Source organism: Tursiops truncatus, chromosome 20 (genome assembly GCF_011762595.2).
Source record: "Tursiops truncatus isolate mTurTru1 chromosome 20, mTurTru1.mat.Y, whole genome shotgun sequence".
NCBI classification, from domain to species: domain Eukaryota; kingdom Metazoa; phylum Chordata; class Mammalia; order Artiodactyla; family Delphinidae; genus Tursiops; species Tursiops truncatus.
This window is the reverse complement of record NC_047053.1, coordinates 36,269,239-36,513,031: the sequence shown is the minus strand read 5'-3', so window position 1 is coordinate 36,513,031 and position 243,793 is coordinate 36,269,239. Positions and strand designations below refer to the sequence as shown.

At 43.8% G+C, this 243,793-nt stretch overlaps 4 protein-coding genes and 2 long non-coding RNA genes across 18 annotated transcripts; 4 read left to right on the top strand and 2 right to left on the bottom strand.

The window, feature by feature from the left end:
- Nucleotides 1-431: 431 nt before the first annotated feature.
- On the top strand, nucleotides 432-97,752 carry NPEPPS (aminopeptidase puromycin sensitive). Of its 5 annotated transcripts, XR_004524014.2 has the most exons (25): nucleotides 435-830; nucleotides 11,277-11,361; nucleotides 26,774-26,908; nucleotides 56,356-56,433; nucleotides 64,766-64,887; nucleotides 67,486-67,593; nucleotides 68,853-69,053; nucleotides 69,507-69,603; nucleotides 69,716-69,749; nucleotides 70,591-70,705; nucleotides 72,837-73,001; nucleotides 73,814-73,918; nucleotides 74,345-74,405; nucleotides 76,279-76,388; nucleotides 78,750-78,813; nucleotides 81,178-81,317; nucleotides 83,147-83,281; nucleotides 84,535-84,754; nucleotides 88,749-88,891; nucleotides 90,035-90,091; nucleotides 92,921-93,028; nucleotides 93,517-93,672; nucleotides 93,943-93,990; nucleotides 95,109-95,189; nucleotides 96,243-96,379. XR_004524014.2 is itself a non-coding variant. In XM_033848309.2 (24 exons), the coding sequence occupies exons 1-24, from the start codon at nucleotides 570-572 to the stop codon at nucleotides 95,136-95,138; spliced, it is 2,778 nt and encodes a 925-aa protein (XP_033704200.1). In that variant the 5' UTR covers nucleotides 435-569; the 3' UTR covers nucleotides 95,139-95,550. The 5 variants fall into 5 exon arrangements, 3 of the variants coding, with proteins under 3 accessions (XP_033704200.1, XP_033704199.1, XP_033704201.1); XM_033848309.2 differs by lacking the exon at nucleotides 96,243-96,379 and having other exon boundaries at nucleotides 95,109-95,550; XM_033848308.2 differs by lacking the exon at nucleotides 95,109-95,189 and having other exon boundaries at nucleotides 436-830; nucleotides 96,243-97,752.
- Nucleotides 97,753-100,647: 2,895 nt separating this feature from the next.
- LOC141277367 (uncharacterized) lies at nucleotides 100,648-118,992 on the bottom strand. 5 transcript variants are annotated; one of them, XR_012328657.1, is made up of 4 exons: nucleotides 118,367-118,740; nucleotides 114,249-114,367; nucleotides 107,548-107,634; nucleotides 100,648-106,517 (listed from the first exon to the last, which is right to left on the bottom strand). It is a non-coding gene; the product is annotated as an uncharacterized lncRNA (long non-coding RNA). The 5 variants fall into 5 exon arrangements; XR_012328655.1 differs by lacking the exon at nucleotides 100,648-106,517 and adding an exon at nucleotides 118,771-118,992 and having other exon boundaries at nucleotides 106,985-107,634; nucleotides 118,367-118,445; XR_012328656.1 differs by lacking the exon at nucleotides 100,648-106,517 and having other exon boundaries at nucleotides 106,985-107,634; nucleotides 118,337-118,746.
- A 185-nt stretch (nucleotides 118,993-119,177) lies between these two features.
- On the top strand, nucleotides 119,178-144,778 carry KPNB1 (karyopherin subunit beta 1). The gene is made up of 22 exons (XM_019924966.3): nucleotides 119,178-119,483; nucleotides 119,588-119,646; nucleotides 121,844-122,026; nucleotides 124,487-124,687; nucleotides 125,590-125,742; nucleotides 127,411-127,470; nucleotides 128,247-128,336; nucleotides 128,684-128,794; nucleotides 129,554-129,655; nucleotides 130,902-131,126; nucleotides 132,340-132,531; nucleotides 133,335-133,465; nucleotides 134,533-134,680; nucleotides 135,027-135,098; nucleotides 136,330-136,474; nucleotides 138,052-138,134; nucleotides 138,626-138,733; nucleotides 139,119-139,262; nucleotides 139,377-139,482; nucleotides 140,145-140,259; nucleotides 140,917-141,078; nucleotides 141,747-144,778. Coding segments are annotated over exons 1-22 (2,631 nt in total). The 5' UTR covers nucleotides 119,178-119,443; the 3' UTR covers nucleotides 141,748-144,778.
- LOC109548252 (uncharacterized) lies at nucleotides 142,467-151,831 on the bottom strand. Its single transcript, XR_002174295.3, has 3 exons — nucleotides 147,657-151,831; nucleotides 147,176-147,256; nucleotides 142,467-146,771 (listed from the first exon to the last, which is right to left on the bottom strand). It is a non-coding gene; the product is annotated as an uncharacterized lncRNA (long non-coding RNA).
- Nucleotides 151,801-169,273, top strand: TBKBP1 (TBK1 binding protein 1). Of its 5 annotated transcripts, none has more exons than XM_033847312.2 (11): nucleotides 151,801-151,926; nucleotides 153,869-154,128; nucleotides 154,538-154,660; nucleotides 154,895-154,999; nucleotides 156,031-156,211; nucleotides 156,823-156,995; nucleotides 157,193-157,254; nucleotides 159,677-159,812; nucleotides 165,668-165,786; nucleotides 166,003-166,739; nucleotides 167,797-169,273. In XM_033847312.2, the coding sequence occupies exons 2-11, from the start codon at nucleotides 153,904-153,906 to the stop codon at nucleotides 167,820-167,822; spliced, it is 1,887 nt and encodes a 628-aa protein (XP_033703203.1). In that variant the 5' UTR covers nucleotides 151,801-151,926; nucleotides 153,869-153,903; the 3' UTR covers nucleotides 167,823-169,273. The 5 variants fall into 5 exon arrangements, with proteins under 5 accessions (XP_033703203.1, XP_033703202.1, XP_033703201.1 ...); XM_033847311.2 differs by lacking the exon at nucleotides 151,801-151,926 and adding an exon at nucleotides 152,852-153,466; XM_033847310.2 differs by lacking the exon at nucleotides 151,801-151,926 and having other exon boundaries at nucleotides 152,852-154,128; nucleotides 154,595-154,660.
- Nucleotides 169,274-189,832: 20,559 nt separating this feature from the next.
- TBX21 (T-box transcription factor 21) lies at nucleotides 189,833-200,610 on the top strand. Its single transcript, XM_033847873.2, has 6 exons — nucleotides 189,833-190,473; nucleotides 197,353-197,507; nucleotides 197,891-198,012; nucleotides 198,614-198,772; nucleotides 198,927-198,988; nucleotides 199,225-200,610. The coding sequence occupies exons 1-6, from the start codon at nucleotides 189,983-189,985 to the stop codon at nucleotides 199,841-199,843; spliced, it is 1,608 nt and encodes a 535-aa protein (XP_033703764.1). The 5' UTR covers nucleotides 189,833-189,982; the 3' UTR covers nucleotides 199,844-200,610.
- Nucleotides 200,611-243,793: the final 43,183 nt, after the last annotated feature.

Sequence of the window (243,793 nt, the reverse complement as noted above, 5' to 3'; positions counted from 1 at the left end):
AGAGAGAGAGAGAGAGAGAGAGAGAGAGAGAGAGAGAGAGAGAGAGAGAGAGTGTGTGTGTGTGTGTGTGTGTGTGTGTGTGTGTGTGTGTGTCCCTCACGCCTTTTCTGTGCTTCTCAAACCCTTCCGGGCTTCTTCCAGCTCGCAGGCGGCCTGCTCCCCGCAGCGGCGGAGACAGGTGCAGCGCCGGCAGCCGCCTCCCACCCCCAGGGCTCGCCGGCGACCCTACATCCCGCCAAGCTGGCCGCGCCCTCGCCGCTCCGCCCCCTTCCCGGCGCGCGCGCGCACACCGGCGGAGGCGCGCCCGTCCGGCGGGGCCGCGCACGCAAAACTGTCGCTGCCGCCGCCGCCGCCGCCTCCTCCCTCCCTCCCTCCCTCCCTCTCTCCCTCCCTCCCTGCTGGCCCTCCTCCCCTTCCCTCCCCTCCGCCCCCTTCCCTGTAGGCAGCCGGCCCGCCAGCCCGCGCGTCCGTACTGCCTGCCTCCCGGCCCCTGGCGATCGGGCTGGGTCTCTCCCCCGCCCCCAGGCTCCCCCGGTCGCTCTCCTCAGGCGGTCGCCGGCGCTCGGTGGATGTGGCTGGCAGCCGCCGCCCCCTCCCTCGCTCGCCGCCTGCTCTTCCTCGGCCCTCCGCCTCCTCCCCTCCTCCTTCTCCTCCTCAGCCGCTCCTCTCGCTGCCGCCGCCGCCTCCACAGCCTGGGCCTCGCCGCGATGCCGGAGAAGAGGCCCTTCGAGCGGCTGCCTGCCGACGTCTGCCCCATCAATTACAGCCTTTGCCTCAAGCCCGATTTGCTGGACTTCACCTTCGAGGGCAAGCTGGAGGCCTCCGCCCAGGTACGGCGACCCTCGGGTGCCGGGGGCGAGCTGCCGGGCAAGCAGTTAGGCCGCGCCCACGGGCTGGGCTGGGGGCCCGGTCGGCCGGGCGAGCGGGCGCGCGGGCCTGGGCGCTGCGGACCTGGGGCTGGGGGGGGCCGCCTCGGGGACGGGCGCGCCCCTCTGGGGCGGCCGCGGGGCGCCCGGCGGCTGTGCTCTGCCCTGCCGGCCTGGGGCCCGGGCCGTGCTGCAGGGAGCGCCGCGGGAACCGGCCGGCCCGGCCCGTGTGCCCCTCGGGGCCAGCACACCTGTGTGGAGCCTCCCCCAAACCCCGGCCCTTCCGGGCTTGGGCTTGGTCTGGGAGAGGGTGGAGGGTGTTGGGGAGGCCAGAGGGGTCATCGGAGTCCATGCGTAGCCTCCTGACTCAGTTCTTTTCTCTCGTTCTCCCTACGCCCCATGGAGGACACATTGGAAGGGGCAGTCATCTGGGACTCCGGCTGCCGCGCGTTAGCCAGGAGGGGAGATTCTAGAAGGGGGAAGAGGGTGAGAAGGAGAATGTTAATCCCGGGCAGCCTTGCTGAGTTCTCCCCGCCTGCTCCGGCCCAGGGGCTGGGTTTCTAAGATGATCCGCCCCCTCCCCCTTCTTTCCCTCAAGTGACAGTGCAGCATTGACTTTGTTCTCTCCTAACCTCTAAAGAAGCTGAAGGAGGACCCCCATCTCCGCTTTTCCTTCCATCTTCTTAGCTTTGCAGCCTTTAAAGCAGGTGGATTTATTGGTACAGCGATGGTTGCTTAGCAGTACCCTCCTCTGAAAGAAGCTATTGGTTTTAGCATACCACCGGTGAAAATATTCCATTAGTCTTCATTGCAGTTTTTGGTGAATCATGCTCCCCCCGCCCCTCCCCCCGCAGATTATCTAAAGTATTGTTTGATTTTGGAGATCATTAGTATTGATGCCCTACAAAGATCTAGAACAATAGACATTTGTGATACCATGTTATATGATGTATTATGTGAAGTCTGTAATGAAAAATGGGAACTGTTTAGTAGTTACCTTTAAAAAGAATGATGGTAAATACATTTTGTTTCATTTCTTTTCCTCCTGCAGTCAGGGGGAAAAAATCAGTAGGCCTCAACCTTAAAGATTAGGGTGTATGTAGCAGCGAAATGAAAGAAATGTAGACTAGGGTAGCGTTCGAATGAATTGAAAGTTGGCAGTTGTTTTTGAAAGCCGAGTACTCAGACTGAAAATATGTCTAAAAGTGTAGAATTTAAAAGTATACTGTCAGATTTGGAGTGCTTGTACGAAAGCATGAGGGCTCTGTTGTCTGGCTGCATCAAAAGGCAAAACTTACCCCTGTGAAAGTCAGGTGATTTAAAAATTTTCCATTAAGAATATGAATCAGAATGAGTGCATCTTGGGTCTAAATTAGGATTTGAGAGGGTTATTTGGGAGAGACTGTTTATTTAAGCCAAGTGACTAGAGTGTTTGATATATATTGGCTGTGGGCAGATGGGAGGGATTGTAAACAGTAGTGTGTCTTGTGACTTGGCAGACCTGTGGGAAGAAGGACCTAGCAATGAATGAGTTTGCATTATGTGCAAAGACTAACATTAAAAAAAAAATCATTTGTTTCTTTACCCCAATAGTTGGTGTACCCCATAATGCATTCATAATTTTGAGAGGTATACATATTTAGGGAAAAGTTTCAGAAAAAATATTATCAATAATAAAGATTTTCAAATGATTATTTTATTGGGAAATGATAGTTTTGTTTGTGTTAGGGTATAACAACAAGCAGTGACATACTTGTCCTTACCCCTTTTCTACTTGCTTTTGGAAAGAAATGAGAAATAGTTGGTGGACTGGTTTGGGCCAATGAAGGAGCGTGTGGTAATGTACTAGGTATTAGCAGGGACTCATTAATTTGATACAAGGAAATAAATGAATCTTTTTTTTTTTTTTGTAACATTAAGTTTTCAAAGCTTTTCAGAAAATTTTTTTCAGGCAAGGTGGCAACACAAATGAAAGATGGCATGATAGAGAATTCTAACAGGTTTTATTAAAGGATGATTGGACTTTTTAATTGTATGCTTTGCCACCTTTGGAAGTGTAAAGAGGAGTTAACATTAGTAAAAAGTTAATATTAGTAGTAAAAAGCATATATTGATGTTTTTGAAATCCATAGATTGGAGCAATAAGTTTAACTTGTGGCATTAGGTGGTATCTGATTGTGGAAATATAAAATGTGGACAAAATTATATCTCTAGAAGCCTAGATTGATAATTGGTATTGTGTCAGTTCCCTAACAGTTTGGAATTACATTGCACAAAGTATGCAAGTTGCTTGGTTGCTTTAGTTGCAAAATTTTATGATAAGCTCAGAGTATTTGTACAGGTTACATATTAGAAACTTAGTGGAGTTTTAACCTGGTCTGGGGTGTGGACTTCTGGGGAAGATGAAAATTAGTCAGTGTGCAGTGATTTAAAAGTAGTTGTCTTTTACGTAAGTGAGTGTGGTCTAATTCAGCAGGTTTTGAAAATGTGTTATCATGGGCCTAGAAAAATGGGACATTCCCTTTCCTCTCCTTTTACATTAGGATATTTGAGAGGAACAGACTTCGTAGCTATTTAAAATTCTGACTCTCTTGCTTTGTGGATAATTAATTTAAAAATAGATTACAAGTTTATGTGAGTGGCTACAGTTCCTGGTTATGAGTGTATAGTGGTTTATACAGTAATTCTCTTATGGAAATATTTCACCTGTGCCAGAGAAATTAACTTTATCCTTCAATGCCAGAAGTCAGGATATACTAAACAATCCCTGGCCTCCGCCAACAAAATATTCATGATGGTGATGACTAAATTGGCACGTAGAGGAGAGTTTCAGATACAGTAGATTGTTTGGCAGACTACAACTTGGCGCCTAAATGGATGTTATTGTCACCCTGTGTTATGGAATTTTCTGCCCAAATTTTGCAGATATTCTATGCAGTCATTTTAGTAGTTTTTTATTACTTAAAACAGATAAAGTTAATTAATTTGTACAGCATTGTGCTAGATCACTAAATGGTCTTAAATTAAATTTGAAAGATTGGTCATAAGGAATTGAATTTGTTCAGATTTTCTATTCTGTTTCTTGAAATGTATCAATGAGGAAACACCTGGGTATAAGAAACTTTTGTATGGTAAGTCCAGTATCATCTGGCATTGAATTTTGCAGTGAATTTTCCAGATAAATGAAGCTTACCCTTTGAGGCACTCAGACTTTAAAAAATATGTAAATATTTTGATGGAAATGTTTATCTTTTTAAGCTCCATAATTCCTCATAATCTAGGTTTCTTTCTTTTCTTCTTTTTCTAAATACTGGACAGCATTCTAACATGTCATTGATACTTACATCCATAGATTACCCAAAACTGTGTAATTACCCAAAACTGTGTACTATAATTTATTAGTTTCATATCTTTTCTTTAAAGTTTGTTTTCCTTACTCTCAGGTTATTACTTGCTGCTTGTTGTGCCTTGTTGCTCCCTATTGTGCAATTTCTTCCCTCTTCTATTTTACTGAACTTGATCTGAAGAGGTCTAAGTAACCAAATAAACAAGCTTGTTTGAGCTTAAAATTTTTTTCTAAGTGAGGGTTTGATGGATTCTCTTCTGAGTGTAGGGTATGAGCTTTATTGTATGGACTTTGAATCATCTATTTTGGCTTCCATAAAGGCTTTTTTTTTTTTTTTTTTTAAACTTCCTGGTTCTTGATAATTGATATTGTCCAATACAACAATACAACCTGGATAAATGCAGTCTTGAGTAGTAAATTATCTATGAAACTTCTCTGAACTTTGCTACATAAATGAGCCTGTTCTTATTGTAAAGTAAATCTTATTCTAATCTGTATTTGAGTCTGTGGCAAAGGACTGAGTCTTCAGATAGCTGTTTTGTTGTTAATTTAGTTGTCTAGATCTTGGAGATTCCATTTTGAACACCATACAAGTATGTAGCTCTCAGTTTATTTGGCCACATGTAATCACTTTAAAATTTTATTTTAAATTAGGAAACATTTTAAATACAGAGAAAGTAACCACCACCCAGATTTAGCAGATATTAATGTTTTGCCCCATTTGTTTTAGCGTGTACATGATGTTTTTTGGAAAATAAAATGTCACAGAAACCACTAAAGTTCATTTCCATCTCTTCTCGCCCTCACCCTGAGAGGTAAATTCTCTTTTTTGGTAGGTATTATTCCTATGTATAGTTTTAAAGTTTTAGGGTGTACAAAAGTAGCTACAAACAATAAATAGTAATGTTCTGTATGTTCATGTGTTTATGTGTTATGTTTGACTTTCTGCAGCTTGCCCTTTTTAATGTCTCTTTTGTTAGAAAACTCAGCTCAATTTGTGTTTACTAATTATTTGCTCCTTATTGTCTTTAGAAATTATAGCCCTATTCCACAAAGGCAATGATTATTACAAAATTTTAATGATGAAATCACTTTTTAGGCAAAGTGACTCAGGCTTCAGACTGACTGGTATTTAGAATTATCACACTGGAGAGTTCCTTTTACTAAAATCGCAGGATTTTAGCAATCAGAAAAAAACCCTTTTGAGTCTTTCTAGTACATGTAATGTGTATTCCTGAGTGATTGTAGTAAAGACTTATTCAGGAAAAAAATTGTCTCAGATTGCTGCTTTCCTAGCTCTTAGGAAACTTCCATTGTAAAATTGTTACCAATGGTCAAGCTGTCTCTTCAGTAGAACCATTACTTAACATTTGGTTCAGTTGAAGTACAGTCTGTATGGGACTCCAAGAAGACTTAACTAACCCTGGGTTTGAATCAAAGAAAGGATATGCTAACGTTCCATTCATTAATAGCACCAAATGGAAAAGTTGAAAATAAGCTTGTTATCAACACAATTTATATGCCAGTTTTAACATTCTGCTTCTATTTTAAGTTTGGAAAGTGAAGATTTTTTTTTAAAAGGATTTTTAAAATAAATTTATTTATTTATTTATATTTTATTTTTGGCTGTGTTGGGTCTTCGTTGCTGCGCGTGGGCTTTCTCTAGTTGTGGTGAGTGGGGGCTACTCTTCGTGGCGGTGCGCGGGCTTCTCATTGCAGTGGCTTCTCTTGTTGCAGAGCATGGGCTCTAGGTGCATGGGCTTCAGTAGTTGCGGCATGTGGGCTCAATAGTTGTGGCTTGCGGGCTCCAGAGCACAGGCTCAGTAGTTGTGGCACACAGGCTTAGTTGCTCCGCAGCATGTGGGATCTTCCTGGACCAGGGCTCGAACCTGTGTCCTCTGCATTGGCAGGCAGATTCTTAACCACTGCGCCACCAGGGAAGTCCAGTGAAGATGATAATGCTGAAATTCCTTTGATTTATTACCTGTTTTTTTTAAAATTAAAGTATAGTTGACTTACATTATTACCTGTATTTTTGACAGTGGAACATACAGGTGGTATGCAATAACATGATGATGTTAGTGTGTGAGAAATAATATTGAATCATTAGTCAGTGCTCTTGTTGGGAAAGCATCAAAAAGATCAGTGTGGTGGTTGAGTACTTAAGCATACGCTTAAGTCCACACGGATATTTTAAATTACATTCCTTGGTTGGTACATAGAGTATGCTAATATCCAATATAAGATATAATATGTGCTGTATAATACAGCACATAGTTCTTAAATTTTATAGCATTTTGATTAGGTACTTTATAGACTGTTAGGTGCACATTTAGTCTTGGTCTCTGTGCACGGTTTTTTTTTTTTTTTAAATTTATTTATTTATTTTTGGCTGTGTTGGGTCTTCGTGGCTCTGCGCCGGCTTTCTCTAGTTGCCTCCAGTGGGGGGCTACTCTTCGTTGAGGTGTGCAGGCTTCTCATTTAGGTGGCTTCTCTTGTTGAGGAGCATGGGCTCTAGGCACGTGGACTTCAGTAGTTGTGGCATGTGGGCTCAGTAGTTGTGGCTTGTGGCTCTAGAGTGCAGGCTCAGTAGTCGTGGCGCACAGGCTTAGTTGCTCCGCGGCATGTGGGATCTTCCTGGACCAGTGATCGAACCCGTGTCCCCTGCTTTGGCAGGTGGATTCTTAACCGCTGTGCCACCAGAAAAGCCCTCTGTGCATGTGTCTTAATAATGTCATCTATTAAGTGATTACTATGTATCAGGCACTAAGTGGTAAAAGCCCTTTCTATGGATTATCCTGTTGTTTAAAATGCATCTCTAGGGGCTTCCCTGGTGGTCCAGTGGTTAAGACTCTACGCTTCCACTGCAGGGGGCACAGGTTTGATCCCTTGTCGGGGAAGTTCTGCATGCCGCGAGGTGCAGCCAAAAAAAAAAAAAAATCTCTAATATGAGACAGAATATACTGTCTGTTCTTTAAAGTTTGAGTGGAGTTCTATTATTAAGATAAGTATTTTTGTTCCTTTAGTTCTCCCCTTCCACCCTTCCAGAAATGGCAATACCCTGAAAAAAAGAATTAATTGGGTTTCCTTGGTGGCGCAGTGGTTGAGAGTCCGCCTGCCGATGCAGGGGACACGGGTTCGTGCCCTGGTCCAGGAAGATCCCACATGCTGCAGAGTGGCTAGGCCTGTGAGTCATGGCCGCTGAGCCTGCGCGTCCAGAGCCTGTACTCCACAACGGGAGAGGCCACAACACTGAGAGGCCCACGTACCACACACACAAAAAAAGAATTGCTGTTCAACAAGCAGCTTAATTCATTAGTATAAACAGGTGGGTTTTCCCTAAACCCAGGAAGAATTGGAATGTACTTGTAACTAGATGTTGTGCCCTGTACCTTTCCAAAGTTAACGAACACTTTCCCTCAAAATGGTACAATAGTAGTGAGATAAATGTCATTTGGCATATGTAGTGTAGTACAGGTATCTTTTTTTTTTTTTTTTTTTTTTTTTTTCGGTACGGGGGCCTCTCACTGTTGTGGCCTCTCCCGTTGCGGAGCACAGGCTCCGGACGCGCAGGCTCAGCGGCCATGGCTCACGGGCCTAGCCGCTCCGCGGCATGTGGGATCTTCCCGAACCGGGGCACGAACCCACGTTCCCTGCATCGGCAGGCGGACTCTCAACCACTGCACCACCAGGGAAGCCCAGTACAGGTATCTTGACATGGTAGATTAACTGCTTGGCTACCATTAAATTCATTGTAGATGTTGGTGGATGAAAATAGGATTGCCTAGGTAAAGATTAAGACATGTAACTAGGGACTTCCCTGGTGGTCCAGTGGTTAAGACTCCGTGCTCCCAATGCAGGGGTCCTGGGTTCGATCACTGGTCAGGGAACTAGATCCCGTGTGCCAGAACTAAGACCTGGCGCAGCCAAATAAATAAATAAATATTAAAAAAACCAAAACAAAACAACAAACATGTAACTAAGCCACTGTTAATGATTTTGTTGGCATAAACGTCAAACTCTGGAAGGTTTTTATTCATTTTACCCTTTGGAGCACACCCCAGTGCTTCATTTTTGTGTTTCTGAAAATTTTTTTTAAAGTCAGTTTGTGAATAGGCAAAGAGTTGTTCTTTTCTTTTTGTTCAAACATAGTGCTATAAACAGCCAGTTGAGATGTAAAAGTTTTAGTGCTGTTTAGGTATGTTCTGGTGAAGTAAACAGTGTGAAGGAATATTATCACTTACAAAAAAAACCCCAAAAAACAAAAACCCAAAAAACTGTTCACTAAATGGCATTTTTGTTTAGAAACAGGAAGATATATGAGAAGAATTTTTTTTTTTTAAATGAGCCAAAATAGTTTCACTTTATGTGTTAGAGATTTTGACAGTCTGTTACAGGCTTAATAACATACTATCTGTAATTTAGGTCAGGTAATTTTAGTTTAATATTAATCATGTTTATGTATTGGTTATTAATAAAATAATTACTCTTAGGTATAGCTTTTTCATACAGATTTTATATTACTCTGTGTCCTTACCTAGTTCTGTGGTCCGTTCAGTGACACTCAAGGCACTGTTGGGTTTTGTTTGGTCTATACAGTGTTTTAGAAAATTTTGAATTAGTTGTCATCAATTAGAAATTGGGAGATTGCACATGAAATCTGAATTTGTGGCTTTTTTAAATTGGAAGATCTGTCAACACTGAGTCTGTTTTTTATTGTATATAGCAATAATTGGTTAGCTCCAAGAAATGTCTACTTCCCCCTTCCTTTACACATAGCTTTCCTTTATGCATAGCCTTCACCTGGCCTACTGTACTCATCTGTTTCATTGGCCTCTGTAGGCATATGTGATTTAGGACATCTGTATTTTTGTTATTTTAGATTTAGACCATTAAAATGTCTGAAAATGAATTTGAGATTTTGTGTAATGCAACAGTTATAGAAAGACAAGGTTCCAACCAAATGGAAAATGAGCAAGGGTTATGAATGAGCAAGTAGGAGAGGAAAAACTTAAGGGTCAAAAAAGAAAGAAAGAGAGAGGGAGGGAGGGAAGCAGGGGTGGGGGAGGCAGAGGAAGAGAAACAGAAAGGAGAAAGAGAAAGAAAAGAGGTAACTCATATTACTAGTAATCAGAGAAATTCTAATTAAAACAATAATGGAATACCATTTTTTAAAATAAATTTACTTATTTATTATTTATTTTTGGCTGCATTGGGTCTTTGTTGCCGTGCACAGGCTTTCTCTAGTTGTGGGGGCTACTCTTCCTTGCTGTGTGCAGGCTTCTCATTGTGGTGGCTTCTCTTGTTGCAGATCACAGCTCTAGGGCGCTCGGGCTTCAGTAGTTGTGGCACATGGGCCTAGTTGCTCCATGGCATGTGGGATCTTCCTGGACCAGGGGTCGAACCTGTGTCCCCTGCATTGGCAGGCGGATTCTTAACCACGGCGCCACCACGGAAGTCCCTGGTATACCATTTAATACCCACCAGACTGTCGAAAAATTAAGTTTTTTGGAGGTTGCTGAAACTGGGATTTCTTTATTCTTTGCTTATCGGAGCGTGCATTGAAACTACTCTGGAGGATAATTTTAGCAATTCTTGGTAAAGAAAATGGGTGCACAAGAAGACATGGGCCAAGATGTTTATTATAGTACTCTTTTACATAACAAAAAAGTGGAAATAACCTAACTTCCTTCAGGAAGGAAATGGATAAATAACTGTGGTTTATTTATAGAATGGAATACTACTATGCAGAAGTAAAATTAATGAGTTAGGTTTACATCTATCAGCATTTACCTATCTCAGAAACAATGTTAAATTAAAAAAACAGGTTGCAAAAGGTTATACACACTTTTGATACCATTTGTGTAAGATTAAAAACATTCTTTGCTGATCTTTATATATGTAACAAAAGTACTAAACATATATGAGAGAGATATACATTAGCCTTAGGATAGTGGTTATCTCTAGGGAATGAGGAAGAGAGGAATGGGCTTTCATTATATCTGTATTTTATTTTTTGGATCTAAATCAAGTAAGACAAAGTCTTAAAAGTTTATTTAATCTTGATGGTGAGTCATTAGTGTCTGTTATATTCAAAATGTTTCTTCAGGAAAAGAAAAAATTTAGAGAGTGTTTTATGAAGTTCTGACATAGTTTATGATACCAGATTTCTTCCTCTATCCTTACAAAAAGAGGGGACCCTCATGATGGTTTTGATGTGCAGGTTGAAATACATGATTAATTGCAACATATAAGAAATGTTTCCTAATTAAAATTTTTTTGAAATTAAAAAGTTTAATTAAGAAGTTGTTTTAGGGCTTCCCTGGTGGCGCAGTGGTTGAGAGTCCGCCTGCCGATGCAGGGGACACGGGTTCGGGCCCCGGTCCGGGAAGATCCCACATGCCGCGGAGTGGCTGGGCCCGTGAGCCATGGCCTCTGAGCCTGCGCGTCCGGAGCCTGTGCTCTGCAGCGGGAGAGGCCACAACAGTGAGAGGCCTGCGTACAGCAAAAAAAAAAAAAAAAAAAAAAAAAAAAAAAAGAAGTTTTAAATCAAGTTTAAGTAGAAAAAAAAAAGGCTTTTATTTAGCTCATTGGTCAGATCTTTGAATTCTGTGAAATACCTAAGTATTTATTATTGCTTTTAATATAATCCAGATATTATAATATCTATTCAGAACTAGTCATTAATTTATACCATTGATGCATATATATTTAGTATTGGTTTAAGTGGTGTTTGGCAAGGGTCCCCAACCCCCGGGCCTCGGACTGGTACCAGTCCGGCCTGTTAGGAACCAGGCTGTACAACAGGAGGTGAGCAGCAGATGAGGGAGTGAAGCTTCATCTGCTGCTCCCCATCGCTCCCATTACCGCCTGAAACCCGCACCCCCCCCATCCATAGAAAAATTGTCTTCCACGAAGCCGGTCCCTGGTGCTAAAAAGGTGGGAACCGCTGATGTATGGGTTTTTAAAAATTGCCTGTGACATATTTTAGGCTGAGATGAAGATGTACATATTATTAACCTAGGCTCTCTCTGACATTGCCGATTTTTTTTTTTTCTCCTTAGGTGAGGCAGGCAACCAATCAGATTGTGATGAATTGTGCTGATATTGACATTATTACAGCTTCATATGTACCAGAAGGAGATGAAGGTAAGCGCTGTTTTCCCTTTTAATTTGCTGTCTCTGTGTTTATGTATAATATGTACTTGTATGTGCTTTTGTGTGTGTGTATACATAATGTATACACTTGCAAATTAAGATATTAATGTTTGTTACTTTTGAAATAGGAAAATTCTTTAGATGTTCATAGGAGATATTTGAGTAATGTAAGATAAAGGAAATGTAACAATTTAAATTCTGCTTCAAACATTAACTTATTTTGTGACCCTAGGCAGATCACATTTCATGAGTGTAAAATAAATATAATATCAATCATGTAAAGCTGAAGAGTTATTTAAAAATTAAGTACTTTGGACATGAAAAGTTTCTCAGGCAGGCTTAGTTCATATGCGGTTTTCTTAAAGTTTTTTTTTTTCTCTTGAAAAATAGATTAAAATTGAGATAGTGTTACTCATAATTGGGAGAAAAATATTTGCTTTATGAGATCTAATGTGAAGGTTAGAAACTAGATGATGGAGTTAATTACAGGGGAAGAATATGTTTAAAAGAAACATGGTATAGAATGTGAGGGAACTCAATTAGCATCTTTAAAATAAGAAATATTTTGGACCTTGTAATTACAGTAAGAATTAAATTGAATAATCAGTTTGGGCCTGAATTCTTATTCCCACATAAACTGCATTTTAAAAAGTTATCAAGTTTGGTATAAACTCACAAGTGTATTAATATTGGATCTGAATTACTTTTTACTCTTGACTTCTTCACATTCCTTGTTAAAATGGCTTATTGGTTAGCCTCTACTACTCAGACTTTTCCTCTTAGAAAGTCTTCTTATTTGATATAAATTAAGTTAGAAATTTGACCTTTTAATTTACATTTTGTATTGCTATTTCCCTTCTTTACATTATACTGAAAATAAGCATACAAGTAACATTTTAAGGCCTGGCTATATTTATTTTGTGGATTTTTCTTAAAATATCTTGTCCATAGAAAGATTAAAAAATGCAAGTAGCAGTTGAGCGTATTATTGCCAAGAAGTACTTATGTTCAGTTGATTGTAATTGAGATCAGCTGCTGCCATTTTAAGTTAGAGGAACAGATCCTTCAAATGGACTTTGATTGAGTGCCAACTTTAAAAAAATTGTTTGGTAAATGAAAGAGAGACTGTTTAATTTCTTTAGCTGAAGAAAAATGGGAGCACCTTAGCTAGGCATATCAAGGCAAGCTTTCTTTGTTGTAGATAGAGAACATTTAAATTCAATATAGGGTTTTAAAATGTTGTCAAGTTTAGATAGGTAGAACTAGTAAAATAAGTGTGTACCCTCCAGCTGGCATGGTTTCAGCTCAGGTTTGTTTTTTTATCCTCCTCTACTGAAGTGCCAGGAAAGAATTCAGAGAATTTAAATGTTTGAATATGCATAACTGAATGGTGCCAAGCTCATAATGATCTGAATCTTAAGGAAGCAGCGTTAGTATTCTCAATGAAAATTCATACAGTAGAGAGGATTTGGAGAGTGATTCATATAAAACATTAAATTTTTTTACATACATAAAATATTTTCTTCAGAACTAGCTAAGGTACATTTCTCAATTTGTTCTCCTATAGCAGTAGGAAATACCTGGAGTCGTGTAAACCCGTTTAATTTTAGAGTATAAAAGAATGGGGAGTTGTATTAATTTCGTGTTTTAAGGAGTCAGAACAGATAGATTTGGCCTTCCAGGTATATACATAGCTTAATTTTGCCCTTAGATAGAGAAGCATTTCTTGATTTTTATCTTATTTGGAGAGTATAATATTGTTTCTTTAGAAACTAATAGTTGTGAACTTGACTGTCAGCTCCTTCTAGGGCTGTATGCTGGTGACAGGGTGATAAATGGGTTAATAGGAGAGATACCATTTTTTAACCCAGCTAATCTCATCTAGTACCTATTTATGATTGCCTTCTGGAAGACTGTTTTACATATCTGTAGCCAAAATCTTGGTGCTTTCAGGTAAAATCAGAAAATGATTTGAAGGCGTGAAGTTGTTGCTTCTTTGTGTAAGTTTCTCATTGATGAAAAAGGCCATCTTGTGATATGTGCAGTAACCCAGAAAGATCTATTGGCGTGTGTCTTTTTTAAACTAAAGCACTGCCTTTTAAACAGAAATAATTTATTTTAAAACCTATTTGAAATCTTTGTAATATTTTTTAAAATGAGAAATCAGTAAGAAAAACGGCTGAAAACTGTTTTTTTACTGTTCTGCACTTCAAGGGTTGGTGAAATCATTAGCACTTAAGCCAGTGCAAGGAATGCACCTCCCTACACAGTGCAGGGATTAGTATTGTCATCAGCTTCTGCAAGAGAAATACGAAACTTTTGAGTGCCTGAACTCAGGTCCTGACAGGTAAAGAGTCTTTTAATTTATCATTAATAGTTGATGGCTTGGGCGTAACCACATAGAGAATTATCACTTGAAAGTTTTGTACCAACTTTTGCCTTAGTATACTCTGTCAGGTATGTGTTTGCAGAATTAGCTGTGTAAGAAAAAGTTTTTCCATTGGTTACATCATATTTCATGCAGAGTTCTAATATATAGTTTCAGATCCACCAGCATCACTTTGGTTTATCCATAGAAGGCATGTAAATTTTAACACATTTATTCTTAAAGTAGGATTGTATATTTCAGTGTTACGCATATGTGCGTGTGTGTTTAATGGAAGGATAAAACAAACAGCTTAGAAATACTGCCAAATATTAATTTTGAGCAAAACTATTCACTTCAAAAATAGGAAACGTTCCTCACACTTGATCATAAGCTTTTATCCAACTGTTAGTAATCTATATTCTGTCATACAGTTATGTGTGGATTAGTAAAAACATTAATAAACCATCTTCTCTTTGCAATAGAATTGTTCATGGCATTGTTCTGAAAATACATATGTGACTAATTAAGTGCTAGCCCTCAAAGTCAGGAGGATTGAAAGAGAAGGGAATATAGTCCTTTCTAATACAAATGTATTGAAATATATCGTATTTCATAAGGAAATTTTCAAAGAAGTCTGAGTATAACTTTAGTTACACAAATAACAATATAGGGTAGTGGCCTAAAACCAAAGTTACTGTGGGGTTAAGCAAATAACAACCTTGAATGAATTGGGCTGGATGTAGGAAAATAAGAATGTTGGGGCAGAGGCTGAACCAAAGAGTCCATGTCTCACGTAAATCTACTAACATTTTAAAGAACTTTTTCTGGCCAAACAGAACATTTTTGTGGGCCATATTGAGTTCTGTTGATTTTGCAACCTCTAAAGAGGGATTCCAGAGAACTGTGGTGTGTATGCATATTCTTATCACTTGGACATGAAGATAAGACTTGAACATAGTTAGATCCTGGTTGGGGAACTAAGATCCCACATGCCACGCAGTGCGGCCCCCCCCCCCCCAAAAAAGAAACTTCCCTGGTGGCGCAGTGGTCAAGAATCTGCCTGCCAATGCAGGGGACACGGGTTCGAGCCCTGGTCCAGGAAGATCCCACATGCCACAGAGCAACTAAGCCCGTGTGCCACAACTACTGAGCCTGTGCTCTAGAGCCCGTGAGCCACAATACTGAGCCTGCGTGCCACAACTACTGAAGCCCACGTGACTAGAGCCCATGCTCTGCAACAAGAGAGGCCACCACAGTAAGAAGCCCACGCACCATAACGAAAAGTAGCCCCCACTCTCAGCAACTAGAGAAAGCCCGTGCATCAGCGAAGACCCAATGCAACCAAAAATAAAGAAAGAAAAAGGAAAACAGGGCTTCCCTGGTGGCACAGTGGTTGAGAGTCCGCCTGCTGATGCAGGGGACACGGGTTCGTGCCCCGGTCCGGGAAGATCCCACATGCCATGGAGCAGCTGGGCCCGTGAGCCATGGCCACTGAGCCTGCGCGTCCGGAGCCTGTGCTCTGCAACGGGAGAGGCCACAACAGTGACAGGCCCGCGTCCAGGAAAAAAAAAAGAAAAAGTGTTTTTTTAAAAAAAAAAAAAGAGAAAAAACCCTTACGAGATTCTTCTAAGTTCTTAATTGAAACTGATATAAATTATGTATATTATGCCATATCACTATTAAATATGTTAAGCAAATTGTTTTAGTTTGCTATATGAGTTCCAGTGGTATGTACTTTAAAAAAATTCAGAATCTAGCATAATAGCTCTTTTAGGTAGCTTTTAGTTTTTCGAGCACTAAAATGGCATTGTTTTTGAGAACTTGTTTTTATTTTGTCTCTCGTTTATTTACTATTCCCAGGTGTATTGAGTTTGGGGATTTTATTTATTTGTTTGTTTATTTATTTTACTTAGAACTCCCAGATTCTCTGGGGTGTTCTTCTTTTCTTTGTTTTTTAAATCTTTTGACCATGCTGCGCAGCATGTGGGATCTTAGTTCCCCAACCAGGGATCGAACTTGCATCCCTTGCATTGGCAGGGCAGAGTCTTAACCACTGGACTGCCAGGGAAGTCCCTGGGGTTTTTTTTTTTTTTTTTTTTTTGGCCACACCGTGAGGCTTGTGGGATCTTATTTCCCTGACCAGGGATTGAGCCCAGGCCCATGGTAGTGAAAGTCCCAAGTCCTAACCACTGGACTGCCAGGGAACTCCCGAGTTTTGGGAATTTTGAAAATAAAGTCTGTTATATGCTATTACTGTTCTGAAGAATAGATGAATTAATGCATAAGCTAACCATAGTGTCCAGGCTACATTGAGGAACCAAATATTTTCCCAGTTCTTTGGTAACTATCAGAGCTGCCTGCTTTCTGAATTAAATTTTGTTGATTTTATTTTTTTAATTAAAATCTTTATTTTTTAGGGTTTTAAGTTCAGTGCAAAATAGAGTAGAAAGTACAGAGATTTCTCATATAGCCCCTGTCCCCACACATACAGCCTGTCCCACTATCAGCATCCCAAACCAGAGTAGTACATCTGTTACAGTCAATGAGCCTACATTAACCTCATTATCACCTAAAGTCCATAGTTTACCTTACAGTTCACTCTTGCTGTGATACATTCCATGGGTTTTGACAAATGTATAATGACATGTATCTACCATTATAGTCTTGTACAGAGTTTTTTTGTTTTGTTTTGTTTTTTTGCGGTACGCGGGCCTCTCACTGTTGTGGCCTCTCCCGTTGTGGAGCACAGGCTCCGGACACGCAGGCTCAGCAGCCATGACTCACGGGCCTAGCTGCTCCGCAGCATGTGGGATCTTCCCGGACCGGGGCACGAACCCGTGTCCCCTGCATCGGCAGGCGGACTCTCAACCACTGCGCCACCAGGGAAGCCCTGTACAGAGTTTTTCAGTACTCTAAAAATCTTCCGTGCTCTGCCTATTTACCCATCCCTCCCCTTGGCAATCACTAATCTTTTTACTATAGTTTTGTCTTTTCTAGAATTAGGTGGAGTCATGCCTTTTCAGATTGGCTTCTTTCACTTAGTAATATGCATTTCTTCCATGTCTTTTCATTGCTCAGTAGCTCACTTCTTTTTAGCTCTGAATAATATTCCCTTGTCTGTATGTGTCAGTTTTTTTTTTCCATTCACCTGCTGAAGGTCCTCTTGGTTGTGTCCAAGATTTGGCAGTTATGAATAAAGGTGCTGTAAATATCCATGTATAGGGTTTTGTGAGGACATAAGCTTTGAACTCCTTTGGCTAAATATCAAGGAGCATGATTCCTGGATCCTATGATAGAAGAGTGTGTTTAGTTTTGTAAGAAACTGCCAAACTGTCCTCCAAAGTGACTGTCATTTTGGATTTCAATCAGCAATGAATGAGAGTTCCTGTTGCTCCACATACTCCCCAGCATTTGTTGTTGTGTCTTGGATTTTGGCTATTCTATAAGTGTGCAGTGGTATGCCATTATTTTAATTTGCAGGACCCTAATGACTTCATGTTGATCATCTTTTCATATGCTTACTTGCCATCTGTATATCTTCTTTGGTGAGATATCTGTTTAGGTCTTTTGCACAATATTAGCTGGATTGTTCTTTTCTTTATTGTTGAGTTTTAAGAATTCTTTGTACATTTTGGATAACCGTCCTTTATCAGGAGTGTCTTTCACAAATATTTTCTCCTACCCTGTGGCTTGAATTCTTATTCTCTGTAATGTTGTCCTTCTCAGAGCGGAAGTTCTTAATTTTAATGAGGTCCGGGTTGTCATTTATTTCTTTCATGGATTGTGTCTTTGGTGGTGTTGTATGTGAAAAGTCATCACCATACCTAAGGTCAATTAGATTTTCTCCTATGTTATCTTCCAGGAGTTTTATGGTTTTGCATTTTACATTTAGGTCTATAATCCATTTTGAGTTAATTTTTATAAAAAGGGTAAGGTCTGTCTAGATTGATTTTTTTCTTTTTTTTGCATGTGGATGTCCAGTTTCCAGCACCATTTGTTGAAAAGATAGGTCCATTGTATTGCTTTTGCTCCTTTGTCAAGATCAGTTGACTATATCTATGTGGGTCTATTTCTAGGCTGTCTGTTTTGTTCCATTGATCTATTTTTCTCTTGTTTCTCCAGTACCACATCATCTTGATTACTGTAGCTTTATAATAAGTCTTGATATTGGGTAGTGTCCTCTGACTTTGTCTCCTTCAGTATTGAGTTGGGCATTCTGGATTGTTTGCCTCTCCATATAAACTTTAGAGTCAATTTAAAAATATCCACAAAATAACTTTCTGGGATTTTGATTGGGATTGGTATTGAGTCTGTAGATCAGGTTGGGAACAAGAAATATCTTGACAGTATTGAGTCTTCTTATCCATGAACATGAAATATCTTTTTATTCATTTACTTCTTTGGTATCTTTCATCAGATATGAATCTTGTACATATTTTGTTAGAGTTATACCTAAGCATTTCATTTTGGGGGGTGATAATGTAAATGATAATTTTTTTTAAGTTGTTTATTTATTTTTGGCTGTGTTGGATCTTTGCTGCTGCGTGTGGGCTTTCTCTAGTTGTGGCAGGTGGGGGCTACTCTTCTTTGCGATGCGTGGGCTTCTCACTGTGGTGGCTTCTCTTGTTGCGGAGCACGGGCTCTAGGCGTGCGGGCTTCAGTTGTTGTGGCTCGCCGGCTCTAGAGCGCAGGCTCAGTAGTTGTGGCACATGGGCTTAGTTGCTCCGCGGCATGTGGGATCTTCCCGGACCAGGGCTCGAACCTGTGTCCCCTGCATTGGCAGGTGGATTCTTAACCACTGCGCCACCAAGGAAGTCCCTAAAATATAATTAAAAAAAATTTTCAGATACCACTTATTCATTGCTGGTATATGGGAAAGCAATTGACTTTAATGTGTTAACCTTGTATCCTGCAACTTTGAACTTTGTATCCTGAAACCTTGCTTTAATCGCTTATTCGTAACAGGAGTTTTTTGTTGATTATTTTGTATTTTCTACATGACCATATCATCTGTGAACAAAGACAGTTTTATTTCTACCTTTCCAGTATGTATACCTTTTGTTTCCTGTCCTTTTCTTGTCTTGTTGCATTAGCTAGAACTTCCAGTATGATGTTGAAAAGTAGAAGTGAGAAGGGACATCCTCGCTTGTTCCTCATCTTAGCTGGAAAGCTCAGAGTTTCTCATTAAGTATGATGTTAACTGTAGGGTTTTTGTAGATATTCTTTATCAAGTTGAAGAAGTTCATCTTTATTCCTAGTTTGCTGAGTGTTTTTATCATGAATGGATGTTGGATTTTGTCAAATGTTTTTTCTGCATCTATTCATTTGATCGTGTGATTTTTCTTCTTTAGCCTGTTTCTGTGATGGAGTACATTAATTTAATTTTGAACATTGAAACCGCCTTGCATATTGCTAATATTTTGTTGAGAATTTTGCATCTATGTTTATAAGAGCTATTTATTGGTCTGTAGTATTCTTGTAATGTCTTGTAATGTGTCTGATGTTGATATTAGGGTAATGGCTGGCCTAATAGAATGAGTTAGGAAGTGTTCCCTCTGCCTCTATCCTCTGGAAGAGATTGTAGAAAACGGGTATAATTTCTCTTAAATGTTTGGTAGAATTCACAAGTGGACCCATCTGGGCCTGGTGTTTTCTGTTCTGGAAGGTTATTTCTTCTTTGACCTGTGTCTTATCTAGACATGTGTTTAGTCTCCAAGTATTTTAGTATTTTTTCAAGCTATTTTTCTTTTATTGATTTCTAATTTAATTCCATTGTAGTCTGAGAGCAGACAGTTTATAATTTTTTATTCTTTTAAATTAGTTAATGTGTGTTTTATGACCCAGAGTGTGGTCTGTCTTGATGAATGTTCCATGTGAGCTTGAGTAGAATGTATAATGAGCTATTGTTTGATGAAATAGTCTATAGATGTCAATTATATCCAGTTGATGGATGGTGCTGTTTAGTTCAGCTGTAACCTTACTGAGTTACTGCTGCTGGATCTGCGTGTTTCTTACAGAAGGGTGTTAAAATCTCCAACTGTAATAGTAGATTCATATATTTCTCCTTGCTATTCTGTCAGCTTTTGCCTCATGTATTTTGACACTCTGCTGTTAGAGGCATACATGTTAAGGATTGTTATGTCTTCTTGGAGTATTGCCCCTTTTATCATTATGTAATTCCCCTTTTTATCCCTGATAAGTTTCCTTCTTCTGAAGTCTGCTCTGTCTGAAATTAATATAGTTACTTCCACTTTCTTTTGATTAATGTTAGCATAATATATCTTTTCCCCATCTGTTTATTTTTCTAATGAAACATATTTTAAAATTCTTTTATTTATTGTAAAAAAAATTATTTATTTATTGACTGCGTTGGGTCTTCATTGCTGCGTGCAGGCTTTCTCTAGTTGCGGCGAGCAGGGGCTACTCTTTGTTGTGGTGTGCGGGCTTCTCATTGCTGTGGCTTCTCTTGTTGTGGATCATGGGCTTCAGTAGTTGTGGCTCACGAGCTCTAGAGCGCAGGCTCAGTAGTTGTGGCACATAGGCTTAGTTGCTCCATGGGTTGTGGGATCTTCCTGGCCCAGGGATCGAACTCATGTCCTCTGCATTGGCAGGCAGATTCTTAACCACTGCACCACCTGGGAAGTCCCATCTCTTTATTTTTAATTTATATGTGTCTTTATATTTAAAGTGGGTTTCTTGTGGACAGCATGTAGTTAGGTCTTGTTTTTTGATCTGCTCTGACAGTCTGTTGTTTCATTGGTGTATTTATACCATTGATACCTTTTATGTTTTGTTTTTTTTTTTCTTTTGCGGTACGCGGGCCTCTCACTGCCGCGGCCTCTCCCGTTGCGGAGCACAGGCTCCGGACGCGCAGGCTCAGCGGTCATGGCTTACGGGCCCAGCCACTCCGCGGCATGTGGGATCTTCCCGGACCGGGGCACGAACCCGTGTCCCCTGCATCGGCAGGCGGACTCGCAACCACAGCGCCACCAGGGAAGCCCCCTTTTATGGTTTTAATTGAACATTATATGATGCCATTTTCTCTCCTTTCTTAGCATATCAATTATATTCCTTTTTTTAAGTTTTTTTAGTGATTGCCTTAGAGTTTGCAGTATACATTTACTACTAATCTAGTCCACTTCCAAATAAAACTATACTGCTTCACAGGTAGTGTGAGTACCTTATAATAACAAAATATTCCTAATTCTTCTCTCCCATTCCTTGTGTCATTGCTGTCATTCATTTCCCTTACACATTTGCATCCACACAGAAGCCAACATAATCAAATACATTGCTGCTGTTACTATTTTGAACAAACTATTATCTTCAAGATCAATTAGGAATAAGAGAAGTAAACATTTTTATTTTTCTCTCATTTACTCATTCTCTGATGCTCTTCCTTTCTTTATTGTAGATCTGAGTTTTTGACTTATATAATTTTCCTTCTCTTTAAAGAACTTTTAACATTTCTTGTAAAGCATGTCTACTGGCAACAGATTCCCTCAATTTTTGTTTGTCTGAGAAAGTCTATTCTCACTTTGTAAAAAGAATTTATTTTTTAAGAGCAGTTTAGGTTCACAAAAAGATTGGTTTTCCTTCACTTTGAAGGACAATTTTGAAAGGTACAGGATTCTAGGTTAGTAGTTTTTCTCTCTTGACACTTTAAAGATTTCCTTCCACTCTTTTCTTGCTAGTATGGTTTCTGAGAAGTTGAATGTAATTCTTATCTTTGGTCCTCTGTAGGTAAGGTGTTTTTCTTTTCCTCCAGCTTCTTTCAAGATTTTTTTTTTCTCTAGCTTTGATTTTCTAAATTTTGACTCTAATATGCCTAGGTGTAATTGTTGTTGTTTTTTTTTTCTTTCCCCTCCGTTATCCTTCTCTGAGCTTCCTGGATCTGTGGTTTGGTTTCTGACATTAATTTGGGGAAATTCTTAGTTATTGCTTTAAATATTGCTTCTGTTTCTTTCTCTTTTTCTTCTCCTTCTGGTATTCCTGTTACATGTACGTAACACCTCTTGTACTTTTCCCATAGTTCTTGGATATTTTGTTGTGTTTTTGTTTTTTTCAGTCTTTTTTGTCTTTGCTTCTCAGTTTTGGAAGTTTCTAGTGTCAAGTCCTCAAGAGCAGAGATTCCTTTCCCAGCTGTGTCTAATAATGAGCCCATCAAAGATATTATTTATTTTCTGTTACAGTGTTTTTGATCTCTAGCATTTCTTTTTATTTCTCAGAATTTCCATGTCTCTGCTTGCATTATCCATTGTTAGATATTAATCGTACAGGTCTGATAATTCCAACATTCCTGCCATATCTGATTCTAGTCTTGATGCTTGTTCAGCGTCTTTAAGCGGTGTTTTCTGCCTTTTAGTGTGCCTTGCCATTTTTTGTTGAAAGGCAGACATGATGTACTAGGTAAAAGGAACTGCAATAAATAGGACTTTAATAATGCAGTGGTAAGGTAAGAGGGGAGCAGAAGCATTCTTTAGTCCTATGATTAAATCTTAGTCTTTCCGTGAGCTTGTGCTCCTGGTCTGTGAGCTTCACTGGTGCTTCTCAGGTTTTCTTACCCCCTTAGGTAGAATATTTCTTACCCCCTTAGGTAGCCCCCTTAGGAGGGGCTGGCGTTGGGCATTTACTTTACCCCAGGTAGGTTAGGCTCTGATGGAACCCCAGCAGGTTAAACTCTGGTAAAATAGTTTCTTCTGAGGGCAGGTTTTGTTAAGAACAGAATATTCTAGCATATTTCAGAATGGTTTCTTTTCCCCTCCCCTTGCCGGAAGCATGAGAGGATTTTTCTCTGATATTTACTTTTAGGACCTGGTACAGCTCCTGAAGGTAAGACTCATAAAAAGCATGAGGGTCTCCCTATGACTGGGTCCTCCTGGAATTTTAAACTCTCAAGCTTGTCCACACTGAGCCTCCAGCACTTCATCAATTACAGTTCAGGTATTCCTACCCCAGCACTAGTTGCCAGGGGTGATTTCTTCTTGTGGGTTTCTGCCCAGGTATGTTGTGATTTTCTGTATCTGCCTGTCTCCAGTTTTTTCAGCAGTGGTTTGCTCTTTGTCCTCACTTCTCTGGTGGATCTAAGGAGAGTTGTTGATTTTTCAGTTTCTCCAGATTTTACTTGTGTTGTTAGGATGGAGTGGCAACTTCTAGGCTCCTTACATGTAAGACCAGATATCAGAAATCCTCCTAGTGATTTTAGTTTTATTTCCAATATAAAAGGTTGCATTCTTAAAATATAAAAGCAATATGTGCCCTTTTGTAGACATGTGCTTTCATTTCTCTTGGGTAAATACCTGGGAATAGGGACTTCCCTGGTGGCACAGTGGTTAAGAATCTGCCTGCCAATGCAGGGGACACGGGTTCGATCCCTGGTCCGGGAAGATCCCACATGCCGCAGAGCAACTAAGCCCGTGTGCCACAACTACTGAACCTGCACTTTAGAGCCTGCGAGTCACAACTACTGAAGCCCGCTCACTCTAGGGCCTGCATGCCGCAACTACTGAGCCCGCGTGCTACAGCTACTGAAGCCTCCGCGCCTAGAGCACGTGCTCCACAACAAGAGAAGCCACCGCAATGAGAAGCCCGCACACTGCAAAGAAGAGTAGCCCCTACTCACCACAGCTAGAGAAAGCCCACGCGCAGCAACGAAGACCCAATGCAGCCAAAAATAAATGAATGAATGAATGAATAAAAACACTTAAAAAAAATACCTGGGAATACAATGGCTGCATAATATGGTAAATGGAGAATTTTTAAAGAAACTGCCAGTTTTCTCAAATGGTTGTACATTTTATATCCCCATCAGCTGTGTGAGATCCAGTTGCTCCATATCCTTGCTAATGTTTCTTTTTTTTTTTTGCGGTACGCGGGCCTCTCACTGTTGTGGCCTCTCCCGTTGCGGAGCACAGGCTCCGGACGCACAGGCTTAGCGGCCATGGCTCACGGGCCCAGCCGCTCCACGGCATGTGGGATCTTCCCGGACCGGGGCACGAACCCGTGTACCCTGCATCGGCAGGCGGACTCTCAACCACTGCGCCACCAGGGAAGCCCTCATGAAACTTTTATATTTTCTTCTAAGAGTTTTATAGTGTTAGTTCCCACATTTAGGTCCCTTTTATAGTGTTAATTCCCACATTTTGATCCATTTTTGTATATGGTATAAGGGGTTCAACTTCATTCTTTTGCATGTGGATATCCAGTTTTCCAAATACTATTTTTTGTTTGTTTGTTTTTTCAGTACGCAGGCTTCTCACTGCTGTGGCCTCTCCCGCCACGGAGCACAGGCTCCGGACGCTCAGGCTCAGCAGCCATGACTCACGGGCCCAGCCGCTCCGCGGCATGTGGGATCTTCCCGGACCGGGGCCCGAACCCGTGTCCCCTGCATCGGCAGGCGGACTCTCAACCACTGCGCCACCAGGGAAGCCCTCCAGATACTATTTTTTGAAGACTTCCCTTTTCCCCAATGAATGAATGGTTTTAGCACCCTTGTTGAAAATCGTTTGACTATATGTGCAAGAGTTTATTTCCGGGCTCTCCATTCTATTCCATTGGTCTATATGTCTGTCTTGATGCCAGTACCACACTTTTTGGGGTTAGGGTAGCCTTGTAATCAGGAAATGTGAGACTTCCAACTTTGTTCTTTTTCCAGATTGTTTTGGCTCTCCAGGGTCCTTTGAGATTCTGTTTGAATTTTTGGATGGGTTTTAAAATTTCTGCAAAAAACACTGTTGGGCTTTTGAGAGGGATTGCATTGAATCTACATATAGATCACCTTGGCTATTGTGGACATCAAACAATATTAAGTCTTCTAATCCATGAACAAGGAATATCTTTCCATTTATTTGTATCTTTAACTTCTTTGAGCAACATTTTGTAGTTTTTAGTGTACAAGTCTTTCACCTCTTTGGTTAAAGTTTTTCCCTAAGTATTTTATGTTATTTTTGATGCTATTGTAAATAGAATGTTTTATTAATTTCCCTTTGAGATTATTCATTATTTTTAAAATAACTTTATTTATTTATTTATGGCTGCATTGGATCTTCGTTGCTGTGTGCAGGCTTGCTCTAGTTATGGCGAGCGGGGGCTACTCTTCATTGTGGTGTGCGAGCTTCTCATTGTGGTGGTTTCTCCTGTTGTGGAGCACGGGCTCTAGGCCCGTGGGCTTCAGTAGTTGTGGCATATGGGCTCAGTAGTTGTGGCTCACGGGCTCTAGAGTGCAGGCTCTGTAGTTGTGGGGCACAGGCTTAGTTGCTCTGCGGCATGTGGGATCTTCCCAGACCAGGGCTCGAACCCATGTCCCCTGCATTGGCAGGTTGATTCTTTTTTTTTTAAAATAAATTTATTATTTATTTATTTATTTTATTTTTGGCTGTGTTGAGTCTCCGTTGCTGTGCACGGGCTTTCTCTAGTTGCAGCCAGTGGGGCTACTCTTTTTTGTGGTGTGTGGGCTTCTCATCGTGGTGGCTTCTCTTGTTGTGGAGCACGGGCTCTAGGCATGTGAACTTAAGTAGTTGTGGCACGCAGGCTCTGTAGTTGTGGCACGTGGGCTCAGTAGTTGTGGCTCACGGACTCTAGGGCGCAGGCTCAGTAGTTGTGGCGCATGGGCTTAGTTGCTCCGTGGCATGTGGGTTCTTCCCAGACCAGGGCTCGAACCCGTGTCCCCTGCATTGGCAGGTGGATTCTCAACCACTGTGCCACCAGGGAGGCCTGGCAGGTGGATTCTTAATCACTGCGCCTCCAGGGAAGTCTTGAGATTGTTCATTGTTAGAGTATGGAAAAGCAACTGATTTTTTTTTTTTAAAGAAGGTTATCTCCCTTTTAAATTTATTATTTATTTATTTATTTATGGCCGTGTTGGGTCTTCGTTGCTGCGTGCAGGCTTTCTCTAGTTGCGACGAGAGGGAGCTACTCTTTGTTGCGGTGCGTGGGCTTCTCATTGCGGTGGTTTCTCTTGTTGCGGAGCACGGGCTGTAGGTACGTGGGCTTCAGTAATTGTGGCACGCAGACCCAGTAGTTGTTCCTCACGGGCTCTAGAGCGCAGGCTCAGTAGTTGTGGTGCACAGGCTTAGTTGCTCCGCGGCATGTGGGATCTTCGCGGACCAGGGCTTGAACCCATGTCCCCTGCATTTGCAGGCGGATTCTTAACTACTGCGCCATCAGGGAAGCCCCCTACAAAGCCATTTCTTAATGTTGCACATATTGGTTATCCCTCCCTTTTTTGGCTGTTATAAACAGTAGCGCAAAAGACATCTTTTGTGAACCAGTGTGACAGGTTTTGAATAGCTGTATTGCCGGTTTACTGGATGTTATTATGAATCTTTCTATTTTTTCTCATCTGAGAAATGAAAAATATATTGTTTACATTTGAACTTTTTATTAATAGAGTTGAATATCATTTCATATACTATTGGCCTTTTAATTTTTTTGGTAACAATTTTATATTTGTAATTTTTTTGGCCTATTTTTGTATTGCTTTGAACATACATGATATATATTGTAGGTACACCCTTTGTTATCTATCATTGCAAAATTTCATTGTGTCTGTCTTTTGTGTTTTAACTTTGCCGTATTAGTTAAATCTGTCAGTTGAGTGAATTTTTTAAGTTAGCTTTCTCCCACCTTGCTAATCTGCAGCTAACTGAAAAGCGCATTTTGGTTTAGAATTCTCTTTTGTCGTGTCTTTCTAGATTCTTATATTCTAGTTAATGTTTCTGGACTTGATTCAGTCTGTGGTATCATGAGTCTACAAATTAAAATTTCTAATTAGCATCCTGTGACCATTCAGTCACTTGAGACTTATCCAGAAATCTTAGAACTTGCCTTAAAATAACGCATAATAGGATTTATATTACCTATACTGAGTATGAGTTGTCTACTCTTCTACCCGCTTTCCCTTGGAAAGAGGAAAGTGAGACCATTTCAAATAGAAACTAAAACTTTCTCATATCTTTTAATCCAGATATATTAACAGTTGATCCTTTTTTTTGTTTTTTTTTTTTTGGCCACACCGTGTGTCTTGTGAAATCTTAGTTCCCCGGCCAGGGATTGAACCCAGGCTCTTGTCAGTGAAAGCCCGGAGTCCTAACCACTGGACCGCCAGGGAATCCCCTACAGATTGTGTCTTTAGATGCTTTGACAACCGTAAACAATTCAGTGACAATTTTGGTGAGTAGGTTGTTTTTTTTTTCCTCCCCACATTTTCCTATTTTCCTCTTTAATGGAACTTTACTCTGAAGGTATATATATTCTAACATTTAAGCACTGGTTCCAAAACCTACATTATTTGGCTGCTTTATAAACATTTAACATTTTGGTTTATTTAAGTCTTTTTTTTTTTTTTGGCTGGGCCACACAGCTTGCAGGATCTTAGTTCCGCGACCAGGGATTGAACCTGAGCCCACAGCAGTGAAAGCACCGAGTCCTAACCACTGGACCGCCAGGGAATTCCTTATTTAAGTCTTATTGATGTGTACATAAATAATTATTTATGTAAGCATCATAATTAATGTTAGAATCAAGTACCTTCGATTATTGTGGAACTGCAAGTAATATTGTACAGAATGTTTCCCTCTATCTCCCAGGTTCTGCCTGTGTGCTCACTTTTCAGATAAATTAACTAAAGGAAGTTTAGTTTATTATTTATTTGAAGCCTTCCCCTCCCCATATCAAAGTTTTTTGTTTTGTTTTGTTTTGTTTGCTTAAGTGGTCATTTGTGTAGTAATTCAAGGAGTTTTTATTTAATATCCATTAAAAAAAAGTTTTTTTTTTCTTTTTGGCCACACTGCGTGGCACGTGGGACCTTAGTTGCCCGACCAGGGATCGAACCCATGCGCCCTGCAGTGGAAGCGTGGAGTCTTTTTTGGCCACACCGGGCGACATGTGGGATCTTAGTTCCCCGGTCAGGGATTGAACCCGTGCCCCCTGCATTGGGAGTGTGGAGTCTTAACCACTGGACCATCAGGGAAGTCCTGAAGCACAGAGTCTTAACCACTGAAACACCAGGGAAGTCCCAATATCCATTTTTAAGTAGTAGTTTGGTAAGTGTGAAAGCATGTCTGAAGTATCCTTTATCTACAAGAAACTTAAAACCAATTGCAAAGACAGTAGAGACAAACAGAAGACATATTTTTCAAGGGAAGAATTTATAAATAGTATTAACATTAAGATAAAACCTCACATTTTTTAAAAAAGATTTATTTATTATTTATTTATTTTATTTATTTTTGGCTGTGTCAGGTCTTAGTTGCGGCATGCAGGATCTTTCGTTACGGCAGGCGGGCTCTTCATTGTGGTGCACAGGCCTCTCTCTAGTTGTGGGGTGCAGGTTTTTCTCTTCTCTAATTGTGGTTCGCAGGCTCCAGAGCGTGTGGGCTCTGTAGTTTGTGGCATGCGGGCTGTAGTTGAGGCGTGCAAGCTCAGTAGTTGCGGCACGCAGGCTTAGTTGCCGCGCGGCATGTGGGATCTTACTTCCCTGACTACTGATCGAACCTGCGTCCCCTGCATTGTAAGGTGGATTCTCTATCACTGGACCACCAGGGAAGTCCCAAAACCTCACATTTTTAATTCCTGATCTTGTTGGGATTTCTGAGTTTATCTGTGAACTGTGTTCTGCTTTCTATGCAGAATGGATCCTTTTTTTAAAAAATTCTGGCCACACTGCAGCTTGTGGGATTTCAGCTCCCGACCAGGGATTGAACCTGGGCCACAGCAGTGAAAGCACCTAATCCTAACTACTAGACCACCAGGGAACTCCCGGAATGGATCCATTTTAAAATAAGTAATCTTCAGGAGTTCCCTGGTGGCCTAGTGGTTAGGATTCCAGGCTTTTACTGCCATGTTCCAGGTTCAATCCCTGGTTAGGGAACTGAGATCCTGCAAGACATGAGTCATGGCCAAAAAAAAAAAACTGGAGTCCCATTGAATAAATCCTTGCATTAGAAGGAACAAATGATAACAATAGCCAACCTTTTTATTTCTTTTTAGTACAGGTCACAGAGAAAGAACATGAACTTTGCAATTGTACATACTTACATTCTTTCACTTTCACTTTAGTTGGTTTTGAGTGATAGTGAAAGACTCGCTGATGAGGAATAGTTAAGTTTCCATATGGCTGTGTACAAATATAAGGTATATGAGTGTATAATGGTTTTCAAGTTTTATTTGTATTTGGCAAGTTTTAAAACATATTTAAACAGCTTTAAGCTGATATGGATTGCTCTAGTGACTGTTGTTTTAAGAATTTAGATGACTTATCATTTGATTATACAAGGTGTATTTGTCTTCCTAAGTTAGGTTTCCTAACCTTCAGACCAGATCCAACCAAGGGTATCATTTTTCTTAATAATGATAATGTTAATAGTGATGATAATAAAAAAAATGAATTCATTGTTTAGTGTATGCTAGGCACTAAATGCATTACATAATCATATAGCTAACCCTAGGTACAGAGAGGTTATATAACCTACTATAGGTCATAAAATTGGTAACTGATTCAAACCTAGACAGTTCAGCTCCTTGGGTCCATGCACATCATCACACAGTCTACTGCCTGTCATTAAAAACCGCACCATATATATATATATGTTTTTTAATAGATTTATTTTATTTTTGGCTGCATTGGGTCTTCGTTGCTGCGTGCGGGCTTTCTCTAGTTGCGGCAAGTGGGGGCTACTCTTTGTTGCGGTGCGCGGGCTTCAGTAGTTGCAGTGCATGGGCTCAGTAACTGTGGCTCGTGGGTTCTAGAATGCAGGCTCAGTAGTTGTGGCGCATGGGCTTAGTTGCTCTGTGGCATGTAGGATCTTCCTGGACCAGGGATAGAACCCATGTCCCCTGCATTGGCAGGAGGATTCTTAACCATGGAGCCACCAGGGCAGTCTCCACACCATATTTTAATTATCTGTTTGTGTCTGTGCTACTTCTTATTAGAATCTAAGTTCCTTAAGGACTAAGAGCCATGATTCATTCTTTTTCACCTGTGGTCTTCCATGGTATCTGATGTATAGTAGGTGTTCAATAAATACGTATTGAGTGAACTAAAGCAAAATGTAAAGAAATGCAGTAATAAGTCTGTCATATTTTTTGGGCTTGAATTTCTTTTTTTTTTTAAATTTATGTATTATTTATTTTGGACTGTGTTGGGTCTTCATTGCTGCACGCGGGCTTTCTCTAGTTGTGGTGAGTGGGGGCTACTCTTCGTTGTGGTGCACGGGCTTCTCATTGCAGTGGCTTCTTTTCTTGCAGAGCACGGGCTCTAGGCACACGGGCTTCAGTAGTTGTGGCTTGTGGGCTCTAGGGCACAGGCTCAGTAGTTGTGGGGCACAGGATTAGTTGCTCCGCGGCACGTGGGATCTTCCTGGACTAGAGCTCGAATCCATGTCTTCTGCATTGGCAGGCGGATTCTTAACCACTGTGCCACCAGGGAAGTCCCCTGAATTTCTTCATATGCTTATTCTATTGACTTTATGTGTAACAAACAAAATTATATTTGGGACTACTTTTCATTAGCTTTAATTTGTATTTTATTTCCCTTTGAGGAATACAATCAAGATATTTACTAATTGTAAAGATTCTGTACAATGTTTTAAATATTAAGGAAATGCAGAGTGTAAAAATTGTAAATTACGTACTTTTTAGATTAAATGGAGAGAAAAACTGATTCCATAGCATTATATAATATTGTATTATATGCTATTGTTTTTTCCAGTTTTATTGAAATATAATTAACAAAAAATTATATATCTTTAAGATATACAACTTTTTGTTTTGATATACATATACATTGTGAAATAATCATCACAAGCTAATTAACATGTCCATCACCTCACACATTTACCATTCTCTGTTTTTTTTTTTTTTTTTTTTTTTGTGGTGAGAACACTTAAGATCTACCCTATGAGCAAATTTCAAGCATGCAGTACAGCAATAGATACATTGCTGTACATTAGATTTCCAGAACTGAGTCATCTTGTGTAACTGAAACTTTGTGCCCTTTGACCAATATCTCCCCGTTTCCCCCTCCCTCCAGTTCCTGGCAGCCAGCATTCTACTTTCTGCTTCTGTGGGTTTGATTATTTTAGATTCCACATATGTGATATCATGCAGTATTTGTCTTTCTGTGTCTGGCCTATTTCATTTAGTGTAATGTCCTCCAGATTCATCCATGTTGTCACAAATGGCAGGATTTCCTTCTTTTTTAAGACTGAATAGTATTCCATTGTGTGTATATATATATGTCTGTGTGTATATATATATATATATATATACACATATATATATACACATATGTCTGTGTATATATATATACGCACACACACACATAAGCATAACATTTTCATATATATATATATATACGCACACACACACATAAACATAACATATTTTCATATATATATACATCTATATATGTATATATATACATATTTATATATGTGTGTGTATATATATATATATACGCGCACACACACACATAAACATAACATATTTTCTTTATCCATTCATCCATCACTGACAGACATTTAGTTTGTTTCCATATCATAGCTATTGTGAGTAATGCTGCAATGAACATGGGAGATATAGATTTCATTCCTTTATGTTGTATACCCAAAAGTGAGATTGCTGGATCATAAAATAGTTGTTTTTAATTTTTTGAAGAATCTTCATGCTGTTTTCCATAATGGCTGTACCAATTTACATTCCCACCAACAGTATTTCAGAGGTTCCCTTTTCTCCATATCCTTGCCACCACTTGTTTAGTATGTTTTGTCTTTTTTCATAATACATATGCTTGTTCTTAAATGCTAAACTGAAGAGTTAGTTCTCCAAATCAGTGCTTCTTAACTTTTTTTTTCCAAGATGTTAATAGAAAAGGATGTTTTCTTGGTACACCAGAAAGAAGAGGCTCACACAAGGAGGGTGTCAGAGGCCTCTCATTGCTCAAGACCTGTTGGCTGCCCCAAGGGCCAAGGAAATCAATATTTTGGCAAATCTGTAATTCATATTTGGAACTGCCACAGAATATTGCTTGGAAATTCTCTGCTGTAAATAGTTTCAAACTTTTAGAATTACAAGGGATCTTCTTTTCCAGATCCCTTATAATAAAATATTATTTTATTTTTCTATGTATATATTCTATTATAAATAATAATTTTATAAACATATTTATTTATATATTTTATTTATTTGTGTCTTCTCTTTTTCCTGCCCTTAATCCCCAGATATTTGTCCATTTTATTAGTCTTTTTTTAAACATTTAATTTATTTGGCATTGGGTCTTAGTTGCAGCACACAGGATCTTCATTGTGGTGTGCAGGCTTCTCTCTAGTTGTGGTGTGTGGGCTCCAGAGCACGTGGACTCAGTAGTTGTGGTATGCGGGTTAGTTGCCCCCCGGCATGTGGGATCTTAGTTCCCTGACCAGGGAGCGAACCTGCATCCCCGCCTGCACCCCCAGCATTGGAAGGCGGATTCTTAGCCACTGGACCATCAGGGAAGTCCCTTATTAGTTTTTTCAAAAAACTGACTTTCGATTTTTTAAATCCTCAACTGAATGTTTATTTTCTATTTCGTTAATTTCTGCTCTTATCTTCATTATTTCCTTCTACTTTCTTTGGGTTTATTTTGTAGTTTTTTTTTAACTTCTTGAGATGGATACTTGACTTATTAATTGCTTTTCTAGTATATTCACTTAAAGCTGTAAATTTTCCTCCTAAAAATATATTGCTTTTAGCTGTATCCCCCACTTTTTTTGGTTTGTTTGTTTTGGGGGAAATTCTCCAGGCAGTGACTGTAGCTCTTGTTGCTCGCTGCTGCTGCTGCTCCTCCTCCTTCACTCCTGTCCTCCCCCCCCACAATAGCTTTGTGAAGGTATATTCAATATTCACATACAATAATCTGCATATATTAAAATGTGTAATTTGGTACTTTTTGACCTATGAATGCAGCAAGGGTAATGAACATATCCATCACCCCCACAGCATTTCCTCATGTCCCTTTGTAATCCATTTCTCCCCTTCTCCTCATCCCCAGGCAACCACTGATCTGCCTCTACAGTTTTTGACATTTAGTGTTTTTTTCATTCAATTTAAAATATTTTGTGATTTTTGATCTGGAATGTTTAGATGTACCTGGGGATTTTCTAGTTTACTTGTATTATGGTCAGGAAACATATGATTTCAGTCCTTTAGACTTTTAAGACTTGCTTTATGACCCAAGATATGGTCAACTTTTAAAATGCTTGTGTGTGCTTCAAAAGAGTATAGCTGTTGGATGTAATGTTTTATGTATGTCTTACTAAGTCAAGTTTGTTAATTTTGTTTAAATCTTTCATTTTTACTGATTTTTTTTTCTCTTGCTTGTTTTGGTCAACGTTTGCACGTAATTTTTTTCTCATTCTTTTTTTTTTTTTTTTTTTTTCCGTACACGGGCCTCTCACCGCTGCGCCCTCTCCCGTTGCGGAGCACAGGCTCCAGACGCGCAGGCCCAGCGGCCATGGCTTAGGAGCCCAGACGCTCCATGGCATGTGGGATCCTCCCGGACCGGGGCACGAACCCGTGTCCCCTGCATTGGCAGGCGGACTCTCAACCACTGCGCCACCAGGGATGCCCTTTCTCATTCTTTACCTTCACTATTTTCAACCTTTATGTTTTAGGTATATCTCACATAAACGGCTCATTGTACTTTTATTTTTCTTTTTAAATCCAGTCTGAAAATCTTTGCCTTCTAAATAAAGCATTTATTAATCCATTTACGTTTAATGTAACTACTGTTATTTGGCTTTAAATCTACCATTTTCTTATGTACATTCTCACATTCTCTTAATTAGAAAAGTTAAAAAAAATTTTTTTATTGTTGTTGTTTTTTGGATGTGTGTCAATACCCCAGGAACTATAACAGCCATCCCTGACTTAAAAAAAGATCCAGTGTTAATTGATCATTTTACCCTTCTCCTGGATAATACAGGGATCTTAGAGCACTTAATCTCCATTTATCTCCCTCTGATTTACATGGTATTATTGTGGTGTAGTTTAATTTTCTTATGTATGTATGTATATTTAGTTAAATACATTATTACTGTTATATAGTATAATGTTCATTTAGCTTTACCCAAATATTGACTGTTTTTGTTGTTCTTTATTCCAGTAATCCTTTTAGAATCATTCTTTTTTTGTTTGAAGAATACCCTTTGTAATGTTTAATGTCGGTCTGTTGATGGCAAAGTCTGTTTTTGTTTCTTTGAGCATATTTTTGCTTTACCTTATTTTTTTACCTTCGTTTGGAATCCCTATGTTGTTTTTTTAAATAAATTTATTTATTTATTTATTTTTGGCTGAGTTAGGTCTTTGTTGCTGCACGCGGGCTTTCTCTAGTTGCGGTGAGTAGGAGCTACTCTTCATTGCGGTGCGCGGGCTTCTCATTGCGGTGGCTTCCCTTGTTGCGGAGCACGGGCTCTAGGTGCATAGGCTTCAGTAGTTGTGGCATGCAGGCTCTAGAGCGCAGGCTCAGTAGTTGTAGCACACAGGCTTAGTTGCTCCGCAGCATGTGGGATCTTCCCAGGCCAGGGCTCGAACCCGTGTCCCCTGCACTGGCAGGCGGATTCTTAACCACTGCACCACCAGGGAAGCCCTCCTACCTTGTTTTAATTGTAGTTGATTTACAGTATTAGTTTTAGGTGTACAGCATAGCAATTCAGCGTTTTTACAGATTATACTCCATTTCAAGTTATTACAAAATAATGGCTCTATTTCTTTGTGCCATGCAAGATATCCTTGTTGCTTATCTACTTTATACATGGTAGTTTGTATTTCTTAATTCCATACCCCTATCTTGCCCCTCACCCCTTCTCTCTGTCCATTGTCAATCACTAGTTCTTTATAACTGAGTTTTGTTACATAAATTCATTTGTTTTATTTATTTTTATTTTTATTTTTAAAATCAACTTATTTATTTTTTGGCCGTGTTGGGTCTTCGTTGTTGCGCGTGGGCTTTCTCTAATTGAGGTGAGTGGGGGCTACTCTTTGTTGCGGTGTGTGGGCTTCTCATTGCGGTGGTTTCTCTTGTTGCAGAGCACTGGCTCTAGGCGCACGGGCTTCAGTAGTTGTGGCACGTGGGCTCAGTAGTTGTGGCTCGCAGGCTCTAGAGCGCAGGCTCAGTAGTTGTGGCGCATGAGCTTAGTTGCTCCGCGCCACGTGGGTTCTTCCCGGACCAGGGCTTGAACTCGTGTGCCCTGCATTGGCAGGTGGATTCTTAACCACTGAGCCACCAGGGAAGCCCTGTTTTATTTTTTAGAATTCCAAGTATAAGTGATAATGTACAGTATTTGTCTTTCTCTGACTCATCACATATTGCAGATGGAAGGGTTTTATTCTTTTTTATGGCTAAGTTTCTGTTGTATATAAATTACATCTTTCATTCATCTGTTGATGGACACTTGGGTTGCTCCCATATCTTGGCTATTGTAAATAATGCTTCTGTGAACATTGGGGTACATGTATCTTTTCAAATTAGTGTTTTCATTGTTTTTTTTTTGATACATAACCCAGGAGTGGAATTGCTGGATCATATGGTAGTTCTATTTTTGTTTTTTTAAGGAGCCTCCGTACTGTTTTCCATAGTGACTGCACCAATTTACATTCCCACCAACCGTGTACAAGGGTTCCCTTTTCTCTGCATCTTTGCCAGCATTTATTATTTGTAGACTTTTTGATGATAGCCATTCTGACAGGTGTGAGGTGATATCTCGTTGTTTTGATTTGTATTTCTCTAATAACTAGCAATTTGGGACATCTTTTCATGTGCTTGTTAGCCACCTGTATGTCTTTTTTGGAAAAATGTCTCTTCTGGCTTTCTTCCTGTTTTTTGATTGGGTTATTTGTTCTTTTGATACTGAGTTGTAAGAGCTATTTATATATTTTGAATATTAATCCCTTGTTGCTCATGTCATTTGAAAATGTTTTCTCCCATTCCAAAGGTTGTCTTTTCATTTTATCGATGGTTTCCTTTGCTGTGCAAAAGCTTTTAAGTTTAATTAGGTCCCATTTGTTTATGTTTGCTTTTATTTCTTTTGCTTTGTGAGACAGACCCCCCAAAATATTGTTGTGATGTCAAAGAGTGTTCTGCCCATGTTCTTTTCTAGGAGTTTTACGGTTTTAAGTCTTACATTTAAGTCTTTAATCCATTTTGAGTTTATTTTTGTGTATGGTTTAAGGAAATATTCTAATCTCATTGTTTTACATGTAGCTGTCCCATTTTCCTGGCACCACTTACTGAAGAGACTGTCTTTTCTCCATTGTATATTCTTTAAAAAAAAAAATATATATATATATATATTTATTTATTTATGGCTGTGCCAGGTCTTAGTTGCAGCATGCAGGATCTTTTAGTTGCAGTTTGTGGACTTCTTGGTTGCAGCATGCAGGCTTCTTAGTTGTGACATGCATGCGGGATCTTGTTCCCTGACCAGGGATTGAACCTGGGTGCCCTGTATTGGGAGTGTGGAGTCTTATGCACTGGACCACCTGGGAAGCCTCTCCATTGTATATCCTTGCCTCCTTTGTCATACATTAATTGACCATAGGTGCCTGGGTTATAAAGTTTATTTTCGAGGATTATTTTTTGCTGGCTGTAAAACTCTAGATTGCAATTATTTTCTTCCAGTACATTCACTCTTTTATTCAAGCTGTCCTCTTTCTTCCATTGTTGATCTTAAGAAGTCAGCTCTCAGGCTATTATTTCTTTAAAAATAGCCCTCCTCCAAACCTCCCTACCCCAGATGCTCATAGTCTTTGTTTTTCTGAAGTTTAACTATACTGTATGCACTTAGATTCCTTTTTATGTAGCCTGCTTGGGATTTGAAGGGCTTGGTGAATCTATGGCTTAATATCTTAAATTGGTTTTAGAATGGTCTTGGTCATTATCTCTTCAGATACTGCTTCTGCTCCATTCTGTCCTCTCATCTGCGCTCTTGGGATTCCAGTTAAATATATGTTTGTTCTCCTAACAGATCCTCCATCTTTCTTATCCTTTCCCGTATTTTTTATTCTTTTGTTATTATGTGCCTTGTTTGTATCTTTTATTCTGGTTTATCTTCCAACTCATTAATTCTTTCCTCAGCTGTATCTAATCAGCTTTTTAAAAAAAATAAATTTATTTATTTATGGCTGCATTGGGTCTTTGTTGCTGCACACAGGCTTTGTCTAGTTGTGGCTAGTGGAGGCTACTCTTTGTTGCGGTGTGTGGGCATCTCATTGCGGTGGCTTCTCTTGTTGTGGAGCATGGGCTGTAGGCATGCTGGCTTCAGTAGTTGTGGCACGTGGGCTCAGTAGTTGTGGCACTAAGGATCAATAGTTGTGGCTTGCAGGCTCTGGAGTGCAGGCTCAGTAGTTGTGGCGCATGGACTTAGTTGCTCCATGGCATGTGGGATCTTCCCGGATGGGCTCGATCTCATGTCCCCTGCATTGGCAGGTGGATTCTTAACCATTTTGCCACCAGGGAAGTCCCTAGTCTGCTTTTAAGGTTGTCCATTGAAGGTGTTTTTCTTTGTGTTTTGTTTCAGTTTTTGTCATTGTATATTTTTGTTCTATAATTTATTTTTCCAAGTGTACAGGTTGTTTTTGTGGGTTTTTTTGGCGGGGGTAGCTTGTCATTCTCTGCCAGATTTTTCAAGCTTGGGCTTTTATCTTCTTGAACATAGTAAGAAAGTATATAAATATATCTGCTAATACCTGGGACTCCTGTTTTATCATCCATTGTTTTAACTGTTTTCATTTAATTTGTCTTGTCCTCTGATGTGCCAGAGTTTATTTGATTATTGTATGTTAAATTAGGAAAATTATATGGTCAAAATAACATGATATTTTCTTTGTCTAGGGAAGATTTTTGTTTACTTCGTCTGGGGGTCACTAGTACTAGTTATAATCTTTTTCCAACATCAGGGCTTCAGATTTTCTGAAGTCTTATTGCATTCCATGTGTGGACTAGTTTTCTTCTTAGTCACCTTACTATGAGGTTATCACCTTTTGAGGTTCAGGTCCAAAGGAGGAACTGGTTTGCCAAGACCCCTCTCCACCAGTCTTGATGGACCCTGAATTCCAACTTTTGTCCCAAGGGCCTACTAGACTCAGCCTCTAAGGCATGTCTACCAAATCAACAAATGACTCTAGAACAACAGTGGCCTGGCATGGGATAGCTTCCTACTTTTGTAATCCTATTTCTTTTTCATCTTGACTTCCTTATCTTGTTGCTTTTTGATGCTTTAAAGAAGAGATTTTTTTCCCCCATCTAACTTTTTTAGTTTTGAGGGAGTTGGGTAAGTGAGAGGGAGAATTTGTTTAAATTATATACTACACCGTTACTTGAAATAAAGTTTCTAATTGTTTTATAGGTGAAGAAACTGAGATCCAAACAGGTTAAGTAATACTGTAAGACCACATAATCAGCGGCAGAACCAGGTCTACAATCTATGTCTTTGTGTTACTCTAGTACTTGTACTAATGATAAGTCATTTTAACTAAATATACAACAGTCATTTAGTTAAAATAGGTATACTCTAGAAGGGATTTCTTTGTTCTCTTGGGCCTGATTTGTATTTGGTATATGGCTAATTCTCTTTAGAATTTTTAGATAGCCTAATGGGGTAGGATCATTACTATATTATATAAATCCATTTCAAAATACGGAACTGTGAATATAGTTACTGCTTGATCTGTAACTGCAATACACCAGAATGGTTTCTAAAACCACAGAAACAATATGGTAGGTAGGTTGCCAAAAAAACAAAATAAAACCTCATCACATGTTTAATCTAGTACTGAACTATACAGGCGTATGTGGGCTATATAGAATTATGTGGGCTAGGTTTCCTGTGACTTACATACAGCAGTGGCTTGGAGGAAATGACATTCTGAGTTCCAAATAGACAATATATAAAGGAACTTTTAAAGTACAGTTGAATTGGAGCTTCTAATGTTGGGATTTTTAGAAGATTTTACATTTGAATCTCAATATAATATGAGAGCAGAATCCATTAGAGGCCTGTTTATATGACATAAGCAATGACAACTTTGGCTGACTTTCTGTATGTTTTTTCTATTTCAATCTTTTAAAAAATGTGGCCTCCTGAGTGTACCACCTTGTAGTTCTCTCTTTGTACTTCCTTTTCTGTGATTAAATTTCACCATGTTTAAACATAAAGAGGGAGAAAAGTGTATCATGGCTCAACTAATGATTACCTTTCAATCCAAGATTATTATGCTCAAATATTTTATTTTATTTTTTTATTAATGAATCTATTTTTGGCTGTGCTGGGTCTTTGTTTCTGTGTGAGGGCTTTCTCTAGTTGCGGCAAGCGGGGGCCACTCTTCATCGCGGTGCGCGGGCCTCTCACTATTGCAGCCTCTCTTGTTGCGGAGCACAAGCTCCAGACGCACAGGCTCAGTAGTTGTGGCTCACGGGCCCAGTTGCTGTGCGGCATGTGGGATCTTCCCAGACCAGGGCTCGAACCTGTGTCCCCTGTATTAGCAGGCAGATTCTCAACCACTGCGCCACCAGGGAAGCCCTCAAATATTTTTAAAATAAATTTATTTTTGGCTGCATTGGGTCTTTGTTGCTGCATGCAGGCTTTCTCTAGTTATGGCGAGCGGGGGCTACTCTTCATTGTGGTGTGGGAGCTTCTCATTGTGGTGGCTTCTCCTGTTGCGGAGCACGGACTCTAGGTGCGTCGGCTTCAGTAGTTGTGGCACGTGAGCTCAGTAGTTGTGGTTCATGGGCTCTAGGGCGCAGGCTCAGTAGTTGTGGCACATGGGCTTAGTTTCTCCGTGGCATGTGAGATCTTCCCAGACCAGGGCTCGAAGCCATGTCCCCTGCATTGGCAGATGGATTCTTAACCACTGCACCACCAGGGAAGTCCCAATCATGCTCAAATATTAATATAAGAAGGCTTTTTTGATGCAGCGAGAGGGAGAAAGAGTGTGTATATGTGTATATAGAGGGCTAACATTAAAATGTTAAATGAAGTGAGGAAGAAGAGGTGTTGTTCTAAACTTAAAACTTATTGCTTCTTCCAATAAAAATTAATTTAAAAAATCTGATTGCTTCTGCTAAATTTTAGTGGTGAAATAACAACTTTAGTTAATTGTAAACTTCCTTCTTGATATAAATGTAGCATCTTCTGAAAAACTGTTCTGTACTTTGCTTATCTTGGAGCTTGTTATAAATCAGTACATAAAGAGCTTCCGGGGCTTCCCTGGTGGCACAGTCGTTAAGAATCTGCCTGCCAATGCAGGGGACACGGGTTCGATCCCTGGTCCAGGAAGATCCCACATGTGGCAGAACAACTAAGCCCGTATGCCACAGCTACTGAGCCTGTGCTCTAGAGTCTGCGAGCTACAACTACTGAAGCCCATGCACCGCAACTACTGAGCTCACGCACCGCAACTGCTGAACTCACACATCACAACTACTGAAGTCCACGCGCTCTAGGGGCCTGCGTGCCGCAACTACTGAGCCTGCATGGTGCAACTACTGAAGCCTCCGTGCCTGGAGCCCGTGCCCGGCAACAAGAGAAGCCACCGCAGTGAGAAGCCTGTGCATCGCAACGAAGAGTAGCCCCTGCTCGCCGCAACTAGAGAAAGCCTGTGCGCAGCAATGAACATGGAACGCAGCCAAAAAAAAAGTAGCATATTAAAAAAAAAAGAGCTTCCTCCTTTTTATGATTTTTTAAAATTTTTATATATTTATTTATTTATGTATTTATTTTTGGCTGTGTTGCGTCTTCATTGCTGCGCACAGGCTTTCTCTAGTTGCGGTGAGCAGGGGCTACTCTTCGTTGCGATGCACAGGCTTCTCACTGCGGTGGCTTCTCATTGCAGAGCACGGGCTCTAGGCATGCAGGCTTCAGTAGTTGTGGCACGTGGGCTCAGTAGTTGTGGCTCACGGGCTCTAGAGAGCAGGCTCAGTAGCTGTGGCGCACGGGCTTAGCTGCTCCGCAGCATGTGGGATCTTCTCGGACCAGGGATCGAACCTGTGTCTCCTGCACTGGCAGGCAGATTCTTAACCACTGTGCTGCCAGGGAAGTCCCCTTTTTATAATTAAATGGAATGAATTTATCATAAATCATTAAGAATCTATGCTGCAATGACTAGTATTGTACATATCTCACATCATTTATCTAGGATAAATTCCTGAAGTGGAATTGCTGGGTCAGAAGGTATTTGTATTTGTGATTTTGATTGATATTGTCAAATTGCACTTTATAGAAATTGTATCAACACCTACCAGCTTGTTAGTCAGACACCCTGCTCAGCAGCATATCTATATCTCAAATTTTTTGATCTTTGTTAATCTGATGGTAAAAAATGATTATTTTGCACTGCCTTTACTTTGCATTTCTTTATAGTGTAAAATTTAAATCTTTCATATATTTAAAAAGCCATTTGTATTTCACTTTTCTGTAATCTGTTCAAGTCATTGTCCATTTTACTTGGGTACTGCCCTTTTTTACTGATTTAACTTTTTCCATAATATGGGTTGTAGTATTTTTTCCCTGATTTGTTATATGTCTTTTGATTTTTGCTTATGGTTATTTTTATAATGCCAAGGTGTTTTGTATGAATGTATTTGTTTCTTTTATAACTTCTAGATCTTAAGACATTTAGTTATTAAAACATTTTAAAAATGTTAATTGAAGTAGAGTTGATTTGTAATTTTATGTTAGCTTCAGATGTACAGTATACTGATTCAGTATTTTTCAGATTATAGTCCATTAAAAGTTATTACAAGATAATGGTTATAATTCCCTGTGCTATACAATATATCCTTGTTGCTGATCTATTTTATACATAGTAGTTTGTATCTGTTAGTCTCATACCCCTGTCTTGCCCCTCCTACCTCTGTCTCCCCTTTGGTAATCACTAGTTTTCTATATCTGTGAGTCTGTTTCTGTTTTGCATATACGTTCATTTGTATTATTTTTTAGATTCCATATATAAGTGATTATCATACAGTATTTGTCTTTCTCTGCCTGTCATATTTCACTAAGCATAATATTCTCTAGGTCCATCCACATTGCTGCAAATGGCAGAATTTCATTCCTTTTTATGGCTAATTTTCCATTGTGTGTGTGTGTGTGTGTGTGTGTGTGTGTGTGTGTATCAAACCCACCCATGTCCCCTGCAGTGGAAGCATGGAGTCTTAACCAGTGGATCGCCAGGGAAGTCCCTGTAGCACATCTTTATTTGTTTGTCTCTTGGTGGGCACTTGGGCTGCTTCCGTGTCTTGGCTGTTGTAAATAGTGCTACTGTGAACATTGGGGTGCACGTATCTTTTTGAATGAGTGTTATTGTTTTTTCTGTATTCATACCCAGGAGTGGAATTGCTGGCTCATATGGTAGTTCCATTTTTAGTTTTTTGAGGAACCTCCATACTGTTCCCCGTAGTGGCTGCACCAATTTACATTCCCACCAACAGTGTACAAGAGCTCCCTTTTCTCCACATCCTTGCCAACATATATTATTTGTAGACCTTTTGGTGATAGCCATTCTGACATAGGTATGAGGTGATAATCTCATTGTTGTTTTGATTTGCATTTCTCTAATAATTAGTGGTGTTGAGCATCTTTTCATGTGCTTAAGACATATTTAGAAAGGCTTTTGCCAGCCAGAGATTATTTTTTTAAATCACTATTTTAGTAGTTCCTGTTATTTAAATCTTTGTTCCATCTGGAATTTTCCTAATAGGTATAAGGTATGAATGCAACTTAGATTTTTGCTTCAACACCATTTATGGAATAATCCATCTTTTTCCCCACATCCAGTTGCCACCTTTATCATATACTAAATTATATATGTATTTGATTCTTCTTCTTACTCTTTGAATATGCTCTGTATTCGAGTTTAGTTCCATACTTATTATAGTTACTGTAACTTTGTAATATGTTCTAATGTCTGGTAGAGCAAGCCCTCTCGTTACACTTTATTTTTCTGAATTCATTTAGTTCCTCTTATTTATTTTTGCATATGGACATTGGAGTCAGATTGCATAATTATAAAATGAAAAAAATCCTGTTGGTATTTTTATTGGGATCATATGATATGTAACTTAAGAGAATTAACAATATTTAAGATATATCCCCAACTAAGAATATTATTTACCTTTACATTGTTTGTCTTCTGTGTCTTTAAGTAGTGTTAAAATTTTCTTCGTAAAGATTTTACATATTTCTTATTAAATATATTCCTAGGTGTTTTATACTTTTTGTTGCTATTATGAATGGGGTCTTATCTTCCATTATATCTCCTAGTTATGAGATATACGAGGTTCTTGATCCCTCTATATTAATTTTGTATCATGCTACCTTACTAAATTTTCTTTTTATTTCTAATAGTTTCTCAGTTGACTCTTTTAGATTTTCCTGACATATAGTCTTATCACTTGCAAGCATTGAACTTTTATCTATACCAATTTTATTAAGAGTTTCTATCAAGAGTGGCTACTGAACTTTTATTCTGTTTTCAGCATCTATGGAGTAAATTATATTCGTCTTTTAAATCTGTTTTACTGAATTGGTTTAGTTGTGTTTAAAACACTATAAGAAATGTTTTGGCGTTAAGGTAGATGGTATCCATCTGTTTTTAGTATGACCCCCCTCCTTAAAAATTATAAACTTTTTACTGTGAAAATTATCATTACCTCAGAAAAATGCATGTAACAGTTTTACAGCTTAGCACTATAACCCTAAGAACCTCTCACATGCCCCCTTCTTTTTTTTTTTTTTTTTTTTTTTTTTGCGGTACGCGGGCCTCCCACCACCGTGGCCTCTCTCGCTGCGGAGCACAGGCTCCGGACGCGTAGGCTCCGTGGCCATGGCTCACGGGCCCAGCCGCTCCGCGGCACGCGGGATCCTCCCGGACCGGGGCACGAACCCGTGTCCCCCGCATCGGCAGGTGGACTCTCAACCACTGTGCCACCAGGGAAGCCCTCATATGCCCCCTTCTGATCACATCCTCTCCTTCCCCAAAGAGACTACCTTACTTTGACTTTTGAGGTAGGAATTTTCTTTTTCTTTTTAAAAATATTTTTTATTTATTTGGTTGTTCCAGGTCTTACTTGCAGCACGTGGGCTCCTTAGTTGCGTCAGGGGGCTCCTTAGTTGTGGCACAGGGCTCCTTAGTTGCGGCATGCATGTGGGATCTAGTTCCCTGACCAGGGATCAAGCCTGCACCCCCTGCATTGGGAGTGCAGAGTCTTATCTGCTGCGCCACCAGGGAAGTCCTCAATAATTTTCTCAATTTGCTTTATAGTGTGACGATGTAAGTGTGCATCCCTGAGCAATGTAGCTTAATTTACCCTTTTTTTTTTGTATTTTATATAAATGGAATCACAGTAAATACTGTGTGGTTGCTTTCACTCAGTATTACGTTTTAAAGATTTATCCATGTCATTTTGTGTAGCTGCAGTGCCCTGTATTCCATTATAGGAATATACTGAATGTATTTATCCATTCTCCCAGTGGTGGACATTGATGAACATCTGGATTGTTTCAGTTTGGGGCTACTGTGCACAGTGCTGCTATGTACTTAATGTTCAGGCTGGTGCACATAAGCACACTTTTCCATAAAATATATGCCTAGGAGTGGTCTTGCTAGGTTATAGGGTATGCATATCTTTAGGTTATAGCAGTTACACTACTTCCAGGAGTGGGTACCATCTTTTCTTGTCCTCATTAACACTTGATATTTTCAGACTTCTTGCTGTTAGCTAACTTGGTGGGTATCTGATGGAGGTTTTAATTTTTATTTCCTGATTTTAATGAGGTTGGTTACCTTTTATATGTATATTGGACATATTTATTTCCTCTATTGTGATGTATCTGTTAAAAGTTTTTTGTCCATTTTTCTACTGGGTTCTGTGTCTTTTTCTTAGAATTTAAAGGAATTCTTTTCATGTTCTGGATATAAGTTCTCTGCCCCTTGTGTGTTACAAATATCTTCTGCATCTTCACTTTCTTAACGGTGCCTCTTTTGTTTTTTTTACAAGTTACCTTGTTTTTGTTTGTTTTTATTTATTTTTGGCTGTGTTGGGTCTTCGTTGCTACACTCGGGCTTTCTCTAGTTGCGTCGAGTAGGGGCTACACTTCGTTGCGGTGTGTGGGCTTCTCATTGTGGTAGCTTCTCTTGTTGCAGAGCACGGGCTCTAGGTGCGCGGGCAGCACGTGGGCTCTAGAACACAGGCTCAGTAGTTGTGGCACACAGGCTTAGTTGCTCCGTGGCATTTGGGATCTTACCAGACCAGGGCTCGAACCCGTGTCCCCTGCGTTGGCAGGCGGATTCTTAACCACTGCACCACCAGGGAAGTCCCTGACCTAGATTTTTTTTAATAAGGAGAGCAGGAGTTACCTCATAATTACTCATTGTGTTATTCATTGATAACACAAATTGGCTTTAAGGGCAACAGTAGGTTCCCTTATAGCGGTGTAGGTGTTTACTAAATAAAAGGCATTGTATCCCTCTTGAGGCCTATTATGGCAGAAGAGAGAACCAGAATTAACATAGTAAGTGACAAAGTGGGAAAGGCCAGCTGAGAGGGGGGAAATTACAATGAAGTAAAGCAGATTCACGAAGGGACCTGAGGATCCTGGTATTCTTTGTGGAAGTAAGCAGGGTAATTTAAAGGAAAGGTATTGGACCAGTTAGGATACCTGCACAAATATTGAACAAACTCTTTGTTCTAGAAGAACTCATGTGAGAGAGGTTCTCAGATTTTGTCAGAGACTAAGTGGTACAGTGATTAAGAGTGTCTGCCTTCTTTTGGTTATAGTTAGAGAGTTTTGCACTGGCTGATTGTACAAAGAAGATGAGCCACTTCACCTTTTGTGTTTTCTAAAGATGAATATGGTTTTTGAATTATGGTTGGCCAAAGTCCTAAAGACCTAGGCAAGAGTGCCTCCTTGTCAATAAGCCACACTTGGAAAACCCAGAATGAGAACACATATTCATTAGATTTTTTTGATAAATGGGCTTCCTATAAAAGTTTGACCAGGATCTCAAAAGGAATATCTTTAAAAAGATTTTTTTAAACAATTAATTTTTTTTTCATAGTTAATATGTACACATGATGCCAAGTTCAAAAGATATGCAGTACTAAGTAAGCCTGCTAAGTAAGGCCTCTCCAGCCTTCCAGCTCTCCTGCCTGGAGACAAAGTTGTCAGGTTTGTATGTATCCTTCCTCAGATTGTTCTATGCATTTACAGACATATATGTGTATATACGTTCATGTGTGTGTGTCTGTATATCTACAGATATCTAAGAATATATGGATATGTGTGTTTATATTTCTATATATACATATGTAATGTGTGTGTGCTCATAAATGATAGCATCCTGTGTTCTGAAATTTTTTTTTACTTAAGTCAAAATTATATCCTAATTGGTTTTTAAAAAGTGACATTTAAAATCCAATTTATAGGTCTATCTTGTTATGAACTTTGTAGGTATATATTGTCATGAGTAACCTTTTATAGTCAAAGTGAATATTGTTAGTAGTTTTGAGTATAAGATTTTTCTTGTTACAGTTTTATACATGCTATGGTTATATTCAAATTTTGCTTCTGTTTATTTGATTACTAAAATACATACTTAACACATGCATACTTATTCCCAAATAGGTATGTTTATATCCATAGATTTGAAAATGCCAATTACATTTAATTTTTTTCTGAAATGTAGCACTCCATGATAAGTAATTTGTCATAACCAGACACTATGCTAAGCACTTTGCATAGAGTATATTATATAATCTTCAAATAACTAAGGAGTAGGTAATGATTTTAATTTTACAAGTATGACAATGAAGGCTCAGAGAGTTGAATAACCATATATGCCTGATTATAAGATTCCTACTCTCCCATTTAAAATATTTTTTAAAAAGCTTTTTAATCAAGGTTAAGTTTAATTTTATTGTTTATACATGATGTAGGAAAGTGTCTACTTATAATGCTCAGTTTACATGTATACATTTTAAATTATAAATATGTTAATATAAACTGTTATTGATACATTAGTATTAAATTAATATGAACATTAATTTAGAAATATTACCTTTTCTTCTCTACTTCAATGAAGTATATTTATTCAGACTTTTCATATGTATTTTAGTATTAATGGCTTTCCACACTTTGAACAATCTAATTGTTCCAGAGCAAATATTATCTTCTAAGGTATTTGAGATAGATCCCTTTTTGAATCACTGTATTATGTTCTAATTGGAAAATTTCTCTCTAGCCATAAATCCCCATTCATATAACATTAGTAAAGGTTTTTTTTTTTAATATTTATTTATTTATTTGGTTGCACTGGCTCTTAGTTGTGGCAGGCAGTCTCCTTACTTGTGACATGCATGTTGGGATCTAGTTCCCTGACCAGGGATCAAACCCAGGCCCCCAGCATTGGGAGCGTGGAGTCTTATCCACCTGCGCCAACTTATTCCCTGCACCACCAGGGAAGTCCCAGGGTTTTTTTATTAATGTATTTTGTATGGATGGTATTGATGATCTCTATGATATAATCACTTAGTCTGTTGCTTTTTAAAGTGGTCTATTTGTGCTGCTAATATTTACTAAACCTACTATGGTCCAGAAACCATTCTAGCATTGGAGGTAGAATTGTGGACAAAACCAAGAATCAACATTCCAGATACATATATTCAATCTGGAAAGAAAGACAGTAACAAATATGTGGTGTAAAGTAGTGATAAGTACTCAGAAATCACATAAGAGGATATAGAGTGAAGATTGTTGTTTAAGGTGATAGAACAGATTTCTAAAGAAGTGATTTGAGCAGAGACCTGAATGACACAAAATGTGTAGGTAACTGGATAAAGAATTTTCCATGAAGTTGCAGAAACTCTGAGGTTGGAGAATGCTTACAATCTTTGAGGAACAACAGTGAGGCACTAGCAGCAAAATATGAGTTCTAGTCATTGCTCCATATCTTCAATGACATTTTGTTATGTTTCATGTGTACAACATTATATTTCTACTTCTGTATACCATACAGTGTGCTCACCACCAAAAATTTCATTTCTGTTCATCACTATACAGTTGATCTCCTTTACCCATTTTGCCCTCTCCTGGGCACCCTCCACCCCCAGTAACCACTACTGTGTTCTCTGTATCTGCATGTTTGTTTTTGTTTGATTTAGTTTGTTCATTTATTTTGCTTTTTTAAAATTAATTTTGTTTTATATTCCACATATCAGTAATATCATACGGTATTTGTCTTTCTCTATCTGACTTATTTTACTTAGCATAATAACCTCAAGGTTCATCCGTGTTGTGGCAGATGGCAAGAGTTCATCTTTTTATGGCCGAGTAATATTCCATTGTGTATATATCCCACATCTTTATCCATTTATCTGTTGATGGGTGCTTAGGTTGTTTCCATATCTTGGCTATTGTAAATGAGGTTGTGATGAACATAGGGGTGCATATATCTTTTTGAATTAGTGTTTTCTTATTCTTTGGATAAATACCCAGAAGTGGGATAGCTGGATCGTATGGTAATTCTATCCATTCATTCATTCATTCATTCATTCATTTATTTATGGCTGTGTTGGGTCTTCACTGCTGCACACGGGCTTTCTCTAGTTGTGGTGAGTGGGGGCTACTCTGTGTTGCGGTGCGTGGGCTTCTCATTGCAGTGGCTTCTCTTGTTGCAGAGCTCAGTAGTTGTGGTACTCGGGCTCAGTAGTTGTGGCACACAGGCTCAGTTGCTCTGCGGCAGGTGGGATCTTCCCAGACCGGGGCTCAAACCCGTGTCCCCTGCATTGGCAGACGGATTCTTAAACCACTGCGCCACCAGGGGGAAGTCCCGGTAATTCTATTCTTAAATTTTTGAGGAATCTCCATACTGTCTTCCATAGTGGCTACACCAGTTCACGTTCCCACCAACAGTTTATGAGAGTTCCCTTTTCCCCAGATCCTTGCCAACACTTGTTATTTCTTGTCTTTTTGATAATAGCCAGTCTAACAGGCATGAGGGGATATCTCATTGTGGTTTTGATTTGCATTTCCCTAAAAATTAGTGATGTTAAACATCTTTTCATGTGCCTGTTGGCCATTTATATGTCTTCTTTGGAAAAAGTGTCTATTTAGCTCCTCTGTCCATTTTAAAATCAGGGTTTTTTTTGTTGTTGGTTGTATGTGTTGTTTATATATTTTGGAGATTAACCCCTTTTCAAATACATCATTTGCAAATATCTTCTCCCATTTGGTAGGTTGTCTTTTTGTTTTATTGATGGTTTCCTTTGCTGTGCAGAAGCCTTTTAGTTTGATGTAATCCCATTTGTTTATTTTTGCTTTTGTTTCCCTTGCCAGAGGAAGCATATCTAGAAAGACATTGTATTGGTAAGACCAATGTGGAAGATTCTGCCCGTGTTTGGCCTCTCCCATTGCGGAGCACAGGCTCCAGACATGCAGGCTCAAAGGCCATGGCTCACGGGCCCAGCCGCTCCGCGGCATGTGGGATCTTCCCGGACCGGGGCACGAACCCGTGTCCCCTGCATTGGCAGGCGGACTCTCAACCACTGCGCCACCAGGGAAGCCCTGGGGTTGTCTGTCTTTTTACTGAGTTGTAGAAGTTTTTATGTGTATTCTGGATACAAGTGTTTTGTCATATATACAAAGTAAAATATTTTCTCCTGGTCTGTGGTTTGCCTGTGCATTTTCTTAATAGTGTCTTTTGATAATTACAAGTTAAAAAAATTTTTTTTACATATATATATTCTTTTCCATTATGGTTTATCACAGGATATTGAATATAGTTCCCTGTGCCGTACAGTATGATATTAACGAAATTTGATCTATCAATTTTTTAATTTTATGGTGAGTGCTTTTTTTGGTCCTCTCCAAGAAATAATTGCCCATCTTAAGCAGACTTAGCTTTTCATTCTGAATATTTGGACTCTGTTAGAGGCTTAGATCTCACTGATTACTCTAGCTGCTGTGTGAAGACAAGATTATAAGGCAGCAAAAGTGGAAACAGACCAGTTAACAATTTATTGACCGGGGACATATTAATACGTCTTTTGTTAGCCGATACAATTAACATCACCGTGAGACATTGTTAGAGCTTAAAATTGATCAAGGGTTCATTATACAACTTATGATTGTCGTTATCATTCACATTTTGCTCCATTAGGTTTTTGTTCCACCTTGTGTATATTATAAATGCAAGTTTATTACCATAAAGTTTTCAAAAATGATGCATTGTGAAATTTTGAGTGAAGAATATTTCAGTGAATTTTATCCAGATACTTTCACTGATTGTCTGAGCAACGTATATACTAGTGTTTCAGAAGATGATAGTTCTTCAGAACATAGTTCTGATTCAGACGAATGTGAATATTAGACCAACAAAAAGACAAAACACCTCAGTGATTGATTCTGATATGGAAAGTGAAAATGAAACCCATGATGCTGGAGAATGATCCTTTTCTTCGGCAGAAGAGTGGGTTGAAGACAACATTTCACAAAAATTAGAAGACTTTACAGGTGTGTCAGGTGTAACTTTTTTTTTAAATAAATAAATTTACTTATTTATTTATATTTTGGGCTGCGTTGGGTCTTTGTTGCTGTGTGCAGGCTTTCTCTGGTTGCAGCGAGCAGGGGCTACTGTTCATTGCTGTGTGCGGGCTTCTCATTGCAGTGGCTTCTCTTGTTGCGGAGCATGGGCTATAGGCGTGCAGTCTTCAGTAGTTGTGGCATGTGGGCTCAGTAGTTACACGAGCTCTAGAGCGCAGGCTCAGTAGTTGTGGCACACGGGCTTAGTTGCTCTGCGGCATGTGGGATCTTCCCGGACCAGGGCTTGAACTCGTGTCCCCTGCATTGGCATACGGATTCTTAACCACTGCGCCACCAGGAAAGCCCAGGTTTAACTATTGAATGTAATAACCCGCAAAATGTTAGTGAAATAATTTTTGGTAACGACTTTTTTGAGTTGGTCACGTCTCAAACAAACTTGTATCATCAGCAGAATGAAAAATCATATAAAAAGTATGATGAGGCTTTAAAATGTTCTGATGTAACCAATAGTGACATGAAGAAGTTTCTTGGATTAATAACTTTGATGGGACAAATAAGAAAGTCACACTGGAAGGAACATTGGTCGACTGATACCTTACTTGAAACACCTATCTTTCCAAAGATTATGACGAGAAGAAGGTTCCAACAAATAATGACATTTCTTCACTTTAATGATAACTCAGGAACTCCACTTCCTACAGACAGAATTTCAAAAGTTAAACCTCTTTTGGTTTATTTTCTACCAAAAATGTTTAATAAGTTTTAAAAATATTTATCTATTTATTTATTTATTTATCTATTATCTATTTATGTGGGCTGCGCCGGGTCTTAGTTGCGGCATGCAAACTCTCGGTTGCAGCATGCATGTGGGATTTAGTTCCCCAACCAGGGATTGAACCTGGGCCCCCTGGATTTGGAGCATAGAGTCTTACTCAGTGGACCACCAAGGAAATCCCTCTACCAAAATTTCAATCAATCTATATAACCAGACAAGAGCTGTCACTTGTGGAGGCAGTGATAAAGTAGAGAGGATGACTCAGATTCAAAACCTGTAACCCCAGAAAACTTACAAAATACAGAATTTTGGTCAGGATGGTTGGTGAAAGTGAAACTGGATATATGTGCAACCTTGAGATTTACATGGATGAAGGAAAGAAACTATAAGAAACAATATTATCGGTCCTACAACGTTATCTTGGTTCGTGGCACCATATTTACCAAGACGGTTATTACAACAGTGTGTCCACATCTGAAATATTGTTGAAAATAAAACCAGAGTTTGTGGGACTATAAGAGAGAATCGTGATCTACCAAACCAATTAAAGGAGAAATCTAAATATCTGCAGAGGGGAGAAATGACATTCTTACGGAAGGGAGAAGTGACTCTTCTTATATGGAAAGACAGAGACTGGTCCCCATGGTGACAACTATTCATGACGCATCCATAGCCTCTCCATAGCATGGATCCATAACATCTACAGGAAGGAAGACAGGACTGGCCATCAGATAACTAAGCCCACTTACATACTAGAGCAGCTGTCCCCAACCTTTTTAGCACCAGGGACTGGTTTTGTGGAAGACAGTTTTTCCACGGATGGCGGGGGGATGGTTTAGGTGGTAATGCGAGCGATGGGGAGCGGCAGATGAAGCTTTGCTTGCTCTCCTGCCGCTCACCTAACTGCTCTGCGGCCCAGTTCCTGACAGGCCACGGACCACTACCGGTCCGTGGCCTGGGGGTTGGGGACCCCTGTATTAGAGTATAATAAATATATGAAAGGAGTTGATCAGTCTGATCAATATCTGGCAAACTTCAGTATCTTCCAGAAAACTTGAAAATGGTATAAGAAAGTAAGTTTCTATTTGAGTAATTGAGGTTTATTCAGTGCATTTAAAATTTTACTGTAACCTTAATGCATAGAATAAAATGACTTACAAGCAATTTTTCTTAGCAGTAGCTAGAGAATGGGTAACTGGACATTCTGGTAAGTGTAGTGGTAGTCCCGAACCTGGTCCTTCTTGTGGTGTTTCACAAAGATCCACCTTGTCGACTCTCAGGTAAAATAAAAGAATATATGCTAGAGGAAATAATATACACAGGACTAAAAAAAAAATGCTGCCAGAAAGCGTAGTGTGCTCTTAGGGGAAAGCGTAGTGAAACACGGTATATTTGTGACAGATGTTCTGTTCCCCTGCACAGAGGTGCCTGCTGTACTGCATATCACACTCTAACAAAATATTAGAATGCTTTAGTAAGACATGTACAAAGTTTCAAATAAGTACATTACGTGCAAAAAAAGTTGTTGGTATTTACTCAAACTTGGGTGTTTCAATATTCCCTTATGTAACAAATTGCCGGCCACAGTTTCTGCAAAAATCCCCTGGTCAGCAATGTTAAGAGGCTATTGTAGTGGTCGAGGAGAGAAAATAATGGTACTCTGGACTGGGCTGTAGTGGTGGAGACACTGAAAAGTCTGGGATTAAGGGTGTTGAATTTGCTTGTTGGATGTATGATATAAGAGACAGACAGACATGGAAGGGAGGCAGTTAGGATCATTTCGTATTTTTGACTTGAGCCACTGGATAAATGGTGGTGTCATATGCAAAATATACAAAACTACAACTGACTGAGGTTATTTCAAACTCTAATGTACATTTGCCAAGTAGTATGTTGTCCAATATAAAGTAATTGGAAGAGTATCCCATAATACAGTAGACATTTAAAGAATTCAAATATATGGCTACTCCCTTTTTACTAAGAGAATTTTACTCCTTTTTTGGTACACATGTATAGTTGATATGTACATTTGGAAGCATATTTTGTAGAATGTAACCTAACAATAGACAGTGCTTGCTTATTTCAATTTAAAAACTGCTATTCTTTTGTTTTTCTAGCTTCATTTCTTACCATTTTGAAGCTTTTTTGTGCATCTATAAAAACAAGTTAGCTTTAGTAAACTTTTATGGAGATGGTCTTTGATCATAGTACCTCAGAGGTATCATAATCCTACTTCATATATTAGTTAGAAAGGTACATTCTTAAGCCTTGAAGTGCTTCTTAGCTTCCCTATAGGCAAAGTAAGATTCTATTCTTGGGAATCAAGTTAGAGCAAATCTCAGATTTTTGCCAGCAAAAGTCATTGTTTCAGTAGAGATTTCATTAATATTGTATATATATACCAAGTCTTGAGTTTCTGTTCAAATTTAGGAGCTAGCTTATGATAGCAGAAAGAATTTTGGCAACAGGAATAGGAAGAGAACTGAGTTCTAGTCCAACTCTGTGACCTTAGGTGAATCATTAACTTTATATGCCTCATTTTCTTCATCTGTAAAATGAGGAATAATTGATTAAAGTTCTTTTAAAAACTGAAATTATAGTTTCTTATTGGTTTTGTAAAGATTTTGGCTTTATAAAGACATGTTTGAACCATCGTATTAGAAACATTGGAGGGATTTCCCTTGTGGTCCAGTGGGTAAGACTCCATGCTCTCAGTGCAGGGGCCCCGGGTTTGATCCCTGGTCAGGGAACTAGATCCCGCATGCATGCCACAACTAAGAGTCTGCATGCTGCAACTAAAAGTTTGCATGCTGCAACTAAGAAGTCCACATGCCACAACTAAGAATCTGCATGCCGCAACTAAGAATTCCGTACGCGGCAACTAAGATTCCGCACGCCTTAACTAAAAGATCCTGCATGCCGCAACTAAGACCCAGCGCAACCTAAATAAATAAATAAATATTTAAAAAAAAAAGAAACATTGGACATTTAATCTTTGGCTGACTCATTTGAAAAAAAAAGTGAATTGTGGGCATCTTGCCTGGTTCATAGAATGTTACTAAATTTGAATCACTGTTACCCATATCAAACTTAAGCCTGTGGCTGGTAAGGCTACCTCTCTTTTAATAATAGCTTATTGAGATATAATTCACACACCATACAGTTCAATTCAGTGGTTTTTAATATATTCATAGAGTTGTGCAATCATCGTCAGAATCAATTAGAGCATTTTCTTCCCCTTTTTTTAAAAAAAAATTTATTTATTTATTTGGCTGCGTCGGGTCTTAATTGCGGCATGTGGGCTCTTCGTTGCGGCATGCGAGCTTCTCTCTAGTTGTGGCACGGGGGCTTCTCTCTAGCTGTGGTGTGCAGGCTCCAGAGTGCATGTGCTCTGTAGTTGTGGTGCGTGGACTCTGTATTTTGCGGCATGCAGGCTCTCTAGTTGAGGTGCACTGGCTCAGCGGTTTCAGTGCGCGGGCTTAGTTGCCCCGCGGCATGTGGGATCTTAGTTCCCGACCAGGGATTGAACCTGCGTCCCTGCATTGGAAGGTGGATTCTCAACCACTGGACCACCAGGGTAGTCCCTTAGAACATTTTCATCATCGCAAAAAGAAAGTACCCATGAGCAGTCACTTCCCATTTCTGCATGACCTTCCAGCCCTAGGCAACAGCTAGTCTACTTTCTGTCTCTATGGATTTGCCTAATCTGGACATTTCATATAAACATGTGGCCTTTTGTGTCTGGTTTCTTTCACTCAGCATAATATTTTCAAGGCATATCCATTTTGTAGCATATATCAGCGCTTCGTTTCTTTTTGTTGTAGCATAATATTCCATTGTATATCACGTTTTTTCTGTCCATCAATTGTTGGACATTTGGGTTGTTCCTACTTTTTGGCTACTAAGATCTCATTTGTGTATAAATTTTTGTATGGACATATGTATTCATTTCTCTTGGATATATACCTAAGAGTGGGATTTCTGGGTTATATGGTAACTCTGTATTTAATCTTTTGAGGAACTGCCAGACTGTTTCCCATAGCATTTGTTTTTGTTTGTTTTTTTGGCTGCACAGGGTCTTTGTCGCTGCACTTGGGCTTTCTCTAGTTGCAGCGAGTGGGGACTACTCTTCATTGCAGTGTGCGGACTTCTCCTTGCTGTGGCTTCTCTTGTTGTGGAGCACCACGGGCTCTAGGCCCGCGGGCTCCGTAGTTGTGGCTCACGGGCTTAGTTGCTCCGTGGCACATGGGATCTTCCCGGACCAGGGATCAAACCCCGTGTCCCCTGCATTGACAGGTGGATTCTTAACTACTGTGCCACCAGGGAAGTCCATCCCATAGCATTTGGAAACATTTTTACATTCCTATCAGCAATGTATGAGGGTTCCAAATTCTCTACATCCTCCCTTAAACCTTATTATTGTCTATCTTTTTGGTTATAGTCATCCTAGTAGGTGTTAAGTGGTATCTCATTGTGGGGTTTTTTTTTTTTTTTCCCATTGTGGTTTTGATTTGCATTTCCCTGATGGTTAAAGATGTTGAACATCTTTTCAAGTGCTTATTAAGGCTGCCTCTTTGGGCAGTTTTTCTTTCGGAATGGGGATATGATGTGGTTGGGAGTTGATCTACTTAGCTCTTTTCCTAAAGTGTCAACTAAGCATTCTGAAGTATCAGTTAAATAAGCAGACTCTTCTCACTCCTGGTAGGGAATAAATCAAAGTCTAAATTTAATCCACACACCTGTTTTCACCTTCCTTATTTCTGTAAAATGTAACAAAGAATTTCACTGGAAATATGATTTATATCTTGTTGGAATTGTTACCTATGTTTGGGTGGGGGACAGAACTTTTACTGATGTATCTTTAACACTGAAATCTTAGCAATCTGCTCAGTATTTCAAATGTTCATGAGTAAGACTGCAACGTATAAAGCAGTATCATAGTCACACAAAGATGAGAATGAAGCGTGTCTGGGAATCTGGTAGAAAACCTTTTCATATTTATAGCAGCCCTATTTCCCTTATATCATAAAAGTTTTGTGAATTAATATAGGATGTGTAATTGTTTCTAAGGAGCATATTTAACTTAGGTTACATAGCCTAAAATAGGTTACTTTGAAATGATACTCTTGTTAATAGAAACTTAATTTATTAAATTAAGAATATTTAGTTTTAGTAGAGATTTTGCTCTTGAAAATGTTACTTGCTGCCATCTGGATTTGATCTTATCAGTCCAGTCAGATTTGTGAAGTAATTTTTTTTTTCCATTCCAGAAATACATGCTACAGGATTTAACTATCAGAATGAAGATGAAAAAGTCACCTTGTCTTTTCCTAGTACTCTCCAACCAGGTAGGAGAAATGGCTTTTGTAAAATCCTGTTATGAATAGTGACATCTTCTTCCAGAAAAATTTATCATATGCCCTTTTTTTTTTTAACTCATTGTTTTAAGGAGATTAAGTATTAAGACAGAGCTTTAGACAGAGTCAGGTGCACTTCAACTTTTGGGCCACCAGAAAAAATAAAAAAACATAGAACATAATGCATTGTTTTCACCTTTTCGGTTTTTAAAAAATATATCTACCTAGCTCCATCTTCTACTAATTGAATCCAAATCTCTGAGATGAATGTCCCACAGATGATTCTGAGATACAACCAGAGATTAGGGAGCTATTATGCTAGTGAGGGCATGGATGAAAAGATTCGTTGGTATGTTACTATATGTTCTATATAAAAGCACAAAGAAACTAGATGTTCTGAGCTTAATATAATGGAAGAAATCATATACAAATCAATTGGTAAAGCACTAAGACTTCGAGTAGTGAGCAAATGAAAAGCCACAGATAATTTGTATGCAAGAAAATGCAAATAAATAATAAACATGTGAAAAGATATTTGCCCTCCTAGTAATGAGCAATATTAAAACAACAGCTACTGATATGTCAGTTTTTGCCTGTCATATAAGCTGAAGTAAAAAAACGATTCTCAATGATGTGACTGCCTCATATTACTGGTAAGAATGTAAATCCATGTAATTTATTTGGAAAGCGGACTGGCAGTATGTATTAAGAGCCTAAACATGTTCATGTCTTTGACCCAGCAATTCTGGTAATAGGAATATATCCTAAAGAAAAATCATAAATACAGGAGACACTTTATGCCTAGAAATGTCTATTGAGACGTTACCTAAGGTAGTAAAAAATTAGAATTAATACATTTGTCCAACACTAAGGGAATAATTAAGCTAATTATGACATACATGTATGGTGGAATATATATAGCAATTAAAAGTAAGGTTTGTGAATTCTTAACACTCTAAAGTACTTATTATAATGTAAAATTGAAAAGCAGAATACAAAATTACATATACAAGGTGATGAATCAGATCTCTAAAATGGTACAAATGAAATTATATGTCTGGTTGTTGACATAATTGACGATTTTTCTTCTTATTCATACCTTTCTCTGGTTTCCATAATTTCTATATTGAGAATATATTCCCTTAATATAAAAGTATTTTAAGAAAAATTTTAAATTGGAGAAATTTTGTCTTTTATTTTGATACTCTTAAAGACCTTTCATTTTGTCTTTTTCTAACTAAGATTATTTTTGTGTGAAATTATTATAAAAACAAATGCTTGCCATGAACATGTATTAAAAGATACTGAAGAATATAACCTGAAAATTGAGATTCCCTCTCTCTGACCCCTTCTACTTCCATTGTCTACTAATCCTTCCAGAAATATTCTATTTCTTTCTAGAAATATTCCATAAGTGTGTATGTACCTTTTAACCCACAGATGGGATCACAAATGTCAGTGGCTTGCAACAAATATTTCTTGTTTACACATGGCCCTGAGGACTGCTGATCATCTGCAGCCATATTGCCAACTTTACTGAGCACCACTAAGCTCACAAGTCTGCTCATTCTAGGCTCTGTAGTGAGTAGCTACTATCTGCAGCATGCTCTTCTCTTACATGGCAGAAGGCAGAAGCTCAGAGATGGGGACAGAGCCAAACCACAAAGACACATTTAAAGCTTCTGCGTGGATGGTGATGTCCATTCACATTTCATTGGCCAAAGCAAATAGCATGGCCAAGCGCAAAGTCACAACAATTACCAGACATTTGATAAAACTTCTAATATGAAACATAAAGCAAAAAGCAAAACAATAAGTATAATAGAAATATAGGAACTTGGAAGAAACAAAGACAAATGAAAAGAAAGCCTCAAAAAACCCAAACAGATTAATATCCTTAGAAGTATTATTAATATTACATTCATTAAATAAGGACAGTATGGAATAGAGTAAGAAAACTTTTGGAAATTATAATACATTAGAAGTAAAAAACCAAAATAAGTTGCAGAAGATGAAATAGAGGCATCTTCCAATTAGGAAAATTGGAAGACCAATCTAGCAGGACTGGATGTCCATCTAGTGAAAGAGAGGACAGAGAAGATGGTAAGGGGAAATGATGAAAGACACAAAACATGAACATTTCTCTGAACGGATGGGGCATGAGCCTTAGGTTTGAAAAAAATACACTACTGAGAGGGACTGACTCAAATGTAAAAAGTCTCACATCAGAGGAAATTTTAGAACTTTCAGGGGTAAAGTGAGACTCTCAAAGAGTTTCTACCCGAGGTGAGGGACTTGGGAGGAAGGAAGGAAGACTGACAGATTGCCTTCAAATTTCAGGAATCAGAATAGCAGTAGATTTTACCATCAGGAACAGTGGAAACTAGACTCTAGTATGGCCGTTCCTTCAAAATTATGAGTGAATCTGATTTTCAATCTAGAATTCTGTGCTTAGCCCAACTGTGAAGTTAAAGAGAATAAAATATTTTCAGATTTGGAAGGTTACAGAAAATTTAATTCTTTGTAAAAGATGTAGGAGTGGAGAAGTAGTTTAGCTACACTTCACTTTTTACTGTTTTTTTTTTTAATGTATTTATTTTTATTATTTATTTTATTTTTGGCTGTGTTGGGTCTTCGTTGCTGCACGCAGGCTTTCTCTAGGGGCGGCGAGCAAGGGCTACTCTTTTTTTTTTTTTTTTTTTTTCGAGGACTACCCTTCGTTGCGGTGTGCGGGCTTCTCATTGCGGTGGCTTCCCTTGTTGCGGAGCATGGGCTCTAGATGTGTGGGCTTCAGTAGTTGTGGCTCGTGGGCTCTAGAGTTCAGGCTCAGTAGTTGTGGTGCACGGACTTAGTTGCTCTGCAGCATGTGGGATCCTCCCGGACCAGGGCTCGAACCCGTGTCCCTTGCATTGGCAGGCGGATTTGTAGCCACTGCGCCACCAGGGAAGCCCCGCTTCACTTTTTATAGTAAGAAGAAAAGAGTGTGTAAAATTGTAAAATGAAAAAATAGCTAAATAAGCAAGGTATTTAGAAATCACAGAGTTGCTACTGAGGCAAGTGTAGGGAGTAAGTGGCATTGGGCAGGTGCCTGCAGCTTACATATGTAAGCCTGTAGAACTATATGAGGTTTTAAACTATGAAATATTATTTTGATAGAAGTAACATGAACTTTAAAAAAAATTTAAAATCTGTATCATTACAGACTATATTCTATGTTCACACTGTGAAAAGATAAAAAAGTTAGTTGCAAAAGAGAAACAAAAAAATTCCTTCTTTGGAAAAATGATACCTCTGAAAATTAATGAGTCAAAGAATATTTGTTAGGGAAATTAGAAAATATTTAGAACTGAATAATGAAATTACTACTTACAAAACATGTGGGATGCAGGTAAAACATTCTCAGAGAGTATATTTAGCTAAGAAGGAAGACTGAAAATTAATTAGCTAAGTAAGCATCAACATCAAAATTAGACAAAAAGAATAGATAGCTTGAAGAAAGTAGAAGAGATAAAGATTTAAGAGCAGAAATTAATGAAATAAAAATGACTTACTAGCTATTGACCTTGGGCAAGTTATTTAAGTTAAATAAACTCAGGCGGAGTCTGAATTTGAACACCAGCAGTTTAACTAAAAACTTTGCACTTCTAACCACCACATTATGCTCTTTTTATTTTTTAAATTAAATATTAAAAAATATAATACATGGGCATGGTTTGAAATTCAAATGATATATAGTGATAATTTGTCATTCTGTCCTGTCTTCCTCTCTCAGCTCCACTTCTCAGAAGTGATCAGTTTCCTATGTATCCTTTCAAAACTGTTCCGTGCTTTTATAAGCATTTATGTATGTACCACTTAAGAACACAGAAGTTAGCATGTCATACATATTCTGTACCCTTCTTTTCCCCTTATATATATGAGTTCATTTATTATCAGTATATAAGAGCTGCATCATTCTTGATAAGGACTGTTTACAGTAGACATGGTAAGTTAAGTCAATTCTAATAAAAGCAGGAACAAGTCAGTGAAGGTTATGACCATTAGTATACTATCATTTGACAGAGTTTTGGAGATTTTTAGCTAATATAACAATACACATAAGTAATTGATATGAATATTAGAATTAAAAAATTATTTGCAGATGTGACTATATTAAATTATTGAATATCTATAAATATCTGTTCAAAAATCACTGCCTTTCACATTTTCCCAAGATTCTCTGGGTCAAAGTTACCCAGTCATTCTTTGCTTTAAGAATAAAGTCCTTATTTTTTCAAATTTTAAGTGGTCTCTCTTCTGGTAATGGAGTAAATATTGAACATATATCAGGAGGATATTAGTAACCTTTGTGTTTAGCCTCTTCAAACTTAACAGTCATGCCGAATATTATATAGCTAAGTAAAATATCTTCTTTTCTGAAATTAGCACCATTCTAGAATAATGGTTAACTTACCATGATCATTGTAAGGCCTAACAGCCTCAGAATCGGTGGTTAAGGATCCTGTAGAGTGACGTTCATTTGGAGAAACACTAGAAGATGTTAACATTTTGAAGAGTGGAAAACAGGATCATAAGAAATGGTGACAGAAAGGCAGAGACCTTTATTTTCTCTTTATATAAAGTAATCTGTCTCAAATTTCATAGTGTTTGGTAGGCTTATTAAATTTTTAATAATTTAGTTTTTAGTAATTTTATTACCTCAGGTTTTACAACAATTATTATACTCTCCTAAGCTTTAATAAACAAATAAGGTTTTTGGAGGAGGTCCCAATTTTTCAGTTGTTTAATTAATAAATGAGCTTATTGTATATTTTAAGAGGCTTAGTACCCCAAGCAGATAAATATTGCATACATTGGATATTCAAATAAGGTATCTAATTTGAGGAAGCAGTGTCAATTATGTGTGAAAATAGGTATAAAATCAGACTTTCTGGCAATTGGTTTGTCAATATGGTATAAATTTCATAAATGAAATTTATTGTGAAGTCCTTTTCCCTCCTGTTCTTGCCCTAAAATTCTACTATATCAATAGCAGATACTTTGTAATTAGTATTGTATAATGTGACACTAAAATATTAATATATTAAAAAAACTTAAACTTGTGTTTTGTTTGAATTCCCAATAATTTATATTTTGTTTAGTATGCCACTTTTTGGAAGTGGTCACTGTCAGTATCTTGCTATATAGTATGATGACCTTGGAGATTTAAAACCAATTAAAAGTGTAAGCAGCCTTTCTTATTTAGTTTTGAGTTTTAAATCCACTTTTATTCCAAATAAGAAAAGTCAGAAGTAGATTTACTGTGGAATATGAGTTATATAAAAGACATCTTAACAGCTGACTTAGGGAAAACAGACTGGCCAATTCCATTTATGGAATTGTAACATAAAGTTCCATCAAATAGTTATCTTTAAAGGGGTTTTTGTAATCTAATAGATATTCCTTGTAAACTTTATTAATGTGAACACATCTGCTTTTTAAAAAAAAAAAATCAGTGAGGGACTTCCCCGGTGGTCCAGTGGTAAAGAATCTGCCTTCCAATGCAGGGTTCGCAGGTTCGATCCCTGGTCAGGGAACTAAGATCCCACATGCCGTGGGGCAACTAGGCCTGCTCATCACAACTACTGAGCCCGCGCATCTCAATGAGAGAGCCTGTATGCCACAAACTACAGAGCCCACATGCTCTGGAGCCTGCGCACCACAACTAGAGAGAAGCCCACATGCAGCAACTGGAGAGAAGCCCGAGCGCCACAGCGAAGACCTGATGTAGCCAAAAAAATAAAGAAAATAAATAAAAATTAAAAAAAAAATCAGTGAATTCCTAATGAAAATAGAGAGAAATTTTTTATTATTTATAGCTAAACTCTTCAGTATCAATCATTTAGAATTCTTTCAGATTCTTTTACTGTATTCTTATTTCCTGTCCCAGTAATCTATCATTCTCTTTAAAAGTAAAAAGTATTGGGACTTCCTTGGTGGTCCAGTGGGTAAGACTCTGTGCTCCCAATGCAGGGGGTCTGGGTTTGATTCCTGGCCGGGGAACTAGATCCCACAAGCATGCTGCAACTGAGAGTTTGCATGCCGCAACTAAGACCTGGCACAGCCAAAATAAATAATAAATAAAATAAATAAATATAAAGAAAAAAGCATTTATTGACCCTTTCAGACAGAATGTCTGGTTTTAAAAAAAAACTATCACAAATGTCTATTCATTGGACCTTCAACTGAGTTGTTTTGTTTTATGTTCCCAGCACGATTAATTTAAGAATGTGGCACTTTCTTTAGTGGTGACTTTGCTGCAAAGTTCTGAAATTTTCACTTGAAATTATTTTCAGAGCCAGTTTGAGGCACATAAGAAAATCAGTTTAATTATTTCATAGACACAATTAGTGTTTTGTCTAGAAATAGATTGCAATTTGTCATTCACATATTCTGTAGACTTGAACTCTTCATGACTTGGACCTTTCCAAAAAGCAAGTTCAGTTTTGGAAGGTGAAGACATGACTTTGAGAACATCCAAAAGGATATGTCAGAGAGAGAGTAAGAACATTTTGAACAATGTCAGTGTCATTGCTCTACAGCATTCCAAAATGACAGTTTGAAACATTAGGATATAAAAGTTTTAATATAAGTGGCTAATTACTTTATAGTCATACTGTATCTGACTTGTTAGATTCCCATGCTCTAGATTCTTTTATAAATAGGCACTTTAAAGGGATCTATTACAAAGTCAACATTTTGGGGTTTTTTTTTTGTGACTGGATTTGTAAAATGTAGAATGGGATTATTGTTTTGTCATGCATCTGAATTTAGTAGACGACTACTAGATAATGGTGATAATTTTTTTCTGTTAGCGAAAGAGAGCATAGTTGATGCTTGAACAACACAGGTTTGAGCTGCATGGGTCCGCTTATACTCAGATATTTTTCAGTAGTAAATACTGTACCACATAGTCCAAGGATGGTTGAATTAGGAGATGTGGAGGAACTGTGGATATGGAGGGCCCTGTATAAGTTATAGGTGGATTAACCTCTGCATTATTCAAGGGTCAGCTGTATATATACTCATAAAAACTCACATTTTCTTCTCTCTCTCTCTTTTTTTAAATTAATTTATTTTATTTTTGGCTGTGTTGGGTCTTCATTGCTGTGTGCGGGCTTTCTCTAGTTGTGGTGAGCGGGGGCTACTTTTCGTTACGGTGCATGGGCTTCTCATTGCGGTGGCTTCTCTTGTTGCAGAGCATGGGCTCTTAGGCGCATGGGCTCAGTAGTTGTAGCTTGCAGGCTCAGTAGTTGTGGCGCATAGGCTTAGTTGCTCCGTGGCATGTGGGATCTTCCTGGACCAGGGCTCAAACCCGTGTCCCCTGCATTGGCAGGCAGATATCTTAACCACTGCACCACCAGGGAAGTCCAAAACTCACATTTTATATAAAAAAAAGAACATCTCTATGTATAACTGAGTCACTTTGCTGTACAGCAGAGGTTGCCACAACATTGTAAATCAAATACACTTCGGTAAAAAACAAAACAGAAACTCCCATTTTGTCTAAATTGATTTTGCTCTTATATAACAATGGTATATGTATTCAGGTTTCATTTTTATTTGCATTTAATAATTATTGATTAAAATTTATTTCTTTAATATTATTAGATTTCAAATGACTGAGGTAACTGTAAAAGTTTGTTTTATGCCCTGTTGCTGATCAAATCATTGGTCTTCTCTATAGTTCCTTACAAATGTATGGAATCAGTGTTCCATTTGGATTGAACATCTGTGTCTTGTCTTAATAATAGAATAATTGGCATGAAGTCATCTAAAAGGACCAATTTACATGGTATAATTGGCAGAGAGCATGAACTTTGGATTAAACAGACCTAAATTTTTAATCTTATTCTTGCTACTTACTAATGGTGTGACCTTGGACAAGTTATTTAACTTTTCAGGCTCAGTTTCTTCATCTGAAAAAATGGAGACAATACCTACCCAACTAAATATTTTTAAAGCACCAATGCACAATAGCTTGTCATACATTTAATAATAAATGTTCATTTCTTTTCCTGCTTTTATCTTCATGTATTGGTAATTTGAGACTAAGTTAGTAAAATTAAAGAACTTTCTAAGCAGTCACCCTAAACATGAGATTAGTCTGCCATTTACTTTAGTAAATACTGTATTCTCTCCATTGCCAGGAGGAGTATTTGAGAAAGGAAGGAATGATTTGAACATTGTCAATAGCCAGCTGAATTAGTGTTGTAGGGACATACTTTTGATAACTTGTACTTAATATCTCCATGAAAATGTTTTCATTTATCTTCAATCACAGGTACAGGAACTTTAAAGATAGATTTTGTTGGAGAGCTGAATGATAAAATGAAAGGTTTCTATAGAAGTAAATATACTACCCCTTCTGGAGAGGTGCGCTATGCTGCTGTCACACAGTTTGAGGTATGGTATTCTTTAATATATTATGACCTTAAATTAGACATTCTGACAAGGGTCTAATTCTATTATTTGCCTGATTATTTGAGGCTTAGGTGCCTTTTGCCATAATTGTATTATTGATTTTGGAATTTTTATTTTATACTCAGCCAGTTATCTCTCTTATACAAGAGAGAGAATTAGGGATGTGGGCTGGGGAATGATTTTATTTATAACAGTACCATTATTAATTTAGTAGGAAAAGCCACAGGTACAAAAAGAGGTACAAAGTATAAAAGGAATCCAGGTATTGAAATTTTGTTACCTGTATGTCTGTATATATAGTTATATATGGATATATATAGATATAGACCTATCAATTTAAATATAATTTTGTTACCTGTATGTGTGTGTGTATGAGTGTGAGTGTGATTCCAATGCTTATCTCTAGCCCTTTTGAGCACTTCTTCATCCTGGAATGGTTGGCTGGAGTGTGTCTCCAAATGATTTTTTTTTAAGAGAGGGTATGTGGGTGGTATACTTCCTGAGTCTTTGCATATCTGAAAATCTTTCATTTGCCTTTATACATGACCAGTTTTACTGAGCATGTAAGAGATTTGTTGGGGGGGAAAAGAAAAATGCAGCCCCTGACATCCAGAAGTTGTCCTAGCACTGAAAGCTAGTCCAAGTTGTTTTCCTGTTTGACATAAACAGTATCATAGAATGCCAACCTCAGACAAGGTCACTCCGAGACCATGATAAAGTGAGACAAAACAAGGGCACTTCATAATTTCATCCAAGCATAGACAAAAACAAGTTCACTTTGTTAATCACAAAAGACAACTCTCTCTCTTGGTTAAAATGAATGACTGCTGCTTCTTTACCATTTGCAGTTTTAGGCTTGATGTAGTCTGCCCTCTCCATAGGTAAATAACAGTTATTGAGATACCCACTCATAAAATTGCCTCCACTTTCTGACAGCACCCAACTTAGAATGAATCCTTTCTTCTTAAATCCTCCTCCAAATCATTCAGCCAAATCCAAAATCACATAATTGTTTCTTTCTTAGACTCTTACTGAGATACCCCATGGTTTCTTTTGATGTGAGTTTTCCCTTGCTACAGTGAGTAATAAGCCCAACTTCTTCAGTGATAAGAGTGGTACAACTGGCTTACAATTTTTCTCTTTCAAAGGTGCATAAATATTGTTCTAAAGTCTTTCACGTCTCATTTTGTTGAGGGGGAGGAGTCAGACTAGAATGTTTCTTCTCCCTTTGTAGGGTAACACATTTTAAAATTTTGTTTTATTTTCTTCCTGATTGCTTGTTAAATTATTTCTTTGTACGTAAAAATTAAAAAATTTCACCAGGTGTTCACTTTTCATTAACTTTTAATAATTGGTGAACCCTATTGATGTGCATATTCAGAGCTTTCTTCAGTGTAGCAGTATTTTCTTCTATTGCGTCTTCATCATGGTTTCTGTTCTGATCTCTTCTTCAGGAACATCATTTAATAATAACTTTAGCTCTAGTGTCTATCCCCCAAATGTACCTTAGATTGCTTTTATCACTTTGTCCTTTGGATATTTTGGAAACTTAAATCTTACTATCTATGTCATTCATTTGATTTCCTCTAATATAAATACATTTATTTACTGCTGTTGCTCCTAATTTGAATTTTTCTGTGCATTTCTTTCTTTACACTCTACTTCCTGTTCCAAATGTCTTATTTATTCTTTTTTTAAACATCTTTAGTCTTATTTATTCTTTAGTAGAATTCATAATTTATTTAGTTTCTTTGAGAGTACAATCAGCCATCTAATGTTTTTCCTTGGAGAAATCCTTTTTCAGAAGTATGTGCTTCCTCTGCATATTTCGTTACTTCTTTTTAAGATACAGAATCTTGTCGATGGTTCTATTTCTATTTTATTAAAGATTTTTTTCTTTTATAACTGGTATTCTACTGCACCACTAATCTTATTTTGCTTTAACAAGTTTGCTCTTTTTTATTTTTAAAGAAAGAATGAGATCTCTTTCAAAAGGTAGGTCAAATGGTGACAGTGTTATGTGTTGTATATGGAAGTGCCATTAAACAAATGACCTGTTTGGAACTGATACAGCATCTGTCTTTATTCCTGTTGCTACCATTCCAGATAAAGAACAAAGCACATCAAAAATTCTGGAGATATTTTTATTTTTATTTTGAAATCAAAGCCAGAGAGGCAACCAGTCATATTTTCCCATCATGGAATCCTTACAGTAGTATACTGTTAACCTTCCTGTGCTCTGTGTTGTGTTGACATTATAGATAAAGCCATTTGCCTTTAATTTGAAATATTGAAATGTTTTAATAAAAACAAAAGTATAATTGTCAGTTATTCTAATACTATAAATTGTTAAGCTCTATAGCAGACCTAGTTCCTGGATAATTGCTGATGTGGCAATGATAGTAAACCTTGTGTTTTCTTTGTAGTCAGTGCCTAGCTTGTTGCCTGGCACTGAGTAGAAAATAAATATTTGAAAAAGTGAATGAACAAATGATAGAAAGAAAGAAATGTCTGTTATTTCATGAAATAGTCTGGTAGGTTAATTCTGTGATATTTTATATTTCATATTCTTTTCTTAAGGCTACTGATGCCCGGAGAGCTTTTCCTTGCTGGGATGAGCCTGCCATCAAAGCAACTTTTGATATCTCATTGGTTGTTCCTAAAGACAGAGTAGCTTTATCAAACATGGTACGTTTGTGTTTGTGAGTATGTTCATATTTTGAATAAGCGTTTAGCAGATTTAGTTTGCTGATTAGATGGGATAGCATGAAACCACCCAGCACAGTGCTTGACACATAATTGGAACACAAATGTTAGTTTTCTTAATTTCTGAAAAGCCTTCTTTTTCTTTATTGCCTTATTTGGGGAGTTTCCCCCCTCCTGGAAGAAATTCTTTATAAACTGTATTAACAAGATCATCTAATTCCTTCAATTTGGAAATCTAAATAAGAAATGAGTTTAATAAATATTACCTGAAAGAAAAAAAATCTGATATTCTTATTAAATGCCAAAAGATATAGCCACATAATGAAGTGTATTTAGGTTTTTGGCTGATTGTATTCTTGGAATATGCTCCCTTCACTGATGTCGTTGATCCTCATTCATAATAGAGTAAGCATTCACTACTTGAAGTGTATTGTCTGAGACTGCCTTACTTAAGACATAGAGTAGCTTGTAGCTTATAATAATAGGAGTCTAGGGAACTTGGAAATGCCTGCTGCACCTGAAAATAACTGGCTTTTGCCTCCTTTATTGGTGGAGAGAATTCCATAGATTCTCTTCTCAAATATTCTCAGAGAGGAAGCTAATATATTACACTGAAATGTTCATTTACAATTTAGTATGAATGAGTTTATCGGATCAATTCTTGAATAAGTCTTACTTGGAAGAAAGAATAGAGAGACCTTGAGGAAACTGAGATCCTGAATAGGAAAAAGAGGGAGAACACCAAAGGGAAATTAGGGGACTCCAAAGGTAAAGTGGAGATTTTGTGACTAATTTGTTTAGAGCCAACCTTTGTACAGAGAATGCTCTAAATCTAGAAATCTGTACCCTTTGAAATGTCTGATTACACAATTACATTTTATTTTCATTAATATTTGTTGTCTCCTATCCTTCATTCACTTGAAAAGTATTGAGGTCTTAAAACATCCCAGTATCTGGCATATTAGTAGGTATTCAAGAAAAGTTGCTTCTTTTTTCTTACAAATCCTTGGAAGTTTTAACACTTTAGGCTCCAGTTTCTTAGTGTGAATGCTTTATCAGGTGACTTTCCTTCTTAATAGGAAAGATCTTGACAGCATAATAGCACTGGATGAATTAGGATAGAGAAGTAAGCAGTGCTGGAAAGGGGGAAGAAAAGGCCCCAAAGCCTAGAGTTTTTGGCTAGTGTTTGCTCTAAGGTATTTAATGTAAATCTGTTAAATTTTCCTTTTTTTTTTTTAAAGAATGTAATTGATCGGAAACCATATCCTGATGATGAAAATGTAGTGGAAGTGAAGTTTGCTCGCACACCTGTCATGTCTACGTATCTGGTGGCATTTGTTGTGGGTGAATATGACTTTGTAGAAACAAGGTCAAAAGATGGTGTGTGTGTCCGTGTTTACACCCCTGTTGGCAAAGCAGAGCAAGGAAAATTTGCGTTAGAGGTAAATGTACTTGAAGAGGATTGTTCCAACAGTCCATAACTCCAGGTTGGGGAATTTACATTTCTGATCAATTATTAGTACAATTACTTATAATTTAATCTGAAATTTCATGTACTACTTTGGTTTTACTTTTAATAGAATCTGGGAACTAGCAACTTTGGTGTTTTATTAACATTTTACAAGATAATGATTAAGAAAATATTAGAGTAGAATTTATTTACCCAGAGAGTGGGTGGGAAAATACGTAATTATACTTTTCATTCTGAATTATAAATGGATTAAAGTTTGGCTGACATACAAAGCTTAGGGCTAAAGCACTCTTTGGAGGTGGGGCTCCCCAGGGTTGGTTTCTAGTAACTTGAGATATTTGGCTTGCAACAGGATTCCTTTGTGGATTTCTATATGAATGACAGTAAGATTTATCAGATGGTTCTTTTGTCTATACTTTTATAGGTTGCTGCTAAAACTCTGCCTTTTTATAAGGACTACTTCAATGTTCCTTATCCTCTACCTAAAATTGATCTCATTGCTATTGCAGACTTTGCAGCTGGTAAAGTAAATTTCATTTTATTGATGAATTGTAATAACTTTTTTGAATTTTATGATTTTTCAAGAAGAAGTATATATAAATATCAATAAATGTTTATATTTGTTTTATGAAGGTGCCATGGAGAACTGGGGCCTTGTTACTTATAGGTATGTTAATGATGTATTACCCTGCCTTATCTTTTTAAATCACTGATTTCATGAGAGCTTCACTCCTAAGTACAGTTCAGTAGCTTCTGCTTTATGATCTGTCATAAATTTTCCTACCTCCCCCCACTTCCTTGAACATTTCAAGAATGCAGATGAACACCCTCTGGAGTATAAGATTTTAAAGTGAGCATCTGGCATTAGTAGCATTTGTAGATGTATTTTTGGCTGAGTTTCTCATTTCAGTGCCTTCTCTTCCTTCTAGTAGTTACATAGTTATATATCCAGCTTGAAGAACTTTCCCTGATTTAATATCTTCTGGCCAAATTTTTGCATGTCTGTCACCACAATACAAACATGTAGGTTGTATAATTTTAAAAGCAGTGTCTGTAAACAAGTTTTTGTCTTCCACTTTCAGTTGCCTTCTTCAGTGAGCTAAGTTTTGGACAGCCTGCTCAGTGTTCTCTTTAGGACTGTGGAATGTATCTTCCCCCCACTTTCTGCTCCCCTTCTTTTAATGGAAGGACTGTCTTCTCTCTCTGTCTAGCACAATAATCCCTAATCCTTTAGACAAAGTTTTTCTGAAATTTCAGGCAGCTGTCCTATAAACAAACTGATAATTAAACTTGTGTCACATCTTTGATCTTCTGTTATGAATTCTATTGGAGTGGTGTCTTTAATCTTCCCCGAACTTTTTCTATCCTGTGTACTCTGAGGAAATGTTTTCTTGACATCTTTAAAGCCTAACTTGACCATCTTATTTACTGTTTGAATCTCCCTCCCCCACTTCTGCATGCCTGCTTTGGTTGTAATACTTAAAAAAAAAATTTTTTTTTAAACACAGGGAGACTGCATTGCTTATTGATCCAAAAAACTCCTGTTCTTCATCACGCCAGTGGGTTGCCCTGGTTGTGGGACATGAACTCGCCCATCAATGGTTTGGAAATCTTGTTACTATGGTATTTAATATTTTTAAGTGCTCAAATATATTTATTTTTTTCCTGCTGCACCTTTTTTTGTCTACATAGTATTTCAGGTTTGGCTGGAATGTTGTACCAAAAAAGTAGTTTTTTGATTGAAAAACTTTATTTTAAAAGGTCCACTTTGAAGTGTTTATCAGAATATTCTTGTTGATCAAAAGCATGTAGATAATCTTTATTCAACAGAAAATACTTCCTAAACTGTTCTAAATACTACCTGCAAGCGGGGGGAGTCATGATACTAATTTGGGTGAAAGGAAGAGATTCCATTTAGGTAGAGAGATTCCATGCAGTGAGATTCAGACTAATTGTAGTTTCTTGTGTCATATATATTATGTAGCTCACTAGCTGTAAAGTAACCTGATAAATGACAAACTATCCTTGATTAGGTTGAAATGTTTTTAAGGGTCATTTTCTTCATTGCCTGAAATTTTAAGTTGAAATTTGACAGAAATGAAAGCAAAGAAACAATAACTGTGAAGTATATTAAAATTTCCAACTGTCCTATTGAAGTTCTTGTTTATTATAATGTTTGCAGTGAATGATCTCTGTCCTCTAGTCTTGACCTTTCTCTCTTACTCTGAATAAGTACTATCTATAGCAGCCAACTATGTTAGAGCTTGGGAGCCCAGCGTTTAATAAGTGAACTAGAAGTGCCTCTGCAAAGAAAGAACTGGAGATTCTGGAGCCAGCCAGATTCCCTGATGGCATTTTAGGCTGCCAAAGAGCAGAGCCCAATTTGGATATTAGTTGAGTCCACATGTCACAAAAATAAGCAAGAAAGGAAAACATTTAGCAACTCTTACATATTTGAAAGAGTTTCTAAAGAAAGTCAGCCCTTGAAAGTAAATCCTTTCCTTTTTGCTTTGGATGTTTAAAATTTTGCTTAGGGGTAAAAAAAATTTTTTTGAAATATAATTTTATGTGGAAGTAAGTATACTAGTACCTGTATTCAGTATGTCAGAAACATTCTTTTCTCCTAATGCAGCAAGTTTGTTGCTGCCAAACAATTTTTTTTGCTCAGTGTTGAGCAGACTTTATTTTTTATGATTTTATTTTTAAACTTCCAGTAATAAATTTTAGTAGGGGAAATGTGTGCATTCTCATTTTGCTTTTAAACAACTTTTTACTGGATTGGAGCAACCTCTAGTTATTAGATGTCACTTGTTTCATTAACCAAAATTCAAAGGCTTAGAGATAGTTGGAAAATTACTAGGTTTGTACCAGCTTATCTCAGTGGAGGCTTTTAGTTAAATAAGTGCACAAAGCATATAGACAGATAGCCATTTATCAGTTGATATTGAAAATATTTGATCTTTTCAGAATTTTAAAATGCCCTTTTGTTTTTCACCATTGCATTAGTCCTTTGTCCTAAATTCATATAGTATTGCTTTCTTTTCATAAGAGATTTAATCAACTTTAATGAAAATTAGATTGAAATCTCTTTCTAAAAAGTTGATTTCTTTTTCAAAAAGTTGATTTTGTCTGTGACCCATTATATTCTTTATCCACTCCACTGTTAATTCTTATTAACAGATGAGAATTTTATATTTCATAAATGTTTAAACACTAATTCGTTACTGAACTACTTACTGCCATGACATTTCTGTTAATTTCACATAATTCTTATATAAGCAGTACTGCTTTTCTGTTTATCTAGAAAGTTTAACTTTTCAATCAACAGTGATTTTTCCCTGTCATTGTGGAAATAGTTTCCAGTTTTCCTTGTTTGGTCCGGATAAGCTTTCTGTTGTTTTTAAGAGAACTGTTTATTAAACTAAATTTTATATGACAGTGTAGGCTCTTGCCTATATTTATGCGCTCTCTTCCCCTTTTCCGTATTTAGGGTGTTTTTCATCCTCCTTCTTCCTCCTTTTCTACCTTCAGTACCAGAAATTTACTTAGCAGTGGTGATAATGCTAGTGTCACCAGGTTGGCCTTTCTTGGCATTTCTTTTGTTCAGGGATGTGAGTTATTCACTAAATGTTTTGAAATGAATTTCAGTTCATTAAGAGCTTTAGAGTATAGTGGAAGGGACATATGAGTTTTTTAAATTAGTGGAGTGACAAGCATCTTGTTTTCTTAATATATTTCCATCTTTTGTTTTTAGGAATGGTGGACTCATCTTTGGTTAAATGAAGGCTTTGCATCATGGATTGAATATCTGTGTGTAGACCACTGCTTCCCAGAGTATGATATCTGGACTCAGTTTGTTTCTGCTGATTACACACGTGCCCAGGAGCTTGATGCCTTAGATAACAGCCATCCTATTGAAGTGAGACATAATTTTCACTCATTGGCCTTTGCTCTCATTTTCAATAAAATATATAATTTGTTTATAGAGATACTTAGGACTCTGAAAAGAAAATTGCATGGGTGATGTCATTTACTTTTGTAGTTTATGTTTCCATTCTTGAAATTCTAGCAATACTAAGTTCTAATTATGTTTCTTTTTAAACATCTATGATCTGTGTAGAAGCAAGTGCTCTGTACCCATAAGCATTCACTAAATAGATTTTTATTGAATAGTGTGGGGGAACCATAGCTGTTGGGTAGTATGATTCTGTTGTTTCAGAGAAAATTCTGAACATACTTTTTATTGTTGTCATTGTCTGTTTTTATATAAATATTTTAATTCTTTTGAGTTAGCCTGTCCTTATTTTAGCTAGTTTATCTGTATAAATTTTGCCTCTAAAGAGCTAGACTTAGAGTCTACCTGGACATATTTAACCAGGGTCCTGTGTAACTGTAAGCCATTACAATTAGTGTAAGACGTCAAATGTTTTTCATCTCTCCCTTCCTTACCCTCACTTCCCTACCCACAAAGAGATCAATAGTGACTTGCCTCCCAGCAAAGCAGTGCCAAGGTTGGAACCCAGGTCCTAAGAGATGATGGGGATTGTGTTATATATTCTATTTTATTAGTATTAGTTATTAAGCCCTTTTAAACAATTACACGTTATGAGTCAACCTAAAGGGAAAAAGTATCTTATGATTTAGAAGGGTTTTCCTAGAAAGCTTTTTATGTAATTCAGTATTACAGGCTGTCTGCTTCCTGTCATAACCTTGAATCACACTGTCTGCTAGGTCAGTGTGGGCCATCCTTCTGAAGTTGATGAGATATTTGACGCTATATCATATAGCAAAGGTGCATCTGTCATCCGAATGCTACATGACTACATTGGGGATAAGGTAAAAAAGCAATTTAAAAAATCTTCCATTCTTTTATGCTGAAGCCATAGAGTTTTGCATGAAAAAAAAAAAGTTTGATTTTATTTAGGTTAAGTTCCTAAGTGATTTTTCTAGAATTTATAAGGATAGTACTCTGGCTTGTCTTTATTTCTTTTTATGCTGATTATTTTGGTCTCTGAGATGAATGATGTTGCAGATATGTTTTGGGGGTTGGTGGAAGTCTGGTATAAAACTTAAAAGCAAAAGTAGAAGGCAAAGAGTATGCATTTTTAAACAGAAAGTAGTAGACATTGGGGGATACATGTGTTTTAGTAAATCTAACAGTCAAGTAATTTGAGTAAATTAGTTTTTGAGTACTATATACTCAAAATATACTATAATTCTAAGTTCTGACTCTCCTGGATTTTAAAAATTGTGTTTTCTCAGGACTTTAAGAAAGGAATGAACATGTATTTAACCAAGTTTCAACAAAAGAATGCTGCCACAGGTAATCTTTCTATCTCAATAATCCATTGAGATAGAAATGGAGAGAAAGTGTTGGCATACTATCTAGAGTGTGACATTTTATTTTTTCTAAATACTTAATTTTCCATGTGCTGGATAGGAAATAGAGTCGACGTATTTGAAGATGTGTTACATCATGGATCAACAATATGAATCAGGACCTATTATCCTTTTGGTCATCCTCCAGTAGTCTGCTTTCCACAGCTCAATGTTTTGTCACTTTAAAGAGTCTGAAAAGTTCTGTTTACTTTACCAGAGCTTGTTCTTTTTGATGATTTGTGGGTTTTGTTGCCCTTCGTTGACCATTGGCCATTAAAATAGCTGCAAATTAACCATTTGTAGGAGTGAACTTGTGGAACTACAGATTTTCAATGAAGTAAATTCTTAAGATTTTATGATGGTCTATTAGATATTAGAGTCAAAAGGAAGAATAAAGGTGTAATAGTTGATTGACTGTGAAGCTGAGTTCCTTAGTGAACAAAAATAGTTTAAAATACAAGATTTGTGTAATGTCATTAGTATAGGTCTGGGGTGGGGCCTGAGAGTCTGCATTTCTAACAGACTCCCAGGTGAAGCCAGTGCTACTAGTTCATGGACCGTACTTTAGCTTACCAAAGTGTAACTGGTACAGGGTGTACCATGTAACTTTTTTTGGTTTGTTTTTGTTACTTATGAAAGACAATTGGCAGTTCAAATACATTCCCGTTAATCATCCATGATTTTTATCCTCTTGTAGCAGTTGTAGTGCTCTCTGTCTACTGTCTCCGCCCCGCCCTTAATTTATGCTTTCTTAATCTCTCCCCTGGAATTCACTACTAATTTACTACTCGCCTTGTCCCACTCTCTTCAGTTTCATCTCTCACTCTGAGGCTAGCTAGGTTATCTTTCTAAAGTGAAATATCTAATTACATCACCCTACTGATTAAAAACACTTGAGATGCCACATTCCTTTCACGATAAAGTCTATACTTCTTTGTAAGCCATACAGTCTTGAACAGTTCAACCCCTGCCTACTTTTTTAGCCTCATGGCCTGTTGCTCCCACACATGCGCCTCTGTCTTCAGCTTATTGAATGTATTGCTGTACTGACATTTTCTGTCATTTCTTATACTTTCCTCTTTTTTGTTTTGGCCGTGCTGCATGGCTTATGGGATCTTAGTTCCCTGACCAGGGATCGAACCCGGGCCCACGGCAGTGAAAGCTCAGAGGCCTAACCACTGGACGCCGGCGAATTCCTTTTTATTTACCTCTTTGTACCTTTATTCTGTCTACCTGGAATGCTCTTTTTCCCACTGTCTAATGAACAACTCCTCTTCAAGCTGCAGACCAAAAGTTTACCTCTTGTGAAGCCTTTATTCTTTGGATTTTTCTTTCTCTGTTCTTGCCCCTGTTATAGTATGTACCACATTGTATTGTTGTTTTGCTTATTCTACCACCAGAGTTGTTTGACCATATGGGTCAAAAACAGCATCAGCATTGAGTATTTTTTAAACTTCTGTTAATTGAATGGGTATAATAGTTTTAAGTTTGTGAATGATTGTTTAGTAGTGACCTTGAATATGTTTCCATTTGTTTGTTTCGGTTTCTTCTTGTTTGAACTCACCTGTTTGTCTTTTGTTTATAACTTGTAATTTTTTAATAAATTGGAACAATTAAGAACATCTTAGAATATAAGACCATAGAGTTCACTTAATGGGAAGGCAAGGGGAACGTTAATTTGGCCCACTGTTCCTGAACCTGAAAGAACCACAAAATTGGTCAGTGTTGCAGTGCCAAGAGTTATATAAAATTTCTGGTTTGTTTAGGAAAATAAAAATGGAAACATTTTAGATTTTCATTGTTTGTATATCTTCTAGAGGATCTCTGGGAAAGTTTAGAAAATGCCAGTGGTAAACCTATAGCCGCTGTGATGAATACCTGGACCAAACAAATGGGATTCCCCCTCATTTATGTGGAAGCGGAACAGGTAAACTTATAAAAAGTCCTTCAATTTTTTTGATATTGTATTAAATGAAATTCAGTCAGTGTTATCAAATTTGCTTTTCTGTCCTTTAAGTATTCTAGGTAAGATTTAAGCCAGCCCTTATACTCTTTTCTCAATGATTTATTATGTCTATACCAAACAGTTTACCCCCATGTCTTTAAAATTATACATGCTTATGGTAGAAAACAAAATATTGTCTGCCCTTACTGTCCCCAAGGAAAACACTGTAACCTTATTGATATAGTTCTAAAATCACCAAATGAGGTTTATTCTGAGAATGCAAGGTTGGTTTAATATTAAAAAACAGTCAATGTATTGACTCATAGTCACTACATTAACAGAATCAAATTAGAAAAACCACATAATGACCTCACCTGTTGCATAAAAAGGATTTGGTAAAATTCAACACCCGTTTATAATATCATTCTTTAAAATTAGGGTTTTTTTTGTTTTGTTTTTTGTTTTTTTTTGTTTTTTGCGATACGCGGGCCTCTCACCGCTGCAGCCTCTCCCATTGCGGAGCACAGGCTCCAGACGCGCAGGCTCAGCGGCCATGGCTCACGGGCCCAGCCGCTCCGCGGCATGTGGGATCCTCCCGGACCGGGGCATGAACCTGCGTCCCCTGCATCGGCAGGCAGACTCCCAACCACTGCGCCACCAGGGAAGCCCTAAAATTAGTTTTTAATGTTGGATGGCATTGTGATTTTGATTAGAATTGCATTCATGTTAGTTGAACTGTTATCTGAATTCAGACAGGTGTAGTTCAAAATGAGTTGTCCTCCAACAGTACTGAGAATTACCATCAACCTATAATGCATACCAGAAAGTTTGTCTTAACTTAGTTTAATTGTATGAAACTATGAAATCATTCTCTTAAATTTCTTTGCCATGGTTTTATAAGCTGCATAGGGAATTAATTCCATTCTTTTTTAGGGAGGAGGATTCATAGCTCTTTTTTAGATATGTGTTTGTCCTTGTGGTTCTGCATTGTCCATGAAGCTAATATTTTACAAAGGCTCAATGTGGCAATAAAGTATATACATTGGAGAACCTCTCAGTTAGATTGGCTGCAAGCATTTGAAAAGGCAGTTTAGGGAACACAATTAATCATATTTGGTGAGAAAGGATATCTAAAACTTTAGTGAGCTGTCATTGTGACCATTCTGTTTCTTTCTAGTTTATCAGAAGAGAGGACACTAATACCCCACTTCCTCCCAATGTTATTGAGACTCAGCGAACTTTTCCATCAAGCTACTTTCAAGATCTTACTTTTTCTCTGCATTTTTTTTTGTCTCCAAGCACAGCCAAACTAATCCTCCATTTTACATTACAATAAAAAGCCTGTCTATGGCTCAGTTCTTTTACAGATAGGAGAACTCTGCAACATTGTATCTTGATTATGATCTGTATCTCACTTTATATTCCCTAAATTTAAATATTTTTGCTTTATTTCTGAATCAATTTAAAAGTCACCTAATAACTTTTTCAAGGAAATCTATGTGATACATAATTAATCAGTGATGTAGTATCCGTATTTAAGTTCATTAGTAGTTTCTTTATGGCATCAAAGTGGCCATTGCTTCCTCACTCAAATTTTTTAGTTTTTCATTTCTGTCTCTTGCAGTTTATCCCTTTATAAAGGTCATTGACCCAATTTAGTGTTTGATTTAAGTGATCTTAAAATTGTTTTATCTTGCATTATTTAAAATGTCTAGGGCATAGTAACAAATGATAACTAAATAAAAGATTGCATATTGTTGAAGTAGTTTTTTAAAAATATGTACTTGCCTTTGTTCCTTCTGGCTTTTTAGTTTTTTGCAGTACCTCTCCCCGACTTTTTTTTGTGTTTCATTGCAAAGCTCATCCTTTGAAACAAGGTGTGTGCTGCTTTCATGTTTGTCAGTTGTTCTAAAAATGACTTTGGATTCTGAATTCAGAATTTGAATTCTGAATATTGAGTCCCCATGCTAATTTAATGTTGCCACTTTTTGGAAGTAGAAAAGGCTGAAGACATAACCTTCCTCCATAAAGGTTAACTATGTATCCTTTTTGAAAACTTTAACACTTTGAAGTTCTTATCTGGATACATATCTTTTCACATGAGCAATATTTCATAGCACCTGGCCTTTAATTTTTAGAGTATTGTTATTTTGAGGCCTTAATGCGAAATAGTGACTTTTCTACCATTCTGTAGTATCATGCTCTTTATCACCATTGCATTTTGTATATTCAGGAGCCATTTGGCTATATGGTTTCACGTCTGCTTTGTCACAGAGATGTCGTCCCCTCCAAAAAAAAAAGTGTTGTTGCTACTACAGCCTTTATTTTGTTTTGCTTCTTTAGATAGAAGATGACAGACTACTGAGGTTGTCCCAAAGGAAGTTCTGTGCCAGTGGACCATATGTTGGTAAGCAAATGGCTATGAGTGGGAGCTGATCAGTGAGTTTGGATACCATACCATAGTGTTCAAACTAATAAGAAATAATTATCCATTTAAAAATATTTTTAATAGAATTAAACAGAAACAAGGTAATGGTAATAGAATAAAAACGAAATCTAGGAAGTCAAAACAGGAGATTCATGGGGTATTTGTAGTATTGTCATATTCTTAGATTTTTGAAAGTCCATGTCTCTGTGTGTTATTGGGGGCTGTAATGAATGAAGAAGTATAGGAACACTCAAGGGATGTCTCTAACCTTAATCCCTAAAGGAAGACTTGGTATGCATTTGTGTACTAAGTCTTATGCACTCGTGTGCTAAGTACATTTGGTATATTTGTGTACCAAGTGTATACATTGTGGCTAATTTTTTTTTTTTAATTCTTGGGCGTAGTAAGTAACTAAGCAAATAAATAAAGCCTAATGATTATTTAGATTTATTATGTACCAGTCATTGTGCTAAGCACTATAACTGACCCTTATTTTATACTCTCAGCAACCCTATTAGGTAGGTCATATTATTTCTGTTTACAAATAGGGAAGCGGAGGCATAGCTAACTAAGTTAAATTGTGCAAGATAACCTATATAATAAGTCAAAGAGTAGGAATTCAAACAAAATAGTTGGATTATATAAGTTTATAATCCTTAAGTTTATACCCTTAACTATCATTCAACTCTGCTTTTTCAAGTATTTCTACATGACATTAGACTTTTTTGTTGTTTAATTATTTTCGGCTGTGTTGGGTCTTCGTTGCTGCACATGGGCTTTCTCTAGTTGTGGTAAGCGGGGGCTACTCTTTGTTGCGGTGCGTGGACTTCTCACTGCAGTGGCTTCTCGTTGCAGAGCACGGGCTCTAGGCGCGTGGTCTTCAGTAGATTTGGCACTTGGGCTCCGTAGTTGTGGCTTGCGGGCTGTAGAGTGCAGGCTCAGTATTTGTGGCGCATGGGCTTAGTTGCTCCACGGCGTGTGGGATCTTCCTGAACCAGGGCTCAAACGAGTGTCCCCTGCATTGTCAGGTGGATTCTTAACCACTGCATCACCAGGGAAGCCCGACAATAGACTCTTTTACCCAGGGAATGAAAGATGAATTGAAAAATCAAGAAGTAAACTGTTTTTCTGCACCTTTCTCACTTCCTTTAAAATAGTAGTTCCCAACAGGGGGAAGGGTATATCAGAATCACCAATGCCTTTTCATGTTCCACCCACCAAATGATGATGCACTCTACTAGGTTTAAGAGGTACAGCCTTCAACCCTTAGTCTTAGCATTGAGAGTTACTCTTAATAAATATGTCTGACAAGTGAGGTGACATGTTTATTATCTAAATAAATAGTGTCACAGTTGCTGTTTTCTGCACATATCTGCAATCTGCATTGTAGGACCGACAGGTTTTGCAGGTCTTTCCAATGCTCTGTGACCACTCTAGGCATTATTAAAACCTGAATTATCCCAGTGTCAGGAGGGAATTTTCATTTGTGGTTTAGCCTGATAACATAAAGCTATATAATTTATTAAGATAGTTTCATTAATGTACTGGGCAATGACTCTTTTGTTTGGCATCTTAATGCAAAATCTGTTTTGCTGTATAATACCTAACAGAGTGTATGTATTTGCCTTACAAAAGCTTTGGCTTTTAGATGTGACTCCTCAGTGTTCGAATCCAGCAGCTCCCAAGGTGTATCCTGTCGCAGAAATAGAATCAGCCCTTCAGTTTCTCAGCAGTGTATATACCTGTTAAGAATTGCACCTTAGAATTTGTTGTTGTTGTTGTTGTTGTTGTACGCAAGCCTCTCACTGCTGTGGCCTCTCCTGTTGCGGAGCACAGGCTCCGGACGCAGCTCACAGGCCCAGCCGCTCCGCAGCATGTAGGGATCTTCCCGGACCGGGGCATGAACCTGTGTCCCCTGCATCGGCAGGCGGACTCTCAACCACTGCGCCACCAGGGAAGCCCTGCACCTTAGAATTTGTTTTTAAGTGCTATGTGAGAGCTTTAACCCACTCGAAATGTCTCTTACTAGTAAAATCATTATTTCTTTTGCTCTGAAAAGGGAAAACAACAATTAAATTAAAATTGTTGTATTTGTGATTCTACAAGTAAACACAGTGTTCTCTTTTTCATAGGCTATTGTGATTTCATTAGTAAATTCTCTCTTCCTTATTATTATTCAGGTTACCTGGAAGAGTTCATGTACCATTAAAAATGAGCTATTGGCTTAACAATTGGATTCAAACCCATGCATGGGACACCACTCCTCTCTCTCTACTTTACCTTCTATTTCTCCCAGTGAGAAATTATTTTTCAAGTTTCTTCTTTGTTCTTCTCTTGCTTAAGGAGAAGACTGTCCCCAGTGGATGGTTCCTATCACAATCTCTACTAGTGAAGATTCCAGCCATGCCAAAATGAAGATTCTCATGGACAAGCCAGAGATGAATGTAGTTTTAAAAGATGTCAAACCAGACCAGTGGGTGAAGGTGAGTCCAGAAATGACATGGCCATTTTTATCTTACCTAAATTGATTTATTTCTTTCATTTCCTTTATTCATTTTATGGCTGGCTCTAAATTCTACTGCTTCATTTTGGACTAGGACTTGAAAAGAAAAAAACATTTCTGAACTTTCTTGTGTGAAATTTAGGGCCAACTTTCAAATAGTATTGTCTAGATATTTGCCTTTATGTCAGGTAAGGGAGTGGTCAATAAGCAGTTACAAAGGGATAGGATTAAACAGGAAAAAACTAGTAGTCTATGTATAAAGTCACATTAACCAAAACATTTGTAGTCTTGCAACTTCAAACTGCCCTGTCATTGTAATGACATGTTAACTTCAGTGATGTGTTGTCATTGTGCATGTACAACTATAATCAAGTGAGATCAGACATATAATAATCAGTTTGTGTCACTGAAATGTGAAATTACTTTTAGCTGGTGTTTTAAAGCCATTTCACAACACTAAGAGTCAGTAAATATTATTTTTCATTATTCTGTACTCTGCCTTTCATAATGAAAGTATCTGTTACAGACTTTTCTCCCAATTATAGGTTCCTAATAGGAATTATACATTGTCTCAGGCTTTTGTGCTTGCAGAACTATTTCTCCCTCTGTTTTAATTTTTTTAATATATTTTTATAATATACCCAGTGGAATACTATATTACCATTTGAAATTACATTCTGGAACATATGTAGCAATATGAAATTTTTCTTATAAGAAAAAACACTATGATTGTTATTAGGTAAATAAAGGTGTTATTCCTATAGTAAAAGATAAAGGGAATCAATAAAATAATTACTGTATTAGAAATGTGAAGTGACTTAAATATATATAAATAGTAAAATATTTATATCTTTTTTAAAAAATTAATTTATTTTATTTTTGGCTGTGTTGGGTCTTCGTTGCTGTGCGTGGGCTTTCTTTAGTTGCAGCAAGTGAGGGCTACTCTTCGTTGCAGTGTGTGGGCTTCTTACTGCGGTGGCTTCCCTTGTTGCAGAGCAGGGGCTCTAGGCGCACGGGCTTTAGTAGTTGTGGCACGCGGGCTCAGTAGCTGTGGCTCACAGGCTCCAGAGCTGTGGCGCACAGGCTTAGTTGCTCTGAGGCATGTGGGATCTTCCCGGACCAGGGCTCGAACCCATGTCCCCTGCATTGGCAGGCGGATTCTTAACCACTGCACCACCAGGGAAGCCCAAAATATTTATATCTTATACTGTCATTTTATCATTAAAATACTTTGCATATAAATATTATCAAAAATATTTTTGACTGTTGGTAAATAGCCTATAGAAAATAATGATAGTCAATGATTACCTCACTCCAAAAATCATATGAAATTGCCTTTTAACTCCATGTAATTCTTTAAAATCTAGGACCTGACAGTTGTTATTCTATTGAGGCTCTGGGCTCATTAGATCAGTATTTGTAAAGGTTTAGTCTTCCTCAGAGATTTTATTGTCCAAGTATTTTTATTTTGTAGTAAATGTTTTCTGTAAACTGAAAACCATTCACTGAAATTAGAAATAGAAACTTAGCCGCATTATATCCTCCTTTTCAGCCATGTTCTTTTCACTGTCGCTCACTTTGCCTCCCACTATGCCAAGTTTCTGTTTTCTTTTGCCTCTGTATTCATCTTTGACAACTGATTACTATCTTTATATGTTGTTTCATTTTAATAATTTGTCCGTTAGCATAAATGATCTTTGTTGTTTTTCATCCAGATATACTAAAACTAGAACTTCTTTCATACCTACAAAAAATTGATTTAAAAAATAAATGCAGCTCCTTAATAATACCTGTTGTATATCTTTTCAGTTAAACCTGGGAACAGTTGGGTTTTATCGGACCCAATACAGCTCAGCCATGCTGGAAAGTTTATTACCAGGCATTCGTGACCTTTCTCTGCCCCCTGTGGATCGACTTGGATTACAGAATGACCTCTTCTCCTTGGTGAGCCTCCAGTAGTATGATGGATTTTGCTGATTAAAGGATTTTGTTTTTCCTGGAGTGCCTGACTGCAACATAACTAGAAGAATATAGTTCTTCCTGAAGGTTGAATGCCTTTAGTACCAAAGCAAATGACTAATTATTAATTAACATGACAAGATTGAACCTATATAATTTACCACAAACAAATCTCATTTTATTACTCCTAAGCCAGCTTTTTGCAACTATACTTAAACTATCCTTTGTAAGGCAAAAATTCTTTTCAACACACATAGATACGAACCTTGAAGAAATTTCTCTACTTATGTAGTTTTTAAAAATAATTCAGAGTGATTTATATTTTTCTAAAATAGTGGTTATACTTTGCAGGGAAAGTCTAGTAGAATTTTTTAACATTCCCTTACTATTCAAATTATAATATCCCATTAGCTTTAGAATTATATTTATATTTAGCTTTGTTCCAGAAAAAATTTTAAGGAGCAATTAGTAATATTATCTTTATGACCCCAAAACATAGGTTAGATAATTTCTAGATGTCTCTGTGATAAAATTGTCAGATTCCTCCTAGTGTTCCTTTAATTGGACTTGAAATTTTCATTCCCCTCTGCAGTAACTGGTTTTGGATTCCTCCTTTGTATAAACACAGATTAGCATTGATGCACAAAACCTCACATCTGCTGATTTCATTGCTGAGAGAGACCTGTCCCAGGAGAGTGGTGTGTTTGTGCAGTTGGCTGCTGTAACAGAAGTTCTTTTTCCTAACTCTGTTAGTCAGTTCTGAAAGGACTGAATTTGTAGTGCCTTCCAGTTTGCCTTCTTTTAGAAATGAGTAAAGGACAGGCTGACGTTGACATAGTTTGCAGGTCTAGTTTTGAAAGCGCCTCTGTCAAAAACCAAAGCCCCAACTGTTTTTGCAACTTTTCTGAAAGTATGAAAATTTTCAAAATAAAAAACAATGCCAAGACCCCGGAAACTGAATAGAAATAGGACGTTAACTGTTTTCTTTCTTTTTCTAAATTGGTGGAATTCTAGCAATTTTTTAAAGTGGCTCTTCTATAAATAGCAAAAAAGTAAGGAATGGTGTCATAATACAGTTTTTATTTTATAAAATTCTGTAGTAGTCTGAGCTTATATAGTCTAGTCTCTTCCTTAAGGGATGGCTAACTAGCAGAAGATAATGCCAAAAATACATGCTTGTGTTTTTTGTTTTGCTTTTGTTTGAAGACTAGATTAATTTATGTTTTTTCCTATCCCAGGCTCGAGCTGGAATCATTAGCACTGTAGAGGTTCTAAAAGTCATGGAGGCTTTTGTGAATGAGCCCAATTATACTGTATGGAGCGACCTGAGCTGTAACCTGGGGATTCTCTCAACTCTCTTGTCCCACACAGACTTCTATGAGGAAATCCAGGAGTTTGTGAAAGATGTCTTTTCACCTATAGGGGAGAGACTGGGCTGGGACCCCAAGCCTGGAGAAGGTAATGGATGTACTGAATGGGGAAAGAATTGATCAGAAATTGGTCCTTTTTTTACTCAGCTGTGGTTAACAATAACAATAGCATCATCTTTGTGTCTGCTGGATGTTACTGTGTATTCAGCTAACTAGTAAGACTTAGGACTTTTAAGCCTCCTGGTGAAGTTACATAAAAACAGTGGTGGCTATGTGTATTTGTTGCTAAATATGATATATGCACAGAGCAAATGGTGGAAATAGAAGTCTTTCACAAAGTTCCAAAGGCCCATTTTTAGTAAAGAAAAGCTAAAGGGCATTCTGGATTATTTTATTTATTATTTTACCATAAACACCAGGCACCTTATGTACAGCTTGAAAAGGTGTTGAGAGACACAGGGGCCAGTTTTCTGAATTAAAGGAGTTATTTGCTTTCTACATGTATCCTGTCCTCTTTATTTCTGTAATCCTGTATTTACTCTTCTGCTGTCATTTAAATGTTGGGAATAGTGATTACAGGGCTTTAAATATAATTATTTTCTACTATATGCTAATAACTGAAGGTGGTATTTCCTCCTGCCCTTCTTATTCTGGCAGTCTTTTACAATAAGAACAATAGTAACAATTATCTAGAGCTCTATGTCTTTCTTTTATTGATTCAACAAATATTTATGTACCCAGTAAATGCCAGGTACCGTACTAGGAGATGGTGGTATAACAGTGAACAAAAAATCACCCTGTGTGGCTTACATTCTAGTGGAAGACACAGCAAACAGTTCAATAGATAATATTTTAGGTGGCAGCAAGTATCGTGAAGAAAAATAAAGTTAGGTAAGGTAGATCAGGAGTAAAAGGAGTAGTAAGCCACTGTTTTATGGAGAGTGGACAGGAAAATGCAGGAAAACTAGTGAGGTGATATTTGAGCGTAAGCAGAAACCTGTAGGAGAGACCTGTGAGGATATCTAGTGGGAAAATGGTCCAAACAGGAAACAGCAAGTACAAAAGACCTGAGGCAGAGGCATGCTTAGATGTTCAAGGAATAACAAGGAGGCTGGTAAAGTCAGGACAGAGAAACTGAGGGAGAGAGGAGGGTGGAAGCATATCAGCTCCTATAGAACCCGTGGGACTTTCACATTTAGTGGTATGAGCAACTCATTTGAGAGTTTAAAGCAGAGGAACATGACTTATTTACTCAGCTGTGTGAAGAACAGACTGTAGCAGGGGAGGCAAAAGAGGAAGCAGGGAGACAAGTTAGAAAGCTATTTCAGTAATCCAGTTAGGTGCTGGTTGCAGGTAGCACTTGTAGGTAGTAAATTCTGGGTATGTTTTGAAGGTAGAACTGAAAATACTTGGTGGTGGCCTGTGTGGTGGAGAGAAAGAGGGGAGTCATCAAATTTTGGCCTGAAGAACTGAAAGAGTGAAGTTACCATATACAGGAACGGGGAAGACTGCTGTAGAAGCAGATTTGGGTACAAAAGGGAATCAGCAGTTTGGTTTTGGACATCTTAAATTTGAGGTCCTTTTAGACATCCAAGTGGGGAGTCCCATGCCTAGAGGTCCAGGCTGAATAGATACATTTAACGCATAGATGGTATTTACAGCCATAAGATTGGATGAGGGCATGGTCAGTCCAAGATTTAGAGATTGGGTAGAAGAGGAGGAATCAGCAAGGGAGATTGACTGGACAATAAGGTAGGAGAGACAGGAGGGAGAGGAGTGTCCCAGAAGCCTTAAAGAAGCAGTAGAGAGGGAGAAGTGATCGTCTGTGACAAATGCTGCTCTAAGTCGGGCAGAATGATGAAGAACTGATGATTGCATTGGCCAAGTTCTGTGGCGTGGTGATGAACAACACCAGAAAGGGAAGAGAGGAAAAGGAGACAGCACTTTTAGACAACTTTTTAAAGGAGTTTTGCTAAAAAGAGGATCAGATAAAAGGGGATAATCTGGAGAGAGATGTGAGGTCAAGGGGGCTTTTTTTTTTTTTAAAGTGGGAGACTTTATGTTTTTGTGCTGATGAAAATGATGCAGTAATAGAAAAATTCATGATGTGAAAGAGAGGTAATTGCTGGAGTGATGGCTGAATAATCGAGAGGAGTCAGGATCCATTGCACAAGTGGAGGAGTTGGCTTTAGGTAGGAATACAGCAGATCCATAAGAACAAGACAGGAAGTATATGGACACAGATGCAGGTAAATTGGTGGATGTTGCACTTTCTTTCATGATGATAATATGTGAAACTTTGGGGGCTAAAAAATACCTTTTTGAAATAGGGAGAATGTCATTAGTTTCCCAGCTTTACAGATGGAAGAATCAAACATAGCAAAATAATAAAAATATTGCCTGTATCAACACAGCAAATCAGCACCAGAATTATAAATTGGTTCTTATAAGAACCTTCACTAGCATCGTGTTATCTATTGATTTCTTATGGTTTTCTTAAATGTATTTTTCATGGAGTTACTATTTAAATATGGCAAATTGTGCATGTTCAATTCAGTGACTTGACAAATGCATACAACATCTCCATCACCACAGGAGGTTGCCCTCAGGCCACTTCCCAGTCCCTGCCACTCTACCCACCCCACCAACCCTCACATCCCTTGCAGGCAAACACTATTCTGACTTCTTTCACCCTAGATTAATATGGTCTCTTCTAGAACTTGATATAAATGGAATCATATAGTCTATTCTTTTATCTGGTTTGTCTCACTCAGTATAATGTTCTAGAGATACATCCTTTTTATCGCTGAGTGCTATTTCATTGTATGAATATACCACAATTTATTTGTCCATTGTGCTGTTGCAGTCCATCAGTTTGTATGCTAGGTTAACTATTTTTTTTGAGGTATAATCAATATACCACAAAATGCACTCTTTTAAATATACAATTCAGTCTTTTTTCACAGTGTTGTACAACCACCAGCACTATCTAATTCCAGAACAATTTCTTTACCCTCAAAAGAAACTCCATACCCATTGGCAGTCACTCTGTATTCCCTGGCAACTCAGTCCCAGGCAGCCACTAATCTGCTGTCTCATGGATTTGTCTGTTCTGGCATTTCATATAAATGGAATCATACCCTGTGTGGCCTTTTATATTTGGCTTCTTTCATTTAGTATGTTTTCAAGGTTCATCCATGTTGTAGCATGTATCAGTACTTCATTTCCTTTTATAGTCAAATAATATTCCATTGTATTATATGGATATACCACATTTTCTTTGTTCATTTATCAGTTTATGTATGTTTGGATTGTTTCTACTTTTTGACTGTTAGGAATACTGTTATGAACATATGTATACAAGTTTTTGTATAGACAAATACTTTCATTTCTCTTGGGTATATACTGAAGAGTGGAATTGCTGGGTCATACGGTAACTCTGTGTTTAACCTTTTGAGGAATTGCTGGACTGTTTTTCAAAGTGGCCACACCATTTTACATTCCTACCAGCAATGTATGAGGTTTCTAATTTCTCCCCATCCTTGCCAACACTTGTTATTGTCTCTTTTATTCTAGCCTTCCTAATTGGTGTGAAGTGGTATCTTGTGGTTTTGATTTGCATTTCCCTAATGGCCAGTGATAGCTTATTGGCCATCTGCATATCTTTGGAGTAATCTATCAGATTCTGATTTTAAAAATCTAAGATTTCAATGTACCCAGCATACTAGTTCTATATGTGACCTTTCTCTAAATCTTGGGTCAAAATTGCATAATCTAAGTCTGTTCCTTTCACACATAATTCTTATTAGTGTAATTACCTAGATGGAGTGAACATTTAGTAAATCAAGTTGGCATTGTAACTATAGACAGAGGCATCATATTTGCTTGTCTAGTGTGTTAAGCACTTCATTTCATTCTTATTTGATAAATTTAAATCAAGTGTTCTCTAGAGTACTAAGGTAATTGATTTTGTTTGTTCAAGACTGTAGACACGGTATAACACAATTATAAGATATCTAGGTGGCATATTTGTAAAAATAAGCTTTTTAAGTAGTTCTATATCTCTTTTACTTCTCAATCAGGTCATCTCGATGCACTCCTGAGGGGCTTGGTTCTGGGAAAACTAGGGAAGGCAGGACATAAGGCAACGTTAGAAGAAGCCCGTCGTCGGTTTAAGGACCATGTGGAAGGGAAACAGATTCTCTCCGCTGATTTGAGGAGTCCGGTAGGTTTTCATAATAAAGTACCTTGATTTCTAGGTGACTTCATCATTCTGTGTAGTGTGGAATGTATTTAATAGTAACCAAAAATGACCTAAGTATTGACTCACAAATCATGTCTGATTCTTTTCTTTATTTTTTTCCTTTATTTATTTTTTTTTCTTATTTTTTTTTACTTTTTGGCTGTGTTGAGTCTTACTTGCGGCATACGGGATCTTCACTGAGGCACACAGTCTCTTCATTGCAGCCCTCAGGCTTCTCTCTAGTTGTGGCATGTGGGTTTTCTCTCTCTAGTTGTGGCACAGGGGCTCCAGAACACGTGGGCTCTGTAGTTTGCAGCAGACTGGCTCCTTCGTTGACGCACGCGAGCTCAGTAGTTGTGGCACACAGGCATCTAACCTGCGTCTCCTGCATTGCAAGGTGGATTCTTTACCACTGGACCACCAGGGAAGTCCCCTGATTCTTTTATTGTTTTAAGATATTTTATTACAATTTTTTTTTTTTTTTTTTTTTTTGGCTTTACATGGGCTTTCTCTAGCTGCGGCGAGCTGGGATTACTCTTTGTTATGGTGCGCGGGCTTCTCATTGTGGTGGCTTCTCTTGTTGCGGAGCATGGGCTCTAGGCGCACAGGCTTAGTAGTTGTGGTGCATGGGCTCAGTAGTTGTGACTCGTGGGCTCTAGAGCATAGGCTCAGTAGTTGTGGTGCACAGGCTTAGTTGCTCTGTAGCATGTGGGATCTTCCCAGACCAGGGATCGAACTCATGTCCCCTCCGTTGGCAGGCAGATTCTTAACCACTGTGACCAGGGAAGTCCCTCCTGATTCTTTAAATATACACCACTTATGAGGTCTGTAGGCAGCTTCTCATTGATGTGAAGCTTCTCAGTCTGCACTAGGGTACTGAAAGGTGATTGACTGTCCGTGCACATTCTCCTGAAAGACTGGTGTGTTCTGCTGTTACTTACTACCTGCCATCTACCTTTCTGGTTGTTCATGTGGGCTCTTAGATCCTTGCCACAATTTGTATTAATATGTAATATCCACACAATTTTTTTTGACTTGCTTTCTGTCTTTTCTTAACGTTAGAATATTTGGAACAAGATACATTTAATCAGATGCCTTCTTTTTTGTTCCTGTATTCTCTTGTAGGTCTATCTGACTGTTTTGAAGCATGGTGATGGCACTACCTTAGACATTATGCTGAAGGTGAGTAAATTTAGAAAGGGCTCCCACTTTCTGCTTTTTAAGTTGAATTGACATAGAGTATGAGCTTGAGCGGTTAAAAAAAAGTCCTGGCAAAAGAAATACATGCTGATATGCATACTGTAGACATGCAAATATTAGGAAACTGTGAGAGAAATATATAATATCTGTTTATCTGTACTACCAATACAAGTGCCAAAAGTCATCTAATTTTTTCACTTTTTTTTTACTCATGAATTTATGCATCTTAAATCTTAATACCGAAATGTTAATTTTGATTAAAAAGTCAAGTTCTTAAAACTTTTCCCATCAATGCAAATTTACTTGGGGTTCTGCCCATTTTATACAAAAGGTTTGTTTCTGTGCTTAGAAAAGGGATAGATGATTAGGTGTCTCAAGGGTTTGGTCTATGCCAGTGCCTCTTATGAATGGACAGGAAATTAATTCACTTGCTTTCACAGCCTCTGTAGTCCCAGGGTGGTTGGCATATAATTAAACTCCGACTTAGAAAAATATAGGTAAAACTTTCCATGTCCTTATAATGGCAGTGATCTGTTTGAAAGTCCTAATGCTGTGGAACAAGTGCTATCTCCAGTCCTTGTCCATGCAGTTATTAGTCTAAGAAATAACTTGACAATCTGGTTGCATTAGAGGTGGAGAGAGCTGATTCTACTTATTACCATTAAATAAAATGTGCAAAATGTGCCTAAATACCCAAATCATCTATCAGACCCATTCATTAAATGATCTGCACTTAGGGAGACAAACAGGATAGGAATGGGATGTGCTTTAATACTTCTACCCTTAATCAGAATACTTTTCTTATCCCAAGTGGATCAGAATTGCAAATCTAATTTCTAGTATTTTAGTTCTAAACAAATCCTATTTAAATGATTAGAATGTTTTAAAAAATATATATTATAAACTTTATTTAAGAAACTACATCTCAAACTGTATTGCTTTAACTACCTATCTTGTGTAAGGATTTCCTTTCTAATAACATAAAAAAATATACTTCGGGTTTACCTTTCAACTAAATGACATTAAGGTCCCTTCTCATTCTTAATATTCTGTGAACCTATGCACTATAAATCATGTATTTCTTTGCATATGAAATGAAGTACTTGGTATTTTTTGTCTATTCCATAAAGGTGTGGGAAAAATAGGGGTTCCGAAATTTTCCTGAGAGGTACTGAGACATTTTCATGTCATGGCATATTTTTAACAATTTATACTAGTATGTTTATTTAATAAATGTTTGCATCTAACACAAGGGAGCTCACAGTGATTCAGCTTTACTATGGAAAGCTCTAATGAAGGCAGAGTCAGGGTTCTTCAAGAAACCAGTCAGGGGAGGTTGCAGAGGGATGGGTTGGGAGTTTGAGATTAGCAAATGCAAACTATTATTATGTATGTATAACTGAATCACTTGCTGTACATCAGAAACTAGCACAACAATGTAAATCAACTATACTTCAGTAAAATAAATTAAAAAAAAAGAAAGAAACCAGTTGATGAGAGATAAGGAAGACAGTTTTCTGTTGGTAATTTAGGAATAATGAAGCAGGATAAATAACTTTAATTCAAAGTGTATTTGAAATGTGGTGTTATGATGCCATCTAGTGGACTCCTGTAACAGGTTCTCCAGGGGGTGGGGTGGGGAATGCTTCCTAAAAGCCAGAGTTCAGACCTTGAGTATTAGAGCTGAAAAGGACCTTAGAAATCATCTGTCCACCCCACTCATTTTACAGATGGGGAAACTGAGACCCGGAGAGGTTAAGGACTTAGTCAAGATCACACAGCTAGTTAGAGGCAAAACTGGGACTAGAACCCAGGTCTTCTGACCTCCTATCTATTTTACTACACTGCTGCTCAAAAGAGTCCAAAGGAAAGGAAGAGGAAACTGGGAGCTGTGATGGGGTCTCCAGACACTGGTCAGTGTTAAATCTTCAGAGGGGAAAAAAGGTCAAGAGAGTCTATAAATTAAGTTGTCCTAGAGAAGTATCTCATATACATTTGTAGTTCTAATTTTAAAAAATATATAATAATATTTTGTTTCTAATTATGAAAAAAGATTTTGGTATACTCACTATGGAAGATTTAGAGACTAGAAAAGTATAAAGAAGAAAACAGAACTTACCTGTAATTTTTAAAACATGACAAATATAGCATGTATAATATGATCTTATTCCTGATTTGTTTTTTCTTTATGCTTTTCTGTTTTCTTAATATTCTTCATTCAGCATGTGCTGCTTTTGCAGTTAAAAAATGTGATGATCCCACTGATCAGAGACCATTATTATTGTTAATATTTTGATATGTTTTCAAGTGTTTTTTCCCCTTCACATTAACTTTTTAAAAATTTAGAATCATTTTGCTTTGTCTCTCTTCTTTCATTTAATATATCAAGAGCATGTTTATGTCATCAGACATTCTTAAAATATTACTTTCAATAATGCATCTTATATTTTTCACTATTGTAAATAGTGAAAAATATTATAAATTGAAGTGGTATTAGTAATTATTATTTTGCTCATCTAACATAGAACATTAGTCAGACATCAATGAGTAAAGAATTTGGTCATGACAGGTTGACCCCTTAGATCTTGATGTTGAACTGCTTAGAACTGATGACAAGCTATTCATACAGTAAGCACTTGCACCTAGTGTCTTACTATAGGGGCACACGACAAATTTAGTGCCCAAACATCTTGAAAAATATTCTTTTGTTAATTTCATATCCTGCAGTCTTAGCCAATGAGAATGTAGAGCAAAAGTTTCACCTTAATGGGGGAGAAGTTAATTATCTCTATCTGTATTTTTTCACTATAGCTTCACAAACAAGCAGATATGCAGGAAGAGAAAAACCGGATTGAAAGAGTCCTTGGGGCTACTCTTTCACCTGAATTGATTCAAAAAGTCCTCACGTTTGCACTTTCAGTAAGTTACCATGAAAACTGCTTTTAGAGGGAATTGTTACCCACTGATCTGTAGCAAGTGTCCTTGATTCAGTATTCTCTGCCTTAACCCTAGACTAAAGGCTCCCTCATTCTTGGAGGACTGGAATAAGCTTTTGTTACTAATCACTGTATCTCCCTCTAGTGGTGAGAATCAGAATAGTTGGGAGAGGAGATAAACTGGAAAGCTGACACATCCCTGTGCCTACTTTCTGTCTCTTCCTTTCTTTACCCTAGAGCAGGTATCTATGGAGCAGCCTGTTTGTACCCATCCCAGTGCTTCATTCTCAATTTGGCTGATCTTTAGGTTAAACATTCTCCTCTTTGTTAGAAGCTTCTGGTGCAAGTTATTCCTAAAACAATAAGTGTCTTCAGTGGGATTACTTGGGTATACCTCAACAGCATTTGCCCTTTCTGGCAGCAGATGATGTTCTGGATATGGTAGACTTTTAGTTCTCTTCTTTTTTTTAGGAAGAGGTACGTCCACAGGACACTGTATCAGTAATTGGTGGAGTGGCTGGAGGCAGTAAGCATGGAAGGAAGGCTGCTTGGAAATTCATAAAAGACAACTGGGAAGAACTTTATAATCGATACCAGGGAGGATTCTTAATATCTAGACTAATAAAGGTAGGTGAAAATTTTTGAGTAGCTTGCTTATCATGGGTATTATTGAGAAACATCCATGATTCACTAGACCCATAGATTATGGCCTTTGCCTTTTAAGAGTTTCCTTAAGTAGTTATTAGCTTTACTAAAGAGTTTCTCCATAACCCATCCTGTACCCTCTAGAATAAACTGAAGTTGGGAAAGAATGGAATGATTTGTTTTTATGGTAAATGGAAGTTTGTTCCTAAACTCTTAGTTGTTCTTACTATTTATAAACCATTTTTTTTTCAGCTATCAGTTGAGGGATTTGCAGTTGATAAAATGGCTGGAGAAGTTAAGGTAAGGAAAGGACTGTTTACTTTTCACTTTTCAATCCAGTAAGTAAAAACACTAACCCAATTGTAATGATAGAGTGTTGGGGTAATGTTGTACTTTAGGGTCTCCATGTTCTTGCTTGGAGAAAGACAGGTTAGGTTGTATCTTTAATGCTTGAAGAATTTAGAGTTGGAATCATCTTTGGGGCATTGAAGCGTGGTTGAAAGAATGTGGAACTTGACATCAGTCGACCTGGGTATAAATAATCTGTGCTCTGCCCCTTGTTAGCTGTGTAACTTCAAGCAAGTTTTTTAACCTCTGTGAGCCCGGCTCCTCATCCATAAGATGAGGTGTTAAGATTGTCATTTAGATTAAGTAACACAGGGGGCCTGGAACATAGTAGGTCCTTGATATTAGTTCTTTTTCCTTTTCTAAAACCTTCACAGGTCTTTTGTAGGCACAATGAGACAAGATGACTATGTAGGGACTCTCCTCTTAGCTCTTAGAAAGACTGATAATCAGTTTAGTGGCAGAGTTCAGCGTTTGGAGGACAAATCTACACTGATTAGGAAAATCTTAACTGTAAGCCTTTCATTGCATTTAATTGCAAAGTATTTCTTAAGTGTCACTTCCACCTTCATTCTTGAAAGCAAGGGGGTTATCAGGTGTGAATTTGGAAATTCTGAGAGCTATAATGTTTGATTCACTTTATGATCCATTGTTAGAAATAAGATTCATTTAGTTTACATTGCGTATTGTATTGTGTTAATAATTACTTTATTGTAAAGGTAATAAATACTCTGAAGGAGAAATATGTATAATTAGTTTGAGGGGAGGGCACTGGTTAAGCTAAGCCTGGTAAAGTAGGTAGAGGCCAGACCGAGGAGGGCCTTGTAGGCCATATTAAACTTTTCCTAAGAATGGGAAGCCCTTGAATGGCTTACAGACCAGATCAAGTCACTCCTTTGTTTATATGATAAAAATTTCACTCTGGCCGCAGTGTGGAGAATGCATAATTTGGAAAGGAGAAGAGAAGATGTCGGGAAGCTAACTCTCCAAGCAAAAATGATTTAGTAGCTTGGAGAAGATGGAGTAAGAAAGAAATTCAGGGGCTTGATTTTGTTAATCTTTAATTCAACCAGTATTTACTGAGTGGCTTCTCTGTGTTGTGAACGTATCTGGGGAGGAAGAACGAAGAGTCAAGGATAATTCCCAGGTTTCTGGTATGTAAATAGTGGTGCTGCTTCTCAAAGTGAAATGAGAGGAAGTCTTGTATCTTACTCAGGCCCTAAGAACCCAACTGTGATAGGAGCCTTGGAGCAGGAGCCATTGTCATCCATGTAAATAAAGTTTGATTTCTAAAAGGTCTAGACTTAATCTGATGAATTAGTCATTCTCTCTTGTATACCTGTGGTGATGACTAGCTCAAAGGAAAGACCCGTGTCCTTTTGCTAGTTGGTATTTTCTATGGAACCAGGTGTACTTCATTAGAAAATGATTTATTCAGCGTTTAATCAATAAGCATTGTGATAATTACAAGAAACTGAAGTAGTTTTACTGTGTGAAAAATGCGAGTCTATAAAATTTTAAATTATTAGGATATAGAAGCAATTTAAGCTTCTTAATTTTATCAACCCTTACAAATTAATCTTTATTTGAAGCAGCCAAAATGTGTTGAGTCCTTAACTACTCTGTGCCAAGTATTATGCTGTTTATATGGGTTGTCTCTTTAATCTTCTGGAGTAAATATTTTCTCATAGATGAGAAAACATACTTAGAGCAGTTAATTTACTCAGTCACAGGATAGTACATGATGGAGCCTAGATCAAGTCCCAAGTCTGATTCCAAAACCTAGACTTCAAGTAGGTTTTTTAACCCCTGTGAGCCAGTTTCATCTGTAAAATGAAGTGATAAGATTGTCATTTAGATGAAGTAACTAACACAGGGGGCCTGGAACAGAGTAAGTCCTTGATACCAGTTCTTTTTTACTTTCTTTTGCTGGTTGGACAATGAACTTAAAAGAAAGGCCGAAGGTTCTGTCTCTTTACTGTTAACTTTTGATTAGGTTGTAAGCATATAATATATTTGGAGGAGAATTCCTGTAGGCAGGTACAAGGAGCTGCTTGTTTTCTTTTAGCCTGGAGGTGGCAGTGGTAAATTTTCATGAGTGCAGCTTATGAACCCTTTATAGGCAGTGGGTATTTTTTCAGAGCCTGTGATATTAGCTTCTTACTATTGCTGGTAATGATCCTACATTCTGGGTTGTTTTATACCAGGCTTTCTTCGAGAGTCACCCAGCTCCTTCAGCTGAGCGTACCATCCAGCAGTGTTGTGAAAATATCCTGCTGAATGCTGCTTGGCTAAAGCGTGATGCTGAGAGCATCCACCAGTACCTCCTTCAGCGAAAGGCCTCACCACCCACAGCATGAACCCGGAGCATGCCGCCACTGCGGTTCCGCTGCTTCACGCAGGGATAAGGTGGAGCGACCGAACAGCTGATTCATATGCCAAGAATTTGGAGTCTTCTTTCAAGCCAGTGGGGGTTGGACATTGAATGTAGTTAACTGGTTCCTGCTCACACTCCAGAATTAAATTCTATTGAAAAAGGAAAATCAGCAATTCAGCAAAAAAAATAAAAAATAAAAAAATGTAAATATGATAGTAATAAAATAGAGCATAACGAAACTGTGAAACTTCCTGAAGCCTTGTCAGTGGTTAAAAGTATTTAACACTCTCCTGTTAATGACAGATGTTCTGTTTTTATAACCTACCAAAAGGAAACTAGAGGCTTCTGGGTAAAGAGGATTTTTGTGAAATGGGTTCTACAAGCAGCCTACAAACCAAGGGTAGTGTCCATTGCTGGGGATGTTAAACATGAAAGGCTGATAGCTGGTATACATAGAGTCTGTGCATAATTTCAAGTGGGTTTTTTTTTTTTTTTTTTTGGCATGGGGACTGATCAGGAAGATATATTTTCCTGCATAACTCAATCTGAACCAAGGATTGTAGTTTTCCTCCTTGCTTTCCCTTCTGTGTGACCCCTTGGCAAAAAAAAAAAAAAAAAAAAAAGTTTAAAAAAAAACCCTATCCTGGTCTGGGTTTTTTCCTCCCCTAGTTCCATCCCCAACCCACCACCCCGGTGTCCTTCTTAGAGATAAAGAAATAATAAGGAAACATCTTTTATAGCCACATTAAATAAGAGAAACTGATATACATTATTTTTTTCTTTCTTTTTTAAGATGACTTTTAAGAACCCTGAAATGCATATAGGTGAGACAATAGAAATGAAAGGTTTTCATCCAGGCCTTTCTGAAGGAGTTACTCTGCTGAAAATGGTCTTAAGTTGTCTGACAGGCCAACTGTTGAATCTCTTTATGACAGTATCAACACTGGCTTCTTCTGGTTCATTTTGGGCATGTAAGAAGTCATTGGTAACTGCTGCAGGGCCTATATATTAGTGGTAACTGGTTTTAAAAACAACAAAGACTATAAGCCTGTGTGTGCCACTCTGCTTCCACAGTGTATCCTACTAACAAGCCTCACCAACCTAATCCAGTACATTTTAAGTCTAAATCTCATTCCTTTCCTCTTTCCCTACCTTTTTTTCTTTTTCTTAAAAAAAAATATTTTTGTGTGTTATTAACAGGAATTCATATTTGGTGTGGCTTAACTGTATTTCAGAAGGTCATCAGATTGTGAGACTGCTTCCTTGAAACATTTTTGTGCTATTGTTTTAAAAAAAATAATTAAAAAACAGTTGGCGTTAATAAAAATGTCAATGTGAAATTGATGTCCTGATGTCCTTTATTCTCTCTGATAAGCAACTAAAACCTTTCCTATCATTCAGTAGGATTATGAGAAGTTTTACTACCATAGGATTTTTCTGAGTCTAAGAAAATCCAGTTGCTGAATTCCTAATGAAGAGTACCTAACCAGAAAAATCTTAAGATTCCTCCTAAATTAGTTCTGGGTTAACTCAAAAGTCTCTTATAGTCAGCATTCAGGAGTCAACTTGAGCCTGCCAGTTCCCATTTATTGAGGCTTCCTTTTATCTAGGCATGTGCCACCGGCAAAGCAGGGGCATCAAAAAGACTGAAAGAAATTCTGCTTTAATTAAAGAACTCACAGTCAAATTCTGGAAAGAAGTTATTTTAGTTTCAGCATACATGCAAGTTTTGTGTATACTGGTTTAGCAGTTTGAATATGTTGGGGAAGAGGTTGCGCTAGGTATCTTCCGCTTCCTCTTTAGAACTGCTTTTCATCCTGCTCTGCGTCCCAGGAGGTATTGACCCCCATGGACTGCATTAACAGGCTCCTTTGCCCTCTGACTTCAGGTTGTGTTGATCCAATTAGTAACACCCTCAGAAGATCAAAAGGCTGAGGAATGGATATTTAGAAGCTAGGGTGTTTATTCCCCTGGCTTCTAAATTGCCAGGTCACATAGGTTGTCTGAGTCCCTCTACGAAGGACTGCGACTCCTATCAGGCAGCCTCTCTAGCTTCTAGCTCCTTCTCTTTGGCCCTTCAGATCTAGGGATAGAAAGGACCACTCATTTACTAGCTCTGGATAACTCCATTATTCCCTGTTGGTTTCTCTGAACTCTGCCCATGTCTTTGTAAACAGTCCCTTTATTAAACCTTTCTCAAATTACCCAGTTTTAGTGTATTCTGTTTTCTACTAATATCTTGATTGATCTGGGCACCACAGTCCTGATGCTTTGTGTCTCTAGAGGTCTTAGTCCGACATTTTGCATGTCAGATATTTTTGTTTTGTTTGGCCACACCACAAGGCTTGCAGGATCTTAGTTCCCCAACCAGGGATTGAACCTGCACCCTGGGCAATGAAAGTGCATTAACCACTGGACCGGCGGGGAATTCCCTGTCAGATGTTTTAATTTGTCTTCCAAATAGCTCCCTATCCTAGGTAGTATATTCATCTTACAGACGAGAAAGCAGGCACCGAAAAATTAGGCAAAGTAGTTAAACAGCAAATAACTCTCAGTACTAGTGATCAACGCAAGCTTGCCAGTCTGCAAAAACCTGTGTTCTCCCAGCTAACTGTTAGGTCTCCACAATTAGAAGAACATACAGTCACACTGGACCCAGGCAATAGCTTTAAAGATATTCAGTCATTGTCCTTTTCCCTAATATTCTTCGGTTAAAATTTTTAGTGGAAATCAGAAGGTTGGAAAGAAAGATGAATGTGTTATTTCCTTACAGAGAATGTTATTTTATATTTTATTAATGGGAAGCAGTAAAGCCTTTTGGGACAGTGGGCAGTTGTGGGTGAATTCTTATCTTGCATTTTCTAAGGATGAATTTCAGGAAGCAAGGAACCCCTTTGAAAAGAATATCTCTGTAGTGTGCAATTTGGGGGGGTAGGAGGGGTTTTATAGCTTTAAATCAAGTTTTCAACTCTATTATCCAAATGAGTCCTGGACTTGGAGCCACATTTGTAGGGTTAGTAATTTTTTTCTCAGCAAGAAAATAAAAAGCTTTGGGTAATAAATTTATAATTTTGAATCTATACTTATGGCATCATTTTTTTTATAAATTTATTTTTATTTTTGGCTGCATTGGGTCTTCATTGCTGCGCATGGGCTTTCTCTAGTTGCAGCGAGCGGAGGCTACTCTTCGTTGCGGTGCGCAGGCTTCTCATTGTGGTGGCTTCTCTTGTTGCAGAGCACAGGCTCTAGGCACACGGGCTTCAGTAGTTGTGGCTTGCGGGCTCTAGAGTGCAGGCTCAGTCATTGTGGTGCATGGGCTTAGTCGCTCCGCAGCATGTGGGATCTTCCCAGACCAGAGCTCGTGTCTCCTGCATTGGCAGGCGGATTCTTAACCACTGCACCACCAGGGAAGCCCTACAGCATCATTTTTGACTGAATAATAAAATCAGCTGATGAGAGTTTAATCTCTTCTTACTAAATACTAGTTTTAGGATCTCAGAGTTGTTGTTTTTAATAGCACTCTCTTTTGTGGTCATGGAAAATACCCACCCAAGATGGACCATGCCTTCTTGTACCAACCCGAGTGCAAGCAAAGTGGTTAAGGTGTTTGGTTTCCAATGCAAGACTGAGACAGGAGACCCTGAGGTTAATGAAACATTGGGCCAAACAACTGCTTTCCCTAGGAACCCAAATCAGGTTGCTCTAACAGTACGATTGATGGCAAACTGTGATAGATGGCAGTGTCAGGAAAGTCAATCGGGTTCTTATGGCATTTGTAAAGAACTCTGTTCCTCTGATTTAGTTGCTGATATCTGGCAGCTGTAGCTTTCACTACTGAACTTCTGGTCCGACGCTGGGGTGGAATTAGCAAGAGAAGGAACGTAGCTTACTATCATAATCTGTGCTTTCTCAGGAAGCTGCCAGCAGCTGCCAGCAGACATGTTATACACCAATTAAAATGACAACCAAGAAAGAAATAAAAATTAAATCTTGCCATGGTTTGGCTGATCATACCAGTATGGTCCTCTGAGACATCCGCCTCCTCTCACCCCAAAACAACCTTAACTTTTATCATAAATTTGACAAACTGTACAGGTATATTACATTACACTGCAATTTTAATCCACTCTAATTTATTAGGGGATTGATTATCTACCTTGTATAATATATACTAGTCTTATGGATATACTCTTAATGCTTATTAGACTGACAAAGAAATTAAGAAAACAGTATACTGAATGGCTGATGGTTTAATGGGAGAAGTCTCAAGACAACGTAGAATACAAGATAATGGAGGAGAGGGGAAAAGAAACAGCTTATAAGAAAAAAATACAAAACATTTAAAATATTTGAGATGAATGAGGATGGGTGAGATGATTGTTGCTTTTCTAGTAGGTCAGTTCCTTCGTCTATCAATGGAGCAGTTAAACTCAGGAGAATGTGAAGGGGTGTGGTAGGATGAAGTTAATGCTGTGGCCTTTACAAGTGTAAAGAAGTGTCTCCTCTATTCTTGTAACAATCCTAGAGTACATAGACTCTACTGGATAGACAGCATAACAGAACATGGCTTATAGAAGATCTCTTGGCTACCAAATCTGGTCTCTCCCTGCCCCTGCTGACAATCTTATTTCCTGTAAATGGAAAGTTGTAGACCTGTGTGTCCAAATGCAGTAGCCACTAGCCATATGCACTATTTAAGTTTAAATTAAATAAAAAATAAGTTCCTAAGCTGCGCTAGCCACATTTCAAGTGCCCAGTAGCCACCCATGGCTAGTGGCTACCATACTGGGCAGCACAGATATAGGTCATATCCATCACCAAAGAAAGTTCTATTTGAACTGTTCTATATCTAGTATGTGCAAGTGTATTTTTTGTGTATGGTAGAAAATAATTAGAGTCTGTGGCTTTTCTTTACCAACCTCATTGTAACAATTTGCTATTCATCTGAGAATACTGTATCCACTTAAAATTTTAATTCTGTTCACAAAATGTAATACAGATCCATTTTCCAAATTTTGAAGGGAAAAAAAAAAAACCCCTAGAAAGTGACTATCCCTTCTTATAAACCCACCTCCCAAAGACAATCATGATTAATAGATAAGTTTGGGGCATATTCTTCCAGCTATGTTTTTGTTGTTGTTGTTTTGCGGTGCGCAGGCCTCTCACAGTTGTGGCCTCTCCCTCTCCCGTTGCGGAGCACAGGCTCCGGACGCGCAGGCTCAGTGCCCATGGCTCACGGGCCCAGCCGCTCGCGGCATGTGGGATCCTCCCAGACCGGGGCACGAATCCGCGTCCCCTGCATCGGCAGGCGGACTCTCAACTACTGCGCCACCAGGGAAGCCCTCTTCCAGCTATGTTTTTATACTTTATGCACTTAATTATTTTTGGTAACAAAGACAGGCTGTGCCCCTTTTGCCTATTCCCCTTTGTAACCAGTGCCACACATCTTCAGTCTTTGCCTTGTGACGCCAAGTGTGCCAGGCTCAGACCTGCGACCCCTGATGTCATGCTTTAAGTCATGGAGCTCATCACCAAAGATGACTTGAGAACAAAGTAACATATGGCAAATGCATACCTTGAGAGCATTTCTTCCTTGTTTAGATTCTTTGGTTCACGACCGTTTTCCAGCCTGACTGCCTGACACTAAGTGCCAGTTTTGCGGAGTGCACATATTTGAGGAATGTGGCTTTAAGCTCTCAGGCTCAGTTAGTTTAAGCCGTTCATGTAATGAATTCGTTCAATGTTCTTTCCTTACTGGAGACGTGAACTGCACTATATTTGGAACTACCATTTGCAACCTTATACGCCACTGCCTGGGTATTTAGCCACAAGTTTTGATCACCGTGAACTGGACTGAGGAAGTTATATGGTGACAGATTTCATAAAGACTGCTGAAGAGAGATGTAGCTGGCTTGAAAACCTTCAGGGACTTCAGCTTGCTGCAGCTGTTGAAATGAGGCCATGCGCTCCTCCCACTGGACCCTGCTTACCTGCTTAATGCCTGCCTCGCCAGCTTGAGCGACTGTATTACTTCCACTCCTAGGCTTGCACCATTAATTTGGTAACTATACCTCACTGCTTCCAACAAGTAAAACAAATGTGCCATCCAACTATAAATGACCCAGGTGTGCACCAAACCAAGACCTGAGATGCAAATAGTCAGAATAGCTTTCGTTTTTTATTTTTTAAAAATAATCCTTTATTTTAAAAAAATTTTAATAGATTTTATTAATTTATTTATGGCTGCGTTAGGTCTTCGTTGCTGCACGCGGGCTTTCTCTAGTTGCGGCGAGCGGGGTCGGGGGTGGGGGGGCTACTCTTTGTTGTGGTGCGTGGGCTTCTCACTGCAGTGGCTTCTCTAGAGCTGTGCGGGTTTCAGTAGTTGTGACTCGCGGGCTCTAGAGCGCAGGCTCAGTAGCTGTGGTGCACAGGCTTAGTCGCTCTGCGGCATGTGGGATCTTCCTGGACCAGGGCTCAAACCCGTGTCCCCTGCATTGGCAGGTGGATTCTTAACCACTGCGCCACCAGGGAAGCCATGAATAGCTCTTAATGTCCCTGTCATCTGTGATCCACCCTTGACTGCTCCAAAAGGATGCTGGGCAAAGGTTCTCATTGGTATGTGAGCATCACAGAAACAACAGAAGAGGTGAGAACAGCACCAGCCTTTTCTAGTCATTAATAAAGAATACAGTGTCGCTGTGTTCTAACCTTACAACCTGCTATTGGATGTGGGAGGTGTGCATTTTGGTCACTCATCAAAGGATGTTGGTTATTGAAATATCAGAAGAAGCCTGTCAGAAAAGCCCCACAGCACTGGACTTGAAGGCAAGGTTTTGATGCATTAGTTCCATGGCAATGGAATCCAGATAGCAGACTCATTACAAAAACTTTCAGAATGAAAGTATATTATACGAGGCACTGAGACTATAGAATCAATTAAGGCAGATTTGGTTTCTGCCTCATGGAGCTTACAGTCCAGCAGGAACAAGAATTATTGAATGAGTAACGTGAAGTGTGATGAGTCTTTGGAATGGGAAGTGCCGGGGGGTATAAGAGGATATTACTGGGGAGTCCAACATAGCCTCAATGTTCAGGAAAGGCTCCCGTGAAGAAATGGTGTTAAACTGAGACCCAAAAGATGAGTAGTTGCTAGCCAGGCAAAGAGGACAGGGAAAAGTGTCCTATGTGGGAGAAACGGCACATGCAACACAAGGCCTATGGCTGGAGAGAACCTGACCTACTTAAGGAACTCAAAAGAAACCCAGAATAGCTGGAACAAAGAGAGGTCTTGGGAAGGTAGTGAAAGAGGGATCTGGAGAGGTAGGCAAGGCCCAGACTAGGGAGGGACTTAGGTCACGTTGAAGATTCTAAACTTTAGCTAAATGACAATGGGAAACCATCAGTTTCCTTATCTGTAAAGTGAGAAATAATCATCTCAGAGTTACCAGGAAACAAAATGAGAAGAATGCAAGTGGAAGGTCTTGTAAGTTATAAAGCATGATAGGAATATTACTAACATTATGATAGTAGTAGTAGTAATAAGCAGTGCTGCTTTCTTAAGTAACAGAGGTAACAGTTCAAATCTCCTAAGAGGGAATATGAAATTTTTTTTTTTTTCTTTCTGACCGTGCCATGCAGCTTGCAGGATCTTAGTTCCCGGACCAGGGATCAAACCCGTGCCCCCTCCAGTGGAAGTGAGGAGTCTTAACTACTGGACCACCAGGGAAGTCCCTGAAATAGTCTATAACATATAAAACTCTGACTGAAAGGAACTGATGGAAAGGTCAGAAGTTTATTGCAGTTGAAACTTCCAGTGTGAGGTTCACGAAGCCAGGCACGAGCTGAGCTGTTTGGAGCAGGGTCATGCCATTTATGGCCACATGTATGTCTCAACTCCGCACTGACTCTTCAATGCCACTTCCAGGAAAGATCAGTGTTCTGCTTCCTTCTCAAACCCACCAGAGCACAACGGCTGACACATTCTTTCCCCTTCACTTCTTCCAGCCACAGCTGGGGCCCAGCATCTCCTAGGTCAGCTTTTATAGAAGCTGTTCCCAAAACATTACACTCTTCTGAGCTCTTCACGGCAAGATAATTATCCCAGTTAGCACCTGCATTACATTTTAGGAGAAATTCACCTTTCCAAATCTGTGATGTTTTATTCTACAGCGGTTCTGTGAAGTAGGCACAAATGAATCTCACAGAAATGATGCGAAATTGGGGGCCCTCCCCTCCTGTCTGACCGGCACAGATATGCTACCAGGAGAACTTAATGGTTCATTTTAGGCCATTTCCTCTCTGCCTGCAACACATTAAACTTTACCCAAGGACAGAAGGGCAGAGCTTGTGCAGGTGCAGGCATTTGATTTAGGCCCCATTAACCTCTTCCCAGCCCTGGCCAAACAAACCAGACACAATTCTTCCCCAGAGCTCACTACCTACCATAAATGCTCCACATACCACACACCAGAGGTTGCAAACTTGTATTTTGTCTTTGATTTACACAATGCCTTTTAAATCTTTTTGAAAATTTAAATGCCAGCTTTAAAAAATCATGGTATTTCACACAGAAATCCAGATTTCCAGCTTTTCTTTTTTTAAAAAAAATTTTATTGGAGTATAGTTGACTTATAATGTTGTGTTAGTTTCAGGTGTATCTAGGTTTTCTTGAAAAATCGTAAGATCTGACATCAATGTCTGGAGCTGAGTACAGACTTATGACCAGCACACTCTACCACAGTCCCCTCTGACTAGATCCTTTATGAAGGTCCCATGACAGGCCCAGAATATCTGAGTTTGTGCACCCACCCCTGTACAGACCACGTACCATGAATACCGAATCCCTCCTTTGTGACCCTTTCATATGCACAGGGCTTACTCTGTTTGAATGCAACTTTGGGAATGCTCTGGAGACCTTTATGTAGATGAGAAAACAAGCCTTGGCCACTCCAGTCCATCTCTGGTGGATCTTAATTATTTGCAGCTATTTCCTGAGGGTAAAGGTAAAAAGCTTTATTCTATCAAACTTCTCATAGGCCACTCCTTTCTGCTGTCTCCTCTGTTCCATTCTGACCCCTTTGTTCATTCATTAGAAATTCAGAACTTTTTTTTTTTTTTTAATACTTATGAAGGTGCTGGGACAGTGGCCTCAAATCATTTTTGGAATGAGATGGAGAACTTAAAAGATGCATTACTGGGGCTTCCCTGGTGGCGCAGTGGTTGAGAATCTGCCTGCCAATGCAGGGGACACGGGTTCGAGCCCTGGTCTGGGAAGATCCCACATGCCGCGGAGCAACTAGGCCCGTGAGCCACAACTACTGAGCCTGCGCGTCTGGAGCCTGTGCTCCGCAACAAGAGAGGCCGCGACAGTGAGAGGCCCGTGCACCGAGATGAAGAGTGGCACCCGCTCGCCGCAACTAGAGAAAGCCCTCGCACAGAAACGAAGACCAAACACAGCTGAAAATAAATAAATAAATAAATAATTTTTTAAAAAAATGCATTACTGGAATCCTACTTCCAAGTATATATCCAAAAGGACTGAAAGCAATATCTCAAAGAGATACGTGTATACCCATGCTCAGAGCAGCATTATTCGTAATAGCTAAAAGGTGGAAGCAACCTAAGTGTCCGTTGATGGAAGAACGGATCAACAAAATGTGCTACAATGTAATACTGTTCAGCCTTAAGGGAGGAAATGTATCAACCTCGAGGACATATGCTAAGTGAAACGAGCCAATCACAAAGAGACACATACTGTGTGATTCCACTTACAGAAGGTATCTAGAGCACTCAAATTCATAGACAGAAAGTAGAATGGTGGTTGCCAGGGGCAGGGGTGAGGGGAAAGTAGAGAGTTGTTCAATGGATATAAAGTTTCAGTTTTGCAAGATGAGTAAGTTCTAGAGATCTGTTACACAACCATGTGACTATACTTAACACTACTGAACTATACACTTAAAAATGGTTGATGGTAATTTTTTTAACCAGTTTTTTAAAAAGTATTTTAATGTGTCACTGGGTGTCAGGAGACCTGAGTTCTGCTAGAGGCTCCAATGCTGACTTGTGCGACCTTCGGCAAGGCACTCTCTGGAACTCAGGTCGTCGTCTGCAAAATGGGACGGTAGAAGAGAGAATACTGAAAACACCAACCTCACTATGGGGCAGACGGATGTGACAGTGTGTGTGAGCAACGGAAGGCTCTGCAAGTATTAGATGTGGTCATCAACTCAAACTGTGGTCTCTTGTGGTGACTTAAAATTAGATTAAAAAAAAAAAATCGAAGGTCTGTGTCAAGTGCCAGAACCTTACAGACAAGAGCCTGCCCTCAAACTGCTCACTAGTGGAAAAAAACTAGAAAAAAATTTACAATATAATGTGTCACACGTCAGCCTAACATATGCCAGATTCAAATACATAGCACTTAACTTCCCTATTGAATGGGATGAAGGCTGGGTATACACTACATGTTGTTTGGGTAAATCAAAAGTCTCAAATTAGTTAGAACACAAGTTTAAAGCTTGATAATCTTTTCAAGGTGTTTAGTCTAAAAAAGAAAAAAAATGTGTGTGTGTATTGCTTAGACTCATTTTTTACTGATATTTTAATTCAACAATTAACTTAATCTATTAATATATTAATTTACTAATTGAATTTAATTAACTTAACTCCCATTTAAAGAAAAGAAGCCCTGGGTAGTTGGAACAAAGAGCACTCCTGCTGGCTGGAATGCAGTCTACAAAGGAAAGCCCACAAGTGCTGGGGTTGGTGGAGATCAACATCCATACTCTGTTGACACAATTACGCCTCCATAACTATTATCCACAGCCAAGCTAGTCTACTATGATTAAGCTTTGTTTCTTTCTCAGTTTTTTAAAACATTTTTTTCCTGGAGTTAATCATTAATTCAAAACAAAAAATTTTTTTTTTGGCTTAGTTTTCCATGTCCTTATAATGAATTTATTCTCCACCATCACCAGAAGTGTAAATTTTTCCTCTATTCATTCCATCTGATTTCTTGGAGACGTCCCTTCTGTCCTCCTGCCCCAGTCCTGATTACTCTCAAAGGCCTGCAGCCAGGTTATGTCACCCTGGGATTTCCTTTCATCATCATCTTGAAGATTCTCTTCATTTCTCACCTCTGTTGAATATCCTGTTTCCAGGATCACGTCTTCCTGTTTCTTGATTTATTCTTGTTTTGGTGTACCACATCCTCCAGACGTTTCCTAAGAAAGGGTACATGGGTAGGAAGTAAAATTTTTTAAGATTTCACGCATCTGAAAATATGCTTACTTTACTGAATTCACAATTTGGCTAATTCATAAAGTTAGAGGTCATAAATAATTCGAAAGCATTCCTCCACCATCTTCCAGCATGGCTGATGGGAAGCATGGTACCATTCTGACGGCTGTTCCTTTGAACGTTAACTTTTTCTCTCAGAATTTTTTAGTAACCTTCCTCTATTTACTCAATGACCTGAAATTTCTGATTTTTTTCCCGTCCATTATGTTGGGCACTCAGTGGGCTTCTCATTCTGGAGATGTACGCCATTTAGTTTTGACTTGATTTCTTGAATCATTCCTTCAATGCTGCTTTCCCTCCACTTTTCTCTATTTCTCTGTAACTCCTCTTAGTTGAATGTTAATCCTCCTGGGCTACTTCTAGCTGTTAAAAATCTTTTCATGCCAATTTTCCAGGTTATTTTTTGGGGGAGGGCCAGGCTGCGCAGCCTGTGGAATCTTAGTTTCCCAACCAGGGATCGAACCCAGGCCCTTGGCAGTGAAAGTGCAGTCCTAACCACTGGACCGCCAGGGAATTCCCCAGCGTTTTTTTTAAAAACAGGATATTTTCTCAACTTTATCTTCCAACCCTTTGATTGAAGTTATTGGTTATCATATCAAGATCTGTTTTATTCTTTTAATATACATACCCTTCTGTTCTTATTTCTTGGATGTAACATCTCCATATCTAAGAATATTTATCATCCTTTTATAAATTTATTTTTATTTATTTACTTTGGCTGTGCTGGGTCTTCGCTGTGGCACATGGGCTTTTCATTATGGTGTGTGGGCTAAGTTGCGGTATCTGGGATCTTAGTTCCCCGACCAGGGATCGAACCCGGGCCCCCTGCATTGGGAATGTGGAGTCTTAGCCACTGGACCACCAGGGAAGTACCTATCTTTTTTTTTTTTTTTTAATATTTATTTTTGGCTGCACCGGGTCTTAGTTGCAGCATGCAAACTCTTAGTTGTGGCATGCATGTGGGATCTAGTTCCCTGACCAGGGATTGAACCCGGGCTCCCTGCACTGGGAGCTCAGAGTCTTAGCCACTGGACCACCAGGGAAGTCCCCTATCATCTTTTTAAGTTATACTTTGTTTTGTTCTGGTCTCTGTGCTGTTTCTGTATCCTCTAAGTTCCTTTGTTCTTGTTTGTTTGTTTGGTCTTTGTCTTTCATGTTAGAGATTTTCTTCAACTACCTGGTAATCTCTGACAGTCCATTCATGTTTAAGACTGAGGCACTAAAGTTTTCTGGAAGCTCTGTGTTCTGAGACAGGGCTTTGCAGTTGGGCATTACTATAGTGAGTTGACTTTCACTTGGGACTCTCAGCTCTTAGTGGGTTGAATAGCGTCCCCCCCAAAAGATATATCCACATCCTAATCCCCATAATCTGTGAATGTGACCTTATTTGGAAAAAGGGTCTTTGCAAATGTAACTAAGTTAAGGATTTTGAGATAAGACCACCCTGGATTATCTGGGTGGGCCCCAAACCCAATAACAAGTGTCTATAAGAGATAACACAGAGGAGAGACAGAGAGAAGAGGAGAAAGTTATGTGAAGATGGAGGCAGATTGGAGTGATGCTGCTACATGCCAAGGAACACCTGGAGCCACCAGAAGCTGGAAAAGGCAAAGAAATGCTCCCTAGAGCCTCCAGAGGGGACGCGGCCCTGCTGACATGTTTTCAGACTTGATTGATTTCAGACTTTTGACTTCCAGAACTGAGAGAGAATAAATTTATTTTGTTTTAAGCTACCAAGATTTTGGTAATTTGTTATAACAGCCCTAGGAGACTAATACAGTGTCTATAGGTATTTCTTCTTGAGCTGGTCAGTTTTCCCAAAGGATCCTCCAATCTACTGACTGTAGGGTAATATCCTGGCTAGGAGAATCTTAGGGCCAAGTGTGACAAGGGGGCCAGGTCGCACCATCTGTTATGTAGGCTTGTTTCAGCTATGCTTAGCATCCCAGAGTTCAGATTCTTTCTAGATTAGATTAACCTTTCTTTCTTTTTTTTTTTAAATAAATTTATTTATTTCTGGCTACACTGGGTCTTCATTTATGCACGTGGGCTTTCTCTAGTTGTGGCGAGCAGGGGCTACTCTTTGTTGTGGTGCACGGGCTTCTCATTGCGGTGGCTTCTCTTGTTGTGGAGCACCGGCTCTAGGTATGAGGGCTTCAGTAGTTGTGGCACGCGGCCTCAGTAGTTGTGTTGCATGGGCTTAATTGCTCTGCGGCATGTGGGATCTTCCTGGACCAGGGCTCGAACCTGTGTCCTCTGCATTGGTGGATTCTTAACCACTGCGCCACCAGGGAAGTCCCTAGATTAACCTTTCAACAAGGTGTATTAATCGTGTTTTAAAAAACTTTCTGTATTTGACATCTTGGGGCTTTGCTAGCCCTGGACAGACTGGCCCTCCCAACACTAGCCAATTCTTAGAGATAGTAAACCATTCTCCTGCCAGTGCACCTTTTATATATAAACAACCGATCCAAAACCCTTACTCCAACCACCTACTTTATCAGGCTCTCACAATTAGAGTCACTATTCCTCTGCCCTCATCACCCCAGGGCCAGATACCAGACAACTAGAGATAGTCCCTGTGCCCCAATGTCCACTGAAATTATTAAACTAGCCAATCCTAAGCCTGCTTACCCAGCTTCACCTGTTCCTTCCTGTGGAAACCAAAATAAAGGCTGTGGCCAAGCTGTATATCCATACAATGGAATACAACAAAAAGGAATGAACTATTGCTATGTGCAACAATGCTGATGAATCTCAAAAAAAAAAAAAAAAAACACTGAGCAAAAGAAGCTAGGCACAAAAGAGTATATGCTGCATGATTTATTTATAGAATTCTTTTTTTTTTAAATTTTTTGCCCACGCCGAGCGGCATGTGGGATCTTAGTTCCCTGACCAGGGATCAAACTTGTGCCCCCTGCGTTGGAAGCATGGAGTCTTAACTACTGGACCACCAGGGAAGTCCCTAGAATCCTTTAAAAATGCAAAAGAAAGATGGCAGAAAGCAGACTGTGGTTGTAAGATGGAGGGTTGACTGCAAAGGGGCATAAGCTGTGGTACTGGTAAACTGGTTCTAAAAAAAATTTTTTTTTTTTTTTTTTGTGGTACGCAGGCCTCTCACTGTTGTGGCCTCTCCCGTTGCGGAGCACAGGCTACGGACACGCAGGCTCAGCGGCCATGGCTCACGGGCCTAGCCGCTCCGCGGCATGTGGGATCTTCCCAGACCGGGGCACGAACCCATGTCCCCTGCATCGGCAGGCGGACTCTCAACCACTGCGCCACCAGGGAAGCCCCCATACTAATTTTTAACACAACCTGACAATGAGTTGAACCAATTTAAAATTCTTGAAAGTACATTTTTGGGGGGGGGGGGTTGACAAAAATGTTACATAATAATACTTCAATTTTCATTTAAAATTGAACTACGTTGAGAAGTATGCCAATATTTCAGTGGTGGATATAATTTGGGATTACAGGTGATTTCTGCTTAACTCTTCATGCTTTTCAAACTTCTCCAGTGAGAAGCATGTATTACTTTGATAATTAGAAAAAGAACAAAGGAAGAAAATAAAGGAGGATTGAATAAATGAAAGGAGAAAACGGCTGAGGGTGTTTGGTCTGTCTCCAGACTCTGTGACAAACACAGAACCGGGCCGGGGTAAGACTAGACAATCTGCTCCACTTCCTTCACATCTCTTGGAGGCCCTCCTAACTCAGGATCCAGGAAGCTTTTATCTCTATATTCTTGCCTTTTTTCTTCTTCTTCTTCCTTCTCTCTATGTCCCCAGTACTGAGTCCCTTTCTGCTTTGGGGTGGGGGGGATACAATGTTTTAAAAAACCACCTATTGGGACTTCCCTGGCAGTCCGGCGGTTAAGACTCCGCGCTTCCAATGCAGGGGGCAAGGATTCGATCCCGTGTCGGGTAACTAAGATCCCACATACCATGCAGCATGCCCCCGGTACCCCAGCCAAAATAAAATCACCTATTTTCAGATAATGGTTTATAGAGGCTTGGTTGTGCCAGGTGCTGCAGGGCCCTTGCCCTTGAGCTTGCAAATCATTCTCCAGACTTTCTCCCTACTCCTTTCCCTTGATTTTTAAAAACTAATTTTTTAAATATATTTTTTGATCAAAAAAGTAATACTTGTTCGCTGAAGAAAACTTGGAACACACAGAGAAGAATAAAAAATGAATATAGGGCTTCCCTGGTGGCGCAGTGGTTGGGGGTCCGCCTGCCGGTGCGGGGGGTGCGGGTTCGTGCCCCGGTCCAGGGGGATCCCACGTGCCGCGGAGCAGCTGGGCCCGTGAGCCGTGGCCGCTGGGCCTGCGCGTCCGGAGCCTGTGCTCCGCGACAGGACGGGCCGCGGCAGCGAGAGGCCCGCGTACAGCAAAAAAAAATAATAATAATAATATAAAAATCATCTGTAATCCTACCACCCAGAGACAGCCATTATTAACATTTGGTTTATACATTCCCAGTCTTTTCCCTATTCATGCATACACAGGTATAATACATGCTTCCCTTCTTTGAACCAAACAGGACATCTATGTGCAATCTGCAAAACTTTTTGAGGTATACCATACAGTCAGTGCAAAAGATGCATGACTCTTAGGTGGACCTCTTGATGAATTTTCCACATAAATACCTACAATATTTTAACTTATTTTCTGTACTTCACAATCTACTATGAACATCTCCCACACGATTAAATTATCTTCTACAGCATAATTTTTTTTTTTGCGGTACGCGGGCCTCTCACTGCTGTGGCCTCTCCTGCCGTGGAGCACAGGCTCCGGACGTACAGGCTTCAGCGGCCATGGCTCACGGGCCCAGCCGCTCCGCGGCATGTGGGATCTTCCCAGACCCGGGCACGAACCCGTGTCCCCTGCATCGGCAGGCGGACTCTCAACCACTGCGCCACCAGGGAAGCCCTACTGCATAATTTTTAATGGCTAACTACAATTATAGTAGTCCATCATACTAATGTATTGTAACTTATTTAACCAATCCATCACTGTTAGGTATTTGGATTGTTTTCAGTTGTTAACCACTGCAGTAGTTTCCTGTCACTACTGTAACAAATTACTACAATCTTAGTGCTTTGAGCAACACAAATTTATTCTCTTACAGTTCTGAAAGAAGTCTAAAATGGTTCAGCAGAACTGTGTTCCTTCTGGAAGCCCTAAGGCAGAATCTGTTCCTTGCCTCTTCCAGCTTCCAGAGGCTGCCAACATTCCCTGGCTCATGGCTCCACATCACTCAGGCTTTTACCTCTTGTCATCACATCTCCTTTTCTGACTCTTATCCTCCTGTCTCCTTCTAAGGACCTTTGTGACTACACTGGATCCACCCAGACAATCCAGGATAATCTCCCCATCGCAAAATCCTTAATTTAACCACAGCTGCAAAGTCCCTTTTGCCAGGTAAAGTAACATATTCTTGGGTTCCAGGGATTAGCACATGGACATCTTTTGGGGAACATTATTCAGACCACCATAGCTATGAACAGTCCACTCTCCCACTTCTTTTTCTACCTCTGCTCTTCCTTCTTTTCTCCCTCTCACTTTTAGTGCCTACTAGTTTGTAACCCCATTTCCAGTTCCAAAATCTTTTCCTTTTCTTTCTCTCTTTATAGAATGTTAAGACATAATTTATCCTTGGGAGCTCAGTGACTGTTTCTGATCTATTGACTTCTAACTTCTTCTTTCCCAAGCACCAGCCTTTCTCCCAAATCCCAATCAAGAATGTACAGTTTCTGGGAATTCCCTGGTGGTCCACTGGTTAGGACCCAGAGCTTCCAGTGCCGGGGGCCCGGGTTCAATCCCTGGTCAGGGAACTAAGATCCGTTAAGCTGGACGGCCCAGCCAAAAAAAAAAAAAAAAAGTACAGTTTCCCTTGATTGTCCCCTTATGACATGAAAGACTAAACGTTTCTAAAACTGGCACACGACCCCTCCCCTAACCTCTACCCCACCTTCCTGCACCAACTCAGCTCCTACACATGATCTTGTTTTTAAAATGACTACTCTCAAAAATACTCAAGGCTGGAGACCTAGGACTCACCTTTCATTCTTCTATCTCCTTTGTCTCTAATCAGCCGCTAAATCCAATCAATTATTTTGTGACTTAGCATTCCTCTAATATTCACCTAATATCTTGGCTGTTGCTAGAGTGTGTAATCAGAGGATTTTCTCCCCATCCAAACCATACTGGTTGTATGGGGGTGGATTATCCTCTCCTCCAGGAAGCCCTCTTTGACTGCCCCTTCCTGGGATACCATCTCCCCCTTCTAGAGAAAAAACCCATAATTAAGTGTCCACTATGTGCTCAGCTTTTCAACCATCTTAAAATTTAATCTTTAAAGTATGGTTTTAATGTTTACAAATGAGGAAACTGAGAAGCTAAGTAACTTATGCAAAGTAACAGAGCTAGTAGATGGCAGAACTTGAACCCCAGCCTGACCAACTACAATGCCAAGCTTTTTGCCTCTATTCCACATGACCTCCCTGGAGTTAATGCCCATGGTTTAAAACTTGCCTGTTCATTAAAATCACCTGGCAGAGGGACTTCCCTGGCGGTCCAGTGGTTAAGACTTCACCTTCCAGTGCAGGGGGTGTGGGTTTGATCCCTGGTCGGAGAGCTAAGATCCCACGTGCCTTGTGACCAAAAACCCAAAACATAAAACAGAAGCAATATTGTAACAAATTCAATAAAGACTTTAAAAATGGTCCACATCAAAAAAAAAAAAAAACAAACCCTTAAATAAATAAATAAATAAAATCACCTGGGGGTCTGATTCTGAAGCCCCACACCAGAGCTACTAAGATTCTCTGAAGGTGGAGCCCAAAAATCTATTTTTAAAAATTTCTATACTCATCATATGACATATTTTATTATTTATTACTAATTAGTATGCTTAAAATACATGCTTTATTCCACCAACTAGGGGAGGAAGTACTGTCCTATTCATCGTTGTGACCCATCCAGTGCCTTTATAGAACAGGCACTCAAAAATATCTGTTGGTTATTTAAATGCTAAATAAACTATGAGGTATACTGTGAGCTACACTGTAGTAAGAGTTCAGAGGATAATAACAATAATAACAGCTAGCACTTACTGAACCCCCATCATATGCCAGGCCCTCACTGCTCTAAGAAATTTACATGTATTAACTTCTTAGGACTTTGCAATAATCCTACAAGGCAAGATCAGGACACAATTTGCAGGGCCCCTTGTTCAAAAATTATTAAGAATTTCAACATGGTGACAGCAGAGCATTAAACCAAGTGAGGGGCCAGCATTTCTAAGCACCTGTGTGACTGTATAGGTCTCACACCTATAAGCCAACCCTGGCTAAAACTATTATCTCCATTTTACAGATGAGGAAACTGAGACACAAAGATATCAAATAAGCATTCCCAGTATCACACTGTTAGTAAGAGAAGATATAAATGTGCACTACCTTAGTTGTAGAAGGCTTCATTGCAAACTCTATATTTACAAAGTTCTCCAGTCCTTCAAGGTTCAGCTCAAAACCCCCTTGTCTACTAAGTACTCTCACAAGTCAGGAAAAAAATCTTTCCTCCTCCTCTGATATTTTAGCTCCATGACAGCATTTGGTTTGAAACTTTCTTATGGACTTTATCACATCCCCATGTTATACCTGACATAACCTGGGAGGTGGGGGGTACATCTAATAAATTCATGTAGTTGAATGAATGAACAAAGAAACAAACTTGTGCATGACCTGAAGACTGGGAGAGATGAGGAGGGAACCTAGGCAGGGGACAGGCCTAGGATAGTGCTGAGCACTTATGCAGGATGAAATTATATGACCGGCTTGATTGAACCAATGGTACACATGGGCCCTAGTGTGGATAACACTGGAAAAGACGAAGTTAAGTTTTACAAAGCTAGACCATCACTTCTCACGGGACATAAGGACGAGTTGCATGTACCCCTCTGAGGTCAGCCAGCTTTTCTCAGGAGGAAAAGGCATCAGGTCATAGAGTGATTGCTTCTCCTCTCGCAGCCAGTCTCCTCACACATAAGCACCATGGGTTAGTGGGGGGACTGAGCTGGAGAATGCCATCTGATCTCATCCATTCACCAATTCATTGTTTAACAGATACTGGTGAACAACTCCCGTCATAAGACACTTGCACCGAGCACTTTCCCAACTCCCATTCATGCTCAGATCACCCAATGGTATGGCAGAGATTCTCCCATTTCACAAGACTAAGACGTTAAGTAACTTGCTCAGGATCAGACAGCAAGAAGTGGCAGAGTAAGACTGAAATCCACTTTCTCTCTTTAATTTCAGAATTTGTTCATTGGACATGAATATTCCTGTTATAGAGAATAGCATATCAAAACCCATGGACTCCATACACAGCTCAAGAAATACAACCTGAAGCCCCTGTGTACCTCTCCACATTCACTAAACCACATGGCCTCCAATTCCTCCTACTTGGGAAACACTGCAAATGGCATCACCATCCGGAAATCTAGCAGGCACCAGTGACACCTCCCTCTCCTTCCAATCAATTACCAAGTTCAATACCTATCTCTATTTCCACTATTCCTTCTACCTTTCTCCTTTCTACAAGTATCAGCTCATATCTGGATTATTGCAATGGCCTCCTAACTGGTTTCCTTGCATCTGCTCCTCTCTTTCCAGTCTTAATCTTCACATTGCAACCAAAGACCTTTTTAAAACCTTTGAGTAGCTGCCCTCTGGTCTTAGGATATAGACAAAAGCATTGGCATGTGAGGCTCTCACATGGTCTTTCCCTTACTCAACACTCTAGCTTTGTCTCAATCCCTTGTTCCCTGTATTTTGGGTGTGCCGGCTTTCTTGCAGTTTCTTATAATCTCTGAGCTCCCTCCCACCACAGGGCCTTTGCACATGTTTGTTCTTCCCTTCACCTGAATTAACTCTTCCTTTCTCAAGTACGCTTTCCCTGAGCCTCCTGGCTGGGTCATTCTTTGGTATCTCTCACTTTTACAACTTTACATCTGTTTGTGAGATTAATTGATTAAAGTCTTTCTTCCCTAATAGGCCAAGGGCCAAGAACCACTCACTTCGTACAAAATACATGCTAAATAGATAATAGCCAATGTATATACAACATATACAAGATGCCAGGCAGTGTTAGCTCTTAACATGTATCAACTCACTAAGACCTCCTAAAAGTTGTGTATGAGGCAGGTACAATTATTAGCCCCACTTTACATAAAGCAAAGAAAATCACACAAGCTTAGAAGTGACAGAGTTGGGTTATGAACTCAGGCAGTCAGTTTCTGGAATCTGAGTGCTAAGCACTCACATTATCGCGCCCAGTAGCATCTGCTGAATGCATGACAGTGTTGGCTGTTTTTGATAGGGACTACAAAGCACCTATCTTAGCTCAACTAAAAAATCATTTCAGTTGGCTGTGGTAAGGACCTTATGTTTGACTGGAACTTTGCTGCAAAACATTTATCTTCCCAGCATTTTATTCCAGCTACTTTAAAAATCCATTTCCCCTCACTGGTAGTATCATGACTGATGTTGAGCTGATAAAAGGACAGGAGAAACTTGGCTTGGAGTGAAACAGAACTGCGGATCATTTGTAGTATGGGTAATACTCATAAAGACAATACAAAGATTTTGATGGACGTCATCCCAATCTTCATTGATTCCTAATAAAGTTACACACACAGGGCAGTTCTTCATCAGCTGATAGATGAAGCAAAAGGCTGAGATTAAAAGGACTGCTAAGCCACAGGAAATCAAATAGTCACAGGATGGGTAAGGAACGGTGTCCCCACACTTCCAGCTTTAGAACTCCAGATATTTCTGGCAGAGAAAGATCTTGTCTTCCTTTAAGGAATAAAGGTAGCTGGCCAACCTTTCCTAATTCTTTTTTTGTGTGTGCGCTGCGTGGCTTATGGAATATCAGTTCCCCAGCCAGGGGTTGAACCCAGGCCATGGCAGTGAAAGCACGGAATCCTAACCACTAGACCACCAGGAAACTTCCTAACTCTTGGTTGGAACTTCTCAACAAGGACAGAGTTGCTCTTAGGTTTTCCCAGTATGGCTAGAGTAGGGCAATTTTTCCACAAGCTGAAGCTATATGGCAAGGAGCTCTGTAAGCTAGCTGCATCCAATTAACCCTAGATCAATATGGTGAAAATGTAACAATTCTGGAAATTCTTCACCTGGAGCCCCTGTACCAATGTAAGGGGAAGTCAAGAAACTGTTCGCACATTTTCTTTATGTTCATTTTGCTAAGAAAATCTTTCATTAGTTTCTTTGAGGGCTTACAACTAAAAAGGCTAAGAACCACGATTCTTTATGCCTGTACACACATTCTTTCTGGTTCACGGTTGCGCCTTTATAAAAGTGCCACGTTCGCAAGATGAAACATTTCTATTCTTTCAAGTACCTAATAGCTATGAATGGGAGTGTAAGAGAAATCCAACTGTCCAAACCACATAAGTTAGACCTTATAACAGCACAGGCCTCAAATTATAAATAGGTCTAAAGTAACTGTATTAGCATTCACCTCCTTGGAGGAGATGCGTGTAAGGCCAAGAGCAGTCAGGAGCGCTTGAGTCCAGTCCCAGTAAGGCCACTAACCGGCTGAGTAACCTTGGACAAGGTGCATACCCTCTCTCGGCTTCAGTTTCCACATCTGCAAATTGGAAGTTGAACCGCATGGTCTTCAAGGTCCTTCTCAGCCGAAAACCTGGTACCAAGTAGGCCTAGCCATTAAAGCAGCTTCCTGTCGGCGCGGGGCAGGGTTTTAACGGTCCCCCCCTCCCCCGCTCGAGCCCGCGAAACCCTCTTCAACACGCCCCTCGGAGTGACTGCGCTTTCCCAACCGCAGCCCGGACACGGCTCCGCCCCTTCCCGGGGGCGTCCCGTCGTGCACTGCGCCGGGCTTCTAAAGTGGTGGGGCACCTCCCGCCTTTCCGAGGCCCCGACCCCAAACTCCTCTCCCCAGTTTTTTAGGGTGCCCTATCCTATCAACGTCTAGTATCCCAGCCAATCAAGCAGGCCCGGAGTCTTACCTTCTGTCCACCCTCCTCCCAGCGCTCAGACGGCCTCAGCTCACGGCCTTTACCAGGCCAATCCAATCAGCGGCAGGCTCTGGCCGGCCTCACCCCAATCTCCCGCCCCTCGGCCAATCCGCGCCCCCATCCCGCTGCCCGCCCAGCCAACCCCGGGCCTTGAAACCAGCGAGCGAATGGGCGCAGGGCGGCCCTTCAACGCTGACCGCCGGGCCAATTGGGGATTCCGCGTGGCCACAGCGGCAGCCAATCGACATGTAGCGCGGTGCCGCCGCGGAGAGGTCCGGCCCGAATATCCCTCCGCCTTCCTCCCTCCCCCTCTCTCCCTCCCTGCGAGCCGCCGTTAACTCACAGCCTCCCTTCCCTTCTTTCTCCCTCCGCCACCCGAGCACCAGCCGCGCTCTGAGCTGCCCCCGGGGTCCCTCCCCCGCCGTCAGAGGAGCAGCTGCCGCCGCCGCCAGTAGCAAATTAGGAGGGAGGAAAGACGGAAAGGAGGAAGGAAGGGGAGCTGGAGCGACTACCAAGAGGGAGCCGGTGAATGGGCTTGTGGTGACCCCCGCCCCCCACCCCACCCTCCCTACCCACCCGACCCCCAACCCCCATCCCCAGTTAGAGCCGCCGCCCGAGAGGCCGGGCCGTCGTCCTAAGAGGAGTCGCCGCCACCGCCTCCGCCATGGAGCTTATCACCATCCTCGAGAAGACCGTGTCTCCCGGTAGGACGCGGGGGCCGGGGGTCGAACTGAGGTGATTGGGTGGGGGGAGGGGAAGCCCTGGCCCCTCTGACCCTGTCCCCTTTCCCACTTTCCTTCCCCCCCAGATCGGCTGGAACTGGAAGCGGCGCAGAAGTTCCTGGAGCGTGCGGCCGTGGAGAACCTGGTGCGTGCCACCCCGCCGTCCCCCATCCCGCCGTCTCCCCATCCCCTGCATGCGGGCCTTCCCGCCCTCCTGGAGGCCCAGGCCTCGGGAACCCACCCCGCCCCATCCCGTCCCCCTCCCCCCCCCGTCCAACCTAACCCCGCCATCGGGAAGCCGGTGGGTGTGTCCCGCCCCGGGCCCGGCATCTGGCCAATGGCGCGGCGCGCCGGGGTGACTGCCACCCAATCGGCGTGCAGCCTGAGGGCGGCGGTGCAGCAGGAGGGAGAAAGAGGGAGGGAGGGGAGGTTAGGTTGCGCGGCGCTGCGTGTTCAGCAAGGGTGGGGGTGGGGGAGCCGGGCCTAGGGGCCATGTGGAAGCTACGAACCCTGCCGCCCGCCTTATTCGTACCGGGGCCGGCTTCTCCTTCCTGTCCCGTGGCCCCTGTGATTGTTCGCGTACTTCCCAGAGCTCTACGGTTTCCAGTCTCCCTTGGTCTGTGCTCATGGCCAGGCCTGCACCCGAATGCCTCTTAACCCATTTCCGGCAGTGTTTCTCCCTTTTTTGACTGGGTATTTCTCACCCGGGTTTTTGTATTTCCCCCCCCGCGTACCCCCGAATCAGTAGAGACTAAATCTGCACCCAGATAACAGGCTGAGGCTCATCCTTGAGATCGGGCCTGTTTCCAGAGGAAAGTTCCTCGTTTTTCATATTTTCAAATTTAAAGGATACAGAACAAATGAATGTTAAGTCCCCTAGAGACTGGATCTCTGTATAAAATTGTGAGATGTATTGGTTGAAACAACCTATGTGCCAGTAATGTTCCTCTTTGGATTCCCTCCTGTTGGGGGGATGGGGAGCAGAGAGAAGGGTGAATGATACTAGACATCTTTTAAAGGTAATAGTTCACTGTAACCAGATGTGTTCTTTTGTGTTACTTAGGCAAAATAACGCAAGAAAAAAAAGTGACAAGGTGTATTTTTATTTTATACAAACTGCCTTTGAATGGTTTTTGGGTTTTTTGTGTTTTGTGGAGTTTTCGTGTTTTTTGTGGGGTTTTTTGCCTTTCCATGTGTTAGTTTTTACTACTAATCTTTTTATCCTTAATTTTCCATAGAAAAGATTTTTATCCACTAGTATAGACTGATAATATTTCCATTTGGTATATATTCCTCTTTTCTTCTTTTGCTAAATATGCAAGGAGCCTTTTCTCTTATTCCTAACATTTTATCTTATTCCCAACATTCCTAACATTCTTTAGTGGTATATAATTAATAAAACCTTTAAGAATTATTTCCCACTGTGGTTGGAGGATTTGTTAGTGGTAAACTATTTGCTTTTAGTTTTTCCTGTTAGCTTTTCCATTGGAGAGAGCTTCTTGCAGGGAAGACTAGTGTGTGTTAAAATTTTTAAACCAAATTTTTAAACCAAATTGGGGACCTGAGCAGTACAAAAGATTGAGTATACTTTTCAAGAATCTACAGTAATGTTTAAACAACTCAAGAATAGGAACAACTCAAGGAATTGTTAATAACACACTTTTAGTGTGTTAACTCTTGCCTATTAAACATGAAGTCATTTTCCTTGACATTTTTATCTTTTCAGTTGCCCCCTATTTCTAAATATTTGTTATCACTTTTCCCTTATATATCTTTTTTCACTGTTATTTTGCTGAAACACTGAAAACTAAACTAGAGAACACTAGCCTCCTAAGTCTATGTTTTACATTTAGAAGTACTTCCCTCTCTTATAACCTGCTTCCCTGAGATCAAAAGCCACCCTGGGTGTCATTCTTTTTGGACCAAGATTTTTTTTAATCTAAATTTTAAAAGTAACAATTTTACTTTCTACCCTGTCATAACATATTCATTTAACAAATACAAATTACTGAGTACCGGGTTTTGTTCTAGGTATGAAGAAGAATCCTCTACCAGATTGTCAAGCTTACTTTAATTCTGGGGGATCTGATGTGAAGATTTGGGCACTCTTAGTTGATGTTGATAGGAAAACCTGTAACTCCTTGTTAAATGCTGAGTCTGTGTGAGAAGATGGATGACTTCCTCATGTACCAAATAACATTTTTATAGGAATCTTGAAGTAGATATTTTGGCATTTTCCGAAATATTATATGTCCTAAAAATTTTAGGTTTTCCCCTGTTTTTTGGTGCTATTCCCAATTGGTAAAATTCCTAAGAGGTATTATTCATTCACATCTTAACAGCCCACTTTCCTTGTGGAACTGTCCAGAGTGCTGGCAAATCCAGGAAACAGTCAGGTTGCCAGAGTTGCAGCTGGTCTACAAATCAAGAATTCTTTGACATCTAAAGATCCAGATATCAAGACACAGTACCAGCAGAGGTGGCTTGCTATTGATGCTAATGCTCGACGGGAAGTCAAAAATTATGTAAGTAGCTTTCATCTCCTTTTGGTCACACTAGCCTGGGGAGTGTCAGTTCTTTGGTCATCTACATGGGAAGGAGCTGACAGTGCAATAGATGTCTGGGATCTAAACTTAACTTGAAGGTAAAAAATGTATTTGATACAAGTCTTCTTTCTCAAACTGTCTTTATCCAAGTGATTTAGAGCTTAGTTAACTAACACTTAGCTCTTGCTGAACTTCTGCTGTAGATAGTTCCATTGTTTGGTGATTTAGGCATGGCACTGTGTGGAGTCAGAAGGGGAATTAAATGATCTCCTGGGCTTTCAAGCCCAAAGAGTTTGTGAAATAAGATTATGACATTAATCATGATTTTATCTACTTAGCAAATAATGAGAAACTTCTAGAGACATCTGGCTTTTTGTCAAGGTGTTTAAAAAGTGAGCTGATGGATTTTTAGTTTTTATTTATTTTTTTGAGGAAAATTGAATGTCACTTGTTACGCTGCGTTATGGAGTTCTTGTGATTTGCTTGGTGAATTAGAAATCCATAATTCTTGCTACAGCAAAGAACTCAGAATATGTGGACGTATATGCTTTTTTTTTTTTTTTAATTGGGTTCTTTAGTGGCCTGTGTTACGTGGATAAGGCACAGAGAGTAGTAAGTCAAACATCTGTGCAGTCATCAGTTGGTCCTTGGTATTTGAGGAGAAACCAGTGGGGGGATTTCTGCGTCTGTACTTGTGCTAGTCGTGGTTCTGCACATCAATCTTCTGTTTCCTGGTTCTGGGTGTCAGCATTAGGTAAATTAGTGCTCTTTACGGCAGTAACTTCTCTTTCTAATTATGTACCTCCTTCCCTCTTCACTCTTGCATGGAGGAACTCATGACAGGAAACTAGGTTACAAAAGCCAACTTATTTTGAATCTTCTTTGGAATATGTAGAGCTATTTCTGTCCACATTGGGTTTCCTTATATAATAACATTTTAATCCTTCTTTCAGTAATTTGATATAAATGAAGTTTATTCCATTAATCACTGGAAATCTTTTGTTGTTGTTTGTTTGTTTTTGTATTTTGGCCTCGCTGTGTGGCATGCGGCATCTTAGTTCCCCACCCAGGGATTGAACCCATGCCCCTGCAGTGGAAGGGTGGAGTCTTAACCACTGGACCACCAGGGAAGTCCCATAATCACTGGAAATCTTGGTACTTAACTGTATTCATTCAATTTCTCGTTTTCCTCAAATTACACAATAGTAAATGAGAGAAGACATGATTGGAACTGTAGTTGACTTTGGAGGGGGGCACATCAATCTTAACACCAAATTTAAAATTTTTGAGTAAGAATTTGTATAGACATTATTGAGCTTTCATGCATGAAAAAAATAGCAGTTATCTTGGGTTTTTTTCCCTTTCATAGCACATCTGGTAATACTTTTTCAGTGCTGGTGGTTATTTTTTAAAATGTGGGTCTGGACACAGTTGAGAGCTAATTTCTTACTCCTCTTATTTCTGATAATTGACTATTATCATTAGGGTCACCCCTAGTTTTAAAAAAATAACTTTCAGTAGTCAGGATTTAGACATTTGTAGTCTCTAAATCACCTCAAGTAATATTAATTAATGGTCTTCTAGAAGCAATTTAAAGGAGAAAAGCTAAAGATAGAATGGGATTCACGTATGTACTAGGAGATGGTGCAATACAGTATAAAGGCACCCTGGATTTCTTAGTCAGACTTGGATTAATACCTGTTCAACCCCTGCCCTTTTGGACAATTCATCTCATCCCTGCTCCCTGCCCCCTTCCCCATAACAGTCTTTCTTAAAGTCCAGTCTAGCTCTGGTAGCCCTAGGGAGCAAAACCTTCATTTAGAATCAATCAGAACTGTTATTGGGTAGAGCTGTTGGGAGTGGGCAGGGCTGATGATATACCGTATAAGGGGGAAGGATGGGGATTTCATTATTATTAGCTACAAAGCAGGATACTAAGTGACCTGACCTAGTCAGCAGAGCTGGCCTGGATATCTGGCAGCTACTCTTTGTCCTGCGTTCATGCCAGGAACAGTTAACTGTTTGCCTTTTGAGTGGACTGGTGATTCTTAGTGAGTTCATTGACAGAATTAGCTGATCGTGGTAATGATTAACCCAGGGTCAGTTGTGGCTTCATTCTTTATCTGTACCTATGCCTTTGCTACTTTCTCACCTTGTGTTGAACACTGAGGTGAGGTATCTGGCTTTGGAGATTCCATTTGGAAGTAGGAGATAATTGGTTTCATTTCTAGCCTCTGGGGCAGTGTTGATTGTGCTGCTGTTGGTATTGAGGCTGGCTGTTTTCCCAACAGGTGGCCTATACTGTATATGCCTTTTCCTACTTTTCTGTATTATAGAAAATTCAGAGACTGATGTAAGAGGTATGCTGGTAGGCAAAATATATTTAAGTAGTATTAAAATTGATATCTTTTGTCTTTTTGTGTGTGTACCTGCGTACAGGTTTTGCAGACTTTGGGCACAGAAACTTACCGGCCTAGTTCTGCCTCGCAGTGTGTGGCTGGTATTGCTTGTGCAGAGATCCCAGTGAACCAATGGCCAGAACTCATTCCTCAGCTGGTGGCCAATGTCACAAACCCCAACAGCACAGAGCACATGAAAGAGTCGACATTGGAAGCTATTGGTTACATTTGCCAAGATATAGTAAGTGCTGTATCTAACTTATATACCTCTGATTCCATCTGGTTGTAACATGCATGGTATTAGAATTATTCTTTATCATCATGAAGAAAACCAAGCTATTGCAGAGTGTTTTGAAAGTAGGGCTGCTTTATTTGTTATTTTAGACTTCTATATTTAGATAGTTAATTTATCCTCATATTGCTAAGCATGCCCTAAAGGAAAGAGACTTAAGGTTTACAAACTCAAGATGGAAATCCCTGTATGGAGGAGCATAGATATTCTCTCCTCTCCTTGATCTGATCGCTTTCTGAAGATCCTCAATGTACCAAGGATGCTGTGTTACTTTTTCAGTTACTATTTTACAGAAACAGTTTGCCAGCTTTTGCTGTAGTGGTTTAACCACTGGAGCCACAACACAGTATGTTAAATGCAGCCCTCCTAGGACTGTTGTTGCTGCTGAGGTTACTACTCTTGGTGTCTGTTTTGATATACAGATTTGATGAAGCAAAGAAGTCCACAGCACTTGACCTGGACTTAGACTCCATAGATGTGCCCAGGTGTTGATCCTTGGTCCTCAGATGTTCTGAAGCTTTACTTCAGTTGGTACAGATGGCCTGGAAAAAAACACCAGACTGCCATCTCCATTTGCACAGAAGGGGAAAAAAAAAGCCAGCATTACTTCATGCCCAGAGTCATTATGCTAAGAAGCAGAGATGAAGTTGATGAGTTTAACTTGTTTCAGTTCAATTTTGGACTACCAGACCCTGGGATATTTTGCAGGTGGTTTGTCCCTAAATGGAAATGTGTGGGAAAAGATCAGGAAAGTCTCATGATACTCTCTCAAATAGATTTTACAGTTGAAAGGACTGCTGATTAGTCATGAGCTCAATTATTATATTCACTGCACTTCTCTGCTGTTTCAGGACCCAGAGCAGCTACAGGATAAATCCAATGAGATTCTGACTGCCATAATCCAGGGGATGAGGAAAGAAGAGCCTAGTAATAATGTGAAGCTAGCGGCTACTAATGCACTCCTGAACTCACTGGAGTTCACCAAAGCAAACTTTGACAAAGAGGTAAGTGTCTCTTGATTAAAAGGTGTAGGTTCAGAGGGTGAGGCGTGAGAGTTAAATGAAAGTTTTGTTTTGTTTTAAGTTTATGACTTAGAAGGTACCATCTTCTTTAGAAGCATTTATTTCCCATCTAGTTAAGATTTGTGTTGTGTGAAACGACCATGGAGTAGGTGTTTGCCATTTCTCATCAGGCTTTTGGGAATAATGTGATCTAAAATGTTTCTAGGTTTAGGTTTTCCCTTTTGCAGTCCAAAGTGTGAGTATGCTTTGGGATTTTTTTTAAATATGCAAATTGGGCTGTTTCATACTTCCTTAGGAAAGTGCTTTTGAAAATTAATAAATAAAGTTTATTTTGCCTGAAAGTATTTCCCCCTATTATTTATTTGTAGTTGTGTTAAAATGTACAATAAAATGAAGTTTGCCATCTTAACCATTTTTAAGTGTAAAGCTCAGTAGTGTTAAGTATATGCACATTGTTTTGCAGCCAATCTCCAGAACTTTTTCATCTTGCAAAACTGAAATTATATTAACTCGCCATTTTCCCCTTTACAATCCCTGGCAACCACCTTTATACTTTCTGATTCTATGAGTTTGTTTATTCTAGACAGTTTATGTTAGTAGAATCATGCAGTATTTGAATTGTCTTTTTGTGACTGGCTTATTTCACTTAGCATAATGTCTTGGGTTCATGCATGTTATAGTATGTGTCAGAATTCTCTTTTTAAGGCTGAATAATAATTCCATTATATTCGTTGGTTGATGGGCATTTGTTTTGCTTCCTTCCACCTTGTGACTGTTGTTAATAGTGTTGCTGTATACATGGGTGTACAAATATATCTTTGAGAAGTCGTTTTCAGTTCTTTTGGATATATATCCAGAAGTCGATTGCTGGGTGAAAGCAATCGACTGAAAGTCTGAAAGCATTTTTGCACGTTTGTTGATGCTTTAGTTGGGCTTTTTGCCTTTTCTTGGCCTTAGAGTGGACAGAGTAGGGAGGTCTAAGAAACGAAAGCAAACTGCAATTCTAATTGCTTGGAAAATGTAGTTCATTAGTCTTCTCCTGTATCTTACCACATTTGATCTGGGTTTGTTTGAATTCCCTTAAATTTTATTTTTTTTTATTTTTAATTTTTAAAAAATATTTATTTATTTATTTGGTTGCATCGGGTCTTAGTTGCGGCATGTGGGATATTACTTGCGGCATGCGTGATCTAGTTCCCTGACCAGGGATTGAAGCTGGGCCCCCTGCATTGGGAGCACGGAGTCTTAGCCACTGGACCACCAGGGAAGTCCCTCTCTTAAATTTTAAATACAAGGAAGGGGGTTTTCCTAATTGTAGGGGGGTTTTTTGTTTTGTTTTAGCCATCTTTATTTCAATCCTGTGACCTACATTTTCCTGTCTGCTTCCTTCCTCAAGTCTTGTTAGTGAAGGTCATTTGGGGGATTAAAAGATTCAGGACCTCCTTAGAGGGCAGGTCATATAGTAGACACTGGGGGCAAACTCTGTAGAGCCTTCATAGTCCCATTACTGTGTCGGGAAAACCTGCTTGATTGGTCCAGGGTTGTGTGGGTCCCTGAGGGAGTGAGAGTTTTCTTTGAAGGGATAGTCTAGTAATCTTCATATATGTGGTTTATACTCTTCTCATTTTCTTTATTTTTATTCTTTTGCAGTCCGAAAGGCACTTTATTATGCAGGTGGTCTGTGAAGCCACACAGTGTCCAGATACAAGGGTAAGTGAGAGGTCATGTGAAAAATTTGTCTTCTGTCTTTCCTAGGAAATGCTAACTCTAGCATAGTAGTTTGAAATGTTGGAATCTGGTGACTTCAGAAATAGGTTTGACTAATACTGTTATTAAATAAGAATTTTTCTTCACTGAATTGGAGAAGAGGGAAGAATAGTCCTTGGAAAGCTAACATGATGGAAGTTGTCACCTTCTTAAAAAAGATTTAAGGGAGAAATGGTTTTTGATCAGCCTTGCTGTTTTTTTTTTTTTTCCCCGCCACGCGGGCCTCTCACTGTTGTGGCCTCTCCCACTGCGGAGCACAGGCTCCGGACGCGCAGGCTCAGCAGCCATGGCTCACGGGCCCAGCCGCTCCACGGCATGTGGGATCTTCCCAGACTGGGGCACGAACCCACGTCCCCTGCGTCGGCAGGCGGACTCTCAACCACTGCGCCACCAGGGAAGCCCAGCCTTGCTATTTAATTGCTGTAGGTTGTTCAAGTGATTGTTTTCCATTGTAGCCGTTGAAACAGCTTTCCTATTGCAGTAACCTAAACCTTGACCCTTGAAGCCGGTGGGAGTAACATCCAGTCTGAGGGCGTTAGTGAGTTTAGTCCTGCCAGGGGTTCCACAGATATCTTTAAAGTAAAAAAGAAGGAAAAGAAATACACTTCAATTGACACTATAGATTATTAACCCATTTGAGTGAAGTGGTTATTTCCCTTTGTCAGATTGCATTGTTATTAAACTAAATAGTAAACTGTTTAATCTGATGTTTGCAAAAGGTACGAGTGGCTGCCTTACAGAATCTGGTGAAGATAATGTCCTTATATTATCAGTACATGGAGACATATATGGGTCCTGCTCTTTTTGCAGTAAGTATTTTTATTTTATGTAGTTGAGCATAGAGCTGATTGCAAAAGTCCATTATTCTTAGTTGATGTTTCGTCAGTTCTGTAATTATTTAATGTTGTGAAATCAAGGAAATTCCCTGAGTCTGCGTATTAGATTTAAGTTCATCAGCAGTGTGCCAAGAAAACTTGTGCTACCTTTGTACTAATAAGAAGAGTATATTTTAAAAATCTCTTTTTCCTACCTTTCATTTCAGACCTAGCTTTCATAAATATACATTTTTGAAACTTGAGTATCTGTGATTATAGGAGGGGTCGAACTTGAACCAGCACTTATTTGGGACCTGGGGTGTTGTGTTTTCTCTCTTAAGATCACAATTGAAGCAATGAAAAGTGATATTGATGAGGTGGCCCTACAAGGGATAGAATTCTGGTCCAATGTCTGTGATGAGGAAATGGACTTGGCCATTGAAGCTTCAGAGGTGAGCCTGGGAGAGTCCATGTGGTGGGAGAGCTGTCATTCTGACTGGGCTTTGGGACTTAACCTCTTTTGTGGATATTATTTTTCCTCTGGGAGAGCTTTATTATGACCGGGCTTAGAGGGTATCTCCATTTGTAGAGATTTGGGGTTTTCTGCTAGCCAAAGGCCCTCATGAGGGAGACGGATCAGGAATGAAGCATCTCCTGTTTTTACCAGTCAGGATTTGTTGAAAATACTAGTACTGTGAACACAAGGGGGCAGCAGGAAGTCGCATTTTAACCAGGTGACATCTGATGCTGAATTATTTTCTTTTGGAAGGCCTAATGCAAGCATGGGATGTATAATTGATAGCTTACTAACTCTGGTGAAGGAATTAGATACAGAGAAAGGGGTTAATCCTGCACTCGCAAATTCGAATTCAAGCTTTGTTTCCAACCTTGATTGTCTTTATGTCCTACAAAAAGCACAATCTTTGGCATCTTTATGTAAGCTTCATACATCTCTTCATCCAGAGGTCACTTAGTGAATAAAGAATATAACTCTTAAGGTTGCCTTGGTCCTTTAAGGTAGATTATATGTATGGCCTAAAAGAATCTCATTGAAGTAGCCCAAAAATGAGCGCCTCCAAAGAGCACACACACTGCATGTTACCATGTGCTCCATGTATTTCTGTACAGACCTGTGGGCAGCTCTCACTGTATGCCTTTAGTATCATAGCTTGTTTGCTGCTGTCCAGAATTTGCTTTATGTTTCTCCTCAGGCAGCAGAACAAGGACGGCCCCCTGAGCACACCAGCAAGTTTTATGCCAAGGGAGCACTACAATACCTGGTTCCAATCCTCACACAGACACTAACTAAACAGGTGAGTTACCTTCCAAATCTAGCCAGGTGAGCTGTGAAGCCTTGTTAACGGTTGGTTTGCTGTGGAACAGTTGCCACGAAGGAACTCAGCAGCTCTTGAACTAGTTGATGTTCTGTTATAGATGCCTCGGGAAGAGCTGAGCTGGATCAGTAAGATCCTCTAGGCTCTGAGTAGTTTTTGATCAGCCTGACAAAATAACTGTAGCAAGACTTCATGAGGGATGTGGGTTTAATGAGTAAGTAGAGAAATTATCTTATAAGAAGTGTATCTTGGTTGCCATTGTTCCCTTTCAGCTTCATGCATCACAGTTTTTCTTGGTATGGTGTTTGGAAAGATTCTTTCTGTCACCTCATCTCTTCTGGTGCATGTGAAATATTATCAAAGAGCTGGAAGTGCTTTGAGGAAACAACGCTGTAACTTTGAGCACTGCAAAATTTCTTCGTACACAGGAATGTAATTTGTTTTTAGGGAAGTACATGACTCTTAATAGAGCGATCTTGAAAGATAAATAGAGATACACTTAGTTTGAAATGGACTCGGTGTTCCCTTAAATTTTCATCTCATCTTTTAGTTTTACAGTTGTTGTTTTTCTATCTTTGACCTTAGTATTTTCACTTTTGTATATTTTTGTTGTGCTTTTCTCATTTTGGGAACAAATCATTCTTTAGGTATATAATTTTCTGAAGTTGCATAAGCAGCCTACCTTAAATTACTCTGGTGTGAACAGCCACAATAAGAAGGATATACCTTGAATTCTAGTTTCAAGGGAGATCTGAATGGAATCTTTTTTAACTTTTTACTGAAATAATAATTACTAGCACACCAGAACCACACTCCCCACCCCCATCCCCCCAGTGTCTTCTTCCTGGTCATTAACTCCTCCCTCACCTTTCACTGCATAGATTTTGACTGATTTTGAACTTTATATAACTAGAATCAAGTAGCATATATTCTTTTGCCCTGCTTTTTACTTTATGTGTTCAAGATTCATCCTTATTGCATATAGTTGGAGTTTGTTCATCTCATTGTATAGTGCTAAGAAGTATCTTCCCTCTATCTACATCTTGTTTAACAAAGGCTGTGCTGTGATGAATCTTTGTGGAAGGGATAAAGATATGAAGGTTTTATATTTTATTTACTTCCCCAAAACTTAAGTTGTAATGATATTTGAGAGTAGTCAGAGGACCTTTTGAGTTAAAGTGATTCTTTGAACAAAAACTTAATTAATGCCACATTCTTTCACTAGGATGAAAATGATGATGACGACGACTGGAACCCCTGCAAAGCAGCTGGGGTGTGCCTCATGCTCCTGGCCACCTGCTGTGAAGATGACATTGTCCCGCATGTCCTCCCCTTCATCAAGGAACACATCAAGAACCCTGATTGGCGGTACCGGGATGCAGCAGTGATGGCTTTCGGCTGTATCTTGGAAGGACCAGAGCCCAATCAGCTCAAACCACTAGTTATACAGGTGAAGCTGAGGGAGTTTGTGGGTGGAAAGTGGGATATTTATTGTTTATTTAAACTTTTTGCTTGAAGATTTGCCTTTGTTTTTTTTATTTTTTTGCGGTACGCCGGCCTCTCACTGTTGTGGCCTCTCCCATTGCGGAGCACAGACTCCGGACGCGCAGGCTCAGCGGCCATGGCTCACGGGCCCAGCTGCTCCGCAGCACATGGGATCTTCTCGGACCGGGGCATGAACCCGTGTCCCCTGCATCGGCAGGCGGACTCCCAACCACTGCGCCACCAGGGAAGCCCTTGCCTTTATTTTAAAAACAAAGCTGTAAATAGTTATCCACAAAGATTACTTGTGGATAGCTATTCGCTGTCAATGAGGCATAAAATATATTTCTTTTTTTATTACAAAAATCATATGACTTGAAAAATGCAGAAAAGGCCAAAAAGAAAAAGCTACCTTTAATCCCATTGCCCAGTGATAACAGTGTGCATGTATGTGCAACAGGATGGAGATTTTACTGTACAAACAGTTTTAAAACTTGTTTTTTCACTAAACGCTATATCATAAACAAGTCTCCATATTTTTTTTAAATTTATTTTTGGCTGCATTGGGTCTTCGTTGCTACACGTGGGCTTTCTCTAGTTGTGGTGAGCAGGGGCTACTCTTCGTTGCGGTGCGCGGGCTTCTCATTGCCGTGGCTTCTCCTGTTGTGGTGCATGGGATCTAGGCACGCAGGCTTCAGTAGTTGTGGCGCACGGGCTTAGTTGCTCCGCGATATGTGGGATCTTCCCAGACCAGGGACTGAACCCGTGTCCCCTACATTGGAAGGCGGATTCTCAACCACTGCACCACCAGGGAAGCCCAAGAGTACATTTTAATTGAGCTTAGCGTATATAGACCTCAACCGTTCAGGAATAGCTAAATGCCATCACAGCTTCATCCTGGGATCTCTGCCTGAGTAATTCAATAAAGATTGCTGCAAGTATTCATACCAAACTCTTAATAAAACTGTGTATTGGGATTTGGTGAAGAGAGGAGGACTTTTTCACTTTTCCAGTTACTTTTATTATATTGTTGGATATTTGATAAGCATGTCTTATAAAATGACAAAACCATCTTGATACTTTGAGTTAAATTCCAAACATCAGTATTTCCTCTTCTGAGGTATCAGTCAGCATGAACTTTAATCTTTGTTTTGCTTTGCCAATAACTGTTGTATTTTCAGGCTATGCCCACCTTAATAGAATTAATGAAAGACCCCAGTGTAGTTGTTCGAGACACAACTGCATGGACTGTGGGGAGAATCTGTGAACTGCTTCCCGAAGCTGCCATCAATGATGTCTACTTGACTCCCCTGCTGCAGTGTCTGATTGAGGGCCTCAGTGCTGAACCCAGAGTGGCTTCAAATGTGTGCTGGGTGAGGGATTTTCTTCCTGGTGAGATAAGGAGGTTGGCCAAGCCATTGGCGAGGAAGTAGGAGGTGTGGGAGAGAAATGGGTCTACCTCACTAGAAGGCTTTTTCTGAATAGCATCTCCTTTCTAATTTCTTCAATTAAAATGTGGGGGAGATGTGAGCTGCATGACCCAGTGGGAACTGTTGTCTCATGGTGACTGGTTCCCGAGCCATTTAGAAGAGTCATGTTAAGCCAGCGGGAAAACTATCTGGACTTGGGTTTTTTTCTTCAGTTGCTTGGGGACAAGAAATTTTGATTAAGGTAGAGAGTTGCTGGCCATGAAAAGTAACCATTGCTGAGAAGGGGGTATGAGGGAAGGAAGGTAGGCAGCTCAGTGTTGAGTCAGTATAGGCTGAATGTAGTTTGTTAGGGACCTTTGGGGTTTGGGGGAGGAAGGTAAAATAAGGAAGGAGTGGGACAAAGAGGCTTTCTGTGAATGGAAAGAGAAGAAATGAAGTGGCAGGCATTCGTGGTAGGTGAAAATACTCTGCTGCTTAGAGAGTTGTGTGTAGATTATTAGGCAGCAGAAACAAAATATAAAGAAACATACGTACATACATACGTTTATTTAATTTTAAGGGTAGCTGTACATGTTAAGTTGTCTTGAGATGACCTGGATAGGAAGAATTGAGGATTCACTGCCATTGGTTTATTCTTAGATCAGTTGGAAAGGAACTCTGCCCAAGGTATCTTAAGGGAAAATGAGGTAATCCTGGAGTGGGATTCTTTTGAAGTTTAATTAATATTTACTCTGTCTGGGTTTAAGGCTTTCTCCAGTCTGGCTGAAGCTGCTTATGAAGCTGCAGATGTAGCTGATGATCAGGAAGAACCAGCTACCTATTGCTTATCTTCTTCTTTTGAACTCATAGTTCAGAAGCTCTTGGAGACCACAGACAGGTAACTGATACTACACAGAAATGAGTGAAATGAGTGGTGTCTTTGCATCCAACTCCTTTTGCCTCTTGTGTAGGGACTGTTTAACCTAATCATAGAAACATTGCAATAGGAGAAATTAAAAGAATCCTGTTCTAGATTGTTTAAATAAGAGTGAGGAAAGAAATGTAGACTTTCGACTACCTTAGAATTGTACGGTTTATAACTAAGGTCAGAAAATAATCTCATTTCTCTACAGGTAGAGAGTAGTTGACCTAGAGAGGTGCCTTCATTTTGCAGTGTCTACAGTTAATAGGAGTATTTGATTATGGTATAAGAGAAATAGTAGCTCTCATTATGAATTTAGTTGCCATACCAGATTACTAAACACCATTTATGATATTGGGTGAGGAACTTGGCATTAAATACAGTTGTTTTATAAATGACCTTTGGAAATGTAGTTTGAAGGGGTTATAAGTTGGGGACAACCTTTAATTATTGTGATTTTGTGTAAGCTATACCTAAAGCCATGCTCAAAAGAAACCATTAGGAAGAGGGCTGGATATCAGTTCTTCATGCTTAACTAGTTCATTTCTTCATCTCGCAGATGAATGAAGACAATTGATATATCTTTTTTTTTTTTTTTTTGTCTGACCACACCACGTGGCTTGTGGGATCTTAGTTCCCCGACCAGGGGTTGAACCCCAGGTCCTTGGCAGTGAGAGTACGGAGTCCTAACCGCTGGACCGCCAGGGAATTCCCAAGTTGTCTTTTTCATAGCTACTTGTGCAGCCTCTTCAATTATCCACATGGGTTCTTCAGCATTTTTAACTATTTTTCCTACAATTTTAGCCCATTTCCAAAAGGGCCATTCTAAAGTTTAAACAGGTCTGGAAACCATATTGAACGTAGTCATTGGCTCAGAGATTGAAAATTTGGTTCCAGGCTGTATTGTGTTTGCCAAACTCAGATCAAGTCTGCAACCATATCGGTTTCTGGGTTATTTTCAGTGAGAGAGTTTCTATATTATAATGACTTCTCTGTCCTTTCTCCGTTAAGGCTTTACGATTTTTGCTGTCTGTTCCTTACAGACCTGATGGACACCAGAACAACCTGAGGAGTTCTGCGTATGAATCTCTGATGGAAATTGTGAAAAACAGTGCCAAGGATTGTTACCCTGCAGTTCAGAAAACGACTCTAGTCATCATGGAACGACTACAGCAGGTGCTCCAGATGGAGGTGAGACTGAGGGCGTTCCTGGTTCCTGGTGGGAAGGGTGTGGTACTTAACACAGAGCTCTAGTTTCAAGGCTGTTCTCTTTTTTTCAGTGCTTAAGCATATATGTTCTCAGAAAGATATAAGGCTTATACAAAAATTGTTGCAACTTAAAATTGTATTGCTTGCTACAGTTTATTCATACATGTGTAACACCATGTACGTATATAAGCTTATTTACTTTCCTGCATTGGCACCAGTAAAGATTATTTAGTGGTCCTGGCAAACCCAGCAAAAATGGAAGCATTGAGGGAGTTTAAAGCCCTTTCAGAAGGTGTTTATTCAGAACATGATCTTCTTTTTCTTGTAGTCGCATATCCAGAGCACATCGGATAGGATCCAGTTCAATGACCTTCAGTCTTTACTCTGCGCAACTCTTCAGGTATGATGGTGCCTTATCACTTAATAGCTCCAGGGAAGAGAATCATATCTCAGGATGACAAGTTCATGTACACACAGAACTCTGAAGATGATGTTATAGATGATGGTGGTCAGAAGCTCTTCTCAAAAGGCCTTAGTCTGATTGATTAGGAGAGTAATTTCCCATTTTCCTTTCTTGTCTGTCCGTAAAAATGCGGTTTGTCTTTTGTACAGTGTAGGGAAGGAAACTACTCCATTTGTGATGGTCCTCCCAGCTGTGCAGCTATTTTGTATTAGCAACTTTTAGTCTGGTTTTCATTGGGTTGTTCAAGTGTAGCCCAGTCAGATTTGGTTCCCAGCTATGGTTCACTGAGCTAAAAATACAGCCTTGTGTTTTTACCATCATCTTTTGAAACAATTGCTGTTGGAAACTTTATTATAATTTATAGTATTTGGTGTTCACAGTAGACTTTTTCTGAGGAGAGACTGGGAAAATTAAACTGTTAACTCCTTGCTCGTGACTGGAGTCATGGCGTGGCTGAGGAGCTATTCCCTTTTTTATCCAAGAACAGGAAAACCTTGGAACTTGTCTAGTGCTTAGGTGGGTACTAGGTTTTAGAATTGAGTGATGCTGACTAGGTCATCTTACCTATGACTCCGTTCTCTTTTTTACTCCAAACTTAATTTTTTAAAACATGACTGTTAAGAGGTCTTTCCTGATCCAGTAACATTAGTTGAAACAAATTAAAGGGTAGGGAGGGAGGTTTGACGAATATTGAATTGGGAAAAGTCAGATGGGTTTCAGTTTATCAAGATAGTTTCTTGACCATCATCTGTAAATGGGTTAGGCTATAGAAAGGGTTGCTCTTTTGTTTTATGAGTAAGAACTCTAATATGACGTGTCCTTATTCAAAGCTGAAATAATTTAACTGCCATTCCAGTACAACTAGATTATGGAGGCTGCTGACAAGGATTTGTCAGACTTAAATAAAACACAGAGGAGATGACTTTTTGCACTATGGAAGATCATCTTGTATTTGTTCTGAATTGGGAAATAGATGAGATATTTAAATGTATGTTTCATTGTAGATGATTTGCACTGTCAAAACTTCTGAGCATAAAAAGCCTTCCCCCCCCCGCCAAAAAAAAAAAAAAAGAATTCTAGGGACTTAATTGATTTAAAAAAAAAAAGTATGGTGTTCTGATTGAAGGGTTTGGAATCAACAGATTCTGAACTCTTATTCATTTCACAGAATGTTCTCCGGAAAGTGCAACATCAAGATGCTTTGCAGATCTCTGATGTGGTCATGGCTTCCCTGTTAAGGATGTTCCAAAGCACAGCTGGGTCTGGGGGAGTGCAAGAGGATGCCCTAATGGCAGTTAGCACACTGGTGGAAGGTCAGTGAGCCAAAATTGGGCAGGGAATGTCTTTAGAATGCAAGAGTATCAATGGCCATGAAGAATTTTTGACTGCAAAAAAGCATAGTCCCGTCTTCTCACTTATTGGGGTATTGAGTCAGTTCAGAGCTGGATTGAACATAAGTGTAAATTTGTGTATAACTGCCTTGCCACTCTCCTTGAAGTGAATGGGGAGCCAATTTGCAACTCAGATTGGCAACCTTTCTGGGGGTGGAGGGAACTGTTACCTACCTCAAATTCATCAGGTTCTTCTTTCCCCTAAAGTCTACTTGCTTTATTGAGGTTTGGCTCCTGTAAAGCATGGAGGAAGTAAAGGTTTCTATTTTCTTTCCTGGCACTTGGTGCCTTCTGGTTTGGGTTGTAATGCTTTGGATTCAGGTTGACGCAATATGGTGCCTGGTATGGAATGGAATGAAACATCGAGTTCTAGGAATTAATTGATTTTCTGGGTGTTACATGTCTAACTATGCAGAATTGCTTTGGGGAAGCCATATCTGACTTAAGGCTCCTTGAAAGGCCATTAAAAGCACATTAAAGAGCACTTCAGAAACCTGGAATGCTTCTTCAGTGGTGGTTTGTAAGGTGTATTTTTTTTTTTTTTTTAAGAATTATTTATTTATTTATTTATTTTATTGGCTGCGTTGGGTCTTCGTTGATGCACGTGGGCCCCTCCCCAGCTGCGGCAAGCGGGGGCCAGTCCTCGCTGCGGCGTGGGCTTCCCACTGCAATGGCCTCTCCTGCTTCAGAGCACGGGCTCTGCAGTGAGGCGCGTAGGCCCAGCAGCTGTGGCTCACGGGCCCAGCCACTTCACGGCATGTGGGATCCTCCCGGACCAGGGCCCAAACCCATGTCCCCCGCACTGGCAGGCAGATTCCCAGCCACTGCGCCACCAGGGAAGCCCTGTAAGGTGTATTATTAAGGCAGACCCATTTCTAGCATAAGGAGCCTATGTGCAACTGGTCTGGCAACATGTGATTACCCTGGCAGGGCACAGAAGTTGATTTTGGTTCCTGGAGTGGCTGATTTGGATATGAAACCCAGACAGCTTTTCTTGACTGGCTTATTAAGTAAGTCCTTGATGGAATTGGCTAGAGACCAAGCTGGCTTCCAGGAGTTCCCTGGTGGTCTCAGGTTCAATCCCTGGTTGGAACTGAGATCCCACAAGCTGCCCGGCGAGGCCAAAAAAATAGCTGGCTTCCAAAGAGGACATGTTATAATCAGATGAAGAGATGGACAAGAGGCAATATCACTAGCTCAGGCAATTCATAATTAACCTTGGCATTCCTTGAGGGCCGTACCACTTGGTAGTTTCAGCCAGAGTGAAATCCCACTCTTTGGAGATTTGGCATTATCTCCAGGGTATAAGAGTTAGGCCCTTTTAGCAGTTATGAATTTGGCTTGTCCAAGGCAGCCCTAAGTCTTTGTGATAGAATCTGTAATTAACTCACATTCTACCTAACTTTTGACTGGAGTGCATACATTTTGGGAGAGCTAGGGTGGTTATTTTTGTTCTCTTCTGTGATATCCTGTGGTGCTAATAGTTTGTTTCTTTACAGTGTTGGGTGGTGAATTCTTAAAGTACATGGAGGCCTTTAAACCCTTCCTGGGCATTGGATTGAAAAATTATGCTGAGTACCAGGTAAGCTGTGCTTTTCACAATAATACATTTATATTCTCATTTATACTTGGTAGTCATTGTAGTACAAAAGTCTGGATCCTGTAGCCCAGGTAGTATTTCCCTGTGTATCACCCCAAGGGTTGAGCTACTTTGTTGCCCTGAGTGTCTGAACTAGAAATAGTCAGTGAAGGACAGGATATTAGACACATCAGAGTAGCACCCTAAGAAGGAGTTTTGTTTTGTTTTGTTTTCAGTAAACCATCCGCCTCTGCCACCACCATCCCTGGTGAATATTGTCTTTTCTGTCCTTTCTTAATGATAGATTAGATAGTCCTAGTTCTCTTCCTGCCATATTGGTTGTTAAAAAATGAACTAATGTGAGAGAGGAAGGGTCTTTTCTTCTTTGACTCTAGGTTCAAGTGATAAAGGACCAGTAGCTAGGTAAAAAATCATGCCTTACCCCTGCAGGCAGGCTTTTCTGTTCTAGAGGTCATTTTCTTGATTCTTGGCAGGTTTGTTTGGCGGCTGTGGGCTTAGTGGGAGACTTATGCCGTGCCCTGCAATCCAACATCTTACCTTTCTGTGATGAGGTGATGCAGCTCTTACTGGAGAACTTGGGGGTGAGTGTCTATACACACAATCTAATTTACCATTGGTTAGAAAGATAGTTAAACATCAAGATCCGTGACAGGGAATGTATATGCCCCAGAATGTTGGCTGTGGGCTTATGAAGGGAATTGTTCATTTTCGCAAGATGATTCTAACCTAAGAATGTGAAGTTAATTAAAGGAACGCATGGTCAATGCATGGAACTTGAGTGGGGCAGGTGGGGACCAGTAAAGTACAAAGGAAGAGTAAATATATAATCTCTCTATCTAGAGGTAAGCATTGCTAATTTTTGTGTATGTTCCTTAAGGTTTATACCAAACATATCAGTAGTTGGTTATTTTAAAAAGCTTTTTGAATCTTTGGACAGAACTAAATTTTTTTTTTTCTCCTTGTCAGAATGAAAATGTCCACAGGTCTGTGAAGCCACAGATTCTGTCAGTGTTTGGTGATATTGCCCTTGCTATTGGTGGAGAGTTTAAAAAATATCTAGAGGTTGTATTGAATACTCTTCAGCAGGCCTCCCAAGCCCAGGTGGACAAGGTAAGTTTAAAGCTATCTTTAAGTCCAGCCCTGACTGGAGGAGCAGGACTTTTGACAAATATTACAACTAAAGGCCATCGATATGATGGAGATTCTGTTCTTTTTCTCTTACAGTCAGACTATGACATGGTGGATTATCTGAATGAGCTAAGGGAAGGCTGCTTGGAAGCCTATACTGGAATTGTCCAGGGATTGAAGGGAGACCAGGAGAACGTACACCGTTGAGTATACAACCCAGTTGACTTAGTCCAGTGTGCACTTAGCCAAATGGGCTGTGTGTTCATTGTGTAGTTTACTTGTAAACTAACACCTATTGCTTAAAAGAAGAGGAGAAGGAGGAACAGTGCTCTAATGAAGGGAGTAGCTTTGAGGGAGGATACAGACTCTTCTGATCCCTGCTTCTTCAGCTACCTTGCTTCACATTTCTTGAGCATTGCAAGGGATGGGATCCAGCAAGGCTGTTGCTGCTGTTTGCATATGTGCCAACACTGAGTGGGACTTCCCTAACCCCCACCATGCATCTGAATTGAAGGATTGGGGGCATTAGATTTCCTCTATCAACTGATGTTTTTGTTATTGATTGGGGAAATATTTGTACTTCACTCCTTTGATATTACAGGCTTAGAGGAAAGGTTCCATTTGTGTTTCTACCCATATATATATCTGCTTATAAGAATAGGAGTATCTGCCTCTTCTGTTGACTTGAAGAATGACATCTTAATCTGAGGAAGAACAATTTGGTATAACTGTATGCAACTAGTTCTCCAGCCCAAAACCTGCGTGATGGGAGTAGAGTATTTGGGAGTTTTGAAACAGGGTGTAAACAGGGTATATAGTCCTGCCAAATGTGGGACAACCTCATCAGACCTCTTTCTTTTATAGCGGATGTGATGCTGGTACAACCCAGAGTAGAATTTATTCTGTCTTTCATTGACCACATTGCTGGAGATGAGGATCATACAGACGGAGTAGTGGCTTGTGCTGCTGGACTGATCGGGTAGGTTATACCCTGCTTCTGATAGCTGAATAGAATGTGTCCGGAAAATGAGAAGACGTGTAGTGAAGAATATTGAGAGTAGCCTGGATGGCAATTACCCACCTTTTTGGTACAGAGGGGATTTCTTTCTTTAATAGAACCCATCATGTCCTGTTTTGAGTTCTCAGATAATAATTCATTCCAGAATTTAGCTCTAATCTCATTTCAGACCCTCCAGATTTCTAATTTCTCCCCACCAAACTCTTATGAAGTGAGCTCTCAGAGATAATAGAAGCAGCATCAGATCTATGTCCATCCCCTATTCTGATGTTGGTCAACAAATTGCCTCTGTTTAGCCTCCTCTACTGAGGGTTTCTGAGGTATCATTAGAAGAAAGAACATTGGTTTTGAGCAGCTCAAAGACCTGGAGTCTAGTTCTCATTTTACCATGAATTAGCTGTGGAACCTTGGGTAAGTTATTCTACTTTTTTAGACCTCATTTTTTTAATCTGTTGAGGGCAGGTGTTAGACTTACTTATCTTTAAATTTTCTTCCAGCTTTAAAAAGTAGGTAAATACCAAGAAACCCATAGCTAGCTTAGCACTGGTTCGGAAGGTTCTAAACAAGATCTTGTTGTAGGGCCAGGAGCCCATTTTCAGGTGTGTTTACTTTGCACAGGGACTTGTGTACAGCATTTGGGAAGGATGTACTGAAATTAGTAGAAGCTAGGCCAATGATCCATGAACTGTTAACTGAAGGACGGAGATCGAAGACTAACAAAGCAAAAACCCTTGCTACATGGGCAACAAAAGAACTGAGGAAACTGAAGAACCAAGCTTGGTAAGAGCTTGTCTCCTCTGCCCTCTTTCTTCTTCTTTCTTGGGGAGGAGGTACATTTTCTTTAGACTGTTCTGACAAGGGCTTTCTTTAGGCGTTTTGTACTCTTTCCCATATAGTGCTTCTGAGCCAGGCCTTTGTTCCTCAGCCTTGTACTAGTGGAAGGGTCAGGCAGCCAATCTTTCCTTGAGCCACGTTTTTGGTTCCTCATGGTGATAAAGAACAGAAATTACATAACTAGAATTCACTGAAGTCCCCAAATCATTTTGGACCTTAATAAAGTCATCGATAATGGCATTTTCCCAAAATTCTCTTTCTACTCTGTATTTCTTTCCTCATGTTCTTTTATTTCTTTACTGCAGTGCTTTGAGACATTGCTTTCTTTTACAGAAGATATCCAAAGTCGGAGTTGTCTGACCTCTGCTTTGAAATGTAGTTTTAATTTATTTTCCTCTCACTTAGTGAGTTATCTTACACCACAGATCTCAGTAAAATTGGCTATTTTGAGTTTTATCTTTTCAGTTTCCTACCCTTCATAAGTGCTAATGATTGAAAAGTTGACAAATTCCATTCAGGTCTATAAGCACTTAATTGTAGGAATCAGAGAGGTGTTTGGCTCTACTGGCTATATGGGATTTCAAAAATTGACCTTTTTTCCAATCTGTTTTTAGATCTGTTACCATTGGGATGATAACCTGAGACCCCCACTGGAAATCTCCAATCTTTTGAAAAACCCGGAAGTGAGGAGTGTGCACGGATGCTGAATGTTTGGGAATGAGAGGATGAGTGAGTGAGGCTTGAAAACACACCACACTGAAAATCCTGCCACAGCAGCAGCTGCAGCCATCAACAGCAGCGCTGCTGGTGAGCTAAGTAATCACTGACTTCGTAGAAAACCATAATGTCGGCCATCTTGGAAAAGAGAAAAATGGTGGATTTACTTTTAAAAAAAAAGAAAGCTCTCTCTTCCCAGGAGAGGCTAGAACTAGCTTTTCTGTCTTTTGGCCGGTGCCGAGTGGAATGACTAGTTTGGGGGAGAGGAGGAGGGACTGGGTTCAGCTGTGGTGCTTTGTTGTAAAAGGCATCCTGGCCTTTGCTACTGATGAGAAAGATGGAGCCTGGGTCTCAAGCCCACCTTTGGTGTACCTTTGCCACGTGGTACTGGTACTGTATGCGTGCTGGCTGAAAGGAGGGTGAGGGATTCTTTACAGTCTGAGAATGAGTGTGTGTGAGTGAGGCGGTATCCACATTCTCAACTTCAAGTCATTGCAGTTTCTTTTTCCCAGAAAAAAAGAGGTTAGGATGTTGCATTTCATGAAACTAACTGAAGTTCTGTCTACTGATGCAGCACAAGAGATATAAGACGGAAAAAAAGGAAAGACGCTCTTAGGTTTTGTTTTTTGGGTTTTTTTTCTTTTTTTTTTTTTTTTTTTTTTTAATTCTAGGGATAACACTGACGAATGGTCAGAGCTCCCACCCTGATCTTTTCATCAAGGCGCCTTTCCTAATAATATGGTTCAACTGTGAATGTAGAAGTGGGGTGGGGGGGAACTCTGGAGTTAGAGGATATAGAAAAAATAAAAATACAGTTGTTACAAATAAAGAATGCAGACTTCGAAAACAAAAGAAAGCCACAACCCAACAAACCAAAATTTAAATGCTCATAATTGGCAGCACAAAAGAAAAGTTCTCTCCTGACATGTATCTTGGCAGTCTGAACGCCCCCAGAAAATTGTGCCAAAGAGTTTAGAAAATAAACATACCATAAAAGTAAACACAAACAGCAAATTTCAGGTAACTATTTTGGATTGCAAACAAGGATAAATTTAATGTTTAAACAATCTGATAAAATAACCATTTGGAAACTGCTTGGCCTTCTGTTCTCTTTTATTTGATTGATTATAATGCGGTATTGGTCTCTTGCTGCACTTCAAAACCAAGTAATCAAAACAAAGGAATATATATGTGTGTGTATATATATACACATATATATATATGCTAGAACTCTTATGATGAAAATGGCACTTGAAAAAGGTTATATTTTTCCACTGAAGTTGAAGATTAATAAAATGGTGTCAAAACATTCCCCTGGTCACACGCTGTAATATTTTTTTTAAAGTGTGATGTGCTATGATGATAAATCAGACTTAATTATTTTCCCTTTTACAAGGAAACAGGGCACCCTGAATTTTGGTTTTAGACTTTTTCAGCAATAAGGAGGGATGTTGGTAAGCTTTGATCCCCTTTTGGGTCTGCAGTTATTAGGAGTTTTCGCTGGCATTTTGAATATGCTGCTTTCAAAAGCACCAAGAAAGATTTTTAAATTGCTTCCAGGTATTTGGAGGATTAAAAAGACCTTAATTTCCCACTTTCATTTCCATTCTAGCAAAAAATATGGGCTTACATGTTTCTCTTTGCCAACTCCCTGTTCAAGCCTTCCATTCATAAGCGGGATTGGCTCAGTTTTGCCCATCCATACGGCAGCATCTCTAATAGCTCTTGTACAGGGTATCAGATATTGTGCCTTTTGGTGCCAGGTTCAAAGTCAAGTGCCGATCTATGAACCAGTGTACAAAAAAAAAAATCCAGGTGTTTGAAGGAAAGACACTCCATTGTGAATAAAGAGCTCACACCAGCTCCTGAGCCCTCTGAAGAGACCTGGCCCTATAATGCCTTGTTTAAATTTTAGTTGTTCTTGAGGGAAAGGGTGATATACTAACCATTCCTGATAAGGGTTGGTCAGGGCTTAGGGAGGGGGCAGGAATATTGGGGAGAAAAAAAAATCTGATCATTCCTCAGTGCTACCCATTTCTGTCCTGTGTGGGCTGCTTAGCTAGACAGCAGGAGAATAAAGTACACCGAGAACCATAATGAAAACAAAACCCGTGTGTTTTGTCATGTTTTGTTCCAGGGAAGCAGTTGACAAGTGCTGTTATTAATGCTTTCTCCCAGATCCACTCAGTGATGGAGAGGAGGAAAATGGGCTGGTTGGACTGTGGTCTTGGTGCCTCGCAGTTACTCTGCACTGGTTATGCATTTATTACCCTCTTTTCTAGTTACCTTTGGCTAGTGGGTCTTCCCACTAGGTATTTGTCCTTAATTGTACCACCTAAGGCAAATGGATGCAAAATGCATTCTGCCCACTCACTGTCTGGGCCTTCCCCACTCTAGTCTTGGCACATTCCTTCAAGAATGTAGTTACCGTCTGGTAAGATGGCAGTGCAAATGTGAAGAAAATAGGCATCGGACTAGGCTTTGGTTTGCCACAAGTGGCAGCTGCCTATATCAATTACAATTACATTGCTTTTCATTTTCCCAGTTCCTCTTAGCTCCCCTGTTGAAATGTTGAGATTTTGGCTGTCAGAGGCAACTGCAACATTGCCTTACGGACTTGTGGAGGAGGGGAACTGCTCAGTGTAGTGTTTTCATTTTCAGAACCAAGTAATCTAGTCACTCATATATAAGAAATGTGTCAGTCCAACTTTAAGAAAAACATCCAAATCCAAGCTCCATCATCAGATTTTGACAGCATCTTGGATTTTGAAACAACTTCAGTCTGTAATTGGCATTCAGAATGCCCTTGGCATGCCAGTCTGTGATGGCAGTAAAGACCTGTTAAAACACTTGAGCCCAACTTTATTAACCAAAACTGATAACACCACCTTTATCTTCTAAATAAAGTCCGCTTTATTTTTATTTTCAACATTTTGCCGCTTCATTTTTGGTTCCAGACGGTGTCACCTCCTTGGAGGTGAAATGAGTTGTTTGAAAGAAGCTGGTGCATGTGGTGATAGATGTGTGAGTTGGGGAGAGGAAGGACACATCTGTCTTAAAAATTAGCTCTACGTAGTACAATGGGATATGAATGAAAGTTTTCTACAAATGAGGTAGTGAAAAATGACTACGTGGAGGAGGTTTCCTGTCCAGAGAGATCTGAAGCTGCTGGAGATTGTCCTCTGTCTTGTGCATATTTTGCAGGCTAATGATCTCGTCTATTTAATGGCTTATCCAAAGGTTGGATTTTTACTTAGTTTGCAGCGTGTATTTAATTTCTGCTTCCACTTTTCCCCCCCTAGAGACTTGTAGAGGATAGAACACTGACTTGAGATTAAGAAACTGGGTCCTTTCCTTCACCCTGCTGTTTATTAGTGCAGCGAGATGCCTGCAGGCTACTTTATGAAAAAATGCACTTTCTTAGTTTATGTTGGGCAAGTAAAATGAGGGCAGACCTTCATTTTCCTACCTTAGCCTCCATGTGGCCTTTCACCATTTCTAATTGCACACCCCTGCAGTAAGGAATTTTTGATCATGCGTACCCCCATGTGTTGATAAATTATATACCTGTACTACTGTACCCATATATTGTGTAACAAGGCACAAAAATAGATAATTAAAAAGCAATTATATGAAAAATAAATATAAATAGGAGTTCTAATATTTTCTTTCTGTACCCAGATTTGGAGATTACTGGGTTATAGAGGGTAACTTGTAATTCTTGACTAGACTGTGTTAAATATTTCTCCATTGAAGGTATACTTAGAGGAAAGAATGGTATTGGTTCATTATCAAATGGTAAGGAAGAACTGCTTCTCCTAAGAATTTTTTTTCCAGCAGCCCTCCAGGTCATTCCCCGTTCCCATATACCCGCCTCCTCAACAAACACTGAAAAAGTACATACAGTACAAGGCTACAGTTCCACCTGGCCTCATCAAGGATTCCAGCTTGACCTGTCTGATGTGAAAAAACAGTAAACACTGAAAAGATTTTATGTTTATTATATCTTAATTCCCACAGCAACCTTAACAGAGTTCTGTATAGGGGAATATATAGGAATGAGGAGCAGAAAGATTAATTTATCAGACCAAGGTCACATGGAGCTCGAATTCAAACCCAGTTCTGTCATACCAAAACCCAAGCTTTCCTCAACATTTGTCCTGGACAGATGCTGTCGGTATCTTAGTAATACAAAACAAGGATCCATGCTGTACATATTTATGCTGTGCCATGCATTTCCTTCACAACACTGTCTAAAGGTATATTTGTTGCTTATTTATTGCCAGTTTTCCCAACTATAATGAAAGCTCCCAAATTTGGTGACCTTGACTGTCTTTCCCCAGCTTAGAGCAGTGCCTGACATACAGTAGACCCTCAGTAAGTATTTGTTGAACTAATGACATGTCAGTACAGTTCAGGGAGTTTCTGAAATGGCATCACTTAGCCTTTGAGGGGCAGAACATCCAGAAACCTGGGAATGGCAGAGCCTCAAGACACTTGGGCACCTAACTCTTACCCTCGTTTGCTGGATGACTTCAGGCTAGCCTCTTAACCTTGGGTTAATTGGAGGAATGGGAATAGGATTAATCAATAATTAGACGTACAGTGTTGATTTTATGCATTACCAGATGCCAGGCTTGTAATAAGCATCTTATATAGGATAATGAAAGTAACCCTCATCAACCCTTTAACAAGAGCACCATTTTAGTCCCAGTTGACAGATGAGGGAGGAGAAGCACAGAAGGGGCAAGAATCTTGCCAAAATCACGTGGGCTAGCCAAGCAGTCCCGACTCCATAGGCTGTGCTTGTCCTGCTGGGCTGCTGCATACTGTGTGCTATGCAGGGTTAGAGGATGAGCAGATGAGCCTCTGCTCCCAGCAAGCTTCCAGGTAACAAGCAGGGAGAGCCCTGGATGAAGGGGCTTTGGAATTAAATGGCAAAGTCATTTTGCGGTAATTCTATAGTGACGTCCAATTGTTAACCTTTGTCAACTATCAGACTCAATTCAAGGATTGGTGGGAGGTGGCATACTTCCCTAAAGCCAACTTTCCTCCCAACTGGGATTTGAATCATCTCCCTGCACTTCTGCTTCATCTTCCCTCTGAGCTAGAAGCTTTTGGGAACCAGGGCTGGGGGGCAGGGTGGATGTTGGTGCCTAGTGGCCCAAAAGGCCACAGGCTGCTGAGTAAGCTCCATGTCTGAATTACCCCTGCGCTGTCAGCCGACCCTGAGCAGTGCAGTGCGGGTAGGAGGCCTGAACTGTTTCATCTCACAGGTGCTCCTAAGCCATAAGTTCCTGAGCTTAGCTGTGTGTGTGAAACATACCTTCTTGTTTGAAAGCAAAGTACGTCTCGGCTTTGGTGCCCAGCCTGAGCTCTGGATGCAGAGGGGCAGCCTATCACCATCCTGAGGAAAAGAATTAAGACATGGCTTTGGGGCTTCCCTGGTGGCGCAGTGGTTAAGAATCCACCTGCCAATGCAGGGGACACTGGTTCAAGCCCTGACCCGGGAAGATCCCACATGCCTTGGAGCAACTAGAGCCCATGTGCCCCAACTACTGAGCCTGCGCTCTAGAATCCATGTGCCACAACTAGTGAGCTCGCGAGCCACAACTACTGAAGCCCACACGACTAGAGCCGGTGCTCCACAGCAAGAGAAGCCACCGCAATAAGAAGCCCGCGCACTGCAATGAAGAGTAGGCCCCTGCTCACGCAACTAGAGAAAGCCCGCACACAGCAATGAATGAAGACCCAACGAAGCCAAAAATAAATTTATTTAAAAAAAAATTCAATACAGGCATACCTACCTCAGAGATACTGCAGGTTCCGTTGCAGACCACCACAATAAAGTGAATATCTCGATAAAGTGAGTCATGCCAATATTTTGGTTTCCCCTGTGCATAGAAAAAGTTATATTTAGGGACTTCACTGGCAGTCCAGTGGTTAAGACTCCGCGCTTCCAATGCAGGGGCCGCAAGTTCAATCCCTGGTCAGGAAACTAAGATCCTACATGCCTCGTGGCGTGGCCAAATTAAAAAAAAAAAAAAAGATATTTACTATAGTCTATTAAGTGTGCAAAAGCAGTATGTGTGAAAAAACAATGTACATACCTTAATTTAAAAATAATGCTGTTGGGGGACTTCCCTCGTGGTCCAGTGGCTAAGACTCTGCACTCCCAATGCAGGGGGCCCAGATTCGATCCCTGGTCAGGGAACTAGATCCCACATGCTGCAACTAAGAGTTTGCATGCCACAGCTAAAGATTCCGTGTGCCACAACTAAGACCCAGAGCAACCAAATAAATATTTTAAAAAATAATAATAATGCTGTTGGAAAAATGGTCCCAATAGACTTGCACAATGTAGGGTTGCCACAAAATTGCCATTTGTAAAAAACCTAGGGGTGAGACAGGAATAAAGACACAGACCTACTAGAGCATAGACTTGAGGATATGGGGAGGGGGAGGGGTAAGCTGTGACAAAGTGAGAGAGTGGCATGGACATATATACACTACTAAACGTAAAATAGATAGCTAGTGGGAAGCAGCCGCATAGCACAGGGAGATCAGCTCGGTGGTTTGTGACCACCTAGAGGGGTGGGATAGGGAGGGTGGGAGGGAGGGAGACGCAAGAGGGAAGAGATGGGAACATATGTATATGTATAACTGATTCACTTTGTTATACAGCAGAAACTAACACACCATTGTAAAGCAATTATACTCCAATAAAGATGTTAAAAAACAAAACAAAACCCATGCAGTATCTGAGAAGTGCAATAAAGTGAAGCACAATAAAACAAGATGCCTGTAGACTAATTTTTAGTTGTTTGGGAGAGAGCAGAAATGAACACAGTCGCGGAGAATATGAAGCACAAATAGTTATAAACTTTCCACCCAAACCTTGCAAATTTGATTGGAGGATGTGCATTACCTCCACAGAAATTGGAGGACCTGGGGAAGGAATGAGACTTTCCACCACTGCCCAAACCTCTGATTTGATGGAAGACCAGCAGCTACAGTTGGAATCCCAGGATGGTTCCGCAGCAAACCCTAATTTTCTAGGATCTAGAACTGAAGGGCTAAGGTGGCAACCGGATCCTGCATTGTCACATGTGTCTAATCAATTTTTCTGCCAGCCTGATTCTATCTGAGTCATCTGCGTTTTATTTTGATTCAATTTTTGCCAGCTGCTAACGCCACCTCTTCCTACTCTTTTCAGGCAAGAATGGGACAGGAAGGTTAAAGTGTTTCTCCAAAGCAAGGGTCCTGGGAGTGGGAAACAGTCTCCCCCTGATGGTTTCCAAGGAGGAAACATGCAGGGGTGACTTGGCTCCTGCTTCTGCACTGTCTCTCCTACCAGTAACTACTGGAGACAGGTCCTCTCACAGCACCTGTGAATGCCATTTACAAATGTCGCACAACTCGAGCCCGACCAGTTGTCCACCACATTCCCTCTTCTCCTCTCACTTCCCTCTACCACCCTTCCCCTTTCACCAGGACCCTGGGTTTTACCTTTTTCTGTCTCTATCATGATGAGCCCTGATAATATCATGGGTTCTTAGAAGGAATTCAGACCAATCTCCAGTTTTCTCAGATGAAGAAACAGGCCTACAGAGGTGAGAATAACTCATCCAAAGTTACACAACTTCATTCACTTATTCATTCAACCAGGAACACTCCTTCCTACCCCTTAAGATTTAGCTTAAACATTACCTCATCAGGGAGAACTTCTCTACTTTATCTAAAGCAGATACCCCCCTCCAATTCTTCCCTATTGTTGCCCCTTGTGTCTTTTTACTTTTTATCACAATTTATAATGTTTCATTTATTAATCTTTCTTTTTTTGTCTGACTCCTCTACGAGAACATAAGCTCCAAGAGGGCAGGAGATACATGTTTGTCCTTCAGAGACATGCTCATCACTGTATTCTCAGCATCCAGCACATAATAGGTGTTCAAGAAATCTTTGTTGAATAAGTAAGTGTATAGTGAGCAGATACTATCTGGGCACCTAGGGCTATGAAGACAGATGGGATACAGTTTCTGTTCTCAGAACTGTCTGTCCAATATGAGCAACAGAACCAGAAAACAGGGAGAATGCAATGAGATCAGGTCTAGATTCCAGGGAGGTATTTTGGGGGCACCTGAACCAGGCATAATCTCTGTTGGGCTTTTGCTACCAACTGCTTAGAATCCCAGATAAACCACTGGGCTGTGCCCGGCTGGGTGACTCAGGCCTGTACCCTGAGCAGCCCAGCAGCATCAGGACCTGACAACTCATCCTGTAGAGTGTGTGCTTAGACGGTACCTGGACCCATTACCCTTTTCAGTGAGGGAAGGCTTGCCAGTCAGTTTCAGGCCAGTTGATGGCCAAATCCACACTCATTGAGGCCTCAGAGACAGCCCCACTACCTTTAAGCCCAGCCTCCAATCTTTTGCCTGGTCTTCTAAGTTTTAGAAGAGAACCTGTGCAGCCTTAAGGGAGATGACACCTGTGGGTAGCCTTTATATCTAAAGGGCAGGTGGGTTGTCCCACATGGCTCAGAGAAAGCTAGTGTTCTGGACCGTAAAAGGCTAGCAGGAGCAACTGGAAGGGAACCCAGCAGGAGGAGGAGGAGGAAGGGAGCCAGTGAGAATCCCTTTCTTTGAAAATAAAGAGTACACAGCCCCCGCTGGCTCTCCTAGGAGGAGGAGCTCACCCTCCAGCCCAATCTTCTCCCTACAGTGGGACAAAATGGGAACTGCTGCTGCTGCTTCTCAAAGCTCACAGCAAGCAAGAAACCTTTTCTCCTGCCCCTTCCAGATTCACCACCCACCTCCTCCAGGAGCCAAAAAGATAGGCTCAGGTTCCCAGCAGCCTGAACCCTCTCTCCAGATGGGAGGCTTCAAGCTAAATTCTGAGCCTGCCAAAAGCCCCCTCCTTAGCCTATACTCTCTTTCCAGGGTTGGCTTGTTAGGGGTTAGCCAGAGTCCTCCAGAGTTTCCCTTGATCATTCCTTACCTGCAACAAGGTTGACCATGCCTCTGCCCATGGTTTTTTAATCCATCAGGGAATAACCAAAATGACTTATTAACACCCCCCTAAGGATTCACAGAGCACCTTTAGTTCTGGTCCCCATTCCTCTCCTACAGTTGCCCAGGTCAGGAATTAACTCCAATTTAATTCAGAGAGGTTAAGTAACTTGCCCAAGGTCACACAGTGGGAAAGTGGCAAAAACTTGTGACTCCTGCCCAGCAGTTTGGCCGGTGCTCAAATAATCTTTGTGGAAGGGTGAAATCTGTTGTTTGTTCACTTCGCTGGCCTGTGGGTGCGTCTGTGTGTTGGGGGGAGGGGGCTGTGTGTGGGAGAGGAAAGCTGTCCCCCTTCCTAATGAACTTTGATCTTCTTAGCTCACTCTCAATTCCAAAGAAGTTACTGATTTAACTCTAATCTCTCCGACTGGACCCTAAGGTCATTGTATTCATTATCATTGCAATGCGCCCTCTCCCAAGAGCTATGAAGAGTAGGTCTAATATTTTCCTTCTCAAAAGATCAAAGACCAAAACAATCCAAATAAAGAACCTCACTTTCCCCAAAACATACAGCCCCAAAGCAAATTCCAAAGCACCTCCTGAGCCCCGGCGCCGTCCGCAAACTCCCCCACACACGCCGCCAAGCCACAGTGCGATGGGAGGCGTCTGGGAGGGGCGCGGAGCATGGGCCGCGCAGCAGGGAGCTGGTGGGCGCCGGGCGCGCTGCCAGGCGGGGCCGCACGCCGGGGGCCGGCCGCCCCTTGCCACGTGGTGGTGGCCGCGGCGGGGTCCGGGGCGCCTTCCCAGCCGGGGAAACCCGGAGCAGCCGGGGGGAGGAGGAGGAGGAAGAGGAGGAGGCGGCGGCGGCGGCGGCAGCGGCGGCGGCGGAGGAGGAGGAGCGGGGCGGGAGCGAGGGAGGGGGTTGGGGGGAGGGGGTGGGGGGTGGGGAGAGACCCGGCGGCGACAGGGCGAGAGCAGAGCGCGGTGCCAGGGGGGTGGGGGCACCGGTCTGGGGAGGGAGCAGGCGGAGGGGGTAAGCTGCGATTACCAGCAGGAACCCGCAGCAGCTGTGAGTCCCGGCTGGGCTGGGCGGGGGGAGGGGAACGGCGTCCAGGGCCGGCCCCAGTGGGTCGCGGGGTGGACCGGAGGAGGGGGCGGGAGGTTGGCCCGCAGCTGGCCCAGGGTGGCGGGGAGGGAAGGGTCCGGCGTCGGCAGTCCGCATTCCCCCTTTCCCCCTCCTCCGCCGCTCCTCAGGCCGCACCGCATCCGGAGCCCTTTCCCCGGCCCGGCAACGGCGGACTGGGGCCCCGGGGCTCGGCCGGCTGTGGGGGAGGGGGCTGCCTGGTCTCGGCCCCTGAGAGGGGAGGGGCGACAGTTTCTGTCCGCCGAGCTAAAGGGGTTTAAAGGGCGGCTCTTAAAGGGACCGCAGAAGGGGCCCGGGGCCGAGGAGGCACCCCCTCCCCATCCGCCTGCAGTCGCTCTCGCGCGGGGTCGCTGGGCCGAGGGGGGGGATGCAGAGGAATCGAACACTGGTCGCGGCCGCTAAGGGTCCAGAGCCCTGGCTAGTGGAGTTGGGCCCGAGGTGGCCGGCCAGCCGGGGGTCTGGGCGGGTGTGGTGAGCGCGGACAGCGGAGTTTGGGGAGAGGGGATGGGCCTGGGGAGGAGAGGGTTAAAGGTGGGGCCAGCCGTACAAATACGCGCGCACACACTCCTTACTCAGACCCGGTCACACGCGTTTCCCTGGCACTTAAGGCGGGGCAGTGTTGGGGCCTGGGCCTGGGCCCTCTTCACCCCAGGCTCCTGCTGCCCGATTTTGGGATGTCGCGGACCCCACTGCCTCAACTCACACCTCGGGAGCCCCCTCTCCTACGGGCACACACGCTCTGGCGCGCGCGCACACACCTCGGACATTCCCATAGTGCCTCACGTGACACACGGCCCCGAACGTGCCCACCCTTCACACACGCTCACGCACGCGTGCACACACAAACACACACGGCCTCCTGGCCACTTCCCCACTCCCTCCGACCCCCCCCCCCCCGCCCGCCCGCAGCCCCGCTAAGGCACTCATTGACTGTGATACACCTACACTCATTCACAGACACACACATTCCCCCCACACATGCCAACCACAGACACACATTCATAAACAGGGCCAGGAAAAGTACACACGCACCCCCTCGCCTACTCTTTCGGGAGCCCTGAGTCATTCCTGCCCCCTCTCAGGGCTCCCCATTTCCCTCTGTTCAGGCACACAGGCCAGGCTTCAGAATTCTCTGTCAGCCCTCTCCACCTGCGCCGGGCTCTCTCCCAGAGCCCCCTTCCCCACTGTGTACCCTCAGACACTCAGCCGATGACCTCCTGTGGGTCCCAGGTCAGGGGTGTGGAGGGCCTGGAGGGTTGCCACAGCCGCCCGGCCTGGTGTGAGTGGGGGAAGCACTTCCTTTTCCTGAACTCTGGGATCCTAGAGGAGGAAGCCGGGGAGTTGGGCGGGGGCCCAGCAGAGGATGTTCTGTCAGTGGTGGGGCTGACCCTCCCAGAAGCACTGGGCCTTCCTTAGGGAGGAGCCAGGGGTGCCAGAGGCCTGGCATGAGGAGCTTGGAAGAAAGGTATTTGGGGAAGTGAAGCCTGGGGTGGAGAAGGGGCTGAGGAGTGAGTCAAGGCAGTCCCCATCTGGGCCCTGTGTGCTGGGAAGGCAGCCCTCTCCTGTCCACAGTTCTCCCTGGGTTCCGGAAGGAGCCCTTCCCTGCTGCTGGCCTCACTTACTTGTCCCTATTTGTCACTGCTCCACCCCCCCCACCCCCACCCCCGCCACCTCCGTCTGGTCCTAGCTCCTTCCCCCAAAGGCAGCAGAGAAGAGAAGATGGGTCTGGGAGGGGGCTGTGAGACACGGGGGCAGGACCAGGCTGCATCCCAGCTGGCCGCAGGGCTCCTCAGGCCAGGACAAGGGGTATTAGGGACAAGCTCTGGGCCACCCTCTCCACCGTTGCTCGTTGCTCCTGCTCTCCCAGGAGGCCCAGGGCGGGCTGTGGCCCAGGCCCTTGCCATGGAGTCCATGTTTGAGGATGACATCAGCATCCTGACCCAGGAGGCCCTGGGGCCCAGTGAGGTGTGGCTGGATGCCCCTGGAGACCCCTCGCTGGGGGGGGACATGTGCTCCGCCTCCCACTTTGCCCTGATCACGGCCTACGGAGACATCAAAGAGCGGCTGGGGGGCCTGGAGAGGGAGAATGCCACCCTCCGCCGCCGCCTCAAAGTCTACGAGATTAAGGTCAGAACCTGGAGATGACGGGGGTCTGGCTGTGTGTGTGACAGGGGAGGGGGCTGCTGGGTGGCAGGAACTGGGGATCCGGCAGAGATTCCAGGGATCCAAAAGAGGGGTCAGGGTACAGACTCTTGGGAACTTGAGGATCCCTCACGAGGGATGTGGCTGCTCTGGACGGATGGGAACTCTGGAGACCCCAGCACCAATCAGGAAAGGATCAGGAGGGATCCGCTTTGGAATGCTGGACCTTGGATCTAAAAAAGATCTGGTTGGTGGGAGACGCCTACAGGGCCATGGGAATCAGGATGTACAGATCCCACTGGAGTGGGGAGGGAGAGGCGAGGATTCTGACGCAGGTTGTGGGATGGGGACACAGCAAGGCTGAAGCTCTTCTGAGGGCCTGCCCCACCCGCAGTACCCACTGATCAATGACTTTGGAGAGGAGCACGGCTTCTCTTTGTATGAAATCAAGGATGGCTCCCTGCTGGAGGTGGAGAAAGTCAGCCTGCAGCAACGGCTCAACCAGTTCCAGCACGAGGTGAGCCCTCCCTGAGCTCTTTGCTCCAGTCCATTTCTGATAACCTCCCCAGCCTCTGACCTTCCATCTCCTTGATCAGAGATGGCCATGGTCCTCCCTAGAACCAGCTGCAGCTCCTCCTACCCCTCCACTGGGTGCTGGGAGTGGGGGTGGGAGGCACAGGGTGCTGCTCTGCCCCCAAGTCAAGATGGGTCTGACTCTGGCTGCACTCCACCCCCTCCGGGCCCCGTCCAGTTGCAGAAGAATAAGGAGCAGGAAGAACAGCTCGGGGAGATGATCCAGGCTTACGAGAAGCTCTGCGTGGAGAAGAGTGACCTGGAGACGGAGCTGGGGGAGATGGTGAGGTCCAGGGAGCTCGGGTGCTTGAGGGTGTGACCTTGGCTGTGTGCTTGTGGAATGCACCCCACCGTGTTCGTGTCTGTCCGTGAGTGAGTGCCCGTTTGGCCTGGTGAGTGGGGTTGTGTGTATCATACAGGTTGTGAGTGACTCTGTGTACATCCTGGCCATGCAGTGACAGGAGGTGACTGTGAGTAGCCCTGTAGAACACTGTGAATCTGTGTGTATGTTGGTGCTCACGCTGCGTTGACCCTGCACCTATAGCACTGAGCTGGAAGGCTGTGTGGGTGAGGGCAGAGGTGACTGAAAGTGTTCGTGGCTGCTGGGATGGGCCTTGGCCTGTGTGTGATTCTGAGTCAGGGTATAGCCATGCATGTGAGCAGGTGGGCAGGTGTTGGAATCAGGAGGCATGGTCTCTTGCTGACTCCTAGCTGTGAGCTGGGTCAAGTCACTTAGCCTCTGTCCTGCCTGTGAAAAGTGGGGCAAATAACAACATTGCTGAGCTGTTGGGCATTTGTGTAAAAAATGCTTTGACTTAACAATCACAAACACTTAATGGCACTTAACTGTGCCAGGCATCGTTCTTATCTCTTTAGATATATTTACTCATTCTAATCCTCGTAACAAACTTACTTAAGAGGTAGGTGTGGTTAGCTCCGTGTTATAGGTGAGGTAGGTGAAGCCCAGAGTGGTTAAGTGACATATGAAAATGGAAATTATTATGCTCCTGAGGGTGTGGTGGTGTCTGGACAGGAGGCTGAGTGTTCTTATAAGTGTGTCTGCATGTTAGTGACAAGGAAGAGGCATTAACTCTGACCTTGCAAGGGGCAGTAGCCAGAAACATCTGCATTGCAGTTGCTGGGAGAGGAGACTCATGGCCACTTGGAGAGTGGAGTTGGGATATGTGACCTGGGGTCTCTGCTCAGTTTAGGGGGGTGATGGATACCCAGACATGGAGAAGTTCTGGGTTTGGGCGGCCCACAGGTGTGCCCTGACCTGATGCAGATCCTCACCCCTTTGTTTCCCCCCCATAGCGGGCCCTGGTGGAGACCCACCTGCGGCAGATCTGTGGTTTGGAGCAGCAGCTGCGGCAGCAACAAGGCCTCCGGGATGCAGCCTTCCCCAGCCTGAGCCCCCCACCTGCCCCTGCCCCGCCCTGTGCTGATCTGGACCTGCACTACTTGGCACTAAGAGGCGGATCTGGCTTGAGTCACGGTGAGATCTCAGCCACCCCTGATTTCCATACTCTGAAGTTCCCAAGCCAGCCCCCCATTTCAACACTATTGGACACCTCCAGTGTTTCAGACTGGTAGTCAGCACCCCGTTACAATGTCTTAAACTTCTCCCATAATCACCTCATCCCTCCTTACCAACTGTCCCCTCACCTCATCAACTATTACCCCAGTTTCTCCCACTGGCATCCCCCCACCCTTAACTCCTTCATTCCCAGGCTCTCCCATGCAATTCCTGTATGTGCCGGCAGAGGGCGGCCCCACCCAGAGTCCCCTCCGCCTGTCTTCCGTTGTGATTAGGAGAGGCCCCTGAGGATGCTTTCAGACTTGAGTCTGGCTGGGGAAACCGTTCCAGAGCCCGTCTTATTTCTCCCCTGGCCACCAGAAAGATTAGAAAAAGCGGCTCAGCCCACTGTTCCCCTCTGCCCTCAGTAGAGGTCTCTCTCTCATCCTGGGATATCTACCCTCTGGATGTCTCTCTTGGATCCTTCACGCTGCAGTTCTCACCCGTTTCACTTTGTATTGATCTGGGAGTGGGTGGAGGGTGTCCGGCAGCTGGTTCCAGCCTGACATTGTCCTTTCCTCTACCGGCAGGCTGGCCAGGCCCCACGCCGAGTATGAGTGAGCTGGAGCGGCGGCAGCTAGAAGAGGCTCTGGAGGCTGCCCAGGGAGAGGCCCGGGGGGCTCAGCTTCGGGAGGAGCAGCTCCAGGCTGAGTGTGAGCGGCTGCAGGGGGAGCTGAAGCAGCTGCAGGAGACCCGGGCCCAGGTAAAAAGGGGGGGGGGGCGCTGACCTGGGGTCCCTGCTCTGGCACCTGCAGAGCTCCTTGAAGGTCTGGGGGCTGCTGGAAACGACTTTAGAGATCTGGGACTTCCTCACTGAGTACAGACCAGCCCTGGGAATGGTAAAGAAGGGAAGTTCAGGCAAGGTGAGGTTGGGGTCTGACTGCTCGATCTTTCCCTTAGGATCTGGCCTCCAACCAGTCAGAGCGCGACATGGCGTGGGTGAAAAGAGTTGGGGATGATCAGTAAGTCACTCTGTAATCCTCCTCCTCTTAACCTCTGCACCCCCGGGGATGGCATTTTCCAGGTTCCCCCTTTGATTCTCTCCTCCCCCTGCACACTGTTTGGGGGATCTCTCTTCCACGCTGTCGGGTTGCTTGTGTGGCTCTGCACCCTTCACAGGAAGAAGGCGAGCTTCTGGAGGTGCTCAGGTTCTGGGAGGTACCCTTTGCTTTCCTCTGGCACCCAGGCCTGTGTCTTCTTGAGGTGTCAGGTGTTGAGAGAGACTTTCTCAGAAGCTTTGCTGCTATGTTCAGTGTCCCCTGGTGAGTTTGGGCGCCTCTCTGGAGCCCATTTTCTATCCCAGTAACAAGGCCCAGCCGCTTGGGTTAACCCTGTCCTCCCTGACAAGGAGGAAGGAGATGGTCTCTTTTAGGATTTGTGGTGCCTCGTCTCCTATCTCAGGAGAGAGAAAGCTGAGGCTTAGGAGAGGATGGACTTCCTTGAGTTCATACAGCAGCATGCAGGGAATTAGAACGTATTATGCTGGGGTGTCTCTTGGGGATCCTGCCATTAAAGAGAGGCAGCAGTAGGTGGGGAGGGAGCTATGTCAGGGTGAAGCCTAGTAGCGGGGCCTCCGGGGCAGCATTGGGCAGCCAGGGAGAGGGTGAGCGCAGCCTGGCAGCAGTGAGCCTGGTGCCTTTCACATCCGCACCCGAACTCGTCCTCTCCCACTTTCTGAGAAACAGAGCACAAACCTCCTTCCGCCTAAGCCTTCTCCCCTAAGATGAGACGTGTGGCACAGACTCCCTACTTTCATCAGAGGGGAAGACTGAGGCCCAGCAAGGGCAGGAGCTAACCCTCCACCACACCACACACCCAGCCCCAGGACCCCCGGTCCTCCTCCCAGCAGGCTCCCTCCTCACCTTCCTCCTGGCTTCTGGCCAGTTGGGGGTACCTCTCACCTCCCTCTGCACCCTGGGGTGAGGGCCTGGGTGGGGCTGTGATAGCTGGGGAGTGAGAACCCAGTGTGTGGGACTGATGGGCGGGACCCCTCAGCTGTTAGGGGCCTCTGCAGAGAGGGTCCACCCTAGCTTGTGGCTGGGGCTCAGGGTCCATCCTAGCCTGTGTACCCAGACCCGGAAAGCGCGCACACACACACACACACACACACACACACACACACACATTCTAGAATCATAGCTTGCCCCTAAAGTCACACCGTGGGGCCCTTTATGGCTCACTGAATCCTACTCCCTCTTAGAAGACCAGCAGTGAAGCCTCCCTCAATTGGTTGAACCCAGAGAGAGGATTTTTTTTGGCTGGAGTCCGAACAGCCAGGTTTCGAATCTCAGGGACCCCTCTTGGGATGCCGAGTGGCTTAGCTTTGTCCACTTCACCTAATCTGGCCCCAGGTTTCCCTCATGGCCTCAGAGGTCCGTCGTTGCTGGGAGAAGTGGCAGAAGGTGATGTGGGGGAGGCAGAAAAGGGGGGGTGGGTCCCAAGGGGCCACGTGAGCGAGTGAGTAGAAGAGAACCCCTCCCGCAGATGCTTTTGGAGGTCATATCGTCTATGCCACTAATTCTGGCCCGGACAGCCGCTTTTCCTTCGCACCCCAAGGCACCCCCACCCGCCCCGACCCTGTCCCTTTGGCCAGAGGGAGCTGGGCTCTGCTCCGGGGCTGCTCCTACCTGAGGTGACCTCCAGCTCCTCCCCTCGGTCTCCATGGCTTGGGCTCTGCATCAGGGCCTCCTGGACGTCTACCCGTAGAGCCGGCTGGGCCCTGCCTGCCCAGCTTCACACTTCTTTTCAGGCCAAGCATCTCTGGATAGCCTCAGCTTGGCAAGAGTTAATTCTCAGAGGAAGTCCTCCCTCCCCCGGTAGTTTTATTTTCTTATAAACTCAGCTCCTTTTGGTAATAAGCCGCTTCCCGAGTGCTCCCTCCCCGTCCTCCCACCTGAGGAGGCCTCAGTCATCTACTCCAGCTCCTTTCCCCCCACCAGCCCCTCCTTTTCTTTCTACTTCTGCCTAAGCCTCCAGGCTAGTGGGAATTTTATATGTGGACCTTCCTAGGAGAGGATTGCAGGGGTGGGTTATCCAGATGGAGGTGTGAAGGCTAAAGAGGGAGCCACAGAGCTTCCTGAGTCCAGCCGAGTCCTCTGTGGGAACCCTGTGTACCCCCGAGAGGTGCTCCCCCGTCTCTGTGTGGATGCCTCCAGGTGGCCAGTTTCACCGTGGGAGTCCTGGCTGTTCACACGCCCTCACTTGTACTGCCACCGCCTCTATTAATTCCCCTCAGTGAGTCCCCCAGGTGCTGAGGGGGCAGTCCTGGGACGCAGCCCCAGCCCCAAGGCTTCCAGTCCCTCCCATCCCAGCCCCTGGCTCACAGGTCCAGGTTATCAATGTGCCTCTGAAAATGGGCACCCAGACCGGACTGCCACCCTCCAGGTCTGACCTCCGGTCAAGATTTCCCTGCTGTTCGGTCAGCCCAGCATCTGGTGGTCGGTGCCCAGGGGGACGAATTGCCCCAGAGGAAGAGCCGCTGAGGGTGACTCGCGGGCCAAAGGCAATAATGAAGGAGGAGGTAGGAGTGGAGACCACCTGCTCCTGAGAATGTGCAGGGAGCTGAGGACCCCAGGAGGGTCCCAGCCAAGTGAGAGGTGCAGAACCCATGGCCTCCTTCCCTCTGGGCCCCACTCGGGGTCACAGGTCCTGAGTGCGGCCTTCCTGAGGGTGTGGCCAGCGCTGAGGGTGGAAGGGAGATTGTGGAGAGGGGGCTCCTTGAGGGGGCTCCGTCAGGGGAATGAGGGCCAGTGAGGGAGGGGGTTCATCCATGAGGGGAGCACCCTGTGAGAAGATGGGGATTCAGTATGAGTGATGGGGGGGGACTAGAGGCCTTTCTCCCCAACGTGGGGGGCTCAGTGTTGTAGCCTGGGTGCTTTTCCGCCCACCCCCCACCCCTCTCTCCACCCACAAGCCTCTGCGTGGGCTGCGGTTAGTGGTGGGGGAGAAGTGTGAACTCGGAGAGAGAGGATGGAAACTCTGCACGGAGGTCAAGGGCAGAGTTGTGGGGGGGAGTCAGGACGGAAGTCGGAGACCCCCGTGTACCCTGAGCTTAGTCTCATGCCCCAGAACCAGCGGGCCCAGGGCCTCCCCCTTCACGCTTCTCACCCTCCCTACTTCCTTTCTTTCAAATTTCCTTCAGCCTGGGTACCCGGCCCACAGGAATTAAGCCCTGAGCACTTGCAGCCTCGGGGCTCCCCAAGGGTGGGGAGGGGTTCTGAAGTAGGGGCCCACCACGCCCACCTAATTGTGGTCTGAGGGGTTGGTGGGCTTTGAACTGTCTCTGACCCTTTCCCTGCCAGGGAGGCAGAGAGCAGCTCTTACCCACGCTCTCTCCCTCGATGGGGAACTCCACGTCCTCCCCTCATTCAAACCAAGCTCACTGAGCTGGTATCTCTAGAAAAGGATCAAAACTGGTTTCCCCCTTTCTCCACCCGTCTCCTAGGTGCTTCCCTGAGTCTTCATCCACAGCAGACACTCTACGAGGCAGTTTACCTACAAAATCTCATTTGTCTCTCACCAAAATGTGACAGTATTGTCCCCTTTTACAGCTGAGCAAACCAAGGTTACAAAGAAGTAATCAGAGAAGTTAAGTGCAAATTCCAAACAGGTCCTGAGCAGGTGGGGTGACGGTACCTTGTGGTGTTTTTCTGGTTCACATTCTTATCCAAGTAGGAGGTCCTTATATGAGGGGCAGCCAGATGATTTGTTGACTAAACCTGATCATTTTTAAAAGTGAAAGGGGGCCCTATTAATAATTATGCCAGGTGACTCCTGTGAACCAGGACAGCCCTGGGCAAACTGGGATGTGTGGGCCCCCCCAACCGAAATGGGGACCCTGGTTCCTAGCCCTGCTGTGAGCCTCTCGGTTTGGTTGTATCTGAGGAGGCTTTCTAGACACAGAGAACATCTGGCTGAGCTGGAAGCATGGCAGGGGCTGCCATGAAGAGCTGGGCTCTGTGGACCGCAAGTCATAGCTGGCCGAGGAGAGTGAAGGGGCTCAAGGCGCCTGAAAGGAAGTGGTGGAGCGCTGGGTTGTTGCATGCGACTTCCTCCTCCCCCGGCCCACAACCTCAAGTCCCTCCACGGCCCGGTGCCTGTGGTCCCCTCCCTGAGGGTCGGGCCGGGTGGGAAGACTAATGCTGGGTGTGCCTGTGGGTGGTGGAAAGTTGGGTCCCTCAATTCCCCCGCGGGGGTGAGGTGGCTGGGGGCAGCAGGGGGCAGCTATGGGCAAGGATGGAGGGGGTGGGGATGCTGGATTTCTGTTTTCCTGCTGATTCTGTCAGCCAGGGATTCTGACCACATGACCAGCTCTGATCCTTACCCCGGTCGTATCCCTAATACTGATCCCATCCCTCCCTGTAACCCTATCCCTCATCCTGCCCCCAGCTCCATCTACAATCCTGACTGAAAATGAACTAATCTGACCCCGACCCCAGCCTTAATCCTGACCTTGAGCCCATCCATCCCTCGTTCTAATCCCATGACCCAGTGCTGGTCTGAATTTCGACCCTGCCGCATCTGCGTCTGCATCCAAATCCGCATCCTCACAGAGGCTGCAGCGCAGCACAGGGCACCCAAGTGAACCTCCCTGGGGAAGACACTGCACTCGGACGTGTCTCCCAGCTGGTTTGGGGCAGAAAGAGGCCTTTTACAGAGGCAGACGCTTAGGTCTCTAACCTTTCTCATCTCAGTTGCTTTGTCAATAACAGTGAAGATGATTGTTTCCAGATGAATTTTTGAGCCCCCTCAATTATTCGTGGAAAGAATGAATGAAAGGATAAGTCAACAAAGGGTGGAAAGGTTTGCAGTGGTGGGAGCCCTCTTTCCTGCCAACGCTGCCATTTGCACTGTGGCTCTTCCGAAGGTGCCAGCGCAGCAGGCTGAGGTGCCAAGAGCCTGTTTGCATCCCTGCTCTGTGCCACCACTGCTCTGTGACCTTGACCCGGCCTCTTAATATAAACTCTGTCCTTCCACTTCCACACGTGTCTAGCGCCTTCCTCTCCCCTCCCAGGGCAGGGCTGGTGATGCTCAGGGCTCCCAGGCCACTTCGCAGGTCCCCAGCCTCTTCCTCCTCCTCCTCCTCTTTCCCTCTGCTGCCTTCCCACCTCTCCTTTCCCCCGTTCCCTGATCCTTTTGGAAGGCAGTAGATAGCTTAGTGGTCAGTAGCCTCAACTTTGGAGTCCAGGAGACGGGAGCTCCCATTCCAGCAACTCCACTATTACTGGGCTTTATGGCTTTGGTCAAGTGACTTAACCTCTGTAAGCTTCAGTTTTCTCATCTGTTCGGATGGAGATAATAAGAGTGGTCACACTGTAGGGTTGTTGTGAAGATTAAATTCTTAGCACAATGCCTGGCCCATAAGGGCTCATACAGATTATTTATGACTCTTTTCTCCCTGAGTCCTTCCCAAGTTCTGAGAGACTCAGACAGGATTTTCCCCCATAATTTAAGCAATGAAGAAGCACCCAAATGCAGCCGTCTGCTGCCGTTCACCTGACCCATCCTTCCCAGACAGCTGTGATGGTGGAAAATAGCACTCAGGTGTGGGCCAGGAAGCCAGGAAGTGGAATGTGTATTCAGGTGCACGTGTGCGACTCTTGGTTGTGTTGTGAAGTGAGATTTTTTTCCACTGAATTGGCAGTGTTTTCTAATGGGAGTCATTCGGGTTGTTAGAGCATTTAGTAGCCTGGGCCTGAGCATCTTGAGGTGGGAAGAGAGAGAGACGCCCAATGAAGGGGGAGGTCCCACAGGGCCATGGGGCATCAGGAGGTCAGGTCCCCCCACCTTGCCCGGGGTCTCAGAGGTCATTGCAAGGGCTGCCTGGAGCTCCAGGAGGACACAGGGTCAGAGCTGGAAGAGGGGCTGGGCATTTTGGGCCAGGGCCTTCTCCGTTCCATTTCCTCTTGCCCTGTTTTGCTGCGAGGAGGGTGCCAGGAGCTGGGCGGTGGAAACTGGGGTAGCTCCTGATATGGGGAAGAAGGCAAGCGGGGAGACATGGAGCTTGGCAACTGAGTGTGGCAGGTGAGATCGCTAAGGCAGGGTGTGAAGGCGACAGCCTGTATCTGTCACCTGAGATACAGCAGTGAAGGCGGACAGGGAGAGAAATTGTGGTTGCTCGGTCAGAGAGGATGTTCCATCAGTGCCCTGCCCAGGGCTGGGCACCCCCCTGCCCCCACCCCTGAGGGGCTAGCACAGTCCTCCAAAAGCCCCCAGTCTGAGCGGGGGAGACGCAGCTCCTGCCCTCAGATTCCCTCGGTTTGAAGAGGGGAGCCTCCTGCTGGGAAGTCCCCAATTTAATGTGGGACACAGACTGGCCTCCCAGTCTGATGAAGGCAATGCCATTTCTCCCCATGCTGAAGAAGAGCGTGGGGGAACATAGGACACACGACGGCTGAGATGTGGTGGGATAGAGGCTGCAGCACCTTGGCCAGGGCTCCCAAAAGGACTCCCTCCTCTCTGCTCCTGTCCATCCCTGTCCACCATCAGACTGGTAGAGGGCACTCTCCTGCCTTTAGAAGTGGGCTTGTCCCCCAGAATCCCAGCCTGTTTGCAAGAATTTGGCTTTGGTCCAAATGGGTTAAAAATAGCTTTGTTGTGGGAGGGGCTCCCCCTTCCACCCAGCTCTGCCCCAGGATTGGCGCGAGAGAGCCCGCCAGTGAGTAGAGAGCGAGGGAGTTCAGTCATCATCTACCCTCTGCACCTCGGCTTTTCCTGCCCTCTGAAGCCCTAACCTCATGACTTCCCCTCCTTTTCTCCGGGGTCACACACACACACTCTCTCTCTCACCCTGTTCCTCACACCCATCACAGTGGTCTCACACCTCCCTTCATTCCCTCCCATTCACATACATCCTCTCTCACACGTCCATTACCATGGGATGAGGACAGGGCCCCCAGGGTCTGGAGAACTGCCTCCACCCTCCTCTCCTTGCTGCCCAGGGCCCTTCAGCTACTGGGGCAATAGGGCCTCCCCTGTGAGGAAATCCCTCTGGACTGGCCAAGCCTCTGCCTGCCACTTCCCTCCAGCTCCAACTTCCACAAAGTTCCAGAGTCCCTTCTGGATTGAGGAGGCAAGATCTGAGGAAACAAAATCCCCTGCTTCCCAGGATTGGTCCAACCCCAGATCAGAGATGAAAGCAGTGACCCAAGGCCATGGCAGAGCCTCATGTGACATCAAGACAGGCTCCCTGGAGGTGTGCAGGCTGGGGTGGGAGAGAGGGGAGGGGCAGTGTTGAGAATGATAACCTTCAGTGATTCTGGGTCACAGGGACCCAAAGAAAAAGGAAGAGAAAAGGAAGTGGTTGAAGTCTTTGCTAAGTCTGTTCCAGCTCCATGAGGGTGGGTGCCCAGGAGGCCTGAGCATGAAGTGCGAGGAAAAAAAGGGAAGAGAGAAAAATGGATAGAGAGGCTCAATTCAATATTCACTTACTGAACAGCTCCTGGGTACCAGACCCTGGACAAGATGCTGGGAATACGAATACAGTGATATAGACCGCAACTTTGAGGAACTCCCAGTGAAGTTCCAGAACAAGGCAACTTTTGTTAGGTGCTTAATGTGAGTGGCGCCCCCTGGAGGTGTTCAGTGCACAACAGCTCCATGTAAAGGGTTCCCTGATGATCCTGGGAGTTGCAAGGCTGAATCGAGCTCAGAGGCAGCTTTGAGGTGGAAGCAAGAGCAGTGGACCTGGAAATAGGCAGACTTGGGTTCAAGTTTATCAGTTGGCACCTCTGCCAAGCTAGAAGGCCATGTCTTCACTTATGGAATGGAGCTCTTCATAGGCTGTGCAGCAGTGATCCCTGATCTTTCAAAGGTGAGGACTCCTCAGGCAGCCCCTGCCCCCAATACACAGATTGCACTTAAACTATTACCATGAGCTCTTTGAGAAAATTCACAGGGACAAAACCTACTATAAATTCAGTGCAGCTTTTTGATGAATCTGTGTTTTATTTGTCACCACAGCTTCTGCACAGATTAGAAAAACATTCACACATACCTGTATGAGGTGTGTTCAGGCCACAGACAAGGCTCAGTGAATACACAATCTCAGGGATCCCTTGATATCACTGAGCTCTCTATCCCCAGCCCATAGTCTGGGAACCACTGCCCTAAACCAAGGTAAGGCTCGGGGTCGGGGGAGGGGTCCCTGGAAGAAGTTCCGTTTGAGGTGGCCCTCAAAGCCCAAGAGAATTTCTGCAGCGGGGCTAGGAGGGCCTGGGAGGGGAGGGGAGGGCCAGATGTGGGGCAGAGGCAGTTCTCCACAGCTGTGGCAGTGAACCCATTTCCCTTCTCCTCTCCCCCACTCCCTGCCCTCTGACCTCAGGGTCAGGGCAGGCTGGGGTCAAGCCTTGACCTGGGTGACTGGGTGTCCTTCAGGGTGAATTTGGCGCTGGCTTACACGGAGCTGACAGAGGAGCTGGGCCGGCTTCGGGAGTTGAGTTCCCTGCAGGGGAGGATCCTGAGGACTCTGCTGCAGGAGCAGGCTCGGAGTGGCGGTGAGATGGGGCAGGGGAGGCCTGGAGCTGGACCCGGAAGGAGGGGATAGCTATGGCCACCGTCCTGCGTCCGGGGACCACCCTTCACTTCCTTCCCCCGTGCCCAGGCCTTTTCCACTCCCGTTCGGAGAGTGGGTGGGCACTGGTCGCCGGCAAGGCCCTGTTTCCCCAGTTCTGACGTCTTCTCTCCCCACCACTGTCCCCCTTCTCTTCTAGGCCAGAGGCACTCGCCGCTGTCGCAGCGCCACTCCCCGGCCCCCCAGTGTCCCTCGCACTCCCCGCCGGCCCGAGCGGCGCCCCCTTGCCCCCCGTGCCAGTCCCCCGTCCCCCAGCGCCGCTCTCCCGGGCCCCCCTGCCCTTCGCCCCAGCAGCGCCGCTCGCCGGCCTCGCCCTCCTGCCCGTCGCCCGTCCCGCAGCGCCGCTCGCCGGTGCCGCCGCCATGCCAGTCCCCCAGCCCGCAGTGCCGCTCCCCAGGGCCTCCCGCCTGCCCGGCCCCGCAGCCCCGGCCCCCACCACCCCCGCCGCCCGGGGAGAGGACACTGGGCGAGCGAGCCTACGCCAAGCCGCCCAGCCACCACGTGAAGGCCGGCTTCCAGGGCCGGCGCAGCTACTCGGAGATGGCGGAGGGCGCGGGCTACGCGGGCGCCTCCCCGCCCTGGCTGCAGGCCGAGGCGGCCACGCTGCCCAAGCCGCGGGCCTACGGCAGCGAGCTCTACGGCCCCGGCCGGCCCCTCAGCCCACGGCGCGCCTTCGAGGGCATCCGCCTGCGCTTCGAGAAGCAGCCGTCGGAGGAGGAGGAGTGGGCCGTGCCCGCCAGCCCGCCCAGCCCGCCCAGCCCGGAGGCTGGCGCCATCCGCTGCGCCTCGTTCTGCGCTGGCTTCCCCATCCCGGAGTCGCCCGCCGCCACCGCCTACACCCACGCCGAGCACGCGCAGTCCTGGCCGTCCATCAACGTGAGTGGGCACGTGCGCGGGCACGTGCCTCAGACCCGGCGGGGGGTGGGGGGCCGCGGGGTGGGGGCCCGCCGCCCTCTTCACGCCTGATTGATGGGCGGGGCTCCCTTCCTTTGTTACCGCCCCCTTCCCGGGGCGCAGCAACCCCTCTCTCTCCAGCGGCCTTTTGTTGGCATGAATTGGGGCCCACACCGTTAAAACTTGTTCAGTTTCACGGTTAAAGGCCCGGGTCTTTAGAGTGACAGTCCTGGCTTTGATTCTGGATTCCACCACTTAGTAGCTTTGGGACCTCCGGCAAGTTACTTATCTTCTTGGCCTTCAGTTTTCTCATCTGCAAAAATGAGGTCAATGATTTATTATCTAATTCCATTAGAGAGTTCTTAAGAGGGAGGCAGTGAGCCCAAAGCATTCTTGCACAGTGCCTGGCTCAGTAGTAAACATCTGCTGTTACTTGGTGACGGAGGCTATGCTGATGCCATGGGTCTTGGTTCCGGACAGGGACAGGCCTGCTCATCCAGTTCTGTCCATCAGGCCTCAGAGCCCCTGCCCCTTTCTGTCTGTCCTAGAAGACAGCCCTATCTCACGGCTGTATCGTTTCACTGAAATAATGAGTTTCCTGGATGTCAGAGCCAAATCTTGCCACCTGAAAGGACCAAAATATATTCCAAAGCCAGACAGAAAATTACTTTGGGGTTGTACATTGTTTAGGATTATCCACTGCTTTGAGTTATCTGAGAGCTGTGTCTTAGTCAGTCTGAGGGCGTATCTGGGTCTTGGCTTCCCTCATTACCGCAGATGCCTTGGGGGGCTGAGCATACCCACCTCCCCATTCACACCTCCTGGGGACACTATGCCCGGGGGTCGGGGCAGTGGGTGATGAACTGGTAGAAGGTGGCCAGGGAGGGGGAGGAAGGGGGTGGTACAGGAGAAGGGGTGCCCAGATGCCTTCTGCATGCTGCAGCCATCCCTGCCTCAGGTCCCAGGGAAGGGCAGGTTGGGATGTGGGGACCATGAGGGAGGATTGTGGACCATAAATGACTCCCTTCTCTCCCCACAGCTGCTGATGGAGACAGTGGGCTCTGATATCCGCAGCTGCCCCCTCTGCCAACTGGGTTTCCCTGTCGGGTACCCCGATGATGCCCTCATCAAACACATTGACTCTCACCTGGAGAACAGCAAGATCTAGGGTGCCTCCCCCACCCACTGGCTGTTTCTTCACCTTCTCCCATCACCCCCAAACTCTCACTCACTTTGAATGCTGCATGAATCTCGTAGGGGGCCCCTGCCCCTTGCGACCCCCAGATACCTCCACTAGCTATCGAGTCAACGTGTGCACCATCTTCCCTGGTCCAGGCACCACTCAGCCCTGGCTTTTCCCAGGTCAGCTGAGGCTCTCCCCAGCTCCCTGGCTTCTGCTGGGGAGGTGGGGATCAGGGCTGGGGTGGGAAGGGGCATATCCCACCCAGCCTCTCCCTCTGCCTTTCTGTTTTCAAACGGTTGGATCCAAGAAGGTGTCTAGTGCTTGGGCCTGGGGGAGGGGAGGGTATCAAAAGACTCCAGGAGCTCCCCTAGCACCTCCCCAGATGTCCGTCTTTCTCAGGCTGTGCTCTGTCCAGGGAATGCCTCCCTGTGGGGTCTCAGAGCCTCCCCTGCACACTGACGCCAGTTCCTCCATCCCATGGCCAGGTCGGGACTCGCCGTTCCCTGCAGGCCAACCCTGTTCTCCCCCTCTGCCCACCCTGGAGAGGAGAGGGAGGACCCTGGAGGACTGGGAGCATCCAGCCTAAAGAGGCTGCCCTGAGGCGCCATGACCGTCAGGCTAGGGAACTATCTGTGCCAGCCTCCCAGGCCTATGCCCCCCTCCTGGAGCCCCAGCACCGAGGCACAGATTGTTAAGGCAGATGCTTCCCTCCGCCCCGACCCCACTCAAGCCCCGACACCACAGGTGCCCTGGAGCCCGGGTGTGACTCAGCCTCTGTTAGCTGGGTGGGTGTCATCAGCCCCGCCTCCCAATCCAGAACCTGAGGATGGGCCCAGGGTGCTGTGGAGATCAACTTCAAAAGAGCTAACCCCCTTCCCACACCCCAGAGCCCCACATTCCCTCTGTGAAATCTACCTCAGAGTCGAACCCTCAGAAGGACGGGTAAGCAGGAGGCCAGGGGGTCCCCAGGGCTGAGGTGTGGAGCTTGCTATGGCAAGAGCCTGCCGCCCCACGATGAGTCCGCCCCCCTCCACTGCAAGCCCCTCCCGGGTCCCAGCCCGGTGCAGGCAGTGGACGCCACTGTCAGTGCATGTACCTTTCTGATCCAACTCTTCCAGGTCCCCCACCTCCTCACATCCCTCCCCCCCTCCTCAGTGCAGGGGAGTGAGGGGGTGTGTGGGGCAGGGAAGGGGCTGAGGACTCCAGAGACACATGGCCTTGTACCTTGAGTGTCCCCCTAGGGAGGGGGAATGGGGAAGGGGGACTGGAGAGGGGAGTGGGGCCCCGAGCTCTCTGAACAAGTTGGAAGTCCAAATAAAACTTACCTGTTCCATCTGCGCTTGATCTGTTCCCTCTGTGGCTGTGGTGGGGAGGAAACCCTTGTAGCGGAAGGTCTTGGAAACTGTCTCAGGTAACCACAACCATGGGAGGATGGGCATTGGGCAAGTAGGGGATGCACGGGGCACCCATGTTCCAAGGTGATTCTGGAGATGCAGGCATGTGAGTGGCTACAGGTGACCTGTGACGTGGACTTTATTTGGAACAGGTAGGGAGCAGCAGAGGGTGTCTTTGTGACCAGCCCTGAGCAGATGTCAGGGACTCATGAATTTTCCCTTCCAGCAGGTCTGGCAGGTAGAAGTTCTGTAGCCTGGGGATTCATTTATCAGTAGCAGGATTTTTTCATCAAATGATTTCTTGTGCCGTGAACCAGACTGGCGCCTCAAAGAGGAGGGAACATTTGGATCTATGTCCTTATGGGTCAGAGAGCAGGGAGGGGCTGGGCTCCAAGCTCAGCAGCTGCCTTGAAAAGTCCCATAGCCTGGGAGGTCAGAGGCAGGTCGTGAACCCATGACTTCTGCCCCAGCTGGGGCTGTGCCCTCTTGCCTGCAGAAAGGGCCTGAGTTACTTATTCATCAACACTGGTTGCCTTTCATTTCCACGTGACCCTTTTGGCCAAGGATTCACTTAAAAACAAAAGGCAGGGGCAGTTGCTCATTGAAGGCCCAAGGCTCAGCTCCATACCCACGGCTAACATCCCTTTCCATTTAGTGCCAAGGTGCAGACCCCCATGGGGAGATGTCCCAGTCTCCCCTGCTCTTCTGTTGCAGTTGGCAACTATAGCTGGCCTCTAAAAGTTTATCCAACCTGGATTCCATCTGCAGCTGAGTCCTGAGTGCCAGGGAAGGTGAGAACAGACATCCCTATGGGACATGGTTTCTCACAAGCTCTGGGAAAGAAGCTTCCGGGACCTCTGGCACATGGGTTCCCCTGGTTTTTTCCCACCTCCGTGAATTCCCATGGAGGAAGGTAGCACCCAGGTTTCTGGGTCTGGGTTTGTTTGGCTCTCTGGAAGCATTTGCTAGAAGGGCATTAGTAAATTAGGGATGGTAAAGAGACACAAAGCCAAGAGAAATCCTAGCCATAGATAAAAAGTGCAAAGGATGACCTGGGAGTGAGCTACAGGAGGGGGCGTGACCTGAGTAACCACATCTGGTCCTTGAGCGCGTTTGAGGGGGGAGGGCACCCAGGTATCCTGCAACCTGGACATTTCCCCTGTCACCAGGGTGAGGGGAGCATGGCAACATAGGGTGCAGATTCTGGCAGCTTGTCTCCTTGATTTCTGGGGACCCGGGAAAGGGCTCAGGTGTAAGGTGGGAAGCTGGGTGGAGCTGGGAGGGAAGGGGAGGAAGGGAGAAAAAGCTAGTGTTTCCGCAGCCCAGGTCCTCCAGAACCACAGCCTTTAACTTAATGCCTGCCCAGAAGAGAAGACATCAGGGGTGGGGGGGCTGGAGGAGGGGCTGGGGAGCCCAGCCAACACTCATCCTCCTCTTCCCAACCAGGGCTGTGATCAGATGGAAGGACTCTGTGGGAGTGATTGAGGAACACCAGGGCCTGAGAGAGCGTGGGGCAGAGGGGTCTGGATCTCTAAGCTCCTGGAAGGGTGAGGAGGGTGGGAGAACTTGCGCAGGAGCAAAGTGGGGGGAAGATCCTGCTAAGGCTGGAGGAGACACCCAAGAACCCATTCACTGTCATCAGCACAGACCCAGAGCTGGACGGCTGGCGGTGTGGGGGGATTCACAGACACCAAGCTGTCCATGAGCTCATCCCCGAGTGCCCGGTGAAAGGCCAACACCCAACATCCCAGCTCCGGCCCCACTGCCCTCTGTCTCTCCTTCAACCACCAGCTACCCCTCAGGCCTCCCTGCCTCATCTCTGATTTCACAGCCAGAGCTACCAGGCCGTGGCGACCCCTGCCCCTCTCCTGGGTCCCCGTAGAGGCTGTGCCAGGCAATCAGCTGAGGAGAGCAAGAGCTCCTTTCAGAAACTGTAGTGGTGATGGTGATGGTGGTGGTGGGGTGTGTGTGTGTGTGTGTGTGTGTGTGTGTGCGTGCACGCACGCGCTGGGGGGGAGTGGAGGGGTGGGAAGCTGACAGCTAGCAAACGGGAGGGTGTGTGGGTGAGTCAGCCGTGTTAGCCGTGTTAATGAGAAACACCACACCCCGCTGATTAGGACTAATGAAGATCAGGGAGGGTGGGGTTTCAGTCGGTGATATCTTTATAGGGCCGGGGGAGCAGGACTGCGCCCCCAGTCACATTTCTTCCTTAGCAAGGGCACGAACAGAGCCACTTTGGCTACTTGCAGGAAGAATGGAGGTTAGACACAAGGATGAACCGTCCAGGTCAAGGGAGTCCTACCTGGGAAGGGGTGGAACCAGGAGTCTGGGCAGAGACCACACATGGGGGGAAGTGGTCCTGCAGCACCTGCTCCCATTCCTGCCCTTCCTCTGATTTCTCTATGTTGACACACTCCAGAGACATTCCTGCCACTCGGAGCTGTACCCCGCAGTGGCCTAAGTGCCTTTTGAAATCTAACTGACATCTGAAGAGGACCTGATGGAGGGGGTGCTGTGGAGAAGGCTCCAGGCTGTGTCCCTCCCATCGGCAGCCTGGAGGGGAGGCTCTGGTTTGAGGCATTGACGGTCTATGCAGATGTTCACGACCCAGGGGGGCCTGGCAGGGCTGAGGGCAGAAGGGAGATGGGGTGGGGGAAGGCCTGGGCATCGCCGAAGGCCCTCTTTGTGGCTGCCCTGTCCTCATGGCAGAGACAGAGGCCCCCCGAGAACCCGCAGTGTCGCCCACCCTCCATGCCATCTCAGCCAAGGGCAAAGGCACCGGGCGCGCCTCGCAGATGTTCCAGTCTGCTGTGTGTGCCGGCCTGCAGGGAGGGAGGGCAGAGGCTGGGAGGGGGGACAGGATGGGTGTAGGCAGCACCTCCAACACCTAATTTGCATTACCGCTGACACCCTTCTGGACCAAGAAAATGGAGCCCGAAATAACAAAGGGGGAGGTGATTCCCTGAGGGGGCCTCTGAGGTTCTCTTTCCTTGCCTCCAAGCTCCCGGTGCTGAGGGCAAGAGGGCAGCCCCACAGCCGGCCCCTGGTTAGGGAAATGCACCTACTGCTGCTCCAGACACCCCATCCCAGCCTCCCACTTCCCTTGGCCCCAGACCCCCCAGCCCTGCCCCTTTCCTTCCTGGGAGCCTATTCCACCCACCCTTCCTTCCTCTGGGAACCCTCTCCTTGGAGCCCCCCTCACACCTTCGCTGACCCCAGCTCTGCCCAGCTGGGGAGTTGTTCTCTCCAGACCCTCCTGCCTCCCCCTTCAGACTAGGCATTTCCCAGGGCAGGGCCCAAACAGCCCCTGCCAACCTGGGAGCTGCTCAAGAGAACATTCTGCATGAGAAATAATCCAAACAATAGCAGGGGAGCTTATGAGTAGATTCTAGAAATGGTGCGAGGTGGACCAGGGTCCAGTGTGAGACCCCGGCCCTAGGGCTGCGGGGTGGGAGGGAGAGGGGACTCCCAGCTCCACTGGAAGAGGACTCTGTCCATCGGAGGTATTGCTAGATGTCAGGTCTCTGCCCTGTAAGATCCTTGGAGAAAAGGACCAGGACTGTTCCATTCTGACGTATGTTTCCTCTGCCCCAGGGACTACCGCACCGACCCCCAGCACCACATTTGGTGCTCGATTTATATGCACTGAATTTACTTCTATCCCAAAGAGGGCAGGGAATGATGTGGCAGCCAAGGCTTGGAGGCGGGAGGCAGCGAGTGTGATGGGCTGAGGAGAGGGAGATGGGACCCTCTGCCGGAGGGTCCTGGGACCCGGACGAGCCAACGGTGAGGGTGGAGGCAGAGCAGAAGGACCTGGCAGGGAAACCAGGTCGCGAGAGACAGCCGAGAGAGCTGTGAACACGCTGTGGGGAGGAGCGAAGGATGAGCTGAGAACTTCCCCCACTCCCCTCCAGAGATGCTATTTTGGAGGGAGAGAATATATGCAGTGCAGGGGGCAGGGTGGGGGGAGTATGGCAGCTTCCACAGGGTCAGCGGGACCCCCCCTCTGCCTCCACTCTCCCCGGTCAGCCATCTTCACTGGCCCTGAGACCCCGCCCCCGCCCAGCACTTCCCTCCTCATTGGGAAAATCTTGCTCTCTTGAGAGCAGGAGGAGAAAGAGCTTGGAGATTTGCAACTGGCTTCTTGGCACCCGCCTGAGGGTCCCCTGGGTCCCCCCCTCCCCCCTAGGGAGAAGCTTCTATTTCCATGACTGCCTTGGAATGAAAATGTGGAGGGTACCATGGGGCACAGGGTGAGACAGGCACCGAGTACGGCTCGGGGGGCCTGAGCACTTCTTGTCCCCAGCTCCATACTTAGGCACTCAGCATGGATCCCCCTCTGGCACCAAACAGGGAGGGAATTTGGTGTTAAAAGAGACCAGGGCAGAGGCTGCTTCCAGGGCCAGCTGGGTTAACCCACAGGAGGTCCAGCCCCTCCGGGTGGAAGCCCATCTTGCCCCTTTGGGCCAAGGAGGCTGGACAGAGGTCAGTGTGAAGTAGAGCCTTGCTTGGCATGAAGGGAAATTCCTGTGCCCCAGCTCAACCCTTCTGAGGGGCCCTGACTCATTTTGGGATGAAGGCTCCAATGCCCTGCGGGTTTCTGTGGTAGCTGGGGCAGGGGGCGGGCAGAGTGTGTAGAGAGCGCTGGGGACGAGGGGAGACTTTTGTTTTCGTTTTTGGAGCTTGGCTGTTCACTGCCTGAGAGCTCAGCTTCATCTGAAGGAGCAAAGGTTGGCTGAGATGGGAAGAAGGTGCTGGGCACGGCTGCAGTAGTAGGAATGTTAGGTTAGACTTTAGGCAGAACTTCCTGTGAAGACGCTGGGACACATTTCCCAGATGAACCGAGGGATCTGGTTCCCTGCATATTTTCCACAGTGAATCCCTCCCTCTCTCTAAGGCTGGGCGTTTGGGCTGCCATTGAGGCAGTGCAGGCCAGAGGCAGACAGATGAGCAGAATGACCCAGTGCAGGCAGCGGGGGTCGGAAGGGTCCAGGGAGGAAGGATGAGAGTGGGTGCCGGTGTCAGGACATATGTCCCCACCCCAGACATGGGTGAGGGATCTGAGTTAGAAGACCACAGGTGAGAAAGCCTGTCTCACCTCATTCCCTCTCCCACTGTCCTAGCGTCACGCTTTTCTTCTTCTGGCCCTTATAGACCAGGGAGGGAAGGAGAGGAGGGGAAAGCAGCCACAGTGAACGGGCTCCTTCCCCTGTGCCTGGAGCAAGAGGCCTGCAGGACTTCTTGGCGGGGGAAATGGGGGCACTGGAGCCAAATTCCCTGTGGTAGAGGAGCTGGGGGGGTGATCAGCAGAGGGGCAGGGGGAATGCAGGAGCCCGTGTTATTCCGTCCAGGGCCCCCTGCTCCAGAAGGATGCCCAGTCCAGGCTTTCAACCCACGGTGAGTAAGGGGATGGGGCCAATTGAATGATGATCACATCCCTCCCCCTTCCTGGGGCCCGTGGCCTTGTGGGTGTTGCAGGAGCTGAACTCTCCCATTCCCCAGCCCCCAACAGCAAAAGCAATCTGTGGATGGGAGGTGGGGGAGGATCAGGGGATGGTGTGAAGGAGATAGGTCACCCAGAGAGGCATGGGTGAGGGGCAGGGAAGAGGACAGTGCCCCCTGGTGCTGGCCTTTATGGTGGGCCCAGCACACACAGGAACTTACCTGAGGCATCAGAGGGCCCCTTGCGTGCCCTGGCATCCCACTCCCTCCTGGACTGACAGGTGGTTAAGCCTGAGGACAGAGGAGGGACTGAACAGGACTTGGCACGGGGGTCTCTGAGCTCAGGGATTTGTGTGTGTCGGGTCTCAGGCGTGGCCCTAGTCCCCCACAGTGAGCACATGTGGGTCTTTTCCCCACGGTGGTCCTCCACACTCATCCTGTCACACATAGCCCCAGATGCACAAAGCACACACACATCCTTCCAAAGTCCCGGTTGTGTGTATACACACACACACACACACACACACACACACACACACCCTTCCTCGCTTATCAGGCTCCCAGTGACACCCACCTGCAGAGACACACTCCTCCCAACACGCATGGCCCACACGCACAGTCTCAAACAACCAGGAGCAGAGTGCCACACAGTATGTCCCAGGTGCCTCAGGGACATGGGCACGCACTGCCATTCATTCACACGTGACCCCACGTGGACCCCAGGAACAGTGCACACCAACACATGCGTGAAGTCCCACGTGCATATGCTCCTGGCTTTGAAGTTGACCCCGTTATCCAGTGGTGTGCTGGTAAATGTTCAACAACGGGCTCTCCAGTTTGAGCTGCCACTAGGATAGCACTGAGCATTGGGAAGAGACATACATAATCAGCTCTTGCGAGCTGGTGTAAGCCAGCTCTAGCCCACCACTCCACTATCCTTTGTAGAAATCACATGATAAACCTTAACTGCAGACGGGCAGCCCCCAGGAGGGCTGCCCCTGTGCAGCAGTGACTCATTAAGGCAGCTTTTTCCCCATGGGGGTGCCTCCCCTTCCCTAGCTTCTCCACCCCACACACCCCTCTCCTGTCCAGACCCCACTTCCTGTCCCAGGTATGGAGGGTGACAGACCCAAAGCTACTTCAGGCAGGCTTCCAGGAGGAGGAGGACAAGGAGATGCCGCATGTTCTCAGAAAAATGCAAAACCTCTCTGTGCCCAGCTGCTGATGCTCTGTATCTGCCCCCTTGTGCCTGGCCCACCCCTCGTTTCCTGATTCTTCTCCCTGATCATTAGGACCTGAAGTCTGGTCAACATTAAAAGCTGAGAAGGGGAGAAATTTGCACCTTGTAGGGCAGTGACGGGAGGTGCTCAGAGCCTGTTCTGAGAGTGAGGACCTCTCGTCCTACCCAAGCTCTGAGAATGTTGCATCACTTCTCAGAGATTCTGCTCCTCAATTAGAAAAAAAGGGGAAGGGACTGGACTGGGTTGTTTTAATTTCCCTCTCGGTGCTGACCTTTTGGCATTCTATATTTCTGAGATTCTTCTAAAATCGACTCCCTTATCGCTAATCCGGATCCCTTCTCAGCTCACGAGGGAAGTGAACAGATGTGGTTTGGGGACTGGGGGCAGTGAGTGCCGTGGCCGAAGGAGCTGGAGGCTAGGCCTGGGTGTCTGGATCTGGGGCCTGACAGCCCGTTTTCATTTGGAGGACCTTCCAGCAGCCTCTGTTCTCTTCGCTGTGGCTCCTGAATTATTCCTGCCACACACACATATTAGAGGAAAAGGGGAGGGGAGGGAGAGAGAGGAGAGAGGGAGGGAAGAAGGAAGAGAAAAAGGAAGGAAGGGAGGAAAAAAGAAAGAAAGAAAGAAAAAGAAAGGAGAGAGAATGAAAGGAAGGAAAAGGAAAGGGAATGAAAGAAAGGAAGGAAAAAATGAAACACAAAGGAAGGAAAAGAAAAGTGTTCACCCTGGATCCAGGAAGCAGCCAACCTAACCAGTCAAGTTGCTGGGGGGACATGGAGAGGATGGGGGAGAGCGGTGTTCCTGGTTGTTACAAACTCTTCCCTGTGAATCTGTGAGGTGGGGGCAGTTCCGGGCCTTCCTGAGCTTGGGCTGAGTCGTGCCAGGGCAGAGTTGAGTGCCCTCACTCTGCCCCATCAGTGCCCCGGGCAGGGGCTGGGGTCCAGAAGGCAGCCCACTCCTCTGCCCACAGCCTCCTGCTGCTGCATTGCTGCTCCTTCTGAAAACAACTGAAACCACAAAATTGGCTTGTGGTTGGGTGAATATCAGTCACTGCTCTTCAGCTTGGCTTCCTAGGATGACTAAGGGAGTTGGAAGCCCCTCCTATTAGCCCCCCAGATTTTCAGAGGAATCAGAGGCAGACATGGAAAAGTGGTTTCTTTTGGAGGCTTTTGCTGGAATCTGAGCTCCCAGATGGCAAGGCTGCAGGCACTGTATTGCAGCATGTCTGTGGGCCCAAGGGTTTGGGAGGTCACCAAGGTGGAGGGTGACATTATTCCTGGGCTACCTCACCCAACAGCTTGGAGAGGGAGGGGGAAAGGATGAGGACACTTAGGTCTCCAACGAGTCTCCTTTCAATCTGCCTCTTCCAATTCCAGTCCTCAAGGGAGCCAGGAGCCGAGCTGCTGCAGAGGGCGTGACTGGGCATGGTGGGTCCCACGGGCAGGGCCTGGGTATCAGCTTGGCAGCCCAGCTGGTGCCTGGGCCTGGGGTCAGTGTCCTCAGCGGGCACCTCCCTCCCAGATTGCTGCGTGACCTGGAGACAGTCCCCTCCCCTCTCTGGTCTAAATTGTGCTGGTGGTCTTTCAGGCAGGGTGCTGCAAATGGGAGAAGCCAGGCTGCACTGTGAACGCCCAGACCCCGGTCAGTGTCACCTAGAGTTTGATAGTCTGGGGTTTGACAGGGCCTAACACTCCATCCTTCCCAGAGTTAGGAAGAGACAATCGAGGTGACCCTGAGTTTGGGATGGAGGTGGCATGGGTGAAAGAGACACTTGCTTTCTTTCTTCTGGATATTGAACCACTCTTGGCCCCTTTTCCTATCTCCTCCTTCCTGTGCATCGGTGGTAGCCAGCGCCAAGGGAGAAGGCTGCATCCCCTCCTCTCAATGTCATGTTATGTAAAGTGGAGTAAAGCATCCTTTAGAAAGTTTTGCTATTTTTATTGATCTGTAACATCTCAAAGGAGGAAGTGCGCTTGCCATACAGATACACGTCAAGACCAACCTCCTTCCCCCTTGCCACCCCCAAGCCCCACCATAGAAAATGTGGGAAGTGTCAGCTGAGCCTGATCCTCCGGCTGCCTGATCCTCCGAACCCGTCTGGGCTTTGAAAACGAGCTCGGTCTGGGAGGCAGGAGGGTGGGTTCTCCCCGGCTCGGTTTTCCCTTTTACGTGACTCTATCACTAAGCCTCGATTTCCCCTTCTTGACCTGAAAGACTTGCATTCTCTCAGCGCTGACCGCTTGTGCGTCTGTGATGCTGGTGGAGAAAGGGGAAAGGCAGCCCTTCCCTTGACCCCTGCTGCCCGCGCCCCCCGCCCCCCCACCCTCGCCGCCCGCCGCAGTTCTGCTCCCAGTGGCCCCCTCCCTTCCCAGTTCTGCCCTTCGATCTCTTTCTGACTCTGATCTCTTTCTGTCCATCGTCTCAGTTTCTCTCTCCAGCTTTCGTTCTCTGTCTCTCCATCTCTCTTCCTGTTTCACTCCCTCGTTCTCCCCGCCCCGCCCCCAGGCTGCGGGTGGGCGCACGTGAGTTCTAGATTGCCGACTCAGGCTTTTCTAACTGCCCCCTCCCCGGGATTCAATTTCCCCACACTCGCCTGCTCTCATCCAGGGTCCGGGAGTGGGGTTCATGGGGTTCACATCTCTTTGAGCCTTTGACCAGGTGGGAAGGTTGAGGGTCTACCTGACCTATCTGTGACCTGCCCCGACCAGCTGAGTGTTGGGAGTCCCCTGGTTGGAGGAAGAAGGGTCATTTTTCTGTGAAGGGATGGGCCTACCTCCTCACTGATTCCTGAATTCCCCAACCTTTGGGGAGGCCCAAGGCGGGGCTTCTCACTTAAGGAGAGGGAGGGACTCTGTTGAATACCGCAGGCTGCAAGCAGTAGGGCACACACGGAGCATTCCAGGAGGGATGGAGAGTACATATGCACAAGGAACATATGAATAACGTATGTGGGGAGAAAACCTGTGACACTCATAGACACACCAAAGGCATGACATCTCCCCTCCTCCAGCCCACTTTCACCTTTGGGGGTTAGGGGGCTCACCCCTAAGCGCACACACACACACACACACACACACACACACACACGCACTATGCTCCTGCACTCGCGCACACATGAGCTAGAAGGGCAGGACTGGGGAGCTGGGCTGAATGAGGGGAGGGGAGGGGCAGGAAGGCAGGGTAGCCCCACCCCCATCCCATGCCCCATGCCCACTATCCGCCTCCCGGTAATTGGCCAGGTCTCTGCCCCCTTGACTTTTCCCAGCTTCGAGGAAATACCTCCCTTTAGGGGAAAGCGAGATCGTGAGGGGAAGCAGGGGAAGCACTGACTCGGGCAGAGGCATGAGCCTGATTTTCCAGTCTGAGGCGGGGCGGAGCAAGGTGGCACTGGGGACGCCCGGGCGACGGGGCCTGACTCAGAGCCAGAACCACAGAGCTCGTCCGCTGTATTGTCGTCGGGGAACAAGAAGCCACCAGGTTTATAAGAAACTGCGATTCATCTCTGCCCCCTTCCACCCCTCTGCAGGGGATCACAGTTAGGCTCGAGGAAGAACTTACAGTCCAGGCAAGGAAAGGACTGTGTCTCAGATGATCTTTTTGGAAGTCTTCCCTGGGTTTGTTAAGGAAGGATGGTATGTTTCAGGGAGTTTAAGTCTTGAGAAGAGTCTCGGGCCAGAGGATGGGGCCCTTGATTTCCCCACATAAGCTGTCAGAGAAAGCCCCTTCCTACCTCCCAGGCTTAAGAACAGGAGCTCTTAAGCCCCACTTGCTGTCCCAGAGCTACTGAGGCTGCAGCAGGGGCATACAGGGGTCCCCAGAATCACAGGCAGTTGGGTTGGCATGGAGAGGGGTGGGGCAGCTGGCCCTGGCTCTGCTGGTTCCCTCTTGGCCACTGGCTCACAGGTCCCAAGGTGAGAAGCAAGATGGGGAGCGAGTGCAGGTTGTGTTAACAGAAGGGCAGAGCTGAAGGTGTGATGAACCTTGGAGTGCGCAGAGAGAGGGAGGCAACACTGCCTGGCAGGGAGCATGCCCAGTGGCGTCCTCCTCCTATTTCTGAGAGCTGCTGAGGCCCCTCCCCACTCACACAGAAACACCAAACTGCTTGGATGTGTGGCAGTGGGCCCAGTTTTCAGGGGTGGGGAGTTCAAAAAAGTGAGGAATGCCTCTGCCCCCACCCCTACACCTGGAAACAGGACTCCTGCACTCCTGGGTTCTTCTGTCTGGACCTGTTTTCCTCCACTGCCGCCATGCCCAGTGCAGCCTGGGCTGTGCGTCTGAGCCAGTCCCTGCCCCTTTTAGTTCCTCAGTCCTGCTTCCCCCGCCACCGCTCTCCGCCCCCCCCCACCCCGACGTTTTGCCCCATAAGTGGGATGGGTTTTGCTGAGTAATGGAGCTCAATTCTGCAGGGTCGTCAGACAGAAAAGGACACTAGGAATGACTTCCCAAAGTACAGGGGACACACACCAGGGGTGACCTGGGGAGGCCTTAAGGTCTTGCCTTTCTCCAGAGGGAGGGGAAGGGCTCTGAGCCGGAACTGGGGTGGGTAGGATACTTAGTGAGCAGACAGGGATAGGGGATAAAAATAACTGAGAGCCTGGGGAAATAAAGCCACCCTCTGAGCTTTATTTATTCAGTTTCCTCATCTGTAAAATGAAGAACGGATAGTATCCTCTTTACAGGTAGGGTCATGGCAAGGGCACAGTGCAAGCATAAGGGTTCAGTACAGGGTCACCAGCTTGACAAGGTACTTAACTTCTCTATACCTCAGTTTCCTTCTCTGCAAAACGGGTACAGTGGTCCCCGCCCCACTGACCTGCGGCCTTGTGGAGCCTAATGAAATCAAGGGTATGAATTGCCTGGGAGTGTTCTGTTTTCTCATCCTCTGTGCCCTTAAGCAGCAGTAGGAGCACCAGGAAGAACTCAGGTTTTTCCAGTTTCCAAACTCACTGGGAGTCAAGGGATGAGACAAAGTACAAACTGGACTCAGCAATACGTCCAGGGTAGTGGGAGCCTGAGAACCCTGGTACACAGCCCACTCCTGGGGCCCTGAGCCTTGGGTGGTGAGTCCAGGTCAGTGTGCCTATGTGTGTATCTGTGAAATGCGAAGACCCTGGGCCCAGTATCCAATCCCCAGCCACTGGTCCAGTTGCTAAGAACTTGCCTAACCATAGCCATCCCTCCCCAACCCACAGAACATGTCAGGTTCTGGTGCCAGTGACTGGAAAGAAACAGAGGCAGGCACGAGGTGGGGAGGCTATGGGCAGCCACACCGGCTTCACGACCCCTGTGGCTGGAGATGAGGGTCCAGGGGCTGCCAGCTGCCCGTGGCTCTGGTGGAAAGAGGTTGGCAGGTCGCCTTGTGACACTTCCTGGGTAACTGAGGGGGGTGGGCAGCAGACAACAGGCTCCCAGGGAAATCTCAGACTTGTGTGTCAGAGCGGATCTGTGTCTGGTATGGTAAGTGGGGTTAAACTCAAGGTCAGACCGAACCAATCTATTTCCACGCCTACCTGGCCTTGGGTGCCCTCCGTTGCAGTGGCTGGGACCCAGGTGTCCACTCGGCAGGAGATGGCACTGCTAATGCCTGCTCTGTCCCTCTGCCCAGACGCTGCTTGTCTGCCTGATTTCTGCCTGTGCCTGGGATTCATGAGGAACGGAGCACAGCATATAGGGCCTGGGCCTCCATTCCACTCCCAAATTGGGGGTGTTAATCTCTCCATAGGTTTGGGGGATCTCAGGAAAGGAAATGAGATTGAGCTGTAGTAGGAAGGGCTGAGGGAAGACAACTTCTTAGCCTTAAGTGGATGAGGTGGGAGGTGGCTCTAAACTGCTTAAACGGAGGGAACACTACCGGGTGTCTCAGAGTTCTGTACAATCCGGATGCGATCACTTAGCCTCCACCTATGAAGTGCCAGGAGATCAACCTGCCCCAGGCTCCTGGGTCTCCTGCGTCACTCCGCCTTGCTCTCTGCCTTATGCCATTCCCAGGCCACTGTTACCTTTCATGGAGTTGAGAGGGAGGAAAAGGAGGGAAGGAGGGAAAAGGAAGCCCTGAGTACGATCTGGAGGGCCAAAGTGGACCCCAAGCCGGATGCAGAGCTGGCAAGATGACAAAGAGGATACAGTGGTAGGTGAATTTGTTCAGACGGGCAAGAAATGTAGGATAAGTCGGCAAGCTGCCTTTGCAGCAGGGGGACCTGAGGTGGAAGGTAAGAAGGGTTTCCAAAGCGGGCAGTCGTCTCGGTGTTTCTGGAACAGGATTTGTATGTATATTGTGGGTGGGGTAGGGCTGGACAGAGGAAGAGCTGCATCTTCCTGCCCTTGAGGAGGAGCTGGCACAGCAGGAAGGCCAGAAGGGGGACTGCAGGTAGAATTCCAAAGTGCCCCATGAGATAGGGATGAGGGAGACAGAGGGCCAGCTTCTGGGCCTGCAGCCTCGCTGTCCCCACCCCTAGCACAGCTCCCCCCCCCATCTTGGCCCACAGCCCTGGGGAAGCTACATGGCGTTCTCACCACGGACCCCATGCCGGCTGCGGCTTCTTCCCTCTGACCTACTTTTTAATCATCTGATGGGATCCCCACCCCCCCACCAAACCTAAGCCCTGGTCCCCTGGGCCCGTCAGCTTCACCGCGTGTCAAAACTGCCCCTGTCACTTTGCGTTGGTTTCTCAGTCCAGCCGGCCCCTCCCCCAGGGCCTGAGAGCGATGGCTAATTCCCCAGCTGCTGAGCCTACACCCCCAGCCCCAATGGAGGTGCCCCAGGACCGCTGGGAGGAGAATCTGGGGCCTCCTCACCCTCCTGCTGTGTGGCAGGAAGTCCTTCCTGCTATCTAACCCCCATTCTTCCCTCTAAGCCGGCTGGGAGCTGAATCATAGACACAGAGGATGTTGGTACTGGAAGGGACCTTGGGATACCTCTCAAGGGACAGAAGAGGGCAACCAGCCTCCTGCCCTGGGTTTAGGGAAGTCTGCTGCCCCCTTGGCTCTCTCACAGAATTCAAGAGGATGGTCTCTACTGACTGTTTCATTTTACAGAGCGGAAAACTGAGGCACAGTGAGGGAAAGCACCTAGCCCAAGGTCATGCGGGGCTAGTGGTGGAGCCAGGGTCAGAACCCAGAGCTCCCTTTCTGTATTTCCATTTGCTTCTGGGTCCTCCCCATTTGATGTCTGTTTCAGTTTCTGTGCAACTCTACCCTTGACCCTGACCAGAAGTGTTCCCTGCCATGTCCCTCTCTCCCTTGCCCACTGGCCTGGAAGAGCTTCATCCTGGTTTTCTGGGGCTATCCAGCTTGCTTCAGGCAACGTTTAGGAATGGGATTTGTCCCTTCATCTCCTCCCCCCCCCACCGCCTGTGTCCCCTTTGTCCCTTCCTCTTTGGTCCATCCCTGGTCCACTCCATAAGTTTGCCCCATCTAGTCCCCACCCCACAGTGTTAACCAGATGCACAAGCCAAAGGGCCTCAGGCCAGAGACAGGCCCAGAGCAGACTCACAGATGGGGGCCCAGTCCCAGACAGACAGGCAGACAGACAGACATGCAGCAGGCACACTGAGACCTAGAGAGAGCTCAAGGCACCGACAGAGACATGGAGACGTTTGCAGACTCAGCCCCAGAGAAAAGCAGATGGACAGACACAGAGAGGTTGACACGGAACCTACACTCGGGACAAGCACGCTAAGATTTTACAGATCCCAGAGATAGAGGTGGGTGTAAAGAATACTCACAGCCAGGCAGGCAGAAGCACCGGGGACCCTGAGAGACACAGAATCAGACACACAGCAGAGAAACACAGAGACCCAGAGCCCTAAGAGACCGGCAGAGTCACGGGGCAAACGGATACATACAGCTCACAGGAAGCCAGGCGAGGGCCTTGGAGAGCGAGGGAACCAGGCAGGGGCTGTTTGGCTGCCCTGTGCCCAGAGGCCCTGGGGAATGGCCTTCCATGGTGGCCTGGCCTGGCGGAGCCTGACTGTGCCAGGGGGTTGTGCAGTCTCCAAGAGCACAGGATGGGGAGAAGAGAGGAGCCTGCCTGTGGAGGGGTCAACCCTTGGCCTGCATCCCACTACTCAGCTCTTCTTTTCCTCCCTGCCCCCTACCCCAGCTCCCTTTACCCAAAGCCCTGGGTATTCCCCCCACCCCCACTCCTGGTAACCGGACCCTGCTTCCTGCCTGAGATTAAGGGCCTGTATGCTGAGATTCCCCAGGAAGGGGAGGGACACAGTCTCTCCTCGGCCTCCCTGGAGCTCAGGCTTGCCCACCCATAGCCCGGCATACCCCCAAGACTACAGGTTGCTCAAGTACCCAACATCTTAAGGTCCCTTCAGGAGGGGGCAGGGACCCTAGCCCGGGAACACAGTGGGGGTGGGGTGCTCTGCGCCTGGGGGTGTGTGTGTGTGTGTGTGTGTGTGTGTGTTGGGGGGGGGGGGGGGGGGGGTCTAGTGTGAAGAGCTGAGGCTGGGGTGACCGTGGTTAGAGAAAGAGAGAAAAGCTGATCTGAGATAGGATGCCCATGGAGGGAGGACTGAAATGCAGGAGCCAGGCATGGCCTGGAGCCAAAGGGTAAGGCTGCCCAGCCTTGAAAGGTGTAGGGGGTGGGGAAGGGCAACCAGCCTGGGGGTGAGAACCCGGAGCCCTTGACCTTGGGATGAGGCCACACTGACCGCCTGGTGCTGGGTGCCGGGGACTTGGAACTCCTCCAGCTGTCATGGGGGGAGGGGCTTCTACAGGTGCTTGTCACTCCCCTTCTGCCCTCTCTGGCTGTTAAGCCGATGGTTCCGGCCTCGCTCTCTGAAGGACAGGCAGTCTGGGCCCAGAACCGGAGGGGGTTCAGGGCGGGTGTGGGTGAGCAGAGCAGATGCCCAAGGAGCTCAGGGAGGCTGCATGTGGGACAAGAGAAGGGGTGTGGCTGCAAGAACTGGATCACAGGGATTTGTCTAGCATCGCTCTGTGGGCCGTGTGTGTGTGTGTGTGTGTGTGTGTGTGCGCGCGCGCGCGCGCATGTGCGTGGGCTCTTGTGTACACGTGGGTGTCATTCGTTGTAGGTGCACAGGCTGCTGTGTTTCAAGTCTGCATCTGAAGGACAAGTGCCCTGAGGGGAGAACTCTGGCCCCGAGGTCACCTTGCTAGGAGTTCTTTGAGCGCAGAGGCTGAGCCTAATTTATCTCTGTGATCCCAGAGTCCCCAGGGTCTGGCCTATCCCAGTCCCCAGGAATGGTGTAGGGGCGTCAGGAGGGGAAGGCTGTCCTTTCTGAGATGGGGTCTTACAAACAGAGAGGTTCTCTTTGGGCCCAAGGCCCTTAGTGGAGTCTGGAGTCTGGATTTGAAGGACCCTTTGTGGGGAACATGGATGCCAGAGGGAGGAAGGGGAAGCCACAGGCAGCTTGGAGGAGGGGAAGAGGAGGCACTTCAGCATAGCCTGTGCCTCTGCTCTGTTCCTGCCTTGGGGCAGACCCCCTCAGCCTTTACACTACCTTACACCTCACTTGAGACCTGGCTTGTCCTGGCAGAATGTCTGTTAGCACCATTTACTGTCAAGGAAACCAGAGCTGTGAAGATACTTGAACAGGCCACACAGACAGTTGGAATTGGGGTTCCAAGCCTGTTACCCCATTTCCCTCTGACCCAGCCTCCAGTCCCCACAGGTGTCTCCACCTCTCCCTGGCCCATCTCCCTCTTTTCTTCTTTCTTGCATCCCCCTTTTCCTGGCCTGAGATTTTCTCACTGAGCCACACTCTGGGTTTCTGACTTTGTGGTGCCTGTCCCTCTCCATCTCTGAATCATTCAGAAACTCAGCCCAGGCCCCTCGTACTGTGCTCTCTCTTTCCTGTCCTGCTTCATCCCCAACGCGTCACCCCCGCTTCACTCACCTACCCTCTCACAGCCTCTCAGGCTGTGCCCAGCAGGGTGAAGGGCAGAAATCCTTGGCCCTGGTGTCTTTATGTGCTGGGTCTCCACAAATAGCCACCCCTCCCCAACTCCTCCACGGGCTGCTCAGTCCTCCCTGCATCTTACAGTATAAGCCCATTCAAGAGCCTTCCAGTACCGTACTGTCTTGATTACTGTAGCTTTGTAGTATAGTCTGAAGTCAGGGAGACTGATTCCTCCAACTCCGTTTTTCTTTCTCAAGATTGAAATAAGTAGCTAATGGGAAGCAGCTGCATAGCACAGGGAGATCAGCTCGTTGCTTTGTGACCACCTAGAGGGGTGGGATAGGGAGGGCGGGAGGGAATGGATATGGGGATATATGTATACATATAGCTGATTCACTTTGTCATACATCAGAAACTAACACAACATTGTAAAGCAATTATACTCCAATAAATATGTTTTTGAAAAAAAGAGCCTTCCGGGTCCCAAGAGGGGCTCAGCACCCACACATTTTAAGGAGAGGACCCAGGTGACTGTTAGATTCTGGGGTGAGGAATTGACTGATCCTGGAGCTTCAATAAGAAAATCTTCTCAATGCCTGTAGCGGCCGTCCTCAGCCATTACACAGTCTTCCAGGCGCCGAGGAGCACACAGCAAGCAGGGTCAGGGCACAGGCTCTCAGGCTGGGACATAACTTGGAGGTGGAATAGCAAAGTGGGAGGGGGCCTGAGAGTGGGATACATGGACTCTGTGGGGCTCAGAATCACCTGGAGTCCTTCAACATACAGATTCTGGGGGAACCCGCCATAGGCCTGGGAATCAGAATCTCTAGAGGCCCATCCCAGGAATCCACATTGTAACAGCTTCCTGGCACCATCTGCGACCCACAGGTGTGGCAGGTGCTGTGTGGCATCAGGTGAGCCAAGCTCAATTTGAGTCTTGATAAGAAATGGCTTGAGAAGAAGCCTTGGATACAGGCAGAGGACAACAGGGTGAAGAAAATCGCTGTCCAGGCTGGGGGAGGGCGGCAATTTTCTTTTCTGTTTTCCAAACCTTTTCTGATGTGATCATATGACTTTTCATTTATTACGATTGTTCTCCCTCAAAATGGGAAGGCAAACACTGTTGTGGGAAGAGTGCTGGATCAGGAGTCAAGAGACCGGGCTTGCAGCCCTGGTTCTGCTACGAATGGGATGTGAGAGTTTGGTAAGTCGTTCGTCTTCCCATATTTACCATCCAGCCTGTCTCGTAATATTTGATGTCTGCTGAAGATGGTGTCTCTCCCATCCTGGACACACAGCTTGCGTATCTTTGCTTCTGCTTCACCAGGGCCAGCTTTCTCGATGCTCAGTGGGTCGATCCATGAGGTAGGGGGGAAGGGCAGCGATGGGAAGTGAGGGAATCCCAGGAGTCCTCTCCACCTTCCGCACCTCTCCAGCCCTGGGGCCTGGGAAGAGGGTGAGGTGGCAACAGGAGGAGGAGGTGTCACTGCCAGAGTTCTTCTTCTCACCCAAGCTGGCAGAGGGGCAGGGCTGGCACTGGTGACACCAGGGCCACTCAGCCCCCGCTTTTCACAAGTCCTTTCTTTTTTGGGTGGAAGGAATTGGAGGGAGTGGGTGAGGAATCTGGGGTTGATGAGCCAGGCTGTAAGACCCTCTAACAGCCCATCAAGTTACGAAAGACTGCCCCCAGCCACACTCTTCCCCCAGGGACAAGTCCCCAGGTCCACCTGATTCCAAGATTCATAATCCCTCCTGCCCCCAAAGCTGGGTAGGAGCTCAGGTCCTTCTGTTCAGAGGTAGGGGGATGGATCCCTTGATGTGAGGATTAGCATGGAGAAGAGGAGTGGGGAGATAGAGGGAGGAACAAGGCTCCGCTCGGCCCTCCAGAGCCAAGCACTTAGCAAAAATGTCTCCCAAAAAAGATGTCAGCATTCAACAGTCTCATGTCTCCTGGGGAAATCAGTCATTCAGGGAAGACTTACTAAAATCTTTCACGTTTCCCCAAAAGTAGCCAAGGGTCCCAAGGTTACCCTCTCTTTCAAGCAATGCTGCCCGGTTGCAAGAGCAGGTAGAAACTTCCCCCTTCCGTAAGAATGGGGAATGGCAGGTAAAGGGCCAGGAGGAGGCCAGTCCCCGGTTCTGGTGCTGTTGTGTGCTGGCCTCCGTGCTCAGGGGATGCACTGATTCTCTCTCCTCCCTCCCTGGGTCATGCCCGCCTCCTGGGGTGCCCAGCTTTGCCTTCACCTGCCAACCTGCCTCTCGGTTCAGCTCTAGGTGGGAGCAGAGAGTCCCCATGGGCCCCTAAGGGTGAAGCCCTGTTGGACTGGGGCAAGGATGCAGAGATGGGGCCAGCCCCCAGGGGAGAATTGAGGAGGGCTGGGGTGAAAGGGGGGAGAGAAGAGGTTAACTTTTAACATGGTGAAAATGTTAAAGTATTTCTCAAAACACTCTTACAAATGTAAAGATTTCTCTATATATGGACATGCAAAAAATTCCACGACACGTTGTTGAGTGAAAAAAATATATTACAAAGCAGCACGTGTGGTGTTTATACAAAATTATATATATATATACGCACACATATATATATGGTGTGTGTGTGTGCGCATGTGCAAAAGACAGAGGGGGTGTGTGCAAGGAGTGATGTCTGGAAGCGTGTTCACCGAAATCTTAATCCTGTTTGCCTCTGGGGGGTAGAATTTGGCATGATTTATACAGTCCTATTTTTACTTTTTTCTACTGCTGAAATTTTCTACATGAGTATGTTTTATCTTTATACACAGGAAAACTCCCAATGATGATATTTTCAACCTGGGGGAAAAAGGATTGTTTTCATGATAAAAGGAATATAACTACATTAGTCAGCAGAAAAGGAAAATAGAGAAAGAAAAGCTCCCGTAGTCCTATCACCAAGGCAGCCCTTCAGAACATGTGGTGGTTTTCCTTCCTGTCAGCCGGCTCTGAATCTGTTCAAATCTGAATCTGTTCAATCTGGCTTTTCCATCCAGGTATAACAATAGACTGGAAAGTGCTGCCCAGGTGTGCCCTCTCATGTAAGGCTCATAGCCCCTCTGAAAAGTACATCAGTTTGTTTTCTCTAGCCTAGGGGACTTGAGACACTTGAGGCTGACTTTCAGGCAAGGCAAGTGACTTGCCCAGGTCACATATACCTGAGTGAGGGGAAGAGCCAGTGCTGGGACTCTGAGCACTGGCAGCCCAGTGCTACTTCCAGTGCGCATGGCTGCCAGGCCCCGGTGGTGGAGCTTTTGTGGGCCTGGACCAGCCCAGGACCCTGCAAACCCTCAGCTGTTGCGATGCAATTCGTTTGAAGGAACTCTTCTTGCTGCCCACCAGGTCCCAGGTCTGCCCTGGGGCTGAAGGAACAAGATGCATTGGACACAGTCCACTTGGGTCTCTGGCAAAGAGAAAGAATGCAAACACTTCACACAAGGCCACTCAGCACGGAGCCTGGGCACAGAGTGAGCATCAGTGAACATTCGTCACATGCCCACGGGCGAAGCGGCTCGGAGCCTGCGAGTAAGCCCATCTGGGCCATCACCGAGGCTTCCCGTAGGAGGGGGCCTTTGAGCTGAGCCTTCAAGAATGGGTGGAATTTCCAGAGGGTCCAGAGAAGAGAAACAGTCTGCATTTCAGGTGGAGGGGTTGACTCTCTCAGAAGGCAAAGTATGCGAACTACAAAGCGCGCGGGGACTCGCTGGTCTACACGGTTGGGGGCCCTGCAGTCCTCACCAACCGCGTAGAATTTGCCGAGTATTAGCCACGAGGGGCGGGGTGAGGCGGGGCGGGGCCGAGGTGTGGGGGTGGGGGTGGGGGTGGGAGGCCCAGAGAGCTTCATAAAGCCACAGCAAAGGCGCCGCGAAGCTAGTGACAGCGGCCCGCTGAAGACGGAGCCCGGGAGCTGCCGCGCGCCCGCCAAACGCGGGCGCAGGACCCAGGCGTCCGAACCCGGGCTCCGGTGGGGCCCCCGCCCCCGCCCCACCCCTGCCAGCCTCCGCCCAGCCGACCCCCCGCGCCCGCCCCCGCGCGGAGAAGGGCCGGTCCTCGACGGCCGCGGGAAGGTGCCAGCCCGCCCCGGATGGGCATCTTGGAGCCAAGCTGCCGAGACATGCTGACGGGCACCGACCCGATGCCGGCGAGCGACGAGGGCCGGGCGCCAGGCGCCGACTCGCAGAACCGCTACTTCTACCCGGAGCCGGGCGCGCAGGACGCGGCCGACCGTCGCGTGGGCGCCAGCCTGGGGGCGCCCTACGCCGGGGGCACCCTGGTGCCTGCCCCGCCGGGCCGCTTCCTCGGAGCCTACGCCTACCCGCCCCGACACCAGGCCACCGGCTTCCCCGGGGCGGGCGAGCCCTTCCCGCCGACGCCGGGCGCCGAGGGCTACCAGCCGGGGGATGCCTACACCGCCCCGGACCCGCGCGCCACACTCTACCCGGGCCCGCGCGAGGACTGTGCGCTGCCGGCGGGGCTGGAGGTATCCGGGAAGCTGAGAGTCGCGCTCAACAACCACCTGTTGTGGTCCAAGTTTAATCAGCACCAGACGGAGATGATCATCACCAAGCAGGGGCGGTAAGTGAGGCGCGCGCCGGGAGCGCCGAGCTGTGGGAGCCTCCTCGGCCCCGCCGGCCCGGACAGGGACGCGCTTTTCTTTTTTTTTTTTTTTCTGTCTAGACGTTGCTAGAGTCTCTGTGTCCCTCGCAGTTTTGGCTCAGGCTTTGGGAGGAAAGAGGAGTTGAGTTTCGGACAGTAAAGTTCTGGGGGTTGTTTACTCTCAGGACCAACAGGCACAACTCAAAAGGGAGATAGAGGAGAGGGGCGCCGTGAGCCGTCGTCCTGGTTTAGGGGGAGGGTGCCTATGGTTTCACCCAGCATTGGGGTGCGGTCCCTGCCTGGTGGGAGGCGCGGAGGGCGCAGGGGGAGTGTGTGCTGTGGGTCTAACAGAGCAGGGCGCCTCTTAGCCCCTGTGTGCGGGGAAACGGAGCGGAGGGCAGAGCCTTACAGTGGGGTGGACAGCAATCCAGCCCTCATCTCCCGGGCCCCTTGTGCCCACCTCTCCCAGCCCCCTTGCTGCTGTTGTGTACAGGTCAACTCTGGGGGAGGGTGTGTGTGTGTGGTAAAACTGGGATTTGGTGACATGGAGAAGTGGTCGCCAAGTTTCCTTTCCGGTAGTACTTTGAGATCATATGTCTGGTGTGCGCATGTGTTGGGAGGGGGGTGGTGGTAAAGTGGGAGGGGGCATAGATTCCTTCCAGACACAGTCCCCTTCCCGAGGGCACAGATGTCCATGGGCCTGAGCAGGTGAAGCTAACCCATGGGTCCCAGCTGGCAGCCAGTCCCACACCTTGTACTCTTCAAGGCTTGTCCCTGAAAGCCTGCCCCACCTTTATCCAGATACTCACCAGTCCATCCTTGGGAACCCATGGTTCCATGGTTCAGGGTCCCCTGAGCTCCGTGCATGCGGGGTAGGGTTTGGGGCCAAGGGTGCTGCTTCCGGAGAGAGTCTCCTACAAGGGGAAAGAAAGAGAAACTTGCAACTTGTGTGGTATTTGTTTAGTAAGCAACATTCTGAGTGGGCCCTGCCTGTGCCTGGTGTGTGAGTGTACACCCACCCTTCCCGGTGGGGGCCCATATGGGCAGGGGACCAGCGAGGGCCTCTGTGTGGAGGGGCTATGTCATCAGTGGACCTGGGAGGTGTTGAAGAGCAGATACCAAGGGTTGGGCTTGGGGAGGGAGAAGGGAGAGGCCATGCTGGGCCCGAGGGTTGGCATTCAATCTGGGCATTGCTGGATGGATGATTTCTATGGGGTGGCTTGGGATTGAGGGACCTGTCCACCAACCACAACTGGCTTCAAGTTGCTGAACTGTTCCTCTTTCTCGGCGATGAACCCGAGAGAGTTGGCATTTTCTTTCACGGCACGGCCTTCATCTTCTAGGCCTTCTGTTAATTGCTCTCTGCTCCCCCAGCCCTAGTCCCTGTCTGGGTGCACCCAGGCATAGCCTAGGCTTCTAGGCTATCGTGTCTGAATTGGAGGAGACCCAGAAGATCCCGTCCCATCTTCTCCCTGGACAGAGAGGGAAATGGACCCAGAGACAGTAAGAGACTTTTCTGAGGTTACACAGCACATTCATCGCTGGTAGAACTGGCACCAGCATGCAGAAGTTATGTACCTGGGTTTCTTTCTCTGGTGCCCCACGACCAGGAGTAAAAACAGCCACCCACACTGTCCGAAGGCCTTGATGCATTCAGAGTGCTTTCACTTCCATTATTTCACTGTGTGCTAGGTAGGCCAAGCGGCCTCCCCATTTACAGCTGAGGGCACTGAGGCCCAGGGGAGCTGGTGGCTTTCACTGGGTTTCACAGCAGACCTGAACTCAGGCTCAGGCCTGAACTCTGTTGAGTGGTCAGGAAGCCTTCCCACCCTGGGGCCTGGTGGGGGTCTCCCCACAGCCTTGCAGCCAGGCCCCAGCCCCTCCAGTCTTGAGGGATGAGGTAGATGGAACTTCAGCAGAACCTCAGGGCTCTGGGGGTGAAGGGCTAGCTGGGGGTCTTAGGCGGATGCGTCTTTCTGTACTGGTTGCCTCCTTTACGCCTACAGCCTCCTTCTTTCCTTTATTTTCCTGCTGAATAATCCTCTCTGGACAAGTTTTGTTGTCTCTCTTTTAGATCCACACACTTAATTTCCTTTATTATGAAAAATTCCAATATATACAAAAGTGAAGAGAAACACGTAACGGGTCTCCATCTACCCATTATCCAGCTTCAATAGCTGTCAGTACTGGTCCAATCTTGTTTCTGCTTTATCCTCGCTCACTTAACTTGTGGTCTGAAACTATATTAGCGATAGTGTAAGTAATTAGTAAGTAAATCCTAGACACTGTATGACTTTATCCTTAAGTAGTTCTCCGCGCACCTCTAAAAATGGCTTTTTAAAAATAAACACAATGCCATTAGCAAACCTGAAAAGAAACTCGTAAATATCGTCAGATTTCCCTGATTGTTTTGTGTGTGCGCACACGCGCATGTTTTACAATCCTCACACTTTCAATCCATCCTAATGGACTGCTTCGGACACTGCGGGCCGTGGGGCTGTTGGAAGCGGGCGGTGGCCCCTCACCACTTCCTCTGAGGCCTCCTCTTGGATCAGGCCTTGGGGGCCCCATGGCGGGGTGGAGAGGACGGAGGACACACCGCCCCCGATTCAGCACCCCTGACTGTGAGCTTGGGCTCCAGTGATCTGGGAAGTCGGCGGCCATTTCCTTCTGCTACTGGCTTCTGAAAAGGAAGACTTGGGCTCAGAGAACAGCTCCCATTCTGTCCTCCTGCTTTGGTGGGCTGGCCTGTCCTTCCATGGTTTCCAGTGACCCACCAGTCACCACCACATCACCCACGGCTTTCTTCCTTTTTGAAAAATCCTTCCAGCCCAGGCCCACCCACAGCCCCGTAGCCTTTCGCCTTGGGCTGACTCACTCCCTCCCAGATCCTCCCTCTTCCACCCACCCTAGACCCATTCCTCAGTGTGCACACAGTGATGCCCTCCTCCATGGGCAAGAATGGGTTGGGGAGCAGGGGGTGATTCCAGGGCCCAGAGACTGATCCAGGCAGCTCAGATGGGGCTGGGAGGGGAAACGGAGGACAAGAAGAGGGACTGGCCAGCTGGAAGGCTGAGAGTTCAAGTTTGTGTGTTTGTGGAGGTTCATGGCCTGATAGACCCCCTCATGTTGCCCGGCCTCGTGTCATTTCTGGGAGGCAGTCTGTGTGCTGCGCCCAAGTCGGCCGGTGTATGATAGTCGACGGTAGACTTTCTCAGTAGAGGAAGAGAGAGGCGGCTGTCTCGTGTGTGGGTGTGTGGGTGTGCAGTAATTGCCGGCAATCCCCACTTTTCTGGGTGTAATTAGTTGATTATTATAATTAAGATGACTCTGTTGTTAAGCAGCTCAGTTTGTATTTGTGTATGTGTGTGCGAAGTTAGGGCTTGATAAAACAATTTCAGTCCCGTACCATCCTCGATCACCGGCCTCGGCCCTTTTGGTTTTCTCTTCTCTACCTTCCAACTCCAAGAACTTTTTAGATTTTTATTTTATTTTATTTTTTTTAGCTTTAAGCCTGCTTTAATTTGGGCTGACTGGCTTTATTTCTTCTGGAGCAGGTGAAAATGGCTTTGCTCTCTCTTCTGCCGTTTGCTGGTGGCTGCCTATCTATTCAGTGGGTCCGGGGTTGGTGGGAAGAGGCGACCCCTTGACGCCTGAGCGCTTTTTGTGTTTGGATCGGTACAAGGCGTTGCCAGAATACCCTCCTCAAAGGTGGTACCGATTTACACCCCCACCAATAGTGGCCGAGAGGACCCATTATCCCACAGGTTCATCAGCATTAGATATTGTCAATTTTGAAACATTTTGCCAACATGACTGATGAAAACCATGTTTTAATTTGTACTTAACGATGGTGAGTTGGAGCACTGTCAGAGGCGTACAGGATGGGGACGGGATATGGTGACTTTGTGAATCATTTCAGACTGGATGGTCCTTAGAAGCAGCAGAGGAACTTGGGGTCTTGAACCCTGTGTTCTGAGGGCTGAGTGAGTGGTGAGCGGTCTTTCCTAGGGGCTCAGTTTGGCACCAGACCCATCTTCACTCCTGGTTCCTTCCCAGCAAAGTGTCGTGTAAATCAGAGGCTATTTTGGGATCCCAGCTGGTGGTGATTCTAGACTTTTAGGGTGAAGTTGAGACCTCCCTTCTCCTCTCCCTCTTCCCCACAGTCTTCCTGTGTCTCCTGCCTTTCACTCTACCAGCGATAAGCAGGATGGGGTGATGGAGGCGGTAGCATGCGCTCTGCCATCAGGAGACCCCATTTCTGCTCTCCCGCCGTGGAACCGTCGCCAAACCTCTCTGAGCGTCATTTTCTTCAAGTATAAATTGGAAATAACATCTTATATCTCAAAGGACTGGTTCAGTGAACTGGCTGCTGCATATGCAGTGGCACTTGAATTAATATGTTCCCTTCTCTCTATTACTACATGTTTAGATAGGAACTGGTTACCATATAGGACACATGAATGACCTGACCACTGTTGTAGAATGAGCTGGTGGTAGAAACGGGTTGAAAGTATTCTCCCACCCTAGATTGCTCAGTCTCATCCCTAACCTTTGACTCCTCCAGTTGACTGGCATACCGAGCTCCTGGGACCGAGGGCCTCAGACTGGAACTCTGGACTCTTGCTTGGGGCTCTTCAGCCAGGCCAGAGGGCTTTGATAGTTCTGGGCCTGGGAGAAGGTGGGATGGGGGTGGGATGGGAGAGACGGTGAGCTGAGTTTCACATCCTTCAAACTCCTTAACAGCTCTCAGAGGAAAGATGGACAGGAGTTATTATCTCCATTTACGGGTGAAGAAAGTGAGGTTTGGCTTGGGAATTAACTTATCCAAGGCCATAGGGCCACTAAGTCTCTTTTTCTCAGCCCAGGAGAGTCTGGGGAAGACAGGAATGTGACAGTACCCTCCCGGGAGATCTTTCCAAGGTTATTAGCGATGTTGATCTGGGACCCTCTGGGGACTAGAATCCACCCCAAAGTGCTCCTAAGGGGGCTTCCCTGGTGGTGCAGTGGTTGAGAGTCCGCCTGCTGATGCAGGGGACACGGGTTCGTGCCCCGGTCCGGGAAGATCCCACATGCCGCGGAGCGGCTGGGCCCATGAGCCATGGCCACTGAGCCTGCGCGTCCGGAGCCTGTGCTCCGCAACGGGAGAGGCCACAACAGTGAGAGGCCCGTGTACCGAAAAAAAAAAAAAAGTGCTCCTAGGCCCCTAGAACTCTCCCTCCCCCAGGTTTCCTCACTCATGAACCAGTGCCTTTCTTCCCAACCTGCAGGGCTTCTTGTAGGGGAAGGGAGAAGTGTGTGGGAATGAAAAGTAATTCTGATGAGGATTTGACTCTGCCAGCTTAGAAACTCTGCTCTTCCTGCTTGGGTTAGAAGAGAAAGACTAAGCCATAGATGTGCTGGTTATAGTGATGGTGGTGATGGGCTGGTGTTGGTTGTAGTGATGGTGGTGATGGGCTGGTGTTGGTTGTAGTGGTGGTGGTGATGGGCTGGTGGTGGTTGTAGTGGTGGTGGTGATGGGCTGGTGGTGGTTGTAGTGGTGGTGGTGGTGGTGGGGATAGTGATGGTGGAGGTGCTGGTTGTAGTGATGGTGGTGATGGGCTGGTGGTGGTTGTAGTGGTGGTGAGGGGGTAGTGATGGTGGAGGTGTTGGTTGTAGTGGTGGTGGTGATAGCCTGGTGGTGGTTGTAGTGGTGGTGGCGGGGGTGGGGGTAGTGATGGTGGTGATGGGGAGAGTGGTGGTTGTGGTGGTTGGGGGGGTAGTGATGGTGGAGATGTTAGTTGTAGTGATGGCAGTAATGGCCGTGGTGTTGGTTATAGTAATGGTGGTGAAGGTGGAGGTGTTGATTGTAGTGATGTGGTGTTGGGGGTAGTGATAGTAGACATGATGGTTTTAGTGGTGGTGGTGATGGTGGAGGTGGTGGAGATGATTGTGGTATGGTAGTGCTTCTTCCTCTGAATCTATTGCTCAGCACAATAGCACAGCATCCCAAATCCAACTTCCTCCACTTTTCCTGGGAACCAGGACTTTGAACATGAGGACTGTGCTCAATAGAGTCCCTCTTCCAGGTGGATGGGAAGCTCCAGCTAGAACTTCAGTTACTTCTCTGAAGACCCTGGAGCAGGCTGTGCTACAGACATCAGGCCCAGGAGGATGGGGCAGGGAGAGCCTGTGGATGGGTGCTCTGGAGCTAGGTGCATGTTAGCACCGTGAGAGCCATGATGGAGAGGATGGATGACAGACTAAGGCCAGACCAGGGTTCAGGGAACTGAGAGATGAGGACCTACTAGGAACTGCTTGTGTGGGGCTGGCCTGTGGCTTTGCTCCCCCTCTAGGGAGCACGCTAAGGCTTGCAGCTAATGTCTAGCAACTGACCCTCTGAAAGAAAAACATTTTTAAAAGTCCCGATTCATAGTGTTTGCTGATTTCCGTGGTAAATACCCCTCTAATGGCTGCTCGTAAGCTGCCCATGTGATATCACTGAATGCGGAGTTGGGAAGACACGTGTGGTAGTGCACGTAACCTGGTATCTCCACCGGACAGGTACAATAGATGTAAACGATCTCAAGAGCAGAGATAATAGTAAACTGGAGTAAAAAGAACTGAGAAGTGATTTTTTTTGAGTATTTATTACCTTGGCTTGTAATGTAATATATTTAATTGTAAATTTATGTGATTTAATTTTTAATCGTGGCTGTTTAACAACTGGCTGGCAGACTTCCTGGACTTCTCCAGCTGGCTCTGGTGAGGCCTGGGAGCCGTCTCCAGCACACCAGCGACGGACAGCCTTTGCGCAGGGCACGGCTGTCCGGGGGCTGGGGGCTGATGGGTATTGATGGGTCTCTCTGTTCTCCCCAGGCGGATGTTCCCATTCCTCTCATTTACTGTGGCTGGGCTGGAGCCCACCAGCCATTACCGGATATTTGTGGACGTGGTCTTGGTGGACCAGCATCACTGGCGGTATCAGAGCGGCAAGTGGGTGCCGTGTGGAAAGGCTGGGGGCAACATGCCAGGTACGCGCCTCCTTGGGAACTGGGGGGCATGCTTTTTGTCTAATACTGGGCGCCCCCTGGTGGATCCAAGAGGAACCCCCAAGCCCCTGGCCCTGACTCCTAGGATTTCATTCTCTGTTCCATCCCTCCCATCCCATCCCACCCCACCCCACTCCACCCATCCCCATCGCCTCCCACTTCTCACTCCGTTCTGTTTGTCATCTCTTCTACTTTGCTCTAGCCTGTCTTCGGCTCAGTCCTCTGCCCACAGCACCCCCTGTCCTGCCCCGTCTGTCCTCCCCCTGTATCCTTCTTGCCATTCCCCTCAGAACAGGCAAAGAAGCCCCACATCACCAGGGGTCTGGTCCCAAGGGCTGCATGCCAAAGAGATTAACTGTCCACAGGGAACCGCCTGTACGTCCACCCAGATTCTCCCAACACTGGAGCCCACTGGATGCGCCAGGAAGTTTCATTCGGGAAACTAAAGCTCACGAACAACAAAGGGGCCTCCAACAATGTGACCCAGGTGGGACTCCTCCCCATGGGATAGCCCCGCACCCCTCCCTGTCCCCGAGGTCGCAGCGGGTCCTGCAGGCTGCTTCTGTTCTGGAAGAGCGACTTTTCTCCCTCTCTGACTCTGGTTCTTTTCCACCCACCTTGGGAGGAAGCTGAATCTCAGGGCAGACAGGCATCACATTTGGGCCAACACGGACCAAACCAGCCAGGGGGTTTCTTCACTGAATCCTGGGCTGCCATCACTCGTGTACCATATTGGGTAGAGAGTTGGTACCGGTGGTCCCAGGGAACGGATGCAAAGTTTCTTTGAGTTGAGCAATTCTATTAAAAGTGCCCTTATCCCTGAAAAGCCCTGTTTGTGCTAATACCTTGGTCACAGTGGACATCTGGGGATAGGTAAAGGGGCAAGAGAATAGAATTAGTGCCCTGAAGAGGCAAGGGACTGGGGTTGGAAGCCTGGGAGAAGTTATGTGGTGGCAGGGCAGAGGAATGGGCACGAGGACCTCAGGGTCCTTTCTAGCTTGGCCGTGGGGCTGGCCATAGGTGGGGCTGGGAGAGGGTTCCTTTGGACTGCCTCCTCCCACCCTCATGGCCGTCCTACCCTCTCTCAGATGATCGTGCTCCAGTCCCTCCATAAGTACCAGCCCCGGCTGCACATCGTCGAGGTCAGCGATGGAGAGCCAGAGGCGGCCTGCAACGCTCCCAACACACACATCTTTACTTTCCAAGAAACCCAGTTCATCGCCGTGACCGCCTACCAGAACGCCGAGGTGAAGGCTCCCTGGGCGAGGGTGGACTGAGCCTGTGGCGGGGCGGGGGGACGACGAGGGGGAGAGTGGAGCCCCCAGTCTTCCTGGGAGCGATTTTGGAAGTTCCCTGGCCTCAGACTCAGGACTCAGGTGACTCTGTTTCACTTCTCTCTAGATTACTCAGCTGAAAATTGATAATAACCCTTTTGCCAAAGGATTCCGGGAGAACTTTGAGTCGTAAGTGCCACTGGGTTCATCTCATGTTTGCGGAGGCCTCCTCTTGTCCCTCTGAGACCAGATGAGTGCTCAGCACGTCCCCTCTCTGCCTCTGCGGTGGGGAAGTGTGGGCTGGGTACTGGAGGGTGGCAGGCAAGTCAGGAAAGAGGGTCTGGGGAGGGACGTGAGACAGGCAGGCTCCTAAGTGACCAGTTCTGTTCGTGACCCCTGTCTTTTGCTTCCTGTTTTTTTTTTAGCATGTATGCATCTGTTGACACCAGTGTCCTCTCCCCACCTGGACCCAACTGTCAGTTGCTTGGGGGAGACCACTACTCTCCTCTGCTCCCCAACCAGTATCCCGTTCCCAGCTGTTTCTACCCCAACCTTCCCAGCCAGGCCAAGGATGTGGTTCCCCAGCCTTACTGGCTGGGGGCCCCTCGGGACCACAGCTACGAGGCCGAGTTTCGAGCTGTCAGCATGAAGCCTTCATTCCTGCCCTCTGCCTCTGGGTCCGCTATGTCCTACTACCGAAGCCAGGAGGTCCTGGCGCCTGGAGCTGGCTGGCCTGTGACCCCCCAGTACCCTCCCAAGATGGGCCCAACCAGCTGGTTCCGCTCCACGCGAACTCTGCCCATGGAACCTGGCCCTGGAGCCTCAGAGGGGCGGGGGCCGGAAGACCAGGGCTCCCCGTCCTTGTGGACTGAGATCACGCCCATCCGGCCAGAGTCCAGCGACTCGGGACTGGGTGAAGGAGACTCTAAGAGGAGGCGTGTGTCCCCCTATCCTTCTAGTGGCGATAGCTCCTCCCCTGCGGGGGCCCCTTCTCCTTTTGATAAAGAAACCGAAGGCCAGTTTTATAACTATTTTCCCAATTGAGCAGTTGACATGGTGAAAGGAGCAGAAAGAGTGTCATCAGGTTGGTGACACCAACTAACGTAGCCCACAGACCCAGGACTGAGCCGTCCCCAGCTCCCTCTGTCCCATCTCCTTCTGTAGCTGGTTGAGGAAGAGGGGTCCAAGAAGGATTCTGGGGTTCACTTGCTGCCTCCTGGCCCATAATGAAACCTGCGAGGAGTGTTCTCTGCCCCTTCCTCTGTCCCAACTACACTCATTAACCTGGTGCTGCTTCTGGTTGTGGGTTCCCAGCTGGAGAACAGAAAACAGACAATGGAAGGTCTGGGACACAAAGGAGCTTCCTCCCTTCTGCGGGGTGTAGGGGTGGGAGTGGGGGGTCAGGATTAGGTGGGACAGCCAGACTGGAAACTCAGATCTCTTTCTCTGCAGAGTAACTTTCAACATTTGTGTGTGTGTGTTAATCCCTGATCTGGAAATAAAGACACATGAATTTTATAACAGCCAGCCAGCCACAGTCAGGGGAGAGGACCCAATGACTCTGGGCAGCTGGCTTGGGCCGCACCCTCTTAGAGGCAGTGGGGATCCCAAGGAAGGGGCTGGAAAGGGGGGGATTATGCACAACTCAAGAAGCAAGGTCTTGGGGGGGGTGAGGGTGCATTTTTCTTTTTTATTTTTTGGGAACGGGGGAGGCTATTTATTGTACAGAGAGTGGTGTCCGGATATATTGCTTTTGTCTTCATCACTTTCTGAAAATAAACACGAAACTGTCAAGTGCTTTAGTGCCTGGGTGGGGGACATGGGCGGGGACTCTACCGGGAACTGCAAGTGCACCAAAGCTGTTCTCTCTGCTCTAGAACAGAACTTGAAGTTCCGAAGACCATGTACCTCCTAGAAACCAGAGGTGACTTCATTCAGGGGATAAACTGAGTTAGAGCAATGCTGCGTGTCCTGCCTTTGGTGCTCAGGTTAATGGCTGATGCCACTTCTTAAGGTGTCTTGGGATACCCTGACCTGTAGAGCAAGGTGTGAGGGCAAGACCAGAGGATGGGGGCTGGATCGGGGCGGGTGGGTCTGAGGAGAAGAATGACACTTGATTTCTTTTTGCATTTCTAGCAGCTTTGGATCCTCCATCTTCATCTTAGGGTTGTTCAAGGATTAAAGGAGTAAATGTAAATAGGACTACATGAAATTGCTGTTTTTGTAGGTCAAAAACAGCCAAATATTGGCAATTTCATATATTTTACCCTAGTACATGTAAAGGGTTTAGAACAGTGCCAGATAAACAGTAAGCACTCAGAGTGTAAACTATCATCATTGTCATTATTATTATTCTCTAGCTGTTTCTCTCTCCTTATACACATACTGAATTGCATTTGTAAAATGATACATGCTTCTTTTAAAGAACTGAAGCAATGCAGAAAACTATAAAGACAACAATAAATTATCCTAAATCTTACCACCCATCAATAATTATCATTAACATTAGATGGATTGGAGAGACAGAAACATTTTTATAATATTGGAATCATACTGAAAATTCTTTTTCTTAATAAAACCTATTGAATTTTCATTAACAGAAGTCAATAATAATAATAACCCACCAAACCATCAAAACCCCCAAGAATCTCAAGTGAATGAGGACAATTGCCGAAGTCAAATCTTCCTTCATGATAAGAGATATTTCCTGAAAGAGCACTCTAAGGTTAAAAAAGGAGCTTATGAGAAACATTAAGAGGTTGGAGTTACTATGTTTGCCTCACCCCAGTCCACAGTATACCCCATTCTAATGTGAGAACATCATTATAGGCTGTATAGGTGTTCTTCCAATTCTTTTTAGAGCCTGGAAAACTTCACTAATGTCTCACAGTTCACATTCCCTCTTTTACTGATCTCTGCCCAGAGGTAATTTTCATCACCATCTAGTCAGAAGAAGGAAAAGATAAGGAGACATACATATTTGGTTCCATCCTCTGGATTTGGAAGCTCATCTTCTTAAAATGACAAGAGGAGTTCAGCCATATTTCACTCTGTGAATGTAGATTAATCCTCCCCATGCCCCACCCCTTGGCTGTCACTCCTTGGAGTTAATGATATTAAACTGAGCCTATTTCCTTTCTTGGGAACTGTTGTGAGTAATTACAATACTCTTCTTTAAAAAAATTTTTTTTAATTAATTTATTTTATTTATTTATTTTTGGCTGCGTTGGGTCTTTGTTGCTGCACGCGGGCTTTCTCTAGTTGCGGTGAGCGGGGGCTACTCTTTGTTGCGGTGTGCAGGCTTCTCATTGTCATGGCTTCTCTTGTTGTGGAGCACGGGCTCTAGGCACTCGGGCTTCAGTAGCTGTGGCACACGGGCTCAGTAGTTGTGGCTCGCGGGCTCTAGAGTGCAGGCTCAGTAGCTGTGGTGCACAGGCTTAGTTGCTCCACGGCATGTGGGGTCTTCCTGGACCAGGGCTCGAACCCGTGTCCCCTGCATCGGCAGGCGGACCCTCAACCACTGCGCCATCAGGGAAGCCCAGGTATTAAGTTTTTTTCTCTATAAAAGGTATCTTTTAAAAATATATATTTCCTAATTGTTACTAGTATATAGAATTACAATTAATTTTGTATGCTAATCATAAGATCCAGGCACCTTGCTAAATTCTCTTATTATTTTTCAGTGGTTTGCTATAAATTCATTACTTTCTCTATGGCCAATCAGGTTATTTCAAATAACAAGAGTTTTATTTCCTCCTTTTGAATCGTTATGCTTCTAATTTCCTCTTTTTTATTTTTTAAATTTTTATTGGAATATAGTTGATTTACAATGTTGTGTTAATTTCAGGTGTACAGCAAAGTGAATCAGTTACACATATACATATATCCACTCTTTTTTTAGATTCTTTTCCCATATAGGCCATTACAGAGTATTGAGTAGAGTTCCCTGTGCTATGCAGTAGGTTCTTATTAGTTATCGATTTTATATATAGTAATATGTATATGCCAGTCCCAATCTCCCAATTTATCCCTCTCCTACCCTTATCCCCTGTAACCAAAAGTTTGTTTTCTACATCTGTGACTCTACTTGTTTTGTAAATAAGTTCATTTGTACCCTTTTTTAAGATTCCATCTAATTTCTTCTTTCTTCTTCTTATCGTATTGTACGGGCCAGAACTTCAAGTGCTAGTTTCTTGCCCTTGGAGGGATGATTTTCCCCCATTTATTCCACTTTCCCCCTTATGCTGATTTGGTATTTCTGTAACCTATTTCTCTTATTTTAGTGGTATCTCTATACAGTTTATATGCACATTTGACCTAACAACGTTGTAATGTTGAATGATATTTTGCCCTCCATTCCGGTCAGTAGAACAATTTTAGATCACTTTAGCTCTGCTCTAACCCCTCCTGACTCACTATTGCTTTCCCCCAACTTACTGATTTTGAACGTTTCAGCTCTGGTTTTTTTGTTTTTTGTTTTTTAATCCCACAGATTAGACTCCTGTATTATTTTACTGAGACAGAACTTGTTTGGGCTTACTTTTTTTTTTTTTTCTAACATCTTTATTGGAGTATAATTGCTTTACAATCGTATGTTAGTTTCAGCTTCACAACAAAATGAATCAGTTATATATATACATATATTCCCATATCTCTTCCCGCTTGCGTCTCCCTCCCTCCCACCCTCCCTATCCCACCCCTCCAGGCGGTCACAAAGCACCGAGCTGATCTCCCTGTGCTATGCGGCTGCTTCCCACTAGCTATCTACCTTACGTTTGGTAGTGTATATATGTCCATGCCTCTTTATCGCTTTATCACCGTTTACACTTCCCCCTCCCCATAGCCTCAAGTCCATTCTCTAGTAAGTCTGTGTCTTTATTCCTGTTTCACCCCTAGGTTTTTCATGACATTTTTTTTTTTTTAAATTCCATATATATGTGTTAGCATACGGTATTTGTCTCTCTCTTTCTGACTTACTTCACTCTGTATGACAGACTCTAGGTCTATCCACCTCATTACAAATAGCTCAATTTCGTCTCTTTTTATGGCTGAGTAATATTCCATTGTATATATGTGCCACATCTTCTTTATCCATTCATCCGATGATGGACACTTAGGTTGTTTCCATCTCTGGGCTATTGTAAATAGAGCTGCAATGAACATTTTGGTACATGACTCTTTTTGAATTATGGTTTTCTCAGGGTATATGCCCAGTAGTGGGATTGCTGGGTCATATGGTAGTTCTATTTGTAGCTTTTTAAGGAACCTCCATACTGTTCTCCACAGTGGCTGTATCAATTTACATTCCCACCAACAGTGTAAGAGGGTTCCCTTTTCTCCACACCCTCTCCAGCATTTATTGTTTCTAGATTTTTTGATGATAGCCATTCTGACTGGTGTGAGATGATATCTCATTGTAGTTTTGATTTGCATTTCTCTCATGATTAGTGATGTTGAGCATTCTTTCATGTGTTTGTTGGCAGTCTGTATATCTTCTTTGGAGAAATGTCTATTTAGGTCTTCTGCCCATTTTTGGATTGGGTTGTTTGTTTTTTTGTTATTAAGCTGCATGAGCTGCTTATAAATTTTGGAGATCAATCCTTTGTCAGTTGCTTCATTTGCAAATATTTTCTCCCATTCTGAGGGTTGTCTTTTGGTCTTCTTTATGGTTTCCTTTGCTGCGCAAAAGCTTTTAAGTTTCATTAGGTCCCATTTGTTTACTCTTGTTTTTATTTCCATTACTCTAGGAGGTGGGTCAGAAAGAATCTTGCTGTGATTTATGTCATAGAGTGTTCTGCCTATGTTTTCCTCTAAGAGTTTGATAGTTTCTGGCCTTACATTTAGGTCTTTAATCCATTTAGAGCTTATTTTTGTGTATGGTGTTAGGGAGTGATCTAACTTCATACTTTTACATGTAGCTGTCCAGTTTTCCCAGCACCACTTATTGAATAGGCTGTCCTTTCTCCACGGTACATTTCTGCCTCCTTTGTCAAAGATAAGGTGACCATATGTGCGTGGGTTTATCTCTGGGCTTTCTACCCTGTTCCATTGATCTATCTTTCTGTTTTTGTGCCAGTACCATACCGTTTTGATAACTGTAGCTTTGTAGTATAGTCTGAAGTCTGGGAGCCTGATTTTTGCGGTACACGGGCCTCTCACTGTTGTGGCGTCTCCCGTTGCGGAGCACAGGCTCCGGACGTGCAGGCTCAGCGGCCATGGCTCACGGGCCCAGCCGCTCCGCGGCATGTGGGATCTTCCCAGACAGGGCATGAACCCGTGTCCCCTGCATCGGCAGGCGGACTCTCAACCACTGCGCCACCAGGGAAGCCCTGGGCTTACTTTTATGTTACTATTCGTTTTGTTCACTTTTCCTTTCTGCATTTCTACTTTTTTCTGGGATCATTTTCCTATTTCTTTTTTAAATTTTGTATTTTATTTTATTTTATTATTTGGCTGCATCGGGTCTTAGTTGCAGCATGTGGAATCTTTTGCAGCACGCTGGCTTCTCTCTAGCTGCAGTGCACGGGCTCTAGAGCGAGCGGGCTTAGTTGCCCTGTGGCATGTGGGATCTTAGTTCCCCGATCAGGGATCAAGCCCGCGTCCTTGCATTGGAAGGCGGATTCTTAACCACTGGACCACCAGGGAAGTCCTCATTTTCCTACTTCTTGAACTAAATCCTTTATATGTTCTTTTAGAGAGGATCTCCTTGTAAACTCCACATGTGTTATTTCTTATAAATATTATTGTTTTTTCCCTCATTAATGAATAACATTTGCTGAGAAGACAATTCTAAATGCTTAGTAATTTTTTTCTTATCATTTTATAGAAGTTATTCCACTGTCTTCTGGCTTCTGTTGTTGCTTGTGAAATCTGCTGCTACCCTAATTGGCATTCTTTTGTAGGTCATCTGTCTTTTTCTTTCTGCTTTTCAGATCTTCTATTTATATTTGATGTCCAACAGACTCACTATGATGTGACAAGGTATGAATTGATTTTTCTTGCTCATTTTGGGATATTCTGTGCTTCCTGGATCTGTGTATTCATGGTTTTCATCAGTTCTGAAAATTCTCAGTCAATTATCTTTTAATTTTTTAATTGAAGTATAGTTATTTATAATATTATATTAGTTAATTACTTTTTAAAAATATTGCTTCTTTCCATTCTCTTTAATTTCACCCTTTGGGACTCCAATCAGATGGATGTAAGAAATTGTTATTCTATTATTATTCATGTCTCACAACTCTCTATTATATTTTCCCCCTTGCCTTTCTTTGCTGCATTCTGGATAAATTCCTGGGATATATGTTTTAGTTAAATTCTACTTTCAACTGTATCAAATAGGCTGATTGATTAGCCCATCCATTGAGGGTTTTTTCCACAGTTTACAAAACAGTTTTCATAAGTATTTTATATCTCCATTAAGTTTTATTTCAAGGGTATGCTTTGCATTTTTATAAGTTCTATTTTTTCCAATTTGTACAATCCTGATGATTTCTTATTGTATGTTTTCCCTTATACTTGCATTCTTTGTTTCTGTAAACATTCTAGATGCAACCATTCTGTATTTTGTATTTGACATTTCCAACGTCTGCTGTCTTTGTGGGGGTGGTGGTAGGGGTATTGATTAAACATGTTGTTTCTTCTGGTCCTCACTCATAGTGGGTTTGCCTTCTTGCACATTTGATAGTCTCTGTAAGGCCATGTTTGACTTTTAACCCATACAAGTCCGATAAGACTAACTTGGGGAAACTTTCTTCCACAGATGCTGCCTCTGATTCAAAAGATGTGGAACACCAAGTAGTGGCTGGACTTTTTTTCCAGCACTAAAGTTTGATTTCTTGGCTAAGGGCTTCAAAAGAGTGAGACAGAAGCTTCCAGACGGCTAACGGCCAGGCCTGGGACTGGGACAGCATCACTCCCACTACATTCTATTGGTCAAAGCCAAACCATATACAAGGGGAGGAGAAATTATTTCCTCTCTGAATGGAAGAGTGGCATGTGCTTCCTAGCCATTGTCCTGGGATCTTTCCTTCACCATCAGCCTGGGGATTACTTTCATGTCTCTCTTGTGTTGGATCTCCTGTTTCCTGGATCACATCTTTCTGTTTCTTTGTTTATTCTCTTATTTTACTGAAGGACATTTTTTTTTTTTTCTGAAGGAGTTTTATGGTGCACAGAAGGTAAAACTAAGTTTTCAACATGTCTGAAAATGTCTTTATTTCACTTGGACATCTGATTGATGGCTTGACTGGGTATAAAAGCCTCAGTTGGGAATAATTTTCTCTTGAAATTTCCAAGGTATTTTTCCATTGTATTTTAGTTTTCAGTATTGCTCTTAAGAAGTCTGATGCCATTTTGATTCATGATCCTTTGTGTTAGGTTTTTGGATCCTCTCTTTATCCCCAGTGTTTTGAACATTCTAGATTATATGCATTGGTTGGAAGCCTTTTTTTTTTTTTGTCTATTTATTATTCTGGGGCACTCAATGAGACCTACCAATTCAGAGACTATGTTCTTTAGTCTTAGAAAGTTTTCCTTTTATCCATTCTTTTTTGTTTATTTCTCAACTTCTTTTAATCATGTGGTAGATGTCCAAGGTGATTCTCTAACTTTATTTCCTAACTTTTAAAAACAATTTTTTAAAATAAATTTATTTATTTATTATATTTATTTTTGGCTGCGTTGGGTCTTCGTTGCTGCGTGCAGGCTTTCTCTAGTTGTGGCGAGCGGGGGCTACTCTTCGTTGCAGTGCGAGGGCCTCTCATTGCAGTGGCTTCTCTTGTTGCAGAGCACAGGCTCTAGGCGTGTGGGCCTCAGTAGTTGTGGCACGTGGGTTTCAGTAGTTGTGGCTCGTGGGCTCTAGAGCGCAGGCTCAGTAGTTGTGGCACACGGGCTGAGTTGCTCCGAGGCATGTGGGATCTTCCTGGACCGGGGCACGAACCCGTGTCCCCTGCATCGGTAGGCGGACTCTCAACCACTGCGCCACCAGGGAAGCCCCACTGATTCATTTTTCCCACAGTTCAATTGTGCTCTTTAGAGCTTCACTGAGAGTTTAAATTCTGATATTGTATTTTAGCTTCCTTTTTAATTTTGTCTTATCCCATCTATCTCTCCTTCATCCTGGCCTACTTATCCTTGGATAACTATTCTTTCCTAATAGATTTCTTTTACTTACTTGAGCATGCTGAATAGTTCCCTGGAATTTTCTTTTGGATCTTGAAATGGCAAGAGAGTTGAGTGAGGCAGCTTACAAATTGGGATTATTAGCTACAAATCAGTTAAATGAATAATTGAACAATAGCAGTTTTGGTGAAAATAATAGATATGTGTCTTAGGACCATACTCCTCCTTCATGCAAACTCTAACGACACCCCCTTCCCTCCAGGGGTAAGACCCTTGAAGGCCACGCTTATGTAGTGTGACTCTGCCCTGCCTCATACCCCATCATAGCTGGTTGGAAGACGTATTGATGCATGAAGGAATTGGGGTTGAGAGCTATTAGTTACTTTGGGGTATTGCTTGAGTTTAGATTGTGCAAACTGTGGTTCAACAAGGCAGCCAAGTATATGAAAACGAACAAAGCAGTTTGCGGATCCCGGAGCAGAAGAAGATGTGCAAAGAGATATAGGAATAGAGTATGAGAGAGGAGGGAGTGAGTGATAGCCAGAGCAAGAGTGACAGTGAGAAGCACTTCCTTGTTCCAGTTCCTCTTAAGGTCCTATTGAAATTCATCTCTTTGTCCTCTGAGCCACATCCATGTGCTAACAACAATTTCCCTTTAGTTTGGAGGAGGAGTCTGAGACGACTAAGAGAACATTGATTAAGGCATCCCTTCCTGGCCATAATCAGCAAATCGTATCATTGTGAGTAAGAGGTTGAAAAAGATGTTTCACATTCTGTCCCAATAGTGGGAGGATATGTGTCCAGCTTATCCCAAAGGAATATCAGAGGGTTAGGAAACAAGGTGAAGAAGTGTGGGGGTGGGTTAGGATGAGGGAACAGAGACCACAGCCTCATTTTACCTCTGTGGAAATTATTTTCTGATCCCTCAGAAGGTAGACCCCCCGCCTTTCCTAGGTCTTGCTGAAGTACTGAGCTGTGGGTTCCACATGAGCAGCAAAAGCTTGTGAAGCTTAGCTCATAGCCGATTCCTGATCATGGAAGTAAAGGCGAGTGAGAGCTTTTAGCTTGGTGGTGAGGACCCCAAGCATAGGCTGAAGTGGAGGGTCATATCCAAGGCTTGCCTGCTTCTCATGTTCAATATTAGCCAGAGAGACCTAGCGCGCAGGTCAGTGCAACAGCAGTGGGCACACATTTCTGATGGATGCTGTGACTTTAGAGGCACAGCAGGTTGCCTTTTCAAAAGAAAGAAGACAGTGAGATTCATCTAGATGGGAATCAAGCCTTTGGGACTGACAGCAGGTTGGCAGGGATCGAGGGCATTCTCCAAGGTGGCCCTTGAACATCACCAGGGCCAGGGGGGGTTCTTGGATGCTATATTCAGTGACAGCTTTCTTCGTTTGAAACATTTTATGAAAAATTTCAAACATACAAAAAACGCCTCAGATTTAACAACTGTTGATATTTTTCCACATTGTTTCATCTTTTCTTTCCAGATGTATTTAAAATTATGAACATTATGGTATTTCATCTCCAGATATTTCAGTCTGCATCTCTTAAAAATAAGGACACTTACAGGACTTCCTGGTTGTCCAGTGGGTAAGACTCTGCGCTCCCAATGCAGGGGGCCTGGGTTCGATCCCTGATTGGGGATCCCGCTTGCCTGCCTCAACTCAAGAAGTCTGCGTGCCGCAGCCTAGGATCCCACGTGCCGCAATGAAGACCCAGTGCAGCCAAAATAAATAAATAAATATTTAAAAAAATAAGGACACGTTCTTACATAACAGCAACGCCATTATCACACTGACAAAAATCAACAATTCCTAATATGTTCCCATGCTAAGTCCTTATTCACATTTACAAAACTGTCCCCCAAATGTATTCACTATTGATTTGTCTGTACAGCCCCCAAAGGCCACAGCTTTCATTTGGTTGTTATTCCTCTTAAACATATTGTAATATGGAACAGTCCCCCACCTTTTCTTTCATGCTGTTGACTTTCTAAGAAGCCAGATCAGCTGCTCTGCTGCTCTGCAGAGGAGTATCTCACCTTCTGGATCTGATTGCTCTTTTTTAAAATATTTATTTATTTGTTTGTTTGTTTTTATTTTGGGCTGCATTGGGTCGTCATTGCTGTGTACAGGCTTTCTCTAGTTGCGGTGAGTGGGGGCTACACTTCATTGCAGTGAGCGGGCTTCTCATTGCAGTGGCTTCTCTTGTTGCAGAGCATGGGCTCTAGGCACATGAGCTTCAGTAGTTGTGGCATGCAGGCTCAGTAGTTGTGGGTCGTGGGCTCTAGAGCGCAGGCTCAGTAGTTGTGGCGCATAGGCTTAGTTGCTCCGTGGCATGTGGGATCTTCTTGGACCAGGGCTCGAACCCGTGTCCCCTGCATTGTCAGGTGGATTCTTAACCACTGTGCCACCAGGGAAATCCCGTCATCATTTCCTTGAGTACTTTTTTAACCCTGCCTTCTTTCTCCTTTCTTTGAGACTCTGATGACAGGAGTGTTAGAGATATTTTGTTATAGTCTTACTAGTCCCTGAGGCTCTGTTCACTTTTTAATATTTATTAATTTATGTATTTATTTATTTGGTTGTGCTGGGTCTTAGTTGCGGCAAGCGGGTTCCTTAGTTGCAGCATATGAATGCGTAGTTGTGGCATGCATGTGGGATCTAGTTCCCTGACCAGGGATCGAACCTGGGCCCCCTGCACTGGGAGCGCAGAGTCTTACCCACTGAGACAGTAAGGAAGTCCCTGAGGCTCTGTTCATTTTTGTTTTCTCTCTGCTGTACAGTTGGGTAATTTCTAATTTTCATTCCTCTAGTTCACTGATTTTTCCCTCTATCCCTTCCATTTTGCTAATTGAACTCATCCACTGAGTTTTTAAATTTCTGTTATTACATTTCTCAATTTTAACATTCTATTGGTTCTTCTATAAGTCTTCTGTTTCTTTGCTGAAGCTCTATTTCTTTGATGAGGCTTCCTTTTTTTTTAAATTTGTTTCAAGCGTTTTTATTGAAGCATTTTAAAAATCATGGCTGCCTTGCCATCATTGTCACGTAGTGTTAACGTACCTGTCATGTGTGTTGGCATATATTTTCTTTTTTCATTCAGTTTGAGAACTTCTGGCTCTTGATATGACAAGTGACTTTTTACTGAAATCTGTACATTTCGAGTATTGTGTTATAATACTCTGGATCTTATTTAAACCTCCTGTTTTAGCTGACTTCATCTGACACTGATCAGGCAATGAAAGTGTTGGCACCCCTCCTTACTGCCAAGTGGAGGTGGAAGTCCAGATTCTTCATCTCTATGGACACTGCAGAGAGGAGACTGCCCGCAGTGGTGATGAAAGTCCTGACTCCTTATTCAGCCTTTCCTTGACACCACTTGAGTGGGTTTGTGGGAGGAAGGGTCAGTTGCCTCCTTACAGCCTGGCAAGCATGGATCTTGACTCCCACTTGGTCTTCGCTGGCATGTATGGGGATTAGGTCAGTTTTTTTGTTGTTCTTTTGTTTTGTTTTTTGGGGGATTTTTTTTTTGGTAGTGTTTGGCTGTAGTAAAGTGGCTATTGTTCAAAATTTTTCTATATTGCTAAGTTGCCCTTTTCCTGATCCTTTAGCTAGAGAGAGTAGACTTTCATAGGGTTTGTTTGTTTGCCTGTTGGTGTTTCCAGATTGCTGGCTTCTCCAAGACCCAGTCTGGGATATATGGGACAAAAAGAAAACCCACAGAACTCACCTCTGTGTCATTTTTCAGGTCACAAGTTCCCTATGCCAGTCCACCTCCCTCTCTCCATCTTTCAGAGTTTTCTTGTTGTCTTATGTAAAAGATTCAGGGCTTTTAGTTGTACTTAGCAATAGGAATAGGGGAAAGTATGTCTACTCCATCTACCTGGAAACTGAACCATCCCCAAGAATACACTTTTTAAAAATATATATATAAATTTATTTAGTTTTGGCTGTGTTTGGTCTTCGTTGCTGTGTGTGGGCTTTCTCTAGTTGCAGCGAGCGGGGGCTACTCTTCGTTGCAGTGCTCGTGCTTCTTGCTGCGGTGGCTTCTCTTGTTGCAAAGCACAGGCTCTAGGCGACGGGCTTCAGTAGCTGCGGCATGCAAGCTCAGTAGTTGTGGCACACGGGCTCAGTAGTTGTGGCTCACAGGCTCTAGAGCACAGGTTCAGTAGCTGTGGCGCACAGGGTTAGTTGCTCTGCAGCATGTGGGATCTTCCTGGACCAGGGCTCGAACCCGTGTCTCCTGCATTGGCAGGTGGATTCTTAACCACTGCGCCACCAGGGAAGCCCAAGAACACACTTTTAATTACTGTAGTTTTATATTATGTTTTGACATTTGGTAGCAACACCTCCTTCATTATTTTTCTTTTTAAAAAGTTGTCTTGGTTATACTCATCCACTTCCAGGTTAACCTTATTTTTATTTATTTATTTTATTTATTTTAAAATATTTATTTATTTATTTTATTTTTGGCTGTGTTGGGTCTTCGTTGCTGCATGCAGGCTTTCTCTAGTTGTGGCAAGTTGGGGCTACTCTTCGTTGTGGTGCACGGGCTTCCCATTGTGGTGCCTTCTCTTGTTGTGGAGCATGGGTTCTCGGCACATGGGCTTCAGTACTTGTGGCACTTGAGCTTCAGTAGTTGTGGCATGTGGGCTCAGTAGTTGTGGCTCGCAGGCTCTAGAGCACAGGCTCAGTAGTTGTGACGCATGAGCTTAGTTGTTCCGTGGTATGTGGGATCTTCCCAGACCAGGGCTCGAACCCATGTCCCCTGCATTGGCAGGCAGATTCGTAACCACTGTGCCACCAGGGAAGCCCTATTTTTATTTTTTAAAATTATTTATTTATTTATTTATCTGGCTGCACTGGTTCTTAGTTGTGGCATGCGGGATCTCTTGTTGTGTCACGGGGGCTTCTCCCTAGTTGTGGCACACAGGTTCCAGGGCATGCAGGCTCAGTAGTTGAGGCGCACAGTCTCTCTAGTTGTGGCATGTGGGCTCTCTAGTTGTGGCACGTGGACTCTCTAATTCTGGCACGCAGGCTTAGGTGCCCTGCAGCATGTGGGATCTTAGTTCCCTGACCAGGGATGAAATCCATGTCCCCTGCATTGGAAGGTGGATTCTTAACCACTGGACCACTAGGAAAGTCCCTCCAGGTTAACTTTAGGATTAGCACTTCAAATTCCCTTTTTAAAAATCCCACTAGAATTTTGACTGGAATTATATTAAATTTATAGAGGAGAGGGTATCCCCTGTATTAGAATATTAAGTTGTTCCATCTAAGATCAAAATCTCTTTATTTTCATTCATGCTGTATTTTATGCTCTTTATTGAAGATCCATAGTTTCCCTGAACACTTTTCGTTAGATTTATTCTTACAGTTACAGGGTTTTTTTAAATTGTAAATGGGATATTACTAACTAGCACTTTATAACTGGTAATTGTGAATGTATATAGAGTCATTGTTTTCTATATATTTATCTTGTACCTGGACATTTTACTCAGTCTTTTCATAAATTTTTTCAGTGGCTTTTTTTTCTCTTCTAAGCATCCCCTTCCCCATTTCTTCTGGTAACTGTTGCAGGAGTACATATATAATCCAGTACAAGTCAATCACAGCATCTTAAGCTCCTGGATGATAGGTGTACACATGACCCAAGATAAACCAATCAAAACGCTTCCTGGGATTTTTTATGGTTGTTGTTGACAGGCAGGAGGTTTGTTTCTTTTCTGGTCATGGAGTTGTCAGGTACAATGCTGGATGCCACTGGTGGCCAATGTTCTCTAATTTGCTTACAGAAACCCACCCTAACTTGGAAGACAATTAAGCTGAAACAGAATATGAAAGCAAGAAAACTGAGAGAAAGTGAGAGTGAGTGCGCAAGCAGTATTTTGTCCCTATTTTCGATATACCCCTGCCTTTCCCATCCCGTGAGCCAAAAAGCCCCCTCTTCTTTAAATTACTTTGAGTGAGGTTGCTTTATTTGCAGCTAAAAGAATCTTGACCAAGAAGATCTGGTACGAGAAGTGGGGCGTTGTATGTCACAGAATTTAAAACGTGGACCTGGCCAAGTGGTATGGAAAGCAGTAATAAAGACATTCTTTCCAAGTTTATTATCCTCATGGAAATGGATTAGCTCATCTAACCATTTCCTGTTGTACTTTAGGGCTCAGACTATGTGCCCAATGCTGGTGGAATTATTGGAGGTTTCATAGAAAAACATTACATATTTTTATAAGATATTGAAGGTGATGTACTACTTGTGGTCTTCATATGGTGCTACGAGATAACAAAAATCTTTCCTTTAAGCTGGACCATGAGAGGAGGTTGGATAATTAGCTTTGTTAATAAAGATCTAACCAATGATCTAAGACCAATCATCTAAGACCACGGAGAGACAATTGTGAGTTACCTGCAATTGCAAAGCTGAATTTTATTTTCTATGCTAAAGTTAAGAGGAGCCAGAGGAAACAATCCATTGTAATCATAACCTAGTTTTCTTTTTTTCATCTTTTTATTCTGCTTCTTCAGTGTTGGATAACTCCCCTTATCGTCCCAACAGTCTTCATGGCTGACAGCAGCTCCTTGTTCGAGATCAAGATCATCAAGAAAGAACAAGTCCGTGTCCCAGCATTTTCAGCTAAAGTCCTGTAATTAATTCTGATTGGGCTGCCATAGATCATGTGCCCATCCCTCAACCATCATTTTGGCGAGGGAGATGGGGACGTACTGATTGGCACATCCCTGGACTTCGGGGTAGAAAACAACCCCAGATTAAATCTATTGGCTGAGAATGAGAGGATGAAAGTTGGTTCCCCAAAAGAAATTCGGTCTCAGTCACAGAAAGGATGCTGGTCTGTGAACCCCAGATGCCCATATACCTACCAAGGAAGAATCTTAACCTAAGGCCTAGAAGGATAGTCAGAACCCCAAGCCTGTTGCTAAGAGACAAACCGCAAGAAGTGGGCTCAGAATCGAGTTTCCTGACTGGGCAAGATTTCTGGCATTGCTTACTTGCGTGTGGCATCCCTAGGAACTGCAATGGCAGACAGCCAACTAGGATTTAAGGGAGTTGTGTCACTAGAGAAATCACAAGCCTTGCAAACAGAGGCTTCTGATTGTTCAGCCCTGAGATAATTCCAACTCTAATTATGCCAGCGGGAAGTGGCGCATTTGAGCAGGACACCTCCCGAGAGGGGAACGCTCTCTAAACTCCTCTCAGGTCTGGCCATGGACGACAGTGGACGAGATAAATCCAGGCAGTGGGCAAAATCGGAGGCTATCAGACTTGCTAAGAGAAACCTGATTTCACTGCCAGGGAAGTGAGACATTGCAGATCCCGTCCTTCTGCCTGTGGTATTTTCCAGACTGTAGACCACTGTCTGTTATTTCCCCCTTATTCTTTAAAATATATATACAGTAAAAGTTTTTTATGAAAATAATAAGTGCTCACTTTTTTTTTTTTTTTTTTTTTGGTGATAAGCGGGCCTGTCACTGCTGTGGCCTCTCCCGTTGCGGAGCACAGGCTCCGACGCGCAGGCTCAGCGGCCATGGCTCACGGGCCCAGCCGCTCCGCGGAATGTGGGATCTTCCCGGACCGGGGCACGAACCCGCGTTCCCTGCATCGGCAGGCGGACTCTCAACCACTGCGCCACCAGGGAAGCCCGTGCTCACTTTTATAACACCAAATAATATAGAAGGTTATGAAGTGAAACACTAATCTGTCTCCAGAGCCTCCTCCTCTGGGAGTTCCTACTCCCTGAGGTTTACACTGTTAAGAGTTAGGTCTGTATCCTTCAGAGGTTTTCCTATGTACATCTAAAGTGTACATAGTAAAAGTGAAAAATTAAAGGCTTCCTCCATCAATTCTGAGGCCCATTCCCCTGAAGTAATCATCTTCAACCATTTCTCCTTCTAACCTTCCTGATAGTACTTCCATGATGCCAGAGAATACGCTAATATCTCTGTACCTAATGCATCAAGTTTCAACAGTATCTCCTGACTCCCTGCAATGAAAGGTGATGAATTTAGCTTGCTTTCACCATTTCCTGTCTTTCCCTAATCCCTGCCAGTCACCTATTTATTTACTCCTTCTATTACTTACTTTTAGGGCTTTAAATAATCCATTTAAACGTCTCTTTCTTGACTTCTCTTTGGGCTGCTGCCTACATAAAAATGACTTCATTTTATTCTCATACTTGATTGATATGTTGGCTGGGTATAATTTCCCCTAAATATCAATATGAATCAGGTTTAGCTGTAAATAAGAGACCCAAAACAGCGGTGCCTCAAACAAGTTGCGGTTTATTTTTATTTTTTTCATGTAAAAGATGACAGGGGACTAGGCTCCTCCCTGTTTTCTGCCACACGTAAGATGTGGTCCTTGTTATCACAGTCCAAGATGATGGCCTCTTATTAGCTTTCCAGGCAGCATTATGGAGGGAGGAAGGTGCAAAGGGGAAGGGACAGCTGGAACTTGCATGGCCACACAGCTCCAAGGGAGGCTGGAAATACAACCTTGATTCTGGGTGGCTCTGTGCACAGCTAAACACCAAAGGTTCTACTACAAAGGAAGAATGAGGGAGCAGACGCTGGGGACAACTAGCAGTCTCGCCACTCCCTCTTCCCTTTGCAGGTTTTGCTCTACCTTCTTGAATCAGGGGTTGCCGATGAGATGTCTGATGACAATCTGATTTTCATTCCTTTGCAGGTAATCTGATCTTTCTCCGAGAAAGTTTCAAATGGGAGAGAATTACATCTGCAGAGGCCTTGGGACCTGAGAGCACAAATCATGTTCTCACCGTGTGCTGCTGACCTGTTCGTCCTTTTCTCAGACTCCTTCCTTCTCGTGTCCTCTCTGTCCAGCCACTCAGCACGTGTGGGTGCTCTCATCTTTCCTCTCACTCTCCCTGAGTGACAGCATCCTCCTGTGGCTTTTGCTGCCACCCACTGGGATGAATCCCAAATTTATATCCACAGCTTAAGTTTTTTCTCAATCTCTAGATCCAAAACAACGCACTCATCTACTGGTCTCTCCACCTGACAGACTCACGGGCCCCCAGACCCCTCATTGCCACTCTGACCTCTTCCGTTCCTCTCACCCCGGTTTGCAATTCCTCTGCGTCCCTCTTTTGAGGAACTGCCAGCAACTTTCCCCTCTGTGCATGCCAGGGACCTGTGATTTTGGAGTGGTCTACACCCCTGTATGTTGCTTCCTCTCCTTGAACTTCCTTCTTCCTTTCTTCCCTTGGCTACTTCTTTTTTTTCTAAATTAGTTTTGGCTGCGGTGCGCGGGCTTCTCTTTGCGGTGGCTTCTCTTGTTGCAGAGTACAGGCTCTAGGGCACGTGGGCTTAGCGGCTCTGAGGCATGTGGGATCTTCCCAGACCAGGGATCGAACCCGTATCCCCTGCATTGGCAGGCGGATTCTTAACCACTGAGCCACCAGGGAAGCCCCCCTTGGCTAGTTCTTATTCATCTTTCATAACTCAGTTGAGGGGCAACTTTTGGGGGAATGTGTTTCCTGGTTTCTTTCTGCCTCAGTCTGGGTTGGGTGCCCCTCTCTTGGGTTCCCAAGGTGTCTGGAGAGTCCCTGTATCTCCTCATCATCGCGATAATTTCTAACCATCTGACCCCTCATCTGGACTGGAGCTATTTGATGGTAGAGACGGGATCTTATCTCTGAATCCCCAGCATCTAGTAGAGGGCTTGGCACAGAAAAGTGGAAGCTTCCTTTTTTTTTTTTTTCCCCTGTGCTGTCCAGTTCATTTTGTACATACCTCCTCATAACTGAACCCCCTTTTCTTTGGGGAATCCCCTCCACTCCACGTGGTCCTGAGGAGCTGTGAGATGGGGTACTCCCTCACTTCTGCCTCCTCTAAAGAGGCAAACACGTGACCCAGCCTGGGTTAATCACAGTCTCAGCAACAATGATTAGACCAACGGGTATCGCTGACCGAACAGGACCAATGAGACCGTTCCTTGGGATTAATATGCAGACACAGGAAGGGGGTCCTCTTCATGTTGGGAGTGCTAGATGAGATGACACAGGCATGGGGCTCTAGGTGACCACCTTCCCTCCACGTGAAGGAGTCTCTCTGCAGAGCAGAGCCAAGCAGTGATGGAGACGAGCCGTGGACAGGCGTGGAGCTCTAGTGGCTCCCGTTGCCCTTCCTTCTCTCCTTTAGGCGCTCACAGTACCACCCCCAGTCCTGTGAACCAACAAATTCCCTTTTTGTTTAAGGTGGTTTGAGTGGGTTTCTACCACTTGAACTGAAAGAGTTCTGACTAATAGAGAACTCCATAAAAGTTTAAGGAAAGCATTAATAAACCAAGTGGACCAGCTACAGTGCCTCTCTCTCCCGTGTGCTCCCTCTGAGCCTGGCAGGATGCCTCCTAATCTATGCTCTTTGGAGAGGTTGATACCATCCCTGTCTGCACTTATGGTGTCAATTCTGAACTCCCCAGCCTGGCAAGTGAGCCCTTTGCAATCTGACCGCAACTCCCCGGCCAGTCTCCCGTCCTCCTCCCAGGCAGCCTTTGTGCCAGCCAGATAAATGCCAGCAGTCCTGCACTTGCCCTGTTGTTCCTGACTGCTGCATCTTTGCCTGAGCCTCAGCCTGGAATGCTCTGCCCTGCCCATGAATCCCAATTCACCGGCCAAGGCCAGTCTCAAGCGGCACCTCCTTCAAAACCTTCCCCGCACCACCCCCAAGCAGAGTCCAGCCCTCTTTTCTGCAGCAGTCGCCTCCGTTGTCCACCCGTCGCACTGAATTGCAATTGTCGTCTACTCATCTGTCCTTCCTCTGCTAGACAGAGTTCCGTAAGGGCAGAGAGCTGCTATTTATCCACCTCTGTGTCCCCATCTCCCAACACCCACAGCACACTGTCAACTAACATGTGGTGAGTGAGTGGAGGTCTTAGGAAGAGGCTTCATTTCCTTCTCTGTTAAATGGTAGAAAGGGAGTTCTGACCCCACACACCTCCAGGTTTCAGGTTTCAGAAGAAAAGTGAGTCTTGTGATCCCTCCCCAGGACCCCCTCCATGCCAAGAGGGTGGAGAGTGGGAGGGCAGTGTGGATGCCGTCTGACTGGCCTGTGTCTGCTCTGGCTTCTGGTTCAGTTAGTGATGGGACCATATTGCCTTAGAGAGCTCTGACTCTCCCTGAGTTTTGCAGGGCTTTGAGTAGCCCCGCCTCCTCTCTCACTGTCCACCTCCTAGAACCAACAAGGTCAGAGAAGGGAGGTTCTCGGGAATCTCCTGGCCCTCTGTCCATGTGGCAGGGCGCTTGGCAGATTTATCTTTGGGAGGTGTGGGGTGAGCTTTGGGGGAGTGAGGAAGGGGCCTGGGGAGATTCTCTCCATTGCAGCGCACACATCCTCCTGCTGTGCCTGTGTTGCTGTACGAGGCTTCTCACACCATTGAGAGGCAGTGTGGTGGAGGGTCTGGGATCCAGAGTGGCTGTGTGACCTTGGGCAAGTCACCTAATTTCTCCGTGCCACAAGTGCCTCATCTGTAGAATAGGAATAATAATCCTAACCTCATGAGTAGCTGTGAGGGACACATGAGTTGATATTTGTAAAGCACAGAGTAAGCGCCATGTAGATGCTTGTTTGGACTATACTAGGGTTTCATGTTTTGAAATTCAATCATAGGATCCCAGAACACTTTTCATCCTTAATAAAGAGGCCCTTCAGTTGTCTGTGAGCGCAGGGGTGGAAATGGTCATGGAACTCCTTGGAGAATGGAAAAGATATAGTGAATTTCCTCAAGTATCCACAAGAGGGCACCCAATTTCCCGAAAGAGCCCACTTCGTTATGTAGAGCCTTACGGGACTTACTGCCTCCATGGGCCATATTGGATGAAGGTGCTGTCCAGGGATGATAAATGACTCATACAAAATCATCTCCAAACTCAGGCTGTGTGCACCCCAATACACACCACCTCTTACTCCTCAGAGACCCAGATATCCTCACCCTTCAGCACTGTCCCTGAACCTGCTACCCTGAGGTCTGGATGCTTGGAAAAGGAGTGTCAGGTGCTTCCATGCCTAGATTTGCTAGTTCCGTCATCCCCATCCCCACCGCACCCCCGGGAGTCAGATTCCTCCACTAACCTCACCCATCAGGCTCTCAAAATGGTTCTTACCCTCATGCCATCAGAGACCCCTCACCCACCACTCCCACTCCCCCAGCTACCCGAGCCTGACCAGAGTCTGGGCTGGGTCGTGTGAGTCCAGCTCTGGACCTCATCTCTGGTCTTCCAGAGATAGCCGGAAATGGAGGCGGAGTGAGGTGGTGAGACCGGAGACTCTCCTTGGCCTGGCCCTACTGAGATGCTGACGTTTGAAGTGGGGAGATTACACCCAGCGCCTGATTCAGCAGAGAACTCAAGGACCAACATGGGACACCACTGCTCTTGGGTCTCTCTAGAGAAGCTGGAGGGTAGAGAAGGTGGAGGGTAGGGAAGGGAAGTCCCACAGACTGTCCCTCTCCACCTTTCCCTTCCTCCCCACAATCCAGGCCCAGGCCACCTTCCTGCAGCCAGCTCTGTGGGGATGCCATGCTCTGGGACCCAGACAGGGCAGAATCACTCCCACCCCCCTCCCCGCTTCACAACAGAGGGAGTCAGGGGCAGAGGAAACAGCACTGGGCTCTATAGGAGACCTGGGTTCTATGCTTGGCACTGTCGACTGTTGTCACCTCCCTCAGTCTCAGTTTCCTCACCCTTAAGGTGGGGATAAGGATGCCACCCAGCTCGGGCAATGGGGCTGCTGACTGGCTCCTGGAGGAGATGGGATCCGAGCTTGAAGACTGGGAGGGATGGGGGTCCTGCCAACTGCCAAAAACAGCTCCTAAAATTACTTAACAGCTTAGTTGCAGCTGGAACACAGCAGATAGCGACCTGAGATCTCCCTCAAAAGACAGGGTCCCTCAACTCTGTGGGCCCCTCACCATCAGTGCCTGGGACAGAACACGGCATGCCTGTGTCTGTTAGCTGACTGATCTCCCTCCCCAGTTAAGGAGGCTCGGGCTGTGAGGGGCTCCGGATCCACCCACCTCAGACACAGGAGACACTCCAGGCTAAAAGGGGCCAGAAAGTCCTGGAAGGGCAGCAAATCCCTGGCTGACAAAGATGAGGGTTAAGGGGGCAGAAGTGGGCACCTGCCCCAGGCCTCACCTTCACCTTCACCTGTGGCACCGACACGGGGTGGCCGGGGTGGCAGGTGGCCCGGATGCGTGTGGACACCCAGCTTCGCAGGAAATCAGGGGGTAGAGCCGAGCCGCCCAGCCCGGCCGCTCGGGTGCAGCGGGCCCGGTGGCTGCGGGGTGGAGCCCGAGGACCGGAGACACCCGAGCGTCCTCGGTCGCCTCTGCGCTTCCCTGGGGGCTGCGGGGCTCGGGGCGCCGGGGAAGCGCGGGGTCCGCGGGGGCGGCCGGAGTCTCCGTGCCCTCCCTCCGCGCGCACCAACGCCGGTCCCCTCGCCCAACACGCGCACGGGGCGCTGCGGGACCCGGGACCGCGCCCCCGCCTGCGGCGCTCCCCCTGCAGAGAGGGCAGGCCCGGGAACCCAGTCCTGGCGACCTTCTACCCCTCAGAATTAGTGACCTAGGGGCTGAGGAGGCTTCAGGATGACAACGAAAAGGCACCTCAGGTCCTGTGAATTAAAGGTGTACATTTGTATACGATGGGGGACCAGCAGATCACACAAGACTTTCACCCCCTTTTGAAAATACAATAAACCATTTTAAGAAAAGTGCACATTTATTGTAAAACCACAACAACTGATCAAATAACATTAGGAAAGAAAGTAGAGTCGTGGAAGGTGAGTGCCTGTCCCTGCCTCCCACTGTCCCCAGGTCTGCTTCGTAGTCACATGATAAAAGCCTGGCGACTCCCTGTGAGGGTCTGGAGGAGAGGCCCTCAGACCCCTGAAGCTGGGGTGCTGGAGGGGAGACCCCAGAGCTGGCTGGTGCAGACTGAGTGGACGCTATCATCCCAGTGCCACTACTGTCTGAGATTCTGGGAAGATGGGGCCCCAAAGGGCCTGGGGAAGGACTGGCCTCTTTGGTGGGACCTGGAGCAAAGACTTGCAGGTCAAGCAAGCTGAGGGGTCTTCCCTGCTCAGATATGGTCACCCCTGAACCCAGCGGCTCTGTTGGGCTGAACTGCTCTCCTCACACCCTGTCCTAGGAGTCTGAGAGCCCAAAGGCTTCCTTCACCCTCCTCATGCAGGAAGAGGCTCCTACCTGCGCTAACCCTCAGAGCTGAGGAAATTCCGAGAACCGACTAGCAAACAGAGAAACCACAGGGCTTGGTATGTGTGGATAAAAAGAAAGCTTACAGGTCACTCAAGATGACTCAGTAGTTCGAGCGAGAGGTCATGTTAGCAGCGCCTGGGGGAAGGCTGCACCAGTGGGTCACCAGTGAAGGGAACCCCTAGGCTGGCCAAACCTGAACCATTCTCCAGGATCTGTGTCAAGGACTGGGGATGAGAGCAGATGCCCGCGGGTCAGCCAGGGCCACCCAGTCCTCTGTGCTTCAGGTGTCAGTTCAGGTGGTCCCCTTTCGGACAGGCAAGTCTGGGCTTCTGACATGCTTCGGATGTGGCTGTGTGTGTGTGTGTGTGTGTGTGTGTGTAAGGAATGCCCATCCTCACTCCCTCCCCCACTGTATTCAGGAGAGCAGCCTTCCACAGGCCTTTGAAAGGTTGAGAGCCTGGCCTAGCACAGTCTCAGCATTACTGCCCCCTGGGGCCTCATGCCCTGTGGCAGCTCTAATCTGCCCTTCAGGCCTGGAGTCCTTTAGGAATTGAGGATTCTTACCCACCATGTTCCAGGTGCCCTGGCCTGGGCCTGGCTCAGGGTAGAGGTTCAATAAGACTTCTGTCACTTGGAATCACAGCTGGGACAGCATGGTCTGTGGCCTCCGGGATGGCAGGGCCCTGTCCCCCAGGGCTTGTATTCTGGTGAGGAGGCAAGACAGATAACAATACAGAAAGATAAAGTAGTCCTGGGTGCAGGAAGAACACTGGCCCGGGAGTCAGGTGTCTTGATTTCTACTTTTGTCTTCCGTAAAATGGGGCAAGTGTTCACCATGTAGGCTGTTACAAGAATTAAAAACAGAAAGTCATGAAAAACAAAAAAAAAAGTCATGTACCTGAGCCCCTCCCCAGCATGTCCCTTCCCTTTCTGGAACGTTTTTCCATCTGTTACTAAAGGGACTGTTAGATGATGCCTATGATGGTGCTTGTAGAGATGTTTTTCACACTGCATGTTGACAGTGGTGGGTCCCATGAGATAGGCTCCCTCCTGCTCTTGAGATCTAAGGGCAGAGTTGACATCCCCCCTAGGACAGGGCCCCACTCAGTCAGGGCAGGCAATAGGTAAGTGACTGCACGTTTCAGCTCAGTCTGCTCTTAATTAAGTGCTCAGCTGTTCTATCTTATGTACCTGGAATTAGAATTTAATCAGGGACTTGAGGGGGTTCATCATTATCATAACAATTATGTTCTTTTTTCCCTAATTTGTTTGATTGTTATTGCTTACACAATGAATGTATATTTTTCTTACAATGATTTATTTTATTTAAAAAATCAAATAAATTTTGATTTTTGGTTGTGTGATCTGCTGTGTCCCTATCTATACAAATATATACCTTAGGGTATGTTTATCTTTCAATGCCTGTGGGAGAATCTTGAACGTTTACTACAAAAATGTGAACAACGTCACCTCTGGGGAGTTAGACAAAGAGTGAGGGTAGATCTTCAATGTTCTCTTTTGTACCCTTTAGGATTGCTTATACATTTTACAAGTACTTCTTTTAGAATTAAAATAACTTTGAGAAAAAGTATTCATAATATTTCACTCAATGATACTTAGTTCTTATCCTAAAAGAATATGCATATGTTGGTGCACATTCATGTGTAAGGATGTTTGCTGCATCATGATTTAGAGAATATTTAGCAACTAACAACCTAATCTTTCATCAGTAAAGAACAGGCTAAATAAGTTGTCATCTACTCTTCCAATAAAATATGATACGTCAAAAATCACACTTTTAGGGCTTCCCTGGTGGCACAGTGGTTGGGAGTCCGCCTGCCAATGCAGGGGACGCGGGTTCGAGCCCTGGTCCGGGAGGATCCCACATGCCACGGAGCAACTGGGCCCGTGAGCCACAACTACTGAGCCTGCGCATCTGGAGCTTGTGCTCCGCAGCAAGAGAGGACGCAACAGTGAGAGGCCCGCACACCGCAATGAAGAGTGGCCCCTGCTCGCCGCAACTAGAGAAAGCCCTCGCACAGAAACGAAGACCCAACATAGCCATAAATAAATAAATAAATAAATATTTAAAAATCACACTTTTATAAATTACTTGATGATATGGGATAATGCTCTTGATATAAAGTTAAATTTTAAAAGCAGGATACATATGTCAATACAGTTTGGTTATATAAATGATTGCCTCTGGTGATAAGATTAGCAATTTATAATTTTCTTAATTTTATTATTAATTTTCAATTTTTCTCAAATAGATTCGCATCATTTTATCTGCAAGAAAAAACAAACAAACAGTGATTTAATTAAATGAATGGAAAGAGCATTTAAGCCTGGAAAGGGTCCATGGACCCTCCAACCTCTCCATCAAACGATGTCTGAGTTGGCTTGTTCCGCCCCACTCCACACACACCTTTTCCTTCAAACTCCCCTTCTCTTAATCCAACCATCTCTTGACCCTCAGTCCTTTAATTCACAGGACAGGAGGTGCCTTTTCGTTGCCATCCTGCAGCCTCCCCAGCCCCTAGGTCACTAATTCTGAGGGGTAGAAGGTCGCCAGGACTGGGCTCCCGGGCCTGCCCTCTCTGCAGGGGGAGCGCCGCAGGCGGGGGCGCGGTCCCGGGTCCCGCAGCGCCCGGTGCGCGTGTTGGGCGAGGGGACCGGCGTTGGTGCGCGCGGAGGGAGGGCACGGAGACTCCGGCCGCCCCCGCGGACCCCGCGCCTCCCCGGCACCCCGAGCCCCGCAGCCCCCAGGGAAGCGCAGAGGCGACCGAGGACGCGGCGCGCCGCTCCCTCCCGTCCGGCCCGGGCCCCGCGCTCGGGCGTCTCCGGTCCTCTGGCTCCGCGCCGCGGTCACCGGGCCAGCTGCATCCGAGCGGCCGGGCTGGGCGGCGCGGCTCGGCTCTACCCCCGGGTCTCCTGCGAAGCTGGGTGTCCACACGCACCCGGGCCACCTGCCACCCCGGCCACCCCGTGTCGGTGCCACAGGTGAAGGTGAAGGTGAAGGTGAGGCCTGGGGCAGGTGCCCACTTCTGCCCCCTTAACCCTCATCTTTGTCAGCCAGGGATTTGCTGCCCTTCCAGGACTTTCTGGCCCCTTTTAGCCTGGAGTGTCTCCTGTGTCTGAGGTGGGTGGATCCGGAGCCCCTCACAGCCCGAGGCTCCTTAATTGGAGAAGGGGATCAGATATAGGTTATTAGACATACAGATGATATTGTATTTTGTCAGTAGAGTACACTTGGTGGAGCCAGCATTTGGGACACCTGCCTGACCACCAGAGGGAATTGGACCTGGAGCCCAACGTGTGGTGGACAGCACAGCCAAAGACAGCCCAGGCTGATGAGATCTCTAGTCTGGTGTTGCCCAAAGCTGCACTTACCACTTGCTTGGCCCCCAGAGTTCATAGTGTATTCAGTACCACCATCCTCTTTAACATGTCTGTCAGCTCTGGGTGGAGAGGGGGAGGAGGCGCCAGATATCCAGGACTGAGCAACAGGTTATCCCAGGACTACCTAGTGCCCTGACTCTGCGGAGGAACATGGTTACCTGAATTATGGCAAATTCGTGCAGTGGATTTGCATTGCCATGGTAGATAGAGCACACCTCTACACCCCATTTCACACCAAGTCCCACAAAAGGACAGAAAAGATGGGAGGGGGAAATAGTGTGAGCAAACTGGAAATGCTGAAGAATTTCTTCAGTAGAGAGATCAGTCCAGATCAGCCTTCCTAAGGAAGAAAATCACACATGCGTTAGGTGGAGGACGGCCCTGGAACCAGAATCGAAGTGGTTAGATGCTGCCTCTGGAGCAGTGGGCAGCGCCTAACCTCCCTTTAGTCACTCTAGCTGGGCAGCAGGCATGAGTGATGCTTGCAGAGATGGTAAAAACAAGTGTGGGCCCTGTGACTGGAAAGGCAGGATCAAGACGTCCTCACACCCAGAAGACAAACACCCAGCTCATCCCTCCTGGTGGCACACTGTGTCTAACATCCTAAGAGTTAATTGAGAAAAATGAGACGTGTGAAGAGGTACAATTAGGATCTCCAGAGGGATGGCTGGCAGTCTGTCACATGCACAGTCCCCAGAGAACCACGCCTCCTGCTGTGCGTGTCCTTGATAGTCCCCACTCACGTTGGCTCTGGGCTGGCCTGGGACCTGCTTTAATCAGTGTACTATGGCAGAAGTGTGCCAGCTCTGGGTTTAAACCTTAAGAAGTCCTGGCATGTTCCCCGTTTGTGCTCTTGGCAGCCCTGAGCCACCGTTTAAGAAGTCCAGCTACCCTGCTGGAGAGATGAAGTCAAGAGACTGAACAAAAGGCAGTTAGACTGCATAGAGAAAGAGAGGCCTGGCCATCCCGACTGAATGCAGCTGTATGGACCACCTGCAAGACCAATAGAAGAATCGCCTGTCGAGCCCTGCCAAGAGGACAGAATCATGAGCAAACAGCTGTTTCAAGACACTTAGTTCTGGGGTAGTTTGTTGTACTACAGTGAATGACTGAAAACAGGAGGCAAGATAACATACACACACACACAGCCAGAAGCTCTGGAAATTAAATGTTTGATTGTCAGGGGGAAAAAACTTCAGAAAATGGTTGAATAACAGTATGGATACAGCTGATTAGTTAACTGGAATACCGAGCTGAAGAATCTCCCACAATACAGTGCAAAGAATGAAAGTGATGGAAAGTGTGAGTGAAAAGCTTAAGTTATATGTAGAGTTTCCACATCCATCTAATAGAAGTTCTCTAAGAAGAGAATAGAGAGAAGGGTGTGGGGGGAGCAATAAAGAAATATGATAGCATTTCTTATGCATCTTCAGTTTGAGAGAGCCCACTGAGTGTAGTGCAGGAAGAATTAAAATGATCAACCCACATATATGTTGTGTTGACATTTCAGAGTCCAGTGATATTGAGAATACTCTAAAACCAAGAGAGTGGGGAAAGCTAAACAGATACCCAGCATACTGGACTAGGTGATGGAGAACGGACCAGGGATTGGCAAGGGTTGGCAGGAGTGAAAGGAGAGTTGGCCTCAGAGGGGCAGCACGGGGATTTTTTGAAATGATGAAGCTTACACTGCTGTGGTGATTAATGACTATGCATCTGTTAAAACATATACCTGTGTAGTTTGCACGTGCAAAAACACCTGGAGGATGCAGCTGACATAGGACTCAACGATTGTACTCCTGGGCATTTATCGCAGAGAAGTGAAAATACGTGTTCACACAAACATGTGGATGTTCATAGCAACTTTGTTTATAACACAAATAACTGGAGTATAAGCCAAATACTGGAATCGGCTCAGAGGTCCTTCAACAGATGAATGGTTAAACCAATTGTGGTACATACATACCATAGAAAAATACTCAGCAATATAAATGAATGAACTATTGCCACAGACAACGACTTGGATGAATCTCCAGGGAATTATGCTGAGCAAAAGAGAGCATTTCTCAAAAGGTTGTATACTGTATTGTGACACTTACATAACATTTTAAAAACTGACAAAAATTTGGAAATGGCAGTCAGATTGGTGGTTGCCAGGGGTTAGGAATGGTGGGGAGAACGTATGGAAGGGAAGGAGGTGTGATTATAGAAGGGCAACAGGAGAGGATTGTTGCGATTTTGGAACTGTTCAGCATCTTGACTGTATTGGTGGATACACAATCCTACCTAGGTGATAAAATGGTATAGAACTAAACATACACACACACAAATGAGAACAAGTAAAACTAAGGAATTCTGAATAAATTGTATGGATGGTATCAATATTAATATCTTGGTTGAAATATTACATTATAGTTTTGCAAAATGTTACCAATGGGGGAAACTGGACAAAATGTCTGTGATATCTCTATTATTTCTTCTAACTGTAAAGTGAACCTACAATTATCTCAACAAAAATTTCAAAACAAAACCCCACCTGAACACATTTACCACAAAGTGACAAGACTGATGACCTTGGAAAGTGGAGTTTGGGAGGTGGGGATAGGAGGAGGAGTCACTTTTACCTTTTATTTTACATGCTTGTACTTTTAAAATTTATTCTGCATTAAGAATGCATCACTCCTGTAACAAAAGGAAGCAAATCTTTGTCTAAACCTCTTTAAGAACAGATATATAAACATAAATACTTTAATTTTATTTTTATATTAACAACATATTTGCAGTTTATTTTAGTGTATGGTGTTTGGTAAAAATCTGACTTTATTTTTTTTTATTTTTTTATTTTTTGCGGTATGCGGGCCTCTCACTGCTGTGGCCTCTCCCGTTGCGGAGCACAGGCTCCGGACGCGCAGGCTCAGCGGCCATGGCTCACGGGCCCAGCCGCTCCACGGCATGTGGGATCTTCCCGGACCGGGGCACGAACCCGTGTCCCCTGCATCGGCAGGCGGACTCTCAACCACTGCGCCACCAGGGAAGCCCCTGACTTTATTTTTGACCAAATGGTTTATCAACTGTCATAGTACTATTTGTCAAACTCTTTTTTTCTTTCTTTCCCATTGATTTATGATGCTGCCTTTGGCACAGGCTAAATTCTTACATGTGCTCCAGTCTCCTCTGCTCTGTGTTATTTTTCATAATCCGTTTGATGATTCGTAAGTAACACATTTAACCTAATTAATTTAGAAAGTATTTTAATAGCTGATGAAAATTACTTAATTTTAACATCTATTTTTCAATTTTTTTTTCTTAAATGGTCTCATGTTTATTCTTTCAGGAATCTAGAGAACCAGTAGCATTTAGAATCACATTGTTGGACTTCCCTGATGGCGCAGTGGTTAAGAATCCAACTGCCAATGCAGTGGACACGGGTTTGAGCCCTGGTCCGGGAAGTTGTGGCACGTGGAGCAACTAAGCCCGTGCGCCATAACTATTGAGCCTGCGCTCTAGACCCCGTGAGCCACAACTACTGAAGCCCAGGCACGTAGAGCCCGTGCTCTGCAACAAGAGAAGCCACCGCAATGAGAAGCCCGCTCAGCGCAACAAAGAGTAACCCCTGTTCTCTGCAACTAGAGAAAAGCCCACGTGCAGCAATGAAGAGCCAATGCAGCCAAAAATAAACTGATTATTTTTTTAAAAAAAGAATCCCATTGTCAAGGAGCAAAGAAAAGGCCACTCTTAATTGTTTTATTACGGAAGTAATTTATACTCATAATTCAAACAATGCAGAACACATAAAGACCATGATAAAAATTTCTCTCTCTCCCCACCCTATTCCATCCCTCTGACACAACTACTGTTTAGATGTTAGTGTGTATCCCTACACACCATTCTTTTTATTTATTTATTTATGACTGCTTTGGGTCTTCATTGCTGCTCGTGGGCTTTCTCTAGTTGCGGCGAGTGGGGGCTACTCTTCTTTGCAGTGTGCAGGCTTCTCATTGCGGTGGCTTCTCTTGTTGTGGAGCACAGTCTCTAGGCACGCAGGCTTCAGTCGTTGTGGCACATGGGCTCAGTAGTTGTAGCTAATGGGCTTAGTTGCTCCGTGGCATGGGGATCAGGGAAGTCCCACCCCATTCTTTATGCTTATATAAATATGTACACACACACATTGATTATTTTTTTCTTTTCATTGAAAAAAGAACATTGGATGGTATTATTCACATTACTCTGAAATTTGCTTTTCTTATTCAAGAGTAAGTAATAGAAATCCTTCCTGGTCAATAAATATACACCCTACTAATTTTTTAATTTTATAATTTAGCTTTCTTTCTATCTTTTTATCATACAGTAGTTTAAGAACTAAATTGTTCTGGAAGCCTTGTTATGAAAAGGTTTAGCGTCTCACATCTCCCATTCTTCGTTCCTTGGAGGCAACTCCCTTCAACTCTTTTAGCTCAAAATGTTTATATAGCTACTTAGTTGTTTTTCAATTTTGACACATTATCTATTTACTTCCCAGGATGGAAAATAAGGATTATCTTCCTCATCTCCAACCCCTGTCTCATATATGCTCACTTCCCCACATATTCTCAGCATAATTATATCATAAATATGGCTGAAACCTGATTGGCTAGATCCATGTTCACATCACTGGGACCATGTAAAACTCTATTCATAACTGAAACTTACAGAGCACTATAAGTTCTTTTCCTTTTCTGAACAACTTTTCCCCCTCCAAACTTAGTAATTGTTTGCCTATTTTTCTATGAATATATCACTACTCCAACCCCAAACCTTTTACCAATTGTCCAAATCGCTTCTCAATATTTTCAGTCACATCAAGTATTTGATCCTTTCATCTTATGGAAGAATCTTTCCCAAGCAGAATCTTCCCTCCTGCCCCAGTCTGGGCTGACCACTCTCCATCGTCATCCTTTTGCTTCTCTCTTGGGTTGCATTCCTGATGCCTGTGTTCCAAGTCTTTTCTTTCTTGGTTTCCATCCTCATTTTGGTAGAGTATATCCTTTAGTAGCTTCCTGAGAAGGGGTACATGGCACATATTTTCAGAATTTGTACATCTTGAATTTCTTGTTTCAATTCACATTAAATTGGTAGTTTTTGTGGGTTCAAAATTCTAAGAATTAACTTTCCCTCAGAGAAGTAGTGGTTCATTGTCTTCTAACTTCCAGTGTTACTCTTGGGGTTCAAAGCCTTTCTGGTTATTTTTCATATGATACTTTTTTTTCTTTCTCAGGAAACTTGTAGGATCTTTTCTGAGTCCCTGGTATTTGGAAGTTTTGAGATAGTGTGCTTTGAAGTGAATCTATTTTAGATTTGTCAGTTTTTTCTTCTATGAAGAAATCTCTTCTGGGAATTCCCTGGCAGTCCAGTGGTTAGGACTCTGCTTTCACTCCCATGGACCCGGGTTCGATTCCCACCCCCCAGAAAAGAAACCTCTTCTGAAAGCTTCTGCTCACAACCCACACTTAGGTGATGGGCTATCACCTGGGAAAGCCTTGTCACCAGGCTCTCAGAGAGCAAGTGACCCTTTTGTCTGTTTATGTTTGAGAATGGGACACTAAGCACTTATTGGAGGAGCTGAGTTAATGGAGTAGCTGAGCTTTATCTACAGAAGGCTCATGCAGTGATCTGTCTGGATCTTTTTAGGGGACCCCTTTTGCATCTTTCCTCATGAGCTGGTAGGATTCTTTGAGGCCGCTTGGACCCCTTGCCTATGGAGTTTAAACCTCGTGGCCAGTGTCTGGGTGCTGAATGGAAGGAGAGGTTCGGGAAGGGAGTCTCAAAATTTAACATGTAAACATCACTTATCCTCCTGTTTTCTTTTTTTTTTTTTAATTTTATTTATTTATTTTTGGCTGCGTTGGGTCTTCATTGCTGCGCGCGGGCTTTCTCTAGTTGTGGCGAGCGGGGGCTGCTCTTCGTTGCGGTGCAAGGGCTTCTCATCGCGGTGGCTTCTCTAGTTGCAGAGCACTGGCTCTAGGCGCGCGGGCTTCAGGAGTTGTGGCTCGCGGGCTCTAGAGCGCAGGCTCAGTAGCTGTGGCGCACGGTCTTAGTTGCTCCACGGCATGTGGGATCTTCCCGGACCAGGGCTCGAACCCGCGTCCCCTGCATTGACAGGCGGATTCTTAGCCACTGCGCCACCAGGGAAGCCCTATCCTCCTGTTTTCTGAATAGTAGTCCCACCCTCAGCTACATCTGGCACCTCACAGCACAGAGACTATTTTAATCTCTCCACATAATAAACCTCCATTCTTCTTTGGGGAATTGGAAGGGGAAGTTGTTCATCTGTGTTGAGTATGGAGAAAATTAGAGGACGTACATGTTTCTTAAACAGGCTTTTAAACAATCCTCCTTTTTCTTTTTCCAAACTTACCTTCTCCCCCACTTCCAGAAGTACCTGGTAACTTCTATACCAAGAGCCTTTAGGGAATTACATAGAAATCAGGGTCGTTACTGGGTTTTTCCCACTGCTAGCTGCATGGTATTATCACTGACCATTTGTTTCCAGTTTCCAAAATTTTGTGGATACTGTCTCCTACCTCAATTGCTATGTTTTTCTTTTAATGTCTATAAATATCTTTTTAAAAAACCCATGAATGTGATAAGCAGACTCCACTAAAGAAATGAAGAGTGGTAAAAATGGTAAAAATTAAAGTAACAATAAGGTTATTTTTTCTTATTTTTAATCACTCTAAAAGAGAATTTACTTAAAAAAAAAAATAGCTCAAAATAGATCACAGACCTCAATGTAAAACTATAAAACTTCTAGAAAATAGAGAAGAAAATATTTTTTACATTAGGTTAGGCAAAAATCTGCTAAATACTATACCAAAAACAGAGAAAAATTGATAAAATTGGACTTCATCAAAATTAAGAACTTATGCTCTTCAAATGATACTGTTAAGACAATAAAAAGACAAGCCACAGGCTGGGAGAAAATATTTGCAAAATACTTATCTGATTAAGGACTTGGACATAGAATATATAAAGAATTCTAAAAATACAATAACAGGAAAACAATTCAATGATAAAGGGGCAAAAGATTCAAACAGATGCTTCAGCAAAGGAGATATATTAATGACAAGCACATGAAAAGATGCTAAGATCATTACTCTTTAGAGAAATGCAAATTAAAACCACAATGAGATAACTCTACACATCTATTAAAATAGCTCAAAACAGGGAATTCCCTGGCGGTCCAGTGGTTAGGACTTGGCGCTTTCACTGCTGTGGCCCTAGATGGGGAACTAAGATCCCGCAAACCGTGTGGCAGCCAAACATAAATAAGATAAAATAAAATAGCTCAAAACAACAACAAAAAAACAAATTTAAAAATCCCTAATAATACAAGTGGTGTTGAGAATGTGGAGCCAATAAAGATTTCATCCATTCCCAGCGGGAATGCAAAATGGTACAGCCACTTTGGGAAACAGTTTGCAGTCTCTCATAAAGTTAAAGATACGCTTAACAATTTTTTATAAAGTTAAACATACACTGAACATAAGACTCAGTGATTCCACCCCTCTATATCTATCCAAGTGAAAAGAACACTTAAGTTCACACAAAAATCTGTACATGGATGTTTATAGTGGCTTTATTCATAATTGCCAAGAACTGGAAATAGTACAAATGTCCTTCAACTGGTGAATGAATAAACTATGATACATCCATACGATGGAAAACGAGTCAGCAATACAAAGAAATAAACTGTTGATACACCCAACTATGTGAATCTCAAATGTCTTATGGTAAGTGAAAGAAGCTGGATTCAAAATGCTATATATTCTATTATGCCGTTTATATGACATGTGGAATAGGCAAAACTACAGGGACAGAAAACAGATCAGTGGTTGTAGGGGGTGGGGTGTGGGAAGGAGTTGACAACACGAAGGCACAAGAGAAATTTGGGGGGATATGCATTTGTTAAAATGCATAGAAAAATTAAAATGCATAGAAAATTTTAAAAATGGAACTTTAAAAAGGGTGACTTTTACTGTATGATTACACTGAAATTAAATATCGCTAAAATGATGTTATTTGATTTTATTAGTTACCTAGTTTATACATTTACTGGGTGATCTGGCAGAGAGAAAAATTATGTATATGTGTCCAATCTGTAGTCTTTACCCAAAAACCATTTCATATGCATCTGAAAAGTAGCTTTTTAATTTCTATTTTGTTGGGTTTTAATTCATTTGTTCCCATGTGGGATGGTAAGGTTTTTGCTATCAAAACCAATGCTGCAATAAATATCTGCTCCTTGTTTGTGCTTTTATTATATGGAATACGACTTTAAGATTAGGATGTCAAAATCAAAGGGCACTTCTCTCTATGAGTGCGTGAAAGCAGGGAGTAAAGCTTTTAAGCCTGAGGGACCTGGGGCAGAGAATCTGCTCCCCGACACAGCAGAGTTCTGCATGTCACCACCAGCCCCACTCACCTTGGAAGAAATCAAGCTTCTTTCCCATTGCTTGCCAGCCCTACCCTACACTGGCTCAGAAGTTTTAGTAACAACCAACAATTAGTGCATTGCTGCAACTAAACTGATGGTCATAAAGTTTTAATAACACCTGTAAGTACTTTAGTGGTATTATAAAAATACATTATAAAAATGTACACTAATATGACCACAGCGAGGAAAAATGAATGCATTACATGGAAGGAAATGATCTAAAAAGCAGAATTTATCATTGCCTTTGGAGGTAGGAACATGAGTGATTATTTTCTCCTCTCTGTATGTTTGCATTTTTCTATATGTTAAGAGGTTGGCGTTATTTTTAAAATCATGGAATAAATGAAAGGTTGATGAACAACTTTACAGTGGAGGCTTCAAGTTGTTACCTACTGATCAATATTGGCATCACTAAGAATGGGACACCCTGACATTATGTGCTTTCTGGGGACATGTGACGTGAAGGACTTAGCATCACCTCTGAAATGTTCTTATCCAAGAGAAAAGTTAAACCTGAATCGAATCAAGCCCTTAGAACTAACTTCGTGTTCACAGGAAATGCAGAGGATAAAGGAACAAGTTAAATGCCATCCCAAATACGCAGAGAAATCTGGAATATGGGATATTCTACAAGGAAACTGGCCTGGTTTCTTCAACAACATCGTAGTAGAAGAAGGGTGAGAAGAGGGTGGACACTCTAGATGAAAAGAGATTTAAGGGACTTCCCTGGTGGCACAGTGGTTAAGAATCCATTTGCCAGTGCAGGGGACACTAGAGAAAGCCTGTGCACAGCACCGAAGACCCAGTGCAGCCAAAAATAAATTAATTAATTAACTTTAAAAAAATAAGAGATTTAAGAGACATCATGAAGCTCAGTGTGTGGACCTTGACTGAATCCAGATTCAAACCAGCTATAAAAAAACATTCTTGGAACACTTGGAAAATTTGAAAATGGACTAGATGTTACATGACACCAAAAAAATGATTATTTTTTAAAGACATGATAATGGATGGAGTTTTGAAGAAAATATCCATATATCAGAGATGTATACTGAAGTTTATAGGATTGAAAATTATGTGAGGTCCAGAGTTTAAAACAATAATAACAGAAAGAATAGATTAGGCAAGTGTGGGAAAAGTTTGATAATTGCTAATCCTGGAGGATGAGAATATGGGGGTCATTGTGTTTTGTAATGCTTTCATAATAGAAAGTTAAAATGTATATAATAGGTGGTTCTGTTGTGAAGATCACGAATAGTGAATGGGTATCTTGGGATAACATTTCCAGGGACACCATCATACGTGATGCAAAAATTGCTTATCCTCAAGTAGCTTGGATGGAAGTGCTCAAACAGTCCCAGTAGTGAAAACAAGTATAATGATATCAAAGGAGCAATTTGGATCCAAAAGTTTCATAAAATGGGAGAGTGACAAAGCAATATTTCTAAACTAGTCTATAATATATTGCATAATTTTATATAATGACATTTTCAATATAAAAGTGTAAAATTAACAATTTAAATATTTTCAGTAGTAACAAACAACGTCAGAAATGAAAAAAACAAAAGCTTTCATTTCTTTGGGTGGCCCAGTTCTTTCAGCACCTGATAAACACATCCCTAGGCTTAATTTTTTTTCAAGATTCTTTTAAGGAATATTCTTAATCTTCATTATCTTTTATATTGCATTTTTGGTTCATGTAAAAAAATCCATGTGGCCTATACCTAGGACTTAAAGTGTAATATTAAAATAAGTGCCTATGAATCAAACACTCAAATTAAGAACGAAAACAATACCAATAACTTTGCCTCTATCTGTGTCCTCCTTCCCTACCCAGCTGCCTTAGTCTCCCCCGGAGTTTACCATTATCCTGAGTTGCAAGTTTATTACTCTTTTGTTTAAAAATTATGATCCAATGTTCATATATTCTTAAACAAGGTATTATTTAGTTGTACTTCTTTTTGAGCTTTGTAACTCTTTTCAAGGCTCCTTGGGATTCTAGTCTATTTGGTTCAGGACACGATGTCTCTGACTTAATTTTCTCCAGGGCTGGGGGGGAGGGAGGATTCTGGACCCTCCTTGAGACTGGAAGCCATAAAGCCACTGGAGTTAATTTCATAATTAGCATCAAATCTTTCCAACGTGTTTGGCAGGATGGCTTTTGAGTTGTCAGCACCCTGGACAGATCAGGGTCATCTCAAGTGTTCTGCTGCCTTCCCTTCTCCTGAGACAAAAATAACTTCTCTTCTCACCCCTTGGGGTTTTGCGATGCTATCCTAAGTCATCAGTGTTGTCAGCTCTGAATCTGTTGACTCTTCTGGTTCTGGATTTTGCCCAAGGCAGGAGCCAAAGAATTTGTGCTGGGTCCAGGCTTGGAGTTAAGATGATTAAGGCTTCCATCTCTTCCACCTGATATTTTTCTTATATATAAAACTATGTAAGAAAATATTTTTCTTTTCTTTTAGTGTTGACAATATGATTCTCTAGTGCCTGAAAACATACTTTTCCCCGTGTAACATTCACATCATATTTCAGGCAGCAACTGACCCCTTCAAATTCCTGTCAAATCACAATGTGCAAAAATTTAACCCGATTCAAAAATATTACTGTTTGCTGACCTCACACCCGTTAAAATGGTTATAACCAAAACAGAATAAAACAAAAAATAGCAAGTGCTGGGGAGGATGTGGAGAAAGTGGAACTCTTGTGAAATATTGGTGGGAATATAAAATGGTGCAGCCACTATGGGAAACCAGTATGGCAGTTCCTCAAAAATTAAAAATAGAATTGCCATATGATCCAGCAATTCCACTTCTGGATATATACTCAAAAGAGGTGAAAGCAAGATCTCAGAGAGGAACTTCTCTGGTGGCGCAGTGGTTAAGAATCCACCTGCCAACGCAGGGGACATGGGTTCGAGCCCAGGTCTGGGAAGATCCCACATGCCACGGAGCAACTAAGCCCGTGAGCCACAACTACTGAGCCCACGTGCCACAACTACTGAAGCCCGCACGACTAGAGCCCGTGCTCCACAACAAGAGAAGTCAGCACAATGAGAAGCCCACATACCCCAACAAAGAGTAGCCCCTGCTCGCTGCAACTAGAGAAAGCCCGCATGCAACAACGAAGACCCAACGCAGCCAAAAATAAATAAATTTAAAAAAAAAAAGATTGCAGAGAGACATTTGTACACACTTGTTCAGAGCAGCATTATTCACAATAGCCAAAAAGGTGGGAGCAAATTAAACATCCACTCATGGATGAATGGATAAACAAAACGCGATGTATACACAAAATGGAATATTATTCAGCCCTAAAAAGGAAAGAACTTCTGACACATGCTACAACATGGATAAACTTTGAGGACATTATGCTAAGTGAAATGGGCCAGTCAAAAAGGACAAATAGTGTATGATTCCACTTATGTAAGGTACTTAGAACTGTCAGATTCATAGAGACAGAAAGTAGAATGGTGATCGTCAAGGGCTGAGGCAAGGGGAGAATGGGGAGTTATTAATCAATGAGTATAGAGTTTTAGTTTGGGAAGATGAAAAAGGTTCTCAGAATGGATGGTAGTGATGGTTGCACAACAATGTGAATGTACTTAGTGCCACTGAGCTGTACACTTAAAAACGGTAAGATGGTAAATTTTATGTTATGTGCATTTTACCACAATTAAAATTAATATAATAGAATTACTACTTGCATTTTTAAAATTTAGAGGGGAGGTTCACAGCAATCCTCAAGTAATGATTTATAAAACCTTAGGAAAATCCAGCCATGACAATCCTGGGCATATAGCATGTGTGTTATTCAATTATGCTCACTCTAGAAATATTAACATTTTATTTTTTATTTTAAAAAAATATTTATTTATTTGGCTGCATTGGGTCACGCAGGCTCTTCATTGCAGCACACGGGCTTCTCTCCAGTTGTGGCACGCAGGCTCTAGAGCATGCAGGCTTAGTTGCCCCGCGGCATGTGGGATCTTAGTTCCCCGACCAGGGGTCGACCCCGCGTCCCCTGCATTGGAATGCAGATTTTTTTTTAAAAAATAAATTTATTTATTTATTTTTGGCTACGTTGGGTCTTCGTCACTGTGCGTGGGCTTTCTCTAGTTGCGGTGAGCAGGGGCTACTCTTCATTGCGGTGCGCAGGCTTCTCATTGTAGTGGCTTCTCTTTTGGAGCACGGGCTCCAGGCGTATGGGCTTCAGTAGTTGTGGCACTTGGGCTCAGTAGTTGTGGCTCACGGGCTTAATTGCTCCATGGCATGTGAGATCTTCCGGACCAGGGCTCGAACCCGTGTTCCCTGCACTGGCAGGCATATTCTTAACCACTGTACCACCAGGAAAGCCCCTGGAAGGTGGACTCTTAATCACTGGACCACCAGGGAAGTCCCTAGAAATAATAAACTTTTAAAAATAAGCAAATGGTATCCATTAATAAAATGTGAAACAAGAAGGAAATGAACAGTTCCCGGAAGAGGAAATTCACATTTGGGGAAAATATTGCAAAACAGAAGTACTCTTTCCTTTTTCTTTTTTACTTTGTATTGAGGTACAGTTATACACACAGTCAAGTGCACAGATTTTAAATGTATAGCTTGGTGAACTTAGAACATTTTCATTGGAATCCCTCTCAGCCAATCCTCTCTCTGTAAAGGTCATCACCAATTGGTTTTTAACACCATAGAACTTTCCATAAATGATGTCATTCAGTACATACTATGGCTTCCTTTGCTCAATATTATGTCTGTGATATTCATTCATGTTATTGTAAGTAGTGATATATTCTTTTTTCTTTGCTCTATTGCTTTGTTTTCCACTGTATAGGCATACCACAATTTATTTATCCATTTCCCTCTTGATGGACATCTGGAATTTATCCACCATTTTGGTAATAATGAATAATTAATGTTAGGAACATTCTTATACATGTCTTTTAGGGAACACATGCATTCATTTCTGTTGGGACTATGGCTAGGAGTGGAATTGTTGGTCCTAGAGTATATATATGCATTTTTAGCTTTAGTTAATATTGACAGTTTCCCTAGTGGTTGTACCAATTTACATTCCCACCAGCAAAGTAAGAGAGGTCTACTGTTCTATTTCCTTTCCAGTACTTTGTATTATCAGTCTTTTAAATCTTAGCCTTCAGACAGAAATAAATTTGAGAATTAAGAAGGGGATGTGAGGGACTTACCTGGTGGTCCAGTGGTTAAGAATCTGCCTTCCAATGTAGAGGAAGTGGGTTGGATCCCTGGTCCGGGAACTAAAATCCCACATGCCGTGGGGCAACTAAGCCTGGGTGCGCTAGAGTCCATGCACCGCAACTAGAGAGAGAAGCCTGTGCGCTGCAGCAGAAGATCCTGTGTGCCACAAATAAGACCCGACACAGCCAAATGAATAAATAACTAAATAAATGTTTTTTTAAAAAAGAAGGGGATATGATAACAGTTACTGGGTTAATGAAAATAACACATACAACTACATACTAATATATTTGGAAATGTGGATTAAATGAGCAATTTTCTCAGAATACAAATGACCAAAATCCACTAGCGAGAAAGAAAAACCATTATTATTTGATTAATATTGAAGAAATAAAAATTATTATCAAGTTTGTCAGAAGTTAGATATTTGGGCGAGTGTGTTTCGGTTAGGAGTGTCTGGAAGTCAGAGAGCAGGTGAGGCAGTTGCTCGAATGCAAATAGACTCTGAACTATTGCTGAGAACTTTGCTTTTTATTATTATTATTATTATTATTTTTTGGCTGCACTGCACAGCCTGTGGGATCTTAGTTCCCTGACCAGGGATTGAACCTGGGCCCTTGGCAGTGAGAAAACAGAGTCCTAACCACTGGACCGCCAGGGAATTCCCCCAAGAACTTTGACGTGATCTCATATTAAAGGCCATGTATCTCTGACCGTCTTTGTCCATCCATAGCTGGGCAATATGCCCCAGAAGCCGGCCGCCTGTGTGGGAACAGACTGTGGGAGGATCCAAGGTTAGAGGCCAGCAGGAAGGAAGAGAGATACAAGCAGGTAGGTTCTATAGCAAGGCTGGTTCAGTCAGTGACCATGGGGTCCAGGGGTGGTGAGAGAAGCAAGATGTGGATGAGGCTGGTGGACTAGAGAGCTCTCCAGCACCAGCACCAGCAGCCTAACTGTCTCAGACTGTTTGGGCTGCCATAGCAGAATGCCACAGACTGGGTGGCTTATGAACAGAAATTCATTTCTCACAGTTCTAGAGGCTGGGAAGTCCAAGTTCAAAGCGCTGGCAGATTCGGTGTCCGGTGACGGCCCATTCATAAATGGCTGTATTCTGAGTCCTCACATGGCGGAAGGGGTGAGGGAACTCTCTGGGGTCTCTTTTATAAGGGTACGAATGCCACTGATGAGGGCTCCACCCTCATGACCTAATCACCTCCCAAAGGCTCCACCCCCTAATACTGTCACATTAGGGCTTAGGTTTCAACATATGAATTTTGGGAGGATACATTCAGTCTATAGCACTAGCCAAGTGAGTGTTATCTTTTGCCTGAACTAGTGCAGTTTGCTCTTTGCTGCTCTTGCCAGAACATTTGTGGCTCCTCGCCATTTCATTCTTCTCATAAAACCCACAGTATTTGAAAGGCAGTTCCAATAGTGGTTGGAATTGTGGTTCAGCTTCAATGATACGGGCTCAAGTTGTCAGCCGTCCAGAATCTCCTTCTTTGGGAGTATATACTCCTGTATTTCTTGATTTGTTTTTGTAATGAGTATGTATTATCTTGCTATTATTTGCCCGATATGCCACTGCCCGTCATAAACATATCTCCGTGTTTGAACATATACATGCATTTATATACATACACACACACTGAAAAAGGCAGGGCCACTAGCACCAAACAGCTAATAGAGGAGCCCCTGGCAGTGGGAGGGAATGTGGGGGCAGGATGCTTATTGTGCCTTATAATTTTTATACCTTCCTTTCGTTTGAATATTTTTCTAGAGTATATGTTACTTTCAGAACAAAACTAAACTGAGATAAAATATTCCTACCCTTAAATCAGCGGTTGTCAACCTGGGCTGCATGTGAAGCATTTTGAAAATAGTGAGGCTCAGACCCCACCTGGACCGCTCTGGCTCTGGTCTTTCGTAAAACTTCTCAGAGCAGCAGAATGTGCGACCAGACTTGAAACCTGCTGCGTTAGATTTAATAATTCCATGTTTAGTAATTTAGCCTAAAAAATCAGATGTGGATAAAGCTTCAAGAATTTTCATTTCTGTGTTATTATATGTTTTAAAGGTTATAAATCTAAACCTTCTATTCTTCAATGGAATATTACGTATATACTTTTAAAATCATATTTTTGAAGACTATGACATGGGAATGTAGTCCTGATGTAGGATAAAAAACCATCAATGTATACGGTGTGATCATGCAACATTAGGGAAGAAAATGCTAATGAGTGGAAGACAGTCCCTGGGATATGGGATTATGGGCTATATTTTTTAACAATTTTTTTAGGACTTTAAAAAATTGAGGTGTAGTTGATTTACAATATGATATAAGTTTCAGGTGTACAACATAGTGAGTCAATTTTTAAAGATTATACTCCATTTATAGTTATTATAAAATATTCCTTCTAAAGCAACTATACTCCAGTAAAAAAATAAAATAAAATAAAGGCAATTTGGCAGGAATAAAGATAGATAAATGGATAAATGGACTGAATAGAAAGTCCAGAAATAAATCAACACGTCCATAGGCAATTGATTTTCATTTCAAGTCTTTTCCACACATATTGCTAAAATAATTGGCTGTCCATACATAAAAAATCAACTCCTATTTTATGTAATACTCAAATGTTAATATAAGATGGATAATATACTTAAATATACATACTAAAACTATAAAGCTTCTAGAAGAAAATGAAAAAAAAATATTCACTGTATTCCCTGTGCTTCACAGTATATCCTCGTAGCTTATTTACTTTATACATAGTAGTTTGTACCTCTTAGTTCCCTACCCCTATCTTGCCCGTCTCCAATTCCCTCTCCCCACTGGTAACCATTAGTTGTTTCCCTCTATCTGTGAGTCTATTTCTGTTTTGTTATATTCATTCATTTGTTTTATTTTTTAGATTCTACATATAAATGATAATATACAGTATTTGTCTTTCTCTATCTGACTCATTGCACTAAGCATAATACCCTCTAGGTCCATCCATGTTGTTGCAAATGGCAGAATTTCATTCTTTTTTATGGCTGAAGAGTATTCGATTGTGTATATAAATATACCACATCTTCTTTATCCATTCGTCTGTTGATAGACGTTTAGGTTGCTTCTATGTCTTGGTTATTGTAAATTGTGCTGCTATGAACATTGGGGAGCATGTACCCTTTAGAATTGTTTTTGTTTTCTTTGGATATACTCAGGAGTGGAATTGCTGGATCATATGGTAGTTCTATTTTTAGCTTTTTGAGTAACCTGCATACTGTTTTCCACAGTGGCTGCACCAATTTACATTCTTACCAACCCTATAGGGTTCCCTTTTCTCCACATCCTCGCCAACATTTATTTGTGGTCTTTTTGGTGACAGCCATTCTGACAGGTGTGAGGTGATCTCTCATTGTGGTTTTGATTTGCATTTTCCCTGATGATCAGTGTTGCTGAGCATCTGTCATGTTTCTGTTGGCCATCTGTGTGTCTTCTTCGGAAAAATGTCTATTCAGGTCTTCTGCCCATTTTTAAATCCACTTGTTTGTTTTTGAATTGAGTTGTATGAGCCGTTTACCTATTTTGGATATTAACCCCTTATCAGTCATATCATTTACAAATATTTTCTCCCATTCAGTAGGTCCTCTTTTCGTTTTGTGGATGGTTTCCTTTGCTGTGCAAAAGCTTTTACATTAGGTCACATTTGTTTATTTCTGCTTTTTGTTTCCTTTGCTTTAGGAGACAGATCTTTATTCTTTTTGTATTTTCTAACTACCCAACAATGAACATGCATTATTTTTAACAGGGGTGGAGAGGGGGTAAAAACAAACAAACAAACAAAACACCAAAAAACAAAACAAACACACAAAAAAGACGAAAAAATCCACGCGCTATATTGTTGTCGTTTTAAAGAAATAAAAGGAAAACCCGACAACCTAGAAAGGGAACTTGGTCTCTACCTCCTCTCCATGACAGGGGCTCTAGATAATTCTGTCTTCAGACATCTCTGCCTCCACGCCTCCTGTCCTCACCCCTTGCGGCTCTTCCAGCCCCCGCTGCCCCTTCTCTGTCCTCCCCTCGGTCAGGACTTCCTTTTCCAGGTGGTCATCCCCGGGACACACCTCATACTCGTTGAGGTGGGGAGGATGAGTGGTGAGGCTGTTGGGGGAGGCCGTCCGGGACTGGGCTCCCGGGCCTGCCCTCTCTGCTGGGGGAGCGCCGCAGGCGGGGACGGGGTCCCCGGTCCCACAGAGCCAGGTGCGCGTGTTGGGCGAGGTGACCGGCGTTCGTGCGCGCGGAGGGAGGGCACGGAGACTCCAGCCGCCCCCGCGGACCCCGCGCCTCCCCGGCGCCCCGAGCCCCGCAGCCCCGGGGGAAGCGCAGAGGCGACCGAGGACGCGGCGCGCCGCTCCCTCCCGCCCGGCCCGGGCCCCGCGCTCGGGCGTCTCCGGTCCTCTGGCTCCGCCCCGCGGTCACCGGGCCAGCTGCACCCGAGCGGCCGGGTTGGGAGGCTCGGCTCTACCCCC

Excerpts from the sequence above, each read along its gene's own strand:
- NPEPPS (XM_033848308.2), top strand. The coding sequence starts at position 570 with ATGTGGCTGGCAGCCGCCGCCCCCTCCCTCGCTCGCCGCCTGCTCTTC. Across the intron at positions 11,362-26,773 it reads TGTACCAGAAGGAGATGAAG|TTCCCCGGCCAGGGATTGAA; the intron begins GTAAGCGCTGTT and ends GTGAAATCTTAG. Across the intron at positions 69,604-69,715 it reads TATTGCAGACTTTGCAGCTG|GTGCCATGGAGAACTGGGGC; the intron begins GTAAAGTAAATT and ends TGTTTTATGAAG.
- KPNB1 (XM_019924966.3), top strand. The coding sequence starts at position 119,444 with ATGGAGCTTATCACCATCCTCGAGAAGACCGTGTCTCCCG. Across the intron at positions 125,743-127,410 it reads AAGCAAACTTTGACAAAGAG|TCCGAAAGGCACTTTATTAT; the intron begins GTAAGTGTCTCT and ends ATTCTTTTGCAG. Across the intron at positions 129,656-130,901 it reads CACAGACACTAACTAAACAG|GATGAAAATGATGATGACGA; the intron begins GTGAGTTACCTT and ends TTCTTTCACTAG.
- TBKBP1 (XM_033847308.2), top strand. The coding sequence starts at position 153,721 with ATGGGTCTGGGAGGGGGCTGTGAGACACGGGGGCAGGACCAGGCTGCA. Across the intron at positions 154,661-154,894 it reads TCAACCAGTTCCAGCACGAG|TTGCAGAAGAATAAGGAGCA; the intron begins GTGAGCCCTCCC and ends GGCCCCGTCCAG. Across the intron at positions 165,787-166,002 it reads GGAGCAGGCTCGGAGTGGCG|GCCAGAGGCACTCGCCGCTG; the intron begins GTGAGATGGGGC and ends CTTCTCTTCTAG.
- TBX21 (XM_033847873.2), top strand. The coding sequence starts at position 189,983 with ATGGGCATCTTGGAGCCAAGCTGCCGAGACATGCTGACGGGCACCGAC. Across the intron at positions 197,508-197,890 it reads GGCTGGGGGCAACATGCCAG|GGAACCGCCTGTACGTCCAC; the intron begins GTACGCGCCTCC and ends AACTGTCCACAG. Across the intron at positions 198,773-198,926 it reads CCGCCTACCAGAACGCCGAG|ATTACTCAGCTGAAAATTGA; the intron begins GTGAAGGCTCCC and ends ACTTCTCTCTAG.